Here is a 288358-nt window from a genome sequence, read left to right on the forward strand (position 1 = left end):
TGAATACGAAGCCTTGTCCCACCGAGGAGAGCCTTCACAGGGTCAGGTCTGATAGCAAGGTGTTCTGTCACAGTGAGTCAATATGCAGCCTGTCTCAGAGGCCCCCGTTCTCACTCACTCTGGTCCTAACACATTCTTTCCTTTCACCCTTTGTGTGCTCATTTTACATAATTATCCAAGAAGTCTCCAGATTGTTTCCTTCACCCAATCTGATTTCAGTGTGAATTTTTTTTCCTTTTTCTGTATCTCCTCCGCAGATCTGCAGGTTTCTCTTTTTCCCAGCGCCTGATAGCCAAAGCTCTTTTACAGTAATTGCTCTTATATCCCACATATGTACTGGTTTGTGTTATGTTCCTAGGTATGTGTTGTGTGTACCTAAACTGTACTATGCACTCTGACTTTCATTACGCATGGATAAACTGATGGCAACACTCTTTCTTTTTCGACTGCAACCTTTTGCGGTTAGCTGTATTCCGCTTTACCTATCTTCTCACGGTAACTGTTCCCAGGTATGTTTTTCTCCTTCTGATTTTGGACATGTGGTTGAGCGTGCCTGGCAGTCAGCTCCTCTGGCTCGCTGTGTTTATGCAGGTGCGGGACATTCAGGACACACCGCCCTGCAGGGTATTTTGGAGGGTCTTTTTCAGAGCAGCCTACCATGCAGTATGAGAAGGGGCCGCCTATACAGTATGTGGCATTTAGTGGGACAGCCCAGAAAAGGCATTTCCTCAGGTTACTGGAAATGGAGCATTTGAAAGGCTGGAAACAAAAACCTTTCAACTTTTTTGAAATGATGGATGCTCAGAAATACATTGTTAGGTAGCAGTTTTTTGAACTATGATGTACTGTTAATACCCAAAATGCATCATTGCTCAAGGAAGTTTCTTCAAAATACTATCAACTATAGACAATCCAAAGAAGTTATTTTCCACTTATATTTTGCTACTTTCGTCAGAATGTAAAAGACATTTTCAAACAGGATTTCATAATAATGATAACAATTTGAAGGAGATGATTGAGGAGGCGCAACAAAAAACAGCTTGGAGTAAAATGTTCTCCTTCATGACAGGCTTCTTGTTTGATATAAATGGCGCCTGCCTGGACAAAGTAGAGCCTGTGCCAGTACTGTGAGGGATCATTTGAGAGATCTCTGAATAAGCTTCATTAGGATGTTTTTGGATAAGCAATGTCTTATCAACAGCCAGATATAATGAAGCACACATTAGAGTCAGCGATAAGAGGCTTTATTAGGACATGAATACATACATACATGTACATATCTGAACAACAATTTAAATTTTGTTTGGGTACAATATCATGTTGATTTTGAGAAAGACAACAGCCTGACCAACTTGTTTAAAACCAGTGAAGTGAAGGACAACTATAACAAACAATCCCATGTACAGTATGGTAACAAATAAAATTGTAAGTTTGTTATGTGAAAATGCAGCCCCCCTTTGACCAGTGCAATCAGAGTGCTTTTAGTATGGAGTCTGTGCATGTTTCCTCCCACAGTCCCAAGTCACGCAGGTTAGGTCAATTATAAACTATAAATTGCACATAGGTGTGAATGTGAGCGTGAATGGCCGCCTGTCTTTATACAGCACTACTGTATGTGGCAGCCTAACTGCCTACCTTTCCAGGGTGTACACTGCCTCTCGCCCAAGGGTGAGCTGGGATGGGCTTCTGCTCCCTTCACAACCCTGCAATGCATTAGTGCACATATAAATTGGATGTCTGCATGAAGAACTATGTTTCTTATTTACATATATACATGTCTGGCTCATTGACATTGAATAGACCATGTCATTTATTGAGATGACTGCAATATGTTCACAGCAGTTAGTTTGTTTGCAATACCAAAACACCTTTGAAAATGAAAAAGTAATCTTCCCAAAACCGACTGAACCCATATTAGAGACATATCCTTGTTACATGCAACATGAGCAATTTAAGTTTTAAGAATCAGATCCATGATGCATCATTATGGATTCAAAGAGGTTGTTTAGGTCAGGGTACAACCATGGCTCTCAGATAGCCAGGGTTGGATTTAATATGGCAAAAGAACAGTGGTCATAAGTAGCAGTAATACTTGCTCTATTGTTTGCCAGGGTTTCATTGTCAGGAAGGACAGGAAAGACGAATAGCCTTGCCCTGCTTGGCTTACTCTGTTTCCGGGATAATGAATTCCTTTGGTTTGGTCAGCCAACGGTAGAAATGAGGAGAAAGGGGAGGAGGACTGCATGTATGAGAGGGGAGGCCTGAGGTGTTTGTCCAGTCAGCACTCGGGGCGTTAACAAACCCAGTGTATTGTGGATAATTGCAGATTACTGGTTAGATAAGTGGATTGACTAGAAATGAATGGTGGGGGAGTCCGGAAAAGCAAAACAACACATTTAAGTTCACGTTTTGTCTTGTCCCTTGACTGGAGAAGCAAATTCAACACACATCCTCAGGAATCACAGTATGATCAATCCAACACACATATTAAAATACCAGAGCAAACTATATAAAAAAATCCTGCATCAATTATGAATAGAGTGAACAAAATACAGGCCCGTTGGCAGCAGAAAGCAGCCCTAAGGTCCAATAGGCATCTATCTGTTACCCTTCATATTACCAACCTACATTGGGCTGGCTGGATTTACACAGGCTCAGAGTTTATAATTATTTAACTCTGCAGTATGTTCCACTTTAAAGCTTGTGAACTTTGGCACCAGCTTAAAAATGAGCACATGCTCAATGAGCCATACTGTTGCCGCGTGGGTACAAACACAGATGCACACTTAAATCACACCTAAAAAACACAGTACGCGCACACACACACACACACACACACACACACACACACACACACACACACACACACACACACACACACACACACACACACACACACACACACACACACACACACACACACACACACACACACACACACACACACACACACACACACACACACACACACACACACACACACACACACACAGTATACTGTGCTTCCACATCGGAGTGAACTAGGTTAAGAAATTTGAAAGAAAACAAACAGGATTCCAGAGCGGTGCGGTGTGGCGTGAGGCTGCTGGACCAAAGCACAAAGAGGGGCCTGTTCACGGCGTACAGGAGCATTCCAGCTAACAGAACAGGCTCTGGGACACTGTTGACCTAAGCTACTTTAGAATGTTTGTGCAATAGCTTTTGACCACTTGATTAAAAATATCGTTTGATGCTTGAGCGGCCGTGTCCTAGCGAGGGGCAGTTCAGACTGGTCTGAGCAGAGCAACATGTTGCTGCATGAAGGGAAGGCTCTTATGAAGGGGTGAGCACTGATCCGTTTGCCGGGAATAGTGGGCCACAATCGAACCATTGAGGATGATCATACATGCTGTGGCACTTAATTTAGGATTAAATAATGTCAATTCTGCTTATAGGCAAATGCCATTGCCTTGAGCAATTTGCTTTGAGCAAATTCACATATGTTAATTGAGCTGTTATGTGGTTCGACTGTTTTTTAGCTGCATGGCAATACCTGTCCCTCAGTTGGTTCACTGCTTAACTCGAAACTGAAATATCTCAACACTTATTGGATCGATGGCCACTCGAGTATGTATAGACACATTTCATCTGTACTTATCTTTTTGTACAAATTAACAAATGTCAGCATGCTAAGACACTGGTTAAGATGAGGAACATGGTGCAAATATTACCTTCTAAAGATCTGCATATTAGCATTATCACTGTGAGCTTGATAGCATGCTGATGTTAGCATTTAGATAACAAAGCACCAAAACTGCAGAGTCTTAATCCTGTTTCTTTGCTCAATCCAATTAAAGGGAAACAAAACTTGCATAACACTCAAATAAACTTATTTACAGGCATTCTACGTAAACAGGTGAAATATTAGATAGGGACCATAACCTAGAAGATCATATAATGAAACAAATGGGTTTGGAGACAACAAGGGATCTAAAAATGTCCAAACTCCTTTCACCAAATGCTGGATTGTTTCTTCTGTTTTTCATTATACAAAGGGTCTTGTTCCAAAATGTGCAGGCCTCATGTTTAGACAAGTGGGCCGATGAGAAGATTGAGATTTTTTGGATCATGACTTGCCAGGAAAAATGTAGATCAGTGAAGTGAACACAAGCCTCTCTCCTCTCCTTCAGCTAATACCATAGAAATGTCCTTGAGCTAATTTCTTAACGTCCAAATTGCTCTGGTGGAGCTGCCCAGTGGACCAACACTAGAAGACTGTGGTTGAGCTGGGCAGCTGCCAGTGATGAATGTGTGTAACTGTGTACGTGTGAAGCAGGGTGTTCATGAAAGAGAGTATGTGTTCTTGGCAAATATTCCCAGGATAAATTAAGGCAAAAGGCCGGGGTCTATACCGACATCTAAAAGGAAAACGTCTGATGTGGTGGCAGATTTGTGCTTTGAGGGTCGGATTGAACTGGTCGCAGAACAGAAACATAGGGATGGCGTGAGCTGAAGTCTTACCCCTAGCTTGTTGAGTCTATAGGTTTAAAAGAAGCTGCCTGAAAGCTCTGAGAAAAATCTAAAGCAGTCGTCAAAGCCAACCAAAGCCCTGATAGTGATGATAATCTCATTTCATGTAAACATCTCATCCTATGTTATCACCTCTAATCTTGTTTGGTCTCTTTTCATCTCATCAATAACCCCTTGCAGTAAAGTAATTTGAATCCTTTTAAACTAGAATCCCTACCTGAGCGAACACACACTTTCATCTCATTTCATCACTGTTTTCTTCAAAGCAAAAATATCCACATCTCATTTCTCAGCGAATCTCTGAAGTAAAAGCAGCAGTAAATGGTTGGATCATTTTGGCTAACTTCCTGTCAGTGACTGCAGTTAGCAGTCCCCTCCTTCACATGTAGCATGTGTTTGTTTTGTAATACTGTAGCAAGTGTGACAATAAGCTGGTCGATATTTAAAAACATTTTGAAGCCGAAGTATGGGTCGATCAGCAGCTTAGACTATAGCCTATAAATGGTACTGTTGCTAGCATGGTCGGTCGGTCAGAGCCCCTTTGATTACAGTCTCGGCGGGTTATCAACACCGGATTTAATTTCAGCATGCAGACAGTATGGAAAGGTAGCGGATTGTGAGGAGATATTCATTGATTTTGACAAAAAGTGATTTTGACAACAAGCCGTCTCCAGAATCGCTTACTCCACATTTGAATCTCATCAGGATAATTCATCGCATCTGGTGCAACATAATGTATTCTTATTTCGTATCGTCCCTGTCTCTCCCTTTTTGTCTCATTCCTATCTCATTTCATCCATTTCCTTTTCTCCTTATATATTTTATCCCATCTTGCCTCAAGAATGTGTGAGGGTCGTCTGTACACTTCATCGTGTCTGATCTCATATGCCAGCTTTACTATAAGCTCAGCTACATCTCTAAAAGTGCCAGACAGTGAAATGGAAACAAGCAGTCTGAGAATCCCCCCGGTGTGAGAACATGACGAACATATCACAACACTGTGAGTAAACCGAGGGCCTCCCTTCCTTCACTCTTTCCCCTCTCGTGAGCTCCTCTCTGCCTTCCCTCACGCACTTCTCCTCCCCTCTGTCTTCTTCACAGACCTGTGGTTATTCATATGTCTGGTGTGTTTGTGACAGCAAGCTGTTTGCTGAGCACCTTTCACGCGACCACCACCAAGTGCCCCACCCATCAAGCCCTCTTAACCTTTGACCTCAACAGCCCCACCTGCCTACTCAAACACACACTCACGCACACACACTCTTCTGACGTCAAAGGCCTTTCAATGCAGCTGATAAACAGGTATAATTCACTGAAGATGTCAGGGCCATGATCTGTAAATAATGGCTTCGCATTTCCCGCTTGTGTGGTGTTGTCTGGGAACTCGACTGCAACATACTAACAGTATCTTACATATAACACACAATCTTCAGCCAAACATTGAAACGTTCCAATTGTTTCACAGTTTTTGTTGTTGTTCTTTCTTGTCTCACTATAGTTCAAAGTGGGGGGACTTCAGTGAATAAGGTGATTTATTTTGTTTATGTGCACCAATCAAGTTCACCAATCAATATAAAGCATTTTTTTAATGGAAATGCGAAGACAGTTGTGGAGTTGTATTTAAATTTCATGTAGCCCTCACTGTTATTCAAATCATCCAACCACACTCACAAAATCCTGATGGAGCACAGAGCCGGCCCGAGGCATAAGCGAACTAAGCGGCCGCTTAGGGCCCCTGACTGCCTGGGGGGCCCCCTCCAAAAAAAAAAAAAAATGTTTTTTTTTTTTTGTTTTTTTAGTTTGTGTGTTTGATATTAACATCATATTATGCAAATGTGAGTCATACCAAAAAAGGAATAAAATGTTTTGGTCTAGATAATTAATAGCCTAAAAATGTAATCAGTTCATCTGGGAGGAAATCCGAAATTATCTGATCATGTCACGTTCACATCCATGCACAAAACAATTGGAAATGGGGCTGCCCTCAGTTGCCCATGCACTGTGTATAGTCTATAGCCTATTTCAGCCTTGTCTGTGGAAAAAAAGATACAGTAGATGGACAACAGAGTTCTTCTGCTTAGTTCCTCACACTGCATTTAAATCCATTCACTATATTACAGAGAAATATGTCCCGTAAAAGAAAAAGAGCTCCAAGCCCAACCCAGAGGACCCTCCATAATATTTTATTTTATATTAATATTTTTATGGAAAATCCATGTGTCCTTCTTCAATAGCTTCTAATTCATCTGACCCACTGTCTCCAAATTATTTGTTCACACAAAATTTCTCAGATTTAGCATCTTAATTTTCCTCTCTAAGTGCACCAGATTCATGCATTTCACTTTAAAAAGGTTAAAAAAATCTCCCGGGGGGGCATACCCCCGGACCCTCCTAGGAGGGTCTGACTCTCGGCTGTCTAATATTTACGCACAGCCGCACAGTGGAGGCACTAGCAGAAAACACTGGGTGTGTCAATGATATTTAACAAAGATCTATAGTTTCAGCAGAGCTAACATTGGAGAGGGGCCCCCTAATCATATTTCGCTTAGGGCCCCCTGAAGGCTTGGGCCGGCTCTGATGGAGCATTTTAGCCTGGTTTTGACTGTTGAATTCTTAATACATTATAAATAAGGATGTTATTTTTCTTTGTTGGTTACTTATTTATTCATGAATATTAAATTGTTATGGCAAAATACTTCAGCATGAAAACCAAGATTTATGGGTCTTCAAACGATCCCTGCGAGAAAGATTGACTGGACACGACTGCACCATCTAACTGTGCATTGGTACTGTTAAATGTTTGTTTGTTTGTTTGTTTTTTAAATAACATTGCTATCAGGGGGTGTGTCCTGTCCAGAAAGTGACCTTATTATCTGCTTATGATTGCTTAATGCATTTACATTTTGGTAGTCTACAATAAGACTTAACAGCCAAGCACGTTAGACTGCACGTAGCGATCTCCATGGAGGAACAACAAACAGAAAATAATGTCGATTTGGTTCCCCTTATTATCTAAAATATGCAGTTTGGGACGGGAAGACGTTTAGCTTATGCTGCTGGCATGTTTTTCCTGCTTCTCCCAGATCCTCCAAGTGAAAACTGTAGTCCAACAGGAGCATCTAACCTAGAGCCAAATACCTCTGGGCCCACCATGACAAACACCCACAATTTATTACCAACCATTATAGAAACCGAGAATCAAATACCGACCAGTGTACAAAACCCAGACTCTAATTTCTATGGTCCCACCATGGTGAGGGAGTTTAATCCTTACCACTGCATAACAATAACTAGAGCTGAAGCTTGGCCTTGCTACCAGTGTGTCTCTGTTTGTGTGCATGTGTGTGTGGTCTGACCAGTGCCCACATCCTTCCATCCTCCCCGAGCATCAACATGGCCACCTAGGAGACACACATCCATTCCTCAATTACCTCCCTGCCTTCCCTCATCCCTACCTCTGCTCTCCATTCTTCATCCCCACCAACGACGAAGCGACTGGAGGTTGTGACGTCCGACACATTAAATAAGGTCACAGAAGTTTGTCTTCCTGCATTGTTTCTCCTGGTTGCATGCCTCTAAACAAACAGTCCCTTACATATGTAGGAGATGGTTTGCGGTTAGCAAAGCCGGATGGTATTTAACTTGTTCACACAAGATGTAACAAAAATATTTGAGGTAGGGGTTTAAAGGAGGCCTTGCATTCCTTCTTTGTGGCAAGTGAATAAATCAATCGTTGCCGTAATCAGAGATGTCTACAGGATGAGAAACTTGGGAGTACGGGAAATGTGTTAACATAAATCACCCTGAAATATCAGCTCACAGCTTAGATTCTGTTTTAAAGTCAGTATTTAAAACCACAAGAAATAAGTGAATTACTGAAGGAGAATTTTAACAGAGAACAGCAGAAGTGAGATTGGAGTGAGGATAGGACTTGTATGAAAACTGAACTGGGCGTGGTTTTTCACTCTGAAAATATAGTGGTATCTATGTGGTGCAGATATGTGGAAGACAAAGGTCTGTGAACCATTTATATAAATTACATGAGAAACTGTAGGCTAGGAGACAAGAACAAGAGCTAAAATCAGGAGAGCTATACAACAACAGCTGGGACTGAAAGGTTCAAACTGCAAGTGTTATCTGCTGGTCAAAAGCAGCAAGACTTTCATTGTGTTCACAAATATGTTTGCAGATGATGTCAACCTGCAAAAAGGTTTGGACATTAGGGGGCAATGCAACAAGATGTAGACAACATTGACATTGTCACATTCTGCACAGATGGACCAACAAGAGCATAAATAAAAATCTTATTTCCGTCCACGTGGAGAAAATAACTCTAATTCACTCTCATTTTAGCTCTGTTTTACTCTCCACCAACTCTTGAGGCAAATATCTGGCTCATGGATGCTTAATGCTCCACTGTGTTACACTAGCTAGTTGGTAACTTTATTTGTCCGCTGTTTTGATGCTGGGCTGGAGTGAAACTGTTTGATTATCAGAGATATTTATTGCTAGTAATCACAAGAGGCAGGAAACAAGGCTGCATAAGTGAATAAGGTCCTAAAGTCTTGGATGACTGGTCTAAGCCCACACACTGGCCCTCATTTATCAATTTTGCGTGGAGACTGGTGCAGATTCTGGCGCAAATACCTCCCTACGCCAGGTGTCGCGTGGTATTTATCAAACAGGCGTATCTCGCCAATCTCAGCGTACGCCAGGGCCATTATTGATAAATTCGGCGGATGAAAACGAGCGTATCACGCCCCTATATTTTCTCAGTTTAGAGGCCTCGCCCAGAGGTTTTACGACATGGATATGCGCAATACGGCACTTCCCTGAAGTAGAAATGGACAGAATAACAGCGAAAGTAGAAAAAAAGAGTTTCATTTCGGAGCATTAGCCTACAAGCAGCATCAAAGAACGACAGAAGGCAGCAGTTAGGAAGGAAATAACTGCTGCAGTTATTTCCTTCCTAACTGCTGCGGTCAACAGCGTTGGTGTTGACTCAAAATCGCCACTAAAAAAAGCGTGTTGCTGTTCTGAAATGCAACCAACTGGGGGTGCGGGGCTGCGGGCATAATATAAGTGGTGGAGGAGAAAAAGACGCACCAACTGTCCGATAATGGTCCCCATAAAATAAATACACGTCTGCAGAGATTTGAATGATTAGAATGTATTGGCCCTTTTAGATAGCACTATTCAAAAGGGTTTTAAAAACTAAAAATAACACATTTTGCGTTTGTATGACAGCATGCGCTTGGCACGAGTGGTCAGCCCGGCCGTCAGCTGCACAAGCCGACCCGGCAGCGATCAGCTGTGAGAGCGCCCACAGTCCTGCTCCACCAGCAGATAGGAACAACGTGCCGGTTAACGGTGGAAATAAATCGCTCGCTTTAGCATCAATGACACATTAAAAGAGGAACTAACATCTACAAAGTGCGTCAAATAAATAAAATGTTAAGCTGAATGTTGTGCTGTGTATTTTTTTGTATCATAAAGAGCAGTGTATGTCTACTACATATTTAATACTTAGGCTAACATTTTGAATGAATGCAGCCCCCATGCCTCAGTGTCCCCCCAGCTGCTCCAAGACGGAGACAACTGCCCTTACGCAGTCCCATGCAGCCCTCCTAAGTGGCCGGTGTGCGCACTATTGAATCAGCTCTCCTACTCAGTTGCACACCATAAGCTGCTCATTTTTAAGTGATTAATATCTTTATTTCGGTCTTATTTGCACTGCATTTGTATTATCTTCTAATAATTGTCCAACAAAGTCATCGGCTACCCGGCACAGCCTGCACTGCGAGTCCAAGCTGTTTTCAAATTTGCGTACACGAGCTGAGAGCTGGCGTGGGATTTGAGCGTACCCTACGCTCACGTCCATATTGATAAATGCCGAGATTTGCGTGGAAATGTACGTACACCCATTTTTCTGGTCTACGCAAGATTGATAAATGAGGGCCATAGTGAGTTGCAGTAATCTAGGCAAGATGTTATAAATGCATGTAATTTTTTCTCAAATTGTGGCGGTGGGGTAAAGTGAAACAAATGCTGTGGGGTAAAGTGAGACAGTGTCTGTGCCCTCTTTTAATGAATCCATTATATTTAAGGTAGCAAGGAGACTAGTTTGAATTGAGACAATTCAGGCCGGAGGTGGGGGTTGAATGGTTGAAGGGGTGTCAGCAAGTGCATGGTTTGGCAGTATGTATGTGGGGGACAGGAGAGTGACCTCTAACATCAATGGACTCTAATTAATATGTCTTTATTCAATAAATGATCCTAATAAAATAAATGCAGAAAAATATTAATCAAAGACTAAAAAGATGGAAAAGGACAAGTGGGTCTAGTCCTGTGTTCTGAGTCCCAGGCTGTTCTAGCTGGTTCTGATTGTTCTTTGCTCTGATCCCCAGACACTAGATGGCTCTGAGGGTCCTGTGTTCTGACCCCCAGAATGTGTTTTAATCTAACTGTTTTTATCTGTCATTTGAATGTTAATTAAAACATTATGAATTATATTTTGTATTTGATCAGAGTTACTTTCAAGTGTTTAGAAAAGAAAATTGCTTAATTGACCAAACCCCATGATTCTGTACTAGTCCGACATTAGTTCTGGAATATGTGGTTTTCAAGGTAGCTGTCAGGATAGTAACTGTTATAACATTTGTTGTTATGGTAGTTTAGAGTGGAAAAAGTGAGTGGATCAGTTTACCCCCTTGATTTCTCTGGTCTGTCTCAGTTTACACTGCCCTTCGTCCTGAATAATTTCAGATAATTTCCGTTATTAGGAAACCTGAATTAATGGGAAACGTGTAAATTTGACTGATAAATCATTTTAGCTCGCTTAGAGGGGAGCAAATGTAAAAAGTATTTCACTTTACCCCACTCTCCCCTATGGACATTAAAAAGGGGTCGACCAAGGGTAACATGAATAGCTGTTTTGACTTTCTCTTCCCTTTGGTGTCCTTTGCTTTGAAAAGCCGAGCCATTTTCGAAAATATGAGCATATATTACATGAGCAAATATGAGAAATCATGTGGTTTCTGGTTACTTACCAAATGCTTGTTCATTTTTCAGTTTTTCAGTGTGTAGGGAATAAACAGTTCAGCACAGGTGAATTAAGGGATTCTTCGCTTGGAATTTTGACTTTGAAACGGCAGGTGAGCACAGCGGTTTTCTCTCAGTGTGGAACATCCTGTCACATACCTGAGAGCTACTTCCTCTTTGGAAATACATCAATATTTACCAGAATACACAGAAGCCTCTAAATCTAGAAAAAAAAACCTTGCCCGCTAGCTTGTTTTTCTGTTCCAGTGCCAGTTGTCTTTCCCACCAGTGCCAGGTCTACCAACACTTTATTTATTACTTTTTTTCACCCCTCCATCCATTTCAGAGAGAAAGAGAGAGTATACCTCAAGGAGGGCATATAACCAGCAAAAACTCTGCATTCCTCTTGCTGGAATTGTAGCTGGACTCCAAAGTAAAGTTGACATTCCTGGTGTGCTGGGAGGAATGCTGCCCTCTGGACCTAACCTGTCCAAGGCATCTCGGATGGAGACTGGGATGCTCAGTCACAGGTAAGTATGGGAGATGTCAACAACTCTGGATGATTTAAACATGCATTGATGGCATTTCACTTTTTTACTTTGTATGGCATTGATCAGAACTGCAACATTTGATTATAAGATTTTGAAGCATTGAAAAGCTATAGTGCGTAATTTGTTGCCCCCACGAGGAATTCTGAGTAATTACAACAATACTGTCCGTGCATCTACATGAGGGAAGCCTTCTGTGATCATGCATTGATAGTATACCTTTTGCTGTACGTCCAGGTTTGTTCTTAGCAGTAGAATGGGTAGAATAGATGGTGCTCAGGATAGTTTCATCTATAGTGTTTGTCCCTCTCTCACCAGTTTAGTTACCCTTAGGTAAAGGGAATTTCTATAAACATGATTGGCCTGAAAGAAAGGTTGCATCCTGTGGGCTTCAGCTGGCCCTAGTGAGGGCATCTGCAGCCCTATCAGCACTGTACTGTACAGTATATGTGTTGTAATGGAGAGGAGGAGAGGAGAGGAAAGGGTGATTAAAAATAGGATTCAGTTGTGACCAGGTCAAGGCTAATGCTTGCCAGTGTGACTTCAGCAGAGAAAATAATGTACTGCACTGCTACACCTGATGCTAATTTGAATTAGCTGATACGGAAGATTGCGCCTGCAGAGCACACAGAGGTTCACAGTTTAACTCAAGGACAGTTCTGCATGATGGCTGCTAGAGGGCTTGAAACTGAGCAGACCTTCTGATACTCTGATATAAGCTAATTAACATGGATCGGACCAGAAATGTCTCCCTCAGGAGACATCAAAGCCCTGACTGTCTTGCTCTTATATGTTAGAATTTCTCTTTTTTATATGACTGTAATGTCTTTCTTACTGCTTAGCTGACTTGCCTATCCTCCAGTAGATATCATTGTATTGTTCACCTTGTTTAACTTATGTATGACTAATACATCTGAAACTAATAAAGGTCTAATTGAGTTGAGTAGACGTCAGTATCATTCCAAAAACACATTCATATGTGCACAGTTGTTAAGAGGGAAAATGACCGTAAACTGAATATTGTATAACTGCCTCTACAATAACAACAAAACAAGGTAATACCATGACATACGGGTATGGCGTTGAGTTGCACACCATGAGGGTTATGGTAATGAAGTCCAGCACTGCCCCCTGCTGGCAGCAATAATTACTTACTTTGGTCTGATCCAAAGCTGCAAAGAGAGACCTATTTTCAAATAACACTTTACTATTTCATGTCTAAAACATCTGTTTCTTTAGTTAGGAGTTCTGTCACTTCTACTCAGGGGCGGCCTTAACGATCTGGGGGCCCCTTTCAAGACCTAGTGTGGGGCCCCCCACTTTTTTAAATTTTCTTGAAAATTGTGCCTTTTGAATTAAAATGCATCAATCTGGTGCACTTTGAGGGGAAAATTTAGAGGCTATATCAAATCCTGAGATGCAGAAGGAACATTATTTTTCAGATTTTTCTTAAGCAGGCAGCACTCTTTACTCTGCAACTGTAAAAACAGTAGATTGGTCTGCATACTAATGTTCTATGATGGAGAGACTCATTTCAACAGATACAGGGTGGATAGCTACTTTTTATGAACAGTATAGAATTTACACATAGAAATCTTATTCCTGTATGTGTGTGGGGGCTCATCATGAAGCCCTTTAGACAGAGCTACTAATGCTGTTTTCTTATGCTTTTGTATTTCTCCCCTACTAGTTGAGGGGCACATGATGATTTCTTTCCTTATATTAAGGCTTATTCCTTTTTGGACCCTGTTATTGACATGAGTGACTGAGCTCTTTGACAATGCGACATGCAAAGTTACTATCAGTATCTCTGGCTTAGGGCCCCCCTGAGGCACCTGGGCCTGGTAGCATGCTCAAGAATTCAACTGAATGGGTTGAAACATAGCTAAGGCCGTGTGGTTGCTGCTCTTCCTGGGGCACGCACATTACAAAAGAACTTTTTTTTTAAACCAGATTGAATTGGCACATAACCCTCTGTCTTTTCTCCATGGAGTTGCCTTCACTTTTATAATTACTGTACATATTCAGTAGAGCTGCTTTCACCAAATGAATGGAAAGGAAAACCAAACAACTTGTTATTTCCTCCAGTTCCTTCTCTAATGACGCACATAAAACGCCGGACTTCGTTGAGCTCAGTGTTTGCCCAGATGAGTTATTGCTCTAAAGCTCTATGTAAAGTCCTCCAGCATGTCCAACTTCTGCCATCATCTGTTATTTATTACATCAAACAGCCTTCATTCCCCAGACCCACTGAGGAAGGAGACGTATCAACAGGTAACTTCCACATACAGTCCCCTACAAAAGTATTGGAACAGTGAGGCCAATTCCTTTATTTTCGCTGTAGACTGAAAACATTTTGGTTTGACACCAACATATGAATATGAGACAAGAGATCAACATTTCAGCTTTCATTACCAGGTATTTACATCTGGATCTGATACACAACACATAAGATAGCATTATTTGTAAAGGAACACCACATTTTTAGGTGAGCAAAAGTATTGGAACAGACCTTTTTAAAAAGGTAAACTAACCTTTTTAAAAGGTAAACTTACCTTTTTTGAAAGGTAAACTAACCTTTTTAAAAGGTAAACTTACCTTTTTAAAAGGTAAACTTACTAGTCTCACAACAAACATTCCAAGCTTTAACTTCCTGACCTGTGCTAGCTCCCACATAGGTCTTGTACAATTCACCCCATAACAGCCTAGTAACACTATGAACAATCCAGCAAACTGTCAAAATGACAACACACTAAACAAAAATACCATGCTCACCCAGCAGATTCAAAATACAAACAAAAATAAAGGCTTGAGTTAGACAAGCTGTCCAAATGGCAAAAAAACTAAACAGACAAGCTTATCCAGCCGTTTTAAAATAGAGATACAAATAAACAAAGCGAGTGAATTAGACAATACGTCAAAATGACAAGCAACAAAAATGTCACGCTCACCCAGCTGATTTACTCATTTTAAAAAGGGAGAAAAAAATGTGTGTAGTACCATCAGTCTGAGAGATTGGCTGGGGATATGAAAAGAGCATTTGTCCACATTTGTATACTCACAGCAGGCAATCGTATTTACTACGGACTCACACTCAATATAGAGATGTAGTTAGATGCTTCAGAGACGGACCGCAACCACCTTCTCTCGCCGCTCTGGAGAGTAATGCGCAGCTTCGCAGGGAAAAGGAGAGAGGGTCGGAGACCGCGCTGATAAAGTTCAGCCATGACCCCCTTGTATTAAGCCCGCTGCTTCAAAACCTCCGCGCTGTAATCCTCGTAGAACCGGAGCTTGTGGCCGTGGTATTCCAGCTCGCCTTGTTTACGTGCCTCTCTCATGATCAAGTCTTTAATCTGGTATCGGTGGAAGCGGATGATGACGGGACGTGGTCTCTCACGCGTGCCAGGTTTGGGTGCCAAAGTGCGATGAGCTCTGTCCAACTCCGGGGGAGAAGGGAGAGCTTGATTACCAAAAACCTTGATGAGAAGCTCGGAGAAAAAGGCGGTGGGGCGTGCGCCCTCAAGTGACTCTGGTAAGCCCACAATACGAACGTTCTGTCTCCTACTTCTCCCTTCCAAATCCGATAGTTTAGATTTCAGCGACTTGTTATCTTCCTGCAGTGAGGAGCACGTAGCCTCAAGATGCTCCAGGCGTCCGCAAACAGCTTCTGCATTCTCCTCGAGATCGGTTATACGTTTCCCCTGGCCTGAGACCACGGCCTGGATGTTGTCTAGCTTAGTGTCCATGCTGGCAACGATGACTTGAACTCAGCGGCTATGGCTGCTCTATGCTGCTCAAGCAAGTCCGGAATGGAAGCCGTTGAGCTAGCACTAACGTCAATGCTAACGCTGTCCGAGGACATATCTGACTCTGCCGAATCACTTTTTGCGTTTTTCTTTCCTTTAGGCATTTTTCCAAATCAGTGTTAGTGTTACCAATACAGCAATACAAGCACAAAAAAAATCGATGAAAATAGGGTTTAGTCAGTTAAGTCTGAAATAGTTAGTGGGAGCTAGAAAGCGATCACACCTACTCCATGCTCTGTAACCCGGAAGTCCGAATGTTGTCTTTTCCTTTACAAAAATTAAGACATTTCCACCATAAATTGATGCCGAAAAGGCACAGATCGGTGGATAAAAATCCACCAGAATGCAGGAAATTAAGTATTTGCCATTCAAAAATTTCGGGGGGGAGCACCCCCATACCCCCCACCTATAATTTGTCCCCCGAAAATGTTGAAGTGAAAACTAGCCATTGCACGCAGTTTATATACTTACTTAGATATGTTATTTTTATTTTTAGATTAAAAGAAGGTATGTCAGTCTGGCCCTTAGTGTGATTATCATATCATAGAGTGGCCCTTTGTGAAAATTAGTTTGACACCCCTGCTATTGAGCATGCATTTTACCTGCTAAAGAGGAGACCGAAGGGACTTACCCCCCAAAAGAAACAGCAACTGAATGAGGCTACGATGAAAGCCTGGAAAAGCATCACAAAAAAATAATGCAAAAGTTGTGGGATGTCAATGGGTCACAGGCTTGATGCAATTATTGCAAGCGAAGGATTTGTGACAAAATCTTAAGTCTTATTAATTTTAATTTATTTTAGGTCTATCTGTTCCAATACTTTTAAAAATGTGGTGTTCCTTTACAAATAATGATATCTTCTCAGTTGTGAATCAGATCCAGATGTAAATACCTGGAATTGAAAGCTGAAATGTTGATCTATTGTCTCATATTCATATTTTAGTGTCAAGCCCAAATGTTTCCAGTCTACAGCAAAAATAAAGGAATTGGCCTCACCGTTCCAATACTTTTGGAGGGGACTGTACAAGTTCAGCCTCCACTTATGTCGGTTGGAATCACGTGGATTGCTGTTTAGTATGTTTCCTTAAATAAGACAAAAAAATAAATTTAAATTTAAATTATTGGTCAACTGAAAACCACCTAATAGTTCAGTTTGTGTCCATCCACCTCAAACCAAACACCACCTGCTTCCTCTGCAGTAACTTTGTAACTATGCTCAAACTTTCCCCATCCTCCTCAGCTGGAAGGAAAATCCTGCTCAGCCCTTTGCAGCAACCTGCTACTTTCTGTGTGTGGACCCAGACAAAAATACTCCCTGTCCCACTGACGCCCAGTTCAACCTGTTCCCTGCCTGAGTGATGTATTTACAACACTGTGTCTAAATCCCCCTCGTCCGTCACTCTGCTAAGAAAACTTTTTGCCTTCTGCGTCACAGCAGTCCGTTACTTCCACATCCAGATCCAACTCCAACACCGTCTGTTCTGACATATACAGGTCCTTCTCAAAAAATTTGCATATTGTGATAAAGTTCAATATTTTCTGTAATGTACTGATAAACATTAGACTTTCATATATTTTAGATTCATTACACACAACTGAAGTAGTTCAAGCCTTTTATTGTTTTAGTATTGATGATTTTGGCAAAAAATTAGCATATTTCATCCGACCAATAAAAGAAAAGTGTTTTTAATACAAAAAAGTCAACCTTCAAATAATTATGTTCAGTTATGCACTCAATACTTGGTCGGGAATCCTTTCGCAGAAATGACTGCTTCAATGCGGCGTGGCATGGAGGCAATCAGCCTGTGGCACTGCTGAGGTGTTATGGAGGCCCAGGATGCTTCGATAGCGGCTTTAAGCTCATCCACAGTGTTTTTTTTTTAACCTTTATTTATACAGGTAAATCCCATTGAGACCGAAGACTCTTTTTCAAGGGAGACCTGTTCCCATTCCCACGTTACCATTCACACACACACATTCATATACCGATAGCAGGCTAACTATCGAACATCGAACATTCACACAAGGCAAGGTGGGTGAAGTGTCTTGCCCAAGGACACAACAACCATGACACAAGTGGCAGGACGGGGATCGAACCTCCAACCCTTTGATCATCAGCCGACCCGCTCTACCAACTGAGCCACAGTCGCCCCAGTGTTGGGTCTGGTGTCTCTCAACTTCCTCTTCACAATATCCCACATATTCTCTATGGGGTTCAGGTCAGGAGAGTTGGCAGGCCAATTGAGCACAGTAATACCATGGTCAGTAAACCATTTACCAGTGGTTTTGGCACTGTGAGCAGGTGCCAGGTCTTGTTGAAAAATGAAATCTTCATCTCCATAAAGCTTTTCAGCAGATGGAAGCATGAAGTGCTCCAAAATCTCCTGATAGCTAGCTGCATTGACCCTGCCTTTGATAAAACACAGTGAACCAACACCAGCAGCTGACATGGCACCCCAGACCATCACTGACTGTGGGTACTTGACACTGGACTTCAGGCATTTTGGCATTTCCTTCTCCCCAGTCTTCCTCCAGACTCTGGCACCTTGATTTCCGAATGACATGCAAAATTTGCTTTCATCCGAAAAAAGTACTTTGGACCACTGAGCAACAGTCCAGTGCTGCTTCTCTGTAGCCGAGGTCAGGCGCTTCTGCCGCTGTTTCTGGTTCAAAAGTGGCTTGACCTGGGGAATGCGGCACCTGTAGCCCATTTCCTGCACACGCCTGTGCACGGTGGCTCTGGATGTTTCTACTCCAGACTCAGTCCACTGCTTCCGCAGGTCCCCCAAGGTCTGGAATCGGCCCTTCTCCACAATCCTCCTCAGGGTCCGGTCACCTCTTCTGGTTGTGCAGCGTTTTCTGCCACACTTTTTCCTTCCCACAGACTTCCCACTGAGGTGCCTTGATACAGCACTCTGGGAACAGCCTATTCGTTCAGAAATTTCTTTCTGCCTTACCCTCTTGCTTGAGGGTGTCAATGATGGCCTTCTGGACAGCAGTCAGGTCCGCAGTCTTACCCATGATTGCAGTTTTGAGTAATGAACCAGGCTGGGAGTTTTTAAAAGCCTCAGGAATCTTTTGCAGGTGTTTAGAGTTAATTAGTTGATTCAGATGATTAGGTTAAGAGCTCGTTTAGAGTACCTTTTCATGATATGCTAATTTTTTGAGATAGGAATTTGGGGTTTTCATGAGCTGTATGCCAAAATCATCAGTATTAAAACAACAAAAGACCTGAAATATTTCAGTTGGTGTGCAATGAATCTAAAATATATGAAAGTTCAATTATTATCATTACATTATGGAAAATAATCAACTTTATCACAATATGCTAATTTTTTGAGAAGGACCTGTATAAGCTAACTCTCCACTGCTCCTTCATCTCATCCTCTCGTGGCTGCCTAAAATGCACTTTCAGTCTATGGGGTAGACAAGGAAATTACATATAAAAGTGATTTTTAAAACACTTTAAGTCCGATTTTGTTTTTACAACGGTTTTCACAAAAGGTGTACCACAGGGATCTGTCTTTGGTCCTCTTTTATTCTCCCTCAAAAAAAATTTTTTTTGCAAACTTTTTATTTTTACGTGTGCAGATGACCACTTGTCATGTTCAGCTCAAACCCAAAAATGATTGGGTTAATGATGCATTTGCTCTGTTGCTGTTAGCTGAGGCTGTAGGAATGTAACAATGTTCTTATTTGTGTAAAAATACGAAGTGAATGCTGTTTTTCGGAAACAGAAAAAATATCTTTCTCCACAGGCAGATACAATAGATGGCTGATGTCCCCAATTATAGTCTCTCTGAAGTGACATTCACTATTGCACAGCAAAGTTCAGCCAGTACGCCATTCGCCCTTGCCTATATTTGTCAAAATCATGAGTGTGTCTAAATAAAAAATGTTCAGCCTTTTTACCTTGTACAGTATGTATAACTAACCACTGAATAAACAATCGGGTTCTGTTGGGAACATTAATGCTGTGTGGTACCAGACGAACACCATAAAATAGGCTTCACCAGTTTGTGTCGTTGAAGAAAAAGTATGTGGAAAACACTTCAAGTGGCAAATTAGAATTTAATTTAAAATAAGCATTACATAATGTTCGCCATACATTTATTCAGCAGAGTAGGCAGCAACATCTGAGGATTCCAAAATATATACATGTGATCATACTTTTACATTTGGGTGGAAATTGTTTGCATCAAATGATCTTTAGTGTTTGCTATAATTTACTGTACTTTGGGTCACTACAAGTTTGGTTTCTTCATATGAAGAGATGAAGACACTGTACTGTAGATTGTTATTCACAGAGAATGATAATTGACTGTCAAAACTTTCCTTCGAGGAAAGCCCACACACACATTCTGTCAACCCTCACAGGTGTTTTCACTTTATCGAGCTGATTAGACCTTCCTGATTGACACAGCCCGCGCAAGTGTACTGAGGTCTCATCAACCAGATGATTGAGAACATCTGTGCAACTCGCACAGCCTTTAAAATAATCATAGAAAAGTACTGCAGCTGCAGGCTAAAACAAACCATAAAATGCAAATCAGAACCATAACTTGACCTAGGCAACCTACACTATCGATATGGTTGAACTTTCATTATTTATGTTATTTGTGATACAACAGGAAAATGTATTCAAAAAAGGATCGTCCTTGATGTCCTCCACGCAATCTCTCTTAGTTATACAGTGAAAAACAATTTGTCCAGCCAAATAAACACACCTCCTAGTTTTTACAGTATAAACAAAATCTTCCCCTAATTAATTGGAATGCGTTTTATAATGGAGTGTAATATACTGGTCCCAATGACAACATTTACGATGCATGTGTATATTATTTCATGAATTTGAAAGGTAATCAACTATTAATTTTAATTAATTATAATTAAAAAAAACAAGAGTAAAAAGATTTTACATTTTTGTATAAAAAAAAGAAATAGCGCTGCACTGCAATAAGCTGAATGCAGTTTAGCTACTTTGTGCTATGGCTAAAGGTTGACTTTAGACATGGACTTGAATCTTGGTTGATTACTGCAAAACCTTTAGGGCTTTTCATATCCAACCTGAATAAGGAAAGCACCAGCAACAATGTGAAGGTTAATCCCCTCTTAACTGCCTACACAGCATCTTGCTGCTTCATTGCACTAAAAGGCATTGTCTGTATTGCATTTTCCAACAGTCGCAGCTGCTGGAGCCAACATGGTTTCAGCTGCGCACACCAGCACTCCTTCTGACAGTCAGTTGAGGACAAAAAACCTTTAAGCTTTCCAGTCAAAGTAAATCATACCTAAATCTGACACAAAGAAGCTCAATTAAAGCTGATTAAAACAATAAAGCTACCAGCGCTAGTTTTCTTTTCACAGTGGATTGTGTGTGGTCTGGAGGACTGCAGTATCTTAAAAATATGATGAAGTCAAAGAAAAAGACAGACATTCTTAACAACTCCCCTCATGCGTGGGGGTGAGATAAGGGGGATTGATTGAGGGATAGGATGCTGCTTCATCCTTAGTCCAGGCTGATGACGTTATGGCAGAGGTGGTGGTGGAGGAGAGGGAGAAGTAGAAAAAGCTAGCTCTCAGTTTTTGACAGAGCCCCAGATGATGAGTCCAATAATAACAGCAAGTACGGCCAACACTATCACCAGAATGCATATCTTCTTCCTGGAGCTCCGCTGTAGAGTGGGGGAGAAAAAAAGAGCAGAATGGTTTTTATTGTGATTAATGAGTGCAAGATATAATCAGAATTTTGGAATGGTTGGTTTTACTCAGGCTAACTGATTGTTCGAAGTGACTCACAGCCACCGCACTAATCAGATCACGACTCAGTTTTTTCTTCCTTTATTTATATCTACACATGTCTATGTTTATTTCATTTTTACCTAAGCAAACTGACAACGAAGCTTGGTTACACAAGGGAGTACCGTATATGTGCAGGAAGTGGAGGAGTCATACACACAAACTGCTATGCTCCAGAGAGACTATAGGTTTTTTTCTTTGGTCCAACAGTTACAAGCTATTTTCTCTAACATCTGAACATTTGAATAGCCTGGTGAGACCAGCCTGATCTCACATTTCTTTCTCTCCCACAGTTCAGTCTGGACTTTCTCCAATCTCTGAGGGCAGGAGGCCGGTCAAAAAGTTACTGTGCCAATCAGTCACGCATTCTGACCTAACTTTCTCCCTTACTTAGAGGCAGCCCTTGATTGGGCTTCACATTTGTCAATCCATGTTGACATCAACAACTACATGAACAAACCAGGAGCTGAAAGTGGAGAGGGCCAGGTCTGACCGGAGGCTAGATCGATGACTACGTTAACCAATTAGGGACTGCCTTCCTCTAATGGATACAGGCCCTGATTGGCCCCGCCATTTTTTGACCAGGCTCCTCTCCGAGGAGGTTGGAGAAAATACCAGACTGATCTGCAGAACGAATGTGAAGCTTGTGAGATCAGGCTGGTCTTACCATGTTAACATTTGAATGCATCTCCTCATTACTTAACACACACAGACGGTATATCTGTATTGTCTCTCCTATATTCATCTTCCCCCACTGTTACCTGGTAGTCTGCAGCACGTGCCAGCTGCTGTGTGGCACTCTGGACATTCACATCTGCGTGTTCCACGTTGGCTTCTATGCTGTCTGCAGGAAGCAAAGGAGACACACACATTCTACATGCATCAGGCGGGGAAGAGGGGGAGCACGTGCGGCACAAATCTACACACTGTCTTCACTTAAACAAGGTCATATACTTCTTGTACGTTTGCTATTACACTGTCATTCTGTTTATTCATATTGTCATTTGACTTTTTTTTGTGTAGATATTCCTTATTTGGATGGTGTAACACCACCTTCATAAATGCCAGTTAAATAAGAATCACAGCAAGGAGACAGTTAAGTTAGGTTAGCTTTGCTTAGTGTAAAGACTAGAAAGAGCCAGCCTGACTATGTCCAAAGTTGTTTCCCAGCTCCTCCAAAGCTAATTATGAATCACGTTATACTGTATGCGGCTTCAAATTTAGCGTACAGACTTGAGAGTGGTCTTGATCTTCCTATCAAAGAAAGAGTAAAGGCATACTTCCTAAAACTTCATTAATATGCAGATCTATGGAGCAAAGGTCTACGTGGTCTATCAAAGCATAAAAATATCTTGAAAAAAAAAAAGATGGACCACCTGCTCTGTAAAGAGGAACTTGTGGTGTAAGCTTGAAAGTTTTTTTTTTTTTTTTTTTTGAGCAAATGTGGTTAGGATGAAAGTGAGTGTTCACCCAGTCCACATCCCTGTTGTCATAGAGTAGACGACTCAGTTGTAAACTGCTACATTCTCAGAGGAATGGACCAGTAATGCACGACCCGGTGACAAGAGCTCACCTATCATGTCTCCCTGCTCGTGGACCATCATCCCCAGGTCCTTGAAGATGTCATTGATATCTGTGATGTCTGACTGAAGCACACGACACGAAGGAGAGAGTGTTTTAAGTTACGTCCCAGTGAACACGTATAGGCACAGACTGATGAGGTAATGTATAATAGTAGTGCCTGTGCTTGCATCGCCACTAGATTCTTGTCTGTACCTCCAGCTGCCTGATGGACGACTCTCTCTCCTGGATCAGCCTCAGGTCTTCTTCAGTGATGGCCTCGGCCTGAGCCTGCAACTGGGAGTCACTGCAGGGAAATATATAGATGAAATTATAATGACAGTTATAAAGGTAAAATAAAGCATTATTTTCTACTAGTGTTGGTATTTGTAGAATATTTATTAAAAGTGGACCTACCTTTGGAAAGGAGACGCATTTCCGAAGCTGTCTTCAGGCTGTCCTCCCTGTTAAAGCATATTAAGAGTGTGAGAGCCATTGACCCTTTCTCTTTCTTTCTTTCTTTGTATTGTTATGCCTAATTCGACCACCTGGTGGCAGCCCACGTAACCGGATGCAAGGCTACTAATCAGGCGCACACACACTATGCAGGTAGCCTAGTTCTACCAGACCATCGTACTTAATTTCATTTGTACAGAAGGTCTGGAATCGCTCACTTGACAAACGTTAACTCACTTGAAGGCGGGTGTCTGTTGAAGTTTAAAACTATTGGATCTGCCCAGTGCCACTCTGGATCTGCCAACCAACCATGTCATGTGCCGGCTTCTGAGCCACTCCTTCTGTTCGTTGATTGGACCGACAGAAATCTGTCCGGAGAAAACCTAAGAATATACCGTACACCCAGACTGACTACTGAAGGGAAATGAAAATTGAGCGGAAGTAGTAGGCGGGCGGTGCCAGGCTACTATGCAGGTGCTTGCATGCCGGAAGGCAAATAGTTTTCCACCGTGCTATGGAGCTCAGATTAACAGAGAATAGTTTGTTGTATGTACAAGTCGCACCTTTATTTGGGTTAATGAATAAAAGTAAGCGTTTTAACTCTGAGGAACGAGAGGACATTCAAAAGTTTCAACTGTTAACTGTAGGCTATACGCACGCGTCAGAACACCAAAACGACATGCAACCTAGTGGCTAATGGTAAGCCACTACAAAGAGGCTTATAAACATACTGTGCGTGTGTGCTTTCAAATATATCAATATACTGCAGAGGATGTTCTTTACTGTGCTTATGGGTATAGCAATGAAACAGAGTACAGGGTTTTCAAAAAGCTGCAGTGCCCATCATCGTTAATAGTTCATTAAATATGATTTGATGACGTATCATAAGAAGAACTCATCATACGACAAAAACATATGCGTGATGACGTAGAGCAAATAAAACCAGCAGCTTTAAGTTTCCCCAGCCAAGAATTTTCCTTGCCAACCATTCTGAGCAGTAAGGAACTGTTCCTGCTTATCAAGCAGGAACACATGATACTTTTCTGTGCAGTGAGATAAGCAGTGAGGAAACAGAATTGCCAAGCAAGCACGGACGACTCCCAAGGCAATGTGTGTCTTAAACAGTTAGAATAAAAGCAATTGTCTGTGGGCACAGTAAAAGTGTTCTCTTGTAACATCTCTTGTAAAACGTATTGCAATGTATTTCAGTTGCTTTTTGCTTACCGGAAAGTGTCAGTGTTTCCCCCAGCGCTTTATAGCTAAGGCGGCCGCCTTAGCAACGCCAGCCCCCCGCCTTGACTACTGACCGACCCCCGACCCCCCAAAAAGAAAATAATATATATATATATTTTTTTAATGGCTGCACAATTACTGTACTAGCAAGCGCGATGTGTGCCTGTGCATTGTCATAACTGCGCGAAAGGCCGCGATTAGCGGTAAATAAATATGCACATGTGTTTCCAAGCGTTTCTCTATCTTTCAGCTGCTCTGTTTCTGCGGCTTTGCGCGCGCGATTGTACCGCGCGCGATTGTACCGCGCGCGATTGTACCGCGCGCGATTGTACCGCGCGCGACTACAGCATGTACGCGGGAGAGTTAAACGAGCAGAAGCAAACCGACATTTAACCGGTGGCGATAATAAACGCAGTGCGGTTCTATGGGGATATTTAGCTGAAAAGAAAGAAGTGCTCTGCAAAGCTAGATCAGTTTAAGACTACACATCACCGTGGCAACACAACCTATCTATCAGCTCAGACAGCGCAGAGAAAAGTTTGATGAATGCATGAGAGTGATGGCCCAGCCCAGTTTCAGTAATGCCTCATTTCCACCGAGTAGAGCGGGTCGGATCGGAGCGGTTCGGTCCGGGTAGTTTGGCTTTTCATTTGTAAAAAGTTGGGTAGGGTACGGTTTAAGCGCACCTAACCGCTCTGAGCCGCTCCAGATCTCAGTACTCCTCCGTAGGGGTACTAGCCGCCTGAAAGCGGACCGAAAATGCGGAGCTACACGCTGCCGTCATTTGATTGGTTGGTCGAAAGAATCATTTCCGCCATGTGTATTCATCTCGGCAAGAGTGAAGAGAGTCTGTGTTTTGGTGAAAATGTGAGCACAGCACTGTTTATTGTTTGGTGTTTTTCCTCGTCATTAATAATCAGTTGGTTTAGTTACGTGTCCCACTGCTACGTAGCTGCCGCAGCCAGCACTGTTTGCTCACTGAGTTGCACCGAGCCGTCTCTGTGTGTTTACGCCATAGCCTAGATAGTTTTAGGCTAAATACACGCTCACAACACGGGGGGAATAAATAAAGAAGCGGCTGGTTTGACCAAGAAAAAACGAGAGACCGCTGGCTTGACCACAGTTGGTCGAAATAATCATTTCCGCCGTGTGTAGTCACCTCGGCTAGAGTGAAGAGAGTCTTGTTTTGGCGAAAATGTGAGCGCGGCACTGTTTATTGTGTGGTGTTTTTCCTCGTCATTAAAATAATCAGTTGGCTACACTGTGTCCCACTGCTACGATGTCACGTAGCCAGCGCTGTTTGCTCACTGTCTATCAGTTGCACCGAGCAGTCTCTGTGCTCACAACAACACGGGGGGAATAAATAAAGAAGCGGCTGGTTTGACCAAGCAAAAACGAGAGACTGCTTGCTTGACCACAGTTGTTCCACAACCCTATAGTTTGACCCATATTCTGGCGGCGGATATCGCAGTCCAGCCTAAACCCCGCCCTACCAGTAAGGGTAGGGTCATAAACCCCGCCCTACCAGTAAAGGTAGGGTCCGCGGTACTGGAAACAACACCGAGATTCTAAAAAAGTGAGCTGTCCCGCTCTGAGCCGCTCCGATCCGACCCGCTCTACTCGGTGAAAATGAGGCATAAGTTTACAGAAGTGCCACAATGTTACTGTCTTTGACCTTTGGAGAAATGTATTTAATCATTTTAAAGGTGCAGTGTGTAATATGACATCATCAAGAAAGTTCTACAAAGTTATAGAATGCAACACTCCCTGGGTAACCCCACCCCTTTCGAATAATAACAGAAGCTACAGTGGCCTTCAAGGACAAGAACAATTCTAAATTTTAAACAATGCACCTGATGACATTCCAACTATGACACTTTCAAGATGGCGGCACTAGGCCTTGGTCCAAAATATGCAGAAATATGAGAGAAATATATGAGACCCTTTCTAAGGGAAAAAATAATAATTAAAAAAAAATCAGCTATTATGCACTAAATTAAATGTACTTATGGATATTATAATTACTTTCTACAAAAGGAAATAAAACCCAAAATTCTACACACTGCAGTTTTAAGGGGAAAACACATTGTATTTATTATTTCAACTATTGAGTTATTTTTCAAACAGCATGCTAGTGTAGGCCAACAAGATATATTTTCTGAATTTTCAATGCTGCTTAATTTTTATGTTTTAAATTGGGAAATACATGTTCCAAAACGACCAATAACCTCTCTATTTAAAAATAAATCAAGCAAGTAGGCTAAAAATAACCATTAATGAATTATAGGCTATCGCATCACAATAGGCCCATTGTCCACAATAATCACACAACAGCCACTCATCAAAAAATTAACTTTAAAAAGTTGAATTTGCACTTTGATGTGCATACACATGTTAAGTGTATGGTCCATTATTTGTATTGGAGTGTGCCTGCATAGTATTGCACCAAAACAGTAGAAGTTTTCTTTAATTGTGTTTTGTACTGTCTGCATGTTTGCACAAAATTTGTACCTGCACATAGCAAACAAAATTGCAGAACTGTAAGGTCAGTGTCTGTTTTTGTATTCAAATAAGCAGTTGTTTATTTCTTTACTGTGCATTGGCATCTTTGAGCAAAATACCCCCAAATTTTGACAGTGACCACCTTCACTAAGACATTTTCTGGGGGAAACACTGAGTGTATTTCCTTATATTATTGACATGTCTACGGTTAGGGTTAGCTCTGGATAAGCTATGGAGTTGGTTGGCTGCAGTGAGTGACGTTTAGGGCTGTCAAAAAAATCGATATGGTGATATATCGCAATTCTTAGTTTTGCGATATCAGTATCGATTTTTAGTTATAAAATCGATTTTTTGATTATTATTATTATTATTTATTTTTAATTTTTTTGCTTTTCAAGGCTTTATTGACAGTGCAGAGAGACAGATATGAAATGGGTCAAAGAGGGAATGAAATGCAGAGAACAACCACGGGTCAGATTCAAACCCATGTTTTCATTTTCAGTGTGTCCTGTACAGTTAGTACAAGAGTGAATTGCATTTGTTATTTTGATGTTATAGCAGCTGCAGCAGTGTTTGATCATTTGCCAAAACCAAAAAAAAATAAAAGGAAGAAAAATAGTAAAGGAAGTTGTGAATGAAATAGTTTTGAATTCATTTGTCTGTGCAATTATCAATATATTGTGCTGTTATGTTTGACAAGGCAACTTGTTTATGGAATATCGCAATATATCGTGATATATCAAGATACCCAATATTTTGTGATGTATCGTGCCCAGTGTTTCGTGATGTATCGTGCCCAGTGTATCGTGATACGTATCGTATCACTTAGTCCTTGACGATACTAGTCCTAGTGACGTTGCTGCATCATCTCACAAATATAAGTCAGAAACAAAAGTACTAAATATGCCAACCTGGAGGTGTATGGTTTGTTTATGAGAGGGTCAGAGCGACAGCATGATCATGTTGTTCTGAATCATGTGATATTAATTATAAGTTGGCGGCCACTGTCACTTCTTGTCTGTGCCTGAGGAAAACCTTGAAGTTGCTACTTACGCTCCCACTTTTGTATTATTTACTCGTCATAGTCCAATTCACTGGTCTACAGCCTGACCTTGTGATATTGCAGTCATGGCAGGTTCACTCACCGACACCCTGGAGCTGGCTCTGACTCTGGCTACGAACTCTCTCTCTTTGTCGGCCGCCTGCCGCTGGATCTTCTGGAAGCTGTTCAGAGCGGCGGAGAAGTCGTTCAACAAACGCTCTTTCTGTATTTTTCTCTGTCGCTAAAAGACATGTAGAATTAAACAGAATGTTAACAGAAGGGTGGGGGAGCGGGGGGTCATCACACAACTTTGGGTAATAGATGACGGGGAGAGAGTTAAGAGTCCGGTATACCTGATCAGGGCCAACAGGAAGTGCACCAAATGCCTTGATCAGTCTGTCTGTGTCCTTCGCTAGCTGGTTGCCCTGCTGCTGTTTCTGTTGCCTGGTGAGCAAAGAAAGACACAGTTGTTTTATTTTTATTTTGTGAAAGTAGAAAATCACTGTCCACACTTTAGGAAACAAATAGATCGCTGGGAGGAGAGGTGGAAGAGAGTCAGATATCATGGAACCCTTTATCTTCAGATGGATAAACAATTGATTAGTCTGAAAGCACAAAAAAACTCCACACATAGGCATTTCAATGCCTTAAAAAAAAAAAAAAAAACGTTGAACTATTTCTCCACATGCATAGGTGTTTAATACAACAGACCAATTATGCAAACCCAGCCAAGCCCACCATAACTCACAGTGTGCTTCGCAGCTGGCTGCTGTCCTGCTCTGTTCCCAGCAGAGAAACCGCCCTCTGCAGCTCAGAGGCTGGCGAAGAAGAGAGACATTTTTGTTTATCTGTACTTAAGTATCTCCACGTGTGCACCATGATTAAATAAACACATCACATTCAAGTGGCTGAAATCTGAATGTTGCAGCCGATGATGATTTATTTATTTTTCTGTGAGTGTGAGTTAGTGTGGTGTATGGAGTGTGTGTATTACTCAGCAGGGTCAGCTTCTGGATGTTAGAGCTGATGTCTTGAACCAAAGCACTAGGCTCCTGTTGGGTCCCAGCCTGATAGGCCATGATGGAGAGCTGTGAGAAAACACACAGCAACACAGTCAGTCACTTCATTCATTCATGTCTCAGACAGAGACAGAGAGCTGGGATAAACAAACATATATGGTTAGTTTTGTTTTATTGGTTACTTTTGTAAGTTTTGGTTTTCTATTTGTGGTTATAGAAACTTATAATGCCACTAGGTTAATAAAACAACTATTTCAGTATCTCGTTATACAAGATATGTACCATGTTAAAATGTGATACCATCATGTTATAACAAGATATGTATCACGTTATAAGGAATAATATCAAATTCTACCAGCACAGTTTCTATCACGTCTATAAATGATGAATCTCGTTCTAACATAGTAAGCCTGTATCACTTTATAGACATCAATTAGTATACTGAGCTTTTTTTAAATGTCCCCAGGGGCATCAAAACGCTACCATAGAAATGTGAAATTATGATTCCCTTTTTTCCTGCTTTTGTTTAAGAGATAATAAAGATCAAAAAAGTATTACAAATTATGTGATCTGATCATTCGTTGTTATTTTAGGACCCGTAGCTGACTGCACATGAGACACCTCCCACTGAATCCATTTTTACCACCACATAATGTGATTGAGAATGCATAAAACCTCGTTAACAGCAGAACCGTTGGCATACTTGAAATACCAGTAGCTATAATTCAAAGTGGTTTAATGAGTGAATTATTTCATGTCAAATAATGGAACTAAAAAGTAACAAATAAAAAATTTAATTAGTTAGAATAATGTTACAGATAAAGTCTTCAAGAAAAAAAAAGCCTCGCGTGTTAGGCTAACGGTTGGGGCACGGAGTGTTTACTAAAGGCCAGTCATGCATACTTCCTGTGGCCTACTGTTTGAGTGAGGAGGACTGAAACCTTGAACAGTATGCTATGTCAAATCTGCCAAGAACTCTCAAACGGAGGACATTCAGCCCAATTAGCCTATCTGTATAAATATTTTTTTTTACTTCAACGAAGAGATGCTACATTAAATTAACCCCTTTAATTCAAGATTTGAACCCACCCTGTCTGCCCGTGTATGTGTGTGTATCTTCTGGTCACTTCAGTAGCCGCCCGGTGTAGTAGGCCAGCTGCCAGCAAAGAAAAAATGAGGAAATCACACAAGCTTTCCAATGACAAGACGAGGAGCGCACACATGACCACTATTAACTGACGAGCCGCATATTATTATCAGGGTTTAAGTTGTTTTCAATGTCAACTTTACGTGAACGGTTGACTTCAGGTAGACACCCTACGTGCAGTCAGTAGCGTAGCCTACAATCAAAGTCGCAGCACAACTGGAAGATTTCTCTCACTCTCGTTTTAAAGAGAACACAACATTATATGAATGGCATTATATAGTACAACATAACACAACGCCGCGAGATATGTTAGACCTATTTATCGCGCTATTGCTTCAGGGCTGTCCATACTTTCTAAGATATCTTCAGGAGAGTTGTGTAAATTTACCTTTTCTTGTGACTCGCAGCAGCAGCGGCTGTATTTCCTGACTCTGCGCCACTCCCCCGTCACATGATGTCTTGAGCGCTGAAGGCAAAACGCATCTGCACAAATGAATATTGTTTTACAAATGAAGGGTTGTAATTGCTCAACTTTTTAATATGAGCACAATAAGTCTAATTACTAGGCTATGTGGCTTTACCATTAATAGAAAGTGTGTATTGCTATGTAGGCAGGATGGATGAAGAAACATGGAAGATGTGTACTTTCTGCCTTCCTCTTTAGGTAGTTCTCTTTAGGAAAAACTTGAGTTAAAATGAATATCATTGAGCTAACTATCTGTTAAAGAGACAAGCTACTCAAGAGCGGTATGCAACTGACCACACAAATAAGTAGGCTACAATATGCTGATGTATAGAACTACTTGAGTGTTTCCATTAGCCTATCATGCTTATGCCACTAACTACATTTATGAAGGATTTAATTTTTTTTTGCTTTTTAGTCCATTACACTTATAGATGGCTGCTCTTAGTAGTTGCATCTAAAATGTTATATTGAAAGATAAAAAAAAAAAATATGATGCATTCTTAGATTAAAACAGTGCATTGGAAGTAAATAATAGAAATTAAACTAGACAACACATTTGAAATGCTGCTCACATATACACTGTGTGCACAATTATTAGGCGAGTAAGTGGTTGCGTTCCGAATCGCATACTTTCTACTATATAGTATGTAGAAAAAAGATTTAGGATGTCCTGATTCTTGTGGCCAGATTTAGGATGGTTAGAAGTACCCGGATGTCCTACTTCATGCGGCCAAGATTGATAGGTTGCGTTACGAATGGCATACTCTTTCTTTTTTCTATTCTACATACTACATCCGACGATAAAAATAATCTAGTTAGGATGCAGTAGGCATACTATTGGGACATACTTTACTCTCTTATTTCATCATAACATTGCGCCTTGATCTTGCCTCTTGCTTTTATATCCGTCGCATCCCCGTTTGTTTTCATATGGAAGCTTCGTCGATGTGACGTCACTTCACGTGCGCACTGGATTGTGGGTCAGAATCGCCCAAATAGGATGCACTTTTCAACACTAACAATCTTGGCCGCATGAAGTAGGACATCCGGGTACTTCTAACCATCCTAAATCTGGCCACAAGAATCGGGACATCCTAATTATTTTTTCTACATACTATATAGTAGAAAGTATGCGATTCGGAACGCAACCTTAGTGTTGAAAAGTGCATCCTATTTGGGCGATTCTGACCCACAATCCAGTGCGCACGTGAAGTGACGTCACATCGACGAAGCTTCCATATGAAAACAAACGGGGATGCGACGGATATAAAAGCAAGAGGCAAGATCAAGGCACAATGTTATGATGAAATAAGAGAGTAAAGTATGTCCCAATAGTATGCCTACTGCATCCTAACTAGATTCTTTTTATAGTCGGATGTAGTATGTAGAATAGAAAAAAGAAAGAGTATGCCATTCGGAACGCAACCAGTGAGTAAGTAAGTGAGGATTTGTTCTTGTTCTTCTTTTCGGTTATTGGCGGGTTGCAACCATAACTTTTTTGGTGCATACCGCCACCAACTGTACCGGAGTGTAACAACCGCATTTATGTCATATAAAATATAATATATATATAATTAATAAATAAATAAATAATCAGATAACTAGATACTTGTATAGGAGGAAACAAGAAAAAAAGGGGGGGGGGGCGGGGTTAGGCTATATAAATACTAAATTCTTTTAAATAGATTCAAGATCAAGATTCAAGATTCAAGATTGTTTTATTGTCATATGCACAACAATTACAGAGTAGTCGCTGGCAATGAAATTCTTAAGTCTTGGGCTCCTCCAACAGTGCAATAAAGAAGTGCATAAGTATAAAAGAAACACAAGTGTGAAGCTGAGACTTAAATAATAAAAAAGCAAAAACAATGATAATAGTAATAATAATAATAATAATAATAATTAAGTGTATAGAGAGGAACACAAGAATAGCAGAGACCTAAATACAAAACTAAATAAATGTAAACAGACGTGTTTATCCAGATGTCGACTGGTATAAACTGGCAAGTTATAAACTGGCATGTTATAAAGTGGCGAGTTATAAAGTGGCATGTTAGAAAGTGTCATTGCTAAGTAGCTAAGTGTCGAGCTAAGTAGCTCAGGAGTTCAACAGTCTTATTGCCTGTGGGATGAAACTGTCCCTGAGTCTGGTGGTGCGAGACCGGATGCTGCGGTGGCGTCTACCAGACGGGAGCAGCTGAAACAGTTTGTTGCTGGGGTGATGAGGGTCTTTAATAATCCGGTTAGTCTTCTTCCTGCAGCGCTGAGTGTAGAGGTCCTCCATGGATGGCAGCTCCGTCCTGGTAATGTGCTGGGCAGCTTTCACCACCCTCTGTAATGTCTTACGGTTGAGGGCGGAGCAACTGCCATACCAGGCGGTGATGCAGCCAGTCAGGATACTCTCTATGGTGCACCTGTAGAAGTTGCAGAGTATCCTGGAGTCCATGTTGAACCTCCGCAGCCTGCGGAGGAAGAAGAGCCGCTGTCTTGCCGTCTTTGTGATGGCGCCGGTGTGGTGAGTCCAGGTCAGGTCCTCGCAGATGTGTACCCCGAGGAACTTGAAGCTGCTGACTCTCTCTACTGCCGTCCCGTTGATGGTAGTCTGGCATGACCACTTCCGCCAGCGTCTATTCGCTTGCGTCGAAAAGCTACGCAGCCCCCGGTTGCTGGCTTTCCCCTATTGTGATCCCCCTCAAATTCGGAAACAATTCGCTCAGTCAACCCGTGTGCTTATGTGCAGCGCTCTCTCTCTCTCACACACACACACACACACACACACACACACACACACACACACACACACACACACACACACACAGGGTGTGAGAAGTCACATTACTGTAGACAGATATAAAGTGTGGCGATACTTCGGGATAATAATATTGGCGGCGGCGGTCCGGGATGCATCCTAGCTTAGCCTAGCTGTCCAACTTCATTGTACAACTACCCCCGGGCAGAAATACCCTCATAAACTCTGGAAAATGAAGCGTGGGGGTTTGAATTGAGCACCGGACCTTATAACCAGCTAGATTAAGATCCGCCGTTCCCTTTCTTTGGTTAATTAGGGACTATGCAGCGGTGTTTTAGCGACGGGGAAAGATTCCAACGGCTTCCACTATCACCTAGCAACTCTTACGGCTACTTGCTGCAGTTGGTGTAGCGCTCACAACGTCAAAACCCTGTTCTGCCTGTAAACAGACGGACTACGGCTATGACTACAGCGATAGGAGGTGGTGACATAAGTTCTCGAATGCTAAAAATTCTACTCGACCGCCGTAGCCGTCCTCTCAACCGCCGATGATAATGTTACCAGAGATAACACTACGTGGGTGGCTAGTTAACTCCGGTTAAGTTATCCCGTGAGCTCCTCGGGGGCTAAAGTGTATGGTGTCTTGACATGCTGGTTAGAAAGCAACACACTATGTATATTCCTTTTGTCTTTAATAGTTTTTGTGTGGCGTTTGCGGGTTTAGCCATTTCTCTGACAGTCTCTGGACGTAAAGACGTTCCATCAAAATAAGTCCCCCCCCGGCACTATTTTGCAGGACACCGCTGCTGCTTCCCGGGGTTAGCCCCGCCCTAGATGATTGTGATTGGTTTAAACAAATACAAACAGGCTAGCCCAGTTTCCCCGGTTTCCCCACCCGAATAGACGGCTCTAAACAGAGTGCTTCCAGACCCTACTACTTGCTGTAGTTTGGTCTGGCTTTGCGAGACTACGTTGATGGTGATGGGGGCGTGCCCGGCTCCCTGCTGCTTCCTGTAGTCCACAATCAGCTCCTGTGTCCTTTAAATATTCGATCACTGCTTTCTGTGCAAGTGTTACACCCTCCCCTGCTGTTCCCAGTATGCCACCCAGACTCCACACTCTTCCTACTTTCTGCACCCTACCAGCCAACCTCATTCTCTCCCCCAAGTACCGCTCACACTCCATCAACACATGCTTCACATTTTACCACATTCACATCGATCCGTACCACTTTTCCCAATTAAAGATAGAGTTTTATTTAGTCCTGTATGCCCTATTCTCATTCTCGTGAGTATTGTTTCCTCCCTTCTATTTTTCCTTTTAACACCATGTGCATTCATACGGTGGCGCTGAGCATTCACCAAATAAAAAAAAGTTTCACAGCTAATGTAGCCGTTAGCACACTCAGGATCTCGTAATTACGAGATAAGGATCTCGTAATTCATCTCATTGTCTTACATCCTAAGGAGATCAACACTCTATTATTAGGCAGCTTCTAAGATATTGGGGTGTGACCACAGAACCATCAAATGTTTTGTTGCAAATAGCCAACAAGGTCGCAAGAAACGTATTGAGAAAAAAAGACGCAAATTAACTGCCAAAGATTTGAGAAGAATCAAACGTGAAGCTACCAGGAACCCATTATCCTCCAGTGCTGCCATATTCCAGAACTGCAACCTACCTGGAGTGCTCAGAAGTACAAGGTGCATGTTCAGTGCTTAGAGACATGGCCAAGGTAAGGAAGGCTGAAACCCGACCACCAATTGTCATGATCCTGCCTGGGCCTCTTTGCCTCTGTTTTGTTGTTTGCCCTTTGCCCATATGCTTGTCTGGTGTAATTGCAGGGCTGGAGTCAGGTGTGTTGGAGTCAGGTGAAGCACTCACAGCTGCCAGTAATCACCAATCAACCGCTCTTCATATACCCAGCCCGACCTTCCAGAACGTAGTCTCAAGCTATATCCCAATGACGCGGTCTATGAAGGCCGATTCGAAGGCCGAACGAGCGTTGTTAAACGAGACGGTCTCCGCAGGTCTCCGTTTACGAGCATTTCCGGTTTGCGTAACAAGCCGTTACCTTGCGTGATGACTCGTTGCTCCTGTGCTGCCTAGCAACCCTGATTGCTACCAACGGAGACAGCCTTGTCAACGGAGGAAAAAAGAAAAAGAAGTTGCCTACCAGACGAAAAGGAAAAAAAAGTACACGAAAAAAAGAAAGGAAGATAAAAGTTAAGAAGATGGAGCAACACGTTGCTGTTTTGTTTTGTTATATTTTATTTTATTTTATGCCATCTCTGAAAAAAACGCAATGAATCTTGGGATATGTTGGGCCACGAAGGATCCATCTGTTGCAGCCTTCAAAACCGTGAAACGAAGGCTGCATTTCTCGGCCGCATATGAAGGAGCCTTGCAAATGGAACAAGCCTTTGCGGGCCGCTATGACGCAATCGGTCTTCAAATGCAGCCTTCGTAGGCTGTAACCCCTGAATTGAGATTCACCTTCAGCTTCCCACAGTCAGTTGCTCACTCTAGTTACCTACCAGTTTGCATCTCCGTTTGCATTTTTGCCTCGTGCTCATTCTTGTTTTTTTCTGCCACAGCTCTCCCGGCCTGACTCCACCACCGGCTCCAACCTGCACCAGCAAGCACTTCCTCCCGGACCCCTCTGCCCGCCTGCTCTCGCTCAATCCCCTGGACTTCCCGTTGCTCTCACGCAAGGTGGAGGTGAGGTACTTGTATGGGCTGGTATTATTAAAGATAAGCTAGTTGGACCTTTTCGGGTTGAAGATGGCCTCAAAATCAACTCCCAAACCTACTGCCAGACACTTTCTTCAAGCAGTGGTACAGGAAATAGTTCGCATCTTTCAAGAAGACCATGATTTTTGACATGCATCGAAGTACTCAACTGCATGGCAAGCCAGTAAAGGCCTTAAGGATGAAAAAATAATGACATGGCCCCCTTCCTCACCTTACCTAAACCCCATTGAGAACCTGTGGGCCCTGCTTAAACGGGATATTTACAGTGAAGGAAATCAGTACACCTCTCGGAACAGTGTTTGGGAGGCTGTGGTTGCTGCTGCAAAAAAAGTTGATCGTCAACAGATCAAGAAACTGACAGACTCCATGAATGGAAGGCTTGTGACCGTTATTGAAAAGAAGGGTGGCTATGTTGGTCACTGATTTCTTTTGTTGACATGTCAGACATTTTTATTTGTAAATTTTTAGTTTTATTATTCTCACTTTAACAGATGAAAATAAACAAGTGAGATGGGAATTTTTTTTGTTTTTTCATTTAGTTGCATAATAATTCTGCACACTAATAGTTGCTTAATAATTGTGCACATATATATTTTCTCTTGAGAAAGACAACCTCACTTTTACTTTCTGAAACATTCAGGTTTAGGTTCATTAATATTTTGGATTGACCGAGAGCACTGTAGTTGTTCAATAATAAAATGAATCCTCAAAAATACAACTTGCCTAATTGTGCACACAGTGTAAATGCATCACCGCCATGTGTATTTAAACATTAAAACACAACTTAACATATGTGGTTCTTACAGAACACACAGAGATGTGTTGAACATGAGCTCTCCAATAAGTGCAATTTGTACAGTACATAAGTTAACTGAGGTAATGTAGTCCTGTGGAGTCTGGACAAGGTGTTCCGAAAGGTTAACCATACAACTACTGCAACAAACTTAGTTCCTGCTTATCTAATCTTTCACCCTCATGGGTTCGGTCATGGGCCCAAATCTTTTAAACATGCTAAAATAAGCCAAACACAATTATGGGGTCAACCGATGTGTAGGTCTATGTTCACTCAGAATAATTGACCTTTTGTTTTGCAACTTGAGCATGCATGTGCTGATAAAAGTCACATGGAACATACGTATGTGTTTGAGTAAGTACTCATCGTACCCAGAGTTTTTTTTTTTTGGGCCCTTCACTGAACGCAAATGGTACATGGGGGTTACTTAACAGTTATTTGCTGATTTTCTTCAGATATGGATTTACCAAGGTTTAGATATAGCTCTTTATTTGGATCCCCATTAGCTTCCACAATGTGGTCGTTAATTTTCCTGGTGGTCCACACAGAAAGCAACAGCAATTAAGACAAACGATAATAATAAAATTGCACAATATCAGTTAAATCACAAAACAAAGCAAACAAACAGCAATAAACGACAAAATCAGCCAAATAAATTATCAGTGAATAAATGAAACCAAGTCAAACAAACAATAGTAACTGATAGTAATCTAAAAGCCCCCTTACTAAAGATCTAAATGGTATTCATCAATTTGTTTTTAAGTACATTTTTAAAAGAAAGTCTGCTTTTGGTGTGTATTATGGGGAGCTTATTCCAAGCAGAAGAAGCCCTATGGAGAACAATTCTAATCATTCAATTTGATTCCAGGCAAATGTGTCTTCCACAGATAGCCATGATAACTTTTTATGCATGACATACACATTAGCACGGAAAGAACCACGCATAATTAATCCAGCTCCTCTGTTCTGTGCAATTTGAATTTTTTCAGATGTTTCTCAGAAGCACTTCACACAATAACAGGGCAGTACTCAAGGTGCGATAAAACAACTGACCGACCATCTTGACCGATTGTGTTATATGGAGGTTTAATTGAATCAATCAGTTGAAAATCTGGTCAAATGATGACCAATCACTTTTCATCTACAATTTTATTTATGTTTCATCTATTTTTCTTAAGACAGAAAACAATGTAAAAGGGATCTTGCATTATGTTACATGGATCATTGGGAATAGCATTAGAGTCTCATAGCTTTGCTCACCACGTTTGAATATAAATCAGAGCATTCAAATTGAAGTGTTTGTTGGTTGGTTCTGATGGGTAACCTATGTCAGTGATCGAATCAGAGTTAAAGTTTGTTCCCTGAGTTGACTGATTTCTCATTTGCGATACAATCGATACAACTATCTCTCTTTGAGTCTGTCTGTGTGTGGGGTTTGTGTGTATGACAGGGATGCTTTCGGTTGCTGAGTATTTGGCAATTGTGTACCTACACTATCTTATCTGTCAGTGAGGGTCCACTGAACCAAAGGTCACATGGGCCAACATGAACTGTACTACATGTCTCTGTGTGCCAAAACATTATATATAGAGAGAGTATATAAGCCTTGTACTCATTTGACAAGTTTCAGTTCAAAGTAGACACTCTCGACTCCATCTCTCTCTTGCAGTCCGGGCTCCTCACAGTCATGATGCGTCTTGCTGCCCTCAGCCTCCTCCTGGCATGTGCAGTGTCTCTCAGCAGTGCTGGTGTAGTCATAGAGAATGGCATGCCCGTTATGTGGGCACATACGGCCGGCCAAGCATCTGACCTGCCAATACAGAACGGCGCCCTGTTTCCCGATCCTTGGAATTTCCTTCACCGCATGAGTCTTGAGCGGCTGATTATAGCTGCTACAGACCCGTTCCTGGGATGCATGGGGACAAATGCCACAGACAATCCTTTTTGGGGACTGACCCTGCAGCTTGGATGGATGCTGACTTCAGGTAAGAAACATTCCCTAGGAAACAGTTACTTTGTTTCTCCTTCAAAATGACTGTTTAAGAGCAGTTTCCAGCTCTAGATATTAACATCTAATTCCCAAAAGTGACTTCTAACCCAGTAAAATCTGCAACTCATTGCAGATCCACACTGTGTGAACAACTGATGGCGTTATGTACAATGTGTTGTTTCTGCAGGGCGTTTTATTGACCCAACCGGTGCTACAAACTGCGGCCTGCAAACAGGAGATCCTATGTGTATTTCTACTCAGAGTTGGTGGGGCTGTAAGTATGACACACACACACACACACACACACACACACACACACACACACACACACACACACACACACACACACACACACACACACACTTATAGAAAAAAAACATTAAAACATAGAATCAAAACAATTTTTTTCCTCCTCCAGGTGTGAACTACTTTACCTCGGCACTGCCCTTCCTGTCTGCCGCACAGCAAGGTTTCATGGGAGACGGAGTTCAGGTAGGCCTGCTGTTTTCTTTATGTCCTCACACAAAACTGATGTTTGCTAATCATTATGGTTTTTATTATAATGATGATGACTTCAATTATGAATCATATTAACAGGTCCAGATGCAGGTGCCTGAAGGTGTAATGGACTATTGCACCACATATGCCGACTGTGTGACTCAATACCCTGATGCCATGTCAAAGTGGGACGCCTTTTTCCAGGTACATGAATTACAAACACACACAAACAAATTCAAGTGCTATGACTGATTTTTACATAGCAATGCAATAGTGGACACTTTTTCACATATTAACACTTTTGTACAAACACACACACACGTACACATACACATACACACACACACACACACACACACACACACACACACACACACACACACACACACACACACACACACACACACACACACACACACACACACACACACACACACACACACACACACACACACACATGAAAATGAAACACTACAGGAGATTTTCCAAATCAATATGTCGCCTGAGCCATCCCATACACTTTGTGGAGGTGGGGATACTAGATTGCTCGAATGAAATGCTCTTTGTGTGTTGAAAGGCTGTCAAGGCTGCTGCTGACTCTCCTCTCCCCGACAATGAGAAGAAAGACGCCATCCTCGGTCTCTATTGGGAAGCCCAAATGTCTTCAACTTATTCCTCTGCAGCATGCAGCGCCAGGTAATATCTATCTATCTATCTATCTATCTATCTATCTATCTATCTATCTATCTATCTATCTATCTATCTATCTATCTATCTATCTATCTATCTATCTATCTATCTATCTATCTATCTATCTATCTATCTATCTATCTATCTATCTATCTATCGACCAACCGATTTATCTATCTATCAGCTATAGCTTACCATTTATAAAGTTGTTCTTCTCATCTAACTCTCTGCAACAAAGTTAAAAAGCGTATTTCCCCCAAACTTGCACTATTCCTTTGACGGCTCTCATCACTGCCTCACTCTCCTGTCCTCTCTGCCGACCTTTAGGAAGACCCACTACTCCTCTGAAGAGATGAAATTTGCAAGCAATTGGCTGAACTTAGCGGAGTACGTTGCGGCGGCACACTTCCACACCAATTTGGAAAATTCTGTGATGTTTCTTTCCCCTCTCCCAGGTCGAGTTTTACAGGTACGCAACTGCAACTCTATTTACTGTATCCATCCATTTCTTGACCTCAAGAAAAATGTTCACAACCTGTGCATTTATATCATGTGTATATTTCTACGATCTGTCATATCTACATGTCTAGGCCGGCGACGTTGCACCTAATATTGCAGATCTCACTGCAGAGGAAAACCACACCCTGTCTACCTTCTCCTGGATGAACAGCATCAACAATCTACTGGGTAGGGCAGACACACACACTCACACACAATCACACACAACTATCATAATGGCTTTGTTTTTTAGTTGAGCGAGCTATCACAATCATGTCATCTACCAGGTGGGTCGTTGGTGCGTCTTTGGAGAAGTGCCATGTGTTCAGTGACCACAAGAGAGAAAGGCAGAGAGATGATGGGGCAGCTCCTGGTGAATCCCAGCTTCGCAACCAGCTCGTTCCTGTCTATCGTCAGTGGAATGGCCTCAAGCTGCTGAGACACACTCACACATCGAGAGAGAGAGAGAGAGAGCGAGAGAGAGAGAGAGAGAGAGAGAGAGAGAGAGAGAGAGAGAGAGAGAGAGAGAGAGAGAGAGACAGGGAGACTCCATTTACATAGTCACGTCTACTCAGAAAGTTTAAGACAGATGCTCAATATTATAATTCTTTACATTAAAATAAAGCATATTACTTCTGTATTACTTATAGGAATGGTTCACGAAAATGAGACACTTTCAATTCAAATAGTCTCCAATGACATTTTCTTTATAGTAGCAAGATTAAGTTGACTTTATTTGGTGTGAGGAGATCAACAGACGGATCCAGATTCCAATTTAATGCGGGTAATTCTCTCTTTATGTCTTTGCTATTGTCACTCTGTTGTAAAATAAGCGTTTCCCAATAAACTGTAATTTTCTTGTCATTATAATCTATTTTTTATTTTTTTTAATTTAAGTTTATTTTTTGGCATTTTCAAGCTTTATTTGATAGTACAGAGTTGAAATGGGGAGACAGAGAGAGAGGGGGGATGACCTGCAGTAAAAGTCGACTACTGCAACAAAGGCCGGGGCCAATATGGTACGCGCTCTATCCACTACGCCACCGGAGCGCCCCATAGTCTCTTTCTTTTTAAGATGCTGATGCACTTTAATCAAATAATGTACATTATATCACAGAAATATGGAAAATACAACATTACAGTTTTTCTCAGTCGCTTTGATGCTTTTCTCACATCACTATTAACATTTGCACAGCAGTTAGTGCATTTCTCAAAACAATTAGTGCAAACTGCAAAACCTAGTGGATAACCTGCAAAAGTACATCACTTGCTCAAAATGGATAGTCTATAGTCCAATGCAAAAAAAAGGTCAGAACTCGGTGACACTACCTGAAAATGCTCAAGACAGCACTATACACTACTTGTACAGCCATTTGAAAACTACAGTAAAGTTACACATTGCTGTAGTTATGGGAGTAAGTGAGTACAAGACACTGAATACGTATATTTCACATTTTTACTGTATATGCTCTTTGCAATTCTACAGCATTGTGCAAAAGAAAAATACACTTCAGTCACTTATTTAGAACAAACATAAAAAAACACCCTTTTGGTAGAGCTGTGCACAAATGTGAACGATATAACAGGACATATTGTAACTGAACATATATAGGTAAATCATTCTGGCACATCCAGATGTTCCTGTCTGTCTGGCCACGTATTTTCATCTACATCACAATGGATATTATCCCTTGCAATGCAGCGAGGAAAGTACCTATGATAAAGAAAAGGTATAAAATTTGCTTGACAGAATTTGATAACTAGTTCAACAATTTTGTATGTAATGACTCAATCAATGAAATGAAGACTATTAGTTTTATTGGGAACGACTATTCAGCATCCATAAGTATAGTTCATTTTGACTGACATGACATAAGCAAATGACAATGTTATAAAACAGCAGAGAATTGTATGAAAGCAACTGATACATGTCCAAAAGCATTTGCAATTTGTTCAGAAGAAGGAGAAATTGCTACTCTGATGTGCTCAAATGACTAAATGTTGCGGAGGTTGAACTAATAGTTATGAGAATTTTCATTTTGATCTGAGAAAAGCACCAAAGCAACTGAGAAAAACTGTACAATAGTTCTCAAACACCAGCTTGAACATGCACAGTGAGTTTTGTTTGAACAGAACCTTTCACAAAATATGGTCAACTAGGGTATCACAAGAAGTTGGTCACAATATATGGGTGTGAGAGTAACAAAGAACATTCACTCAAGTACTGTAGGCCTACTGTCTGTTTTAAGACACTGTTTTTACAAACTTTTGCTTTGCTAGATCATTTCCTTTTGGGGTATTCCTTATTTAATATATACAGTAGTTTGATAGCTCCACCTCAACCTAATACTGCTTTATAATCTTGATTTGTATTCTTTCGATTTTAAATCATGTTGTGTCTGTTATCCAGAAGTTCAGTCCAATAGCGCTCCCTGGTGGTAATTTGACATGAGGAACAGCCTTGTCAAATATCAAAGCACAAACTGTGTACCATTTCCAGTGAGGTGATGACATTGTTATTGGAACAGTGCATTCAATCACACAAACAGAAAGGTAGCCTTGTCTTTTTGTTGATTATAATATATTCATATCTGCCTATTTTAATTGCCTATTATTTGTATATGTAGCATGGATTAAGATACCTGAGAAAGATAAATTACTGTATTTAAAGAAATAATAGAGGTCCTATTAGGTTGTTTATTGATAGTTGATGTGGGTAATTCAATAACACTCAAATTATCAATAGGCTATAAAAAAGGGGAGGGGGGAGTGGGCAGAGGACAGCTGTGGAGAGGCACTAACCCACCACCATATGCACACTGCAATCAAGAGCCATTGCAAACCATTCACCAAAAAAAGTGTCACTTCAAATCGTGTCCCAGTGCTGTATAAGCTGTGAAAGGGAACCACACTAGTGTGTCAAGCCTCCAGCACAAGCTGGTTGCTACCTCCACTGAAATAAAAAGGAAATAAATTAAAATAAACCAGTTAGACAACTCTAAAATACAATCGGGCTATGTTACAACGTTTTACAAAGATGATTAAATACAACAAAGCTATGGCAAACCAAAACTAATAAAGCAAAACTATACTAAAGCAAGACAAAAACAAAGCAAAATAAGGAGAGGCAAAATGGGGCAAAACACGCATTCAACAACCTTAACAAATGGCTCGGTAAACTAGGGGAGAGTAGGCCTACTTCATGCCACTCCAGGCAGGGGGACCTAGACAGGGAGACAACAAAAGAGCAGGCACCAGACTGAAGACACGGGGGACCCATTTGGCAACTGACAGACCAAGGCACAAAGTGAGTGGAAGACCTGCTGACACTTATGTTCAAGAGCCAACAGGGTGTTAGGCTGAACACCTGAAGGCTTTTACAACCCCACACTACACATCCATACACACAGACATAGCCTACAGTAAAGGCAGGAGGAGTATGGGAACATGATGGCTTGTCTATCGAATATGGTAGATTCATATCAGACGCAGCCAATCTCAAGTCAATGCCAATTTTGAATTTATATACATAAATTCCCTGGTAATGGATTAGTGAAAGTAAGTCTTTCAGGGAATATATTTTAAAGCCAAAATGCAAAACAAGTGGACTGAGGTGGGAAAAATGACACCCAGGAACCAAGGTTAATGGAAAAGTCTTTATTTCAACACAAAACATAAAATTTACTTTAACAAAATACAACACATATTTTTAATCACTTTAGGTGTTCAAATAAGGATGGCATCCAAGACATTGTTTTAAGGAAGACATAAAAGGTCATGGAAAGCACAATAAAACCCTCTGCCTATTATTAACACCATGTACTGTATCTATGCTAGCTCATGATTGTCAGTGGAAAAGCAATATCAAATACAAAAACAATTAAAAAAAAGATAGACAAATGCAGACTGTGATTTCCTATCAAGGCTTGCACACCATGAGTACATGAAGTTTAAGAGATTTATTTATTTTAGTCATGAGCTTAATCTTAGTGTTTCTTCCGATCCACGATCAACCTTGTTTTTAGGAAGCATTAGATTAGTGCTACCAAATGTATTCCCGTACAAAACATTAATTGCATTGATGGGGCTTTCTTTTTATATTTTAGAGTTACATTTTACGTGAAACCAATATTTGGCCTATCAACCCTAACCCGAACATTGTAATATTAATGCAGAATATATTCTGGTTTTAACTTAATAGGGAAAAAATGTAAAGTCTCAAACAACACCTGCCAACTTCCAGACAGGAACTTGTATATGATTCACGAAACTGCCTGTTGAAAAAAGTCATGAATCAAGGTTTGATAATACACACATTGCACTGGTTCACTTACAGCAGTGGTTCCCAAACTATGGGGTGGGGCCCTGTTGAGGGCTGCAGTCAGAGGTAGGCCTATTGCAGGGGGCACACATTACCCATTGGTAAAATGTAGTTTGAAACCTCCAATGGGGGAATACACCTTTTATTTAAAAGAAAATTAATTAAACTGTGAGTTAATCTGCTCAAATTGAACTGCAAATCTAGCATGCTTGGCTAACTCTCTTACCTGCAGCCGTAATCTAGAGGTAAGCTAGAGCTACTTTCAAACTAAGTTATTATTTGGGATAAGAGGCTGACCCTTTGCTTTAGAAATGCAACTTTATCCTCAGCTAGGACATGATACACATAGCTCAATTTGAATATCCAAGAATTCGCTACAGATCTAGTGTAATCTAGCCAGCTAGCTAGCTACAGTCGATAAAATGACAGTCGTCTGCTTGGAAATAAGAGGTCTATAATAATAAGGCTAATTATAGGTGTACTAAGAATATCAAGTGATCTGCTTTGCCAAAGTTATCATTGTATACTGCTTATGTGCTGTGTGAGAGGTGAGAACTGAAAGATTGAGAGGCGTAGCAACAGTAACTATGAGGAGAGAGGCTTAGCCAAAAGTAAAAACTTAACTGCATCTTAGTAATTGCTGGACAGAGCTGTCTGGGTTCATATCATTGTTATTTCAATATATTCCCCAGTATTGTAACCAGTCGATAATCAATTTGCAATCAATGTGGTTGGAGAGGGGGCCAGGAACGTTTTCCACTTCCCAAAAAAGGGGGGCATGACAGGAGAGGTTGGGGAACCACTGATTTACAGTAACAATGATCTCCTTGACAGTAACCTCCGATCATTTCAAACAATAAATAAATAAGTGTTTAATTCCATGTCAAGAAATGTAATTCTCTTTTTAAGTGTCAAATTGAGCACCATGGTATCCCGGTGACTACGAGGATACAAAAAACAGGCTCGGATTAGAAACGTCACCACGTTCCAGCAGGAATGATAGCTAAGGCTGTTTTATCGGCCCATTTCCTCTCAGCACTGGATATAAATCCCACCGAGCTTGACAAAACCTGTGAAAGATGGCGTAACTAACAATGAGCCTGTCCAGATATGAAATGTGAACGTCACCGCAAAGTCTAAACACAGGAGGAGGAGTAGAGCTGGAAGGAGACATTTTAAACAAACATTAGTCAAACTCACTCAGTCCCCCCCCCCCCCCCCGCCATTGTAGAACATAAGCGAAGTGAAACAGCTTCAGCAAAAACTACACATGTACTACACAGTATTATTGGCCATTATCAATCTTGATTTGGCTTCTTGCCATTTGCTGAGTGGTGAGGTAGAGAGGCAGGCCTCCTTTCAGCTGAAGCCAGAAATATGTTGATGGCGTTTGCACCTGGAGTGTGGCTCGGTTATATGAGAGGTCCAACATCTCTGCGCCTCTCACAGGAAACCGCCCTGTGCCTGCTAATGTACTGGAGTGTGAGTGTGAGTGTGTGTGTATATGTGTTTGAATCTATGTGACAGGCGTTTTTTGCGAATGTCAAACAGTTAATGTTTAGGTGAATATATATATATGTGTGTGTGTGTGTTGAAGAATGTCCAGGGAGTTATGCTTCTCCATAGGCTGAGGCCTTGTCTTTTAACAGGTCCAGACACAAGTGACAGCTCCAGCTCCCTGTGGAGTGAGAGAGAGACAGACAGAGAGAGAGAGAGAGAGAGATGTAGAAAGAAATGCTGAAATCCTCATCCTCCTCGTTCTTTTCCATATAGGTATAGCCTTTGCTTACAGCCCCTCTCAAACATACAGTGCATGGCATACAGTAGCGTGGACCCTCTGACCCTGATGTATAGTGAAACATATAAGAGTGGCTTGTGTACCTTCTGGAGGCTGGGTCATTGGTGGTTTCAGGCAGTACATGTGGTATCCTCTGTCGCAGTCGTCGCAGAACAGCAGCTGGTCCTGCAGCACATTGGCAGCACATAGTCAACATCATTAATATAAATATGTATCTATAAAACATGTACAGGGACAGGGGCAGAAAAATAAATATTATCCATCCCTGCAAAAAGGATATTGATGCCTAAGTAAAGAAATGAGAGGTGCACATACTGCTATAACTGTGGCTCAACTTACGCTGAATACCAGTAAGCAGCATGTATCAGTTGTAAAAGAGGTCTGGTGAGGAGCTTTCAAAATATAATGGTTCAGCTAATAGAGTTTTAACGAGGCTAAATATGTTATGCCCTAACTGCTGGTATGTCTGAAACTATCCAATAAAGATAGGTATAAACAATAAAATACTATTTTCAACCTTTACAATCCACCGTTGAGGCAATGTTTGCTATGGTGGGCATTTATTACTTTAAAGTCAACTTCTGATGTTTATATTAGAATAGTGTTTCAAAAGGTTGTATTACCTTGTAAATCACAGTGGACTAGATTTGTATGAGTGCAATACAAATTCACTTATTTCGCAACAATATAAAAAAAATCCACATCGTGGGTGATTTATTACTAGTATGTGTACCTGTGACTGCGGAAAGGTCACACCATTAAAAGGAAAACAGGTGACATTTTCAGTATACATACATCGTTCTCTGAGGTACCACAGATGCTGCAAGACTTGCACTCTATGCACTGCCACTGGTAAGTCGTCACCGCCTGCATCATGTTGTCAGTGAACTGCAGACACGTGGGGTGACCTGCGGAAAGATGGCGCGGCAAAGTGTAAACAAAGCAAAAAAGGCAAGGAAGGTTGCGACCGAGTGGATTACAAGTATTTACAAAGCAAATTCACCAGTTTAGAGACGCACAGGAGACGCTCTGATTTGACAAATACTGACACACAAATAAACATATTTACTGTACATAATCAACAAAAAGATTATTTACATTAACGTACAGCTGTATCAAATCACCCCAGTTTGAGATGAATAAGACGTCCATTTAGAAAATAAATCGTTTCTCCTTTTAAAATAAGACTGCTGCGTCTTCATAAGAAGCAGCAGATAAGTGTTGAGTGTCTGCGATTGCGACAACTGTAATTGCACCAAATAGTGTTTCCAGTCCATACAGCAGGTAAAAATGTGGCGTCAAAAGCAACCTAGCCACAAAGGACAAGTGATTCTATATCTGGAAAACCCAACACAAGCAGTGATGTGTGTACAGCAAAACGCAGACAAGCAGTTTGATATCATTCCCCCCCACAAATCTACTGATGTGTTTCATAGCCTCCCCAAAGCTTCACAGTGCTGCATCACCCTAGTTTTCTCTAGGCCGTCAATGAGCCATGAATGAGCCAATATCATGGATGAAGTGTAGAAACGTTCCCTATCATCCTGAAATGGGTATATAAAAGACAAAGGTGACTTGAATAAAATACAGAGCAGAAAAGCCACTCTCTACCTCCCAAGTTAAACCGAGGGATCACAGTCAGGGAAAATAGAGCTGTGGCAGCTTGAAAGATTGGCCTATCAGCTTAAATGGGTCACCTATAACATATACTTTAGAATTGACAAAGGCATTGCACGTGGTCTACACTGATACTATTTACAGGTATATATATATATATATATTGTGGAGCGTGGGCACTCACCGGAGCGTCCACAGTCAGAGCAGGACACCAGCTCCTCGGCCTGGCCCGTCTTCCTGTTGGAGTCCTGGTCTCCAAGGCAGAAGTCACAGTAGTCGTTGGGGATGATGGATCCATCTGCGGCCTTTTGGGCTGAGAATGTAAGGAGAAGAGGATACATGAGAGCTAACTGAAACGGTTTGGTTACCCAATGTAGCTAAATGCTAGTATGGCCAGCATCTTACGTTTGTGGTTGTCGGGGCAACGTTGAGGAGATGGTGCCATCTCGGTTTCCTTCTCCTCCTCCTCCCCCTCTTCCTCTGCCAGGTGAGTGTGGGTGTAGTGGTAGCTCAGGCCTGGCCGGTTCTTGTAGCGCTTTCCACAGACTACAGATGAAACATGGAGGAGCCATTAGAAAAATGCGTACAACCTTGTGCAACATACTGTAAAGCCGCTAGTATGGTGGACTCACGGTCTGCTTGAAATCAACTGTCATCCCCATCTGAACTGGAATATAACAGGTTTTATGGAAGGAGACAGTTTTGCTGGAACTTTTACCCGCTGTCAGCATTAATTTTTGATGGTTTGCACTCTGCTTTATAGTCATTCTATGTGAATAAAAACCATCTGTACTGCAGACTGTTTCAATACATCCACCCTCAGCTGCCATACACCAGTAGTTTACCATGGGATGTACTTATATCTTCTTTCTCTAACTATGTCCGTTGTGACCACTAAAAAACACTATCAGATTTTGATGCTAACCATTATAAAGTGTTGGTGAAAGAATACATTATTGTGGCTTAGATGTAAAGAAAGAGGCTTGATCTGCTACATCCTTACAGCCAAGAAAATGTGTTTTAGTTCGAATGTGGATAAATTAAGGCAAAATAACAGGCATTTCATTGATAAGAAATATTATGGATTTTTTATAACAAGGAAGTCTTGTCAATAGGTGCAGGGACAAAAACACAAAGGTAAAGTGTATTGTCTGCCTGCTACAGCTGTTGACAAAAACAGATTATTGCCAGCAAACCCACACAAAGTTAGAGCGTTACAGGTGCCTTTTTATTCTACCAGTGGAAGTCAAAATTGTAATATATTAAAACAGGGTTGTTATGGAAGGTTTTTGTGCACTAATAATATGAAATATAGGATCTAATATTGTGCAAGCTCTTGGGGTCGTTAACTAGGGCACATTAGGGCTATAGCCATTATAGAAGTTTCTTATGTATTTCTGCCACAGCCAATTAGTTGCCATTTCTGTCGACACTTAACAGTAACCAAATTTGCATGTTTTTGCAAGCTGCAATGCTTTTCACCAAAAATCCAATCCCAAACGTTTTAAAAGCTGATCCGTGTGAAGAAATTCCACTTCTACAATGGCTGGCTACATCTGTGGATCACATCACAGCGTGGTGAGGCCTTAAGAAGCATGCATCCCTCAGCGCAAAGTTAGCTGCTGCTGCTGCTGAAGCATCATTGAATGCATGCCTCACAAGGAGCAAGCATTAGGGCACACGGAAAAGCGTTAGTGTCATGCAATGCTCGCACTGAATTCAGGAACGGACACCTGGACTAGCGTTGAGCATTTGGAGCATTGGATTTCTACCAAGAGATAGCATTCAGGCAGCCATTCCAACACACCAGATGCCAATGAGCAACAACAAAAGAGAAAAAGCCAATCAAAAAGACAGTTCATGGAGCCCCTAGAAAGTCAAGATGGCGACAGGTTCAGATACCTTCTTCAGCCCTTTTTGAGTTATGCTTTTGTTTGTGTCTATCTGGAACAGAGAAGACACACAAGCAAATAATAAAGGAAAGACAGAACAAGACACAAAATGAGGATGAGATTGATTTGTCTGAGGGCGGCAATCCACATCCCTGCATCCCCATGGCAATCCATTCCCAGGGGGGAGTCGGCTTGAGCATGTAAGTGGCATGCTAGTCAGGTCTGGATTAACAGCATTAACTCTGTCTTCATGCTCTCAGAACACAACAGGAGGAGAGGGGTGGGGGGGGGGGCATCATTGGAAGATTGGAAGATAGAGAAAAAGGCTTGTCTGCTGGAGTTCTCCAAACATATCATCTAAGAATTTAGGGAAGGCCTGTAGAGAAAAGCTTTCCTTGATGATACATAAATAAGGAACAAACACAGGTGAACCATAAGAAGCCTTTCGTTGCAGACCTAAGGGGAAGAATTTCGCTAAACTAACATGTAAACCAAAAACTGACGACACGGATCACATGATGTAAAAAAAATAATTAAAAAAATAAATAAAAAAGTTTTCTTTTCCCTTACTGTCACAGACGTACGGTTTGTCCTGGTCTTCCAAGTTAGCGGCTTCTGTCCTTCTGCGGCTGGATCCTCTGTTCTGAGAGGGAGAAACAAAAAAAGATAGATTTAAAAACCTCAGATTTACAAGGAATCATACGCTCTGCTGATTTAATGGTCGTAACGTGCTGTAGAATTAATAGTTCATCAATAACTGATTCAATCGACTTTTGTACTGGCAAAGTGGCGCTATACGGCTACTATTCTCGTCATCACCAAAAGTAAACACTGTGTCCGTCTACGTGACACCGACCTTTCCTCTGTTTCTGTTCTTCCTCTTTGGAGTATCCAGCTCAAAGTCTTCCTCATCACCGAAACCCTCTCCATTTTCATCTGCCTCCAGGACTCTCTGCAGAGGCCCAACGCACGCACACACACACACACACACACACACACACACACACACACACACACACACACACACACACACACACACACACACACACACACACACACACACACACACACACACACACACACACACACACACACACACACACACACACACACACACACACACACACACACACACACACAGAAGGAGTGACGGTTAGAAAGTTAAAGGGAGAAAAGTTATACGGGGTTCATTTTGGGATCATTTCATTCAAATCCTCTCTGTTTTATGTGTTCCTGATATCAAACTTTGCATTGCACAGACAATGAAAATGCCTTGATAATGAATGATACCGCACACAATGACATACCTGTATTTCCAGCAAAGTTTCTTCTTCTTTACAGATGTTTTTTTTTTTCTCCAGCAGGTTGTCGGACCTCAGTAGGGCCTCCAAGGCTGTGGCCTCCCCCGGGGGAACCTCTCGCTTGGGGGCCAGCTCGGCTTCTGAGGTGGTGGCGGCAGGGGAGATTTAATGGAAAGAAAAGGGAGAGATTTCTTTACGTTTCTAGATGAACAACAATCCAATTTAGTGTAAACGAAAGAGACAACTGACATGGGCAGACCAGATTCAACATTTGATAAAAACTAATGCGCACCAGCTGGAGAGTATAGCAGGAAATGCTCCATAGAAAGAAAAAAAACAGCTTATAGGCCTAAATGACATCTCTCTTTTGCTGCTGATATTTCATTGATAAGCATATTTTGCTGGGTCTATTTAAAAAAATTTCCTTTTGAAGTTTTTGAAGCAGATTATTATTTAGATCAAGCAAGACTAGTATTTTGCATGAACCAAGGAATGCATTAAGTAAGTAAAGACAACCTAAATTTGCAACTAAACTCAAAATTATTTCACAAAAAGAAGTCGACTTTAACTGGGAGAATAATTGGTAACACTTTAGTTCGATAGTCCACAGTTGACACTCAACAAGCCATCAGTTGATACGCAGTTGCATGTCAACAGTGAATGAGTTATATATCTCAACAGATACGTAACATGAATTCAACTAACTGTAAGTTAACTATAAGTTGCACTATTAGTAGATGATTAGTTGATATTCAACAGAGCTTGTTCAACAGATAAAAAAACAAGGATTCAACTAACTGTCTGTTAACTATAGGTTTCACTATTAGTAGATGTTTAGTTGATATTCAACAGTGAGTAAGTTGATACATATTTAGAATGCATTCAACTGTCAGTTAACTATAAGTTGCATATTTAGTAGATGTTGTTTTGTACACGTAGCATGCATTCAACTAACTGTCAGTTAACTATTAGTTGCATTATTAGTAGATGGTTAGTTGATATTAAACAGTGAGTTAGTTGATACTTAACAAAGCTTGTCATCAAATATGTAACATGCATTCAACCAAGTGTTAGTTAACTATACGATCATTTGATTTTGTTAATTTATTTTTACAAATAGTCTGCAACAGACATTGTACTTTTTATTACATGTTCTTTACAAATATTCAACTATCAGTTGAGTGTCAACTTCTAGTGAGTTGACTATCAACTGCTGTTATCAACCAATTCTCAACTTACGTTTCATATGGATCAACTTTCCCCCACTCACAAGGAACACATCTAATGAATGAACATTCAACCCTCTGTTGATCATATATGTTCATTGTAAAATAAAGATGAGAATGTTTTATCAATCAATAGGCACCCTGTGTAGGTGACTACCTGTTGATTGTCATATGCCTGTCGACAAACTATCAGTCAATATTCAACTTAGCATAAGTAGACAGGTCTTGGGACTGTCAAATTAAAGTGAAAACAGTTTAGTGTCTACACACTATTAACAGAGCAAAACAGAGAAAATAGTTGATTCTCAACAAACTATCAGTCGACGTTCAACTAAGCATTAGTAGAGAGGTCTTAGGACTGTCAAATTAAAGTGAAAACAGTTTAGTGTCTGTAGACACTCTACAAACTAGTAACAGTAGAAAATAGAGACAAGTTTTGCTCAACTGATGAGTAACACTGGATGACCCCAAAGTAAAGTTAAAAAATATATAGGCAGCATATCTGAACAGGAAAGAACATTTATTTGAAGTAAATTTAACTTTTTTCAGTAGTTACACAACATGTAGTTACACAGCAAGTACCATCAATACCTCTAAAAAAGACAATAAAACTAATGCATGTATTTATTTAGGTGTCACTTAGGCAATTGTTTAACGACAGATCGTCCAAAAATTGACATTCAAAAAGCTCAGTAAAGTGTACCATAACACCCAGTACCACTAGTTATGATACTGAGCAAACATATGTAATATATAACATCAGTTCTCATGAAACGCTTTGTTATGGTAAGAAAAAGATATATAATTTTGTTATGGACCAGAATATCTGAAGCTCCTAGTAGTTCGGGAGAAAATGGATTAACAGCAATGGTGAAACAAGACACACTGATTCAGCAGTTAGGTTGGACAAGTAAATGTAAAATACTTATTTTCTACTCTCTCTTCCTTGAAGTGTATGTCATTGTTGATTCTCAGTAAAACATAAAAAAAACACAACAGTGCCATTTTTTTTCATTATGGACTCAAGATAAAACAACTTAATTATCACTCTCCTGTGACCAACCACTAGTTTAACCTGGTCCTGCCACTGTTATTTGAATGAGCACATTTGAATAATTTTTCGCTCTCTTTAGATCCAGTTGTTGGGTTACTAGCCACTCCAGGCCTGCTGTACTCCTCTTCAATTGAAGCAGTCGGGCTGAAGAATCCAGGAATCTTGTCCTATCACCCAGTTGATGAACATAGAAAGAAATTATCTGATAATTACCACAAAATAGTTCAAATGCATTTTGATTTCCTTTATCTAAATCATTATAGCATTGTTGTTCCACATTAAAACACATAATGCTTTATATTGCTTTAATAAAATACATTTGGTACCCTAATCAAATAAAATTCTCACTGAACCTTGTACAGATTGAAATTATTTTTTAATTAAAGAAACATGTAATCTCTATGACCATTCTACACAACACCACATGCAGACTCAGTTTTTGCTCACTTTAGACTGAAATAGCAATGTGCACTTTGAATGTGGAACATGCAAACATTTATTCAAATACAGTTTAGTGTCTATAAACACACTTTATTTAGACAGATACTTTTGAAGCTAGGCAGCGCTAGGCTCATGCTAACGTTGCTAATATAGCTAGCGCGCTAGGCGCGGCGCTAATGCTAACGTGGCTATGCTAGCGGGAGGCCGCGTCGCTAATATATATGACATTATTCTTACATACACAAAACGATATCTCACAAATACCTCCGTTAACTCACCAATTATTCCTTTTGGCCAATGGCAGCATACTTGTGACCACCACGGGTCTTTAGTGTGAAATGGATGGGTTGGTCAAGCTGGCTTTTAGCACATAGCTTTACTGACCAGGCACACATCCATTTTTTAGCTGCCCAGGTCAGTAAAACGAGCCCTCTCTGTCTAGAAAAAGCCCTAACCACGCTGGGGCAGTTCAAGTGCTTGAAAAAGGTGGGTAATCGTAATGTCGATAATATTCGAAAATCCAGACTCCAAACATATTATCACCTTCCCAAAGTTTAAATACATATTTATAGATGTATCTATGTTTTTTTTTTATACAATTGTTAATATCAGCAATGGCTGTATAAACCTCTCAAGATTAGAGGACCTAAATAGGCCTACATAGAGTGGTGTGCAATACAATGAGAACGTATAGTGGTTACTGATAAATAACAACTATAACCTGTAGGACATTATTGATAATATTGTGAGCAGAAATTATATGAAAAAAATATATATTGATCTATTAATGTGTATTTTAAACTTTGGGAAGGTGAAAATATGTTTGGAGAGACTTTATTTAGGAAACATATTTCATTTCTAACTGTATCGACATTACGATTTCCCACTTTTTTCAAGCACTTGAACTCCCCCAGCTTGGTTGGTAAGGGCTGTTTAAGCGAGAGGCCTCGTTCTTTACTGGCAGCTAAAGAGAAGGTTGTGTGTCTGGTCAGTAAAAGCAGTAGCTATATGCTAAAGACCGCTTGACCAACCAATCCATCTCACACTGAAGACCCGTGGTGGTCACAAGTATGCTGCCATTAGCCAAAGGGAATAATTGGTGAGTTAACTGAGGTATTTGTGAGATATCGTTTTGTGTATGTAAGAATAATGTCATATATATTAGCGACGCGGCCTCCCGCTAGCATAGCCACGTTAGCATTAGCGCCGCGCCTAGCGCGCTAGCTATATTAGCAACGTTAGCATGAGCCTAGCGCTGCCTAGCTTCAAAAGTATCTGTCTAAATAAAGTGTGTTTATAGACACTAAACTGTATTTGAATAAATGTTTGCATGTTCCACATTCAAAGTGCACATTGCTATTTCAGTCTAAAGTGAGCAAAAACTGAGTCTGCATGTGGTGTTGTGTAGAATGGTCATAGAGATTACATGTTTCTTTAATTAAAAAATAATTTCAATCTGTACAAGGTTCAGTGAGAATTTTATTTGATTAGGGTACCAAATGTATTTTATTAAAGCAATATAAAGCATTATGTGTTTTAATGTGGAACAACAATGCTATAATGATTTAGATAAAGGAAATCAAAATGCATTTGAACTATTTTGTGGTAATTATCAGATAATTTCTTTCTATGTTCATCAACTGGGTGATAGGACAAGATTCCTGGATTCTTCAGCCCGACTGCTTCAATTGAAGAGGAGTACAGCAGGCCTGGAGTGGCTAGTAACCCAACAACTGGATCTAAAGAGAGCGAAAAATTATTCAAATGTGCTCATTCAAATAACAGTGGCAGGACCAGGTTAAACTAGTGGTTGGTCACAGGAGAGTGATAATTAAGTTGTTTTATCTTGAGTCCATAATGGAAAAAAAATGGCACTGTTGTGTTTTTTTTATGTTTTACTGAGAATCAACAATGACATACACTTCAAGGAAGAGAGAGTAGAAAATAAGTATTTTACATTTACTTGTCCAACCTAACTGCTGAATCAGTGTGTCTTGTTTCACCATTGCTGTTAATCCATTTTCTCCCGAACTACTAGGAGCTTCAGATATTCTGGTCCATAACAAAATTATATATCTTTTTCTTACCATAACAAAGCGTTTCATGAGAACTGATGTTATATATTACATATGTTTGCTCAGTATCATAACTAGTGGTACTGGGTGTTATGGTACACTTTACTGAGCTTTTTGAATGTCAATTTTTGGACGATCTGTCGTTAAACAATTGCCTAAGTGACACCTAAATAAATACATGCATTAGTTTTATTGTCTTTTTTAGAGGTATTGATGGTACTTGCTGTGTAACTACATGTTGTGTAACTACTGAAAAAAGTTAAATTTACTTCAAATAAATGTTCTTTCCTGTTCAGATATGCTGCCTATATATTTTTTAACTTTACTTTGGGGTCATCCAGTGTTACTCATCAGTTGAGCAAAACTTGTCTCTATTTTCTACTGTTACTAGTTTGTAGAGTGTCTACAGACACTAAACTGTTTTCACTTTAATTTGACAGTCCTAAGACCTCTCTACTAATGCTTAGTTGAACGTCGACTGATAGTTTGTTGAGAATCAACTATTTTCTCTGTTTTGCTCTGTTAATAGTGTGTAGACACTAAACTGTTTTCACTTTAATTTGACAGTCCCAAGACCTGTCAACTTATGCTAAGTTGAATATTGACTGATAGTTTGTCGACAGGCATATGACAATCAACAGGTAGTCACCTACACAGGGTGCCTATTGATTGATAAAACATTCTCATCTTTATTTTACAATGAACATATATGATCAACAGAGGGTTGAATGTTCATTCATTAGATGTGTTCCTTGTGAGTGGGGGAAAGTTGATCCATATGAAACGTAAGTTGAGAATTGGTTGATAACAGCAGTTGATAGTCAACTTACTAGAAGTTGACACTCAACTGATAGTTGAATATTTGTAAAGAACATGTAATAAAAAGTACAATGTCTGTTGCAGACTATTTGTAAAAATAAATTAACAAAATAAAATGATCGTATAGTTAACTAACACTTGGTTGAATGCATGTTACATATTTGATGACAAGCTTTGTTAAGTATCAACTAACTCACTGTTTAATATCAACTAACCATCTACTAATAATGCAACTAATAGTTAACTGACAGTTAGTTGAATGCATGCTACGTGTACAAAACAACATCTACTAAACATGCAACTTATAGTTAACTGACAGTTGAATGCATTCTAAATATGTATCAACTTACTCACTGTTGAATATCAACTAAACATCTACTAATAGTGAAACCTATAGTTAACAGACAGTTAGTTGAATCCTTGTTTTTTTATCTGTTGAACAAGCTCTGTTGAATATCAACTAATCATCTACTAATAGTGCAACTTATAGTTAACTTACAGTTAGTTGAATTCATGTTACGTATCTGTTGAGATATGTAAACTCATTCACTGTTGACATGCAACTGCGTATCAACTGATGGCTTGTTGAGTGTCAACTGTGGACTATCGAACTAAAGTGTTACCGAATAATTTCCAACGTAAAAAATTTAAAGTATTTTAGATCAATCAGGATATTTTTAACAGTCTTCATCTTTCCTCCTCTCTCTCTCTCTCTCTCTCTCTTTTTCATTCCTTGCTGCAGCATTGACTGTCCGTCCTTTTTCTTTGAACTACTAATACCAGGATGAAAACAGAATGAAAAGTGGGTTTTGTGATAAGACAGGCAGGGAGCCAGCAGGGCCACTGAAGCTGCAGAATATTCTTATTGAATACAAAGCTGCTGTATACCTCTGGGTCTCCTCTTTTCCCTCCTCCCCTCCTCTCATTTCTTTGTATGTATTTGTGTAGGTTGAGCTGGCACTGACTAGACATTTCCTCCCTCCCTGCTCCATATCCCCTCACCCACAGTCCCAAAACCTGCCCCCCTTCCTTCACCTCTGTTCTCTGCTGACCCCCTACTTCGTCTTCTGAACTAAATCCCTCCTCTCCCGCACTTTCTTTGCCCTAACTCACCCTCCTTCCCCCTTTAGCTTTGCCAGCAAAAAGCATGTCAAATAGTGCCCTCTGTCCCCAAACACCCCACAACAAAAAAACGTCCAAACACAACTCATACTGATCTGAATGCAGTGTGTATCTTAACCGGGCACAGTTATTTAATGTCTTCTGTTTTTCGCGAGGAGCTTTACACATTTCGAAAAGATTATCCGTGATGGGAAAGTATCCAGAATTTTTAGAGCTTGACCCATACTACTGCATATAAATAGTATTTTTACTTTATGGAAGTGCAATACTAAATCACTGGAGTGACCCTCTTATGTAAAACATATCTGGTATTTATTCCTTTTTTTGTAACCCTCATCAGATTAAACTGTTTATAATGAGGTAAGCAAAATGGCTGTTGAGACATGGCCGCCACCACGTTGAGCTTGGGACATGGGGGGATGGGGGAGCAGAGGATCTTCAAAACAAGGAATTCAATTTGGGTTTCAAAAGTATTTCAAAGCAACCTTGACACAAAGCCCCCTGTGTATCTTCACACACACACACACACACACACACACACACACACACACACACACACACACACACACACACACACACACACACACACACACACACACACACACACACACACCACTCTGCTCAGGACGCATTAAATAAACATAAAGCATTTTCAAAAGCAGTGAAAGGAGAGCACTAGCATTCCCCGTTATGATAGATATCTGGGCCAAAGTGCAGAATTGGATCAGTGAAAAAATGTAACTTTTACTCTTTCACCCTATTGGCTACAAAGGCTTTCCTGCTGCTGTTAGTAGTATAGTTTTTTCTTTCCCTCCACATGCTTTGGTTGGTCGTTTTAGTTGGTGGCTGCTCTTGGGAGTTCCTCCCCCCTCTCTGAAAATGACTCTGTCCTCTGCTTTAAGCTGAATCGCTCATGGTGGAAAGCTCTGGAGTATTATATTGCGTCTGGAAGAGGGCGAGGGGGAAACAATAGTGTGGCAAAGCCGAAACAAAGACTTGCCTTTATCCCCCCCCCCACATTATCAGGTTCCTGGGGCATTCCTTTGCTAAAATCCCCTATCTATAACACACACAGGAATGGATGCACACACACACACACACACACACACACACACACACACACACACACACAAACGTAAAGCACACACTTCCACCTCATAAGACTCACTTACATTCTAATGCCTCATGGACAAATGATTATAGAGGCCCGGTTAGGGTGCTTCTGTGCTGCAAGGAAGAGCGAGAGTCATGAGTGCGCTTATGTGCGTGTGTGTGTGTGTGTGTGTGTGTGTGTGTGTGTGTGTGTGTGTGTGTGTGTGTGTGTGTGTGTGTGTGTGTGTGTGTGTGTGTGTGTGTGTACTGCCAGAGAACAGTAAGAGGAGGCATTGATTCAGGGGAGAGAATGAACCTGGAGACCTGGTGAGAGAGACGGGGCTAACCAGAGCCAGATGGTCAGATAGCGAACATTAACGCCACTGAGCACGAGTACAGAGGGTGCAAACACGCAGCAGAGTATATGTGCATTTAGGTGAAGGTGGCATGAATACTAAAAATGTGGGTGGATGCACCCATTAAAGTGGCTTTCTTTGTATATACTGGGGGTCAGTACTGCTGTGACCACTGAGCATGCATGTCAATGTGCTGCAGGGCGGTGTGTGTGTGTGTGTGTGTGTGTGTGTGTTGTTTGTCTTACCTAGTCGAAGCTCACACAGGCGGAGCTGGGGATCTAGGGGTGGGTGGAGTCGCCGTTTCTTTCTCCAGCAACGAGCAGGGTAGGTATACATCTGTCCTGCCGCTTGGCCTGGAATTACACACACACACACAAACACACAAAAACAGTCATATATCGACGTACACACATGCAGACACACAGGCACACAGGAAGAATTTTAACAACCACTGGCAAGCTTACCATTTGAACAAAACTTGCATTGAGTAGCCACACACACACACACACACACACACACACACACACACACACACACACACACACACACACACACACACACACACACACACACACACAGTGAATTGGTCTAGCTTGCCTTACACCTAATATGTCCAAGTGCTCAGGCTTAAAGACCACATATTCAGAAAAGTGATGCTCTTATGACCAAATTCAAGAAACCCACAAAACATGACATGTGTGGGGCCAATGTTTTGGCTTCTTCATCAGACATATCCGTGTTTTATTCAATTGTTCTCCTATGAACAAATGTAAACCATTTAGCTTTTATCACTATCTTACTGAAGCAGGCTTCTTGGACATGAATTTGAAAATGTTGCTCTCTTCGGTTCTATGCTAACATACTCTGCCAATAGCTTTAGTAGAAGGCCAAGATCCAGTAAAGAAGCTTTTTTGGTTTGTTTTTTTCCCTGTCAGCTTAAGCACAGAAATTTTTAAGAAAAAGGGGGTGTGGTGGGGGGGTGGTGGAGGGGGGATAAACCCAGAATAAATGCATTTGATGTGAGTTAGGTCTGCCACAAAGTACAGGGTGGGGCCAGAAGGGCTTTGCATTCAAGATAGAGAGCAGGCTATTTGTGTCCAGCTCTCTGTAAAGAGCAAATTGTTCCCCTTTGACTGTGCAGGCGACCCAGATGTGCATAAAGCATTCTGGCTGCTCGTCTCGGGATAAATCAGCAAGTGGCGGTAACTCATAAAATATACAAAAGTGGCTGCTTTTTTATTTATTTGGGGGCGTGGATGTCTATTTTTTTCATTGTTTCTATCCAACCATATTCATGCATTTATGCTTATTCACTTAAAGCGGAGAAGATTGATGCAACTCTTTGTACACTCAATATAAGGCAATAGCCAGCAGCTATTTAGCTTAGCTTAGCAAAAGGATACAAAAATGGAGGGAAGAGGCTCGCCTGGCTGTGTCCAGAGATAACACAATCTGCCTACGCCTCCACAGCTCACTAATTGACAGGTTTGATTTCACCGTGAGTCTAAATTGGTTGTCATGGCAAACACGGTCACCCAAGACTCCATTAAATCACTAGAAATAGTCTGGCACAGTAAAACCACAACCTTGTTTTTACAGTAGCCTACAGCTTTGTTTTTGTATGGATTCATTTTTAAACTTTGGACAGAGCCAGGCTAGCTGTTTCCAGGTAATATGCTTAGCTTAGCTAACCAGCAGCTGGCTGTTGCTACAAATATAGCTTAAAGTTAGGCTGTAAGCGTTGTTTCATCTAAGTCCTGCCAAGAAACTGATCGGGGTATTTCCCAAAATGTCAAACGATTCCTTGGATATAAGTGAGAAAGTACCAAATGGACAAAAGATGGAGAATATATTGGGAGAGTATGAGTATTATAGAATTAGAATATTTCTATATATTTAAGGCAGTATCAGTGGAATTAATTTGTTCAGTCACATGTTAGACGGAGCTTCTCACCTGGCTGGCGTTGGCGCTTTTCCATCCAGATGTAGCAGTTGTTTTGCGCCACACCAGTTTGCGAGTCCAGGAATGGCATGCGCACACTGCGCTCAGCACGCAGACGGGCATTGTAGCTGCGACAGTGTTCGATGGCATCTCTATAGAACTGGTCACCGAGCCTGAAGACAGACATACAGAGAATGTGGCATATGAGCAGACAAGAAAAAACAAAAAACATACAATTACGGCTGCAAGCTGTAATTTAGTAAATATAATTAAAACAACTGCCCCATTCATTCACCATCTGAATTGTAAAAAAACTATCTCTTTGCAGAACTCAAGTCAGCCAGAAGCAAAATTGTTGTACTATGTTTGACATTGATCAAGGCCATTTGCAGCATACTGATTCGATTTCTGTTTAATTCCTGCTAAACGCTCATATTGTTTGGATGGTTAATGGCAATAGCATGTGCAGAGCACCTGATGAATTTGGTACGGACTGCAAAATCCAAGTATGAGCTGGTCCTGGATTTCTTCATGTTCTGTGTGGTGTGTACAGTCTTGATGCAGCATACATCAGATGCAACACAAAGACAGAACATCTGCGCCGGCCGAGTGCACAATGAGGGCTGTGAGAGGACACACATACAGGAAATGACGACGAGCCATAGGAATAAAAGAAATGCCCAGCCCCACTGATAGATAAGTGAGAGTGGCAGATCAATTCCACACAACAGACGGGCTACAAACACACACACACACACACACACACACACACACACACACACACACACACACACACACACACACACACACACACACACACACACACACACACACACACACACACACACACACACACACACACACACTACCGATTAACCAGACCAGAGAGAAAGATGGAAGAAAGGATAGTTACTGGGGTCTGATCCTAAGCCAGCACGGGCACACATGGCTCTGCTTCAGAGAATCACAGTGACAGGACTGAACTAGTCAACCATCCTTGGGCACAGTTTACTGCTCTGTTACTTTTATTAAAGGAGACAGCCATAAAGGGGAAATTTGTTGCAAGTATCTCCTAAGTATGGTGTCCAGACATTGTCCTCATTTAAGGCCAACATAATCAATGACAGAGAGGGTGGAAAAAGTTGCAAGCAGAGAGAAGATCTCTCACTCTTCAGGATTTCCTATTATTCCTTCCATCTTGTTGGTGCGTAGCCATCTTTGACCGTGTCTCTTTGACTGGCAGAGCAGAGACGGCTCTCTGTGGATCCTTTACACAGATATGTAAAGAATGCCAAGCTGGACAAAGAGCAGCACTCTGTGCACACTGAATCTCACAAAGATGTGCAGTGTTGTGGGAGGTGGAGGAAGTGGAGGGCGGATGGACGGATGAAGGAAGAAGAAGATGGGTGGGGGATGTGGCAACAGGGAGTAAACCAGGTGTTCTATACAGATAAAGTAGAAAGAAGGGAAGCAGGTATGAAAGCAGTACTATATTTGCTGGAAAACGGAAAAAATATGATTATAAAGAGGGAAACCTGGATCATGTTTATTACAGATTAAGGTTCCCCCCTCACAGCTGTGTTATAGCGATGCTCTTCACACTCTTGTAAAATGTGATTTACACCTCAATTTCGGCTAATGCATCTGGATAAAGATCAGGATCAGAGATGAATGGGAGATTTGTTGCTTTTTTCCCCACATTCGGATAGTTGCTGAGCGATCGATCAAGATGGAGAAAAAAAACATAGAGAGCAAAAAAAAAGAGTAGGTACTATACTTTATTGCCTTTTTCTCACATGACAGCAGGATCATGACAAATGTCCCTGACTCGAGCATATGATATACATAGGGAAAGGACGAGATTTGACATGTTAAGTATTGGGATTTAGAGGTGCTGTTAGGTGGATTTATTTTACCTTTGGAGGGAGCCAGGACAAAGTGTTTCCCACCCACTTTCAGCTTCGGTGCTAAGCTAAGCTAACCAAACCATCTGGTGGCTCGAGCTTCATATGTGCAGCACAAATGCTGTACGATAGTTGTATCTGTCTTCTCATCTAACTGGCAAGAAAGCAAATATGGTATTTTCTCAAAATGTCCACATATTGTCTTTCGTTCATTCAGGTACCACTTTTCAGAGGGTTAAAGGTAGAGTCAGCGATTCTAGACAACACTAGTTGTCAAAATCTGTTTTTGCGGCAGTGGATTCACACTGGTACAGGTAGCGTATTTAAAAGGAGATATTCACAGATTTTGTTAAAAGTGATTTTGAAAATAAGATTTTTCCAGAATAGGTGCCTTTAACTTAGCAGAGTTACATAATGAGCAGGTGATGTACTCCAAAAATAATGTATCTATTCACGTAACCATCACTATAGCGAGGATGCAGTTGAAAAAGCAGCACAGCATATAAGAAGTGAAAACCCCCTAGAATGGCTTTGTGTATGTAGCCTACAGTACAACGTCTGGGCTTGAGCACACGTGGAGGTCGCTGGCTGAGGTTTCCGTCCAGAGACCTGCAGAGATGAGGAACACAGCTGCTGTTTCTGGTGGTATTTCCTTTTTTTTTTTTTTTAACAGTATGACAAACCAGCAGCCAGCTCTCCAGAAGAGGATTCTTGTCAAATAACTCACATTCCCAGGAGTGAAGAAGCGCTGCCTGCCACTGCTTTCACTATTTGTTTCCTTTAGAGCTAAAGTGCCAGTGTGTGGACCTGCAGACGTTTCTAGTCCACCTTTCCATATTTTCCCTCCCGCCATGTCACCTCGTACAGTAGCTACGTTTCTATCCCATCTCCAACGTCTGCATGATGTCCAACCCCGGGCTGCTTTTACATTCTTACTTACATAAGTAAGTATGCCTGCTCTGCATTTGCTTGAGGGGTTGTGTTCGGTTAAGTGAAAGTAAAGAGTGCGTGTGTATGTTTGTGCATCTGCATGCCTGGAAAGCTCGTCTGTCAGTGGGTTTCCGTGGGCACGGAGAGACCCTGAACCCGATTCCACCATCAGAGACATTTACTGTGCTCCTGGTTGGGCCCATTAGTCGACTGTATGGCTGATCCTAGTGTCTGTGCTTATGTAAGTCGAGCTTGTATGTTGGGGGAATGCATTCCTCCTGGTCAACAGCTTCCTGGATACTGATGGAATCTGCAGTTGCTGTGTGTGTGTGTGTGTGTGTGTGTGTGTGTGTGTGTGTGTGTGTGTGTGTGTGTGTGTGTGTGTGTGTGTGTGTGTGTGTGTGTGTGTGTATACCACAATGATTGTCTCAATTGCTCCCATACTGGCACAGAGGAGCTTTGTGTGTGAAGGTCAACATTTACCGGTCAGTATTTCAGACAAAGAGATTATGGACATCATAAATATAATCAAATTTACACCTAATCCTTAGCAGAGGGGTAGAGGAGGCCTTTATGAATCTGTTTACCATGTCTTCCGTCACGCCTCCCTATCAAGCTAACCATTATTCTGCTACGGTATTTTTGTCAGTTATGTATCGCTCACAGCACATTTTCTTCCTCCTTGCTAAATAGAATCATTAATCACTGGGATTATAAATCACTGTCAAACTTCTGTCGTGCATTTCTCTGCGCTCTCATCTGCCAGCGTTTCCTTCCTGTTTGAAAAAAGTTCTGAAATGTTTAACGTGAGACATATTTGTTTTTGTGATACTGGAATGATGAGTCGATTATTCTACTTTGTCAGCAGACAGACAATTAAAATGCGACATTAGATTATGCTTAACTGAGAAGATTGTAATCTCCTCTCTATCACATCTGAAAGTGAATTTATTAATATCTTTGGTGATCTTTTTTTTTACACTTAATAAACCAAATCATGTTAAATATGGTTTTGTACTTATTTTCTGATGTGTTAAAGTGGGTAATAAATCCCATTTACTATACAAACTACACTGTGCCTTTGACATAGAGTAATTTTGAAAAATACAAAACTGAAAAATGCCCCCTGATGAGCTGATAATAGCTTGCATGAGAGACTTTACTGGCGCTCATGACCTCACTCACTCAGCTCACAAAGTCACGGCTAAGTGGAAACTACATTTTATACAGGCAGCTAACTCTTTTACAATACAATACAATACTCTTCAGCAGTCAGCCTGGCAGACACATCTTGCTGATAAAGCTTGCAGAGCTGCCCACTAGATGGTACATCAGTTTCAAAGGTATACATTTTTAACAAGACAGATATTATAGTGTCAGGGAATGATGGAAAAGGATGGAAAAGGTTTAGGCAAAAGATAATGAAGGGAGAGGAAGTCCACTGTTGGCTATAGGTAAGAGGCCCCAAAGAGAGTGCAGGCCAGAGTGACTGGCTGCATGTGGGCACTGATAGGGCGTCTTCTTTGTGGCACATAGGCCGAGCAGCGGGGAAGAGGAGGAGCGAAGGAGGTAGAATGGGAGGGAAGAGGAGGGGCCGCTATGTCCCGGGGCGCACGTGTTCCCTTTCAAACCCTGTCACACTCATTTTCTCTCAAATGCGCGGATGTGTGTACGCACGAGCGCACTCCCGCACACAAAAACGCGCACACTTGTCCGGTGCAAACAGACACACACACACACACACACACACACACACACACACACACACACACACACACACATAGGGGAATGAAAGGGAAAGGTGCAGAGTGCAGACAGGGGGACGAAAGGAGGAGGAAGAGGAGGAGTAGGGAGAGAGATAGAGCAAGCAGCAAAAGAGGAAAAGGGTTTTGCAAAAGGGGAAACCCTGATTCAGATGCTGCTGTTGTTTTGGTCTGGAGCTGGAGCGACAACTCGCTTCCACTCACTCAGCATGAGATCATGGGGGAAGACATGTCTCTCCAACAGACATGCCATTTGATATTGTGAAGAATAACATACACACATCTCTGCTCTCCCTCTTAGAAATATCTCATTCACAAACACACAGACACACAGACACACACACACACCAAAACATAAAGAAAGAAACATGTGCCAGTTCCATGTGCAGAACAGGAAAAAAGAAAAGTAAAAAAAAGGATTGATCCCTGCATGGAGCTTTTTATGAAAAAAAGGAAAGAAAATGTTCCTGGCCATTTAATTCCCCATGCCTGGAAACCATTCCCGGACATTCCCATTCCCCGGGCTCGGATAGACAAAGGCCAGAGTTTGCCCCTGTGCTGAGGGTGGAGTATGAATGTATGCAATAAAGGCAGCCAGTCAGACAGACAGACAGAAATCCCCCCACCAAAACCTGCATCATTCACTCACGCTCCCTCACACGCAGATTGGGGGAAGGGCAGGCAGCAATGGACAACAACCCACGCATGTAACAAACACACACATTAAAAACACACCCCCCTCACTGCCTTCCAACACACACACACATACACCTTATCTCCTATACCTTCCCCCTTAATCTCACCCCATGCAAAGACAGCCAAGCCACACTTTCTACCTCCGCGCTTTTGTCCGTAATAAAAAAACAAAACCTGATGATGAGACTGAGGCAAAAGGGAATCATAGTCGTTTTTGCGAGCAACATGGACACACCTCTGCATATGAATGATGTTGCTCATTTGAATACCTCTCATGTTGGCACTTGATTAGGTCCTGCCGTGCATGCGGCCTTCCAAGGTTTCAATCACAAAAGGAGTCTTTGTAGGAATGGGAGTTTTGAATAAATCAAGCATACATACAGGGATAATAACGACTGGATGAGTGCAGAGAGGAAGCCAGACGTATTTACCGCTGGCTGCTGACGACGGCTGTAATTCGTCTTTTTAGGGCAGAAGCATTGGCACGTCCCCCATTGACTGACTGCATTTGATTTATACCCACACCACATCTCATCGTGAGGACACACATATCACAAGCCCTAACCCTATTGTCTGGAGCAGACAGTGGAGTCAAACAACTGCGCCTGCCGAAAAAGTACCACAACAGAATTTCCCATGACAATAACTCATATGTTACTTGATATTATCTCTTGCGCTCCACCACACCATCACCTAGCGTACATGTACACAGACAGCTGTCTCTTTTATTGGTGGTGCTGTGACTGGGCTTATGTCTATTTAGGAAGGTGGAGTCACACACATATGCATTGTTATCCAATGAAAATAGGATTTGGAGGGGTGGGGGAGGAAGGAGGGTGGGAGGTGAGAGGGGCAAGTCCTGTATAGTATATGGAGGGCAGATGGGGTTCCCTTCCTCCAGCTCTCTCTCTGCCCCTATGCATCAGCCTGTCTGTCTTTACATGTTACCTCTCCCTCTCTCAACAGATGGACCCAAGCAAATACTGGGACAGTTCCTAATCTGCTGCTCTAGATGCACAACTATGTACACACACACACACACACACACACACACACACACACACACACACACACACACACACACACACACACACACACACACACACACACACACACACACACTGTATACATTCTCTACTGCCTAATCTGTTTTAGTAGAATACAGCAGCTTAAACCCTAGTGTTTTGTTGTAAGTGCAGGGTGTACGGTTAGACTTTGTCTTTTTTTGGGGTTGTCAACGAAGAGCTCTATAAAAAACAAGGGCATTCTCTGCTCTCTCTCTCTTTAGCGCATGAATGGTTCTGTAAAGAAAAAAGGCTCAAGAGGGTGTTTAGCTGACTGAGAATGACTGACTGGACACATTATTACAGCATTGGATGGTTGATATCTAATTTACCCATGCCATCATCAAACGTTCTTCCATTCCTGTTAATACTATGCACTTTGTTTAAAACTTGGTTGTGGCCCCTGGTACGACAGAATTGGGGTGAAACTGTGTAACTGCACATTCCACGTGAACCGTGGTAAACATCTGCTGTCGGCCAGCAGGAGGATGTATGCGTTTACTACAGACTGAGCTGAAAGTTATGGGTGCACTTCATGCAGGGCAGACATAGGCAGGGATACATGTTAATGATTAAAACGAAAAAACCTGTGCTCATTTCATTAATAATGTATCCTTTATATCCCATTAATAACTTAGTCAGGTAAAAGATTCCAAATAACTCTTATTTGGCATTTTTTGCGGATTTTTTCAACGCTAACGTAATTTTCAATGCTAAATGGTTGATGCATTTACACATCAGAAATTGTTCATTCTCCAATGATCAAGATCACCCAGTGGCACCTTTGTTGTCCGTTATGAAAATCTAAACTTCAGGGAAACTGCACGCCCCCCTAATTGTGTATTACATCGCGGGTTCCCCTCATGCACGAAATTAGGTTAATACCGTATAACATATAATAATCTGCTATGCATTTGTCTGCGTGCATTTTCCAGTCGTAGCGAAATCTCAAGCCGCGCAGCCAGCGAGAGTAGCCCTCTCAGTGTGCGCTTCGTGAGATTAATTGCATGAAATTATCTATGCAAATTCCCCCGTCTAGCACTGACAAAGAGCCCCGCACGCAAACTTCTGTCAACCGTGTTTTGTAAAGCAGAATGTGGACGATATAGCAACTTGCTCTCCACAAGCGAAACCAATTGCGAAGGAGAAATAAGTGCGGACATTTACGCGCGGACTGAAGATGTCTTCTCTGCAGATTGTGCACGATTGCATGCCTTTAAATCGGTGGTGCACAACCACACAGCAACGATACCTGCAGTAAACACAAACACGGAGACTGTCCAACTGCATCACAAAACTGTACATTTTCTTATTTTACTCATACAACTGCGCGTTTAACCCGGTACAGATCTTTCGCGCTATCATCACATGCAATCAAACTATGCAATGATTTCATTTTAAGAAATACTCACGATTGTAGAGGATTATGAATGACAGCCGCCATTTTCCTGCAGGACTGTCGTTATATTCCAAATCTCGGTGTAGTTTCGGACCCTTATGAAAAAAGAAAAAGAAAAAACACACACACAGCCAATGCGGTCGTGGGCACCGTGCTCCACCAATACAACACCAGGTCAAGGCATTAGGCGTGGCTTCAGAGAAAATTGTCAACATCAATAATGACCTTTTATATACTTTCTATGATAATGACCCAGTCAGTCCTCATTATGATATTAATTTCATCAAATAAAATTGATTTGTCTTAATGTTAGTGGAATAATTACAATTTGAAATGTAAACTGTCATGATATCCTCGTATAGTTTGGGTTGGGTTAGGGTTAAATGAAGGCTGATTTGACAACGATACAAGCCTTAAAGATGTATATCAGCATTCATTTGGGTCAAATGAGATGCACTGCGTTCGGGGCGAATACATTCTGTGTTGGTATATGTTTTAAATCTCTATCGTCCATCAATCAAATTAAATCAAATAAATTCCTACATCATTTTTCTGATTCGTGGCGTTCGCAAAGAAAACAACCAATGGGTGCCTTCGACGTCAGGCACTATTGTTAGCTACCAGCCAATGAATGCTACCCGAGGCGGGACAACATGGCAGGAACTCACTGTACAGCAGTCAGTTGATTAGCTCATGAGGTGTTTTATCTGTAGCCTTATCTCCGTTAAATAAGAAATTAAACTGAGTTTACTTCTAACGGAAGGCGTGTTTGTTAAACTGTTGAAAAAGCTGTACCGCTGTATTTGTGTTTTGTTTCCAGGCCTAGTATAAAGGTGTCGAAAAAGGTGTGCAGCTAAAGTTAGCTCAAGAATGCTAATGGTTTCAAATGGCTAACAAGTAAACATGCTGCGTCAACTAGCTACACACAGGAGTGCATGACAAACAACGCGGGGCCAGGATTCTTCTACTTAGGGGGCCCAAATAGTGGGGATGAAGAAGTGGAACTGGCGAGAAGGACAGCGACCGCACCGGCGACGCCACGAAAGGAACAGAGGCAACCGGCAAAGACCCACACAGGACGATCAGTGGTATGTTAAAGGAAATATTGACACGCGTACTTGCCTTGGGGTAAAGAAAATGTGACGTGTCATAGTCAGCACTAGATAGCCAAGACTGTGTTTGCAACTGCCATTCATCTTTAGGTTAATATGAAGTGGTGTGTGTTGTGTTTACAGGTCTGGATATAATGAAGCAGGGCCATCTGAAAACCAGCCTACCGCTTCTTCCTCCTCCTCTAAGGCCAGCAGTGCTGCACCAGGTGAGTACACTTTCCCCATACTCAGTCTCTCCACAGTTGAATAATATGGATTCAGAGAGTGTTTTCACAGAAGAATGGTATCTATATCCTACATGAAGTCAGTCATTCAGGGACATAACTCGAAAGTGACCACAAAATCAATGTTCATGCCTGAATTTGTCCCCTGTTCTGTTGCCAGAGCTGCCCGGTTTCTACTTTGATCAGGAGAAAAATCGCTACTTCCGCGTGTTGCCTGGACACAACAACTGCAACCCGCTGACCCGAGAGCAGTTGCAGGAGAAAGAAAGGGAGAAGCAGAGAAACAAGATGCTGGCAGAGGATGAAAAGCCCAGAAAAGTGAGTCTGTTGTTGCTTGTGCTTGAAGCGTCAATTGTGAGGCAAGTGGACCTCACATCTTCTGGTTTATCTTTCCAGAGGAAAAATACATGTTTTATTGTTAAATCTGATGACACTTAACATCACAGAAAATCAGTCATCTGAAATGCATACATATTACATTAAAACATGTAACATATTGAGTATAATAAAATAGTTTTACCTTACTGTGCTGCTTTGTCCCAATTTTGCATTACTGAGGTGGGAATCAGCACTGGTCTTACACACATATACAAACACACACTGTAAGACTGGATGGCTTGAATGCTTTGTTCAATAAAGGTCATGTGCTATCTTATTCACAGAAAGCACCAAGAAAAGGACTGAACACTTCGCTACTGCTGCAGAAGAGACACCTTGGCCTTTTACCTGAGAATTCTTATTGCAGGTAGAGTGTCACAGACACATTCTCTTTGTTTCCTATAAACTGCTATGACAACCCACAGCTGTAATACATTTGAGAAAATAACCTCAGCAGAACCATGTCTAACTGTAATGATAATCGTTTCTGGATGTGAAGCTTGAGAAAGTGAAAAAGAAACAAAAACAGGATGAAACATAGCCATGATTATGCACTGCCTCTTTGAATCATGGGAGTTTAAATGATTTTGATTGAATTTATATTCATCTCATTGGCACACATTTCTAAAAAAATAAGAAAATAAATACCCACATTGTCCATTGATGATCGTAGCCTGTGTTACCATGGTCACTGTGTGCCTCCAGGCTGGTCCATGAGGTGAAGGTCAGCGAAATGAGACGCCACAAGCTAGAGATCCAGAGCGCGGACAGCAGCAGCAACCCTAACACCGACAACTTCAGACTCATAGTGGTGAGAAGACACACAGGCACACGTAATGCCATGGGTGCATAATATTGCAGTCGTAGTAGATGCACCGCAGGAACACATTTTTCTGTATAATTTAGAGTTTGAATTGATCTGTAAAAATAACTTTTTCCTTTGTGTTTTCCTTCCTGGTCTATCTCAGGGGGACTCGGCATGTGAGCGAGTGTTCACGGTCAACGATGTGTCGCACGGAGGCTGCAAGTACGGCATCATGAACTTCAGCAGCAGCAGCCGAGGTTCTCTGTCTGTGGAGATGTGCGACAACCTCTACTTCACCAACCGCAAGGTCGGAGTGTTTTTATCTCCTCACTGTACACATCTTACTCATGTTTATGGTGCCCTTTTTGATCATAATTAAAATATTTAGATGAATCTCATTACCTAAGGCTTTAATAACCAACTTAATCCCCTTAAAAGCCCGGTATACAAAAATAAATATCAGATTGGTCAGTGAAAATGTAAATGTGTGTTGACACCTCTGGCGACATCTTTTTTTTTTTAGGTGAATTCCATTTGCTGGGCCTCGGTCAACTACCCAGACTCCCACGTCTTGTATCCTTCCTCAGCTTTAAAAGTGCTCCTCTTTATTCAGCCTACATGTCTTAAGTCTTACCGTACTTGCTACTTGGACGCTGCCTATATTGTCCTTGACCGAGCGGACTGTCAGGCTGTGTTTGGTAGGAGCGGCGGACACCCCTGGCTGCGTCAGTTTACTTCCTGCGTCCCTCTTCAGCAACTCAAACCCAGGTTGTATTCAACACAATCGTCTCACATTGTGTATGATGCTCACTTATGTACGCCTATTGTACATAACTACATGTTAACTTTTTGTCCCCTCTCCTTTTTCTCTCGTCAGACCAGCCCGGAATGCTGTGTAGCTTTAAGATATCGTCAGCCTGGTCCTGTGCTTGGTGCCTCAACCCTCAGTTTGACAAGACCTTCAGCACCGGTCTGTGAAATATATATATATACATATATATATGACCCTTATCACATGTGATAATAAGAAAATCATCATCACTAGCTTATATTAAGTGATTGTGCATATATTTCCTCCTCACAGATGTGAAAATCTAAAATAATAATGTCCTCTTGCGTATTTGCCGGCAGGCCTTTCTCGTAGGGTGATAGTGAAGGATGCAGAGACGGGCCGAACACAGACGTATGGCACTGGCAGCGATGTCTTAGCTCAGCAGTTTGCCCTAAGGGTGAGTTATCTGTTTACAAGTGATTTAAAAGCATGTTGGAGTTCACTTTTTAAAGACAAATGCCAAGATAAAAAAAAAAACGCTGTATTTTTGCCCCCAGGTCCCCGTGCTGTTTAATGGTTGCCGGTCAGGGGAGATCTTCAGCATCGACCTGCGGCAGCGCGGCCGCAGGGATCAAAGCTGCAAGGCCAGTCGCTTCCATCAAGAGTCGGCCATCACCTCTGTGCGCGTCCTGCAAGACGAGAACTACCTGCTTGCTGCTGACATGCTGGGCCAGGTCAGGTTATTAGCTTGAAACAATGGGTCATACTTTGGGTCCTGTCCAAAATGACTTGTTTTGGTTCTGAGGCTACATTTGGGGAAATTTGGTCAATAGCGTGCTGACTATCTGGAATAAGCTTGGATTACATGCACGCTACGCTTGTATTTACCCAGCATACTAACAATATCCTGGGCTCCTTGAGAAGATAATTAAAAAATATGAACCCATGTGGATTCTGTTATTACTTTAGCTTTGTGGGTTTATTCTCTTATGTGCAGATTAAGCTGTGGGATGTGCGCGTGACAAAGCCAGTGCAGGAGTACAAAGGGCACCACAATGAGCACGCCTACCTTCCCATCCACGTCAATGAGCCAGAGGGGCTTTTGTTGGCAGGTAGGAGATGACAAAACACACTCTTTCAACATTGTAGTAGTGACTATACTGTGAAACTATTGACTGTTAAACTGACGTGGTCAAGGAGATAGCACTAGGTTTACATCTACTGCGTTCTGACATGCCTGGTGTAAATCGACACGAGCTTCGAGATTGAGCAATCGGCGCCCGTGCGGATAAAAATACACTGCGGCCAGAGAAAGCATTTCAGAGATCGCTTTAGAGAACCCGAAGCCTGCCAAATATGTCTCGCGTCTTTCTCAAGTTGCTTTCCAACCATGGTGGGGTTAAAATAACATAAATGCTCATTTTGCATTTGTTTCTTTTCTCAGTGGGTCAGGATTGCTACACAAGGTTATGGAGCCTAAAAGATGGCCACCTACTGAGGACTATCCCATCACCGCACCCAGCCGCAAATGACATGATCCCCAGTGTGGTCTTCTCCTCCAAGCTGGGCGGCTGCAGGGGGCTCCCCGGGCTGCTCATGGCCGTCAAACACGACTTGTACTACTTCCCTTACAACACCGACTACCAGGAAGGAGGAGAGCAGCAAGCTGGCGTCAGGGAAAAAGACTGAAAATTGCTTCATAAACAACAAGGACACTAAAGGTCATTTTGTTGCCAAATGTAGCAATAGGGTTATAATTGTATACAATATCTATAGGTATTTTATAATTGAAAAGGCATGGTCCGTTCGCTGTTCATTACCACACAAGGTTGTACTGAACCTTTTGATTGGGAAGATGATCGTCACCAGAGTTGCATCAAAGTCTCAGGGGAATGTTATTTTTGCCAAAAGGAATGGTGCTCAATACACGAGTGCACACAGTGAAGATAGTGGTTTCTGTAACCTTTACATTAAAAGTGCTCTTATGACATGATTGACTACTTTTCTAGAGCGATGTAGGATTTGTATGATTGAAATGTTTGCAATAATTCATACTGTTAATCGACATTTCTCATTTTTGTTGACTGATCTGTTGCATTTGCTCCTAAATGACACACACAAAGTTGAGTTTTCTGAAGTTTAATACATACTGTATTAGCATACATGAAAGGTATTGATTTGTTCCTTGTGATATTTGTATTCCATTCTCTCTAAGAAAGGAACTTTTAAATTCACTGATTTCAGGTGAATGTGTTATTTTTGCTTATCTGTTGACATAAAGACCAAACCAACTCTCCAAGTCTGAAATTGAAAGAAAATCCATCCATGTTAACCGTCATTACAGTCATCTGCAAATTCCTAGTCGTCCAGTATAAAGCCCAACAGCATCACATGTCATATTTATCAGATAATTGTCAGATACAGTCCCATTGCAATAAAGGCAACCTTAAACGTTGCTTACTTGATGCTCCTAGCTAACTAGCTACACAGCCTGAGTTGTCAGAGTACAGCAATACTCTTCATTATCTCCCGTTTTGAGGGGCCAGCCTCAAAGATGGTTTGAAATCTTTTCTCTACCATTTTGCTACTGTGAGCCAGCCACTCTCTGGAAGCAATTAATGTTGCATTTCCCTCCAACTGCAGTCAGAATATGTCATGATAGTAGTTTTTACAAAACAATGCCATTTAAAACATTTCCCTATTAAAGTAAACTTTTGTTTAGCACCCCCTTTATATATATATGTATAATTTATGTAAAATTTCAACAGTCAATGTGGACAGCCTTATTAAGGATGTTCCAGTATCATCTGCCCATTTAAATGGCCCAACAACCACTAATGGATCAAGGGATTGCTTATGCAGTTAGTACTAAGTATTTCTAGAGGTTGGAATGCATCTCGGTGCTACAGTACATCATTGCCTTCTGATTGTTTGGATTCCTCCTAAAGCCATAGAGCCACAGAAAAGCTAAAGCTTGCAGGACCAAAGCAGAGGAAAACTACTGTACATCCATCACAAACATGCATGATAAATCATTGAGGGGGATCATTTTTCAAGCGTACCATCGTCTCCTCTTGAGCAGAAACAATGCTGTATCTAGAGCTCCTGTAGAATCAATCTCAGATAGAAAGTGCTTACCTGGAATCAGTCTCAGCTGCTAAGTCAGTACTTAAGTTAAAAAATGGTTTACACATGTACCCCCACCCCCCAGACTATAAAAGGTGCTAATAGTACTACTGGGATCAGGGTTTGGTGTGCATCAGAACACATTTTAAAGGATTAATTAAAGGGGTACATGGAAATTCACCTGAACTCAACCGTAAGCAAGCACATACAACACTCACTTTCATAAAACATTGTTTTCACCCTCCTACCATTGATGATATTCAATTCTCACTCTGACTGAATGGTATTGTTCACAGTGTATATGATATAGGCATATCAAAGGGAAATAGCATCAAGGGGACTCAAGTGATGCAAGGACAGCGTTAAAAAAGAAGAAAAAAAAAAGGTCCAACCTGCCAAAGACAGTCTAGTGGCAGCAGAGAGATGACACTTAAGATGAGGGGGGGAGGAATACAAACAGGGAACTGAAGCTTTTGAAACTGAAGTCAAAATGTTGTAAATTCCAATTTTCCTATAGGTAAGCGTCCTTATGTTCCTGCTAGAGCTCGCCAGGTTTCTGGTTACAGCCGTTGCAGACCCTGACTGGATGGTCCCAGCCGCGGGTGGGCACAGGGCGGCGCTCCTGGGAACAGTCGTCACACACGCCCTGGCCACAGGCTCGACAGTGGTGGATGGAGAGGCGCGCCGAGAACTCCCTCTGGCACTCGCTGCAGCAGTGGATGTCCTGATCCGGCACCCAGTAGGCCGGCCGAGCTGCGTCCTTCACCAGGCCTGCACACACAGCAAGCAGACAGGGCAGTGGTGGTTGTTACAATGACTATATAATTATACTGAATTTGTGAAGGTGTTGTATGTTGATTCAGTTACCAAAATAGGGACAAAGGGTTGTACATTATTAGTGAAAGCTTTAAACTTTCTGTGCAGGACAATAGTTACATTCTTTGAATTGAAACTATGCAAAACTGCATCGTCCCTATTGAAGAAATCAAATGGAATTAAATAACACAAAACTCTGGTACTGGGGAAAAACCAGCACTTCTCAAGTATTTTGGTTATGGATTAGGGCTGAAAGATATTTATATATATATTCTATAGGTGGAATACAGTGGCATTCTGAGTCACAAGTGCAGTGGCATTCTGAGTCACAAGTGCATTAACCAAGAGACGTCCGTCTTAATGCTTTACAAATGGACCCACTGGATGTGGAAGTCACACATTGTGAAATCTACCACTAAGTTTTTACAGCGTCAGTATATGTGGACTTGTTTTCACTGTTGAACAACAGCTGAATAGAGTAAAGTTTCCATTAGAGGTGATCTATACCTGCATTGCTTTGATAACGCAGACATATCTAATGCTCACCGAGTGGTATGTCGATGGCACCAACTACGGCTCCCAAAGTGCTCTGAACCGCCTCCCCAACTTTCCTGGCTATCAGGGTGCCTCCCTCCTCCTCCAAGGCAGCATCCAGCAACTCTGCAACAGGGAAACACACAGGAATGACACACAAAAAAAACATTGTTAGTCATATAACATTGAATTTGTGGACTCAACACACAGAAAAGTCAAAGTAAGGAACTGGATAGCATACCGGTTGGGATTCCCCTGTTGTGGAAACAGGCATCGCAGACTCGGACGGGTGCGAGGCCCCAGCCCCTCTCTGGGACCGGACGGGTTTTTGAGGAGCAGGAATCGCAGAATCCCTCTCCACAGGAACGACAGTGGTGCTTGGAGTCGTTGTGCTGGAACTCTTCTCCACATTTATGGCATTTCTGCAACACACACACACGTTGAAGAGGTGATAAGATTTCTTGATGAGACACAATGTGGACATTTTACATCTAAGTCAATTTTTTTTTAATGTTCTGTACCAGGATAAGGGAGTTGGGTGTCCAGTAAGTAGGGGCGATCTGGTCGGTAAGCCAGGAGGTTACAGCTTTGGCAGGCTTGACGCTGAGTTCAGACACAGACTGAGAAATGTACGCGACTCCATCCAGCAGTCTCTGGGCAGCATTGTTGTTGTCTTTCAAAAAACCATCAGACTGGGGGGGAATAGGAAAAGAAGAGAACAACATAGTATGGATACAAAGGAATACACCATCTCTTGTACATGCATCATACTGTATTTATATATTGTAAGAGGTTTACAATACAAAATTACAGTGTGCAGCACTTCAGTCATGTTTATACGTTAAGTGTGACTTAATATTATCGCTGAATACTCAATACCAGGCTGACAGAAGTTGTCACTCTTAATTTCTAAATGTCAGTAGCATAGACCTTCATTTAGCATGATAAATGGTTGGCATTAAGGCTTCTAAACTTTTGACTGAGTATGCACGTTATGGAAAAGGTTCATAAACACCATTTTGCATTTGTTTCCTCGATTGCCTACACACAAGGGATAAAATATATATTCCAAATGCTGCTCGCAGTGGACGTTACGATATTAAGTCGACAGAAAACCTATGAATACTTGGCTTGAAACTTTGTTGAATTGTTTTAAGCAGGATCTCATTAAGGCTGTTGGGACTGTGTCCTCACCCCAGGGAAGATGTGCTGGATCTCTGTTCTGACCACTGTTTCCACTGGGTCTTGGTTTCCATACCAGTACTGCCTGCTTCTGTAGATCACTGCACAGTTGGGGCACTCGATTACATACCTGGACAAAGACAAAGTTTCAAGGATACAGATTATGTTGCCTTCTGATTTGCATTCGTCTTAGCACTTCCTGTTGTTGTTAGAATTGTTAACAGGCAAATAGAACTTAATTTGAAAAAAGAGGGATGATCAAACTGCAAGAATAATTCTTCCAAAGGTTTCTGTGGCAGTTGGACTCACCCAGACCAGGCGTAGATGGCCAAGCCAAACCACGGTGAGTCTGAAGAGGCCGTCGTCTTGGGAACCACTATTACCTCCTTCCCTCCCTCATAGCAGGCCTAAGAAGTCCAGCACAGGCACTTAGCACGTCTTCCAGCAGGACACACTCTAAATACATGCATGTGTGACATGTTGAGGGGTTTGTACTTACTTTGCAAGTGTAGATGCGGTTGTCATACTGTGCAGAGTAGCGGCAGCGTTGTTTGGCTTCGTGGTCGAGTCCTTCCTTCAAGTGATTCATGCTTCTCTTACAACCCGAACTAAAAAGCGGAGCGAAGCAGAGAGACAAAGAATTTGATTGCTAAGAATTTAGCGAGATATTAACGTTAATTATTTGTGGGTGAACTTCATCAAACATTATCAAGCACAATTAAAAAAGAAAATATTGTTACACATTTTGAAATTACATTAAAAAAAGCAGATAAAAATGTTTTGCAGTTTTACAATGTGACATATTTTCTGTCATATTTGCTTTGTAGTCTCACTGATTCTAATGTGTCCTTTTTGTTAACGGACTACAAAAGGTGCAGTGAGCAGAGAGACACGTACCCACAGCTGAGGCAGAGGCTGGAACAGGTGAAGTACTCATCTGGGAAGAATGAGTTATTGGCCACGTGCTCATCTGGAATCTCCCCGCAAAAGCTCTCGCTCAGGGCCTGAAGGAAGAAACCAAGACTCAGTAACGTTCACTGTAAGCAAGTCTAGCTCATTCTGTGTGAATGTCTTCTTCCATCTCAACACAGCTGTTCTATCCACTGCTATGCTCAGTATGATGCTTCACATCTTTTTTGTGAAGGTAAAACACAAGCCAATTAAATATTAAAGCCTCTGGAAACCTGGTCTAACATAGGAAAAAAAAGGATATTAAAGTTGGAGGTCTCAATAAGCTTTTACAAAAATCGGATTTAAAAAAAAAATACTGTATGTTCAGAAATATACAATATTATACAACAAACAAGAATAGCTTTTTTACTGACTAGACTGTTTGAAAGGACTGTGTGTGTGTGTGTGTGTGTGTGTGTGTGTGTGTGTGTGTGTGTCCGTGTGTGTGTGTGTGTGCGCGGCTGATCAAACTTTCCCCATAGCAACAGTCATTGTTATTACAGAACATTCGGGCAGTGTCCTGCCATGGTTGCATACTTGTTTCTGTAACGTTTATCAAACTTAAATGACAATATCTTTAACTTTGGATTGATAATAATGCCTCACTCTTTTCAGAGACTTACTATCAGGCAACTGACTCCCCAAATGACATAGTTAGAAGGATATTGTGGATTTGGGTTTTAACAGTTTACACATGTATTCTCTCTACATCACATTACAAAATCTCACTTACAGTAGAATATAATGCACACGTCTTCATAGAAACAAGCATTGGCTACCTGCAGGGCCTTGTAGATGACACTCGCAGAGCGTGGCGAGCGAGTGGTGTTGTTATCCAGCTGTTGCTCCAGGCTACGCAGCAGACCGCTGAAGTCGGTGGGGGGGTTGTAGGTCCGAGTCCCACGGTACTGGACGGAGCTGAACGCTTCTGGAAACAGACCCAGCTTCCTGAAACGCTCCTGGAGAAGACGCTCCACAGATTCAGCTGGTTTGTCTGGAGAAAGAGAAGGAATAGGACCAGGGATTTCTTTTTCTGAATTGGTACAAAGTACAGTAGACACAAACAATAAAAATCATTCTATCATCACGTACCTGATCCCAGTAGCTTAGTGTGGACGGTCTCGTGGAAGATGATGACGGCTGGACCCAGAGTGGACAACGGGACGTCCAGACCACAGCGGGTGGTGGTGGCTTTCAGCTCCTTGGTGAAATGTTTCAGGTAGGCATCCGACGCGTCGCCAAGGAACTTGAAGAGGTCGTCATGGAGACGGTCGGCATGGGTTCGGTAGATGACCAAATCTGAGATGGCAAGGACTTTGAGGAGCAGCCGAGTTCGCTGACCCTGATTGGCTCCTGATATGGGAGGGGAAACATAGTAGTGAATACCTGTCTATAGACTGGCGATACCAGCCTGATCTCACAAGCTTCACATTCATTTGTCTACCGCAGATCAGTCTGGACTTTCTCAAATCTCTGTGGGGAGGAGCCCGCCCCGTCAATCTAGCCTAAAGTCAGACCAGGTCAACCCCACTTTCCGTCCATTAATGAAAGGCAGCCCCCGATTGGCTTTTGTAGTCGTTGACGTCAACAAGGGTCGACGAATAACCTCTTGAGATATGGCTGGTCTCACCAGGCTAGTTTTGCGACTACATGAACCAATCAGAAGCTTCCTTCCACTTGAGAATGCAGGCCCTGATTGGCCCAGTAATTTTTTGGTGGCTCCACCCCGAACAGATCGGAGAAATCCAGACTGATCTGCTTGAGAGAAACTAATGTGAAGCTTGCAAGGTCGGGCTGGTCTCACCATGCTAACCTGTTTTCTATTCCCCATGTAAATTTCATGATTTTAAGCAAATACGTTTTTTGTCCCATACCAGCCCCGAGAAGTCCTTCTGTGTCGATGACTACCACCCGATGTAAAGGGTCCATAGCTGCCCACACCCCCACGGTGCAGGACTCTTGGGTGGGCGAGGTCTTGAAAACTTCTCGTCCGAGGAAAAACGTGTGGTTCAGGGTGTGGGACTTGCCCTCCCCGGTGTTTCCAAAGATGGAGACCACTTTAAGAAGCTCGTCCGGCCTGCAGCCCAATCTGCTCACAAACTCATCCTCACCCTTCACCTGAGAATCCACAAAATGATTAGATCCCCATTGTCAGAACAAAGCATTAATGAAGGGTGCCATCAAAAAAACAAGCTCTTGAGTGCTTTACCTTCATCTCCTCCCTCTCGTCCACCAAGAGGAAGCTGCACACCTTGTCCAGCTCGGCTTTCAGGATCTCCATCTGCGACTCGGCGGCGGTGGCGCTGTCTTCCTGTGGAGCTTTGGCAGGTGGGTACGGTGTCAGTGGATGCTTCCTCTTGTTGACTCCGCTGTGGGTGCGTTTCTGGCAGTCCGGACACAGGTTGATCTTACAGCCCTGGCAGCGCACCACCGCCCTGAGCCGTCCGCCGTTGACAGAGCAGCTGCTGTCGCCCTTGCACGAGTCGCAGAATGGAACGTGGCCCGGTGAAATCCGAACCCGGTCGTGATTCCTCATCCGCTCCTGACGATGGAGCTCCAGTTCGCAGCGGGCACACTGTAGGCTGCCACATTCGTCACACTCGTACGCAGCCTCGTCAGAGCCCCCACAGGCGTAGCTCTCCTGACAGCCCAGCACTGTGTTCATTCCTTTATCTACTGCTGGACCACTCATCTCAAAGCTGACAGGTCAGGACGTTGTCCCTTGGTTACTGAAAGTATAACTAGGAGTGCAAAGTGCAACACAGTGGAAGATGACTCTCTGACCAGATGTGATGTAACCTTTTGTGTTCAAACTAACTAAAACAAAGCAAAGTCACTAGTATGCAATACTGGGGAAAAGTACAGCGAAAAGTTCAGCTGAAGACCTTATCACTATTTAATATTATTATCATTAATAAGGGTGTGGAGTCTGTAGCAGAGCAAGTCCAGGCAGCAATTTCACAACCGCCTCACTAGACTAGTGACTTTGTTTTGGCACAACAGTTTGCTAACTAACATTAGCTTCCCTGCATCTCAAGTCTTTGTTTACGTAATGTTGCTATCTAGAATCAGCCCCTTATGCTCGTCATAATGCCCCTAAAACACATAGTTAATTTATCATTAGCGACACAAAAGGACACACTCCTGAGGAGGGAAAAAAACTCAACCGTAAGTCCAGTTTTAGTCGACTGACCACCTAGCAGTGGCTACCAGTCCGGCAGACGAAGGACTGGCTTGTTTACCTGAACTGCTGCCTCATCACTGTCTTAAACGGGGCCCGTGCGCTGTCTATCGCCGCGTGACAGTCTGCCAAATAAAGGCAATAAACGACAGTGAGAAAGTGTAACGGGCCGAGCTGTTTCGTCTCAGACCCTTGTTGATGTTGTTTCTTTTACATCAGCTGATCGGCTTGTTTTTATCCAAGAGTTCAAAAGTCATACAAACCCAGTGCATTCTGGGAAGTGGAGGATTTGGGAGTTGAGTAGAGAGACGAGGTTAAAAGTCTGTGCTTTTATTCCATTTCTAACTATTGCCTTTCATTTGATAGTAAATACACTAACTTTGACCTCTGACGTGGTTTATAAAGGTACTTTGACAACACCTCGCCGACTACATAAACAAACTGAAAACATACTAGCTGTTACCCATAAGGCTTTGCACCTTCCAGCTGCTGAAGGGTTCGCTTGTTTTTTCACTATAGTATACCGATGCTTACACAGGCAGGCGGACACTGAACTTGATTTTGGTAGGTACCGTACACACTTTGTCCTCTACAATTTCAGGGGCATACTTTTTTTGTGAACTAAATATTGAAAGGCCTGTGGTCTTTGTGAAGCTTTCATTTTTGAATTTTTATTTTATTTACAGTAGCCTAGCTCCACCCAGCCCGAATACTCTCGTGTCGGTACCAAGTGCATCCAATGTCAGAATTGATTTTGGTATCAATACAGTTGTAGCTATCATCTACGTATTATAAGACTTGTCCTGGGAAAATTCAGTGTTTTCGCAGTTTACACGCGATTTATTTTTAATATATATATTTAAGGTACGAACGTGTGTGCGTGTATAATTTAGCCCTTTCCTGTCAAAGGAAGCTCCGCTTTGAGACTTTCTATGCGACTGACCTTGCCCGTTCAGATAGCCAAAGCTAGCTTCAATGCTAACCTGTCTTCTGTGTTAGCTAAACTAACCCTGTTTTTAGTTCACTGCATGTCCGCTGTCTTTCGACTCTCCCTGTTTTCGTGGCGATCGTGATGGAGAACGAAGCCTTCACTGACATTTCCGGCCGAGCCATTTCTCTGGACTGTCAGAGTCACTCAGGTTTCTGCAGGGAGTTCACCGTCAGCTCCCCCAAAGTGTCCATCGGCAAAGTGATGGTGTACACCTGCTGTGTGTGGCTTTTGGCTTACACCATCTTCTTCTTTACAGACGTAAGACCAATGGATCGCAGCTCTAATCACATGCCTACGCCTCGATCCTGTACACTTCTTTAATAGCTAAAAGGGTAGCATAGAGTAAAAGTAATTACATACAACTTTCTAAACCTACTTAGTTTCAGGTTATATTGTCTTCACTTGATATGTATAGGGTCACTTCCATCACATCCCATACCAGATTACTTATTGTATTTGACATTATTATTTTGAATGTTTTTCCCTCTTCTTGCAGAACACAGCAGTTTTGTCCAGCGCTATAATAGTCACCCTGGTTGGCATGATGCTTCACATCCACTTTGTGAAGGTGGACCACGAGTCCCTGCTTCTCATTGGCTCCTTGGGCATTCAGTTGTCCTCCAGCTACGCATCAGGCCGTGAGATCACCACATTCATTGAGATGAGCAAGATCAAGGATATCGTCATCAATGAAGCTATTTATATGGTGAGTAAGGGCATTTATGTCTTTCTCCTCCATTTGTGTGCACATTTTCATCATTCATATCATTAGTCTGTATTAGTCTGTATTATTCATACTACATTTATGTCAGTTTATGATTTTGTGAGATGGGTTGAACTTTGTCTAATGCTTTTGTTTCAGCATCAAATCATCTACTATCTCTGTGTGCTGTTGAAGGACCCCTCAGAACCTAGTGCAGTGTCAAGTGTTGTACCGTTGTTTCAGGTGAGATTGATTTCATAGTGTACTCAACTACACATACTGAATATCTCTTACAGCAACTTGCTTTTCAAATGTATTTTTGGTGTTTACTGTCTTGTTTACCTCCTGCATGAAGGTGTTTGATACTCACGGTCTCATCCTTTCTAATCAAACTGCTTTCGTCATTTTTCAGAGTTCAAAGCCGAGGCTGAACTGCTTGGAGAAGGTTTACAAAAGCTGTCAGGAGATTCTTTCAAAGTGCTGATGTCACCAGTATCAGACATTTCTAATACTTTTCTAGCATTTATTTTTTGTTATTTTTAAATGTGTATTGTTGTGTTTATTTTTTTGAAGCAGAAAGCAGGTTGTTTTTCTTTTACTTTGGTACCTCCTGTTTGATGTTCACGCCATCTGTGAATACACACATGATGTGAATATAATCTGTTGCCACGTTTTAAAGATCAATATTATTGTTAAAATGCCTTTATATTGTACTTGATTGTTTAGTTACTTGAATAACTTAATAGCACTGTTGTTAGACAACTTGTTTAAACCTATGAGCCAAACTATTTAACTGAATTTGTGTTAAAAGATACCCTTTTTACAATTACACGTTTTTTAAATATAGGTGTTTAGTTTTTAATTTAATAATTATGCCAATGTCTGTATTTTATAAGCACTCCCACACTGTATTTTTGATAATAATAATTTGAATAAAACCTAATAAAGTGATTATTGTTCCTTCATTATTTGCAATCCTACTTTGGGTTAATGTGTTTGTGGAGCCTTACTTCCCACTGCCTTTCCCAGTAGGGGGCAGCACCACACTTAACTCAAGCTAGTGCCAGATGTACTGTGTTTGTACAGTCCATTTTTAAAAATAAACATCCACGCCTTTTCCTCAAATATATTTCCACTTCCTCATAACTATATATACCTTCATCTCTTAGAGGCAGCCACCTAACTTGTGTCTGTCTTTGTAACATACCTGTTTTAAGAGAGTTTAAAGAGTGTATACGTTTTGACCCTTCGCTACAACTTTTACTGTTACCTTCTTGTTAGATTTTAATTGGTATAATGATTTTCTATTAGGCACAAAACATGTAATTTCCGATTAATGTTTAAGTTCTAAGATGTTTAAGATAACACCAAAACAAAGAAGCAATGGGTGAAGTGTGCATACTTTAAAACAACCTTTGCTTACTTTAAAGGTGGAGTCAACGATTCTGGAGAATGCTTGTTGTCAAAATAGCTTTTTGACAAAATCAGTGAATATCTCCTCACAATCTGCTACCTAACAATGCTGTTTGTGTGCTGAAAAATAAATCCAATCCAAGAGTTAATACACAGCCTAGGCTCTGTTAACAGGCATGTTATAGCTACAGTGGCCCCCTTTTATTTACATACCAGTTCACATAGCCTAAACTGTGTATTAACACCAGATTTTCCAGGTAGTGGATTGCGAGGAAATATAAAATGATTTTGACAACAGGCGTTCTCCAGAATCACTGATTCCACCTTCAAAGTAGGCCTACGTTGTAGCACTGTTTAAAAGAGATGCTATATAAATATATTCAAGTGAGGCGGATGCAAAGAGGTTTCCCCCTCAAAATGCCTCCTGGTTGTTAATAATCTATAACGATGGTTGAAACACCTTAATGGGTCTCTATTGCTCACAATTTAAAGTTCAGAGCCTGTGTTTTCACCACCACTCCGCCTGTGTTCCCCCTTCAGGCCTTTGTTTTTTCCCCTTCATTCTTATCCTCCATGACCATATGTGGGCAGACCTGTGTGTGAACTCCGCGCTCCTCAGGCCCACAAAACAGGCAGAGGGGTGTGATTTTCACGGGGCGAAGCGTTACGCTGCTGTGAAGAGTGGCCCTCTGACAGGATAATAGTCCCTCCTGGAGGTGCGAAATGGCCAGGAACCCAGGCAGAGGAGAAAAAACCTGGGAGTGACCGGTGGTGACACCTCAGGGCTTCTGAATAGGCCTCATAAAACAGCTATACCCCCTACCTGATTGTAAATCATAGGTAGTGTGGAGGTTTGGCAGGCCAAAAACACAGTGAGCCTTTTCTTCAGCCAGAGGTGTGGACTGTTAATTACCGTTTATAAAAGGCCTGTAATAGCACATGTACTTTTGTGCCTCACTTCTCTTAGTCCTATGGATGTTTTGAGCTTTAATAAAAATAACTACTCTATAGTGAACTCATGTTGTCTGTCCTGTTTCAACAGTTCTTTAAATTAAAATATGTAGGATGATTTATGTATTTTGTGTATTTCTCCCTTTAATCTAAACGATTGAGTAATGCTGGTGGTGTAAACTGTGTCTGAAGTAAGCTTATTGTTTTTTTGGGTGTGGAAGGCTCATGGTTTAGGGAGAGGAGGGAACGGAGCCCCACTGAGATGGGGAGTGGCCCCTTTACCACCTGCAGTGCACACACACACCTGCAACACATCAAACAATAATCATGACACATTCAGAGGTTGTGAGAAAAGTTAAAAGATTATTCAACATTTGTAAAGTACGTTATTCACATTTCTTTCTGCAAGCTAGATGAAAAGATGGATAGACCTACCACTTTTATATATTTCTGTTAGCAACAGCCAGCTCTGGTTAGCTTAGCTTAATTACTGTAAATGGGGAAACAGCTAGCCTCACTTTGTGCAAAGGAAAGAAAAAAATACATCTTCCAGCATATTTAAAGCTCACTAATTAACATGTCATGTTTCATTTGTTGAGTAGGCGACATGCGGATATATTTATGTTTAAACTCTATTTCTTGGCCTGCCAGTAACTTCCTGGAGTCTCCTCTTGTTGCCTGGCAGGAGCTTCCAGCCAATAGTCTGACCCCTTGTAAGACAAGCAAATGGCTGATTCTCACTGAAGAGGTATGACATGTTTATTAGTTAGCTTTAGAGGCGCTGCTATGGTGGGCAGATTTTGTCACATTCCCACTGAGCCAGGGCTAGCTGTTACTTTCAGTATCTATGCTATAAGCTAACCAACTTCAGGTAGCCTACTTGCGAGTGATATCTGTCATCCCATCTAACTCTTAGCAAAGTACATACATGTAGTAGCCTAACCCAAACTCTCAACCTCATATTTACTGTGTAAATCCTTTTTCTCCGAGGTAGCCTACATGAGAGGTCAAACAAAAATCTTTACATGTGTGCAAGGCTTGTCATGTCATATACTGTATGTAGTGTTGTGTCTTTGTAGGCTATTATTCTTCTTGAGTATTGAGTTCCTGACTGACAGATGCGGAAGAAGGAAAGTGTCATTGTATTGTTTGAACTGTTTCTTTAGTCTATCCGCTCTACCTACTGGCCCATAGGGGCAGGTGTAACATGTCTGTTTGGATTTGAATCCAAAAAAGAAAATCCCTCCTCCCTGCCTCACTGTATACACTCTATACTTCATTCTCCATCTGCCTGACACACAATGCAGTTGGGTTTTTTCTACGGTTAGTGGAGAAAATCTGTTTTGTTTTGAATTTTGGACTTAAGGTTCCCTATCAGTTTACCCTGACTGTTTGTCATTGGAGCTTACCTAGAGGACTCTTACTGCATAACCGTATTGTGCCTTAATACCAAGAACTTTCAAACAAATTAAACTCTTTGTATATTATGTGCATGGTAACAGGATAATGCGGCCTGTAAAAGAAAGCAAGCTGTAGAAAATGTCTTGAATAAGTGCTTTTTAGACAATGAGAATATATTTGGATAGGGAATACAGCTTTATTTAGACATTTATATAGACAGTTTCCCTAACTGACACATCACAATAAACACTAGCAGAGCTGCAAAGGTATAAACCCAATCTATTCATTTTAAAACAGTGCTCTAGCTGCCTCCTAAAGCCTACACTGAACTACAATGACAACAGAAGTGCAGAAAAGACTGAGCTGGAGGATAAGCATGGTCTGGGTGGCATTGCAGAACCGGTCTTGGCACAAAAGAACAACTTATAAAACGCTCTGCACCCTTAACAATATGCACTTATTAAATGTGCATTGTAGCTGCAGCATCTCATCATGAAAACTTCCCATGATAGGCAACCAAACATGCAATTGTTTTAATCCTCTACTCTTTTTTTCTTTTTCTTTTTTTTTTGGGGGGGGGGGGGCTGCAGACATTGTGCAACACATACAGCATTTTCATGATGTCATTGAGTAAGTTCACGCCCTTCTTTTCAAATGACCCAACTGCTGCTCTAGCTCATGCTCTAGCTGTGACTTTGAATGGAAAAGCTGTCTGTGAAGTTGTCATCTCAGTTGACTGCTGAGCCCTGATAATCCAGGTCGATGGACAATTTGGGCCAAAGTCAACAGTGCCATCAACTCAAAATACAGTATAATAGAGAAATTTGACTTTACAGAAAAAATGAAGAATATACGAAAACAATGGAGTGGGATCCCCTTTGGTCACATTAATACAAACAGCCCTCTTGACACTGCCGTGAGGCTGTTTTGAGTCTCTTTAATGTTCCTCTAAGGCCAAAAAGGATAGGACGAGATGAGTCATTTTTCCTGCTTGTTGAACCAATTGAACCTGCTTGTTGGGGGAGGGGGGGGGGGGGGTTAGATTTATTGGTATTATGTTCAAAGGGTTGAATGAGTATCCAATCCATCAACCCTGTAACTCAAGGCAGTGACCTTGCAATGCTTTGGACGTCTGGAACCACTGTGATTAATAGTTTTTTTGTTGTCTTCAGGGGAAGTCCTTCTCTCATTTGCTCAGAGACCAGTTTCCTTCCTCGACTGGAAAGTTCAGTTCTACCCCTCCTTCTGTCCTCTCATTGGTGAACGTCAGGGCTTAGGCTGCCAACTTGTATTTAACCAAAGCTTTAACTATCACATCAACTAGCTTGTTGCTGCTCAGGGAAACCTTTCACGATACTGTTGTTGACACGACCCAAGAGAGCCTATTGAACCTTTGGCAATTGGACAGCTAATCTACCCCTCTCTTGAATAACTTCTTCATTCTTAACTTGCCAGACAGTTGAAATGCAAATCATTGTTCAGAGAGAGAGAGTGCAATAAGAACAATGAATCAAATGGAAGCGACTTGTTCTCAGGCCACGCCCTCGCTGCAGCGTCACCTGGTCGATGTGAGTGAGGTAAGCGAGACGGAGCAGCTGGCAGCAGATAAGAGAGTGTGAGGATCCTGCTCTACAGGTCTGTCAGGGGAAGCTGCCAGCGGAGAGCCACCTGCAAACACACATCCGTTTTCTCCCTGTTTGCCTTCAGAGAAAAAAAAGAATCCAGGCCATTGTGACGACGAGTTTTGTGGTTGTGTGTGTGCATGTGTGGTGCCGTATTCAAAACCTTGTGCCCTATGAGGGGGTTTTATTTGGTCTGGAAAGAATGATTGAATGGTTCCTTGTATTTTTGTGTGTGTACCTTTTAACAAACAAGTGTGAATTTAGAAAGGGTCTTCTGGTTCATGGAGTGTTTGTTATCATATATCAGACTGAAGAAGTGCAACACAAATACTGTAAACACATGTCATTTTTGGCTGAAATGCTTTTTCCATACACAGGTTGACGAATCTCCTCTTTAATTTTTGTCTCACGTCAAATTTTGAACCATCCCAACACTAAAAAGTCCCCTCCAGTTGGCTACCAATTTAATGACAGGGCTGTTTCCTTCATGATGATAATGGATGGCATGCATGCACAGATACTGTACGTGTGTCACGGATAAGTGCCTTATGACTGCACAGTAATGAGCTGTTGCAGGGATGTGAATTTTCAAGAGGCTATGTCACTTCTTCAGAGATTACCCCCATGGAAACCACATAGCTACCAATGGCACGCGCTCCGCATGCGAAATGACATCACATGCAACAGATAGTGGATGTTTGAGATTACATACAATCACAATGGGGATGAAAAACAGGATTATTGTACTACTTGCGTTCTTTAGAAAATCTCAATTGCTGTAAGCATGCCAGGGTTTTAGAGGTTACTTTTGATACTTTTAATCTGCAGTCCCTGGACAGATGATAAAAAGTGACCCTAAAAAAAAAACAGGCCTCCATTTTTTCCAGGAAGAAATATGTTAGTTTACTGCTGATTGAAAGGGCATATCACCCTTACATTGAGGAAATACTCCAACCTTTTTTTAGGCTTAGATAAATATTAAATAAATATTTTGCTCAAGATACAGAGTTTGTCAGGAAAATTACTTTTTTCAACGTGATAACAAATGATATCAAGTTTAATTAGAGTCAGTGGAGGAAGCCACATACAACCAAAGAGAATTATATCGCTGTTGTGTCATTATCCGGGCACCTCGGAAGCCCTGCAGCAAGTTTCTGTTGCGTTATAAGTACACATCCCAGAAGACTCATATCAATCAACAAAAAAAAAGGGTTACTCAATTGTTCCAGTGTACTGCTGTGTGTAGGTCTGAGTCTGGGCCATCTACAGTTTAAGATCCATCTTGTTTTACTGAGGTAAACAGTTGGTGTCAACAGGCCTGCGTTATGTCACTGCGCTTGTGTTGACATGGAATACATTAGCACTGTTTACCTTATTAAGCCTTAGCATGCACATCGTGTGACTGTACGCCGTTTTCAGTCCTTTATTACACAAATGCATGAAAATCACACATCCACTTCGTATCCTGTCACATCCAGTTGCTTCCTAGTTTGGTTACATATTTCTCCACTCACCTCATCTCTGCAATAAATATGTAGAGAGAACATCTTGTCTGTCAACAGTGCTAAGTATGTTTACTGAAGTACTGCAACTTTGTACAATGTTATACTTGCACATCACAGCTGTCTTTTTAAATAGTTTGGGGCCATTCCTATGTTCCCTCAGCAAAATGGTCACAGCCCAAAGGTGCCCCCTTAAGCCAGGTTTCTCATTTGTAAATATGATTTTTGATCTCAAAGTGAAACAAAATAATTCATTTAAACCAGTTTCTTCACCTCAGGTGCACACAGATATATTCTGCATAATGAAATTTAACTTTTTATAATCTAAGTACATTGTCTCTGAACTGAATAATAAATTTACGTAAAACATACATTTACTTACAGAAATATACATTTAGGATAAATGCATTTATTTGCTACATTTCCAAGAGTTAGATGAGAAAACTTGATACCATTCCACTCTCATGTTTGTAAGTTTTATGAAGCAGTGGCTCTGCCAAAAGAAAAGCCTTACCTCAACATTTCCGTATCCCTTTCAACACTAATCAAGTCTTAATTGAACGCCCTCAAATGACAAAAAAATAAGAACAAAAGACCTTATACAACTGGCTGACCAACTCTCTCTCTCCCTTTATCATGTGTATTCTCTGATGTCATCTGTGTGGATCAATACATTAATAAAACATTTTTTTAGACGGACAGACTATCCCCCTCTCCTACTTTGCTGTCCCTCTATGTGCTCCTCTCTCACAAGGTGCCAATGAGGTACAGTATCTTAATCTAAATGTGCTGTCAAGTACAAATAAAGCCAGTCACCTTCATCAAAATACATCACTTTGACAGAATAGAAGAAGCCAATAATGTTACGTATTCCATTTCTGAAAAGGGACTCAATTTACCAATGCACATTTGCATAGATGTATCCTTTTTTCCTCCAGTTTCCCATCTTTGTGCTAAGGTTAGCTGCTAACAGGCTACTGACTGTAGATTCACTAAAGACATGAGAGTGGTGTGAAACTTTATTATAATTGGAGCTGTATAGTCTCACTGTCTCACTGTACAAATCTGATTTCTTAACTGTGGCTAAGAGTTCTACTTTTAACATATTCTTATATGAACCCTCTCTCTCTCTCTCTCTCTCTCTCTCTCTCTCTCTCTCTCTCTCTCTCTCTCTCTCTCTCTCTCTCTGTCTCTCTCCCTTTGTATTTCCCCATAAAAGTTGCATCTACACACAGACAAACTCATTTGATGATGACACAAACAGGCTGAGTAAGCCGATTAACTGCGCTCTGAGTGAGCGGACTGCAACCAGTCACTCTCTGCTGAACAAGTCTAGACACACCTTGTCGCAATGTCAGAAACTAGATTCAATCACACAATATCTATTGTCATGAATGCATGAGACTGCATTATGTGCTGGCAAACGGTCAAAATCCGGCACACACAGACACTGGTGTCTATCTGGGTTGGATTTTGGGGAAAGTGTGTGTGTGTGTTTGTATATGTTTATCTTTTATATTGGGTCGTACACCTCACAGTACTTTAGTCCTACTGTAGTGTATGTGTACTATTGTATATTGGATCCTGAGCGTGTGTACATGTGGGAGAGGGTAAGATGATAAGGGTTGTGTCAACTCAATTCGTGCCCTCACTTGCACTAGTACTGCCACCGTGTGTGTTGCGTGGATGTCACAACAGCCACCCCCCCAAAGCCACTGTGAGAACACCTCACCCCCTTGTTTCCCAGACGTAGGCCACACCCATTCTGAAACATCACACACATATATGCTAATGAAAATCACTCCTATAAACACGGTCAACTGTCAACTGTTCGAAACTATGAATCAAAGACACTGACACACTTTTACTTGTGTCTGTTTATCTGTCCATCTCTGCTCCTGCTTGGCTACAGATTAAGATGCGCCTTGATAATCCACACAAAACCAAACTCAATGCTTGAGGCGCCACCATCACTTTATAGCATTGAGGTTGCAACATATACCCTCACCTGCATCAACAAGAACATATTCAGAGTAACCTGAGTTTATATCACTTGTTTAGATTTCCTGTAACTTCTCTTCTAAAGAATGTCCTGATAAAAACATGAATATACAAAGTCGATCCGAATAAGCCAAAAATCACTCCAGGGATCACAATATTCTTGCAAAAAAGGGTACGCACCCCCAAACCTGGACAAAACATTCTGTCTTCTGCTAACAAAGCAAATTAAATGTATTGGGGGTTTGTTTCAAATCTGCAACCAATGTGTATCTCACATAAGATAATGACGTCTAACTGCCCCCAGCCCCAAAACCAAGACATTCAATGCTTCTCACAACAGATAGTCAACTCTTTCAATTCAAATCAGGAGATTACATCCTGAAACAGATGCCTTTCACTACTCTCAGACAACGTGTCTGTTTACTTCCAGAGAATGGCTAGGCAGATGCATTATGCAGGACACAGGAGTGTACGATTGTGGCATGAGTCAACCATCACTCACACTTCAGATTGCATCACATGTCCATCGCAGAGGAAATGCTTGAACATTGCAGTAGACAGGGCCTGATGATTTCATATTAATGGCTTGTGCTTGCGTCGCGTGTGTACACATAATGAGCAAGAAGGAAGACATTACAATTCAACCCTTGCTTGAAATAATATCTTGATAATGTGTTATTTTAACATATATAAACGAGTTGCAGCACTGGTATCCACAATAAATTCTGCCTACTTTATATTTTCTCATTGCTATTAGCCTGTAACGTGCACTAATTGGCAGTATTATTTCATGTACGGCCTTGCAAATATTAGTCACTGTAGGAACACTGTGGGTTGGTGCAGCAAAGTATACTATATATGTTTGTTGCTGTGTTTTCATCATGTCATTTGTCTCTTGTTTCCACAGCCAATCTGTTTGGGGACATTAAGGTCAGCAGACAAAAAAGTGTCACAATATTATTGGGATTTTTTGTTAATTTTTTTTGCAAACCGCAGACACTACACACTACACTACACATCAGTTACCAGTTTGAATTCACACCTCGAAACACACACATCTGATACAGGGCTGGAAGTTTCGGGGTCGTCAGTTATACAATGAGCTCTGAGACGGCTCGTTTGAAGTGCTAACCGCCTTGACGTTCCTAAAATGATAAGCATGCTCTTCAGCAAAGGTGACTCCTGTGATCCTGCCTGTTCATTGACTGACACTCTGAAGTCGTCACATCCATTGATGACATAATATTGACATAAAGGCAAAAGCTGACCACATACAGAAATAAGATGTGTGTATCCTCTGGTAATGACCCAGGCCTATATCTCAGACCCTTAAAACATGACATTAAAGGGGCCCTGCAAAAGGAGCAAAGTCTTGTGATTATCCACTGCTGTCACGCTGCTTGCAAGGGTTTGCACATCAACTCTTCCCTGTGTATGACTCTTTATGAAGGAGGATCCGTGAAAGCAAACTGTCTGTTGACTGTGGGACTGAAGTAATCGTTGTTGCCTCCAGGCACAGTCACAGTCAGAAGCTGGGACAATCGTTGCTGGCTTTGCTCGACACCGAAACTGACAGTTTATGTTTTGACAGTTGTTTTTTTAATCAACAGACATGCACAGTTCGTGTGACCGACAGTTCGGCGATTGTTATTATGCCAATCTATGGGTGGATTACATAAGAAATTACGAAATAGTTATTGGTTACATTTTCAGTAAATAGCATGTCTTTCCTTGGTAAAGTTTTAAGTGACCAAAATGACCACCATTTTGCATGTTTTAAGATTTGTCATTTTCTGCATTCGACCCTTCACACCCTTTGACACACGATAACAATTAAACACACACACACACACACACACACACACATTCTCAGAAACACACAGTCGGTCAGTAAATTGGAAAAACAATAACAACAAAAAATCACAGCTTTGATTTTTTTTTCTGTCTGTGTGAAAGCGACACTGTGAGCCCTGCCAAGTCTCCCCAAAGCATAACATCTCAAACTGCCAAATTTGGATGACCGAGGAGAAGCAGTGGTGAGCCAATAGGCTTTGTCCCCGGCCAGGCGGACCTGTCGGTGCACCTGCTGATTCCCAGGCCTCTTTGCCAACCTTTGACTACAGTGAAACCCAGCCAGAGTGAAACTGGCCCTGAGCCAGAGGAAGACCTGGTTGACTACTCCTGACACAATCGCTAAAAGCAGGGGATTCTGGGAGGAGGACCGGCCCTGTTTGGAAGATGAGAAATAATAAAATGACTAACCATGAGAAGCGAAAGAGAGGAGGATAAGGAGGAGGAGGAAGAAAGGAACACTTCACTGAACTCGTGGGAACCTAAAACCTGTCCAACACGGCCTTCGCAGTTGCACAATGCATTTATCCATCAATGTTCTGTGTGAAAAGGGGGAAAGAGTCATAAATAAGACTAAACATTTCTCCAAGCAGTCTCATGGGCCTGCCTTGCCCCAGGGTTGCTAACAACGATGACCTTTACCTGCACTATTGAGAGTAGAGACACACAGTGCTGCAGGATAAACCTTTTCGTTGACAGTGATCACGTTTCAAAGTGTCGATGAGTTCTCTTAAGAAATGAGGGCTAGAAAGATGACTATCTATGCTAACAGGATAATTGCGGTTCATTTCACCTTTGGTCTTATTTTCATAATTGTGTTTATACTTATGTCAAAGTCTTAATAACAATTACACCCACCCAATACATTTGCTGGGATTTGGGGACATAGCAACATCGCTGACACTAAAATCTGATGGGGCAAAAAACATGTGCAGTCAGACAAGTTGTGAACAAGCCAACAGTTTAGCCAGATTATCTAAATCACTTTATCTGCAGGTCAAAAAGGGAAAAAAGAGCACACACAAAATGTCCTTGTGTGTGTTTATGTGTGTGTGTGTTTGTGTGTGGGTGTGTGTGTGTGTGGGTGTGTCACCTAATTGAGCCTAATATCTACAATCTGCACTCCCGGGCCTCCTGACCTCAGATGGGCCCCACGTTGTGTTCACTGTTACCCCTTGTTCACCAACGCTCAACAGTTTAGTTCTAGGCTGGTGTGAGTCCCAGTTCAAAGTTGTTTCAACTTGCACGGCTGGTCACTAGCAGTGCAGTCAAGACAGAGAAAGACAAAGAGAGAAAGAGAGAGAGAGAGAGAGAAATAGAGAGAGAGAGTGCTTTATTTTATAGTTTTTGGTTTTTAATTTAGGAATTATGACTGACTTTGTGAGGCTGACTATATGTTTGACCATTTTTGCGATGCGACGTATTTGGCGCCTACTTCACCACCCAAATCTGCGTGTTCACCCAGTTCTTATACATCTAAACTGAAAGCTGAGCCGAGCTGAGGTGAGGTGAGAAAACCCCATGTCTACTGCACGGTCAATTGACTTGGTTCTATATCTGTCTCTGGTGCTGGGCAGGTATGGAGGGCATTTAAAAAAACATATTGTTATTTTTTTATTCCTTTTTCACTAAAATAGCTGTATGTGGCATCTGGAATAAATGCTGATCAAATAATAAAAAGTGAACCAGACATTTCTCCCAAACCATCATGGCTATAGCACCAACTGCAAGGTCCCTGAGGGGTCAAATCAAAGTTCACTGTGGGTCCAGTTGTGTGAGCGGTGTCAGATGACCAAACAACCAGCTCTCAGTCTCTGTGACCTTTCCCTATACAAGGTATTTGGGGCCGAGATGGAGGATGTCCTGCTTCAACCCATCGATTAAACAGACGCTCAAACAGAAGCCTGACCCATGACCGCGTGATGGACGGCGCTCTGACTAATGGAAAACAGATTCATGTTGCGTTGGGGTGAGGGTGAGTATGTGTGTGTGTGTGTGTGTGTTTTTTTTTAATCCTCTCGCTCATCTGTGACTCATAGGCCCTGCTTGGAACAAATGCGCTGCATAGCTGTCAGGTCTACAAGTGTTGTCTAAATAACCCACTCTGCAATTTTACCTTTATATTTATTTATCCTCCCTGTCATGTTCACTTGAGGTCGCTGCACAAAGAGCCCTGATGTGGTTATCTTAAAGCCCCTTTTACACAGAGATTGCAGCATATTGACGGAACAACATCACTCCAATATGCCGGCTTTGCTTGCTTCTGTGTTATTTACACAGAACCAAGCAACGCCGGCCTGCTGGCGCATCAGAAGCCCCTTTTACACAGCGTTCCGGAATGAAAGAGGTGCTTGTAAACAGCGCCAGGTGTGACGTAAACATTTAGCGCCGCGCCAGTCAGTTGCTTTACAACAACAACACTGGCCGGTGAATTGAGAGCAGAAGAGCTGGAGCTTGCAGTAAAAGGGCCGTATTTTACTGTCCCCACGATGTGCCGGTTGATCTCGCTACGCGCTGAGTCCAACATCACTGGGACTGTTAACCAAACCGACAAAAATCACTCCGCTGCTCACTGCTTCACCTCTGTGTGTGTGTGTGTGTGTGTGTGTGTGTGTGTGTGTGTGTGTGTGTGTGTGTGTGTGTGTGTGTGTGTGTGTTGTGTGACAGGTTGGCTGTGAGCGAGTCTCTTTGTGAGGGCAGAGATCTGCCAATCAGACATACACATACACACAGTGTGAAGTCACGTTACTGTAGACAGAAATAAAGTATGGATATACGCTCAGACTTAGGATAATAATAGCGGCGGCGATCCGGTCGCAGCCTAGCTTAGCCTAGCTTTCCCATTGTACAACTTCCCCCGGGCAGAAATAGACTCATACACTCTGCAAAACGAAGCATGGGGGTTTGGATTGAGCAGCAGACTTTATGACCAGCTAGATTATACGCTGTTCCTTTTATTTGGTGATTTTTACGGGACATCAGGCCGCCGTGGTTAATGTTAAACACACGTCCTTCAACTGCTAACATGGTCGCATGTTTAGAACGTAGGCTATGGAACGTCAAACGCCCCCCTGTTCCGCATCAACAAGCTGGCCGCATTTAAACAGAGAGGCGGAACTGATTGTGTCGGGAATCTTACTACCCCCCGAGGTAGTAAAATTCCCAGAACAATCTCTCGCACCTTTCTTCCCTCGTTCCGCAACGGTCGCATTTATACAGCAGGGCAGAGGGCCGAAATTCCGGCATATTCCCGGCTTTCACTGGCTGTGTAAAAGGGGCTTTAGTCACACCTTTGAGACAATTGTCCTGTTAAAGCCAGCACACTGCTACTGTTTATTCTCAATCAGCGAATTTGACTTAATCACACTGCAGTGAATGCCACTCTCCCATGTATCTGGACCCTTTTTTTCTGGAGAAAGGCAATATCAGACTCAGCAGTCAGTCACAGCGTGGCACTGCCAAACCCCATCAGCAGTCATGTGGATTGCATTAGAATTGGTTGGACTCGGGGGCACGGCTGGAGGCCAGACGCTGCTTATCATATCATTGGACAGAGAGATGGTTCAGGAAAAGTACCCGGAGTGATGAGATGGATTATGCAGACTCCCTGCCGAGAGCGGGGCTTGCTGCTTTGTAAAAAATAAATAGAGAAGCTTTTCGTGACCCCTTTAAAAGAGAAAATCTCTTTCCTGATTGTAGAGCAGACAGACAGTCACAACTATGAGAATTGATAAGGGATGGGTTGTGAATTGCTCAGCCGTGACTTTGCAAGGCGAGCCGTTCTAAAAAGATACATAACACAGAGGTTATAATTTGCAATTCATTTATTTGCATCACATCACTCCGACATTTAAAAAATAAAAAATAAAAGACACACGGGATAGAGAAGGAGAATACAGATTAGTGACTGACAGAGATACAAAATGTAAAACAAAAAAAGAAAGAAAAGTTGGAGGTGTACACTAATGCATTTAAAATCCACAATGTATCTCTTATTTCATAAGCACAAACATAATGACCTGTTTAATTAAACAGAAAAGCATTCACATTAAGCTGACTTCCACAAGAAGCATAGACGAGCCTATAGCTCTCGCTCGGCTCACTAATATATTACACATAAGTGCAATATATGACTTCCTTTTGCACATACATCACAGACACAAGGCTTCAGAAAAACAAAAAGTGTATTAGTTTACAGTTACATTCAAACAGAGGCACTTTAACGCTCTCTAACTCTGTATGCACAGGGCTATTGAGGAGATTAGGAGTGTATTGAGGACCACAACAAAGAGGGGCGAATAAAATAAGGCCGGCTGATGGTGGTGGTGATAGGATCCATAGGGTGGAAGGCAAGACTCCTGCAGTGCTCGCTTTCACAGATGCAGATTTAATGGGAGACAGGGACACAAAGCCAAAGGTCCTCGCTCACATGCAACCTTTCACCTCAGACAAGAGGATTTTCAAACGAGTTCCCGTGCCAATTGAAGAATTAAGACACAGGAAATACATTTGTTTTTCATCCGTCACAAACAACATCCAACCTGATCCTACCACTTTTCACAGTGTCGGATCAGTTGAAAAAAAATGACAAAATGAACCAAAATGTTTGGGGTGTTAAGACAGTCGCTCTTATTGTTGATTAACTTGAAGACCTAAAAAAATAAACTGACCCCGAAACAGCCAGGGGAACTATAACAGGCAGGTGAGAAGGTGGCACTTCGCAATGCAACCTGAACTTGCAGCTGCCGCATATAAATAGGCCGGTGTTGTCAGACAGCGAGAACACAACAGAGAGGTGGCTAACGCCTCTCTCCTCACGGACACTTTCTGTTTCTCCCTTGCCTACATTATAAAGGCTGCAGTTGGTAGCAAGGCACACCATGCAAATTCACAACATTTACATGAAGGCCTGTCCCTTTTTTCACTGCGGCTGTTATGCTGACTGATTCAACTTGATCGGTTTTGGTTCCTTTCATGCCTCAAATCACTGCCCTTTCCTCTCAAGTTGCTCTCCAGTGATGAATACACATGAAAGATTACACACATTTTGACTTTGATATGTTTTTTTTTTCAGTTGCCCCAGGAACAATGGAACATTTGACAATAATGTAAACAACACAGCCCCCAGAATCCTCTCTGCTGTGGCCATAGATGTTAGTTCTCAATGCTCACGGTGTTTTCCTCAAACAATTTGGCATTCCAAAGCAAGACTTGCCAAATACTTAACAGGTAAGGATGCCAAGCCGCCTCGGATGAGCGCTGTGACATCAAGGTAAAGTAATGCAGTTCAATAAATAAAGAGTTTTGTTCACAACCCACAGGGTTAATTGTTTGTTAATAGTTAATAGTTTTTTTGGTCTATCTTTGGTTCAGATGAAGCAGAAGAACTTCTTCCAGCTGCACCTGGAGAAAGCTTTGGTGCGCCTATCAGAAAACCTCCTCTTCTTGGTCTTGCAGGTTTTGTTCTTAATGGCGGCAAAGATGGCAGCGTCAAACGCCTCCTTCAAGTTCTTTTGCGTGAGCGAAGAACACTCAATGAAGTCCGTGGCCCTGATCTTTTCTGCCATGCTCCGTGCCCGGGAGCTCAGAACGGGCTTGACATTGGACTGGTCCAGGTTTATGAGGACGTTCACATCAAGCAAGAGGTCTGATTGAGTCCCCACCAAAACAATGGGCGAGGAAGGGTTGGAGGCCCGAATCTCTGAGACCCACTTCTTGGTGATGTTGTGAAACGAGGTGGGGTTGACCATGCTGAAGCACAGGAGGAAGACGTCCGTTTGGGCATAGGACAGAGCCCGGAATTCATCAAACTCATCCTGAATAGAAAAGAAGAAGAGACAGAAAGGTGAGTGTCAATCAAACTACTGTACGCATTACCAAAGAATGAGACTGACTCACTAGTGTCATTAATTGTCATCAATTGAACATTCAGGGTGACGTCTTGTTACTGAGTCACATATCATATGAGGCAAGGATGTTTGACATGAGTTTGCGATCTCATTCTTCATCTCTCATTACATTAAAATAGTGACTATGTATATTCACTTGTTGTTAAAGGTTTTATGTAAAAGTTTGGCAGCCCAAACTAAATACTAAAAATAAACCTGTTTTAATTTCTTATTTAAAAAAACAAAAATATCTAACAGTTTTTACCTGTCCAGCAGTGTCCAGGAGCTGAACTTTGACCGGAGATCCTTCTACTTGGACCTGACCTGTAACACAAATTAGTAAAACAAACGATTTAGTTAACTTGATTTCAGACATAAGCTATTTAAAAGTATGAAAAACATTTCAGACATAAAAAGAATCACACACTCACATGCATGACCACATTAAAGTGCTCATTGTTTACCAAGTTCATCCAAATGATATTCTTTCATTAAACACTAAAATCCTTTAAGAATAACATTTTCCTATTCTTGTTGTCCAATATAGCCTTGAACATGTAAGGAATGGCATTTCATTTCTTAAAAGCATTTCAATCACTTTAATTTTCTTAAAAGCTCCCAATTTAAATAGGAAATAAAACGTGACTTGCTAAAAGTTAAAAGGTAAAGTTAAATTTAAGTTATGTGCGTCTGTGTGATCACTCACCGCAGAAGACATCAAAGCCGGTCTGTCTGTACTCCGTCGGGTATCCGTTGGTGGTGTAGCTGACGATCATGCTGGTCTTCCCCACGGCTCCGTCACCGACCAGCATGCAGCTGATGACGCCGGGCTCTAGCTCATCCTCCCGGGTCAGCCCGCAAGCGGAGGGGACTCGGGACTCGTGGTAGAAGTAATCCATGTTAGGTGGCATGTCGAGGTTAGGCGCATATAAATGAATGTAAACTGCTGCTCCTCCTCTCTGATCTCCGTGAGACAAGGTAGGCTACTGATCGAGTTGATACTGAGTCAGTGTTCAGTGGGTCTAGTCTCTCACATAATAGCCTACTGCCAGGCTGCCCGTTCAGTTTTCACTGACAGGAGACATGCGTAGGGCGGGACCACGCTTCTTTTTAGGGGGCAAGCTTGATCAGACAGGTTGTGATGATTTGCATAGACATGAGATAGACCCTCCCACCGAGAAACAAGGAAAGAGGCCTCCACCTGGATTGTAGGCTAGATTAAAATACATAATTTTGTAATTGTTTTGTGTGTAAGTGAAGGCTTATTTGTACTCTTACACTTCATTTTAATCTTGAATTTTTTCTTTCTTTTTTTGTTACTCGGACACATTGTAGGCCTAAGCTTCTATAATAGGCTACCACCATGTTTACGCTGTTAGAAAATGAAGCATAAAAACGATAGATCAGGAAAATAATAAGGGAAATAAAATGCTTTGATAAACGTGACCTTTACATTTAATGGTGAAAATTAAATAACTCAATAGTGACAGTCAAACACAGAGGCACAAGCTTTTTTTCATTTTTTTGGCACTTCTATGCTTTATTGATAGTGTAGAGACAGAGTTGAAATGGGGCAGAGAGGGGAGTGACACGCAGAGAACGACCGCGGGCTGGAATCGAACCCGGGTCCGCTGCTGGCCGAGGCCCATGGGGGGGGGAGGGGGACGCCCCACCAACTGAGCTAAGGGCGCCCCCCCAAGGTTTCTTTTTAATAACATTTTCATAAAAACCTCTCACTCTGTTTGGTCCTGCTGCGCCCCCCAGTGCCGAAGATGAGCACTGCACCAAATGTCATCACATGATTCTGCAAGTCACCTGATCTCCCGGGTCCACGAGAGGCACCTATTTGGAGACGCATGGGGAAAGTGGAGTTCCACCGGAAGTGGATTTCATTGGTCAGAATTGTAACCTATTTGTTTTCTTCTTTTTGTTTTACTGCCGGAGTTCACCTAGCGGTGAATAATAATACACGGTTTCCACCGGTTATGATGCTAGTACACAGTAAAATACGTCAGTTTGTTAAGGGTCCCAAGTGGCCAGGACGGTGGTAAAAAGTACATGTTGAGGTAGAAGATGAATGAAGCAACGAAGCTTTGTGTACATCTTCTGAAATCCGTCTGTTTAATTCACAATCATCACGAGTAGGTCAATCACATACAAATATCAACTCTTATAAATGAAACACAAAAAGTGCCACCACATTAAAATAAATAACTCATTTTAAAAAGTGCAAACACATCAAAACACACAACTCATTTTAAAAAGTGCAAACACATCAAAATACATTTTTTTATAAGAGTTTATATTTTTATGTGATGTGTGGGCATTTTTTGTGTCTTTCAGTGACCCCCACATTATTATTTAGTGTGTGTGTGTGTGTGTGTGTGTGTGTGTGTGTGTGTGTGTGTGTGTGTGTGTGTGTGTGTGTGTGTGTGTGTGTGTGTGTGTGTGTGTGTGTGTGTGTGTGTGTGTGTGTGTGTGTGTTGGAGAGGAAGGTGGGCCGTGAGCATGTGCCTTTTGGAGTCGTCCTCTAGCAGAGTCCAATGGCATCTGTAGACCAAACATGCAACATGTTATTGCGTCATCATGTTTAATATAGGCTACAAAGGTTTACCACTTGAAGAAATGATCCAGGTTGGATTCAGAATGACACAGTACCAAACTAAACATACTGCATGAGCAATAAAGATACATGATGTACCTAGCACTGACCACTTTGCTGCTTGAAAGCCTCCTTTTTCGTTTGGTCCTGAAGACAGGTGGTGTGTTGCCTCTGAGGGTTGCTTTTCCCTCCTCAGTAAAATGGGCAAACTTCCTCCCATACCTGCATTTAAAACACCAGAACATTACATTTATTACCAAGCCCTTCCCCAAATTCCTCTTGGTAATACATACATAAATACATACATATTATGTTTTTAGAACAGCAGCATACCCTTCCAGCTCAAGGTTTTCAACCAGGACAACACACCACCACCGTCTCAGCAAAGACATGTCATGCTAAAGTAAGATTGCAGTTACTCAAAATGCAATAATTTCCTTATAATATATTATTTGATTTTATATTCATTAAAAATGACATGAGTTAATACTTACGATGCTGAAGTCAAAAGTAGCCTCTGTGGCAAAATACCAGGCATACTGTAATAAGAGACACATGTAAGACATATAACATGAGAGCTTTCTCATTACAGAGAAAGTTGTCACACAATGAATGTGAAATGGTGATGCCAAAAGAAAGTTATATGACACTTCCTATGCACACTTGAATTTCAGTAACTTTTAATGTGCGAACTCTTAGACAGACATGAAAACGGTGAGGGTTCAACACCCATTTTATGATATACCTTAAAATCAGTTTTAATAGGAGAAATTATAGAATTTTCTTCATATGAGAAGAAAATAAGTAACAAAAGCAATGTGCAAAGCATACTGTCAATACAGAAAAGTAATACAATAATCCATGTTCTCTTTTACAGTGCTAGTGTGCCTTATGGCATAGTGTTGTTGAGAATGTAGGTTTAGCAACTCACCATGACCATGAAAACCCCACAGTCAACACCAAAATGTTGTTGAGGTAGGTCCTGTTACAAGGAAAGACATGCATATGGATAATTTTAGTCAATATGTTGTTCCTATATGCTCTTATTCTTAACTATGATTACCTCAATGTCGAACAAAAAAAGATTGCTCATGTTAAAAAAATAAATACAACAACATCAAGTCAGAGTTCATTTCAGGGAAAAACTTTAGGCTGCAAACATACCTTTGAAGCGTGGAAGAAATAGTTTCTGAAAAAGAAAGTAGCATTTTCGTGAATGCTGCATTAATGCTATACATAGTTATTTTATCTGAAACAATAGCTCAAACATTAGGCTAACGTTTGTGTAACTAATGTTAAGGTTGCTTGTGACCATAGTACTGCCTATCTGTCTAACAAACAATTAGGCCTATTTCTATTACAGTCCTATCTGTCTAACAAACAATTAGGCCTATTTCTATTACAGTCCTATCTGTCTAACAAACAATTAGGCCTATTTATATTACAGTCCTATCTGTCTAACAAACAATTAGGCCTATTTCTAGTATAGTCCTATCTGTCTAACAAACAATTAGGCCTATTTCTAGTATTTCTAGCCATTCTCAATACTTTTATTTTAACAGTTGACAATTAGGCATATCTGTGTAACAAATATATAATTATCCTGACTTCCAAAAGCTGCTTGTCTTTTCCAGCCATTCTGATATGTCATTTATAGCTGTCAATCATTGAATGAAGCTGTTAAACGTACCTGCACTTATAGCTGTCAAATTTTGAAATCGTCTTCTAAACCAATGAAATCGAGAGTTCATGGTTTTCGACCAATGAAATGACGTTCGGGGAGGGACAACGCTTTTGACCAATGAACGAATGAACTGAGTTTGGGGCGTACAATTCTGACCAATGGAATTAGTTTGGGGCGTGGCCCCATCTTGCTTCCGGTGTAGTGGAGGTCCGTTTTCTCCATGCGTCTCCAAATAGGTACTCTTGGGGTCCACCCTGTATTGTGTAGTGTTGATACTAATAGCTACCTGTCATGATAGCACGAATGATTGAAAATGTAATATGTTGCTATCTTTAAAGCAGCGTGAGACATATTCGGCGTATTGATTCTCAATTTAGACGCATGCGCAGAGAGGAAAGGGCGCTCGTGAGCTTAACAGTGGGATCTTGATAGCTAGCTAGCTGTTTAGCCATGTCGTTTTAGGATTTTTTTTTGTTCCCCATTGTATTTTATCTGTTGCAAAACAATTCACAAGGAGTGAAATAAGGCACATTCAACCATGGCTTCAATTCTCGACGAGTATGAGGACCTGCAAAACACCAGGCAAAGTGCGCAGCAACACAGCAGCCGCCTGTCAACAGCCAACATCGGGATAACTCATTCAGGTAGGTCGCCCTCTTCCTCCTTTGGAGATGCTCCATCTGAAATAGTGCTATTACGTTATTATTACTTTCAGCTATGCGAAAGCACATGCTTATATGGCAGTTATTTTCTAGACTCTGGGCTTTCAATGACATTATTTTCATTTACTTTGTTCCCTATTACGTCAGGCTTTGTGAACGTGAGGCTCGAGGAGGAGAAGCCCATATTCAACAAGCAGAGGATCGATTTCACACCGCCAGAGAAGATAAACCATCTATCAGTCTGCAACAATCAGCTGTGCATGAGTCTGGGAAAGGACACCCTGCTGAGGCAAATAGCACTTATGCACTTCAAGACCCTTGCTAATGGTCACTAGTGTTGGCTAGTTTGTTTGTTTGTTTGTGTGTCTTTGATTGGATATTTCGAGTTAATGGCTGTTCTTCACTGTGATTAGTACTCATCTGTCTTGAGCTGTTGCTGTATATTGGAGACACTGATGTTTAATTTTCTGTTTGTGCAGGATTGACTTGGCCAAGCCAGACCAGCCTAATCAGATTGAGTTAGGAAGGAAAGATGAAAGTAAAGTGCACAGACTGTTCCTGGACCCCACAGGTGAGATAAAAGAGCACAATGCTTCCTGAGATTTTCCTTTGAATACATCGGCCATATTCATTGACTAGAGTTCCCTTTGAGTCCCATTCCCTTCTATCATAGTTACCTGCAGATTTGCTTCATGCATTTCAAATATATCTCAATTGTGAACACTGCATTATCATTTTACATAGCACAATTTTTTTTCTCTTTAGTCCCTACTTACATTTCATACAGAACATTTATCGGGTGTTCTTTGGAAATTTCTGAGATTCAACTAGGAACTTTCCCTGCCTATTAATAAAGGTGGAGTCAGCGATTCTGCAGAGTGCTTGTTGTGAAATTACTTTTTGTCAAAATGAGTGAATATCTCCTCATGATCCGCTAGCTGTCCGTACTGTATGCGCTGAAAAAAGAATCCAGTGATAATACACAGCCACATAGTACGGACAGCAGGTAGTGGATCGCGAGGAGATATCCACAGATTTTGACAACAAGCATTCTTCAGAATTGCTGACTGGACCTTTAAGACATTTTTTTTATGAGAAAAGTAAACTTTTCTCTGTGAGACTGTAGCAACACCTGAAAGCCCTCAAAGTAGCCTGATACAACAACAATATCATCTTTAAGATTACTGTTGCAGTGTTGTGATTCTGACCTATTAACAGCAGCAGCTATGTCCTCCTCCATATTTCCCCCATTGCAGGCTCCCATCTACTGATCAGCCTGAGCACCAGTGAGTGTCTGTACCTTAACAGGAACACGCAGAAGGTGCGCAGCCTGTCCCGCTTTAGAGGCCACCTCATCGAGAGCGTTGGCTGGAACAAGCTGCTGGGCAACGAGACCAACACAGGGCCCATCCTGGTCGGCACCAGCCAAGGCATCATCTTTGAGGCAGAGATCTCAGCAACTGAGGGCAGCTTGTTCAACACCAATCCAGATCAATACTTCAGACAGGTCACTACCAACTAGAACAATATCCTAAGCCCCTTTCACACATGAACTGTGTGACTTGTAAATTAGCCAGAGTTTACCCAGGAGAGCTGTATGTGTCAACACAAATGTCCAGTTTTATTCAATCATCCTCGACTTTAAGTGGAATTTTTCCAGGGTGGCCCTTAGTCCTTAATCCAAGTCACAAATGGGGGATGGGCGTATAGATATCGCGTGACTGCCATGTGACAAGAAAAATACAAATGTCAGAGGCTGAAGGAGAATCACTTTTAAGAAAAAGGCTGAAATAGTCGCACAAGTCCCGGCACACACTAGATATTTTATTTATTTCTCTTGGTATGGTACCAAACGATTACAATAACGTTTTCTTTGCCCAAACCAGGTTCACTCCCTAGAGGAGGATGGAAAGCCTGCACCAGTCTGCTGCATTGAGGTGGAGCGGGCCCTGGAGAACAAGTACTTCATCATCGCCACCACACGCAAACGCCTGTTTCAGTTTGTGGGGAAGGTGGCTGAGGGCACGGAGCAGCAAGGCTTCAGCTCCATCTTCACCCAGAACCAGGACCTGCTGCCCAGTTTCCAGGAGTTCCCAGCCAACATGGGCTACAGTGAGATCACCTTCTACACCTCCAAGCTTCGCACCTCCCCTAAGGCGTTCGCCTGGATGATGGGTAACGGAGTTCTTTATGGTCAGCTGGACTACGTCCGGCCTGATTCCCTTCTGAGTGACGTGCAGGTAAATGTCTGTGTTTGTGAGAATGTTCGTCTTTCATTAAAGCCTCGGTTCCACTGAGCTGTTCGGTGGGGTTCGGTACGCTTTTATTAGCGTAGCCACTGTCAAAAATTGGAAAGAGTCCCGAAATAAGCGAGCCGCACCTATTTTTGGGACCCTTTCGTTGGGTTACCAAGCCGTCCCAAAAAGGGTTGAGCTACTACACACTGCCGTCCATAGATTGGTCGATAGAATCGTTTTGGTCTGAGAGATGAACCGCCACGGCAAACGTGAATAGTCTTGTGTGTCGGCGTGCAGCTCTTTGTCTATTGTGTGGCGTTTTTTCCTCTTCATTATATTTATCAGCAGGCTACACTGTTTCCCGCTGTTAGGATGACACGATAGTTACGTTGCTTAAAAACAGCCAGCGCCGTTCAATGGCTGTTTATCCCATAGACTGTTTATACTTTGACTGTCCGGCATAAACCCGCCTTCCAAGTAAAGGTGCTGTCGGCAGTGGAAACGCAGCCCGTATCTGTGCTGACCAGAACCGTGCCGACCCGCTCAGTGGAAACAGGGCATAAGTTTTTATATTACATTCTTATATTTTCACATTCACCTTTGTTCTCCTTAAGCTTTATGTTTCACATAAATTCTCCATATTTCCTCTCCTCGCAATAAAACAGGTATGGGAATACACCCCGGACGTTGACCTCAGCGTCAACAAGCCCATCTCCATTGTGCTGACACAGTTCCATTTCCTGCTGCTGCTCCATGACCGAGTCAAGGCCATCTGCACTCTGAATGGACAGGTGGTCTATGAGGACGTGTTCCCAGATAAATTTGGCACCCTTAAGAAGATGATCAAGGACCCAGTCGGTGGGTTGGTGTGGATCTACACTGAGCGGGCAGTTTTCCGGTACCACGTCCAGCGCGAGGCCCGCGACGTCTGGCAGATGTACATGAGCATGAATAAATTTGACCTGGCCAAGGAGTACTGCCGCGACCGCCCCGAGTGCATGGACATGGTGCTGGCCAAGGAGGCGGAGCACTGCTTTCAGAACAAGCGATACATCGAGAGCGCAAAGTGCTACGCGCTGACGCAGAACTACTTTGAAGAGATAGCGCTGAAGTTCATCGAAGCCAAGCAGGAGGAAGCCCTGAAGGAGTTCCTGCTGAAGAAACTGAATAACTTGAAGCAGAGCGAGAGGACGCAGATCACCTTGCTGGTCACCTGGCTCGCTGAGCTCTACCTGAACCGGCTGGGCCAGCTGGAGAGTGAAGGCAACAGCGTCATCTTCCAGGAGACGCGCGAGGAGTTTCGCCACTTTCTCAGCAACTCCAAGCACAAGGAGTGTCTGTACAACAACCGCAGCACCATCTACGACCTGCTGGCCAGCCACGGCAACGTGGACGACATGGTTTACTTCTCGGTGGTCATGCAGGACTACGAGAGGGTGATATCCCACTACTGCCAGCATGACGACTACAGCGCCGCACTGGACGTCCTCTCCAAGCACTGCGACGAAAAGCTCTTTTACAAGTTCTCGCCCGTCCTCATGCAGCACATTCCTAAGAAAGTGGTGGACGCGTGGATTCAGATGGGCAAGCGGCTGGACCCCAAGAAGCTCATCCCGGCCCTGATGAACTACAGCCAGATGGGCAGCACCCAGCAGATCAGCGAAACCATCCGCTACATGGAGTTCTGTGTGTATGAACTGAACGTGACAGAGGAGGCCATCCATAACTACCTGCTGTCGCTCTACGCCAAGTACAAACAGGACTCTCTGCTGTGGTATCTGGAGCAGGCGGGTACGCACGCCTCAGAGATCCACTATGACCTGAAGTACGCCCTCAGGCTGTGTGCAGAACATGGCTACCTCCGGGCCTGTGTTCTGGTTTATAGGATTATGGAACTGTATGAGGAGGCAGTGGATCTCGCTCTACAAGTACGTGATTTACATTTATATAACTACTAGTATTCAGTCATTAAAAATATATTAATCTGTATTTTATCACGCATGAATAATTATCGAGATTTTCTTCAATTCTATTTTTTGACAAATGCCACTACATGCAATGTGTTTGTTGCCAATAGGTAGATGTAGACTTGGCAAAGTCGTGTGCAGACCTGCCTGAAGATGACGAGGAGCTGAGGAAGAAGCTGTGGCTGAAGATCGCCCGGCATGTGGTTCAGGAGGAGAAAGACGTGAAGAAAGCTATGAACTGTCTGTCCAGCTGCAACCTGCTCAAGATCGAAGACATCCTGCCCTTCTTCCCAGACTTTGTCACCATTGACCATTTTAAGGTCGGTCACAAAATATTGCCTTTCTTACTTTTGATATAAATTAAAAAATGCACACAATCAATTAAATGATACATTCAAACTCCAAAATGTAATTGACTGTGGAAGTTAATCTGGGGGCCATTTACAATACATTGTTGATACCATGCATTAAAGGTGGAGTCAGCAATTCAGGAGAACACTTAATGCACAGCCTAGGCTCTGTAAACGGACATGTTTCTAGCTACGGTGGGCCCCCTTTGTTTACATACCCTTTGCGTACATACCAGTTAACAGAGCCTAGACTTTTCAGCGCACACATAGTACGGACAGGTAGTGGTAGTGGATGAGGAGATATTCAGTGATTTTGACAAAAAGTGTTTTTGTCAACAAGGGTTATCCAGAATCCCTGACTGCACCTTTTTAATTTCCATTTCAGCCATTAAGAAATTGTGGATGAAGAGAATTCTCAGCGTATGGTTGAAATACAAACAGAAAATACAGCATGTTGCTTGGAATGAATGCTCTTAATCATCTGTTCATTCTGGTTCTTCAGGAGGCCATTTGCGGCTCCCTCGAGGAGTACAACCAGCACATCGAGGAGCTGAAGCAGGAAATGGAGGAGGCCACAGAGAGCGCTAAACGCATCAGGGAAGACATCCAGGAAATGAGGAACAAATATGGTGTGGTGGATTCCCAAGAAAAGTGTGCTGCATGTGACTTCCCGTTACTCAACAGGCCATTCTATCTGTTCCTGTGTGGGCACATGTTCCACTATGACTGCCTGTTCCAGGTAAATCTGTCAATAATGATGCACCACTATATCATTTTTTTCTTCTTCTTTAACCCATTCTTGACGGCTGCTGCGCGATGCCACATTGCCTCTCCTGCCTGATGCTGCATCGTGCAGCATTGTTACTTTATCTAATTTTCATGGCATGCGCAGCATAGAATGCACTGTCATTGGTTAAAATACACATGAGGTGGGTTTTGTTGATTTTTTAAGACCACGTGACCACCCAAAAGTTGTGTGGTTTGCCGAAAATCACATTAATCAAAAAATAAAAAAATAAAAAAAAATAAGCCGGCTGTGTCAGCGATAGTGTATTACAGAACAGTTAGTGGCGTTTGGTGCGCAGAATCAAGGTCCACTATAGGCTACTGACGAAAATCACACTAAATATTTTATATTATATCATCTAATTTTGACGATTTTTAGAAAAATGTGTTGGTGTGTATGCGCTAAGGGAGCATGTTTAAATAAAACCTGTGAACCTTAACTTTTAAATGTATTTTATTTCATGTTTCTATGTGCTACACAAGCTTAGATATTAAGGTTTTGGTAGACTTGACAATTCGTACTATTTTTTCAGAAAACCCTCAGGCATTAAGGACATGCATCCTAGATTGCCATAGTCATCAATGGGTTAAAAGGTGGGATCATTGATTTTGGAGAATGCTTGTTGTCAAAATCAGTAAATATCTCCTCACTAGCCGCTACCTGTCCGTAATGTGCACAGAAAAAGAAAGGTAGCAGATCGTGAGGAGATATTCACTGATTTTGACAAAAAGTGATTTTGACATCAAGCCTTCTTCTGAATCACAATATATTGGAAATGTCATATTAAAAATTGTAATCTTTGAATCTCGTAATCCCTTAATGAAATATACCTCAAATTATATATTTGATAAAGATGCCTTAACAGATGTTGTGTGGTAGTAATTCCTGTGTGTCTTACTACCTTCTAGGAGGTGACCCCTCATCTATCGGCCTATAAGCAAAGTCGTCTGGAGGAGCTGCAAAAAAAGCTGTCCGCGACCACGCAATCCTCCAAGTCTCGCCACCGCTCGCTGACCAAGGAGGAAGGAGACACGGCCAGCCTGGGCAAGGGCAATGCAGGCACAAGCCGCGAGCAAATAAAATCAGATATTGATGACGTAATTGCGTCTGAGTGTGTGTACTGCGGCGAACTGATCATCAAGTCCATCGACAAGCCTTTCATTGATCCGCAGAAATTTGAGGAGGAAAAATCCAGCTGGCTGTGAATGGCTCTTCTCTTACAAAAGACATAACAGCCCACCATCTATACATCTACAAAACTGCACCGCCCGTAAGACTCACGCATTCGATGAATACTGTCATTCACCGGAGTGCCTGATGGTAGTGTGTGCCTACTGCTGAAAACTGTTTCCGGCTTTGGTTTGTTCTACACAGAATAAACATATTTTTTGGCAGTCATTGAAGCTGATATAAAGACCTTTGTATGGGAGCATGCAGTAATAGGTGAACATTGTGAGCAATCACACAAGATGAAGAGGGAATGTAAGATATTGCCAGGCTGCACAGTGCATACAATGTGCCTGATCCTCCGATTATAATAATAGAAAAGGATTCCAAAGCTAGAATCAGATATAACTGCACTATTCATCTATTAACTGCATTGGGACATGCACTTGTCTATTGTAAACATAACATGCACTCAGGCAATATCTGTGATATGTTAGCTCAGTTAATCCACTCTGCTTTTCATCTGACAGTTAATTGTGGGGCAGATTGACAAATGTAATTTCAAATATTCACTTTTTTGCGATTCAGTTGTGTCACATTAAAGCTTGTCAGTACTGATGGAGTGATCATTCTCATTGTTTAAAGTGCAACAAATATTTGACAAATGTTTTATACTATCACCTGTACTGAGATTAAAAAACAACAACAACATAGTCTTCATCACAGGAGGGATACTACAGTCACTGTGCAAAAAGGAGCATTTAAAAGGAGTTCGGCAAGACACCGAAATAAATGTCACTTATGGTTTTGGCTATAAACTATTGTTATGAAAATATGTGTTTATGCCACTGTGACATCAAGCATTATTGTTGGGATACATTACATACCAGCCCCATGATGAAAATTGTGTTTGTACCATACAAGCAAATACAATTATAAATGATCAGCAAATGTTCATACATTTCAACCCAGATATATTTTTTTGAATTCTGGAGTTCACTGTCAACACTTCACATCAAAGAATAATGTTATAAATGTTTAATTTTAGTGTAAATGTCATTCTGCCTCAACATACCTATAACCGAGTTCCCTTCTGATGACGTCAGACGTCGCTCGGCAATCTTCGCAGGGTGCAGACGCTACTAATCAACATCGGAAATTCATCGATACATCTGTATTAGTTGTGCATATACGGCCCAAACGGCACACGTGGTAGACATGTACCATATTTGATAAGCAAAAGATACCACTGGGATTTCTTGTCATACTCGTGTCCTCGGAGACATCGATGAGCGAGCATCCCCCTCTCTGAGATTGATTTAAACGCCTGCTCTTTGCTGTACCCTCGCCATGGCGTCGTGTCTCTGCTCTCTCAGTAACAGAAAGTGGCCGCCTCTCTGCTGTTGCTGCCGACTCAAAGCTCACAGACTCGCTCGGCGCCTCAAACCGCCATTTTGGAGTCAGAGAACCGAGAGTCGGCTGCAGCGGACAGAGAGACGGAAAGGGGGACACGGGGCCGAGGTGAGAGACTCCATGGTGGTAGTTATGGCGAAGGAGCAATGGGGGAAGATGGCCGGGAGGGAGAAAGAATTAAAACATGGGGATCATTCGTTCACCAGGCAACCGAGTCCCCGCTCGTATCCGCAGCGAGAGTACGGGGGGCTCAGGCGGAGGGCCTTGTTGGCGCTGCACCGCGGCTAGCCTGTTAAGGATTTAGAAATATCTCAATATCATATCTTAATACATTGTTTAGGCGGGGAGGTGGTGGCCTTAAAGAGACAGAGCCGATTTGAATACTTCATATTAATGGTGTGAGAGGACGTCTGTGTCAAATGTTTGATACGCTAACGGCTGTATGAAAAGCTACAGTAGACAAGAGGCAGGGAAGAGTCTGTCCCCATGTATCGCAGGCTCAATGCTTATAAACAAATAACTAGCCTAATTGATGTTTAGTGCGGTTAACTCAAACCAGTTAGCTGTCAGTGAGTGTGTAAACCAGCAGCTTGACCCTTAACTATCATTGATTGGAGGCAGCACAGCGCGCGGCTAACGGCAGTTAGCTCGCACGCTACAGTCCAGTGCACCAGCCAAGGTTAGCTACAGCAGACCCTGGCTAACGCTAGCTAGCTTGGATATGCTAGCTAATCACAACGATAGCAAAATAATACTAGTATAATTTAGGGTAACACAAGACTCTGTCTTCCTTAATTTAAAAAAGAGTACCAAAGTCTTGAGATTGAGTTATCATCCTCCCAAACTCGAGACTGGCCTTAACAAGTCAGGTGAATATGTAAGGAGTAGTAATAACAAGACAACTGATGCAAGTTTACCATACAATCACTGTCAACTATCATTTGAGCACTTAAAACAAAATGATAACTTCAACAGTGTATTAATAGCAGGTAACATGTATAGACAGTTGGTTAAATTAAACTATTTACATGAGATACGCAATACATGCACAATAATGGCTTTGTATGTTATACAAACATGGGGAAACTTGTAGAAAATTGCACAGATAAACCTGCCAGTAAAATGATATCAAATATTCAAGTAAATAGTGTAACATTAAATACATGGTTAGCAGAGTTGCAGGAGCTGCTGTTTCTGTATCTTTTTATATTATCCCATCATATGTTTACACTTTTGAACAACATACTTTTCATGGAAAGGGCCCTACTTGAAAATCATGAGCACTCCTGCAATACTCACTTAATCAGTCCTTCACAATTATTCTCCCTATAAATGAAACACAACATGTAAAGGAGCAGTAGCTCCCCATGCAAGCACTTTGTGAGTGTCTTAAATATCCTGTGTGTGACTGTGGGTTTATTCATTTGTAGGGGTTTTCATTCTTGTCTGATCTCTAATCTTGGAATCAAGAACAATGGCAACCCTTACTGAGAAGGTAAGTAAGTCCACTGTTTGCACAAAATTTCTCTCTATGAACCATGCTGGTAACAAACAGCCATCGGAGGAAAGTAGTCTGATATCTTGAATTTTTTTATACCATGACTAAATATGAAATGATGTGTTTACCCAGGCAAAAAGGAGGACATATTTTAAATCCCAAACTAGCAGGGATAACTATTTGCCCCATGAGCCATTTACAAATCTTTATATGGAATATGAAGGTCCATCATACCTCCCACTATTGCTACGGTTTAGGTTGATCAAAATGAAAAACAGCCACGCCTGTCTCATCACATAGTTATCAGTGCCCTGTCCGGCTCACTGACTTCAAGCCTTCTGCCTGTCCCTCTTTCTTCAGTAAAAGTTGCTGCCCTGCTGGGCAGAGGTGTCAGTGCTGCATGGCGTCAGGCCAGGGTGGCCGGCTGGAGGACAGGGCATCAGGGAGCTCTGGCCTGGCTAAACCGCTCTACCTGCAGCGCTTGGAGCGGTCCTTACGGTTGGACAGTTTCCTGCGCCAGACTGCCACCGTCTTCAACAGAGACATAACCAGGTACAAAGCGTGAAAGTTTTTAGACACATGTTTGTTTCTGAGCACACTTGTATCAGTTTCAGTTTGGGCTGGCATGCAATTTTGTTATGGGCAAAGGGTTGGCTCACAGCTACATATATCCCGTGTTCTAGTGATGACAGCGATGACAGCGATGGTGCACTTGGGACAGGGCTATCTCTGGACCCTTCAACCCAGCACGCAGCTTTGACAGTGAAGAGTGAGTCATGTGAGCAAGAAGATGGGTTGGCAGAGGGGAAGCCCCTCAATGGAGTTCTGCAGCAAGGTAAAGGTAAGAAACACTAAATATATTGATGTTATTCACATAATACTACACGCACAACCTCACTTATGTTCACTGTTAATGGAAGATATTGTCTGTGCACATTTATATCACGTGATGTTTTTTTTTTATCTCCCTGTTAACCCCACAGACCAAAAGGTAGATAAAACTAGCTTCTACAATTTCTCCAAGCTGAAGAAGAACAGGAAATGGCTCAAGGTACTTTATAAGCATGTACACACCACACAATTTATCTACACACACACCCTCACCTTCTTTTAAACACGTTTCTCCTTTGTCTCCTACAGACTATCCTGTTGACTGATGACACCACAGACTCAGACACGGACTCTGACGACTCCGACTTCAGTTTGTCTCGCGAGGAGCTGCAGGACATGCTGAGGTTACATCGCTTCACCCGGCAGCATCAGAGCAAGTTCCACTCTGACCGTGAGGTACGAAACGAACACACACACACACACACACACACACACACACACACACACACACACACACACACACACACACACACACACACACACACACACACACACACACACACACAGGTGTGTACAATACCTAGCTTTGAAGTGTTTAGTTGTTTTTCATGTTATGTTATATTTCTTTTCCCCCTGCAGCTTCACCAATATCAGTTCTACAGTACCGGACTCCTCTCTACTCATGACACTTTCTATGAGCAGCAGCGCCACCTACTGGGCCCAAAGAAGAAGAAAATCAAAGATGAGAAGAAATTCAAGGGTAAAGACAGAAACACAAAAGAAAGCACCTGTTGGAGTCGTTATTATGTCAATGCAGAAAGAACAGCTTAATTAGTGGAATAGTCGAAAAGATGTCAAATTGACCATTCACATGCTTTAAAAAATTGTTGCTTTTTCTTAATTTTTTTTAACTAGCCAAACTAAAAAAGGTGAAGAAAAAAAAGAAGCGCGGAGAGGGAGATTTTCTGGATGAGGGGCGTCCTTATGTCACCAAGGTCTTTGCAAAGTTTTCCCATGATGCTCCGCTGCCCGTGGTGAAGAAGAAACACCTCACCATTGAGCAGTTGAATGCACGGCGGCGTAAGATCTGGCTCACTATCGCTAAGAAGGAGATCCCCAAGGTAAGTGTGCATGACACTGATAGTCAAAAGATAGTCATACACTAATGCTCATTAATTAATTTGGTTGCGAATTTGTTTTTAAGGTGTAACTAATTATCCTGTTCCTGTTTATACCTTTTTTTTACAGACTTTCAAGCAGAAGACCTCTGCTAAGAACTTAGTATTGACCAATGCTAAAAAGGCAAGTGACGTGTTGTTAGAATAAAGTTTTAATGAAAAGGATTTAATTTTTTAATAGAACTGTAAAACAATCATTTTGTTTAATGTACTTGATTTGTGCCATTATTTTCCGTTTCCTAGTTGAGCTTTGACACTAACTTCACTTCATTACTTTGCAAGAGTAAAATGTAGATAGGTAATAATTACAACCTCCACCGTTTTTTGTTTGTTTTTCCCAGCTGGCCCATCAGTGCATGAGAGAGGTTCGGCGTGCTGCTATCCAGGCCCAGAAGAACTGTAAGGAGACGCTGCCCCGCGCTCGCAGACTCACCAAGGAGATGATGCTTTACTGGAAGAAGTATGACAAAGTGGAGAAGGAGCACAGGAAGAGGGCAGAGAAGGAGGCACTGGAGCAACGCAAATTGGACGAAGAGATGAGAGAAGTAGGTGGAACCGAAAATAGTTTTTTTACATTCACGTTTATTCATTCGTATAGCACCTTTCTTAACACTCTTACAAATTGTTTAACAAGGACAAATAAAGCAGAACCTATTTCCAGTAAGAAGATAGGCAGACAGACTTAAGCACTGAAAAATTAGATATTATAAGAAAAATCCGAAATAAAGTGGGTGTAAAAAAATAAAATAATAATAATAAATAAAAGCACAGAAACAGTAAATATGAAATAAGATCACAGATAACAAAGGTAAATACAGAGTAAATATAACCAAAAGTCAAACATTTCCAAACGCTTTCACAATTAAAAAAGTTTTAAAAAGCGATTAACCAAGAGTTCCAGAGTGTCGGGCCTTAACGAAAATAAATGCCCGATCACCCTCTCTCACCACCAGCCGCAACTATGAGACCTTCTCATTCAGATTAGTTCTCTAGTCTGATTTTATTAGCAAATCACTCAACAATAAACACATGTCTCGTCTCGTCTCCCCCCCTGCTTTTCTCCGTCTCTCGCAGGCCAAGCGTCAGCAACGTAAACTGAACTTCCTCATCACCCAGACAGAGCTGTATGCTCATTTCATGAGCGGCAAAGCCAAGATGGCGGGTCCAGAGGGAGACACGGATCAGGAGGAAATCCTGAGTAAGCTGGAAGACACTGGGGTCCACAGACAGATTGACATTGGAGGAGGCGTGATGGTCAACATGGGACAGGAGGACTATGGTATGAATGGCTTAGTCAACTTTAGTCTGTAAAACAATGGACACTAGTCAGTTTTTAGCTGAACTGCTGGGTAAATGGATGACATTTGTACACTTTAATCCCTTTGAGAAACAATTGAATGCCAAATTAACCAGTATTCATTTATTATATATCTATATATAACATACAATTTAATGTTTTTGCTCTTGTGTATGGGAAATAAATGTTTGATTTGAATTGTGAATTATTTGGTATGCAATTTCAGATAGTGACCACTACAAGTCTCAGGCATTGAGGAATGCCAAAGAAGCCTACCAGATTCATCAAGAGAAAGTAAGTTGACTCGTGTGCACACACACACACACACACACACACACACACACACGCACAAACACACTTTTCCCTGTCTATACTGTGCTGATCTCCAAATCTCGTTGTGTAGACACGAATGTTTGACGAGGAGGCTAAGGACAGTCGCTGTGCGTCTCTACACACAGCCTGTGGCCCGTCCTCTGGCTCCGGGTTTGGAGAGAGCTACAGTCTTGCCAACCCATCTATCCTTGCAGGCGAAGAAATTCCCCAGCCCGCCATCTTCAACGGCACACTCAAGGGCTACCAGCTCAAGGGCATGAACTGGTTGGCCAACCTCTATGAGCAGGTATGTTTCCCTCAGTCCTTTCAGTTGGCAATACATTTGGAATACAACATAAGTATCCATTTATTGGATTTTCTTTGGCATTGAAACGATTCCATGCTGTTATGGGGGTGTATTTACACCCATGGAGTGATTTATTTTCTGGTTTGTTTTCTTTCCCTCTCTCCGCTAGGGAATCAATGGAATCCTGGCAGATGAGATGGGGCTGGGGAAGACGGTCCAGAGCATCGCCCTGTTGGCACACCTCGCGGAGGTGAGAGCGAGAGCGCCATCAGCACACACGCTTCCAAAAAAGCTTTTTCGGAATATTCAATTGTCTCTGCCGTTGTTGCTGCTGATCTATGAAAACATATAACATCCAGCTTCTCTGTGCACCTGCATCCTTTTCTAAAGAGTCCCTTGTGTCTGGTGGTGCGTCTCACTGAATGACTCATATGATTTATTTCATTGTTGCCAGCAGCTGATTTGACAGCTAGTTTGTTTGGTTTCATTACACCAAAAGAAGAAAACATCTGTAATTTAGGGGGGAAACCTGTGCCTTTCAGTGTTGAGCTATCGCTGACGGGAAGATGCATGCCGTGTCACTCCTCCAGTGCTTCCTGTTATTGGCCACAAACGTGTGTTTGAGCCCCTGTTGTGACGGCTGACCATGTATTCTCTTGTCTGTTCCCATGCAGAAGGACAACATCTGGGGCCCGTTCCTGATCATCTCCCCCGCATCCACACTCAACAACTGGCACCAGGAGTTCACCCGCTTTGTGCCCAAATTCAAGGTGAGAAGGAAACACCTGCACTAAAACATGTCGGCAGGAATCCTGGCATTCTCAGTCCTGACGTTATCATAATCGATTTTTGCTCCTCTGTTGCTCCTGTAAGAAATTCTCTCACTCAAATCTGCAAGCATTTGGGGCGCCCTTAGCTCAGTTGGTGGGGCGTCCCCCCCATGGGCCTTGGCCAGCAGCGGACCCGGGTTCGATTCCAGCCCGCGGTCGTTCTCTGCATGTCACTCCCCTCTCTGCCCCATTTCAACTCTGTCTCCACACTATCAATAAAGCATAAAAATGCCAAAAATATATCTTAAAAAAATAAATAAAAAAATCTGCAAGCATTTCTAGAACAACTCATTAGGGGGCAGTGTTGCACTAGGACATTCCTAGCATTGCCTTGGTGAACACGATTTGAAAACTGTTAATACTTCATTTTGTGAGTGGCTGCACCAAAAAAATATGTTTTAATGTTTCAACCAGCCTCTAACAGGCTGTGTGAATTCTTAAAAAAACACATCAATATGTCGGTTATGCCTATGTGCGCGCACACACACACACACACTGTATGAAATGCATGACTCTTTGTGGTGATCAGCACTCAACTGTGCCCGCGTTGCAGATAAATCAATTCCAGTCAGTTTTGCTAATGATGTGTGAAAAGACCCCATTGCACAATTCTTAGATAAGCTTCCTGAACACTCACAGCAAGACTGAATGCAAACAATGGACTGGCAGCGTGCGTTGAGTGATGCAATGATGTGTGAATCTTTTCACATTGCCTTTCGCTTCGACAACTCAACAACGAAGCAGTGATTCATGCATGATGCTAGGCCTAAATGCTTCCTCTGGGAACATCACCTCAGCTCTGTTTTTGTTGCATTGCTCACTGTAAATGTAAGCAGTTTTTTTTTCCTGGGGAAAAATTTAGAATGGATTCAGAAACATCTAACTGTTTTCCATAAATACATACATTTAACTTTGGTGATTTGTCTGCCAGGTGTTGCCATACTGGGGGAATCCTCACGATCGCAAAGTGATCCGGAAATTTTGGAGCCAGGTAAGGAGGACATGATGATTATGAACAGCACAACAGTTTCATTGTATCGTTTGGTTATTAACCCATTGATGACGGCTGCTACGCGATGCCACATTGTATCTCCTGCCTGATGCTGCGTCGCGCAGCATTGTTACTTTATCTAATTTTCATGGCGTGCGCAACATAGAATGCACCGTCATTGGTTCAAATACACATGAGGTGGGTTTTGTTGATTTTTTAAGACCACGTGACCACCCAAAAAATGTGTGGTTTGCCGAAAATCACGGCAATCAAAAAATTAATAAATAAATAATAATAATAAAAATACGCCAACTGTGTCGGCGATAGTGTATTACAGAACAGTTAGTGGCGTTCGGAGCGCAGAATCAAGGTCTACTACAGGCTACTGACGAAAATCACACAACACATTGCATCTATTTATTAACAATATTTATGAATTTAGGCTATATTTTGCTGCTCCAACTCAAATTCAGCCCAGCCAGGCGATAGTTAAGTTTCAGTTTCGTTTTCATCTCCGTGGTATACAGTCGTTTGGACCAGCTGATCGGCTCCCGACAGCAGGAGTCAAGTCTGCGTTCCAGTTGTACTGGGAAATCGGATTTATGGTGCCAGTGATAACTGAACTAAATAATAAAATAAAGCTATCTTCTCCTTCCTATATCTGTCTATCTTTATCCCTCTACTGCACACTCAGTCACTACTATCCATGCTAAAAGGAAGCAGGATTATAACCTCGTTTAGCACATTATTTTTAAATATTTTATATTATTATTATTTTTTTTTCTCCCCCATCTAATTTTGACGATTTTTAGTAAAATGTGTTGGTTTGTAAGCGCTAAGGGAGCATGTTTAAATAAAACCTGTGAACCTTAACTTTTAAATGTATTTTATTTCATGTTTCTATGTGCTACACAGGCTTAGATATGAAGGTTTTGGTAGATTTTACAATTCATACTATTTTTTCAGAAAACCCTCAGGCATCCTAGATTGCCATAGTCATCAATGAGTTAACTCCATTCCCTCTTTCTCTGCCTGTGTTTGCATATGTTTGAATAGAAAACCCTTTACACGCAAAATGCACCGTTCCACGTGGTGATCACGAGCTACCAGCTGGTGGTCCAGGACGTCAAGTATTTCCAGAGAGTCAAATGGCAGTACATGGTTCTGGACGAGGCCCAGGCACTGAAAAGCAGCACCAGGTACAACATTAACATGGCTGCCTGAGCCGTTATGTAATCATGTGTTCCCGAGCACTTTGCAGGCTTCCTGTGTGTTAAAACGTGTTGATACCCAATGCTTGATTTATTACTCTTGATTACGGTATGTTGACACGTTTTCAGAGAGTTTCGATTACCCTACTAGTGTTTGTGCACGTTTCAACCCCCTCACTCACAATGGAGTCTAATTTGCATTTATACATTTAATATACATTTTCCCTTAAGAGTTTACATAGTTTTATTGATAGTCATTATATCCCAAATTCATCCATTATTATCAGCAGGTAAACACACCATCCAGAAGAGTTTCCTTAATTGGCTTTGCAGCTGCTATTGAACGCTGGCCAAAACTAACCAAACTAGTCAGAAAATAGTTTTTAAAAAGTTTCCACATTAAAAACAAGAAACATACACTTATATGCCATCGGCTGTCCACAGTTTTAGAAATTGGTACTATTGCAGTACAGTCAAGTATTAACTGATGATAAACTCATGTAGTGTGTTGTGCATTAGAATCAACGGGCGTTCACTGTTTCCCCCCTCTGTGATTTTTAGTGTTCGGTGGAAAATCCTCCTTCAGTTCCAGTGCCGAAACAGACTGCTGCTCACCGGGACGCCCATCCAGAACACTATGGCTGAGGTGAAGTGTGTGTGTGTGTGTGTGTGTGTGTGTGTGTGTGTGTGTGTGTGTGTGTGTGTGTGTGTGTGTGTGTGTGTGTGTGTGTGTGTGTGTGTGTGTGTGTGTGTGTGTGTGTGTGTGTGTGTGTGTGTGTGTGTGTGTGTGTGTGTGTGTGTGTGTGTGTGTGTGTGTGTGAGAGTTGGCCTGTATGTGTATTTGTGCATGTGTGTGTGTGTGGGGGGGAGGGTCATGTGAGTGAGACAGAGCCGCTGACGTGTGTGTTATTACTGTCTCTCAGCTATGGGCCCTGCTGCACTTCATCATGCCTACGTTGTTTGATTCCCATGACGAGTTTAACGAGTGGTTCTCCAAGGACATAGAGAGCCACGCTGAAAACAAGTCCACCATCGACGAAAGTGAGTGCAACTCTTGGGCCTGGGAACAAAACAAAAAAATAGTTCCCCTGAATTGCTTGTTCACTTTTTTTTCCTCTTTTTTTTCTGCTTTCCAGCTGACAGCGCATGATATTTTTTGAAGCTCATTTGTACGGAAATTAGCTCACTAGTTTGCCAGCGCTAAACTTGTATTTCTGCTCGCTGTTGCATGCGATATGTTCTGTGGCTAAAAGTGGGTCGTTTGATGTTTGTGTTTCAGACCAACTTTCCAGACTGCACATGATCCTCAAGCCTTTCATGCTGCGCCGAATCAAGAAGGACGTGGAAAACGAGCTGTCAGACAAGGTACGGGAGGGAACTTTCTTCTGTGTGTGTGTTTGCTGAACCACACTTCTTGTTCGGAGCTGCGCACTGAATTTGATCAAATGGACATTGATCCTCAGTTTTCAAATGACTGAATGATGAATGATGATGAAACAGGTTTATACTGTATTTAGATCCCCAAATTCTCATTTTGAAATATACCAATTCTCTCCATTGTATTATGGTCAAAGTAGACCAGAAAACAACATTAATAAAAAAAAGAAAATCGAATGTATTCATTCATGTATTCAAATTAGACAATATAGTATTATATTTTGATACCAGAAGCACTTTTTCTTTGCTTTCCTGTTTAATACAGCACTCTTCCTCCACACACCTCATTGACACAGAAAGTGTTGTAATAAGCTTCTGAGCGATGCTTGTGCTGGCAGATCATCTTGACAGATGCTGGACACAGGGTCACGCACGCACACACGCCACACACACACACACACACACACACACACACACACACACACACACTTGCACACGCCGTGGGAGTCTCCATCCCACATCTGTCTTTTTCACTCTCCCTAGCACCCACACACAGTCCTGCCTGCACTGCACTTCCCTTTTCTTTTGTTTCTCTTGTTTTGTCTGCCTACCAAAGCCAACCAAAGTAACTAGAGAAGCCAACTCGCGGTTAACCGTTGGGTTTTGTGGTTTGTTGATCAGATTCACAGCTTTCGTCTGAGCGTGACTGCAGAAAAAAAAAAGATTTTCATGTGTGTTTTAAAAGAATGTGTGTCAAGCTGGGCATGAAGTCTACTCTGCACCCGTACATTCTTTTTCTGTTAAGCCCATGGGAAAATACTGTGTGTGTTCTTCTACTAGAGGCGTAACAGGGCAGTCATGCTGATTCATTTGTCTCTTCTGTAGCCAAAAAAAGCAGCCAACTTTTTCTTTGTAAATCAATCTTTTTACTGACCCAGTCCAATGCAGAACATTTCCATTCACTGTTGTCATATTACACAACCTTCCACAGTCATTTAGTCATCAATCTATGAGCCTTCAACTTCACAAAACAAACTCAATAAACCATAAAGAAGATTTACTGGGTCATTGGCCTAATAAAAACCTTCTTATGATACTCAGTTTTGAAGAAGGGCAATCTAAAATGAATAGGGATCTGAAATAGCACATGAAGGATCTTTTCAATAAGCTCTCATACACTCGAGAAACTAAGATTTGGCCCCAGCAAATAAGAGATCCCAATAAGAGGTCCACCCAACAGTCACAATAACAACAGAACATTAACAGTAACACAACAACATTGAAGACATCCACATGAGATGAGAAAAAAAGAAAATCAAAACAAAAACATATCAACATTCAAAACTTTACACAACGCAGGACCTGGTTTAAATATTTCAAAGAATGTAGAGATTAACACGATGGTAGTAAGAATAGAGGGGCTAGTGCACAGGCAATAGCCCCTCTATTCGGGACTCTTCATGTTTTAAACCCATCTGTCCTCCTCTCTCCTTTTGCAGATAGAGATCCTGACCTACTGCCAGCTGACGTCTCGCCAGAGGTTGCTCTACCAGGCTCTGAGGAACAAGATTTCCATCGAGGACCTGCTGCAGTCGTCCATGGGCACGTCGCAGCAGTCTCACAACACCACCTCCTCCCTCATGAACCTGGTCATGCAGTTCAGGAAGGTACGAGCTGCGAGCGTGGCTTTATATTCTTTTCCCTTTTTTCACTTTCCAGTGTATAATAATTTTTTTTTTTTTTTTTTGCGTTTGATTATTGTTGTCAGATGCAGCAGTCATGATGATTGATCACTTGTTATTTTTCCAAATGATCTACTATTTCATTTAATCAAAACTGTCTGGGAATTCTTTTTCCCCACAGTCAATTTCCAGAGGAATGTTAGTGTTCTAATAGTAATAAAGGCACTGCATTTATTATAATTAGTGGGAACAAAAAATTCAAGATGTAAAATGAAACAATGAACTTGCAGCATTAGAGCAAGCACAAGCATATGTGTAAGCTACTCTTTTGACCAGTTTGTCTAAATAAACCGTCTGCGTATGTTTGTGTGTAGGTGTGCAACCATCCTGATCTGTTTGAGCGCCAGGAGACACGCTCTCCATTCCACATGTCCCTCAAGCCCTACATCATGTCCAAGTTCCTCTACCGCCACGGCCTCGTGCACGCTCACAACCAGGCCAAAAACAAGTAAGCTCCTCTTCTGTGCCGACACACTATCTATCTACACACTCACAGACACATTTTAACTTAAGTACGTCCCAAAATCCAGTACAAACATGATTTTCTGAATTTTTCGAAGAGCATTGCCTCGACTAGGGTTTAGGTTTACATTTCAAAATGACAGCGTAAAACCCTGTCAAATACAGCCATCTTTTTCGTTCTTGGGGGGATATTTGCTGATGTTGGGAGCAGCTCAAGGCTATTATCTCAATTACAGCTATTAACAGAATAAATATGAGTCGCTCTGAGCTTTTGCCATCCCAAATCCTTTGGCATTTTTCTCATATTCTGTGCTTGTAACCCTGTCTGTCTCTACCTCCTCCTCCTCCTCCTCAGATTACTTCAAGTGCTGTTCTCTCCCTTCTCTCCAAATCACATCCAGCAGTCTCTATTTCACAGAAAAGGTGAGCAACATATGAAGCATTGAATTGAGGCGCAGTACACACAAGGCTCTTGATAAAACCACACGTTTGTTTTGATGATCTCTTTTATCTGACATTCAAACCCTCAAAGCTTTCACCCAAGTTCCTCTCTAACTGGTCCCTATTATTTTCTATTTATAATTTTTAAATTTTTTGCTGTTTAGTTTCACATTTTTCATTCTCTATTTTGTTTCTACTGTTCCAGGTGATGACAAAGGAAGCTGTTTCTCCTTCCTGCGCTTCATCGACGTGTCACCGGCTGAGATGTCCAATCTCATGCTGCAAGGCACCTTGGCCAGGTGGGCATCTTCAGAGCTGTTACTCTCTTTGTGTTTGTACGCAATAATTGAGCTAAGGTGGGATAGTGAGTTAAAAGAAAGATACCCTGTCTTAGCTCTCTTAGCAAGACACCAAATGTCCAACAACTCTGTAGGTGCTATGCTGCAGTCGACTCTGCAATCATGTCGTCCCTGTAGAGATTTGAAGTGAAATACTTCAAGGTGGATTCTTGAGAATGTTTGTTGTCAAAATCAGTGGAAATCTCCGCTACCTGCTACCGTACTCTGTGTGCGCTGAAAAAAAGATCCAGTGTTTATACACAGCCCAGGCTCTGTAAACGGGTACGTAAACAAGACGAGACCATGCTGTTTATTAATACCGAATTTCTTTTTTCAATGCACACATAATACGTACAGGCAACAGAGATATTCACTTGATTTCGACAAAAAGTGATAACGACAACCAGCATTCTCCAGAATCGCTGACCTCCCCCCTTACCATACCTGCAAACTCGTCGCTTTTCGGCGAAAATCGCCGTTTAGAATCAAAATATATGACCCACGTGAATCGTATAGATCCGAAGAGTTTTTGTTTTTGGGAGGGGAGGGGGGGGTAGCGGCAGCTGCCAGAGAAGTCAGCCAGCGCTTCCCAGACTGGACTGTGTGGGCGAGTTACCGTAGTGTGAGACAAGGGAATATCGTTATCTTGGCAATAAAACATCTTTGGTAGACGTCATGAGTATTGTCCAATCAGCGTTCGCTGTGTGTTCAGACTTTAGAATTGGCTAAAAGTCTCAATCAAAGCCCTTTTGATAATACAAAAATAGAGGCTTTGATTAAACACTGTCAATGCTTCAGAGGTTAATGTAACAGCCTACTGAAACAGAAACTAACGGAGGGACGCAGCTCACTGTACAGTCCCTTTATTTAGTCGCGCTGTCAGTTTGCCGACATGGCTCTATGTTAGACTCGAGACATAGAAAAAGATCGCGGAAGCCGTTCCCGTCTCACTCGCTCACTGGGTCTCCCGGGTCCCGGTGATTTTCACCGTCACAGCGATCGACTCGCTGCTTTGCTGGGGCGGAGACTTTGTGTGAAGGTGATTTAACATCACGGTCGTAGACGAATGTTATAACTTTATGCTGCATAGTTTGCACTTCACTGTTGACCCACACAGGACTCTTAAGTGAAGCCAGTGTTTCCCCCAGAAAATGGCTTAGTCAAGGTGGTCACTGCCCTGGGTCATTGGAGGCGCGGCGCAAAGCGCCGCGGCGAAAATTTGGGGGGCATTTTGCTCAAAGATGCCAATGCGCAGTAAAGAAATAAACTGTTAATTTGAATACAACAGACACTGACCTTACAGTTGTGCAATTTTGTTTGCTATGTGCAGGTACAAATGATGTGCAAACATGCAGTACAAAGCACAATTAAAGAAAACTTCTACTGTTTTGGTGCAATACTATTCAGACACACTAAATACAAATAATGGACCATACACTCAACATGTATGCACATAAAAGTGAAAATTCAACTTTAAAATTCCTTTTTGGATGGGGGGCTGTTGTGCGATTATTGTGGACAATAGGCCTATTGTGATGCGATAGCCTATAATTCATTAATGGTTGTTTTTAGCCTACTTGCTTGATTTCTTTTTAAATACAGAGTTTATTGGTCGTTTTCTAACATGTATTTCCAAATTTAAAACATAAAAATAAAGCAGCATTGAAAATTCAGAAAATAAATCTTCTTGGCCTACACTAGCATGCTGTTTGAAAAATAACTCAATAGTTGAAATAATAAATACAATGTGTTTTCCCCTTAAAATGACTAAATACATTTCTCCAAAGGTCAAAGACAGTAACAGTGTGGCACTTCTGTAAACACTTACTGAAACTTGGCTGGGCCATCACTCTCATGCATTCATCAAACTTTTCTCTGTGCTGTCTGAGCTGATAGGTTGTGTTGCCACGGTGATGTGGAGTCTTAAACTGTTCTAGCTTTGCAGAGCACTTCTTTCTGTTCAGCTAAATATCCCCATAGAACTGCACCGCGTTTATTATCGCCACCAGTTAAATGTCGGTTTGCTTCTGCTCGTTTAACTCTCCCGCGTGCATGCCGTAGTCAAAGCCGCGGACACAGAGCAGCTGATAGAGAAACGCTTTGAGACAGATGCTTTTTACCTTTCGCGCAGTTATGACCATGTATAAGTACACATCGCGCTTGCTAGTACATTAATTGTGCAGCACTAAAAAAATAAAAAAATAAAAATAATTAAATATTTTTTTTTTTTTTTTTTTTTTGGGGGGGTGGGTGGTAGTCAAGGCGGGGGGCTGGCGTTGCTAAGGCGGCCGCCTTAGCTATAAAGCGCTGGGGGAAACACTGGAAGCTGACAGTTTAATGAGCGCACATTGCAGAAATGAAGTGTCTGCAGTGCGCTCACAATCAGAGCCGACCGACAGGCCCCCCCCCCCCCCCCAATTTATTTTTATTTTTATTTTTTAGTTTGTGTGTTTGATATTAACATCATATTATTATATCATACAAAAAAATGAATACAATGTTTTGATCTAGATAGCCTAGTTAATAGCCCAATAATTTAATCAGTTCATCTGGGAGGTAATCCAAGTTTAACTGATCACGTCACGTTCACGTCCAGTGTGTATTGAGTTTATTTAAAAACATTTGGAAATGGGGCTCAGATGCCCATGCACTGTAGGGGAAGGTGGGGTGATTTGTGCAACTTTTTACTCAAAGTGATTTTAAAGTGAGGCCTTGACAGTTATGTCTCCAACTCAAATATGTACATATATTTCAGGATGTTGTGCATCCCTGGCAATAAAAACTTTGGATCTGGAATAAACTGTTTAAGAAATATAGCTTTCAGAAAAAAAGTTGTCTTGTCGCACAAATCAAAGTCACCATCATCATCTTTCTGGCCATCTGAACTCTCATCAGTGGTGTCGTTAAGTGGAATTGAGATGTCACTCTCTTCTGAGCTACTGTAGACAATCACTTTCTTTTGGTGACCAGCGTATACAGCCATGCCACTGGCACAACTCTCAGAAATGTACTTTGCACTAGTTGCTCCGTGCTTGTGGAACCAACTGCCACCTGACAAATGTGATTCCCCCTACATTTCTGCCTTTAAATCAAGGCTCAAAACCCATATGTACACCCTGGTGTTTCCTCCCCATTAACCTCTGCACTACTTACTTACCTCTGCACTACTATCTGTGTTTATGTGGATGTATGGGCTTTACGTCTTTTATTTTGGTTATTGTTATTTTACCTTCATTGTTTACCTACTGAATGCACTATGTACAGCACTTTGGACAGTGCAAACTGTCATAAATGTGCTTTTATAAATACATTTTACTTACTTACTTACTTATAACTCACCCAGGCCCTTGCGCACAAATCACCCCATCCCCAGAATTTTGGATAATAGGCATGATGCAGCAATTTAGGGTTGACATTGTGCTAATTATATAGACTCAAAGTGTAGCATACCAAAGCACTAAAACATGTGTCAAATGTTTTCAAACGTGTCTATAATTGTTCAGACACAATAATCAAAAAACCTTGATCATGGAAATTTTACTTTGAAAGGCAAAACACAGTTTTTTGAGCTTAAATGTGCTTATATCTTATTCCTTGTGTCTCCCTTCTTTACAGGATGAGTCAAATGGATGGCTCTTCTTAAATATGTGGTCACATTTCCAATTTCTTCCACGGTTTTCTAGAAACAATGGGTTTTGCAACTTCCAAAATGCACAAATCACCCCACCTTCCCCTATAACCTATTTCAGCCTCGTCTGTGGAAAAAAAGATAGCTGGACAACAGAGTTCTTCTGCTTCATTCCTCTCACTGCATTTAAATGTATTCAATATATTACAGAGAAATATGTCCCATAAAAGAAAAAGAGCACCAAGCCCAACCCAGAGGACCCTGCATAATATTTTATTTTAAATGAACATTGTAATGGAAAATCCAAGAAGCTTCTAATTCATCCGACCCAGTGTCTCCAAATTATTTGTTCACACAAAATTCCTCAGATTTAGCCTCTTAATTTCCCTCTCAAAGTGCACCAGATTCATGCATTTCACTTTAAAAAGTTTAAAAAAAATCTCCCGGGGGGGCATACCCCCGGGCCCCCCTAGGAGGGTCAGTATCTCAGCTGGCTATTATTTTCACCCAGCTGGACATTGGAGGCAATAGTGGAGAACTCTGGTTGTGTGAATGATATTTAACAATAGCCAATCGTTTGGACAGCGAAAAACACCCGACCCCCCTAGAAGGGACGGGTGTTTGTCACCTTTTTCACCTCCTATGAGTTTGCAGGTCTGCTTACAAATGGCCAGTTAATGCTGTGGTTATGGTGATAGCATAATTCTTTATAAAATGTTTCTATTAAAATTATTATGATTTAAATCATTTAATTCTCCCTCCCCTGCCTGCCTCCTGCTTTCCCTTCACAGATGGTTAGCCCTTTTTCTGTCGCTCAAAGCTGCGTATCGGCTCCACCATCAGCGTCTGTTTGGCCTCGAAGAAGAAGAAGAAGAACAGGGTCAGGGGGAGGGAGAGCCTCAACCCAGAAGTACGTGTCTGTCTCACAGGGACCTCATTCTGTGGCTGAACAGACCCACCAACATCCCAAACGCACACACCAGCCCCGTCCTGCAGGTAGGAAACATAACGAATCAAGATGCACTCAGTCAGACTGAAATCCCTTGAGTAGCCATCTACAGTACATGTGGGTGTGTGACAGACCTCTAGGGGTGAGACATGTGCTGATATTGATGATGATGATGCTGAATTTTTGGGTGTTTGGCCACACACACCTTGCTCTCTGTCCCAGGGCTTTCTATCTCTCCTCTGGGATCCAGTGTGTACCCCAATCCCTCTGTAGCTCTGTGACCCCGTATCACTGTCCTGCCTCCCTCTATGTGTCCGCAGGGTTTGTGCTTACTAACAAGATATATAAAAAAAATATAAGAGTCCTTGATTTAAAGAAGACTGAAAGCTTATCTATGCCAAGATAATTTTTGGAAACATTTTCAGTCAGTCTCCCAGAGGAGGTATGCACCCATTAATATGGAAGCCCTTCTTTTTTTAATGCTATTAAAGTCAAACTTTTGCCTTGGGCGCCTATTGAAGCACAATAACAGCTATTTAAATTGGAGTTATCTTCTGTGTTATGGTGTGCTATGACAACATTTTGGCAGACCACGGTTTATTCTGCACCTCAGAGGCTATAACTTACAGGAAAGATGCTTCTGAAGGACACTTGACAGCCGTAACAGAAGTTGGAGTTGGATTAGTTAAATTGCAGCTCATGGGAGACACCGTGAGATTTGGACATTTGTTGTAAATTGTTTATGTTTAGTTATTTATTTATTAATTGTTCAGGTAACTAAGGCATCTGGTCAAAATGTAGCAGACGATAGCTCTTCTCCCCTGCGCTCAAACGCTTTCATATGTGTTAGATTGTGGCGCGGAGAACCACAAGGTTACATCGAGACTGCACATATTTTCCTCCATTTTTCTTTTTGTTTTAGTTGGCAACATGGAAACCTAAGTGTTAGTTGGGAAGAGGCAGTTCAAAGTATAGGTGCCAGTTCAAATATACAGACCGCCTCAAATAACAGCTGCAGCCTGCAGATATTCTGCCAGGTCACTGCTGAAAGAATGTTTTAGTTATTCTGCTCAGCTACAAAAAGCATTAAGAACACACAAAATCCAATCTATAACCCAGCCTACTGTATCACTTACCCATGGCAGATATGTATCACCTTGCCATCCTGTAACGGTTCAAACTAAACTTTACTGTGTGGGAAATGCTCGGACGAAGAATTGCTGCCAGGGTAATTCCATCCTCCTCTTCCTCTGTCGGCCTCATCGCGCTGAGTCAGGCCGCTGCGTAGCGTCTTAAGTTCCCCCCCCTGGAGCGGCTTAAGGAACGAAAGAGCAGGAAAAAGTATCCAAGAAGCGAGTTGAAATATGAAAGACGGGAGAGAGACATTTTGACACCGGTAGTCAGCCGATACTGCATGTGTTACTGTGTGACCACCACGTCGACCCCCAGACTCCCACAGTGGCTTCTAGGAATTACTCGCCCCCCGACAGTTTACGGCAACTTCTTTCAACTCTTAGTTTTTTCCCCCTTTGAAGCCGTATGCGGCTGTCACACTGCACCCCTTCTCTGTGCTTGGCTCATCTCCACGCTGGCTGTGATCCTGACAGTGTGGTCAGTGTTGCTTTCAGCTTCCCTGCTGCTCCCACTACCCAAAAAAGCTTTGGGGAACTGTTTCAGACGGGGCGCTCTGTCCATCTCCCCCATTCTCTTTCTTTAATATTTATTTGTGTGTGTTGGTCTCACTACATGTGCTTCTGCCTGTCTTTTTTACTGTGCCATCTATTCATCAGGCATCTTAAAACCACAGAACATGACTACACTCTCTTTACATTCAAATCCAAATCCAAATTATTATTATTATTATTTGATTTTACTTGCCATCTGCTAGTGGAAATGACCTGAGACCGGCTGCAGAGGACGTCATTTTTATTAACTCTGCCATTAGGTGGCACTGTATATCCACCATTTTTTGTGGCATCACACAGCACACATACACATTAACACATAACCTTTCTATATATCCCTCTGCATTATACTTGGAATTATTCATAATCCTTTCTTTGGAATCCATCTTTGCTCCAAACGAATGTTCAATGTGTGCCTTGCCCAAAGATTCTTTGCAGAAAATATAAAACAAGATCAAGCCAGCGTTGGGTTTATCCTGCGACATACGCAGATAAAGTCACATAAGCTGCACGATCATATGTAACATTTTAGGCATTTAGCTGAAATTTGACATAATCTCTAAGGCATGTAGCCAATGAAACTTAAGTATATATTTTCAGATCAGCTTATAGAACATGAGGAGCACCGCATTCGGTAACCTCTGCAGGTTTCAATCTGTTTTGCAGAATCTCTTACCTTTGTATTGTATTACCTTAAGATATTGTTTTCTTTGCCTCATTTCAAAGCAGAGGAAGGTGTGACATCGAATGTGATGCTTGTAAATATTATTACCCACGAAACACATTTCCCCACACAGATATAATCCCTGTATTTGAGGTTAAAGCCATTATTAAACCGGATAGTAATGTAGATTTCTGTGTGTGTGTGTTTCAGGACTTGGTTTTTACAGCCTTCCGGCCCGGCATGGTGGGACACTTTGACGTGATGGTGCATAGTCCAACCTCTGTCACCACCTCGCTGAGGCCCTGCCAGCCCACGCTGCCGCCCAAGTTCCTGCTAGCTGCAACGCCCAGGGTATGTGTGTCTGTCTGTTTGTTTGTTTGTTTGTGTGTGTGTGTGTGTGTGTGTGTGTGTGTGTGTGTAAATTGTAAATGGACTCCACTTATATATGTGTGTGTGCGTGCGTACGTGTGAGCAGCAAGTGGCCCAATAAAGATGCACCTGCAAGTCCTCTGTGTGTCAGTCAGTGTGTGTGTGTGTTCTTGCCTGTGTCAGTCAGAGAACAGTTGGGTGGTCGTGGAAGGGAAGAGGGAAGCGCTGTGCACATTGCCTTTGTAGGCTTTCAACAATGAGCAATTCTTATCTGTGAAGTGTGTGTGTGTGTGTGACTGTGTGGGGTAGGGGTGTGGGGGTGACTACTGCGGCTTCCAGCTGCATTTAAAACAAACAAGAGCCTCTAAAAAAGGGCTTCTTGCTCAGCTTCACCAGTTTTTATGCTTCCTCTTGCCCTCATCCTACACACTCACTCACACACACGCACACACACACACACACACACCACTTGCTGATTCACTGAAACTATCCTTAATGCAGTGGCATTCCTTCTTTTTGTACTCTAGATCTCTACATCTATTTTTCTTTTTATCCATATTTTAATTAAAAATATTGAAAGAAATAGCCACATGCAAACAAAAGCAAATATTTTGAATAACTAATGTTTTACGCGTAACAGACAATCCTTCTTTCAGTTGGACACACACTATTGTCTTTTGTTTCCAATGTAATAAAACAGCACCTTTTTTCTTTTTGTTTCCTAGGTGACAGCGGTGCCCATGGAGCGTTATTGTGACGACCGCAGCGCAGAGTACGAGTGGCGGGTGACGCGCGCTGGAGGGGGCGCCATCTTCAAACAGTGTTTCCTCTACGGCTCCCCTCAGCTGGCCTCCGACTGGCGCACGAGGGCCAATAGCTTCTACCCACAATGCCCCGGGGGTGTGATGGCCCTCTACCCACGACATGGATGGTCCTTCATTCGCATACCTGGTGAGGGCTTTGTGTTTTGAGTGTTATTTTGTCCATTTGCCTTTCTCTGGAGTTTTGTTGCAGCTCACACTGGACAACAATGATTATACGTAGCTAAAGGGTAGCAAATATTGATAGCCATAAAACTATTATCTTAGACTATGAAAAAAGTCCATTCGAAAAAGAAAAAAAAAGACCAAAAAGTGTGCTGTAAACTCATAACTTCAGTAGTTTTTGACTGACAGTTATATCAAACAGTCGATATCCAGTGTTTGACTGACATAGGGGCTCGTGAGAGAATCCACAGAGGCCAGCCCCAGGGTCAGCGGGGCAGAGCGGGGTCACACCACCCTCCTCTGTCACTGCCTGTCTAACCCTGTCAGACAGCCAATCACAATCCAATACAACCGGCGAGATAAAAAAGCTCCCTCAGAAGTTCACCTCGCACCGACACGTACCGGCGATTCCCCTTAAAGGTGTGAATAAGGGGGGCTTGCGTACGTGTGCTTACGAGCAATTTTATCTGAGGAGCTCGGGCTGGTTTGAGTGAAGGGGTCAAGCGGGAGCTGATATGCTGCCAAGGTTCATATGGCTGATGGATGGCCAGGGTGAGAGAGGCCATTGGAGTTCTACAGACAACACTTCCCTTCTCACTGACCTGCTTGGCCCCTCTACCTGTGATAAACTGTCTCTTGTCACAGATTATGATGACTGCCCTCTTTTTCTGTTGTGTGCTAACAGGAGGTTCCTGGCACGGAAAATGGCCGTGTGTGTCCTTTTTAGTACTTGATTGATAATCCTATACTTACTTTAAATAATGGATTGACTGTCACCTCTAAACATGATTATAAAAGGCTTTAAGCCCTACACACGCAGTATTACATATTGTAGGATTGTAAGGCTTTATTCCCCCCCACCCCCGACCCATCTGTGTATACATGAGCTTGTGAGAGTGTTTGTGTGTAAAAGTGAGAAACAAAACAAGTATTTGTGTGTCTGTGTGAGAACAGTCTGAAAGCTCTTGTGAAGTTATACAGGGGCAGACAAAGCGAGGAAGTTTAGCTACTGGTCATTGTTCAAGTGCTCAGTTAGGTAACACTAATAGATTGTGTGTGTGTGTGTGTGTGTGTGTGTGTGTGTGTGTGTGTGTGTGTGTGTGTGTGTGTGTGTGTGTGTGTGTGTGTGTGTGTGTGTGTGTGTGTGTGTGTGTGTGTGTGTGTGTGTGTGCCATCGGGTCCACTCGGGGAACTGTGCGGCTCTCGAACGAGGGCCCCCGAGGTGCCTCACTACGGACCGGCATGTTCTCCCACGCTCTGCAGCGTTTTGTGTTTTTCTTCACACACACACACACACACACACACACACAGGCCAGCCTCACCTCCGTCCCTTCCCTGCTAACGGCTAACAGACAGGGCCGTGCGCTGATCTGAAATCAGTATATCTGGCCACAGCCTCTCGGTCCGTCTGGTCCCCGACTTCTTTCTCAGCCTCGGTAGGAAGGAAGTGACCCAACACTCCGGCACCCGTCCTCGGCTGAACACATTGTTGCCACATCAAGGCCCAGATATGTACAGTAGCCCAGCTGAAGTTTCCCACCCTCCCTCTCCTCTGCACTCCCAAGCCCCCACACCTTTTTGAGAACAAATGGCAGAGCTGAATGACTGTTTGTTTTGAGCACCATGGCGTGAGTACAGGCTGCCCCACCGATATCGACGGAGGAATCTAATCAGAGGGCTTAATAGGAATCAGGACATAGAGGAGGAAAAACAATTGAGGCTGTAATGTCTGTGGCCTCTTGATTTATTTTGTTATGGATGTTTTAGTGATGGCAGAACTTCCCCCCTAGAGGCAAAATGTTTTTCATCCAGAGAAAGAATAAATGATCTAACTCCTACTGTATGTTCATATTGCCAATGATGTGATACTGCTCCATCATAGCAAAAGCTGAAGATGAATGCAAGGTGTAAGGAGCCATGAACTGAACCCAAGCAGATATGCAGCTACCAGGAAAACGACAGGAGAAGATGTTTTGGCTATAATTAGAGAGACATTCCAGGCTGGTTTGCTTAATTGCTGCCGTACCGCGGTCACCTCTCTTTACTTTCCTTAAACCTCACACAAAGCAACAATTGGGTCACTTTATAGAGACAAATGTTTTGCTTAAATGGTATGTGTCATGTTCAACAGTTTGCCGTGGGAGTATTTGCAGAACATTCCAGCGTGACACGGAAATAACCTTCCTCGCCGTCTGTGTGGCCTCCGCACCGCTTTAGCTAATTAGAAGGAACCGCACCACAAAATGACGGCTTTCTCACTATAGCGCAGACTCTCTGCCTCTTTTTCTAGCTGTATCGTGAGCTGGGAATTGACTTATGTGTGTCTCAATCAGACTATGAGAGAGAGAGAGAGGGAGAGAGAGAAGCCAGTCAGGTCTGGCCCACATCAGGCTGTGGGAAATGCAGTTCTGCCTTCCTGTCCCATCAAAGAAACTCTGCTCTCCAGCAAAATGGCAGGAAGCTTCCCTGGCCCTCTGATAGACGGGGCACAAAACAACACAGACGGGCCAGCCTCACCACATCACCGTCTGACCCACTCAATCTGCATTACACTGGCACCGCTCACCGTCTGCGCAACTTCAGCTCTTTCTTTCTTTCTTTTTTTTTCTTTTCTTTTTTTTGCCAGCAGAGAAACAGCAAAACAAAACATCCAGCCAAGTGTGTAAAGGGACCGGGAGGTTTTGATTTCCTCGACCATATTTATGGCTTTGAATGTTTCCACTAGGAGGAAAAAGGTGCATTCACTGATACTTAAGAAACCCAAAGCAGACTGAAGGGGGAGACATTAGCCACATTATACCTCCTCTGATTAGATCTTAGAACATGGAACCAAAGTTATATGTAGCTCAGGCTGCCCCTCTGACTGAGTGTGTGTGTGTGTGACTGTGTGACTGTGTGTGTGTGTGTGTGTGTGTGTGTGTGTGTCTGGAGTCAGTGCTGGCCAAGGGTAGCTAGCCGTTATCTATCTTAATGACAGAGTTCATCATGGTCTGCTGTGGTGTGGAGAGATTCTTCATCAGACTGTCTGTCTTTTCCCTTGCTTAACAGCTCCTAGAGAAACCAAGAGAAGTGGCTCTTCTAGCTATTTGAGGGGGGGACAGTGATGTATCTGCAAACATGTTCCATATATATGTCTACATGCACACAGGAAAGCAGTCCATTACTCATTTGCTGTCACAAGCAGTCACGCAGACGTATATGTGGGCGGTGGGGAATGCATGTTTGTCATTTTGGCTGTCCTCCAGAGTGGAGATACAGTGTTACTACAGTGGATGCAGACAGATTTTGTGGTTTGTGTCAAACTTCACCAAGCCTCTAACAAGAAGCTGCTATCGTCTGTTTTCACTTTCACTCCCTCCCGGCTTCCCAAAAAACCTTCCCGCTGGCATCTGGCTCTTAGCCTGTACGGATGCGGTGGCTGCGGGAAAATTAAGTTTAAGTCCGATTTTTGTCAATACACGCAGAAGCAGCAAAGTAGTGTCGGTCTAATATTTCCATCATCGGGCACTGGCGAACAAGTGTTGCCCATTGACTTATTGATTGCACAGTGTAATGTATCATTATACAGTGAGGGGCTGATGCTCGGTTCGATCGTTGATTCGACCCCGCTCGCTGGCCCCCCATCTGTCTCTCTTTCTCACATATCCGCACCCATCCATCTTCTTTCATCAGCTCTCGATTTTTTTCTTCCTTCTGCAATCTCGCTCTTTTTCGATGGCATCTGGCCCCTGCCCTGACTGGCTTTCCTCCCTGGCAAAAGGGCTGCTCCACAGGGGAAGGGGGGGTAGACAGAACAGGACAGAAGATCGTAGCGGCAAATTAATGAAATTAGCGCAGTAGTTGGTTTGGGAGTATCAGGCGCCAGGCACCAGGGCTGGGCCGGGGTTAATTAGCTGGCAGCAGGCCTCTAATTGGGTCAGGACCGTGTCAGGCCCCTGGCTCTGGCCCTACAGGGATTGGATTACACTGTCAGGGGACAGACAGCAGGGGGAGGGAGAGAGAAAGGGAGAGAGGGAGGGATGGAGGAGTGTGCTATGGATGTGGTAGAAAGGGGGGAGAGAGGAGGGACAGGGAAGTGTAGCCTAATCTGCCAGCAGGAGGTGGGGAGGGTGAATACTACACTGTTACACTGGATTGGATTGAGGTGCTGGGTGGGTAGGTGGGTGGTTGTGCTATGAGGGGTGGTGGGGGGCAGGGCAGGTGGTGAAGCTTGATATGTGTATCCATAGCAACGGCAGAGTGGTGTGACACCGCATGGGATTTGCTGGTGTTTCGGGGTGCGGTCTTCTTAACGCAGTCCTCCTTGTGCTCGTCAGTGCACAATTAGAAAGTTGTTTTGTGTTCAATTTCGGGGCAGTTCAATCCAAATTTTCATTTCGTATTCAGACAGAAAATTGTCCTTCCACATTTCCTGCTGTTTGGTTTTTGTGTGAGGTCATGTGAGGCTCTTTTCTTTATGTTTTCTCTCTTTTTTTAAAATAATAATTATAATATATATAGGGGAAGGTGGGGTGATTTGTGCATTTTGGAAGTTGCAAAACCCCTTGTTTCTAGAAAACCGTGGAAGAAATTGGAAATGTGACCACATATTTAAGAAGAGCCATCCATTTGACTCATCCTGTAAAGAAGGGAGACACAAGGAATAAGATATAAGCACATTTAAGCTCAAAAAACTGTGTTTTGCCTTTCAAAGTAAAATTTCCATGATCAAGGTTTTTTGATTATTGTGTCTGAACAATTATAGACACGTTTGAAAACATTTGACACATGTTTTAGTGCTTTGGTATGCTACACTTTGAGTCTATATAGTTAGCACAATGTCAACCCTAAATTGCTGCATCATGCCTATTATCCAAAATTCTGGGGATGGGGTGATTTGTGCGCAAGGGCCTGGGTGAGTTATAAGTAAGTAAGTAAGTAAGTAAAATGTATTTATAAAAGCACATTTATGACAGTTTGCACTGTCCAAAGTGCTGTACATAGTGCATTCAGTAGGTAAACAATGAAGGTAAAATAACAATAACCAAAATAAAAGACGTAAAGCCCATACATCCACATAAACACAGATAGTAGTGCAGAGGTAAGTAAGTAGTGCAGAGGTTAATGGGGAGGAAACACCAGGGTGTACATATGGGTTTTGAGCCTTGATTTAAAGGCAGAAATGTAGGGGGAATCACATTTGTCAGGTGGCAGTTGGTTCCACAAGCACGGAGCAACTAGTGCAAAGTACATTTCTGAGAGTTGTGCCAGTGGCATGGCTGTATACACTGGTCACCAAAAGAAAGTGATAGTCTACAGTAGCTCAGGAGAGAGTGACATCTCAATTCCACTTATTGACACCACTGATGAGAGTTCAGATGGCCAGAAAGATGATGATGGTGACTTTGTCATTGTGACAACTTTTTTTCCGAAAGCTATATTTCTTAAACAGTTTATTCCAGATCCAAAGTTTTTATTGCCAGGGATGCACAACATCCTGAAATATATGTACATATTTGAGTTGGAGACATAACTGTCAAGGCCTCACTTTAAAATCACTTTGAGTAAAAAGTTGCACAAATCACCCCACCTTCCCCTATATTTTTTTTAAAGAATCTTTCTCTTTTTTGCTGGAGAGTTGGCAGGAAATGTGGGGAAAGAGGAGGGAATGATGATGAGAGCTGGAGTCAAACCGGCGAACCCTTTGGGGCTCCTTTGGTTCAGCCATATATATGATTAATATGTAAATCTCTTACGATGTAAACACATTTTGACTGAATTTTAACTGAACAAACCCTTAAGGCCAAATTATTTAGAGTGCCACACAAGCGAGGTGTGTGGACATATCCATTTGAACTCTTCTTAAGCCCTACATAATCCACGGTACACGCATGCTATCGCATCCAGTTTGCTTACATTTATGTCCCATGGTCCTGCATTTCACTGCGGCCACACGCAGCTTATACTGTAAGCCATAAGTGTTATGTTGGAATGAGACGGACCACCAAAGCTCTCCCAAATCGCAATCATTCACTTTCTTGGCTTCGCTTTATAGGGAATGGCAGCAATATTTAGGAATAGGGATTTTCTGCATGCAGGACTAAAATGTTTTGAACTCGTCCACCTCTCTCCATAAGCCACAGCACCGGGCTTTGGGGAGTTTGGACAGTCACAGGGGTGGGGATTGAGAACTGCCTCGTCATTTCTGTCAGACATCTGTTTCCCTGCTTTCCTCCCATAATGTATCCTCTCTAATTTCTCTGTAGGTAGCATTCCAAACATGTAAGTCATCAGATTGTGTCCACCACAAATATCAAAATCTATGAGAATATCATCATTGTAGTCAAATATCAGAAGGTGGCCTTCTCAAGGAGCGGGGGCAGCCCTCCTATTAACTCTCGCCTTCATAATCCAGGCATAAACAAAAAGATTAGCCCTGACTGACATGTTTCTTCATACTGAAATAATAGCATCCCACGGTTTAACATGGGATTTTCAGATTAACAGTTTATGCCCTTCAAGAATTAGTTTAAATACATCCAACGTTAGTAGTCCTGTTTGGCCGCAGAAAATCCTCAGATTGGGGCTTTTAACCCATCTTCAAACATGACATGGGTGTCTGGAGGCTTAAATATAATCTGCTAAACAGAAGCAGATTGGTGGCAGGGGTTGAGCAGCAATATTGCCTTATATGAGCATTCGCATCTTTGCCAAATTGTGGTTTTTGCATCTGGGTGGTTGGCAGCATGATCGGTCGACAGTGGTTGGTGCTCCGTACTGAGCAGCGGGGCCCGGTTAGACTGGCACCTGCGGTTTAGAGGCCCCCGTCTCATCCCAACCACGACACCACCACTGCTAACATGCTAATACCGCCGCTGTTTAGCTGGAGCCACCACAGACCCCCTTTCACTTCCCGTCTGTCCCTCACTGTCTGGACCCTATTTCTTTTCTAATACTCTTGTCTGCATGTCTCCCCCTAGCTTCCTTTTACTTTTTCAAATTCACCCACTTTATTGACGCCAAAGCCAATTTTAGGCTTTTGATGGCAGCAGCATACAGTGTTGTACTTTATTGCGGGTGCGCTGGTCTCTTTTGTAAGCGCACATTTAGCCACAGCAATATAACAACAGTACAATAAATCTAGTAAAGTTGGACCTCCTCCTTCACATTTGGTTTATTGTCTCTTGCTATTAGGTTTTTATTAGTGTCTTTTAGACTTTGCCCGCAATTCTCCAGCTGTCTGGAGAACAACCAAATAAGTAAAAACAAATAACAAGACATCAATTTTAACTTTGTTTCAGAACTCATCTTGTAAACACTTGCCCAGGAGCTTTAATCACTGTGTGACCAGGGCCCAATGTGTTAGACAGGCTCCATAGTGACCTGGAGGTGAGCTCTCCAATACCTCCCCAGAGTGTTTTCAGTTGTTCATCTGTTCTATTAGTTCCTCTTTAACACCTCGACAGGGCCTGACCTATTTTCAGGGGGGCCTATACCAGGGTCACAGGCCAGGGTTCAGCCTGGGTACACATTAGCATAGGATGCTTCTGGTTTAAAAAGAAAGAAAGAAAGATCCAGTTGGGTTTTGTGGTTTTTGTTGGATCATCAAGTATACTGATTGTCTAGAAGCAATGACTTCAGATCAGGGCGTTCCAGGTATTGTGACACAGGACGTTTTTCGTATACTAGTGTCATCACAGCCTCAGTTTAAATCTCTGACCTTGTGTGTTGGTTTAATGGAGCGTCATTTTAACGCGGTTGGTTACATTACATTGACAAAGCAAGGAAATAAGACTTGGAAATATTTAGAAGCCCAGCAGTCTCACTGTACAAAAGGGCCTGGGAACAAGTGTCCAACTGGAGTGTGTGAGCCGGGCCAAGCCTGACTCTCCCCGAGGGACTCTCTTGTAACCCCGTCACCTGACCCTGGACCTGGCCTTAGGTTTTCCCCCGCTCGGGGTCACGACCCCCGTGCTCAAACACCATAGCGTGCCTGTCAGCGGGTCGATGGCTGCCCCGGCCCTTTTCTCATTCTGCCATTGTACCAGATGACGTTAATTCCACATCAGCTGCACGTGGAGGGAACCCACTTTAACAGCAGACCCAGGATCAGATTGCTCCCCATTTGCTCTCTGTGGTCGATCCTTTAGAGGGCCCAAAAAGAACATCTGATGTGGTGGTGTTGGCAGTAATGTGACCAAGACCAACTGCCAGGCCTATGTCTTTGTCTTTTGTGCCTTTTGTGCCAAACAGAGTGTAAATCACCTTTTTCTCATAATTTCTCTTTTTTTCTTGTTGTTGTTCATTCTCTTTTGTCAATTTCTCTGCTCTCATCAGTCGGCCCAGCCAACAAGGGCACATGCCTTATTTAAAGATCAGGGACAGATTTAGGAGGATTGATCCGTGGCCTTGATCCACTCTGGTGAAAGGCTCTTTATCCTAAAGAATACAGTCTTATCCAAGACTTGTATTGATTAGAGGAGAGTTAATAACATCTGAATTGATTGGGCTGCCTTTCTCACTTTGTGTATATTCTGCCAGTAAGGTTGAAATGTTAACACACTAAATATTTGCAATGTGGGAAAAGAGTGACATGACAAGTGTTGATTGTGGATTTCTTAAGAAAAATAAAGCTCACATATTTGGATACTAACTCAAAGAAGGCATTTTAAAACTTTGTGCTGATCATTCTCACCATGCGAATTGAGAGTAAAGTGAATGCATCAGTTACTTGGGTTTCTGACATCTTTTATTGTTTTCTTCTTTTAGATAAGGAGAGCCTGATCACAGACAGCGGCAAGCTCCACACCTTGGACATCCTGTTGAGTCGGCTAAAGGCCCAGGGACACAGAGTCCTCATCTACTCCCAAATGACCCGCATGATAGACTTGCTGGAGGTATAAACAACACACATGCACGCACACACACACACACACACACACACACACACACACACACACACACACACACACACACACACTGCAAGTCTGCAACTGATTATCAATTACATTTTTTGTAATTTGACCATAATTGAACACTTTAAAATATGTTAAATAAGAATCACGTGTGTAGCAGACACCTGTTCCAGTTACCAAGATTATACATTTCTTTTTGAAAGGATAAATGTTTTCTGACATCACACCTTTAATATGTAATTTGCATATATATCCATATACTCATGTTGCTCCAAGCCAGAGTTGTTTAACCGGTCGGCTTAAACTGGCAAGATATTGAGCTCCCATATCTCTAATCGGCCCTACATCAGACGGCTAATTAACAGGTCTGGGCTAATGAGCAGGGTCTCATCTGCAAGGGAGGCAGCCAGATGGGAGGGATGACTGGAAGGAAAGAGGAAAGGCGGAGGGGAGATGGGAGTGGCATAACCTTTTTGGTCTGAAAGAGTGAAAAAAGCTGCAAAAAAAACTGGAGACAAAGGTAGTGGAAGCAGGGGGAGGGGGGTTGAGCAACTCATGGAAGATCAGCACTGAGCCAGAAATGAGAAATGCCAGGGTGATTTTTTTTTTAGCGACTCTTGTTTATCTACACGGGATAAGTGCTCTTAGCCGCTTTGATGGGTGCAGAGTCAACGCAGATATGTCATCATTATATCGTTTGGGTAATTTGCGAAGAAAGGGACTGTTGAGCTCATGTTGAAGGAAACCAGTGCGTCAAAGTCATAGACAGGATTTCTCTGTGTTTAAGCGTCTTGGTTATCCGTTCAGAGGGTCAGGGGCAATAACAGTTCATATCGTTTGTAAAAACCTGCGTCACTGCTCTCCGGCGCAAAGCAATTACGCCGGGCGGTCTCGTGTCGACAGCCCTCATTGCAACGCTCCATTGTTGCCTCCATATTTGTTGCAAACATCACCATGGAGCCAAAAGCCTTAGGCGTGATGTCATCGGGAATTCCTTCCCCATTCACACGGTGCAGTACTGTTTCCACAGCCAAAGCTTTGGATGGCTGGCTGACGGACCCAGCCCAGGTGGTTAAGGGCCGTCTTCCTGTGTGTGTCTGGAAAACAGTGGGAATGCCTTGTGTTTTAAGGCCATAGGAAAACAGCGGCGGTGTGGGAGTGCTCAAGATAATGCAGGCAAGTCATTCTGTTGTTCATGTCCTTCTCACCTGTAGCATTCCAAGTCCTCAAAGCTATGATTTCCAAGTCTAATGAGGCAATACTGCAGCGCCTTATTTACTGCATAGGTGACCTCATACAGGCCTGGCAGGCTTGGGACAGCAGCTCCTCTACTAATGGGTTAAAGAGATTCCACGAATGAAATCATATATCCACCCAATCTGGCTTCAGTTTTCCTAGAACATACTGTGTAATATTTCTCATTGGTCACAGTTGGATAAAAAAAAAAAAAAAATCTGCAGATGGAGTTGATTTCCTGAACATCAGACTGTGACAACGAGAGAGAGAGCGTGAAGGAGAGGCTGATGCTAATCTCCGTCATTAGCGTCATTGTTTTGGTCGCCGGCAGGCTGCCGGTTCTCCTGGTGACATCAGGCAGTCGGGTGATGGATCGCTGAGATCCGGGTGGGCCGAAGAGAAAAATAATATGGTTGGCTTTTCTCTGGCAGCAACAGATAGTGGAGCAGGAGAGCCAAGTCACTGCCCTCATGCTTGAGTTGTGTGTCTGCGGCTGCCCAGACTGCACTTTACTGTTCTGCAAGTCTGCGGATTAGGTTACAGCGCTGCCGGGAATGCCCACGCTGACTCGTTGGTATTGCTGCCAGAAAATCAGCAGCATTTTTTTATTAAAGAAGATTTTTATCGCAGTTTACAGAAGAACAGCTTTCTCCCTGTCGCCTCTCTTTATCTTATTTTTATTTAATGTTGCTGCTTCACTGTGATTGTAAATACAATAGAAACTGGTAATCTGTGACGAATGAAGAGCCATGTTGGTGATCAAATGTAGTTTTATTTATCCTGAGCGTTAGCCTTTGAGGATAGTGTTGCACTTTTTCCAGGCTTTTATCAGGCTCCACAATCATGCAATAGTCAGTACTATTGTGGGGTACTATTTTTTTTAGATGTGACTGGCCCAGAAGTCCATGTGTTTGTTCACTGATATGAAATCAATTATTATTCCAACCAATTTAGAATTGCACACCTGTCACATTGTGGGACTCATGATGGGCAGTTTAAAACCAAAGCCATCATCGTCAATGCAGCCCAGTACATTCTTCTTCCTTGTCAAAATGTGGCTCACACGTAACCCACAATGCAACTTGTCTGCAGACATTCAGAGATTTGTGTGGGTTATGCTATTAGCGGTTAATGTAGCCAAGCAGGGATGAAGAGTGGCCTAAAGCTCTATTATTTTTAAATTCCACATCCTTAGACTGATAATCGTTTTCAAACTTGTCGTTTGCAGGCCCATCATTTATGGCAATTCATCAGACATTGGGCAAAAGCTTTTTCAACATTTGCATCTGTACTCCACAAGTCCTGTTAACAAACCTTGGTGTCTAAAATCTGTGGAGTATAAAGTTAACTTTAAATTAAATTGTATACGATTTGAATAGCTTTTCCGATGTTGGAACTGTATTTATTATGGCACAGAGAGGAGTTATTACACCCTGGATGAATTGCCTATGGCCCTATGATGACCTCTTTTACAATGCTGGCAATCTACACTGTTCGCTGGCTGAAATGTCTGTATAGCGCCACTACGTCATGTTCTATTAACCTTTTTGCTGTTGTTGGGTTGGGAACAGACCTAATAACTACAATAAACATACACTGTGACCATGTACTTATAGGATTTATTTTCGTGTCTTGGGGGATCTGTAATTGTTTGGAAGTGCCAACTCCAAAGGTTTAAAGTAAAACTTCAACGTGCAGACCCAAATATTAGACAGGAAATAGGTGATCTCATCATTCTTTTAAACAAATGTCTGCTCTCCCATGCCGCTTTCCTCCCTCACGTCATTTTTGTCAGACATCAAACCATAAACATGTATTTATAACTAAATATAATACTGCTGCTGACAGTTAGTTGAACAACACTAACATGTTGTCCGATCAGGTTGACCTGAACCTACACCTTTTTTGATGTAGAACAATGGAACACATTACAGAATCAGTGAGAAAGTACAGAAATATAGCAGCTTCACTTGCGATTAGCACTGACTAAAACACAATACCAGAGAAAAATGCCTGCTGTTGATGTATAGTTTTGTGTGTGGGCAGCACTCTTTGAGAAAGTCCACAACTGGCCTCAACAAGCTTTAAAACATGGCAGTTGAAGGCTGTAGAGATTAGAATTGATTATGTCTAAAATATCTCAGATAATCTCTTTCTCAAACTTTCTTTCTGATGATTTAGACATATGAGATTTTTTAATTTTTTTTTAAAGTTTAGGAAGGTTGAGCGAGGCTTTTTCTGTAAGAGCAACAATATCTACAACATCCTGCTGGTGGGATATCAAAAAACCAAATTCAACAAGGTCGGCCGCAGTTTTGGCGAGCAAGCGGGGCTAATGGTCCCTAATGTAGTGTTCACTCAGAGCAGATGGGGCTGTTGGGAACAGAGCCAGAAAGACCCACAGAAAGAGGAGGACTGGAGGGCCCAGAGTGTCAGGACAGGGGTGTGGGGGGGTCACAGAAAACATAGTGTCAAATCATTGCCATCATTGGTAACGATGGTGAGAGGTGAATTGTGACGTATGCCAGTAATTGTTTCGTTGGGGGGGCACTGACATGTTTGAGTGAGGAGGAGGTCGAGGGGTGGAGGGCAGTGCTTAAAGAGAGATCAGCGTGTCACCTCACCACTGCTGTTACACTTTAGCACCTCTCCCATCAGACCGAGCACACACACACACACACACACACACACACACACACACACACACACACACACACACACACACACACACACACACACACTCTTCGCAGAACAGTTTAGCAGACAATTTAGGGGGGTGGGATTGAATATCGAATTCTGCATTTCTCTATGTCTCTCCGGGATTGGGATTGAGGTTTCACTGCAGCAAATGCGCCTAAAGAGATGTGGGATTCTGATATTTTGGACACAAAGATACTGACGGATTAAAATTCTCAGGTTAAAGATTAGTATTTCTTGACCCTTGGAACTCAACAAGTAGACCTGCAGGGCTTATCAGCTCCTCAGAGGGAGAGCTAAATAGCTCTGCATATTTGAGAATATATTACAGTTAGAATAATTTTTCAAGATCCCGGTTTTTGGTCAAGATCGAATGACAAGAGTATATAACTTTCAGTAGGTAAAGGTGATCCAGGATGGTTTTCAGCAAATATTTCCGCTTGTTATTTCACTGAACTAGGAAATACAACAGCACATAAATGTCTCAACGGTTTCCCTAACTGTCTTTTTCCATCTATTCCAGGAGTACATGGTTTATCGTAAGCACACCTACATGCGCCTCGATGGATCCTCCAAGATTTCTGAGCGCAGAGACATGGTGGCAGACTTCCAGAGCCGGTGGGTAGAGACAGATACAATCTAAAGTGTGTGTGATTGTGCGCAGGAAACCAGCCCCCCCTCCCCTTTGCCAATAACCAACAGTAAATCTGCTCTTTTTGTATATTGCAGCAATCAGTGAACAGCTTAATCTCTACATGTGTATGTCCAAATATGTGCGCGCATGAGTCCACACATGCTCTGGTTTACATTAGTGCACAGCTCTAAGGCGCCAGGGTGTTCCTCTGGTTTTCGTGTTGTGCGGGGGCGGGGGTGTAGGTGAGAGAGTTTGTGGGGCTATTGAAACAACTTTATTCCCTGGAAGTTCAGCGTTGGTATCGAGTACGGCTTTCATTTCGCATGGCATCTCTTCCCCTAAAGTCTAAATGGACATTTGAAAAAGCTGTGCCATTGTGAATCTAAGCCCAGTTTTGCTTCCAGGGTTAAAGCGGCTACGAGTAACATTTAAATATCTTTTAAACAGCCTCATGTTTCCTCTGATAATCATAAATTACCTTTAACAGCAAACGAGACCATCAGTGCAAAGAAAGACGTTTTTAAATAGTTTTTATTACTGCTTTTGGTCTGGTCGCACACCCAGTCCGATTTTCGGTTCGCTCGTGCAGGCTCTATGGTCACATATCCGTATTGGTCGCAGATTTCAGTGTGGCGCAACAACGCGATTTGAGAAGCTTATCCCTCCAGGTGAGGGAAGTGGAGCGGGAGCCTTGTTTGAGACAGTTATTTGTCGTCATAATGACTGATAACGGGGCTGAACCATCAAAGAAAAAAAAGAGAATGCAATGAAGAAAAGCTAAAAGGGAGAGAGATATAGGCTACGGGCGGGACGAGGGCGTTGCCAAGCCACGTGTATACAATTTCACGAGAGCGAAACTAGACTGCAGTGTTTGCTTCTAAATGAATGAGCGGTTGGTACTAACACAAAGTTTGCTTTGCTTCACCATCATCAGATAACCATTATCTGAAATAGTCATTATTTACATCAACAACACAAACACATTACCTCATCGTGATCCATACTAACTGCCGTCTCTCGTTCATTCGCTTTCTGTGAGGACACGTAATCTTTCAGCTCCGTGAGAGAGAGTAGTTAGGTGACACTGCTGCATCAACTCATTGCAATCAGGTGTGTGTAGCACTGACTGGCATTAGTTGATGTAGTGTCAAAACCACTCTCACGGAGCCGAAAAGAGTCCTCACACTTTCAACACACGGACATGCACTATATTGCGCCCTTCTCAGTTCACACTCGCACGCCTGGCACGAGCTAGAAAACAGCTTTGCGACAGCGGGCGTTGTAAAAATACTACCGCTTTTGTCCAAAGGGGACGCCAACGTGCCATGTTACTCGTAGTGGCTTTAAGTTTGCCTTGACAGTTATTTTGAGAATGGTTTACAGTGTAACTTAATTTGATGCCATGATAATGTATGTGGGTGTTTCCACTGTAGAGTCGTAAAATGATACCTTTTCAAATGTTGTTTCTCCCTCTCCTTCCCCCACTGCACTCTGTAGGACGGACATCTTTGTCTTTCTGCTGAGTACAAGGGCCGGAGGGCTCGGCATCAACCTGACTGCTGCTGACACCGTGAGTCACTGACATACTTCGCTGAAACAATGTCAAAGCTTCAACAGCACCAACACTTCCTAAATACAATCAAATGTGTTTTTTCATGTACTAAATCATAGATAGAGAACTACATGTAGAGAGATAGAGAATATATTGTATTTATATAGCTCTTTCCTAGAAAGTGGCATAGATGGATGGATGGATAGATTGATAAATAAATAGAGAAAGTGTAATCTCCCTTTGTGTCCCCTTTATCCTGTTCAAGTGGTATTAGCTTCTGTGACAATCAGTTTGGAAGTGACTGTTAACTCAGGGCATTCGTCATGCTTAAAGTCCCTGTAATTAATCTCAGAAATGACTAAAGTCAAGTAAGGAGGTGTTTGCACTGAGCCTGTACTGCCATCACACAAACTGACGCCTGTGGCAAAACAATAACAATGTACTCTACATGTAACTCTCAGTATTAAATAATTCTATCATCATAAACTAAATTATTTTGAGGAACCTGGAACCAAACGTAGGACTAGAATATTGTTGTTAACCAAACTGTGGGCCTAGCTGCTGTAAACAACAACAGTGAAACTGTTTTCAGGAAGCTTTCTAACTTCAAACAGTGTTCCAGGGATCACATTTTCCTGTGAGGAAAGTTTGTTTATTCAGTTATGAGAATAAATAAACCTTAGAAAATCTTCAATTCTCTGACCATCAAAAGTTACAGAGTGCCCCTTTATGTTAATATATTATTTTTTGCTTGCAGGTCATCTTCTATGACAGCGACTGGAACCCCACAGTGGACCAGCAGGCCATGGACAGAGCTCACAGGCTGGGTCAGACCAAGCAGGTCACCGTCTACCGGCTCATCTGCCAGGGGAGCATCGAGGAGAGGATCCTGCAGCGTGCCAAGGAGAAAAGCGAGGTCGGGCCACACAACAGTTCACACACCTAATACAACGCACACAAATATGAGAAGCAGTTTTAAAAAAGCCTCTGTTCCAGTACACCACTTAAAAGACAACACAACTAACAGATCGGCAGTCTTATCAATAGTGATAATGGTGCCGGAAATATGACGTCATTTCAAAGTTGATTAATGCCTTTATTGTTGTTGTGTAATAAAGATCCAAAGGGTGGTGATCTCCGGAGGCAACTTCAAACCAGACACACTTAAACCCAAAGAGGTGGTCAGCCTGCTGTTGGACGACGACGAGCTGGAGAAGAAATGTAAGCATTTTGAGGGCACGCTGCTTACTAAGCTTTCGTCTTGTTTTGATGCAGTTTTCCTATTTTGCGTCAAATCTTAACCGTTACCGTGACAGTAAGGAATCTGTGTCTTTTTCCTGCAGTGCGTCAGAGGCAGGATGAGAAGAGGAATGTGGAGGAGAGCAGCAAGGTGAAAGAGCGCAAGAGAAAGCGGGAGAAATACGCCGAGAAGGTACAGTGTCCCACAGCAAACATCAGCAGTTGCTAGTTATCAGCGTCTAGGGAAGGTTGTGCAGAATAGAAAAATAAAATAAGAAAGAAAGGACAAAATATGGTATGCGAATGTAATGAGGTGAGAAAGGATAGGAATAAGGTCATGGAGGAAGAAAAGGAGCAGCCCAAAGACATTATTGCATTAACACATGTACAGCACTGACTCCACTGTATGCACTCCCAACAAAAAGAGAGAGCTAAGGGAGTCATTACAATCAAAAAAGGTTTATCCACCACGAGGTCATGGCGGGAAATCGAAAACCTCTACAGTATATCTGACTAGTGTTGATTTCGATCGGATGGTAAAGCTTGAGAGAACAGGGTCAGAGAGTCACCAATAACATTCAGATTGGTTTCTCTGGGGGAGCGCAATTATCAAGAGCAAATTTCCCTTCATTTGAGATACTTTGTCACAGATTGAAGTAGTGCTAGATGTGAGGTCACGGGGGTCGCCGAAAATCATTAGATGTCATCCTCTTGGGAGGGGCGGGGGGGATGTATGCGGACCAGATTTCATGACCACATGGCCCCTACTTGTTGAGTTATCTTACTCCGGGCTCTAGTGTCGGACAGAGGGGACAAGGCTGACCAACTGCATTCTCCACACAGACGTCCGTAGGCCTTGAAGCTGAGACTGGACTATGTTAGCTTTCGCAAAGGACTGTAATGTATGAACGAAGCCTAACCTGTCCCCCCTTCCCTCTCATACCCCCCCCCCCCCCCCCCCTTTATGTTTTATGACGGTCAGAAGAAGAACGAGGAGTCGGACAGCAAGAGGAAAAAGGAAGTGAACCTGGTCATTTCTCACGACAACTCCAACCTCTCTGCAGACGGAGATGACTCCTTCATCAGTGTTGAGATGGACTCGGCCATCCCCAGTCCCTTTAGCGAGGTGAGGGAATCCAGGAGGGAAAAAGTGTCCTTTTATCCTAGTCAAGAAAGAGAGTGGAGGAGAGGATGGTAATGGCTGCTCTATTAGGGTCTCTTTGGCGCATGCCTGCAAACCATCCTCTCTTAAAAGTGGAGTCAAGGATTCTGGAGAAAGTTTTTGTTGTCAAAATCAGTGAATATCTCCTCACGATCCGCAACCTAGCCGTATACTGTGTTTGCGCTGAAAATAACTTCTGGGGAGAATTTTTTTCGACATTTCTTTGACAAAAAGTGTTTTTTACAGTAAGCATTCTCCAGAATCGCTGACTCCACCTTTTAATATAGGCTTCTTTTTCTTTTATTCCACTCTTTCCACGTGTTACTTTCTCGTCATTTTTATTCTATCCTTCCATCACTTCTAATTTATTCTTTAAATTCCTCACTCTCTTCTTTGCTTACCCTTTCCCTTACTTTTTTATACATCCTGTCTATTCCATCCTCCCTGCTCTTTTCCTGTCCTCCTTTGCTCCGTTCCTATCTTCTTGCCGTTCCTTGTGTCGTCGTTTCCATTGTTTCCCTTCTTACCGGCCCCTGGTTTCCCATGTTCCCGTGTGGTGCTGACCCCCAGCCTGTGTGTGTGTCTGTGCGTGGTCAGATCTCCCTGAGCAGTGAGCTGCAGCCCGGCTCGTTGCCCCCGGACGCAGACGCAGACGAGAGCAGCAGTGACATGCTGGTCATAGTGGACGATCCCGTGTCCTCGGCACCGCAGTCCCGCGCCACCAACTCCCCCTCCTCTGTATCCGGATCCATCTCCGACAACATGAACGGTGAGTCTTAGAGGCATTTTTGGTTTGATTTATTGTTTATTGGGCGACTGTGGCTCAGGTGGTTAAGCGGGTTGGCCAACGATCCAAGGGTTGGCGGTTCGATCCCCGCCCGGCCACCTGTGTCATGGTTGTTGTGTCCTTGGGCGAGACACTTCACCCACCTTGCCTGGTGTGAATGTGTATGACTGCTGTATGTTTGAGGTGGTGGTCGGAGGGGCCGTTGGCACTGAATGGAAATAAAATACAAAGAATTGATTTTCACAAGGTACAGGGATGAAGATTAACATAGTGTATATGTTTACATGTATGTATATTTGTATATATTTGATGGTATTTATATAATATTGAATGTTTAATCAGATATTATTATTATTATAAGATTACTTGACAATATTATTAGATAAATACGACAATATTATTAGATAAATATGCAATTGGTAACAAATTGTATCATATTGAAAACTAATATATATTAATATGTATTATTAATTTTGAAATATTATTATATCACTAATAAGGAAGCCAATAGTCATTATAGATATATAAATCAGGGAGAAGGGGTGAGATTAAATAAGTTTTCTTCTTCTCACCCCTTTTCGAACAGGTAAAGCAAGTGTAAGACAGTTTATTTTCATTTGTGGTTTTCATTGTGTGTAAATATTACTTTATTGTAACTGTCCACTTGTTTAATTTATTTTATTGTTTATTATTGCTTTTTTGTCTTTTATTGTTTACTTGTTCGAAATAAAAACATTTTCAATTCAATTCAATTCAATTCAATTCAATTCAATTCAATTCAATTCAATTCAATTCAATTCAATGGCAGCCACGCTTCTGTCAGTCTGCCCCAGGGCAGCTGTGGCTACTCTCGTAGTTTACCACCGCCGGTATGACTGTGTGTGAACGAATTGAACCTAGAACCATGTTAGTGCTTTGAGTCCTTAGGGAATAAAGCGCTATATAAATCCTATCAATTATTATTATTATTATTATTATTATTAATATGCAAAATTATTTTGGCTTGGTTAATTGAGTTACTTGTTTTTTTTTTTGCTTTTGACATACTGGGCATGCCGTTGGCTTGATGAGCGCACCTGTCTGTATTTAGGAGAGGCGCCACAGGTGAATAGGGAACGGGATGCGATATTTGCATGTCCCTTGTTTATGGCATCGAAGAGCTGATTTTCTTTAGCCAGTTTGGCCTTTGCAGTCTGAAACCTAAAATGAATAATTTTTATTTTATGAAGCTCTTAAATAGCACAAGCATTTGTCTTAAAGCGTTATTGCTGTTAATTACGCCAACCTGTCCTGTAATATGCTGGGGTAAACAGAATTATGAATACTTTTACATTTTAATATCTGTCTTGTAAACAGTCAAATGTAAACAATGGTGAATTGTGTGTAAAGTCTAATATTCAAAATATATGGTCAGTTTATAAAATATGATGATTTATTATAGACTGTAGTACCCCCAAGTGTATACAGTAGTTTAAAAGGCCATTTTGATGAATGGGTACTTATACTTTAATTACATTTTGCTCAAAGAATATAAGTATACTTATAAATCAAAGTACTTCTTCTAGCACATAATTTGCACATATTCCAAATAACGTAAACAAATCGATAAGAATCTTTGAAAACCATAATTCAAACCCAAAGTGTAAGATATTGTAAATCTAATAGGTGCATTAAGGTACTTAAAGCCTCCTTCCAGACATTTTATTCTCCCTTCACAGTAGTGTGACGCAAACTACCAAAATGTTCATATTTTATCATGGTATCTGAATTCCTATAATCTTGGTGCGTGCAATCTAGGCAGTTGCCCTTCCTTTTCTAAAAGCCCTAAACGTGCCAAATAAAACATAACCTGTGTTATCTATGAGACAGTGTTATCGTGTTGGAAAAGCATATCGCTGCAACTCACATGAAGGTCATTACTGCACTCACAAGTCAGCCTTGTTATGTTCTCTTCACTATCAGGATTTGTGTTTTAATAGGCTTGAGTCCATTCAGGCACAACCAGAGTCTGTTACCTCACATGTATTATGCAGCCGATTATTTAGATTTATGAGCGTTTAATTCTGCCTTTTGGCTGCAATGTTTCAGTATGTTCTGTACTACTGGATCCAGACAGACAGTGAGCCTATAGTTTAAATTGCTTGCATACTATATTTATACTTTGGATGCGTTTCAATAAAGTAATCCCTCCTAAATACATGTTGACTCATTGAAACCTCCCTTTTTTTTCTTGCCATGCTAACAGGATTCCTGCCAGATAGATTATTAATGGCTCCTGTTAAAAAAGCCTGGTGGCCTGGGAGAAAGATGGTGCTTTTAGAGATGCCATTGACTTTATAATGAAAGGGTTTGAAGAGACATAATGAAGGTTAGAATGAGGGAGCAATCGGTGAATTTGGACAAGTGAGTGAGATGGGATGGAAGGGGGAGATAAAGGCCACAAGGGAAGCTGTGGTATTTGTGGATGGGTTTGCATTGGTGCCTGGCTGTTCACGGTAGGATACGTCTCATCTCCCCCGGAGAGAGGGCTTGTATACCACTGTGTTTGGATGGAAACATGCAAAGAAAACGTAGACCGGTAGAGTTTACTGGAAGGATTAGGCCAGTCAGACAGACACTGGCTCTAATTCTGCAAACTGTGTGGAAAATGAGGGCAGTATTCCAGTTTTTGCTTGAGCCTGCACTTAGGGGTTCTGATGTGTCTTTTAAGAACTGGGACAAAGCCAATCCAAACAGAACATCTTTTTCCCACCTAACTTGATTTCTGCACAGTTTTATATAAAAATCCTTGCACCAAAGCAATTATAAAAAAAGAAAGAAAAGGAGACATGTTTCCCCCCATAAATTTAGATTTTTCCTTTTCTGTGTCTGCCCTTCAGGTGTTTCCGCCTCAGACACAGTCAGTCCGGGTAGAGGCAGGTCTGGGCGGAGTCGGGGCCGGCCCAAAGGCTCGGCAGGCAGCGCCAAGTCTGGAGGGAAAGGACGTGGGCGCAAGTCGACGGCGGGCAGTGCGGCAGCCATGGCAGGAGCGATGGCTGGTGCAGCAGCTGCATCTGCAGCGGCTTATGCTGCCTACGGTTACAGTGTCGCTAAAGGTTTGTAAGAATGTATACGCCTTCACACAAAATCATTTTTTAAAAATCAATTGGGTTTAGCCGGAGACAACTTCATGCCCGTCGTTACTGTGGCCTTCAGTGCGCGCATGTATTCGCCACCAGCATGATATAAATATGATAACTTCTACATATTTGGTCCAAAACTTCATAATCAATCAAGGATGCACACCTTCATGCCGTGCGCAAGCCATATCCAGAAACTCAGGCCGATCTGACTAACAGTGAGAGAGATATGCGAGTCTCAGACAGACAGACACACAGACAGACAGACAGACGTTTCTTGCTTTATAGTTAGATTAATCACCATCAAATCCTGGCTGATCGTCTTAATGAATTATCCGCTGTGAATCTGGCCCTAGATCTCTATGTCCTTTTGTTTACTATTTTCACATCCATTTCATGTCGATTTGGACAAATATAATGACAAAACGTAAACCTGAAAGGAATTTTAAGTTTGTATTAGCAGGGAAATTAGCAGTGAAGGTAGGTTTCAAAATAAAGGTCCTGGTTCTCTTTGCATTTCATTTGCAGTATTATAATGTATATTGTACACAGTTAGAATGTATTATGGAAAGGGGACAAAGTTTCACTGGAGAGTAACCACGCACCCCACTTCTCTCCCTTCCAGCAGGTCTCCCTGCGTCCAGCCCCATGCAGCCTTCCCTGGGCCGGTCTGGTACCAGCCCCGCCTTCAACCCCAGCAGAAGCTCCTCCCCCCAGGCCAAAGGGGGGGGCACCTCCAGTCCAAGCCCCCACAAACAGCTGGCCAACGCCCACCACCACCACAGCAGCAACAGCAGCAGCCATGGCACAGTCAGGAAAGGCAAGGACCCCGCTGGTCCTGGGACTCGATAACACACTCGTACACACACAACAGGCCCTCACACACACATGCACAGCAGTGTCACTATGAAACACACACACATACAGATAACTGACCTACTCTCACTGTGATCCACACAGACGCCCCACGTCTAAACTAATAGAAAAACTATACTGATTACTGAGTCTCACTACCTGGAGGACCATACTGTGTCAGCTGGCTCAGTAACTAAGAGGACCCTTTTCAAACACGCACACACACACACACACACAGTGATCCGAAGGGTACAGTCCCTACCAGCCTGCACGTTTACTGGTTCAGTTTTATTTGAATGTGTTCCAGGTTGGTGGACAACAATCTGCCTTGAGTATTATTATTTTTTGCATTGTGACGACGAGAGTATTTTCAAGTGCTTTTTTGAGAAGACAAACTACTTTTCTACTCACGACAGGAATCTCTTTTGATTTGCGACCTAGCTGGGGACGTTGCAGCAAAGACATGAACTAAACACCGTCTAGCTTAAAGGGCTTTGAAAATCCTTGTGTTTGCCAGAGGTAGGGAGGCAAGGGAGTTTCTGTCGACATGCACTGGGCAAGGTCTTCCGTTTTTTTTTTTTGTGTTGTGTTGGTGTAATTGTTTCTCTTACATGTACATTTGGTTATTTAATTGTTTTGTAGATATGCTCGGTGCAAAACTGGTGGATGGCTCTGCGTTTGACAGAGCTTAATGTGAACCCACGCCAACCCACACTTTACCAAACAATATGTCAACAGCTTTTCTACTAAAGCTCTTATTTTTCTAATGAAGATGTGAGTACCCATACCGACGAGGCAAGCCTTAGCATTTTGAAAATGTTCTTGTCCATAAATGTATTCCTGCACAGAAGGAAATTGATTTATATATTTTTTGTTCTATTAGGGAAAAAGAATGAATGAGTGATGAAAAAAATTATAGTCCAAAATGAGGGGTACCTATTGTCGACACGGCAATGCTGCTAACGGTAAATTTATGAATTCACTCAGATTATTTGGTTGTCTAATATTTAAGTTATTTGATTTATGTTCAAAACAGGCAATTCATGGTAATTGCAAATGGGGTATCCACTTGTAAAACAGTGTAAATTGTACTTAAGCCATTTTTTATTTTTCAGAAATCGTTTTTTTTTGTGTGTGACGAGTCTGTGGTTCTCTTTGATGTCATTGATGTTTTATGGAAGAGAAAAAAAGGTTTGCATCAGTGTCCTTAGTTGAGCACTACATCTGTTATAGGTTTGTTCGTTTTGTGTTAATAGTGTGATTATTCAAATATGATGTTCTATATTGATGTACATAATGATGAGAGCAACATTTCCCTCTGGCTTTTCCCTCGTTTGCCTGTCTATTTTTATAGGTCATATGTATATATGAAGAAATGCATCCGCCATTTTACTAACAGAAGGAGACGGCTGAAAATAAAAGAGTGCAAAATCGGTCTTCCTGCCTCATTCTAAATGATTCTATTTTTTTGTATCACATGCACGGGTAAATCTGCATTGTTGTTGTACACACTCACATACCCATATGCAAACCTCTGAAACTAGGATAATATAGATTTGATAGGACACAATTGAGTATTTTTGAAACTTAAAGGTCATTCCAAGCCTGCTCATCAAGTATGGAAACTACTGCAACGGTTTTTCACTTCGCCTCACATTCATGTCACATTTTTCACATTGTTTCGCAAAATAAACGGCACACAGTCCTCTATATAAGGGAGAATTCAAAAATGGGATCCCATTCAAATCCCTCCTTTTGCACCCACAGGTCAAATTATATATAAAAAAAGACATTACAAAATAAAAAAATGTATTGTAATCTCTCCAGAAACAATGTCCCTGTTGCTCTCTTCCACTGTCCTCGCTGTGGACAATTTTAATTTGAACTGAAATAATCCATATGAAAACTGTTGCCAGTTGGAAGTTGAACCCAGTTATTTGAACATTGGTTTTGGAAGGACAAGTTACTGAGATTTCCAAATGTAGCGTTTTGGTGACTTAAGAGGCACACACCGAATTTCAATTGAATTGGGGATGAAGGAGGGAATTCAACACCCTGGCACCTATAACTAACAATTTTCAAGGCTCAATAGCGCTGAGATCTTTTTCTAAATTGTGTGCAATTTGGGTGGACTGATCCTTTAACAAATACATTCTAAATATGAGATCTTGACTAGAATTAATCTTACAAGAATGACCCAATCAAGGCGATGTGTATGAAATGTTTTGGGTTGGAAGATCTTAGAAGCTACACCTGAATAGATGTTATTTTTCACAATTTTCACAAGGTTTGGTGCAGAGGTCAGTAAGATTTGATCTGGCCTCAGCATGTTTTTCCTGGTGCACTCTGACATGACCGCTGAGCAGACTGTAAACACAGGACTTCCCAGGTCTGGGCTTGTTCCCTGCCAGCAGTTATATAAGCCCCCTGCACCTAGATAGACTCTTGACTTGACTCACGTCCAAGGTACAAGCTGCTCCGGCCAATGTTTGGGAGTGACAATGTATGTTTGTATACTCCAGGAGCAAGTTCCAGAAAAGCAGTTATCTGGATAACGCTGCAGAGTAAAGTAAACAAGGCTAAACCAAATATGTTTTACTGTGAAAATATATGGCCAACTGTAATTTAGTAAACATGCCTCTTGAAAAAAAACTTAAGCTCTATGTTGTCAAATGTGGCATGTACACTTGCAGTCAACATACCCATTACGTTACATCTGCAATAATATTTTGGCTGTAGTTCCCACCCTTTTTAAGATGGTGACCCAATCAGTGTCTACCTCACAGGTTATGACATTTGTTGTGAACTATTTCAACAGAGATTTCCAATGACAGGGGAAACAGATTGAAGTTACGCCAGAAAAAAGGATGCACTTTCATATCCTCGTCACCTTGTATGATCTAGGTCCAAATCAACAAATGAGTTTTTGGCTGGCCCTACACTCAGGTTCATGTTACACAAGAACACATTCCCAATGGCTCACGTCAGAATACATGTAAAGGAAGAAACGATAACAAAAGAGTTCTTTTAACTTTTTTATTGACATTTGCCAGACTGTTAGAATAGTGGACGTAATCAGAACTGTGCAAATAAAGTCAATGTGCCTTCTTTCTTTTCAAATGCACATTTTACAGTAAACAATTTAGTGACCACACATTTTTTAAATGTATAAACATTTGCATCATTACAATGTAAACATGAGGTCATGCTATGGACAAAAAAAAAAAAAAAAAACCCTGACATCTTGCTTCCCTTTTGTCATCACTTTAGTAGCATTTAATGGATTCAAGTACACTGGATGGTATTCTGAAGCTTAAGTTCACTACATAAAACATAGATGGGACTGTATGACAGATGAAAACACTGTAGTGTGTGGTGTGTAATGTAATCATCCACTATATAAGCTAGTGAAACGAAGTGGTACGAGCTACTGGGCTGCTAACAGATAGGACACCATGGTGAGCGCTGCTGCTTCGATGGAGAACAGGTGATCGTCTTCCACGTGCGGGCAGCTGCGTCTCATGAACTCAGCCAGCCTTAAGAGATACTCAAGATTGTGGCCCGTCTTTCCTTGTGAAGTGGCAATATGGGTGCCAATCTCCTCAGGTGAGGCCGGCCCCAGGTATAGGGCGTTGTCTGCGGTGGCGATGTACAGCAGTGCCTGAACCGGGGCGTGGCTCTCCCCCTCGGGATAGAAATCAACCATTTTGGTGACGTAGCCGCCGCACACCGCCTCACGCACGTTAAGGTACTTCAGGGACTCCTCCACTTGAGAGCCAGTCACCTCGAACGCCATGCCCCAAGTGCATGCCTGTGATGAGAGGAAGAGGTAAATAGTGTGGTTAATATGAGGCAGTGCGGGAATAATACAAGTTTCTCTTGAAGACTGGAAACTCCATTTTGTTTTCTATAGAAAAAAAAAAAATCACCAGTGGACCAATAGGAAGCGAAGTTTGCCACTTACGTCATCGTCTTCAATCAGCGTCACCACTCTTCCGGGCTGCAGGGAGAGACAGAGGAAGAGAAATAGGGTCACGTCATGGGCAACGCCATAGCAGTCTGTGCCAAGAAGTTCACTAAAAACAGCTGTACGTGCCCTCACAAGCAAATGACAACCATGTGGCAAGTAAAATAAAACACTGAATCTTACCGACTCGTCGTTCCCGCGATGAAAGTTGTCTCCGTGCCAGAAACGTCTCTTGTAACCTTCAATGTAGCCGACCTGGCTCCTCCTGTATTTGAAGTCAGGCTTCCACACCAGAGACCCGTACCCGAAGATCCACAGGCTGGTCTTCGCGGCGATGATGTCTTGAGGCTTCATTTTGATCGATAGTGTTGAAGACGTTCGGATGAATCGATGGAGTTTTTTTTTTTTTTTTTTAAATGACCTTATTAGCCACGACGACTAGCTAGCTAGCGTTAGCTTCCTCCGGTCCAGGAGCAGAGGGACCGGCTGGCTCGCAGGTATACCGCGGACGGTATTTGAGCCCAACTGCTTGGCAGTTGCGAAGATGGAGTTTCGCACTTGATTTCGCCATGAACGATGCATTGCCTTTGCATTAGAGCCAACGCATTATGCCTTAAAAATCCATGGCAGCCGATTCGGCTTTCAAATCGATTTGAGGGGGAAAAAATCAAAACGTTTCGGCCAGCTACTTCGCTGGCCTGTGAGACTAGAAATGTAGAACTAAGAAACGAATGATCGAGGTTTGACTAATTTAAATTAACGTTTCAAACGCCTAGTCTTGGGTCTTCACCCGGCAGAGACACGACGCTGATTTGAACCGTTTCCTCGATAACATGGCGCAGTGGCGCTCGAGTATTTATACATGCAAAGTAAGGTGGGCGATTCCATCTAAGCGTTTTCGACCAATCACATTTTAAGTGGAACACTTTTCATCCAATCAGGTTTCGGTGCGCTATATAGGGCGGGACTTAGAACCAAACCGGTTACACTATTGGCTAAAACTTGACTTGAGACAACCTCAATGTTTTAATGTGATTGGCCAATGAACTGTCAGTCCAACGGATTGTATTGATGATTGGTCGCACGTGTTGTCATTCTCAGAAAATATTTATATGTTTAGACTGGATCCGGCTGATGCAACTTCCCACAGCATTTCAGGGCCACAGCAGCAGCAAGGCAACGTACCAAGACATTGCATCAGACTAGGTCTTGGAGAGAGGCCTAAACAAGGCGTTGGTTTCTTTATAATAGGTCCATGGTTGAAACTCATTTCGCAACAGCAACAATGAAAAGACAGTATAGGAATATGAAAATGTCTTTGATTTTAAACACAACGCCAAATACTGAAATAATTCTACCTGTGTGCATAAACACAGTAGCCTACACTACACATATAATTCACTCTTGACACGTGAGTAAGCACCCTACATGAACGTTTGATTGAACCATGGTTAGCAAGGGCCGTAAGCTAGCCCCACAGCTAATGGCAAGACAATGGGCCCTGTCTGCTGAGGATCCCTCTGCACCACTTCATTCTTCTCAGCCCTCTTGATCCAGAAAGTTGGACAGGTACTTTTCTTTTCCAATTTGCTGTATTGTGTATAATCAGTTTGTTTAGTTTTTGTTAACTGTACCATATGTCCATGGTACCAGCAGGTAGGGTCAATTTGACTGGCCACATGTGATTGGCTGGCTAACCAGTGTGTTATCATATCAGCCTGTTATCATCAAAAATGTTGCCTGCTCCTGCAATATTATTCCAACTTCTTGAACACACTTATGAAATTTCCTTTTCATACAATTGACTCAACAAAGGTCCTGCGTTGGAAGTCAAACACATGTTGATTTGGAAAGAGTTGCATAACCACCATGGGTTTTGTATGCATGTCCACTTCTTATAAACCAAAAATAATATAAGCAAAAGTGAGAAATGCAATGGTCAATCAAAACTTCCAAATGACAGTTCAAAGCATAGACACATAGCCAAAGAGTACAATGATCAGAATCATGGAGGACATGATTAAGCCTGTACAGAAGGAAAATGGCCGCCACTCTCGCCATGGATTTGATACGCTGCTAATAGCAGGGGCTCATCTGTGCTCAAAAGATAGATTATCTATAAATAGCTGGCATTATCTGCCTTGATAAGAGGCCAGACAAATGTATCAGCTCATCATAAATCTAAAGCACCACATGATCCAGGCCTTTGAGCCACCCAGGTTCATGCACAAGTTTCCATCCCATTATATATGGTGATGCCTTTCATGTCCGTCCGCTCCTCGAGCTACGGTATTTCTGGGTAGCTCTTCGCACAGGCCATAAAGGCTTCACTAAAAACTAAAAAACACACAGACAGCACTGCCTGTAATCTAATCTAGTGCTCTGATTCCATGTTTTGACTGGTCAATTTATCAAAAATTCTCTCGCTAATTTGTCTCTGCTGCCACTCCTGCAGCAGATATTTGTTTTTTTAAGTATGACGTAAACATTCTTAGATTGGGAGCTTGTGGCTAGTTTTATGATCCTGCAGACTTTGACTGACTTGTTTATGCCTTAGATTTTGTCGGATTTGGGTTTGTCTGAATTATTGGATGCACTCATTGTTATAATAATTATAGAAAAAAAATGCTCTGCTTGCTATGAAATAATTATTAAATGTAATCATAAATGTAACCAAACTGAAATGACTGCTATTACTACTGCTGGTTATTTTACATTGCAGTTCTGGTAGTTTTGGTTAGTGTTGACTCAATGACTACAGCCTTGGATTACGTTGCTTTAAACTGGAGCTTGAGCGTACCTGGTGTTTTATTTTGGCAATTTATTACTGACCACTTGTTTCCTGTGTAGGTTTTTTACTGACACCTAGTGTTAATTAATGAGACGACTGCAGGTTCAGGGCAGGCCAAGGTTACACAACACTGGAGGACAGCCTACATGCACAAAAACATGCACGGTCGAATGGGACTTCAAATGAACGTGACAGAAGGTCATAGCTATGAAAGAAAGCCATTTGAAGTATACGTGGTTGTTGTTGCACTCTCGATTGCAATTGATCCAAAACAAGCGTGATGTAGAGGGACATTCTCGTGGCGAGATAGAAAGATTTGAATTTCAGTTCTGCTTCCTGATGTCCTATCCCTGACATCAATATCACATATATCCCCCCCCCCCCACACTCCCCTTCCTTCTTGAGAATAAATAGTGCTGATTAGCCTGTTTGTCTGTGCTCTCGCTTGTTTTGAGGCAGTTTCCTGAAAGCCCCACAGTCTTCTGCGCAAGCAAGTGCAGGTCGAAGAAAGCGATGCGTGAGAAAAGCCGTTGGCCCACGCCGGCATGTTCTGCGTTTTTTAATCAGGGAGGAAACGGGAAATGATGTCACTGGGTCACAAACAGGATACTGTGATTATAACACAATGAAAATGCCTGGCCAATGCTATGGAGACCCTGGGGCCAAAGAGCAAAGCCCTCGCATGTGTTTGCCACCACCATCGAGTGTGAACGAGGGTGTGTGGCTGCTTATACAGTAGGTGTGAGTATGATGATGCCGGTGGGAAGAAACTCCCAAGTGCTTCTATATCCAACAGGCTGGGTCAGGTATCAGAGCCAAGCATGGGGGGGCTTTAACGATTAATCATTGTGATAACGTGTGTTTTTCTTGAGCCAGGCCGGAAGCACCCCTTTTACTAAACAGTTTTTTTATGCACACACAAGCCCTTAGATGAGGATGCCTAGGTCAACAGGCTAACAGGATGTGTGTGTGTGTGTGTGTGTGTGAGAGGGAAAAGCCATCCAGATTCTCTGCCGAGTGTTGATTGCTGCTGATTAGGGGGTGTTGACTGTTGCGGGATTTGTGTTAACTGGAGGCAGGAGAGTTTTGCATCTGATAATGCGGATGACACTTCCTAAAATTAATTTTTCAGGACACATTTCAGACCGAAACTGTGCAAAGCAGCAGCATTTCAAAAAGACAACAAAGGCAATACAGTTGACGAACTGAGAAGTCGTCTTTTGTAAAATCAAGATTGTTATTATTTATTTAGTTTCATGTTGCTTCACACAAGATCCTCTGGCTCCCATCTGGTTTCCCTTCCCTTCTGGTGACATGACCCAGTGCCAGGCCCTCACCCGGAGCTTTGTTTGCAGGAGTGGGTAGTACAGAACCGGGCATTGAATTATTGCTCTTAACCCTGAAGGGGAGGCAGCCAGTTGGGGAGCCTGTAAGTGCTCGAGTGTGTTTTTTTATTTTATGGGAGGAGGTCTGTGCACTCTGTATGACATGCACACGGGGCGAGAGGCCTGGCATATGCTGCTGTTTTTATGGCACTACAGACTCACTCCGTGATCCCCCCCAACCCCCGACCCACGGCATCTGTTTTGGGGGGGGGGGGGGGGGGCATGGAGTGTGTGTGTGTGTGCAGATGCGTTTGTGCAAGAAAATTATGAGGGGTGGGGTGGTTTTGGTGAGGGGGGCGTTCCCCTTTGCCCTGCGCCTGGCTTTGTTTCGCCATTTCCAGCTTGAGGGGGTGGTATCCGTGGAAACCGATTTGAATTTCAAGCCAATTTAAGGCTGGAGAGAGAACGAGGAGTGAGTGGGTGGGGCGGGAGCCAAAGGCGTTTCCAGGAATCTATCGAAGTAGTGATGCCACAGTCGGGGGGCTTCATGTCTCTACCTAATGTCCAGAACATTTAATATGATCTGTGGATGTAGGACAGCAGCTGGATTTCATATCCTGCCCAACATTTGGGTCCAGCTGAGCAGCACGCAGTATAAACTGAACACAGGATGAATGGATAAGCTCTGATAAAAACAAACAAATGCAAGACACGTTTGATCATCATTTGTACTCAATTTCATTATTTAAAAACACCTCAAAAATAATTTCCTTTTCCATTTACTGACATCGAATTAATAACAGTATTCAAGGAAGTTTTATTCTTCAGAAGTTTGGTCCTTATAAATATGCATTATATACAAAATAATATTATAAAACATATAAAGAGCAGTGTGTCATATTTAAATTAAACTCTGGAAATAATCATTTAAAAAAATTACATTATTGGTTCTGTATTTTTGAAATGTATTATAGGCAGGCAGTGGTGTGACAGTCATTTTATCTCCTTGTTTTGAGTCTCTTTGTTTTTTCTCAGTTGGGTTGCATAAAAAAAGACTATTTCTATGCAAACCTTTCCTTTCTCTTGGATCTTGCTGGCACAAGCACTGACTATTTGTTTTCCTGTGGATTCCTCTTCCAACCCCTGTTGATTCAAAACTTGTTTTGTCCCCGATTTAGCTTTCGTAGTGCAAATGATCCAAGAACAGACAAGGGGCAAAACAAATTAGTATTCAACACCCCCCTTTTGTTTTTTAAGGCTTCTAGTGAATTTGGGCTGTATACAATCTTCACCGTTGCATGGAAAAGTCCAACCAGTCTTTTTTTTTTCATGTGATTGACAGTCGAAGATTAGTTTCAGACATTCATAACTCTCAGTGTTTGCGAGGTTGGATTGGGACTTTGGGCGAATCCAATCGTCTGGACCCCGAGTCTTGCATAGCAGGCGAAGATGGCGGGAGTGGGGATGGGGGATTTGAAGGAGGTCAAATCTTAGGCACCTTTTTGTTTTCACTGATTGGTTGGCTGTCAAAGTCATCATGATTATCACACAAGGCCGTGTCGGACACGAAGAGGCAGAGAACCACTTTTGCCTCCTTCTAATGTCCAGGATGGCAGAGATTATAAATTAATATTTCACCGATGCTCTGTCGGTTGTCGCGCCTTGAGTAGTCAGTTCATTCGCCAGTCTGTTTTAACCACAGCCACAGCTGAGAGAGGTCCTTCACTGTACATGTGTTGCATACAAACACTAGGTCAACATAAAGTTTCTCGGTTCTGTTCATTTTTGTTTTTGTAGTTTTCTTGTTGCAGAGCATCCAGTTCTCAAGTGTTCCAGAGCAGCAGTGGACATCTTAAACAATCTCCAGTCTCTTCTCAGCATTTGTAAACAATCCAGAATATTACATTCTGCCTTGATTGTGTCCTTCTTGTTCCCTTCGCTTTCCGAATGAAACCCATCGCTTTATACCTGTTGGCGGGGGGAAAGCAGAAGACAAAATTAATCAATAATCCCAAAGTTTAATAAGTGTTTTCAATCTTTTTTTAACTGTTACAGGTCAAATGGTTTAGTATTAGAATGATATTTTCCTTGGAAAACAAAAGTTTAAAATTCCACTAAATGCCACAGCAGTAAAAGACAGGGCCTTTGAGACCAAGCACAGCCAAACATGTGTGGGGAATCAGTATAAGTTCATACTTTTGGTCAACATATGGCCAAGATAAATGATAGCCGGTGCAATTTACAGAAACCAATAATGCAGTAGATATACTAGAAAACAGCCTCTCTACAAATAGCGTCATGCCCCGTCACAAATGTTGGTGAGAGATTGTGCGCTTGGGACCTTGTGATACATTTCAAGTGGCGGGGGAGTTTGGGGAGGGGGGGGGGGGGGTACTGAGGAAATGCTGATGAAGATGATGTTATTTTTTTTTGTGGCTTACCTCGGTTGCTATGACGCATTCCCTCCTCTCCTCCGCTATAACAAATACCGACTGGTACATGGAGTCTCTTGAGGAACATATCGTTGATATCCTACACTCTGGCTTTTCACTGCAAACACAAATCACGCTTTGGGTTAACACACAAACTAGAAGCACATGGTAGAGGTTTGCATTAGCAGGAAGCAGAGAGGACAGGGTGCAAAGCAATTGCCAAACATGTATAAACTTTGTGTAAATGAAGAATCTCATAAAACAAAACTGTATGAACGCAATAAATGGAGACTTTGCCTAGTGCTTTGTCACACATTATATTTTACAGACAGTGTGAATATGCAGTATGAATATGGTTCCCCTTACCTGTACATTCTACTCAAGGGCATTTTGTCTTCTAAACATTTGTCATAAATAAGACTTTTATCCTCGTGCGACTTTTCATCCTTCAACTCCTTCGATTTCGAGCTGTAAGGGTCCAAGTGATAGTTTTTGTGGATAAAGTTCGATTTCTCCGAGTCGCAGTCCACCTGTAGGTTGGTCTTTTTCAGCTGGGACGCTGGGATCAGGTTCTCCTTCTGAACGATGGACAGGTTGTTCATGGTCTCAGAGTCACCCTGCTCTCTCTGGGCCTGCTTGTGGATGTGCCTCAGAGCCAAGCCCACCATGCACAGCAGCACCAGCAGCGCCATCAGCCCCACGGCCAGAGAAACTGCCGCCCACTGGAAGCCATCTTGGATCTCTACGTCGCGGCTCACGGGAGAGGTGATGGCGAAGAACTCGCAGCGAGGCCCGGTGAAGCCCGGCGTGCAGCTGCAGGCCGCTGGAGGCTTGCCTGGCCCGCTGCCCCCCGTGCAGAGCCCTCCGTTGAGGCAGGCCCGGAGGGAGCACTCGTCCAGGACTCTGTCGCAGTTGCGTCCTCCGTAGCCAGCGGGGCAGGTGCAGGTGTAGTCGTTGATCCGGTCTTGGCAGGTGCCGCTATTGAGGCAGGGGTTACCGGCGCACTCGTTGACGTTGATCTCACAGCGCTGGCCAGTAAATCCCGCTCGGCAGCTACACACACGCACGCCACCGTGGATCAGACACAGACCACCTATGGAACAAAAAGAGGCTATTATTCAGCATCCAAGATGACAACCACTAGCACATTTCTACAATCTAAAAGACCATCTCCGTAAACCTTCCTTTATTGGGTTTACACATCTCCATCAAATCCTCACGCGGCCACATCAAGTTGCATTGTTCTCCCAATCCCAGAGAGCCCCCTCTATGTTTACAATAAGACAGAAATCGAGCCGCGCTGGATATTTGTCCCCTTTTTTCGAGCCGTGGCGACATTTACAAGCTGCTTCTCTGAGCTGCCGAGTGTTTATACGGAGGACAATAGACACCAAGTTCCCACCAATTCCTGTTGTTCCACATTACTTCCAGTTAGCAGGAATTTGAAGGGGGGGGGGGGGGAAGAGCGAGGGGAAGTTCAGTTCAGAAGGAGGAGAGGGGGGGTGGGCAAAGAGGGGAGGAAGACTGTACCATTAGCGCAGGGAAGCGACGTGCACTTGTCCACTCTCTTCTCGCAGTTGAGTCCGGTGTAGCCACGGGGACACTCGCACATGTAGCTGCGGCCATTGTCCTTCTCCCAGCATTTGCCACTGTGGAAACAGGGGGAGTCGGCGCAGGTCAGCAGGCTGTGCTCGCAGTGGGAGCCCTCAAAACCTTGGGGACACGAGCATCTGTAGCCACTTTCCAAATTCTGAAGGGCGGAAAGAAAACAGAAGGAAAAGTTAGTGGGACAGTCAAAAAACCTAGAGGTTTCAAGTCCAAAGGATGTATCTGTTTTTCAACATACTGTGCATATCCCTCCGTTCCTGCAGGGGTTGCTGTCACACTCCTGCATTTCCAGCTCACAGTTGACCCCTGTGAAACCGGGCAGGCATGTACACGTATAGCTGCCCTGTCCTGTGTTCATACAGGTGGCACCATTCACACAGGGACGGTGATGGGTGCAGAAGTTAAGATCTGGGGGAGAGAAGAGTCTTCGTTTACAAGGGGAGCCTTGCATGGGGAAGAAGAAGAAAAAATAAAACTATCTACCCTGGCTGTGTTCAAAGCTATGAATGAAACACTTCCGATAAACCTAATTTACTAATGCTTTCAAGTTAATTCAAATGAAAACACTGTGCAAGTAATACGAGAACATCTTCTAAGAAGGAACGGCAGCAGTGGTCCAAGTTGTGTGGTGTACCTTGGTCACATAATAGGCCTCCCCAGCCCTCCTGACAGTTACACTGCCACGGCAGCTGGCAGGTACCGTGCTTGCAGGCCGGGTACTTCTTACACTCGTCGCAGAATGTGCCCTGCCAGCCGTCTCTGCATCTGCAAAACCACAAAACATGTTTTTTTAATTAAGCAATTATATATAGCCTACCTCATTTTTTATTTTCCACCGAATTTGGTACTTGAAACACCCAAATCAGTTGAGTCGGATTGAATGAGCGCAGACATGTACGCTAGCGATTAGATTACGAAATCCGTCATCAATCATGCAACAAGACAGTAATAACAACGCCACAGTTTGGTAGGATCATTAAATTCTCCTATAAATCCATCACTAAAAAATGTAACATTAAGACTTTTCTTTTTCTTCAAAAAGCATATAATACTTGGAAAGTGAAATCACGCACCGCTGTCTCATTACACAGCAGTTGTTGCATGCAAGCAAACAATGAGAATGCAGCAGCTACAGGATGAACATAAGCCAACGGTTGGGGTCAATGTTCAGGAAAATATGTAGGATGAATAATGATGTCATAATACAAAGGTGAAATATTTCTTTAAAGATTTCTGGCAGCTAGCCGACAGCAAAATAATTTTTTTCCCCTTGTTTCCCATGAATATCCTTTTCTCTGCACTGTCTATAGCAACCTCTTCCAACCACTGTGGGACTTAAGATGGACTTTTTAAACGTTACAACATTTTTTGCTGAGCGAGCAGAGGCACAGGGGCAGCTTTACCGTGATGGGTATCAAAAGGGTTTAACCTCAATTTGGGTCAGTTTTGGCGGTGGGAATGGTGGATTTGTGTCTAAAAACGAGGGCAAAGTAGGATTCTGGAGGAATTTCTCACAGAGAGAGGGTGTGTGTGTGTGTGTGTGTGTGTGTGTGTGTGTGTGTGTGTGTGTGTTGTGTGTGTGTGTGTGTGTGTGTGTGTTGTGTGTGAGAGTTATCCTTGCTTTGCTGGTGAGTGAGTGAGTGAGACAGGTTACTGACAAGAAAAGAACATGGGAAGCGGAGAAGTCAGTGAGTGACACGTGGAGACGAGAGAGGGGATGGATAGCCATTTTCTTTTCTTTTTTGTTGACTTAGCAAACTCAAACTCTCATTAACCGCAAAGGATGCAGGAATGGCCTATATGAATCTGCACACAACGGAATCAGCCATGTGGACACATAAAAACAGTTTGGAGGTTACATGGAGAAGAGAACAAGAGACGCTGTCCATGTGGATGCAACTACACAAGAGCCTACACTTGTTTCAACAGTTCATAATTAATAGGCTAATATACTTACACACACTCGCCAGGTTTGGAGCAATTTCCATTCCTCTCGCTGCAGCCCTCCAGACAGATAGCTGAAGCAGAACGATAGAAAAAACAAACAGTTAATCTACTGCTTTCTTCACTTGTGGTGCTATCAACTGGTGTTTTTTATTTTTTTATTTTGCTCAACTTTGCCTGGTGAGGCAAGTTTCAAACTGTTCAAAAAATAACAAGTGAGAAGAGACATAAAATTGGCATGATCATAATAAATACTTTTAACGAAATGCATTGTTGTTAAGTCTTTAAAAAGTCAAATGAGCCCCCTCCACACACATAACTACTAAATCCTCACTTTCTTTAAATAGCCACAACTGTGAGCTTATACATAGGCTATACTTCACAAGGCCTCATTCTGTCTCAACTTTCCTCAGAAGCCTTCATTTGATCTAAACCTGTCAAACCCCCCCTTCCTCACTTCTCAAACTGCCATAGAGGAGGGGATCGGTTGAGTGTTTTGTTTGTCCCGTTTTAAGTGTACCGGTCGTCCATGACACTGATTCGCGGGGTAGCATATCAGGGAGGCTGACGGTAAGCGGCCGGTTTAGTCCAGAACAGATGCTTGCTCTCAATAGCAGACAGCTGTCACTATTGTTGTTTGTGGTCTGCCAGAACCATATTTGCAGCTGCTACTACCGCGCGCCCAACAATGGAGGGGGACTCAACATCGATGGCGCGTGGCGGATAATAATGCCACGATTAACCTTGGCGCGTGCAGTCGGCCGGGCTCCTCCTGTCAGTGCCCGCGCAACCCCTCCCCGATGCCTGAGGATTATGTTACAGTCGGGCACCATGGCGGGCACGCGCGGTACAGTAGGCTACTTTATGAAGGTAGGCTACAAAACAATAAATTCTTTATATTTTTTTCATAAACATAGTTTCATAAACACTAATTCACTGTCCTTTTTTGGGTGTGACTTCCTTCTGATGGTAACAAAATACCATACAAGTGCACACCTGTGTAAGCAAATTTGCATATTGACAAGCTAGTGGAAGTTATATGTAGCCTACCCCTTACAGCTGTGTTCATTAGCCCTTTGTTTCCAGTGTAATTAGTAGGCTATGACTTCGACGACTGTTGCTTATGTGTAGCCTATTTAAAATGTAAAATGTGTGTTTCTAGCTTATTCTGGTTAAATAACACTTGAATGTGTAGAATTTCGAGGAGAGTTTAAATTAGAAAAGTATCTGCTGTATGAAAACCAAACGTACAGGCTATCTGTGATTTTAGAGTCAATAACACCATAATTCCTAAGGTCATTGGAAGATATAAAGGGCTGGATAGAAGTCAGAGAATTTGCAACCTTTGTGATGACAATTGTTTTGGCAATGAGTATCATGTCCTGTTTGAGTGTAAGAATATGAATGTAGAAAGAAGTACCTGCCGCAATAGTATGCTAATTTTCCATATATGTTTAAATTGATTTTGCTTTTGAGGTCAGATAGGCCAAAAGTTAATGGTAAAACGGTTGCCTTTCTGCAAAATGTCCTACCATTGTTTAAGTAGCCTAGTGTTTTTGTTGTGTCCATGCCGTACACCATTGTTTGGTTCTGTTATTATTTGAATGTTTTGTTTTGTGGTCAAGAGCCGTAAATAAATGAAAATTAAATGAAATGAAAAATTTTTGAGGTTCTTCATCCTCCAAAAAATGCATAGGCCCCATGACCAAGCTATGTTTAAAATTGATGTATGGGAGTGTGTGAGAGAGGAGAAATTACAGTGTCTGAAAGATGCCCAATCCGTCTTTCTCTCATGTATATTTTCTGTAGTCACAGACGATGGATGTGTCTGTAATTGCGACACGTGAGCCCATCTGGTTAGGATTTGGCGCCTCAGTCAAAATAGCACATGCCAATTTCTCTTTCACCACCGAGTGACATGGATGACAGATTCGCTGTCACCCATGTGGTCACAGATCCAGCACATGGTAACTATTACTCTCACGGTGCCGCCTTCCAATCTACTCCTTGATTAATTTGTTTTGGTGAAAAGGGCCCTTGGTATTGTAGAGCCAAATGTCACCGGGGCCTCCTCGTGGGCCCCATTCAGAGCTATCCAAAACATGGGAGTGTTGCTCCACGATTTGGCACCGTGGGTTTGCATAAGTATAATGAGCCTGTTGTCGTGTTAACCGTCTGTCGCTCAACCCATATTCAATGAGGGCTCACAAAACCCACATTACACAGCTGAATAATATGATTATTAATTATATGGGGCACATATCTCCGAATACTGCACTCCACACCAAAATTGCCTATGAGACTTGCCAAATATCATTACGTCATAATAACTTGTCATGGCACTCAACATCTTTAGGCCTTCATGATGACCTATGTGCAACTTAATAACTAGCCTACCGATGTGCTCACAAATTCCTTTCCTCTCTAGGACTTCAACCATCAAAACGGACGGGCAGAGTTCATGAGGAGGCCTTGCAGAAGTCACAACTTTTTTAAGGTAAAGAACGTACATTGAATCCCTCAAAGATTTTCTTATCACACCAAGCTGAGCAAGCTACGCTAAAACAGGCCCACTATCTATACACCATTTGCAAACATCTGGATGGACCCCTCTCACGTTCGAAAAGGGGACACAAGCTCACAGTAACACCACAAGCTATAAAGGAGAGCAAGACCAGGCCTCAAACGTGCAATAAATCAGCCAGGTGTGAACAGGCCTAATGGAAGGTATTTGGGTTGAGTGCTGCTGCTTACGTTCTTCGCAGTATTTCCCCTTCCAGCCGGGTAGACAGGATAACTGCCCATCACGGTTGCAGGTGTAGTGGCCGAATCTGTCATCCCTGGGCGTGCACTTTTTGGAACAACTTTCTCCGTAGTAACTTTCGTTGCAGATAAACCGGTAAGAATATCGTAGCTCCGTCTGTTTTACGGTCTGCATATCCTGAGACCAAGCAGTTCCTACACCCAGCTGTCTCTGGATAGCAAAAAAGCTAATCTGAAAGTCTGGGTTGTTGGTATCTGAAAGAGGGAGAAAAAGGAGAAGTTAGAATGAATGTAAGATAAGGTATGTAAGCTTGTTTATTTCCTAGGATGATTAGGATTTATGTCAAGGACCGCATTTTAAATGACTTGGGGTTTCAAAAGCCATCCAATTTAACTTTAATAATCTGCCCAGTGCCAAGCTGCATCCCTTATCAAATCCCATACAGCTTAGATGAAAGATAAACTCAGGTTTAAATTTCCTCTTTCTTTTCCGTCAGCAAAAACATTCCCAGGCCCAGTCCCCTCTTCCAAAGGGCGGAACAGAGTAAGGTGTAAAATACAGGAAGATGTAGTCAGGGGCTTTTGGCAGGCGCTGTGTATTCTCACCAAAGCCCACAGCTCTTTCCCACGCCAAAAATAAACCGGAGGAAGTTCAATTGTATTGGGTATAAGAATGAAAAAGGTGTTCTGAAGTTCATAACAAAGCAGTGAATAGGGGTGAAAATGTGTGAAGTGTGAACAATTAACAAGAAGTGGTGATCAACACGTTGAGTGACTCATCTGTCAAATAGCCCTATACATTTAGCTGTTTTTAAAAAAATGCATGTATTTGAGCAAAAAAGGACAGTTGAAGATCTTCATGTGTCAAATAAGCAGACATAGCTCCCTCCTGTGGTAAGAAATGTTGCACTTACCTACAGGTAGATTTCCATAAGGTGAATGCCAGGCTTCAATTATTAATGAAAATGACCCCTGAGGAGAAAACACATGCAGCTAATTAATATCCATTGTATTTTTCTTTTCTTTTTCCTTTTCTTTTACACATTATATAATTGAGAATGGAAAGCTTTCATTGTGTCTTTTCTATTGTATTTAACAGACTGCTGATTGTTTAAAAGAGAGCTATATCATTACACTTCAGGCTTGATAGATAAATGTTTGTTACAGTGGTCATTCCATCCAGTCAAATCGGTTTTTCGAGTTTTACTGACATGGATTAGATGAGCTGACATATAATAACGCTGAGGGAAAATGTATATCAGTACCCTGAAAAATATCATACTCGTCCATGTGAAAAAAATAAAAAATAAAGTGGAGCAACTGCTCCAGGCGCTTACCGGCCATCCAAAGTTGAAGGGTATTTGAATCGGTCTAGGTAAAGTGCCACTGTCCTTCGCACTGAAAGAGTTTGTCCCCAACACGGCTGTCATTGTACTTCCAAAGATGCAGTCACCTGGCGAGACCACAGCCTGATAGTTCTTCAAGCAAATTCTAAAATAAGTCCTGCAGTTGGGCTTGCATGCGTTTCCGTTTGCCAGCAAACCTTTGTGATTTTTAAATTCGTGCAGATCGAGCTCAAAAACTCCGGATCCAAATACCTAAAAGAGAAGGGCATATGATTGAGGAAAACGTCGATGCGGTTACATAAAGCATATTCTGTAATAAAAAAAAATTTAATAAATAAAAAGCATGCAAAAAAGTGTCTTTCCATGTGTCTCGGGACCACAGGGGAGATGTATTATCCTCCTTCATACCTGTGATATCAACGTGGTGCTGAATGCGATGGTAAAGGTGAACCAGGCTGCCATCCTTCTCGCTTCTCCAGGGCAGCCGCGTCACCAGCCAATAAAGCAGCAAAATCTTCCTATTCCAAAGTATTTACACCAAGGTAAACAAATGGAGAAAAAAAAATCAAATAAAAAATCTCTTTAAACACGTATAAATCCTTCTTCACTCCCAGGGAGTTCTCCCGTCGCTCCCTCGTTGGTGTGCGTCAAAAGGGTCCAGAGAAAGCGTTTCCAATCTCCCAAGTTATCCAAAAGGTGAAGGGGGAAGACCAATATCCACAGCCCTGCTTCTTTCTGTCAGCAGGCGTCCCCTCCTCGCATGATATACTGTACTCCACAAATGGTCACTCCGCTGTGCGCGCGCGGCTCAGGGCTTGTTTTGGTGCTGAACTTGGTGCGTCAGTGCGCCACGGACGTCTATCACTCGCCTTATTACTCGTGAATGAACCGTAGTTTGTCTCCTCCCAGATATATAGACTTTGCACGGCTCTGCTCATTACATAAACTGCCAGTCACTCGGCTGACACCGCCCACTTCACATATTCAAACCCCCTTCCCTTCCAACCCAACAACAATTATCCAGATTTAATACCCACTGGCACTGTGCTGCAGACTGACCACCGTGGATATACTGGGCGATTATTAACAAGCCCCTAACATCTGTTGACTTATTTTTAGAGCACAATACGCCGGACGCTCATTTTACACATTATGGAGTGTGGACATTGGACAATGAAAGGGAGCCGAAACTTGGAGGAATAGAAAGCAAGAATTCAATTACTGTGTGTCACATCATTGCACCCTCTTGCCCTTGGTTCCACTCAATTGCACGCTTAATTAGGCCTCACTACAGGGTTGGAGCCGTGCACACTGTTTCCCTTCAGACCCTTCCGTCTCAGTAGGGTCTGTCTCTTCCTAGAGTTGTATCACAAACAATACATTACAAATACAAATATGCCTGGCGGGGTTGATGAGGAAAATCGATTTGTTTCGTTTTTTTGTTTTTCTTTTAGGACCCAAACCGATATCACACACAGCCAGTGGCGGCTCGCCCATAGAGGGCGATAGGGCGCCGCCCTCCTTGAGCCATATCAGCAAAAAACGAAAATATAATAATGATGTTTTTTGTTTTTTTTTGTATTAATAATCATAATTTATGATTTCAATACAGTTTTTACCTGCATCTAAGTCTGAATATCATTGTACAATCAGCGTCTGTGCTCTGTACCGTCACTCTGGGGCGATGTCGGGCTGGTTGAAAATCGCCCCCAGCGCTCTCATAGACATCAATGTAAAACTTTTTTTTTTCAAACTGCAAGCCTCGCAATGCAATCTCTATGGGTTCCGGGGGTGCTCGCCCTAACGTGTTGTCGTCATACGTACAGTAAACAATAAACCAATTACAGTGACTGATACAGTCACATGTCCAGTATGCAGCCCAGAGCGGTCATATTCAAGACCAACACAACTTTATATCAACTCAGGCTAGGCTGGCAAGCTACTTACTTGATCGGACTCGGACTAGGTCTTTCCCAGACAAAATGTAACCATCAAGCAAGTATCTACCAAGATGGATTGGGGGATCTTATAAACGCGGATTTTCACGGGGCTCGTTTGAACGGCTAATGAGGCTAGCAGGATGCTAATGCGCTAACGCTCTGTCCTGCTGCCGCTGCATGATGATATGGACTGTATACTGGCTTTTTATCCATCCTGATGGCTGCACAGAGACCGCATGGATAACTTTGGGTGTCACCCCTATGCATCATCTCTCAGAAAAGGTAAAACAAACATTAAACATCAATCTGCATATACGAGCCAGCGCCGTTCAACAGCTGATCGGCTATTGAACGGCGATCAGCTGTTGATCGTCGTTTAGCTGACAGCTGCTTTCACCGTCCGACATAAACCCGCCTACCAAGTGCTGTAGACAGTAGTAACCCAAACCAATGTGATGATTAGCACTGTTAATGTTGCACATGCTATGCCAGCATCCATTTTTGTCTCCTAACTTTTAAAGGAAGCCTATCTGAGGAGCACACTGGTAGATGACAAGTTATCTGTGATGGCCACAGCCGGATAATTAAATCATTTTAGAGCTAAAATAATTTTATTCAAGAAATTAACTAACTTAATTTCCAAAAATACTGTACAGTGCAATGCTTGTCTAATGTTGCCATAGTGGTTATGCCAGATGAACAGGAAAAACAAACAGTTAAATGCAATATGACATTGTCATATGCTATCTGATTTAGGTTAATTTTGGGTCATATTTCCCATCATGGCAACAATTGCCCCCCCTGAGATTATTGTCAGGAGCCGCCACTGCACACAGCACATATCCTATTGTGGGCCTACCTAACTGAACCTGTCAAATATGAAGGCTTAATTAACTTTATTATCGCTGTATCCTTAACACCAAAACAACACACCGTGTTGTGTGTTCCGTGCGTAAAATGTTGCGCATGGAAAAACAGGCCCATATTGTGTCCAAACTCACATTCCCCCCCTAACATGTTATTTAGGGTGTGTTTCAATCTAGTTGCTGGCGTGTGCCCCTTCATGCCCACCCATGCGTTTTACGGTTTAGTGGAAGCGTGCCTCCCATTGTTGTGGCGCGTGTCCCTCTTTCGCCCTCATGCGGGTGTAATGTGCGGGACGGGAGATAACTATTCAGCTGTATGCAAATGAGTCTCTCTCTCTCTCTCTCTCTCTCTCTCTCTCTCAAAAACACACACACACACACACACACACACACACAGCCTATCACCAGCATCCGTAAAATCGGTTTATTCATCCCCGTAAACTTTAACAGCTAATAGGAATGACAGTGCCCGCGTGCAGCAGGTTTCCCAGGATTGAGGTAAAATATTTAATTTGATGGCCTAAAATTGATGGGGTTGATGCGCGCGACTGATAAACCGACAGCTTCCCACTCCCTTAATCACTTGGTTCGACAAAAAATAACTTAACACGCTCTTAAATATTAAACAGGCCATATGCTAATAACGTCACAAAAAACACACAAAAGGATCAATCTAGTAATTTTTTTTCACTCAACTGTTTTAAGGTGAAGCAGCCGAAAAGAAAATAGTCCCTCGAAAAATAAAACATAAGGATAAAAATGTATCCTATGGTTAAGGGTGTAGTTGAATAAACGCTTCCCCTCGGTGTCCCCCCCCCCCCTCATAGCCTACATGGGTTTTTGATAATCTGATTGGTTGTATTTGTTATTCGATCACCCATGTCTCTCTCATTTACCATCTGGTGGGAGACTGGCCGCCCGACGCACCGTTTTGTATCGTCTGTTCACGGAGGGGACAAGCCAATTTTCTCCAAAATGTTCCATCTTAATTCTGTCTGGCATTAGTTGTGCGTTTGTGAAAAACTAGGCCTACAGTAATCCTGCGAGAACACTCAGAAGAATGTGTTATTTCATGTTGTAGAAAGTATCACAAAAACTTGAATGATGAAGATTTGAATGTCATTTGAAGAGGATACAGTAGGTTTCTGTAAGGTCACTGGACCTTATCATTGGCGATTCTAGGGGGGAGGGGCTGGGGGGGCCATGGGGCCAAATCTTACTGGCCACCCCAGTGAACCCCCCCCCCCCATCTTACTGGCCACCCCAGTGAACCACCCCCCCTCCCCCCCCCCCCCCCCCCCTCAGTTCGGATGTTTTTTTTTTTTTTTTTTCCTGATATGTAGCCTAGTTCAGAGATGATATGTATTTATTTTTTTCTTTCTTAACTTTTTTTTGATAGGTAGCTGCCACGTTCATCACACAGACACTCCAATCCACTGATATGAGATCAGTTTGCAATTTTCAAGTACTAAAGTAATGGTAGGACTGTGTCCACTAGAACTGGTCTCTGGTCAGCAAAGGTCTTGAAAACAGCATAAGTGTGCTTGTGACATGGGCATCTGGCTGCTAGCAAGTTATGTTGTCTTGCTAATTCTACTATTCATCTGAACTGAAATAAATGTTGACTTTTTCCTTTATTCTCTTCGCCAGAATGCACCAGAATGCTTAGATTACATTTTTAAAACACATTCAGGTGTGTGATGGCCACCCCACTCCAGCTCTGTGGCCCACCTTGGCCACCCCAGTCAAAATGTCCTGGAAACGCCACTGGACCTTATTAAATACCAAAACATTCAATATTACCCTGATTTGTATACGAGCTGTGCAATTGTGTATGCACTGTTTTATTTTAATGATACTTAAAAGTAGCACAAAGAGAAACAGTATGAAACATGCTCTATTCATTAGTGAACACCAATTTACAATTTCTCAGTTTGCTCAGTTGCTGTTGCGTCACTGACTAATTTATGATTTGAATGAATTTGGTCTGCAAAATTAAAAAAAAAAGTACTCGTCTGCTTTAATTCTTAGAAGGCGGATTGTTGAAAAATCATCATCCATTAAGAGAAAATAGTTCTTTTTTGGGCAGATTGTGCCTTGAACTCTACGCGATCTTTGGATGTTTGCCTTTCATCTGTTGTTTTCGTATCGGTAGCTGTGTGCCGCTGAGAGTGAAAATGGAAAGCGTCTATATTTGTTCAGTCTTTATATGAGGCAGACGTAGTGGATTGGTTGAATGCTTGTCATATTGACACACCTGTTGTCCCTCGAATGGGCCCACAGAGACACAATGGCAACTGGCTCGGCGAGGCCTCGTGCCACGCTGCGCCCCTCTGTGTCTATATGCCCTCGGCTGCTAATTCTGTTACTTGTTGACATTGCACTGTTGATGATTCTTTAATGAAATGAAACATCTCGGTAACGTGCGGTGAGTTTCTCAAGCGCTTAACTGAAATCACCCGTTGGCACAGTAACTTAATTCATCTTCACTACGCAAACACACAAAAAAGAAACTGTATGGGCGAATTGATTTGTGATTCCATCTTTGCCCTCGTTATTGCACCGCCTGTCCTGCCAGTAATGGTTTCTAATGGTGGATATTACCTGGCTTATCTGTTTTTATAGCCATATGTCTCCAGTCCAGCTACCATGAAACTACCATAAAAATGGTGACAATTGCAGTTTATAGTAGGTTTAACAGGTGAGCACAGCTGATAACACAACACTCTCATCGCCATAAAGAATACTAAATGACATGGGAGCCGTATGCTCCCTTCCACACAGCTGAAACAAACCGTCTATTCTTTATCATAATGCTGTCAGATGGTCTCGGTTTTTATTGTCCTGCTCACGCTGACTGGACACACATCTCGCATATCTACGCCTATTTATTCTAAGAGAACTATGTGTTTTTTCAAAAGATTAATAGAATTGAAAAAGAGAGGATACTTTATAAACTTTAAACACATGTCGTACAAGGTCCATATACAATTGCGAGCATATCAAGTGAAGGAACGGGAAGGAGAGTATTGCTGCTGTCAACAGATGTTCTCTGGTTTTTATTTATAACATGCCCTGTTGAAAAAGCTTTGTATTATTACACTCTTATGCAATCCCAGGCAGCAACTGGAGCCTACAACAAACGAGCTGCTCATACCGAGGCTATTTAGACCCATTCACTAAACCACAAGCCGGGACCCTGCATAAACTGAAACCTTGCTTCAAAGCTATTTGCTTTTCAGCAACTCAGCAGGATACCACTGACCAGACTTTGGCCCGTGCTCAAGTCTTCATCGCAAAGCTTTGATGTTTGCTTATGTTTGTGTGTGTACAAGCTTGTACGTGGGTGTCACAGAAGACGAGGAAAGCATCTCGTCTCACGTCTCCTTCACTTCCCCTATAGCCTCTCACTCTCTTCAGGATGACAAACTTGTGGGTTTTTGCAGGTCCGCTTCAGATTGTTCGGTTTGCCTGACAAATGCTTTCCCAATTGTTTGTGAATTTGTGCGACGCTGTGTTGGAAAGCCACAGTTCCTGTTCTCACCATTCTGGTCGGTTCTCATGAATAAACCGTGATCTTCTGACAAGGAAGCATAAACAGGTTGATTGGTCTGAGAGCGGACGTGAGAATATCTATTGTTGTCGATGGAATGCGGAGAATGCTGCTATATTAAATATGAAGCAAGAATGCCGCCATGACGTCAGCCTCACATTCTATCACCTGCTTTATGAGTCATCTGAAAAAGAGAAGTGAAAACTACATGAACACATCTGTAATGCTGCTTTAAAAGGTATTACGTTAACTTTTAGACAAATATACTTTTATATTAATGATGATTTGCTGTTTCAGTGGCAAGTCAAGTCACTAACCTGAAATCAGAACTTTGCCTCAAAGGGCTTACAATCGCTAAAGCATGCAAAACCCTCTATCATCAGAACCTTTGGCTAACTCAAGGAGAGGCTGGACCAAGGCTCTCCTAAAACACGTTGGAACAGCGCCAGGCAAAGTGATAAATATTCAGCAATGTTGTTCACAGAACCAGCCGAAGATCTTTAAGAAGTTTAGCTGGTAGGGGGCCGCTTTAACAATGTGTCAAGAGAGGGATTGAAGGAACCTTGTCCATCTAGGACTTGTTATTCAAGTTTGGCAAATGTGGTGGGTGTGGAATTAACTGATAATTTTAAAATAATCTAAATGATCTTGAGCGACAGGAAGATCAGTATCAGTCCTTACTTTTGTTGTTCATGTTTGATGTTGTATTGTCGTTCCCACTTAGGGCAGCATTAGACGCACATTTTTTGATGAAATGTATTTCTCAACTAAGGTCTTTGAATTACCTTAACATTTGTTTGCATTAATCTTCTTTCTTAATGCATACAGTAGTTGTATACATAATTGACCTCCTTTTTATGCAGACATTAAGTCGCAACATGTTCAGTTTCAGGCTGCAAAAAGTGAGACAAACCTGACAGTTTTTGTATGTCCTCCTAACTGCAGACATGACTTGGATGCATGTTATGCAATCATTTCCAGAAGTCCAGCGAGTGTAATAGTTTAATACTTCACGTTATGGGAATATGACAGCAGATTGAGCTGGCGCTTTATGCTACATGTCTGTCATATTTATCTGATCCTGGCTGAGGGGCCACCTGTTATATTGATCAGCGGGGGCCCGGTCATATTTGCTCTCCTTAATGCAGCTTATGTTTGAAGTCCAGCTGGGATTTATCGTAAAAGTATTATAAATCATGATTTAAGTGAAGGGAGGCCAATATGTTGGAGCAGATTGACCGTGACGTCGGCAGTAAGACCAGAGGAGGGAAGGTAGATTTACGAGCTGCTCTTCAGAGGCTCGGGTTCAGTTAACCGGCTGTACCCAGGGTCCCTCTGAGCAACACCTGAAAGGGCTCCCTTACTTAAGTCAATGGTGACCTACATAAAAGAAAGTCAAGAGAAAATCAGTCATCAGATTGGAGTCTCTCTGGATTTCTCATTTGCTACAGTCGCAGGTGAAGGAAATGACCTGTACAGGTCAAATAGCTCTTTGATGAAAGCCAAGTCAATGTGGAAGTTAGATATTGTAAAGCGATCTAAAACCTGAAGTCCTTTTATGTTATGAACCTGTTTCTTATTATTATAAAAGCCCCTTTTTAATTTAAGAATGTGCAATCCATGTATACACTTTTTGATCTCAATTGAAAAGCAGTTTTGATATGTTACATTCTAAAAGAGCATTTTCCCTCACACTATTGACATATTGTCTTCACAGGAGCATGATGCCTATCATCTGTCTGCCTCGATAATGTTCTCCCTCATGCTCTGTATTGGAACGTTCTTCTCCTCTCTGACTTTCTCATGTTTACTACAAACAGCAGTGCACCAGCACTGACCTGGCCTTTTGACGAGGACACATTAAACATGAACCAACAGGGTTGTTTAGCCGTGCCGCAAACTTCAGAGAATGTGTCCTCATGGACCCTAGGACTCACTTTTTCTAGAAAGGGGGTTGGGCCTGAGTTTCAGGTGCTCATGGATTTTTTTTTAGGATTCAGATTAACTTTTGGTCATTCAAAACACAGTCAGTGTTTGGGAAGAACTAAAGTTTTCTTATTTGTCAGGCTATGCATAACAGATTTGATTAGAGTGGAACTGAAGTGGGGCTGTAGCCTGGCTCCGCCCGCCTACCCTCTTCCGCTCAAATTTAATTTTCCCTTCAGTCTGGGGCTGCGGTGAATTTCTCAGCTCCAGCTCAGGAACATTTCCGGCCGTCCAATCAGCGAACAGAGCGAGTGGCTGAGAACGATGACGTCGAAGTCGCACTCCAGTTTCAGTTGAATGCTGCGTTCCTTTATACTCGGAACTCGGAAATTTCCGACTTGGTAGTTCCGAGTTCCGACCTGTCTGTGTTCCAGTGCATCTGCTTGGGAAAGTATGGACGCCTACAACCTTTCTCATCCAAATAACTAAACGTTAGGCTCTAGCAAGTTACCGTTGCCAGGTACCGGTAGATCCATAGACAACAATATGTAGTACCCCTTTACATAGTATGTATGTAAAGGGGTAGGATTAAATAAGTGTATACTTCTTCCTGCTCCTTTTCAGGCATATTTATTGTATTTCCATGCTTTTCATTTTGTTTTGTATGTGGATGTCTGAAATAAACTAAATCAAATCAATAGTGAAGTCGGAAATTTCCGAGTTCCCTGTACAACTGGAACGAACCGCCAGAAGCCGGCTCATGACCAAACGTGATGCGATTGGTTGGCTAATCCAGAGTGGCACTGACACAGATCCAATAGTTTTAAACTTCAACAGACACCCGCCTCCAAGTGATTGAACGTTTGCCAATTACAGCAGTTCCAGACCTTCTGTACAAATGAAATGAAGTACGATGGTCTGGTTGGACCAGGCTAGTGGGGCTGCTCACTTTTAATGAAAATAAAACCAAACTAATGATGAAAACACCATCCCATTTTTAAGGATTTAAATACAACTTTATGTTTCAATTGAACTCTAACTAAACAATCTATAAAATATGGCTTTTGTGAATCATATCAAATAGGAGCATTCTGGAAAACCCCTTTATTTGGCTGCTGTGTGTGGGTGAGTTAATGATGTTTAGGTGGTATCGTATTATGGGACCAGGTGGAAATTATTCAGAAGTCAGACACAAATATTGTGATTACAGACATGATCTCAGAGTATATAGATTGTATAAATGTGCTGCCTTCAACACACTTCAACTCTTGTAGCCATGGAAACACAGGCTATATAGGCTAAATTAAGTGACAGCAGCTATACTGAAGTTGTTAAAAGCATTGAATATCGTTCACCGTGAACAGAGATCTTTCATTATTCATTTAGATTAGTGGAAGGACCCACACCACTCGCAGATATTAAATACTCTGAATGAGTTTACTAGCATGTAGTCCAGGATTAAGAACACATACTAATATTAATGTATGATGATCATTTAGTAGTTAGTTAAAAAGATAACACGGTTAATAACAAACTCAACAAAACGTACTCATCGTTTTATGTGTTTAAAATAAAAATATACAATAAGGCAGTCATATGAGCCTTTTAAAATGCCAAACAAAGCAAATTCCAAGTTTTCCTTTTCGTCTTTTAGAGGTGGAGTCAGCAATTCTGGAGAATGCTTGTTGTCAAAATCACCTTTTGTCGAAATCAGGGAATATCTTCTCACTACCTGCTACCTGTTCGTAATGTGTGTGCTCAGAGAAAGTGTTAAAACACCGCCTAGGCTCTGTAAACGGGCTTGTAAACAAAGAAACAAAGGGGCCCTCATAGCTAGCATCATGCTCATTTACAGAGCTTAGGCTGTGTATTAAATACCAGATTTCTTTCAGGGCACACACAGTATCGAAAAGTAGTGGATCATGAGGAGATATTTCTTCACCTTTAATGGTATAGAGTTCAAATATCAATCTTCTAAAAATGAAATCAAAGTGCCCATAAAATGAGCAGTGAGTGAGTGAATCCACTTCACAAATCTCCGCGGGCACGACCGTCCCAATGGATTGGTGCAACAAATGTGAGTGTTTAGGAGTGAGAGTTAAGTGGTTGCGCACAGTCTCTCCGCACAGTCTCTCCAAAGCCTCAACCGCAATGAGATTAGTGTCAGTCGGCAGCATTAATCCCAATAGTCTCCCAGCAGCGAGAAGCGAGCTGGCACACGGTTAGCAGAGTAAAAACACCACAGGGGTGACTTAACCAAGTAACGGATTAATCAGATACAGCCAGAGGAGGAGATGTCTTTTTGCACAGCATGTAAACAAATGCTCGGCTGCCAGTGATACAATAGTGTTCGTTGGTAAATGGTAAATGGTAAATGGACTTGACTTATATAGCGCTTTCTAGCCGATTTTCTCAGCCCCAAAGCGCTTTACATATCTTACCACATTCACCCATTCATACACACACTCATACACCGATGGTAGAAGCTGCCATGCAAGGCGCTCTCTGAACCATTGGTAAAAGGCTGAGTCATATCACAGAGGAAGGTTTAGTTTAGAAGGTTATGACCCTAAAGTATAACTTAACACATCCCATCGTCGCAAATACACTGTGTGCAAAAATTTTAGGCAAGTTGTATTTTTGAGGATTAATTTTATTATTGAACAACTACAGTGCTCTCGGTCAATCCAAAATGAACCTAAACCTGAATGTTTACGAAAGTAAAAGTGACGTTTTGTCTTTCTTACGAGAATATATATATGTTTTGCTATTATTAGGCAACTATTAGTATGCAGAATTATTCTGCAACTAAATAAAAAAACTAAAATTTTCCCATCTCACTTGTTTATTTTCATCTGTTAAAGTGAGAATAATAAAACAACTCAACATTTACAAATAAAAATTTCCGACATGTCAAAAAAAAAAATCAGTGACCAATATAGCCACCCTTCTTTTCAATAACTGTCACAAGCCTTCCATTCATGGAGTCTGTCAGTTTCTTGATCTGTTGACGATCAACTTTTTGTGCAGCAGCAACCACAGCCTGCATAAAAATCATGGTCTTCTTGAAAGATGCAGACTTTTTCCTGGCAGTATGGTTTGGGAGTTGATTTTGAGGCCATCTTCAACCCGAAAAGGTCCAACTATGGCAACTATTAGTATCTTTAAAGATGAGCTAGTTGGACCTTTTCGGGTTGAAGATGGCCTCAAAATCAACTCCCAAACCTACTGCCAGTTTCTAGAAGATACTTTCTTCAAGCAGTGGTACAGGAAAAAGTCTGCATCTTTCAAGAAGACCATGATTTTTATGCAGGACAATGCTCCATCACATGCATCGAAATACTCAATTGCATGGCTAGCCAGTAAAGAAAGGCCTTAAGGATGAAAAAATAATGACATGACCCCCTTCCTCACCTGACTTAATCCCTATTGAGAACCTGTGGGCCCTGCTTAAACGGGATATTTACAGTGAAGGAAATCAGTACACCTCTCGGAACAGTGTCTGGGAGGCTGTGGTTGCTGCTGCACAAAAAGTTGATCGTCAACAGATCAAGAAAGTGACAGACTCCATGAATGGAAGGCTTGTGACAGTTATTGAAAAGAAGGGTGGCTATATTGGTCACAGCTTTTTTTTTTTTTTTTTTTACAAATCTTTGTTTGTAAATTTTGTTTTATTATTCTCACTTTAACAGATGAAAATAAACAAGTGAGATGGGAACATTTTCGTTTTTTTATTTAGTTGCATAATAATTCTGCATACTAATAGTTGCCTAATAATAGCAAAACATATATATATATATATATATTTTCGTAAGAAAGAAAAAACCTCACTTTTACTTTCGGAAACATCCAGGTTTAGGTTCTTTAACATTTTGGATTGACCGAGAGCACTGTAGTTGTTCAATAATAAAATTAATCCTCAAAAATACAACTTGCCTAAAAGTTTTGCACACAGTGTAACGTCAAACATGCAGAAGTGACTGTTTTTGAGACGTCCGTCTGATCCTAGTATATTGTTCGCTGAAGATAACCATCAGATGTGCATGATTATTTTGTATTGCAACATGAAGAATGCACTTCCATGTGCAAATACATTAATAACCACTCTACTATAATTATTGGATCAGTGCATGTTTGAAACCTCACCAAAAGTGTTGTAAGATTAAGCCAGTGCTCATGTCAGTGCTTAGAAACACACCTATCTGTTTTGTTCAGAGGTGAAACCTGTGCTTCTCTTTTGGCAAAAAAATAACTATTTTGCCTCTGTCTGCTGCAAAAACCCTGTTCTACCCACTGATTCCCCACCAGAGACATCCCCAGGCTCCCGTCCCCTCCCTTCCCCTCCGACGTTGGTACGATCCAAAAGCCAGGCGGTTTGTTTGCTTGGGAAAGGAGAATATCCTCTGAGGTCAAGTCAAACAGGATGTGCTAGAGTGTGGTCCCATTGGCTCTTGGTAATAACGCTCTCAGTGGGGCTAACACACACACACACACACACACACACACACACACACACACACACACACACACACACACACACACACACACACACACACACACACACACACACACACACACACACACACACAACACTAACATTTATGAACGTGTGCACATACACTGCCGTACCTTAAAAAACCACAAACTAAGTTTTGTGGAATGCCTATCTGACAGGCGATCCAGTTGTATTTACCTTAAAAGTGGAGTTTGTGATTAAAGCAGCGTGCTCGGAGTGGACTTGTTTGAATAAGACGTTGTGTTGGGAAAATGTCAAACACTAAAACTAATAAACACAAACTGCTGCAGATGAAGACATCACTTAGTCAGAGCAAGGGTGGGACAGCGCAAACTGGGGTACCGCTGCCTCAGCAACTGGTCACAGCTTAAGTCACAGATTTGTTTCTACTTCTATCCCCCAGAGTAAATCAGCAACCCTGGAAATGTTTGTTAACTCCAATGCATCTAAGCAAACATGAGATTTAGTTATTTTATAAAGCTTCCCCTGACCTCTAATGTACAAAACCCAGTTTGTCTTTCTCCCACTTCAGACCGAGTGCCAATAGTGCCAGAGAAATAACGAACAAGCACATTCAAATAAAATAGTTGTTTGTTTTTGGCAACAGTGTTGGGCTGCAGTCTTTGCCAAACAACTGCACAATAGAGAGGTTTTGCTGAAGAAGCATTTTTCATGAAGGATTATTTGCATCAGTGTGCTTTCATTAATGCCTATTTGCTAAATGATGTAAAAAGTAGACTGATTTGTCAAAAACATAATAATGATAAAGTGAAACCTTTTTCATAACACTTGGATTTGTGCTGAAAGTGAAGTTTGAACTATTCAGGAATGCAACAATGAAATGTAAAAATGCAGTCCATGTTTGCGGGTCACATTGACTTGCAAATGGAAATTCTTCTTCCAGGGCCGAATCATGCAACTACAGTGGTGCAATGTATAATTTCCATCAGAGGTTTTGTCAAATTCCAGCTGTGCTCGCAGAAGCAAAAAAGATTGTACAATCTAAACGAAGCGAATATGCAGAAACAAGAACAGACTAAATGAGACCGATCTGGAGTGCTCACAACTATAATTATAGATGTCATATTGTGTTGACATGGACACAGAAACGGGTCTGCCTTTAGATGAGTTGTTTATGGATGTTAGCACCTATCTGACATGTTTTCTTTTTTACCTCACTAGGTATTTACATCATTACATCATAAAGGGGAGGTAACTGTTTAGTGCACAGTGTTACATGGCAACCACGGATGTATGTTACCAAAAAAACAGTTGTGTCATCTAACCGATGCCGGTCTTGTGTGCCAGTCAGCCTGGAGCCTTGAACAGGCAGTGCCTGAAGGCAAAATAGTGGTCACATGGGGCCTGCCACTGACATGTCCGCATCATAAAATACATGCTTTTGTGAGCGAATGATCAAATGCAAGTTTACAGTAATCTGAACACTAAATAAGTCTTTGAAACTTATTTTCAATACTCAGCTTATTACAATACTAAAACAAATATTTTCTATAATTGTTTGGAGTTGAGGTAAACATTAAAGGTGGAGTCAGTGATTCTGGAGAGCGCTTGTTAACTTGTCACAATCACATTTAGTCAAAATCAGTGAATATCTCCTCACGGTCTACTCCTAAATCCAGTGTTAATACACAGCCTAAGGCTCTGGAAACGAGCATACACAGTAAGGACACAGTTAGTGACAGATGTTTACAGGTGAATGGCAGTACAGCAGTTAAACGATGCATGTCATTTAGCCTAGGTAATCTGGAGATGACTCAAATACCTCGTAGTTTTTTTCTTTTCACTTGCAGTCCCACATTTACAGCACTGTGCTTGAGTATAACAGATGGTGTCACAGGACGGCTAATTTTACCATTAAAAGGTCATTGGCATTTTTTAGGGCTGGGAACATTAATTAACATGTTGGATAGGGTGAACATTTTTCCCTTTTTGGAGAAAAAGGAAGGGGAAAATTAAAACATCCTAATAGGAGACCAATGGCTAGGAAATTGAATCAATTAGGAAGCAGAGGTCAGAGGAAATGACCTCAGGGTCAGTGAACCCAACCCCTGTCACTGTGCCGTCCACTGGAGCTGACAACCTGGTTAACTTCTGAAAAAATGGGCACGTATTTATATAAAGATTGCCTTAACATATAATAAGTAGCTCCCTAATGGATGATTTTATAAAGCAGTTATACACCCTAGAGATCACCCTTTTTTCCAAATACACACCGCTTGCATGCTGTTGCAATGCAATACCCTATTACACATCTATAGGAAGCTAAAGGAGTAAGGAACGTAAGGAAGAGAAGGTACAACCAGTACGGAAAAAGCACTGGTTGGGGGTTTTCTGGTCTGCTGCTGAAGGTCTCAGCAGCTCCACTTAGCACTGATTAGCTGAGGGCCTAATGAGGGTTCATAGTAAGACCTGCTGCATGGCTTTTCCTGACCTGCGTGAGACCCAGGAAGGCTGGAAAGAAAGATCTGAGGAACAATTGCACCGGGGCAAAATATCAAAAAGCCCTGCAACTTGAGGGAACGTTTCCTCGATGTTGAGTTGCCAGCAGCAGCAGAGCAGTTGAGGAGCAATGGATATGAGATGAAGGAAACATGGAAGGAAGACTGTCCCCAGGCTGAGAGGATGAGAGTAATGATATTTCTGTTTATCTGCGGAGATGGTCCTGAGGTATTTTTGGATGGCCGTTGTTTTTTCCTCCGTAAATTCCAGGTTCCGGCTGTTTTTCCTTCTCCTTGTTCCCAGCCTGTGAATGCACGGCCGCTTCCTCTCCCTCCTTCCTATTCTGAGCCTCTGATTGCATGGAGGTGGGGGTTGGTTAACAGGATAGTGTGTACATGTGTGCGAGAGCAGGAGGGAGTTATGTGTGTGTGTGTGTGTGTGTTGTGAATCTGGGGGAAGGAATGTTGCAATATGTATTTTTTTCTGTCAGCCGGTCTAAGCTAATGAAAGCGTGTGTCTCGGGCGTTGGGTGTGGAGGATGTAACCATTAAAGAGATCAGCGTGTCAACTGTTCCCCAAGTGCTGCTTTCTCCGATCCAGCTGGTGATGGGAGGTGTGTGTGTGTGTGTGTGTGTTTGTGTGTGTGTGTGTGTGTGTGTGTGTGTGTTTGTGTGTGTGTGTGTGTGTGTGTGTGTGTGTGCACATGCACTCTATGCCCTGTATGCTCCTCTCAGCAAGGAACAGACAGATGGATCTTTGCTTTGGCCAAATGGTTGTCTAAGTCTTGCTTCTGATCTAAGTTTACAGTCTTGCTGCAGGCCAAATTAGTCTGCATCGTTCCCTTCAAATGAGCCTGCTTTTATGTAAACAAGCACAGGAAAAGACCAATCCATATAAATACAATGCTTACATCTATTCTGCATAGATATTGAGCAAAGTCAATTTTCGGCACTTGAGCATCATCATATTTACTTAACACTTATTTCAAGTGGTTGCGTGTCAAGCCACAAACATTACATAAACTATTACTGCTGCATTTGTTTTCTCTTGCATTCTGGTTGCCTTGCAATCCCATTAAGCATTAATCTTTCAATTTTATTTGACACTTTGGAACAGGGTTATTCATCCACTCCTGTCTTCATTTTGTTCCTAGTTTATATACTCTGCACTCATGCAAAACGTTAGAAAAAGTGGGTCCACTGTCTTGGTCTCTTCTCGTTGTCTGGCTATTTTCTGATTTTCTTCAAACTGAAAATGTTTACATATCTATATTTGATATTTCATCCAGCCGAAGCTGTTTGACCTTCTGTGGTGATTGCGATATCTTACTGTAAACACTTGAAAACGGAAAATGTGTGTCTTTCTCAGAAACACATTTCTGTTCCAAAGCTGTGAGCTTGTTGGGATTCTTAAGGGCTCTCCAGTATCTCATCAGCCTCTCTGTTTCTATGCGTACAGGATGAAAAGAAAGAATGATATATCTTTCCTGTTGCAGAGCCCAACGAGAGTGAAACATGACTCTGTGCATTACACCAGACAAAGTACAATTTAATCTGTATTTGAGTTTTGGGGGAAAATAACCTGAAGTGCAAGTTCATTCCGCAACAAAACTCATTATGAATTAACGTAAACTGCTAGCTTGGCTCTGTCCAAAGGTAACACAATCCTCTCATCGACAACATATACAGCAGTAGGCCAAAGGGTGTAGAAAAAAAGGCGCGTGTGTTGACATAAAAACAAAGTCACACTGCAGCCTGCTCCTGTGTTTATTGCACAACAAGCCAACCAAGCCACTGCCATATCGCATTTTCCCCCTGTCTGCAGTTTTTAGCTTCATGAATCAACTGTTGTTTAATGTAGAGTAGAGTGTAAACACAATGGCATGCGCACAAAAGCACTATGTCAGACTCACAGCGTTTGGGAGTCTACCTTTTATCTTCTAATTTCTCGGAACATGAATGTTTTATGCGGCCTGATTGATCAGATTTATAGTTTGATGAATCTCTCGAGCATGTCAAAAGAGGAAGTTTTCCCAGAAGGCTTGAGAGGTACACAGTACAGTAGTGTTTCCCTAAGCTCTGCTTTTACTATCTTTGGCGCTTATGTCCAGGGAAGTACATGCTAAATTTGTAAAAAAACAAACAAAAAAAACAATTGTTTGCATCTTTCCTGTCCATCTTACACAGTAAATCTCACAATTTGATCTTTGTCCGCATCCTCTCAGGGACTTTGAGGGATATTTGAACCGACAGCTGAGATACTTGATTTTTTTCTCTTTAAAAAAAGTTATATCTAGATGGGAGATAGATGTTGTAGCATTTGCTGGGGGATTATGAAACATGTTTCTTGCGTAGACAGGCGAGAACTTACTTCAAAAGATATGTTCTTATCCTCTGGACGGTTGTCTGGAATCTTAAGCCGAAAGCAGAGTGATAGGGGTGGAGTATTATCTGTGTTTAGACTATAAATGTTTACGAGCGATATATTTCAGAGTGCAGCAAAAAACAGACCTTGTGTGAGTGCGATTGTGTGTTTTGTTGTATGTTTGCGTGTATGCAGGCCAGAGTAACACAGTCAGGTTAGAAATGGACTGATAGGCAACTCACCACTCCTAAGGTTTGTTTGACTGGGATAGAAGGAATTAGTCTTTTCCTGCACTCATACATCAATATGGCAGATGTTTCCTAAAGGATGGATCGTGAGGCCTTTCCGAACGGATTCACCAACTACCTTAATTGCTGTTTGTCTCCCCTCCCCTCCCCTCCCCTCCCCTCCCGGCACTACGTCAAACATCTGAGGAACATTTTCAAGAACAAAAAGGAACTAATATTGCAGCTGCAAATTTGGCTCTCGGACACACGGGGAACTGGGTATTGTTTCCAAGCTTTCATCCATCCACCATTTGATCTCCGCTCCCATCCACAGCCCAAAAATGGTCTCAGCCTGCTCCAGCTCTCCCATTTGAACCGACTAGTGAATCCCATTCATGGTGTTTTTCCATGCCTGAGATGGGTATTGGGGGGCTGATAGGATATCAAGCACACCTAAGTGCTTCCCTTTCCTCCCTCTCTTTATTTTCTTTCCTTTTCTCATCGGCCTCTGCCTCTCTATCAGGCCCCCCACACATGCTCTGTGTCACGTCCTGTAGCCAAACAACAGCCCAACCTTCCCTGGGAGGTGGCACGTTGATCGCTGCCATGTATCAATCCTCTTTGTGATTGATGGAAAGCTCGGGGAAAGATTTACTGTGGATGTCTTTTGGGAGACGTCATGATGACTCATGTTTTATCCCTCCAACCCTCATGTTTACTCTCCAGTTCCACTCAATTCCTTCTCATTCACAAACATTTGTCTTTTTTTCTTTTTCGTTCATGCTTTCCCATCCCCCAGTAATTCACAGAGAAATGAATGCACGGACTCTTAGCATTTGTAAGCTCACTCTCATTTCCTCCCTTTCCGTGTGTTTATTGACCGGCAGCCATCTTTCATCCCCCATCCTCATCAGGTAAGACTGTTTGTTGATGTTGTCTTGGAAACAACATGGGTTGTCAAGAGTCGCCCATCCACCGCTGAAAAGGACCCAGAAGCTTTTGTGTTTTATAATATACCCTCAACTATAGAACCCTCTGTCTTATCATGATTCATCTTAAACTCCCCATAGTTAACGGAAATGTAAGATATCACGTTACTTTGCAAGAATTGGTGAACACCTTCTGAGGTTGTTCAGACATATCCATCACTAGGATGAACAATGTCATCACTCAAGCTAAATTGACACATAATCCCGAGCTGTCTTAAAAGTAATAACAAAAAATTCTGGCAAATGCTGTTTGTTGTTCGGGCTTGCCAAGGATGTGCAAACAGGACTAGCTCTGTCCTGACTGGCATCTTGGTTTCATATCCAAAAGGGGTTGGGGGATGGGGTGTGGGAACCTCATGTTCAAGTGACTCAACTTTTGTCTTAAGAAGTACTCATTGTGCACTAGGAAATCAGTGAGCGCAGGAGAACAATTAAATCAAGTTCTGAAAGATGCAGTGATGCATGCACTACCTGGCATTGCTTAACATGGCACCATGGGAAGACATTGGCTCATTTTACTGTGAAAACTAATTTGACTATACGTAAGTGTGGCTGCTTCCAGCCCCCTCGCCCTCTCTGTGGCAGCGGTGATTCATGTGATTGAGAAGAGTGTGGGAGGGGAAGTGGGGTGGAAGGGGAGGAAGAGAGGCAGGAAGTAGGGGGGAAAAGCTGGTCTATCAACGAGGCCTGATAATGGAGACCCACAGGAAACCGCTGAGGAGGATTTTCCACAATGTCGCACAGGAGCCCTGGCACTAGTCGACTAAGCACGCACGCACGCACGCACGCACGCACGCACACACACACACATGCCTTATTTTGCACCCCCAGCCCACCCTAATCCCACACAAACAGGGCCACCCACATGGGAGTCGCATATCACAGCAGTGTCCCCTCGGCCAAAGAGTAGGCTCACATCAACCGTCTCAATCAGAGTTTTTTAGGTTGATCGGCAGATCTGTCAGCATGTCGTCCTTATCTCCCCCTCTGGCTGCACCTGCTCCAGAGGGGCACAGTGCCAGCTCCCATCCCAGGCCTGTCATTGGCTGGTGGCTCTCAGGTCCACAGGGCATGTTGGCCAATAAACAAGATGAAAAGCGACTGTACACAGAGAGATAGACGCAGCCCTCATCCTCCACTTAATTTTAAGCTTAAAGCTTAGGACGCATGAGCTGGGCTGCGCCGTGTCTGATCTGACATCAAGACGTAGCCAACGCAGCATTCTAAGCAAAAGGTGTGTGAAAGGAAACTGGACCCCCTCCAGTTCAGCCTGAAAGGAGAGCCAGGAGGAGGCATGTGTATTAATGTGTGTGTGTGTGTGTGTGTGTGTGCGCGTGTTAATGTGTTTGTGTGTGTGTGTCGGACATGTTTGTCCCGTACTCGGACAGGGAGGGGTCCTTTTCCTTCTGCTCTTCCCTTTGGTTACACTGTTGTTTCCCAGGCACCCCTTGTATACAACACATCCCATTAGGAAAGCTGCTGCCGCTGAGATCTCACACACACACACACACACACACACACACACACACACACACACACACACACACACACACACACACACACACACACACACACACACACACACACACACACAGCATGGACCCAAGAGGAAAATCAATGCTGAGAAGACCTTGCTTCTCTTCCTATGGCACAATCGTTAGGGAAATGGAGAGGCAGTTCCATCTGCGCTCGCCTGCTGCTAACGACATCTTTAGGCCCTCCGACACTGTTTAGCTACTGCTGCTGTTTTTCCAACCACTGGTCACAGTTAAAGCATTGTGAGCCATAGCATATTTTCCCCTCATTAACATAAACAGCTGCTTTTTGAATATCTGCCAGAGGAAGATTAAAGTGTTTCAATACCCCCGTCGTTAACTTATTGATATTTGATGTCTGTTTTAATGGATGGGATGGTTTTTTTCCTTTTCTCATCAGCTTTTTCGTTAGCCTGAAGTGATTGTATGATCATTTGGATTATACTATGTGAGCCCTGTTTGCAGAGTATACGGCTTGTGACGGGTTGTTTGGCTCGTCCCCTGTTTGAGAAGCTCGCTATTCTCAGGACGTCTTGTAGAGTAGCCCTCCCCCTTCCTAAAAATAAAATCACAAACGTACACACACACACACACACACACACTTCATCCAAGCGCCCCCCCCCCCCCCTCTCACAGCTCCAGTTCCTTATCTTCAGCCTCCAGGCAGCTGCGTGTTTGTCTGTGTGTGTGTGTGTGTGTGTGTGTGTGTGTTTGCGTGTGAAAGAGGAGACAGACGAGGTGTGTGCGGAGCATACGCGCTGCTGTGTGTGTGAAGGCAGAGAAATAGGTGTGAAGTACAGTCACCGAGGTTGCCTTTCAAGTTCCTCCGCAGCCTCACCCGCGATTGTGGTCAGTAGTTTGGAGTTGGAAGGGAACAGGATTAACAGCTGCACAGGCTTCAGTGGGTCCGTGGGCCGCATGTGAAGGAAGGTCTATACTCCAGTGAGCCGTGTCATAAACAAAGTTCATCCTAGGACTTAAAACTGCCAGCAGAAGATTCCAGCATGATGTCATTTTAGAGACAAATGAAAAAGCTGAGCATAAACAATCAACAAAGGGGCTTGACAGACGGGATCATACATTAGAAAAAAAAAAACTTTATGATCGACATGCTTCTCTATGTATTGTGTTTTTCTCTTCCTCCTTGAATGTGCTTATCTTGCTTTACGACTCATGTGATCCATAATTTCCCACCACCATTAATAAGGGCTGGATGTCAAAGAAGTATTTCTAGGACTTCTGAGTTTCAGAACGGATAAGAAAGACTTTTTCAACAAACCTTCTTTGGGAAGTCAGTAAGATAGTTATTTACATTTTTACATCACAAAACCCAAACTATTAGAGAATTTTGAAATATTGACTTTTTCTGAAGACGTTTCTGTTTTCATTTTATGCCCATTGCCATTGCAGAGCAGACCAATAAGTAAGCCTATACAAAAGTTGTTTTCCCCTAAATACTGCCAGACTTGGCTAAATATCAATATAAATTTTCTTTTTCTTTCGGTACATCTCCAGCATTGTAAGAAGCAATTTGAACCGAGAGCTGTATGTTACCCAGCAGCACTTAGGTTGGACCAATGATGAAAAGTGCTGAGAGACATTTGTGTGCAGATGGTTCATCACAGGTTGATGTGGTCCAAAGGGAGGTGCAAGTCAGGGAATCCCTACAGTATGTTCCTGTCTGTGTGTGTGTGTGATGCATTAAAACATTGGCTCCAGCTGGTTACAGCCAGATGTTTATGGTAGATTTATGGGGCTTTGACACAGATCAGGTGGCTATGAGAGGGAGTATTGCCGTTGAAATGAGGCACAAAGGAAGTCTTTGCTGGCTTCTAACAAGATAGAAATGCAATGCTCCGATTAAATGTATTTGATTCAAGTATGATAAATTAGACCAAGTCTAACTAAAAGATTGGATGTTGGCTTGCGGTTGGTGGTACAATGTCACGCTACTCTCTGTTTACGCCTGGCAGTCTGTGTCGTTCCCTGCACACATCTTTAGTTTTTCCATGCCTGATTCTCTGTTTACTGGATTGTTTGGATTTACAAGTCTTTGATTTTGTAAATTGGTCCATTTGATGTTCCCGCTTTCTAGCATTAAGGCGCTCAGCGTGAATGTGAGTTGTTTGTGTTTCTCCAGCGTGTTGCTGTCGGGGTTGTTGTTGGTTTGTGCAGGGATTTGGGGTCGCTTGTCCGTGTTATCTGTCACTTTGTGTCTTGCTGTTATTTGGGATTGTTTGTCTGTGTTTTTGTCTTGATTATTATGGGATGCAGCTTGCTGCTGAGCCACTTCCTGTTTATTGTCCTCATCCTGGCCCCGGACTCATCACTGACATCACAAGGTTGTTTACGGTGTGGGAACCAAGGTAAACTATATATACCAGGAGTGTGAACACATATCTTAACCTTTGACCTTATAAAAGTCAGCTGTAGTGCTTTTTATATTAAAAAGGAGGTGTGGGGGAAAGGAAAAGCATATTAATCAGATTTGTTCCGCGATTTGTTTTTACTTGTGCACTCAGATTCCCATTCATCGAATAACAGTGGAGTGGATCCAAACACATTAGTCAGCCTCTTTCAATATGGATCAATTCATCATTCACTATCTTACACGTGTCAGTCCGTACATGCTTTTGTACATTTTATGAGAATGTCCCAGAGCAACATATTTTACATGTTTGAATCCTGTTCAGACACTCTCTGTGTGGTGTCTGCAACACTCTCATAAACTCTAGCACCACATATAAACAATGAGCTTGTATCACACTTCAGGACAGTTTACAGGCCTTTGACCACATCCTCCTTTGGTGATGATAATACATTTTTTACGTATTTTCCAACATATGTATATATCTAAGTTAAAAGTCCAAAGCTAACACTTTACATGAAAAGGCCGCTAGCCATTGTATAAGCAAGCTTGTAAATAGTTTTTGACGCGGGTCAGTCACCTCAGAGCTTGGAATCTGTTTGAGCCCCCTCCAAAAATGTGGAGGGAGTTGCTAGAAAATTTACAGCTGAAGTGTGTCAGGACACAAACATAGAAGCTGCCTTCAACCGTAAGGGAAATCTAATTTATCACCTTTATGGATTAGTTGGTGCCATTACCCAACTTGAAGGACTAGTCTGACATTTTGGGAAATCCTTTTATTTATTTACACACAGTTAGATGGGGCTGCTCTGATGTCTGTGCGCTAAATCTATAGCTACAGACAGCAGCTGGTAAGCTTAGCACAAAAGGGGGGAAAAGGCTAACCCGATTCTGCTAAAAGGTTACAAAAGTCAACTAAGATACATTTTTTAACACCATAATTTGCCTCAGGAGGTTTAACAATCTGTACATACCTTTATGGACTATTTCTTGGCCCGGCGTTGTAATTTCTGGCTGCCTTATAAAGTAGCCCAGCACATAATTTTCCCGTATAACCACAACTTTTACTCTTTACACCCTTTTCTTTGAATGAATGTATTGAACAAGTTATAATGTTTTAAAGAGATTTGGCAGTAGGTGGATTTTGTTTCCATCGGACATAGCCAGGCTAGCTGCTTCCCCATGTTTCAAGTCTTTGTGCTGAGCTAAGCTAACCTGCTGCTAGCAGCTTCTTATTTATATCACATACATGAAACTTGTATTGATATTCTCAACCAGCTCTCAGCAATAAAGCATATTGCCTGATTTCCAAAAATGCTAACTTCTTCAAGACTGAAACAAAATTTGATGGATACATTGGTATCTGATAATAGATGAATGCTGAATTACCCAATATAGTCCACTTCAATAAAAACAAACAATCTGAGATCAAACACAGTTTTAAGCCAGTAGTAGTTGTGCAAAAATTGCGCAGAAGAGAAAAGAGAAACAGTGGTAATGAGAGAAAATTTGGCAGGGCAGCGTACATTCTGAGACTCCAGTGAGGTGAGTCACTGTGCAGGGTGGAGACATTCAGTGCCTCAGTGCCAACCAGGCCTGCTGATGTGCTGCCAACTTCTCCTAAAACAAAACAGAGGAGAGGGTCTTAGTTAGATCCCCATTTTCCCCCACCTAAATGTCTCACCCCATTTCCTCCAAGATGGCGGCCAGCTTCCTCTTTCATCTCTGGCCTCGTCCTGATCTCTACCACCTCTACTGCTCACCTCAACGTCTCTGGGTTATGCACAGGAGTGCAGTATACAGTAAATTATAATTGGTGATGTTACAACAAATAACAGATAGACTTACCTTGTGTTTCCCAGTGGTAATTCTGCACAGCATGGAATGGAAAACAACACCCCATTCTCCAAAAGTCACTTTAAATTTCCTCAAATCAAATTTTTATACTTTGTCTACGATGCATATCCCCGAGAGCCATAAACAAACGGTGCCACGTTTTCTCGGCATGATCTCTCTACGAGATCAGCACAGGTTTTACTAGAGTTTTATACAAACATTCCAGGTTCACAAGGGCAAATAAAATGGTTAGTGTGTGAAGCAAGCAGTATTTACTGCATTAGGAGTATTATGTTACTGGCATAAGGCTATTAAAGCAGCACAATAGCATAGTTTTGTGGCTGCTGTAAATGAATTATTGCCTGATGCTTTTTACCCTCCCACTCTGCAGTGACATGATTCTGCTGTTTTCCAACATATCTCAACTTTGGTTACTTTGAAAAGGGGTCTTATTTTTTTATTCAGCTATTCCATCAGTATTGCTCAAATGTGGGATTGTGGCGAGATTGCAACAATAAAATAATAACGAAACAAAATGGGTCAGACGATCAGCATAACCCTGAAAGTTAAACTGGATAATCAAGCTGACTCTCTGGAGGTAAAACTAATAGTTGTTGCACCAAAAATGTCTATTAAAATAATTTTATACACTGCCGTTTTCATCTTTTAACGCCTGCAAATGTCTCGTTATTAGCTATTAGCTCTGATGATGGATGATTACAATGGACCGTTTGGTTGATGGTTTTATCGTTTGCTTTTGTTCTTCCTAAATAAGTCTGAAGGAGAAGAAATCAGTGACCACTCCTCATTTCTTAACACTAACTTTATGAATGTGAGTAACTAACAGCTAATAGCTTGCCAGACAGCCCCCTGTTCCCTCCCTGCTGGGTTCATGGGCTAACCGCAACCTCGTTAGCGGCTTGAAGAGCCCAACACCCACAGCATTAGAGCAGCTAACTACTTGGCTATGGCTCTTGTTGCTGTACTGCCCTAATGTAGCTCATTTAGGCCACATTAGGGGAGCAGAGCTTTGCGTGCCGATATCACATCTTCTATTACATCTACTGATTAGTCTGATTAGTTTTTATACAAAGAGCGGGAAGGGGCAACAATGTAATAATGAGCAGGGGGAGTGAAGGAGGCGGCACTGTGACAATGCAAGAAGTTGAAGCTGTATAGTTTACTACAGCTCCCCTGTTTAAACTCCCATCAGCTAGATGATGTTGGGACATGTGATTTGAGACCACGCCTCCTTTCCTCCATCTAACTAATCAGATTCAGGAGTTGTAGCATAGGTTGCCATGGCTACAAATGCTCCTGGTAGCATAGGTTTCCTCTCGCCTCTTACCTTCCCTGACATCCCCCTCTCTCTCTTTCTCTCTCCCTCCCTGCTCTTGGCCTAATACCTCCAAGCCTGGGAGCGGAATTCTGGGAACATTTTTCCATGTGAAACAGCGAGGGTCAGTGCAGGGGTGTGACGCCACGGCATTGTTCCCGCTGCGAGGAGAGGAACCGTGCGCCGTGAGGCCAATTCCTGTCCGCTCCAAAAAAACAGCCACTTTCTCACACCGCTTTCCTTCCTCCGCCGGACAGCTCAAAACAATCCCAGTGTGTTTGTGGGTACGAGGTAGAACAAGCGAACACAGGGAGAAAAATTAAATCAAAAAGAGGAGAAAGAAGTTTTTTTTCTTTTTCTTTTGGTTTATCCAGACTGTTTATGGACCATTGAAAACAAACAAAGGGGGAAAAAAAAGATCCTACTGTGCCCGACTGACACTCACTCAAACAAACGGCAGGCTGACATTATATCACTCTGTGGGCCTGAAGAGCTGGCTGTTCGCCCGCCTTCTTGGGTCTCAGCATAATTGGTTTTGTAGTAAAAACAATGAAACATTCTCTCCATAAAATGTGATTTTCAACCACATTCTCATAAACATTCATCTGTGTATGATGAATGGAGTATGTATTGCTGAGTTTGTGTATGGGTGTGTGTCAGAGAATATTCAATAGAAGATTTCAAAAGCATTCTTAGCATTTTGGTGACTTGTGGCCTAACCTTTTATTTAGTTGTTTCCCTGTTTCACCATAAATGGTCCCCCAGGATCCAAACTAGTGGCTCTAATCACATCTTAGAAACTTCCCCACAACCCAAAACTAAATGACTGAGGCCTATTTCTGTCAAGAGCAAAGCTAGCATTAAGATTGTGGTATGAAACACTGACAAAAGGATGCACATCTGTTATCGTATATAATTAGTTATTTCCTAGGATTTTGCAAATTACAGTGTGTTTTTTGTATCTTCAATCTTCCACAGATTTCTAGTGAAGCCAGGGAGACGCTCAGCCCACTTTAGGTCAGAATCGGCAGTAACTTTTCTTGGGTTGCAGCCCTCCTCTTGTCCAAAAGTTTAATAGGTTCCAAATGTGTGTCTGTGTGTGCATATGTGCACTGTGTATATAATAGGGGGACGCAGCAGCCTTGCATACGTGCACTGACTCAGACGACCCCCCCTCCTTCCTCCTCTCATCCTTAACCCTAGCCGTCCCCTCTCACGACCCCCTCGAGAGCCCTGATGGTCCCATTGTTTTATTCCACTATGCAGTCTGCACGTATGGACACCTGACAAGCCACATTCCTCCCTGCCTTATCATACTTCATTCAGTGTATAGAGCTGGTACAGAGCGGCCTGCCATCACTCCCTAACTCTGCCTTCGATCTATTCTTTCCTGTAGACTGCAAGAGGAAACGTGATAGGAAGGATGAGCCATCCTTTTTTTTTTGTTATCTTTTTTTTATAAGCAGGAGACATTCCTATTTTGGTGCTCAGTTTCCTTTTTAATACCCTCTTCAATGTTTATTTGACTTTTTCATAGGGCTCCTGTTTACCTTTTAGAGTTCTTTTTTTGGTTTTCAAGACTTGTTTTTTCCTACCTGTTATGTCCAACTTGGAAACGGAGAGCATGGATGAGGAGAGAAAATAGCCTCCGCTGCTCTCTAGAGTTTCCTGCCTGTTGTCAGACTTGTCTGCGTGCGTGCCCTGTCCTCCGTCCTCCTTGGCCCGCTTGTTCTCCCCACCCCGCCCCTCCTGTCTGAGGATACATGTGTGTGTGTGTGTGTGTGTGTGTGTGTGTGTGTGTGTGTGTGTGGGCTGGATGTCTGGGAAAGCCTCTGACACAGCTGAGGGAGGAGATGAGCAACAGGCCTAATATAGTTTGCAAGTGTGTGCGTGTGTGTATGTTTGTGTATTTTATTTGTGTGTAAGTGCGTGTGTGATGTGTATCATTAAGGAAGCACCTGTCCCGTGTGACCGTCAGTTCTGTTGCGTTTATTTGACCCCTCTCACATCAGGTGGCTTCCTGGTTTGCGTCAGATGCTGCTCCCCAAGGCCTGCCGCGATTGGTTGACACACGCTCCTCCTGTTCCTATGCTGCTGTTCATTGATCTTTAGAGGCTTGTTGCCTCCCTCACACTTCTTCCAAGGACCGATGTTAGACACAACTCAGAAGCCTTTTTTTCATTCACTATTTGCAGTAATTAAACGTCTGTATAAATGCCACATGGTTACATTTAATGCTTTTGGCTGATGTTATAGTTTGTGGACATAAATTCAGCAACATTCTATCTATGATAGATATTCTTAAAATCATTACTCTTCAGGAGTAAAATGTTACACATTTAAAAATCTGAACAAGCATGTAAGCCAGTGGTTCTCAAAGTGCGGCCCGCAGAAACACATCTGGCGGCCCGCATTGAATTATGAATTATATAAATATATATGTATATATGTTACGTCCCCCGTAACAGTAAAAACAGTACAGGGGTCGAAACACTAAAATATCTCTCCCAATTGTTTATATTCATTCCCCAATTATTAATAATAACACAGTGGACCGTACCATCTTAAACTTGCCGACGTTCGGCTGGCCTCTGCCTCTCGTTGCAGACGGCTGGTCAGCCTCCCGTAGTGCAGCAGGCAGTGTAGTGGTCCCAATGTAAGTTGTTAGATAGGGAGCTTGTTAAGCCCAATACGATGCACTTTCTCACTTTCAAGGTGAATTAGAATGGGTCAAGTGTCTAAGGATGGATGCTAACATTATCTGGTTTCTAACTCTTTTGCCTAAAGTTTAGCTAACAAGCTAACGTTATCTAGCTGCTGATAACCATGGACCTATCTGCCTAGTTGACTGCTGATAGCCCACCCTGTTTATTTCCAATGTATAGTGTCATAATAGTTAACACTGCTGCTGCATCATGAGTAGTGAGTCCTACAAAAAAAACACTCCAATAGGTGATACGTTTTCGTGTGCAGAAAGTTTTTAACAATAAAGTAGAATAAATATTTGAATGCAATACAGAATTCCTCAGTGCCTTACTGATTTATATTCCATTAGATTTGCATCAATGGGAGCTAGTTGTCTTTTCCACCATAAATAAATACAGAAGACACAAATTACTGCATAAAAATTTACCAGAATGCACAAAATTAAGTGTTTGAACCTCACATTTTTATGGGGGCCTACCCCCAGACCCCCGCTTTTAATGTGTACCCCCCAATGTTGAAATGAAACCTAGCCCCTGATGGAAGCTAAGCACCCATACAGGGCTATATTTTCATGCAAAAAAACAACGGTTTTGCAGTTTTTCTTATCATACTTATTAGGTTTAAGTAACACAACAGTAAGATACCAGAACAGTGCTGATGCTTTATTTTAACAAGCCCTAAATTGATCATCTATTAGGGCCCCCGCCCTCTGGAATGCCCTCCCCAACAACATCTGCAATACCAACACTCTTTCATCCTTTAAAACAGCCCTAAAACACACCTTGCTTTTAACCTTTAAACTTTACGTTTTGTTTGTTTGTTTTGTTTAGCTTTTGTGAAGCGTCTTTGAGCACTGGGAAAAGCGCCATATAAAATGTATCTATTATTATTATTATTATTATTATTATTATTATTATTATTATTATTATTATTATTATTATTATTATTATTATTATTATTATTATTATTATTATTAGTGAGGACGCCTACTTTTTGGTTTGACAAGCAGCTTTAGGCCCAGTGTTTTAGCATAATATCATTGTATCATTAGTAGCTTTCACAGGGTTTCCACTACTGGTACACCACTGGTTGTACCGTTTTGAAAGTAAGTCCATAAAGCACGACAGGCGCAGCAGAAGTAACGACTGATTGTATTGTTGAGTATTTGTACTTTCAATTGTTATTGTGTTGTCTTCAGAGGGCTTGCTCATGTGCTTTGGCAAAACAAAATGGCAACATATAAATATCGAAACCCACTTAAGACACAGCAGAGACTTCCTCACCCCCCGCGCTCACTCAATCTTTACAACCTTCATCAAAGTCGGTGTTCAACTGGTAAACAGGACACTCGTGTCCTATTCTCATCCTTCTGTTGATTAGTCCTCTGTCTGCCCCGCTGCTTGTTCTTTATAATGCCTTTCTGGTCCTGTAAGTACTGTGTCCTAAAGGAAATGTAGGCTTAATACAGTTCTAGGCTGTTAAATTCAGAAAACGGTTTATTTGAGGATTTTGTCCTTTTGCCAGTTTATGTAATGATTGGATTTCTTTTATATGTGCTACTATAAATGTAGTTATACGTCTGTCTCAAATCAAGCAAGTGAAAGTCTCACTGCTATCTCTCCTTCACACTCTTTCTTTCTGTTTAATTATTCACCATGGGCACTCGATCTCAGTCACTTTTCCCCTCCTCTATCTCTCCTTATTGTTGTATTGGACCTATATACATCTGATCTATGAAAGCCACCTCTGTTTTTTAAATTAGTCCTGCTTACATCAACTCTGCCCTGTTTTTTAACCTCCTGCCAGGGAGGTTTTGAACTCTGTTTGTTCACCAGCAGGAGTCTTTCCCTTGATCCCTTCAAAGGCGGCCTACTGTATTCTCTGATCCAAGACCAGGACCAAACCAGCTGGGTTACTGCACACATCATTTGGGCATTAAATTATGGTGGGAGCACAGAGATGGCAAACAGCAACACCCCCCCCCACCCCCCACCAGTCACACAGTTACTTGTGTGCCGCTGTTTCCTGTTGACAGTCTACTTTATAATGTGATACATAATTGATCCCTATAATGAAATTATCTTGCCATTTACTTGCTCTAGGATTTACATACTGTAGTGCAAATGGCTGCTTACAGAGCCATGTCCTTGAAGAGTGGTTCCGTCGATTTATATAGCCTCTCAGGATATTGTAAGTTTCTTTTAAAACTTGAAACCATGGGATGTTTACTTAAGACAGAAAATATAAATGTTAACCTCAGCCCTTAAGTTCTTGTGCTCTTGAGCTGTACAAATAGCTTCACACTGTTTGTGATGTATGGTCTCCAAGCAGATGCTGCAGCTTGAAGCTGTTGTCATGTTAACGTCAAGGTCAGACTTTAAGATTGGAGCACATGAGAGAAATAGTTGTAGGCAGTAATAAAATATGTAATTGAAAAAGCACTTTCTTCACTGTCCATTGCTTGGACAAGGACAAATCCACCCCTTCATGTATAAACAGCCACTGTAACAATGTATTTTGACAATAACCATGCACTGACAACCCTCGTTGCTGAATATTTGCTAAGTTTTTTTCTTTAAGAGCATCCCGACTGCAGCACTGACTTGATAATATGACAGCTAACCTAAGTGCATTTATGAGTGGCAGTAATCGAATATGGCTTAAAGGAAGTGTTTCAATTACTTTTGTGTGTGACACATCGTGCCCTCTCTGCCTTTTCTCTTGGTCTAATGGTATGGTGCCTGTAAAGAATGCAGTCCCAATAGCTCCGTGTCATTGCACTTAAGGAGGGCAGCGGGATCTATATTTGGGAACCACAGAGTGCTTTCCAATAGTCTAAAGTGCCCTAAACTCCGCCCCTGCTTTTAAAGATGAGTAAAAGCTTATTCCTTGTGTGTACTGCTCATAAAATATTGGCACATACTCTCATAACTAGTCTTTAAGTGAATTGATTTCACCTGGTGTGATTGAAGACTTTGTTGACATTAATATCCCTCACTGACATATTGCCCAGCCATTGGTTGACACAAAACATACGTTTTTGCCCCCATGAGCGGATTTCATACACTGGTCTTTTACTGGAAATGGGGTGTGAGACCAGGGATTTCCTGGTTATACAATCAGGTTATACAATCAGGTTAGACCACCTCATTGAGATGCTCAATACATTTATATTTATTTAGAGATAATATAGCAGCATACTTCAAAGTGTATTAATTTACTGAATGTCCTGCTCAACAAAACTATGAATGTTCAGTGACACAGATGAACAGCCGTGTATAAACTATTTGTAATATATCCTTGTTGATTTATATTTTTGAAATAGTAGGTAAATAAATGTACTGTATTTGCTATAGATATAATGTGATGACTGTACGTACAAGATAATACTGTTTAGCTTCAGAAAAGTAACTGAGCTGAAAGCTAAGCAGTACAAAATAAGCGAATAAGCTGGTAATATGTAATTACGTTGTGCTTAAGGCATTATCCAAAAGCTTCTTCACTGTCTAGCTGCGAGATCAAGACTTAAAGGCCTACTTCACCGGTTTGAATATGAAGGTGTGTTGAATTCTGAGATCCTATGTAGTATAAATGTGCGAAAGAAATTGAAATCGGTTCATCCTAGCCTGAGAAAAGGCAGAAAGAGTGTTTTTTTAACCCTATATTTCTCTTTCTCGTGACATCACAGAAAGAGAAATATAAGGTTAAAAAAAAACTTACTTTGTAAATATTACTGTGATGTCACAGTAAAAGACATCACAGTAATATTTACAAAGTACGTTTTTTTTTTACCCTATATTTCTCTTTCTGTGATGTCACGAGAAAGAGAAATATAGGGTTAAAAAAAACACTCTTTCTGCCTTTTCTCAGGCTAGGATGAACCGATTTCAATTTTTTTCGCACATTTATACTACATAGGATCTCAGAGTTCAATACACCTTCATATTCAAACCGGTGAAGTAGGCCTTTAAGTGCCATAAAAAAATAGGAATCTGCCTACCACCAACTAAATCTCAGGTAACGTGTTATCTTTTATTTTATTTTAATAAAAAAAAAAATCTTTACAGAAACTTCACCAAATTTCAAACTATTCCTTTAAAGGTGAAGTAAGCGATTTATTTATGTTGATACAAGTGTTAAATCGCTCTTTATTCATACAGTGATCACTTACATAATGTGCGCGTTTCATAAAGCCGATCTCTGTCAGTTGCTCTGCATGTAATCGGCTAATAAACTTTTTGTCGGATCCCGAAATTAATATCCAATCACAAGAGAGAACGCTACAAACCGACACCCGTCTCACTCATGGTCTCACTGCCAGTGCACGCCAGAGGACAGATGGGTGAATGTTTATGCGCCTACAATGGCGGAGCAGGTAACAATCCTTCATCAATCCTTTTGATGGTTTTTATCATGTTTTATCACAATTATTTATCTGAGATGGTGCTAGATAACTCGCTGTTTGAAGACCGCAGTGCATTAATGTGGTGACGTAGGGACGAGCGAGGGGACTGCTAACTGCAGTAACTGACAGGAAGTTAGCTAAAAGAACCATTCTGCTTCCAGCACCTACAACTGTGTACACCTCAGTTGTCGTATTTCCTTCAACTGGTGTTTCTTGTAATGCTTTGTGAAATACAGGACACACAGAGAATAATAACACTGACCTCAGACAGCTTGTGGTGGTAGATAACAGACCCCAGAGTATACGACATGTTTGGAGCAGAGCCCGAGCAGGGCCTTATCTCATCTAGATAGATTCTGATGTTGTCACTACATGGTTTGTAACAAAGACTCATACAATCTGCCACTAGAATCACAGCAGCCCTGAGCTTTTATCAGAATTCTGCTTTCTGTTTCTAATCAAACAACACACGGAGAACAACAAGCAGGGTGCCTCTGTCTCCTAAACTGGCCTGCTTTCTGGCACTGTCCACAGCAGCCAGTGTTGTGTTGTCCATCTAGTTAGCCAGCAGGTGTTTCAACCCCACCCACCCACCCCCCAAGTCCTCCTATAACACACTGAGAGAAACAAATAACTGTTAAAGGTGGCGTGTTCCCTTATGGTACCCCATCCCCCCCCAAAAGCCAAAGGAAAAATAATGAGCATAATTGACTTGAGGGTAATTTTGGAGTAATTTCCTTTTTAATGGGCAACGGTTTGATGCCATTTGTTTGGTAAATGGCATGGGCCCTTAATGGTCTCTCTGTGAACAAACCCTCCCCCCTTTTCTCTCAAGTCCCGAGTGATCTTCAGATACTGAGAGGACTTTATTAAAAAAAAAAAAAAAAGTCCAATTTAAAGCAGGGCTGTATACCCAAGTGGGAAAACAACAAATGTTGCAGTTAAGTGTACGTAGAGTTGGCTCGGGATCAGATTTCAATGCAAGCTGATTAGGAGTCAAGGCGGTCACCTCTGCATCTGATGCCTTGCATTGTCTGTTAAGCATGTCTTAATTGCAGATGAAGTGAGGTTGGGACTGCCTCAGATCGATCTCCTAGTCTCTCTGACATTTTGAAGATTCGGGCGTCATTGTGTCTTTGTGACATTTGCCATAAGGGTTGGGAGAGGGTGTGGATACATGAGTGAGTTTAGATGTGGAGGTTCTCTCAAAGGGGGCTTGGTTCCCAGGGATATTTACTCCCCGAGGCAGAAGAGTGACATTGGCCAGAGTGTGATTTGGTGTGAGAAACGCAGCCCCTACATCATAATACAGGGCCTCTCCTACACACGCACACACACGCACACACGCACACACACACACACACACACACACACACACACACACACACACACACACACACACACACACACACACACACACACACACACACACACACACACACACACAGCCATCTGGGCAAGGCAAGTGTCAATTATATCAAATGCACCTCATGTCACTCAGGAATTGAAGCCATAGCGTAGTGTCACTAAAACAATAATGTATACTGTGGTGCTATGATATATTGTGGGGACAAATGAGCAATACATTTGTTATCACCTTACTTGTAAAACATGAAAGACGCCTTGTCCAACAATAACAGAAAAACGTGGAAATGTGATGATTGTTGGTTCATTTAGATGAATGGCGTGTCAGTCCTCGACCTCCCCTCTGTACTGCAGTGCAGGGACTGCATTTGCTGATGTATTGGCTCAATTATATGAAAACGATCCAGCTGAGAGAAACAAATATTACGCCTGTTTCACAATGTCAGAATTATGCATGCGGAGGTAAAAAGCGCATTTCCTCGTGTGTTCTGGGAAATGTACAGCGAGAGGAATTAACGTTTTTTTTGGAGTTGTTGAGACCTGAAGCCCAATCTTGTTCATGGGTGATTATTTGTGGAGATCAAAGGACCCTTTAAGCAGTAGGGGCCTGCGTGATGAATGCCACTGAGGAGCAGTTTCCTTGTAAATGGCCCGGGGAGTTTTGTACAGAAAGGTGATGTCATTTGAACTCCGGCAGGCCTATTTTTAAATCTGGAAAATTCATCTTTGAAAATAATGAAAGTCTTAATCTGCTCTTTTCCTCGAGCCTCTACAAATTTCTTTCCGCAATAGATCAAAATCAAGATAAAGCTATAAGGCTCGGGACTCCATGTATTTCAATTATTCACTATTTGGCGTTTTCTACAGAAATGATATTTTCTCCATCTTTTTTTAAATACAGGAAATGTAGACTCATATTTATAGATACACTATTTGTGCATTGTTGCTCTGGGTCTTATTTTAAGGTATTTCTTTAGGGCATTGTGTGCCTTTATTAGACAGACTGCAGGAAATGAGTGTAAAGAGAGATGGAGAATGACACAAAACAAAGGTCCATGGCCGGATGCGAACTGGGGATGTTGCAGTTCATGCTCTGTGCCTTACCCCTAATATTCTAAACATAAAAGTATTCCTGTAGCTTACAGTTTACATTGCGTATGAAATATTTACCACATCAAATGAGGGGCTGTTTTCTTATCAACATACAGTATGTGCAAGTATGTCATAACGTCACTTCATGATCTGTCACTAGGCGATCCGCAAATACACATTTCAATTCAAATATTCACATTTTTGATTTGGAAATGTAAGGAAAGTAAGAAAACAAAACACATTGCATGTGTCCATCAACTGATTTGAATCTCAGCTTTGCCTCACTCTAGACCATTTTTCCCTTTTTCTTTCTTTTCCTTTCAGTAACAGTTTCAACATCAACGCTGCCAACCCTGCACTGACTTGCATACCGTGTCTACATGTGAGGATCGGGTCATCAACATTTCTATCTGATTGGTCATACGTCAGTGGTAAGGGTACTTTCCTCATTCCCTGTTATGTTGCAGTCCTAACAGATGCAGCAGCACAGTATGGACACTACTACATATCTCTTGTTCTGCGTGTGCAATCTTGTTTTGGAGCATTCTTATCTGTGCCTCAGTCCCAAACCATGTATCGCACAGATCTGCTATCCGCACCCAGCGCAGGGGACTTTAACGGAAAAGTCCATTAATAAATGGTTAATTACACTAAAGTAATGACTATTAAGGTTAATTATACTTTAGTAATGCCTATTCAGCACTGGTGTACATTTATTAAGTGTCACTTAATGGATAAATTGTTCCCACTTTACAATAAGGGTCACACAGAGCATTAATAAATGGTTAATTATGCTTAAGTAAAGTTACACAAATGACATTGTTTAACAGTTAATTAATGCTTATTATTATATTAATATTGCATGAACTTTTGGTTCATGCTCAATTAATGTATTAACTAAGGTTAATATAGGATGTTTATTAACATTAAATAATGTCTTAATTAATTCCTTAGTTAACATGAACACCATTAGTAAATGCTTACTACACACATTAGTTAACAGTTAACTAATGGTTAGTTAACCCTTATTAAGCATTAACCAACCATTAATTAATGTACCCTTATTGTAAAGTGTTACCAACGGGAATTTGGTTTAGTGCATGGACAGCAATCTGTAGGGTTACAGAGTACGGTAATGCATGTCTGCTGACATGACAGGAACATTTATAGTTTTTTTTTATTCAATCTGGTTTGCTGCAGTCACACACTTGAGAAAGCCACATTTTGCCCAGACAGATACACATTTGGAGGATATTTTATCGTATTGGGTTTTCTGCCAATTATTATTTATTTTTTGAAAGTCATTGATTTGTGATGCGTGTGTGCACAATTCTCTAGGCTTGCAGTGACCGCAGCAGCCAGAATGAAAAAGTGTAAATGAATCGTGTGTGGCAGCAGACAGACCCTCCCCTGCAGTCTGTCAAACTGCTTTTTAGCTGTATTTCACAAAGTTATGGACGAAATCGTCTCCTAATCAATCGAAAGCCAAAGCTCCTACACTGTGCATTTTTTGCTCTCCTTTTTTTCCCAACGTGTGAAATCAACAGAAGGCTTTCAGACATTCCAGTGGCTGGAAGAATGACAGCTCGCCTGGTGATTGTCTGGGTCTTGATTTTGAGTGGAAGAGAGAGAGAGAAACATAGCAGGCCAAAAGAGCAACAAGGGAGGAACCTTCAACATGCAGATTTCTAGTAGGATGGAGAGAGTATGAGGAGGGGGGGAAAAAGCTCACTGCTTTCGCAATATAAATTGCACTTAAGATGCATTTAATTTACAGTGATGTTAAACATGACTCCGTTGGGATAACGTAATAAAATGCCTATTGAGGAGAATTTTGGCCTTTTTTATGCATGACTGTACAAGTACAAACGAGTGATATTAAACACAGGCTTTAAAACAATAAAAACATCAATTTGAATAGCTTTTCCAGCTTAAATCTGGCCAATGTATTTCACATGCTCTAAGATATATCAAAGACATTTGCTCATATGCGATCAGAGATGCCCAGAATTCTTGAGTGGTGTCAGCACAATTATTCATTATATTTTTAGTAGCTGTTTTACATTGGTGAAGTGGAAAATGTGAGTACATGCTATTTACCAGACATGGCCATTGTTCTGGCTGCTAAATACTCACTGATTTCCTACATACAACCTACATACAGTCTAGTCTGATGTAACTATTTACATCCGACTACAGACTAGTCTCACTGAAGCAGTAGGCTGCTTTGTGATGAGAGCACAGCTGCCGTCAGTTGACTTTGCCGCATGGATGCATGTTTATTGAGAACAGTCCAAATAGTTTACATAGTCCCTTATCGAAATATCGCATGCACATTTTCCAAACGCTCTCGTAAACTGTTCTCTGCCACTTGCCTTCCCTCATGCATTGTTGTTCTTATCTTCCTGACACCATGCCCCTGTAACAATCAGACCGGGCCACAATGAGAATTAAAAAAAGAAAGAAAAAAGGACTGGAAACAAATGTGATCTTTGGGTGCCCTTGATAACCATTTGTGTGTGTACGTGTGCATCTTTGTTTTTTATGTGTACAGTATTGTTGTTTTGACCACATATTACAGCTTGTTCATGTGTCGGTGTGAATGACTGCTTGTGTACTGCACACCACTCCCCCAAACCCCTCCTCCCCCCCCCCCCCCCACACACACACACACACATGATTCAACCTGTTGACTGTGACGACAAGGTCATGGCAAAGTTTATTTTTCCACTATTTTATTGTAAATATAGCTCCAGGCGGCAGACAACGCTCTCTGCTCGTAGCAAGTAGAAAGTGAAAACACAGGCAGGCACCTGGAAGAATCAGTGGGAGTGGGGGGAGGCGGCTGTGTGGGTGTTGAGCGTGAAAATGTTCTGCTCCATCAAACAGCCCCGATGCCACTCACTCACTTTGACAGTTTGGCGTCTTTGGCAAACACCATGGCTACAGCAACAAAAGATTGGGTTTCAGATTATTTGGGCATTCTCAGCATCTCTGTGAGGTGACTTCAAATCTGAACAGTATGCAAACATCATACAATCTTTCCACTTCAATAGATTTTTTATTGCATTTCCTGTCTCTTCACAGAGCGGCATTTTGATTTTCTGAGCTAATTTGTTCTCAGACGCTTTCCCTGGGTCTACACAGTGTGGTAGCAGCACGACTTAAACACCTTCTCTGCTTCAGGTGGCCGTCCTCCTGTTCAAACCATTAGTCTAGAAATGTTTCAGAGTACAATAAGCGCAGGGAGACACAATGGTGCCGACATATGCAGACAATAATGGAGTGAATTTATATGGCCCCTTTTCCATCAACCTTGAAGCGCTTTACATTGTAAAAGAAGGGGAAAGGAGCTCAGGTGGCACAGAGTTAGCCACAGAGCATTGTTTGATCTTACGGACTCAAGCTGACGTCTGGAAATAATAATAAGGCTTTTGAAGCTGTTTTAATGTTAAAGCAAAGTCAATATTCTCCATTGCACGAGGCAACTTCCTTTTAAGAACTTATTTCTAGGGGAAAGTAGAAAACTGTCATACAGTAAAAATTAGTCTGCTTCTTGTCTTTGTGAAGCTAAACTGGAAAGGGTACAACTTGACTTTTAAACCCCTCACTGTGGGCGAGTGTTGCAGTGTTGGAGGTGTAACCCGTACCTGACCTGAGCGACCTGCCCAGCTGTAATATGATGCGCCGGCACGCTGCTCTGCTCTCATCGCTTGTTAGGCAACCTGGCTGAATGAGGGACGCGGCATTAACTCAGGCATCAAAAAGCTGTCTTAAATAACAAGCCGAGAAAGGAAAAAAAATGTTGTTTGCTTTTAGAAAGCCCCCAAGAGGTCAATCAGTCAAGAACAATTTGGAAGAGAATCACTCAACGTAGCGTGTTTTTCAGTTGATATTCGGTTGAGTTTGGAAAGCGTTCTGATGATTTGTTATCTCCGACGCAAAGAGAGAAAACACTTGATACGGCTTCGCCTTCCATCCTCATGCAGATCCAGCAAATAACTAGGACGCAAGACCATTTCTAAGCCAGGATAGCTGCATTGATATCATTGTTTAGTTGGTTGGTGTGTCCACAGCTGTTGGTTCTGAATGAACAAATGACATCCGCTCAGTTACTTTGTGTCAAGTGCTCATTAGAAAATGTTGCAAATACAGTAAACTAAGATTGTGAACATGGAATAAACTTTATCAGCATGTTAACATGAAGATCAAAGCATTACTGAGTTGCTAGAATTACTTTAGGCCCTGGCATCTAAAGCCTTGTGATATATAAAAAGTGTAAACTCAACCTATGCCCTGCATAAAGACAGATATACAGTATATGTACATTTTATCCTTTTTGTTGGTTTCTAATAACTCAAGAAGTCTCCCAAAAGTACTACAACACGCTCTCAAGGGTTCTCCCTTGCACATGGCCCAGCTGAACTATAACAACGCTAAAAGCATTTTCCAGAACCAGTGCACACAGTCACACTATCTTACAACTGCCCTCCCACTAGTGTGATCCCTTTTCTTTCTCAGGTACTTTCCTTACCCCTGGTCGAGCGTTTTTTTTAGAGGCAGGTAAATAGAAAACAGATGCAGGCGAACACACAGGAAGCATTTTAAAGGTTTGGATCTAACTGTTTGTGACACACTGTGTCGATGCACCAGGCCAGCCAAGCCAGCTGTGTGTGTGTGTAGTCATATGACATTGCGTATATGTTCACCTGTGTCCAATATAAGGATGAGGTTTTTGATGAGAGCATCCTGCTGCAAACAATCCATGACCAAAAGCAGACCGCTGAACAAAAGGAGTTGAGCTTAAAATGATTGGTTTTGCTGGAAGGAGGGATTACCATGGGTATATAGTTCAAGTTATTAAAACTTGCAAACAAGGTTTTTAAAGTTTATTAAAGTTGTTCTCCGGGGCAGATGTTTTTGGTCGGGAGAGTCATGTAATTTCCTCTTTGGGTGGGATACAGTGGAACACGTGTGTGTGCCTAGAGAGATTGCCTGTGATGTTTACGTTGCTGTTTGTGTATGTAACTTGTTTGTCACTGTAAATGTGTGTATTTGACTGAGCTTTTTGGAGGGGGGAGGAGGTCCGATTACAATTTGGGCGTTTTTTTACTGGCCACAGAGCAATGCTATCATCAAACAAAGATACACATTGTTCTCATTTAGCGTTGCATGGGAGAAGGGAAGCTTGGCATGAAGCAGCAGAGGCCCCTTTTCTATTGATAAAAAAAGATCATTTAATACTTTGTGCAGACATTTAACTGGAAACATCGGACAAAAGACTTATCAGTGTTTATGTACAGTGACGTGCTGAATAATAAATATGACGACAACAATGTTTTCTTTCTTCAAATGTGTACACTTTGCTCTAGACAGCATACTAAATGGTGATACACACTTACCTTTAATTTTTAATCTCATCCCCAAATAATTACTTTTCAATATAAGTTATTCTGCATTTGACTCGTGAATGACTGAAAAGGTGTGTTCCCCGGTAAGTCTTCCCATCTCATTATCAGCGACAGCGGCCTCGCGATAACTTTTACCAGATGTAATTCCAATTTTTTTCATCGAGGAAATATGTTCGAAGAAAGACTGCTTTACTGAATTGAAAGTGGTCCAGAAATCACAGCATACAAAATCTTCCTGTAATTTATCTTAGAAGAAGCTAAATAGTAATTAGAAAGGGCTCTAAAATCGGGAAGACATTAATATAGTAGCTAACAGGTCGTCACTGTGGGAGCCTGGTTCCTGTCATTGGTAAAGGGTGCTAAGGGTGTAAGGGCAGGGTGTCATATTGTATGGAATGTAAAGCCCACTGAGGCAAATATCTATTTGTGATATTGGGCTATACAAATAAAACTGATTTGATTTTTAAACATGCTCCAATAGAATACTTACAATTAAATTAGGTTATGGCTAAAAAATGTTCTAGATTTTAACTGTTCATTGCAGTTACTGAGATGTCCAGGGTGTCAGGGAACATGTTATGAGCTTAGATGCTTTGAAACTTGTCAGTCATTTCAACTTCCTATTATAAATGACAGGGATTTCTTTTTTGACCATCCTGCTATTTTGGGGAGTTTGGGGTTGAAGCGAGAGGCTAGTTCAGAGAGCAAACAGTTAAGATAACGGTTGTGTCGTTTTGGCTTTGGCTACAGCAAACAGAAGCCTGTGTGCTGTTTGCTAATAAATTTGCCAGTGGAACCAGATAAGATAACATCTCATAGCGTTCTTACTGAGGGACACTACACTATGATGATACAAGCAAGCCTTTTTAAAGAAATAACTGAACTATTTTCTTTGGGATGGGCACGAGTAGTATGTACCAAAATCAAGGGATCGCATTAATTCCCAGAGGATCATTTGGGTTCATGTTTATCTATTTTTTAGAACGCAATGGCCGCAGTGACTGAACAGATTCAAACTTAAAAGGAGCTTGTTGAAGGGTTACTTTAACCAAATTGTCACTATTGATGCAGCTCAGGCCAAGATATTTTATCCTAACTTCTAGTTAAGGGCCCACATCTTCTTAACTACGTACCCCTACAGCAGTTTTAAATACAGGCTATCTGTGAAAAAGTGTCCTGCTCAGTCTATAATAACTCTTTCATTGCTATGTGTAAAATGTAACCTTTAGTTCTTTACCATCTCCCGCTATTTTTTTTAATTTTTTTTTACAGTTGCATCATAATCATTTATGTGTCCAGGAAAATATCAGGCGTTGTAGCCCCATGTCCTCATCTCTTAATGAGCTACTATACAGCAGCCCCTATATATTACCCCTGTTAGCCTCACTTGAAGGTATTCTACTCATTCACATACACAGGCACATGTGGATGCTGAGATTACAAACAAGCAGCGCAATCCTTCTGTGATTACTGTTCTGTGCGAGAGAGTGCTTGGGCGTCTTAAGTAACAGTGAGAGTAGTGGTGTGGTCTTGAGACAGCTGGCATACTGTATCTCCTCTGACTCACTGAAAAGGATGCCATTGTTGTGATGCTCCATGCACTGAAAATGTTGGATATGTTGATATACGCCTCTGAACATCGATATATTGAATCTTCTAGCATGATTCGTATAACCGGGTGTCTCACTGCATTTGGCTAGAAAAAGCTCACGACAAAAACATGAGGGTCAAGTTGAGTGTTTGCCAATATGGAGAGGTGTGGTCCATGAACTTGGTTGCTGACAGTGGCAGCCACAATACTGTACAATGAGTGTAATTGAGTGGAAACGCTGGTTCATGCAGCAGTGTGTTTGTGGTGTGTTGACAGGTGAGAACAGCAGGAGTTTAGCTCTCACTTGGGGCTGGACGTTTTTTTTTAATGGGTATCAATGCCCCCATTGCTATGTCTGCACCTGCTGCAGTGGAAAACAACTACAGAAAAGTGTTTGCAAAATGCTGACTCATACACATCTGGTGCAGCTGAACTACTCACTACTGTTAAGGCACGATGTTATTTATTTAAACATGTTCATCAGTGCAGACAGAGACACTTGCTATTTTTCAATATACAGAACATTTAGGAAATTGTTATTTGGTGTCTTGATGCAAAGTCAGTGTATTATTTCAATTAATTAATATATTCATTATTCTGTAAATTGACTAGCAGACATTGTGTAGCTCACTCCATGCATACAAGAAGCCACACCATCTCAGCTGCATCCAAGCAGGGTATGTTGTGACCCAAAAGTTAAGTGAGGCATTTCTTTTAAAGTTTCTATAAGCCCCCTGTGTTGAGCAAAGACAAAGAAATTACGCATATCAATAACTTTTGGCCCAGGCGCGCCCCCCTCTAACTGATCAGCCTAGAGGGCGGAAACATATCACTGCCAGTGGTGCCGGCCAAGAAGAGGACGAGCAGGACAGGTGGAGTGATGGCAGAGGGGAATTCTGTTTAAATAAGGTTTGAGAAAGATCTCTGAGGTGATGAGACATAGAGGTTGAAAACCCCAAACATCCAAGCCATGCCCAAAACCTTCAAATGCCTTCTGTCATCGAGCTCCACTTTGTGTGCCACAGTTAGATAAACATGGCCTTGCCAATAAATGTCTCTTTGAATATCGCTGCACACATTTTAAGGAGTGCCCCAGACTTGTGCGGTGTGCTCCTTGTTGAGCAACTGGCTGACAACATTATATTTGGCACTCCAGACCCACATCTGTCCTACCCCACTAAAACCACAAGAGAGGTCGCAGTGAGGGCACAGCAGGATAGAAAGACACAAGGGTGCTTTCTCGCTTATCATCTTTTGCAATGCACCCAAACCATTTTCCGCTATGTTGTGATTTAAAGCCATTGTGTGGGAATGAGCTTTTTACTGCTCACAATAATGTCATAATGATTTGCGGCTCAAGAGTGAATACGGCGTAGTCACTAACGCTCTCCCGTTCCCTCGATGTGGAACTGTTGTGCTTGGATTCACAGGGGAGCTGTTTGTGGTGGCAGCACTCATTCTAGCCATTGTTTCAGCACTTTTAATGACAGACTAGGCCACAATGGGAAATCAAAATGGAGACTATGTGCCAATGTGAAATGCGTGCAAACTGGAAGTTCATAGGAGGCCAGAGGTGAAAAAAGGGACTGGATGCGGAGTGATGCGGATTTGAGTCAGATTATTGAGAGAGATGTTGGGCCTTTTACATGTAACATGCTGCATACATACTTTGGAAAGATTTTCACCTGCTGAGCTTTAAACCCTGTTTAATTTATTTATAGATCACAAGCAAATATTCCACTGCTTTATTTCATCAAATGTGTGGTAACAGATTTTTTTCCTTTGAGTGATGACTATAATTACCCAGATCACTAATGTCTGGATTTTCCCCGTAATCTGCTCTGTTCAGTCTCTGGGATATTTTCACGGACCTATAAGTGAATCAGTCAGCACATCTGCAAATTAATGAGGCATGCTGCGTACAATTTCATAATTTCCTCTCAGATGCAGTTCCAATGAAAATGTCCGGCTAGATGATGATTGAGGTCCTTGTGCCTCAAAAGAAACACAACTGACGTTTCTATATGTTGCTACAAAGTGTCAGGCAGGTTGTCAAACGTGCGTCTTTGTGTTATTGTATCATCATGTATAACAGTTCACCCGATTAATGTCCCACTGCAGTCTGTCACCTCACGCACTTAGCAATAACTACATTTCCGTCACACACTTATTTGCCTGTCACGCCAAGGACAAGCAATTCAGTCTGAGACGTGACTTTCTGTGGTGGAGCTTGTCTTTTCTAAGGGATATGAAAAACACTCTTCTGACAGGCAGGTTTTCCCTGTAGGGCTTGTCAGTTGTTACCCAGTCCAATCATGTTCCCCAGCTGCTGATGGAGCGCCAAAGCTTACAAAAAACAAGAGTAAGAGTTCCGGTGACCCTCAGCACTTGGTTTACACCCACATTGAGTTTTAAAGACAGACAGAGCGGGAATGAGGTGTGGCTGCCAGCCAGCGAGATACAGGCTTGCGCCAAGGCCTGAGCAAATAAACAAGGGGATGATTATTTCAGCACACACGACTGTGCTAATTCAGAATGAATTAAGAGTGCCCCAGCTCACAGCGCCGATAAGCCAAACCCCTGTCGCTCTCAGCCCTTGCCTCTGTTTTCTTTACTAATGCCCTCCTCGCTCCCATTCAATCAGTTTAAGATCTGTGCGGGATCTACTCACCATTCAGGAATGAAAATGTCAAAACAAATTATCTAAATGAGCCTATTCACACATCCTATGTGCTTTTTTTTCAGACCACTTCAGTGCATTGGATTTCATTGTATATTTTTTGTAGCCTTCTTAGTACTAATCTGCCACGCTGTCACTTTATCTGCAACATGAGTGGACGACACGTTGAACCGTAAAAGCAAAGTTAGGAGTTCCTCTTCATCTACAGAAAGAATGTGATTTTTGTTGATTTATAGCCTGCTTCTTCACATGAAGCCAAATCTCTACTCACTGTCAAATTTACATTATGCTTTATTTACACTTCTGGCAAAAAGGATAGGGATTTACTATATGAGATGACACATTGTACCCATGCCTTTGTTGTCCTTGCTGGCCTTCCTAAAAAATCAATCAGACAGCTTCAGCTAATTCAGAACGCTGCTGCTCGAGTCCTCACTAGGACCAAAAAAGTGGATCACATCACCCCAGTTCTGAGGTCTTTACATTGGCTTCCTGTTAACCAAAGAATTGATTTTAAAATATTGATGTTGGTCTACAAAGCCCTAAATGGTTTAGGGCCAAAATACATATCTGACCTACTGGTCCCTTATGAACCAGTCAGAGCTCTCAGGTCGTCTGGGACTGGGCTATTGAAAGTCCCCAGAGTAAGGACCAGACAGGGAGAGGCAGCCTTTAGTTTTAATGCACCCAAGCTCTGGAATAAACTTCCAGGGGACTTGAGGTCCGCTTCAACACTTGGCTCTTTTAAATCAGGTCTGAAGACCGTTCTGTTTCCGTTTTAACCTGAAATTTTAATTTCTCATTTTGAATTAATTTATTTATTTATTTATTTTTTTTGGAATGTGTGCTCTATACTTGATGTATTTTGTTCTTGCTTAAATTCTTTTTTTGAATGTGTGCTCTATGCTTGATGTATTTTGTTATTGCTTATGTAAAACACCTTGAATGGCCTTGTGTCCGAAATGTGCTCTAAAAATAAACTTGCCTTGCCTTGCAGTGTAATTTATGAATCACTTAATGACTACAGAAAACAACTATACTCCTCAAAATAATCCAATTAATCCTCCACTTTCTGGGCAATCTTACACTTATTTTGAGAGCCATTCCAAGTGGATGGTTTGCAGATGTTTCCCCGCTGAGAGACTCTACTGCTGCACTGGGTCTTGGATTACACTCTTTTGGTTTTTCTCATGGTGAGATGGAGCTGAAGGTAGATAAAAGAGGTGGTGTTATTCTATGATTAGAGCCGGAGCAGCTCCTTAATGACCCCCCCCCCCCACCCCTCCTTCTTCCAGATCAGTCATCGGCCGTCTGGTCTCTCTGGCCAGCATCACGTAGCCCACAGACCTCTGGTCCCCATTAGCGCTGCCCCCCCATACAGTATCTCTGAGTTGGATGGTTAAAAGACCCAGGCAGGTTCCGTTCCACATTAGCTATGGCCTGGTATCTGGCCTCGGCAGCGTGTTTGTGGCGCTGCCCTGCAGCACTGCATGATGATTGAGTGGTGCTGAGTTTCCTCCTGCTTTGATGCCCAAAAAGGCCCCTGATAGTGAAAAACGATAGAATGTGACTTTTATTTCTGACCATTTCAGCTGTTTCTCCAGTCTCAGATTTGAAGGCCGATACAAGACAGGTTGCTGGGAGAGTTGAGCATGTGTATTTGTAAGTGCTTATGCATTTCCAGGGGTGTGTGTGTGTATTTGTGTGTGTCCTGCCCTCATGGGCCGAAGTCATTGAGTCAGAGGAAACAACAAATGAGACTGTTAGTCAGGTCCTGTTCCTGTTGCCGACGTTGTCACCATGAGCAAAGCAAATAGGAAGACATGACTTCATCACTGCTGCCTAGGAGTTCCGTCCACACCTCCACAGGGTCTATATCGATATGTCCTTCTAGATCTAGACACTTCTAACGTACAGTATATGTTACTCATAAGTGTAATATCGTTCAGCTGTAAACACTTGATTTGGCAGGGCTTTATCAAGACTGGATCCTATCTCTTTTAAAGATTATTTTATGGGTATATTGCCTCTATACAACACTCTAAATTAGATCCAAATTTGTGCCAGGGAACATTTAAAATGTTGACCATTAGTCAATTTTGCAATTTTGTTTATGTGCAAAACATCTGATATTAATCACGAACAAAACTTGCAATTTGTAAGCATAATCATGAAATGAAAATAATTACGAACAGCACAAAAGCAGCATTTGTTCACTTCACTGGAGTTGTAATGCAAGAATAAAACTGAAATTGCTCTTGTCTTCAGCACTAGGCTGTTTTTCTTTTGAAAGCTTCAAAATCAGAATATAAAAAACAAAGAACATTGAAAAAAAACTGTTCTTTAGTGCCTCATCAGTGTGGTCCATGTTTATCTCCCTGCTAAGCTTTTGACTGAGGAGAGATACTCATCTTATCAGCTGCCTTTGACGTACATGTCTGATTGCCGGTTAAGTGGAAAACCTCACTGTGTGTACTAGCATCAAGTGCTGGTGATGATTCATTCAGTCTTCTTCTATGTCCCAGCACGTCTCTGCTTCTCCTCTATCTCTAACTGAGCTTCTCTGAGGAACTCAGGTGTTTTTTCCTTTTAATTACCAGAAGCTGGCCACCCTGGTGATAGCTTTGATGTTTTTTTCTCTCTTAAAAACAAGACAATCCTGACAATCATACTGTGCTGTACCTTAGTCTTTTCTGGGTCACAGATAGGGTTGCAAAGGGGTGTAAAGTTTCGGGAAACTTTCCACGGGAACTTTCACTCGGGAATTTTGGGAATATTCAAAATAGGGAATTATAGGAATTAACTAAATGGCCGTAATTTAAATGATTTTTTTTCATATCCAAACATAAATCTAAACATATAAACACTATGTTTGTAGCCTGGCATTCCCAGACCTGCCACTAGGCGCTGGCAAATTAAATTTGCTGCGCCTGTTGGTCTAGAAACTCTCCATTGAAGCTTTTTCAAAAAGACCAGAAATCTGGGCTCACGTTTCAATTGGTTCTATCTAATATGGGCGCGCCAGAGCCCTTTGTATGGTACTCTGGGGAGGACGTAACCGGATGACGACAGTGACGTGCATGCGACGTCGAAGCCGTGATAGTAAACATCAAAGATGGCTATGGATATGTTGTGTGAGTTTGAGACTGCTTTGGCCTCGACCCTTTACGATTTGGAAGACGGTAAGTAAGTGGAATGTTCTGTTTTGCCGACCGACCACAGCAAATGTTTAATTGAACAGTTTAACAGCTGTTCGCTAAACGAACGGGGCTTATGTCACCTTGTGCATCGCTCTGATCGGTTGTAGTAGTGCTATCCAACTGCGTGCAGTGTTATTTGAAATGCACGCGTAGGAGCCGCCCCTTGAGTTGGAAATTACTATTGATCGTGGCCAGACCCTTTATCGTTCAAGATATCAGGGTCTGGATTTCCAGGCTACTATGTTTGGTCATGGGCAGGCATCCATGCAAAATAATACAATAAAAAGTAGAACTTTATCAAGTTTTGATTATTTTATGAACAATCAATAATTTCACTGAACAACAAAAATATGGATGTTTTGTTAAATATAACACATCTTTCTGACCCCACCCATTCAATAAATGAACTAAATCACTGTTTAAGCCTTTGTAAACCAGGTCTAGTAAAAATCTATATATGATATCAAGTTGGGTGTCTCAATACACTTTAAAAAAAATCTGATTTGAAATTAAATGGTCATAAATACTATAAAACTTATTTGAAAACACGTTTTACTGTCTAGAACGTTTGCTAGGACTGAAATTACATAGGTAGGTGCATTTGGGTTGCTTCAAATATAGTAAATTCCCGTTTATTCCCGTTAATTCCCCAAATTCCCGTTAATTCCCATAAATTCCTGTTAATGCCCATGGAAAGTTTCCAACTTTGAAAATTCCCGGAATTTTGCAACCCTAGTCACAGATAAGATCAATTATTTCAGTGGAATTTTTCTCTGTTCTAACATTACATTTCTCAGTCTTGGTTGGTTCACACACTTACACTCACCGGCCACTTTATTAGGTACACCTGTTCAATGGCTTATAAATACAAAAAGCTAATCAGCCAATCACATGGCAGCAATTTAATGCATTTAGGCATTTAGACGTGGTCAAGACAATGTACTGAAGTCAAACCGAGCATCAGAATGGGGAAGAAAGGGGGTTTAGGTGACTTTGAAGTTCGAACAAGGCATGGTTGATGGTGCATGGCAGGATGGATCCATACTTTCATGTTGTTTACGCCAAATTGTGAACCTGCCATCTGAATGTCGCAACTGAAATCGAGACTCATCAGACCAGGCATGATTTTTCAATCTTCTATTGTCCAATATTGGTGATGCTGTGAGAATTGTAGCCTCAGTTTCCTGTTTTCAGCTGACAGGAGTGGCACCCGGTGGGGCCTTCTGTTGCTGTAGCCCATCTACTTCAAGATTGGTCGTGTTTTGCGTTCAGAGATGGTATTCTGCATACCCTGGTTGTAACTAGGGCTGGCCCGAATGCCATTTTTCAGGCTTCGAGTAATCGTTGGTTTTTCCAAGCGAATATTCGGATATTCGTTCCAGAAAAACACACCATCAAACCAACATTAATAATGCCAATGTACTCACTGAAACCGAGTGTGAGCCGAGACAGCAAGCTGCGTAGTTTGTTGATGCTTTAATAACTTACGAACGGTAGTAAAGTTGGAGTTCCTTACTTTTTCCCCGTGGAGGCAACAGCTGTTTTTCGTTCCAAATCAGCTGTCCTCTGCGCCATCGTAACCCATAGAGGAGCTTATCAATTCATCCAGGAAGTGCATCTTTTCGGCGATTTATAAATCCATACAAAGATCCAATATTGATAGTCTTTTTTGTCCATATTATATCCATTATTGACCGCCTATTCCCATGATGCAAGCAAGTCACAGTTGATGATGGCTGATGTAAACAAACAGCTGAGCTAAGCTAACGTTAGCATTACGCCAAGCATAAGCATTACATTTCCTTCCGAAATCGCGCTAATGTTGTGGTAGCCTATAGAGTTATTAGGAACACAATCTATTCTTCCTCCATCTCTCTCTCCCTCCTGCGCTTGGTGCCGCTTTTAGTTTGCCTCACTCTTGTAACATCACGTAGCCTACTACATCACCGGTTGGGCAAAGTTCAAATAATTCGATAATATATTTTAAATTAACGTCTAATTTGTATTTTACAATTGTTTTATAACTTGTGTATCCAAATATTGTTTGCTGACAAAATATACTGCAGTTTGAGCTACCTTTGCAAAACAAAATGTAAAAAAAATTGTTTTGAAAAAAAAAACAAAAAAAAAACGAATATCCCGAATACTGAATTGAGCTCCGAATACTAATTTAACAAACGAATACTCGGATATTCTAATAATTCGGGCCAGCCCTAGTTGTAACGGGTGGTTATTTGAGTTACTGTTGCCTTTCTATCATCTTGAACCAGTATCCCCATCCTCCACTGACCTCTGACTTCAACAAGGCATTTTACGTCCACATAAATGCCGCTCACTGGGTATTTTTTATTTTTCTGGCCATTCTCTGTAAGCCCTACAGATGGTTTAGAGTGAAAATCCCAGTAGATCAGCAGTTTCTGAAATACTCAGAACAGTCCTTCTGGCACCCTCAACATTGCCGTTCAAAGTAACTTAAACCCCCTTTCTTCCCCATTCTGTTGCTCGGTTTTAACTTCAATAAGGTGTCCTGTCCAGGTCTACATGCCTAAATGCATTGAGTTTCTGCCATGTGATTGGCTGATAAGTTATATGTGTTAACAAGAAAATGAACCGCTGTACCTAATAAAGTGACCGGTGAGTGTATACTTTCACAGATCATATGAGGGAGCACATGGTGTTAATTCAGTTCAATGCCTGCGACCACTTTTGCTGACATGCGTCCAATTTCACAAGTAACTTGAGCTAGTATTCCAAAATGTTGCATATTCTAGTTGTTCAGTTGCATAACAACAGTGTCAGTGATCGTTGTGAGTGCTGGTCCTGTATCTGTTGGTCAAAATAGCACAACAACCAATCGGAGAGCTCTCTGAATCTCTTTCCATCCTTGGAAATCTGCTGAGTGACAGTGTCCATGGCAACAGTCCGGCTCTGTGCAGCTCCCTTGCACCCCCGCTGTGCAGCGTTTGACGGCGGTTAAATGTGTTGTGGAGTAATTGGGTTGTGGACCGGATGAGATGTGTCCCCTAAGGTGTGACAGAATGGGAGAAATGGAGCAGGTGGTGGAAGCCCAGAGGCTGTCCCATACCCATCGCAAAAGTCAAGTCATTACCAGGTGTAAATCCCTCATGCTCTGTCATCCTGTGCACAGGTTAACAGTAAGTTATGGTGTTGGGTAGGACATGTTGTACCACGTATGTAGTGCAATAATAACTAAATCTCACCTGTTACTCCTTCCTGGAGGCAGTAAAATGCCATTAGTTTCGATTGATTGTCATTCATTAACACTGAGACGTCAGAAACGGATGCCGGTTTACATTGTCTATAGTCAAGTTAAGGTTTTGTAGAAATGCTCTCAAGCCAACTTCAGACATTTGCTTTTTATCTGTATTGAAAGGGCATTAATATTTAACACTATCGTTCTTCAGTTTATTTTTTACATGAATACATATCTGCTTGTAAAAGATTGGTATTACTTATTAATTTCTGTTAGCTGCACACAAGCCTAAAAAAGTATCTTGAGCTACACATTTTTATTATTCACCATGGAAACAGAATGTCAACTTTGGTCTTCATCAGCAGACGAGAAGTTTGCTTAGTTGCCATGCATACTTTACATTATTCTCGGCACTATGGCTTCTTGTCCATGTTGGCTTGGAAGTTGAATATTTTAAAAGTAATTGCACATTGTAGACCTGAGGAAGAATAAATAAACTCCACTACCGTATACAAAGTTTGGAATCACTTGCTATATTGATGTTTTTCATCTTTCTTTCAATAGTGGCTATTTTAACATAAACAGTATATTTCAGACACCAAATTTATTTTCTACATTTGAAATAGTTTTTTTCCCCAAATGATAGATGATCAAATGTTTAGAACTTCCATTTAGTCCCCCCACAGTCATTGCATGACAGAAGAATACTGTTGTTGTCAACGTCCGTCCATCCGTATATTCTTATGTAACTGCTACTCCGAGGGATTTTTGTCTCTTTCTATCCTTTTGTTGTCAGTATGGTTGAACCATTGTACAGTCTTTTGTTTTCTGTGTACAAAAAAAGAAGTTTAATTTAGCAAACCCTTCATAAAAAATGTAATCTATTTGTAAAGAGGAATTTTAACAACCTTAACGCATGAAAGACTATTCAGATCACAAATTCTTCTCAGGCATCTGCCTGTACCAAATCAAACTTTTGTGGCAGGAAATTCTAAACTTTTGAACTGTATTGTACTGAGTACTGTACACAGCCACTTTGTTTTCTCCTTGCTTTGTCAGAAAAGTCATACGTTTATGGAACCTTGAACTGTGAACTGGCTTTACTATACTTGGTAGAACTCAACCATGCTGCAAATGTGGTATTTTTCCTGACATTTGCTTCGTGAATTAAATTGATCCAAAGCCACTTGTGGCATCCTCTGAGCAATGTATATGTAAAACTCAGCAGCCCTTTGTTATGTCTAACAGTTGTCAACAGAGGTGATCCAAATGAATCTGCACTTCCTGTGTCCTGGCAAGTCCAGTGAGCTGTAACTGAGTAGCATAAGCCAGTCACAGCCTGTGTAGAGAGGACATCAGACGGACGCCATGTGAAAGGAACGAGCCGTCACATTACACTTGTACCAACATCCATGAACAGCGCCCAGGCCATGCCAAACATGATCAGGTGACACGGTGGCAGCAGAGGCCGGCCAGGTCCGTGACATCACCCGGTGTCACAGCCTAGAGTGGCTATGCCAGCAGGGAGCACACAGTGAGGAGAGACCATATCGGAAAAGTTTCTCCTGTTTTTGCTGTAATTAAATCTGAAGCTAACAAGTCACTGGCTGCTTTGAATGAAAAAGTAGGCAGATCAAACCTCGGCTTGCACATTTTTTCTTTTCTTTTTTCTTTGTATACCAGCTGACGTAAACGGCCTACTTTGCAGTTTCAGCTTTTTTATATATATATAAAGTATGTAGGCTAATCATTTTGTGAAATATGATTCAATATTATACAGTATCTCACAAAAGTGAGTACACCCCTCATATTTCTTCAAATATTTCATTATATATTTCCATGGGAAAACACTGAAGAAATTACACTTTGATATAATGTAAAGTAGTCAGTGTACAGCTTGTATAACAGTGTAAATTTACTGTCGCCTCAAAATAACTCGACACACAGCCATTAATGTCTAAACTGAAGGCAACAAAAGTGAGTACACCCCTAAGAAAAAATTTCCAAATTGGGCCCAAAGTGTCAATATTTTGTGTGGCCACCATTATTTTCCAGCACTACCTTAACCCTCTTGGGCATGGAGTTCACCAGAGCTTCACAGGTTCCCACTGGAATCCTCTTCCACTCATTCATGACAACATCACGGAGCTGGTCGATATTAGAGACCTTGCGCTCCTCCATCTCCCGTTTTAAGAAGCCCCAAAGATGCTCAATAGGGTTTAGGTCTGGGGACATGCTTGGCCAGTCCATCACCTTTACCCTCAGCTTCTTTAGCAAGCCACTGGTCGTCTTGGAGGTGTGTTTGGGGTCGTTATCATGTTGCAATACTGCCCTGCAGCCCAGTTTAAGAAGGTTGAGTGCACGTTTTCAGCGTCATACCAAGAGGTTGGCTTTGGAAAATTGACGTATGAGTGCTGCCAGCATTGCTGCAGGGCTTGAAGGGGTGGGGGGTCAACCTGTCAGTGCTCAGACCATACGCCGCACTCTGCATCATACTGGTCTGCATGGCTGTCGTCCCAGAAGGAAGCCTATTCTAAAGATGATGCACAAGAAACCCCACAAAAAGTTTGCTGAAGACAAGCAGACTACGGACATGGATCACTGCAACCATGTCCTGTGGTCTGATGAGACCAAAATACATTTATTTGGTTCAGATGGTGTTAAGAGTGTGGAGCGGCAACCAGGTGAGGAGTACAAAGACAAGTGTGTATTGCCTATAGTCAAGCATGGTGGTTGGAGTGTCATGGTCTGGGGCTGCATGAGTGCTGCCAGCACTGGGGATCTACAGTTCATTGAATACCAACATGTACTGTGCCATACTGAAGCAGAACATGATCCCCTCCCTTCGTAAACTGGGCTGCAGGGCAGTACTGCAACATGATAACGACCCCAAACAAACCTCTTAACGACCACTGGCTTGCTAAAGAAGCTGAGGGTAAAGGTTATGGACTGGCCAAGCATGTCTCCAGACCTAAACCCTATTGAGCATCTTTGGGGCTTCTTAAAACAGGAGATGGAGGAGCGCAAGGTCTCCAGTATCCACCAGCTCTATGATGCTGTCATGAATGAGGGGAAGAGGATTCCAGTGGCAACCTGTGAAGCTCTGGTGAACTCCATGCCCATGAGGGTTAAGGTAGTGCTGGAAAATAATGGTGGCCACACAAAATATTGACACTTTGGGCCCAATTTGGACATTTTAACTCAGGGGTGTACTCACTTTTGTAACCGGCAGTTTAGACATTAATGGCTGTGTGTCGAGTTATTTTGAGGGGACAGTAAATTTACACTGTTATATAAGCTGTACACTGACTACTTTACATTGTATCAAAGTGTCATTTATTCAGTGTTGTCCCATGAAAAGATATAATGAAATATTTGAAGAAATGTGAGGGGTGTACTCACTTTTGTGAGATACTGTACATTCAATTTTGTGCACTAGCTAGCATTAGCCAAATGTTTAACATCAGACTTTAATGAACGTGAATATTAATATAGTGTGATGTTGCATCTTTTACACAAGTGGAGAATATATATTTATATATCTGCAGTGCTTCATGGAACTCTATAGATCTTGGGATGAGGGGAAAAGACCAGTCAATACTTGGCTGGTTTTGTTTCAGAAGCTAAAAACAATGGCAACTATTTTATCATAGAAAGTGACAGTGGCCCTAGCACAATGCAAAAAGAAAACCTTTTCCTTTTACATTTACCCTACATACAACTGTTCTTCACAATGGGTGTGCAGCCATGGTTAAAGCATACAAAGGCTTTGCTGAAGCCTTTGGAGCCATGAATCCAAATTGATAAACAAAAGACTCCCAGTTCCTGTGCCTGGCACCATAAATCTAAAGTGTCCACAGCATGAAGGAAGTATGTTTAAATCATCAGTGAAGTGCTGTTGGTCAATCGTAGGGGGAAAAATGCATTTTCTTAATGCCTTTAAGAATAAACATAACCACCGGACTGAATGGGATACAATGGTGTGAAATTGTACCCTGGTGCAGGACATCTAGCCGGCATAGCAACAACACAGCACAGCACGGCAGTCTGAAGGATTAAGTTGTTTTTGAAGCCACAGTTGATTGTGCATCAGATAGGCTAGTGAGGGAAGGGAGACGGCCCATACAGCCAGATAATGGTGTGAGATAGCCTCCCACCAAGCAGCATAGCCAAGAGCCTGGCAAGTGGCAATACTGGAAAGTTTGTGTGTGTGTGTGTGTGTGTGTGTGTGTGTGTGTGTGTGTGTGTGTGTGTGTACTTTACACAGAAGACGGAACTTGCGAGTGTACGCATGCTTACGTACGCGCTTCCATCTGTTTGTATACACATGGTAATCTGAATCATCGGCGAAATTTGAGCAGGCTCGCCCACCGCGTCTTTAATTATTCAAGGTGCGTTGGCTGAAAACCCGATCACCTGGAGGATCCGTTCAACCTGTACGAGTGCCCCGCTCGCTGCCGCCCTGTGAGAGAGGGGAGGAGGGACAGATAAGGAGACCACTGGAAAGGAAAGAAGATACCACACTTGCTCTCTGTGGCATGTTCTCTTAAACAGGCAGAATTCATTATCCAGAGATGGGGTATATAGTAGCTGAGGAGCCATCTCTTAAATCGGTAAAACTTTCGTTGACGTGTAGAGGAATTATTGGACACAGTCAGCGAGAGATTGCAAGGGGATTACACACTGTAACCTCAACCCTACAAGGCTTTTTATTTTCCTTCTTATTTTCTTGAGTTGATTTTTCTAGAAATTGGTGTATCCCCGATAGTTTGAATGAAAACATGTCAACTTCCAGTATCCTCCTAATCCCCCACAGTTCTCCAGCAGCTGCTTTGATTTCCTCCAAGCTAATTTGCAGAGGAAAGCAAATTGTGGGCATTTGACCATCTGGTCCTACGCCTACCCCTTAAAATAGAGTATTATCCTGCCCAGTCAGAGGTCCAAATTTATTAACATCATTGGGCAAAATACACCCGGGAATTAACCCTCTCCCTAAGTATACCATGGGACTCAAGAGCCCCGGCTCTGGGTGGAAAGTCAAGCCATGAAAATAGTGATTTGTCGCTGTTGTAGCTGTGAAAGGCGCCTTCCCAGGGAGCATAGTTGCTCTATAAGCCCCCAACTGGCAGGGAATTAGTTGGTTCAGTAGAGCAGGGTGCTGAGCCTGTTCAACATCCCTGTGCCACCCAGGCTTGCTGGATCATGAAGCCTCATGAGGGCCAAAAAGGCCCCAAGCTACTTATTCTGGTTCCTGTCCGACCAGCCAGCTACCACCATGGTTTTGATGCAATTCTGTGGTTAGCTTCTCCTGGAGAATTTAGCACATGATGTCGTTATTATCATAATGTTAGCTAGAAATTCGTGGCTTTCCTTTTTTTTGTTTTCCTTTTAGACGATTCCCCAGAGGCACATAGACAGATGTAGTTATCATGAGCCAGTATTCTGAGGTATGATGTATTCTTTTTTAATGGTTTCATTAGAACAATGTGTAAGATACAATGATGTAGTCCTCATAAGAGACATATTCTAAAAACATGTTACATTGTTTTCTGGCAATAAACTGAGCCTCATGTGTTTGAATGGCTCCCTCAGCCCCCCACATAAACCCCTGAGGCAGCAACACAAACATCGGTGGGCCTATGATTATGTAGCCAGCTAAATTAATATTCACACTCAGCAGACTGACTGTGAGGCTGAGATAGCAGCTGGGGCCCGGGGCCTGGGGCCCAGGCACACTACAACTGCTCACTGGAACAGCCACTATTCCACTAGATGAGGAGAAGGCTACTACAGCCAAGCTCCCCAACCGTTGCTAGAGCAGGACTGGACAGGCCATGCCAAAAAGACAGGGAAAAATGATCATGAAATAGAAACATTTAAAGGTGATAGGACAAATCATGGTTCAGCTATTCCGCACTAGTAGTAACTGAGCCTTCATATCCGCAAGTAAATCCTCTGTGTATTACAGCTGTGCTTCATTTGTTTCCTAACATGTATGGTAACTGGTTAAAACAGAAGTGGACCCAAGTGCTTTCCTTGTGCACCTCTAGAGAAAAAAGTTGGTTCGCACCATTATAAATATCACATACATGCTTATTTAAAATTAAACTGCATGTTTCTAAGAATTCGATAAAGTAAAATGGGTCGAAAATGTAATTCATTTAAATGATTTTCCCTCTTTGAATTGAGGTATCATTTTCAAAGTCGGGACATTCCGTACCCTATTGTCATCATTTCTGCTGAAATATAAATGTAATAATGATAATATTGTAATACTGAATGTTAACTGAAATAAAGATTCATAAATGATGGTAAAAGAAGCTAATTGTTTCTCGTTTCCATTTTTTATTGTATTTGACAATCGGTAAGTTCAGTTTAGACAAATAATCGGCAGTGATGCAAACATAATGAAACACCTGCCATGTCTCCCACAATAATAATATTGCCCGACCAAACAAACAGCAGTGATTACTCTTGGCTTTAATTGCTACCTGGAAAAACACACAGGTGTGCTTTAACTGCGCACTCAAGCCATAAAACAACAGTTTTTGTTGGTCTCTGCTTCGCATTATGGACTTAAGTAGATGTTTTTATCAGTGTTTTGTACTGATAGTCATCCACTAAGCAGTCAAAGGCCATATGCTCCTTTTTACATGGGACTAAAATATGACTTTTTTATGGTACAATTCTTGATTGCGTTTTTATAATGGGTGTTTGGACAGACACCATACAAAGACCAAGGTGTGAGGTCAAGCAAAAATGGCCTGAACATGCCTCCATAAATATTAATAATATATTTAAGTCAGCAAAAAAAAAAAAAAGTAAAATCTTTACATATATTGAGTCAGCTATTTCCTGCTGCATTAGCTCACCTTTGTTTCAGTATTTAGGTATTGTCATTAAATTGTGATCAAACACATAACCATAGCTGGCCCATTAAAGGCCACTTGCGATGTTGTTGTTATGCATCTTTTTTGTTTGTCACTGAACATGAAGTGTTTCTGGTTTCCTCTCTGCATATAATGATGCGATCCTCTGCCCCAGTACCAAACAAAGCAGTAAATATCCCTGTGCTGTTTGATCTCTGAGAAAAGGAAGAGGCTTTGATCACCTTTCCTGGAACTCACAGGATACCTAGTTGCACAGAATCAGAGTGTTTTTTCCTCACTGAGGGAGATTTAGTAGCTCAACGGTAATGACCATCAAGTCAGAAAACAACAGCCGGTTTCACCCACATCAAAGGGATTCAACAAATTGAATCTTGGGGGCAAAACAAGAACACTTCTATTATAGGGGATAAAAACAAAGGGCAAAGTTGATATTATCACTGCCACGCCTGACATCCAACAGCTGCTGTGCAAGGTCTCTATAGATGATATTTCCTTAATCTCAAACCAGTGGGATGATTTCACCAACTCTTCTGTACGCACAAACAAAAGAGGGAAGACTCCTAATAAGCAGTTGCTCTCTGTGAACAAGTAAATATCACTATTGAATTTCATCAAACATCAAATCCATATGCCAAATCAGTTTTAACCTGGCATTTAACACTAGTTTAACACTTTACGTAGCTATTATATAGTATAGTGTAGTTCATGTTGTATGTCATATGAAAAATGAAAATATGAGAAATTTAGATAATAATTTAATTAACTTTTCCCTTTATAAAATTATAAATGTCTGCCTTTGCATTTGATATGCATGTTTTGGCCTGACTGCTGTCTACCTGAGCTGGCTCACTTCACAGACCACCACAAATAGTCAAATATCAGTCGATGTGACCAGGTCGCCAGGTCATACGGTTCAACCTGTAACGGACAGTCCGAATCCAATTACAGTGCATACACATAGTATAGTAATTACAAATACACGTGCGTGCGCACACACAGACACAGACACAGACACAGACACACACACACACACACACACACACACACACACACACACACACACACACACACACACACACACACACACACACACACACACACACACACACACACACACACACACACACACACACACACACACACACACACACACACAGAGTAGAGGATCAGAGAGTAGAGACAAAAGGATATCCATTAGTAAGTCTCTGTAATTGGTGTCCCCCCTATATGTTTCCAACATAGCTTTGCAGTCAAGTGTAAAGATTGGACGTTCCACAGATGCTGCCTCTTTATTTATGCTGGCGCTCATCAGTGATAAAGACAGATATGTGAGAGTGACAGCAGAAAATTGACTCATCTGGAGCTGTCATGTTATCCAGCTCAGCTGTCTCCGAAGGCTGCTCTTAATACTTGTTGAGCTGCTGCTGTTGTTTGGAAGGGAGGGGACTGCATTTGTGTTAAAATACATGCTTTATCTTGTCTCTCCATGTTAAAGAGATCTACAACACATACAGAAAAGGCGTTTGACACGTGAAGTGTTTACAATAGGCTTTGAGGAATAGCGATAATTTGATTTCTGCCTAATCACACCTCTGTCATGATTATCTGTTAGCCATTAGCCATCCACTCGGGAATTCTGCAGGGGTTTCAAGAGTGAGGTATTGTTATGAAACATTACAGTATTGGAATCCCTGCCAAGTCATGACATGTTATTTCCAGGGGATCATAGGTTGCACACTCTTCCCTTTTTCTCTTTTTATTTGTCTTTCTCCATCCCTTCCTATCGCCCTCTGTCTCGTTTCCTTCTTTTTTTGTATCTTTTCATCTCTCGCTTTGTCTTCCTTCTTTGTCCATTAAACTCTGGCAGTCATTATTCTCTTTCCCGTCCTTTTTTTTATCGCTCCCCTGCCCTCTCTCCATCCATCCATCCTCCCTGCTGTTTGACAGGGCGTGTGTGTTGTTTTTATCTGAGTGACATCGGGTCTCTTCCCAGGGCACGTCCCGGGAACAGTGGGTTCAGCCTGATGGCTCCCTTGGGTCCTGCCCCTTCATGAGCCTCCATGTTCCCTTGCTAAATTACAACCTGTCCCACGAACACACACACGTATACGTACACACAAGCACTTGTGGCCATACACACAAACACAACAACATACACTTCCTAAACACGTTATACACACGGTATGCATGTGAGCAGCAGCAGACCGCACACTGTATGTATATGTAGATATTCACACACACACACACACACACACACACACACACACACACACACACACACACACACACACACACACACACACACACACACACACACACACACACGCACACACACAGTGTTTATTCAGGTATATCCTTCCTGACTTTTCCAGTAAATCTGTAGTAGTCCTGTGTCTCTCCACCTTTGTGAGAAAGAAAGACATACAGCAGCAAAAAGAAGAGAAAAGAAAAAAGAAGAGAAGAGAAGAAAATGTAAAACAAGGAAAGAAAACAAAAGAGAATAAAAGAAAATAGAAAAGAAAAGAAGAAAAGGAAAGAAATATCTCAAAATACCAAGACAAAGTTTCCAAGTTTCCTTTATTAATGTACACCTGCATAGTTTTGTGAGACTCTTTGTATTTTCATGACCGTCTGAGAGAATGAAAATGAAATATAACGGGAGTCGTGGCACTGAAATGAAAGAGAGCGGTTTTCAAAATTGAAAGTGAGAGATTGTTTGAGTGAGCGACAGAGAGACCGCCACAGGCTCTGTGATAGCAGCGCTCTAATTAATAGGTTGTAAAAGCAGATGAGCATGGGATGCAGGATGGCAGTGTCATTGTAGACACACACACACACACACACACACAAACACACACGCTCTTAGCGAGCCTGTCCATTAGAGATAAACACAGCCACTCCGTGGTAAAGGCGGAGTCGTCTTTCTGCTTGATTTTATACAGGAGGCTCCCTGTAAAAAAATGACAACATCCCTTTGGGCTGCAACAAAGCAAGAGCTTGTGTGAACATTGAAAACATGTGTAAAACTCACACCTTATAGTGACTCTTCCCAGTCAGTTCCTCTATACTACCCAACAGACATGTTACCTCACATTCATATCTGGAACTACACTCATGATGATGGATTCGCTGTCTGCAATGTACTCTTATTAGGCAAGATTTAAATCCTTGTATATATAACACACAAGAAACACACATGTGCATAGGACAGCATGACTGCAGGGTATGTCTGGAGCTCTCAGGTTATTTAACATATCTGCGTTGACCTCTTGGCAGCTTTAGTGCTTGGTAAATATATGCATGTAGGCCTACTATATCTCCTGCACAAACACATTTCACCTCTGCACTGCAACTGTTTCTCATCACAAATGACACCCTGGCTATATTCTTAACTTTTAATTTTTTTTTCTTAGATCAGCTGATTTCAAAATCATAAACATTTTGAAATCAGCCCCCCCCCCCCACCTCACACACACACATTGTACAAAGCCAGGAGAGATGGGTGTTCGAAGGAGCGATGGCGGGGGTCTAAGGAGGAAAATGATACTGTAGTAATCCACCTCTCCTTTCACCTCCCGCCTGTATTTTCTATTGACAGCCACCTCTCCTTTTCCCTCCCTCCTTTTATGTCTCTCCCGCTCATACCACACATACAGGTGTCTATTTCTTTCCCCCACTCCCTTCCCTCTCTCTCTCTCTCTCTCCCTTTCTCTCTCTTTCTATCCCTCGTTTGATTGAACATGAGAACATTAAAATGTATATTCTTTCTTTATTCCTGTTTTAAATCTTGTTTCCCTTTTCAGCTGCTGTGTGAGCCTTGAAACCATTTTCCTGAATGCCAATTTCAAAACATTTTTGTTTGCCATCTCTGTGTTTCCATAGTAACTGATTGTAGTGTTAGAGATTGACAACTGGAAAAATTTAACAATTGCACATCAGCGTAACAGCCTCTTGTTTTCCTTAACATCAATCTGCACAATGCTTTCTCACCCATTACTCTTATCCATCCATCCATCCATCCATCCATCCATCCATCCATCCATCCATCCATCCATCCATCCATCCATCCATCCATCCATCCATCCATCCATCCATCCATCCATCCATCCATCCATCCATCCATCCATTCATCCGCCTTTCACTAAAGGCCATGATCCTTCACCCTCTTCCATTTGTACACCCACAGTGGTTGTTGCGCTTTGTAAGAGGACTTTGGAATGGTCATTGACCCCCTACTGGTCACCTCTGGAACAGCATCCTACTGGAAATAATGCAAGGTGAATCACTGATAAGCATAGAAAGCACACACATGGAAATGCTATAAATCATGCATGTGTTCTAATTGTGTTCCTAGTGTGTTAAAGTCCACTATCTCAAAGGATTTTTTAAAAGTGAGTCCTGCTTTTTGAATTCTACTTCAAACCAGGAATATAGAACAATTTTATTTGCCCAGATCTGCTTTCAGCTCCATAACTCCCTCTCACTCTCTCCCTCTATGCTCGGCCCACTCAAACGCCTACGATCCACTTATCTTCCTCTCACCTACATCCTCCTCTTCTTTTGCCTCTCTTTCTAACTGTCTCTCTAACTGGTAACACATATACTTCTGTCAACCCATCTCACGAGCCAATCATTGACATTTCTCTGCCAACATCCAGGACAACGGTTACCTTTTATAAATGTATCTCATATAAAGAAAAAGAAAAAAGACTGCACGTGACCGTATCACTCAGTGCAGTGTTTGAATTTTCACAGAGACAGTGAAAACCAAGAATTGGTGCTTTCAAAATTGTCTCTCTTCTAAATAGCACCCACTATTCCCACCACTACAGATGATAGATGTGTGCATATCATTTGAATGTGGACACACACACACACACACACACACACACACACACACACACACACACACACTGGGGGTAAGGCAGTGGAGTGGCACCCATTTACAAACGACTGTAAATTACCCAACACTTCTCAATCAATTATTCATAATCCGTAATTAATTATGAAACGATCTGTAATTCAACACCAGTCCACTCGGTTTGTGGTTGCCTAGTAACCATGACCCATATTAAATGCCACCATTGTTGCCCGTAACCAGAGCACCAATTTTTTTCCGCCATGGAGCTGCGGGCTTGTTGGTTTTATAGTAGTGAGTAAATAATGTGTGTGTGTGTGTGTGTGTGTGTGTGTGTGTGTGTGTGTGTGTGTTCACATGCAGAATGAAGCCGTGGGTGTACCCCGGTGAACGCGTGTGGCCATATCATACTGGTTGCTTTGAAGGATGATCACACAGGGTAAACAAGCGGCTCTGATTAATAATGCAGTATTTTGGCTCGTGCCGGGAATGAGTTGTGACCTGCTAGAGACCACTAATGGGACACGCCACGGGGAGCACGAGCAAAGAGCACAGGCGCTCACAGCCAGACAATGATGCTATAACACGTCTATGGGGACACATAACTGCACAGCGGCACTACTTTGTCGGCACTTGTTCTGGGACTGCATCAGCAAGTTCCTGTATGATGCTCTGGAGGCCCGAATGAATGATTTATAAGGGAGTTTTGGGGTGTTGAGTGGCCATTTTTAGCAGGGGAGTGTACAGTAGATCACTTTCCCTGCACTTCACTGCAACACAGCCCATTGGAAAATTGACTGTCGGTGTCCTTTTCTTGCACTCTCTTCTACGTCCCCTCTCATTATCCCTCTCTTACTCTCCACTGATGGGCTCTAGGCCCTTTCCTACTCCAAATTCTCCATCGTTGCCTTTTTAAATACAACTTCCACATCCTTTTTCCACACCAGGAGATAAACACAGCTTGTAAATATAGAAGCTGTGTTTTTTTACTGTCACACCCTGTCAGTGACACGTAAAAATATCCTTCGATCTGGGGAACATCCTGCCTCCTGTGAGAAAACGTGGTGTGTTTGTTTGTGTGTGTGTGTGTGTGTGTGTGTGTGTGTGTGTGTCCCTTCTCCTGCCAGAGGTAGTCGTGTCTTATTTCCAATGGTGTCAATCGGTGTGGGCCTGTGTGGGAGGTGAGGGGAGACAAAGGTGAAGGGAAGTAAAGGAAAAAGTCAATGACAAGAGAGAGAGAGAGAATGAAAGAGAGAGAGAATGAAAGAGAGAGAGAGAGAGAGAGAGAGAGAGAGAGAGAGAGGGGGAGAGGAGTTTGAAGAATGGAGAGAGGGTGGGTGGGTGAGTGGCTGGGGTGGAGGTAAAGGGGAAGCGGTGTGCACCGTGTGACCAGACTGTGGTTCCTTCCTAGCCAGCCTGAGAACCAGGAAGTAGAGCTGCTTGTTCTTGCATTATTGGGACTAACAGGAAATGCAGAGGTCTTCAGGAGGGGTAAAGTGTGTGTGACTGTGTGTGTGTTTGGACCATAGATTGTTGTTGTTTCAGCTAATGATGATCTTTATTTTGGACTGGCCAATGCACCTTATTTTAATATTTAAATTGAAGTTACTATTCTCAATATGTTTAAACTTAGAGTGGATTAAATGACTGTGTTAAAATGGGCCATTTGTAGTGGCACACTCATAACGAAATGATAAGCTAACTGCAATTCCCCTTAGCTGGTTAGTTAGTTTAAGCTTATTTTAGCTAGCTCATGATTGATTTTGGTTTTCTTGCCAGCAACTGTCTTGATTAACCCTCATCAGTTTCGTTTCCAGCAGCAGGCAGCTGTTATTACCAAAAACAGCTCTGATTAATACACTGTACCCTACCTGCCCAAGACAATACAGTTAGTGTCTAGCTGGTTAACACAGTAAGACATTTAGCAGCTTTAACAGCCAGATTTTAATACAATGGTTTGGTGGAGACCAAAACAGAGCTAAAATCAGAGGAAATATTGCTCTTACATTCATCACAGGGGCAAAATTACATCTAGAAATGTATGCTTATATGCTCACAAATGCTCACAACACCTTGTTGTTGTTAAGTAAGCCATAGCTATTTAGAACATGATCATTTTATTTGTCAGTGTTGTATTTTCCACGGCCCCAAAGTGGCCAGATGGATAGTAATTAAATTCCCTGTTTTGCAGCAAAGAAGCCTACGGCACTTTTGTAATTGCAAACATTTTTAACATTTTTTTTCTTACAGTATTTCAGAGGGCAATAAAAGATGAAAAAAATAATGTTCCACTTACTTTCTAAATACTTGTTTATGCTTCTTCTTCAAAATCAAGTAATGCCGTATTTCTCTTCAGGTTGACAGTGTAATTGCTGTTAATGGAGTTTTTTTGGCTTTAAAAAAACTTGATATGATACGCCGGGGGCAGAACATGCTTTTATTGGCCTTTCAGAACAACAGAGAAGCACTTAGCCAGTGATTCAGTGGCCTAATGTTCAGAAGTTAGATTTCTGCCGCACTTTTATGATAGGCAAACCAAATACTGCCGATGCGTACATACCCACCAACATGTCATCGACTCAAGTTTCCACTGACGATCCCCACTTAGAAATGAGGCTGCAAGACATCATTAGGGATCCATTGCTTAAGGCTATGCTGAGCATGTCTGTGTGGATTCAGGGTCTGCTCTGATTGTTTCTCTACTCCCGGGCTGGGTCTTTTTTGTCTCTATGTATATGGCACTTCCTCCACACATTTCCAGCTGAATAAATGAATGACATCTAGAGGGAGATGATAGATCAGTGGATATGGCCCACGATGTGGGCTTCTTGCAAGCCAAGAGATCATCAAAATAATCACTGTTGCCTGTGCAAACAGTGTGCAGGTGCTCAGGCACAACACAAGATGAGACAGGGCCCCCCACGCCAGCTCGCAAGGGCCAGGGAGCAGCAGGTTGCCTTGGGAACCCTCGGCTCCCTCTTTCTTGTCATTACTCCTTTGCACACTCCCCCTTTTTAATCTGCACCATGCTTTCAGTGACAACCCCCATCCCCCTTGATATATATACACACACACACACACAATACATGCATGCACACACTCACATAAAGAAGCTATGACACACAAGTAGACAGGCAGAAATATGAGCACATGTGCACGCGCATGCACCCACACCCACGCTCACACACACACACACACACACACACATGCATGAACATCAGGCCTATAAAGATAACCATGTTATTAAATCCATCACTGAGCCTGTAAACCCTCTATCAATCCGTCTATGCTCTATCTGGATTTCTGGCAGGAATTAAATGAAGCCATTTTTAAAAGAGTATTTGTCTAACACACTTTATTAATCATTACAATAGAGAACACAATTTGGATCAGCTTTAGAAATGCTAATTTTGCTATTCTTAAACCTATTTTTAATATGGCAATTGCACTTCTCTTTTGCTTGTCTTTACGTAATTGTATGTCTTTATTGTTTTGTATCCTATGAGGCAAATTCACCATTTCTCTCCCGCTCTCAACATTAGCCTTCATTATAGCACCTTAATCAAAGCATCTTAAATCAACCCCCAAACCCTTAGGTGCCCCCCAACCCCCCACACACACATACTCAAGTATACATAATAAATACAACACTCAGGTCTTTGGGCTGAGGATGTGGCCTGTGTTTAGTGCAAGGCTCACTCTGATTGCCAATTCAAAAGGAGAGGGAAAGGGACTGATGTTGGCAACCTCCGCCTTAATGCCCTGGCTCGTCCCCAAGCGAAATGAATGCACTTGAGCTCCTCAAGCTGACATTTTTCACATTGTAAATCTTGATGAAATAATGGAAAGCAACCTGCTATCGTTCCAAGGTATGGCCGTAAATCAATGCACACGTATAGGATTTGGACAAAGTGTATGTTTTTCTTTTGATAAAAATGTTCATTCTATGTACTGTGAATGTGGACTTGGGTTATTATGACAATATATCATCGCTGCTGCCTTTGGTATGTTGTGTTTTATAGAGTTACATTTTGGACTGGATTAAATATGGCCTGCAGTGTATCAAAAAATATTGAATTTATTTATGATATTCTTGGCTCCAAACATAGACAGAGCATTTATGGGTCTATGGGCGGTGCGCTTAACACTGGAACTCTACTGCCTCTCAGTGGCTGACTCAGAGGAAGATCACTTTGATCTCACATCTGGGACTGAGAACATGTGTGTGAAAATACAAATCTAGGAAGTAACTATAAAAAATGCACATCTACATATACACAGTTACTAGATTAATTTAGGTAGATGATCTTAAAAAAACTAAAAGAAAATAAATGTAACATTTCAAGTGGATTTTGAGGTACAAATACTCCAGCTGGGTCCATCTTCTTAAATTTGAGCATGTGCTGACATTTTTTGTCTCCTGTAATAGTAAACATAATGTCTTTGGGTTTAAGGGTGTTGGTCGAAAAAAAAAGGCACTGTAAAGATGTCAACTTTGGCTCTGGGATATTGCGAAGGCCTTTAAAAATATATATTTATATAGTTTCTGACATTCTGTAGACCAAACTTTTAATAAATAATCAAGAAAGTAGATGCCACATTATTACCTTTTATGAAAATTATTTTGAGAGACCACGCTGTGTATTAACTAACTGACCTTATTTCCGAAGTTGGCCGTTACTGTAAATCATGAATTTGTCATCCACAGTTTGATATATTGACAGAAAGCCTCTCAGTTTCCTGAAAACATGACTTTTGCTCTTTGTATAGCAAAATAATTTTATATGAAAGCAAGACAATGTATTTAAGCTAAATGACCAATTAGCTTTGAGGAATATTTTCATTTAGTAACCCATGTCCAAATCTTCTTTGTGGTTGTTTCAATGAGAGGTTGCCAACTGTAGTCAAAACTCATGCTGGGACTTGGCTGGGTCAATGCACAACACTCCTGGGTTATCTGGCTGACACTGAACACACACACACCCACCACACACACACACACATTCATACACATCCAGTCATTTTGGGTCATGGGAACGCGACGGTGCGCTCACACAGTGTTTATTCTGTATGGTTTCCTATTTGAATGTGTCCTTCTCACGGGACTGTTAATGGCTTCCCCTTTCCCAGGGCAGGGCAGTGCGATCAGACCTTATTCAGGTCATGCCAGGAGGGCAGGAGGTATCAGGAAAGAATGAAGTCAGTCCCTGGGCCCTTCGTCCTCCTCAAGGTCTCCTTCTGTCAGGGTTTAACCAGGGATTGAACGAGCAGACGGCTTTCTCCCCCAAGATATATTATGAACTGTGTGATTCCTGAGAGCCTGAGCACTTCTTGGAGGGAGTTACGTTGCTTGTTGTCGTTGGCGTTATTGTGTGCACTCATACGTTATGTCTGTGTTTGTGCTGCTGCGATAGCTTAGCAGGCTATTGGAAAGGCAATATCTCATGGAATTTATGTTTTTTTTTGTGGGGAAGAGGGAGTCTACATTCAAAGAGGAAGTATAGGCAACCTGACCTTTAATTTGTAGTTACATCAAGTTTGGTTCGCCTCTGAAGCAGATAAATGCTGAATGATTTTTAGCATAGAATTGACTTCATAGCCTACTGAAGACTCACTGACCGAGGCTCACTGCAGGGAGAAGCCTTATCCCTTCAAATGGCTAGCCTGAAGGCAGTGGCGGCTCGCCCATAGAGGGCGATAGGGCGCCGCCCTCCTTGAGCCATATCAGCAAAAAACGAAAATATAATAATGAATAATAATAATGTTTTTTTTTTTTTTTTTTTGTATTAATAATCATAATTTATGATTTCAATACAGTTTTTACCTGCATCTAAGTCTGAATATCATTGTACAATCAGCGTCTGTGCTCTGTACCGTCACTCTGGGGCGATGTCGGGCTGGTTGAAAATCGCCCCCAGCGCTCTCATAGACATCAATGTAAAACTTTTTTTTTTCAAACTGCAAGCCTCGCAATGCAATCTCTATGGGTTCCGGGGGTGCTCGCACTAACGTGTTGTCGTCATACGTACAGTAAACAATAAACCAATTACAGTGACTGATACAGTCACATGTCCAGTATGCAGCCCAGAGCGGTCATATTCAAGACCAACACAACTTTATATCAACTCAGGCTAGGCTGGCAAGCTACTTACTTGATCGGACTCGGACTAGGTCTTTCCCAGACAAAATGTAACCATCAAGCAAGTATCTACCAAGATGGATTGGGGGATCTTATAAACGCGGATTTTCACGGGGCTCGTTTGAACGGCTAACGAGGCTAGCAGGATGCTAATGCGCTAACGCTCTGTCCTGCTGCCGCTGCATGATGATATGGACTGTATACTGGCTTTTTATCCATCCTGATGGCAGCACAGAGACCGCATGGATAACTTTGGGTGTCACCCCTATGCATCATCTCTCAGAAAAGGTAAAACAAACATTAAACATCAATCTGCATATACGAGCCAGCGCCGTTCAACAGCTGATCGGCTATTGAACGGTGATCAGCTGTTGATCGTCGTTTAGCTGACAGCTGCTTTCACCGTCCGACATAAACCCGCCTACCAAGTGCTGTAGACAGTAGTAACCCAAACCAATGTGATGATTAGCACTGTTAATGTTGCACATGCTATGCCAGCATCCATTTTTGTCTCCTAACTTTTAAAGGAAGCCTATCTGAGGAGCACACTGGTAGATGACAAGTTATCTGTGATGGCCACAGCCGGATAATTAATCATTTTAGAGCTAAAATAATTTTATTCAAGAAATTAACTAACTTAATTTCCAAAAATACTGTACAGTGCAATGCTTGTCTAATGTTGCCAGAGTGGTTATGCCAGATGAACAGGAAAAACAAACAGTTAAATGCAATATGACATTGTCATATGCTATCTGATTTAGGTTAATTTTGGGTCATATTTCCCATCATGGCAACAATTGCCCCCCCTGAGATTATTGTCAGGAGCCGCCACTGCCTGAAGGTAAAATGATGTATCTCAGCAGAGAGCTTCAGGGGAAATTGGTTCTACAAAAGAATGCAAATGTGACATTTTCGGGTTGACAAAATGTTGACATTTTGTGAAAGTGATCCAACCCAAGGGGCTGACACTAAGCCCTGCTCATATGGAACTTTTAACACGTGCACATTTTTTTTTTCAAAAATTGTGATAGACAAATAAAGGGGCATGTATATCGGAGTAGAGGAGCTTGCCACCACATGAGGGAGCTAGTGTTAGATAATTGCCACTTTCTTAGACAATTGACAGATTCCAGAGCAGCAGATGACACACCACTGTTTATAAAATCAAGTGCAGGGGAATTTATCTTGAAAATATTCATCTCACAAACGCAAACACACACACACACACACACACACACACACACACACACACACACACACACTCACTCTCACATATCTCGGAGCACAAGATTTCTTAAACACATTCTCGTAGGGCCCTTGAGGGAGTTTGGTATTCAGGTTGCTGCATAAAGGAATGACAATGACCTTAGTTACTGTGGATTAGAATACCTCACACTTTTTTAGATGCCAGCATATGAACTGAAATTGTAATGTTCCATGTTTGCAACAGGGGCCAGCAGGGTTTAGAAAGGTGTCTAAAGTTGAACTGGGAGGAAAATGAAATATGATAGGCACTTTAACTGTAGAAGCTATAGGTGAAAAACTGTAGAAGCTATAGGTAACTCGTTAAAAAGCTGATGTTTAGTATGGACTCCATTAGGGCTGCTATTGATCCCACTGAGCCGTGTGCCTTGATCGATCCATTCAATGAGGGGCCTGCTGGGTAATATCCCTGCCCCGTAGGTGCTGAGATTAAAGGTCACACGCCCCCTTCCTCCTGCCATCCATCTATTTCTCCATCTACGCCTGTCTCAATCAAGAGGTCTTCTTCTTGCTCTCATTCAGATTGCATCTCATCATTCTCGGCTGCCTCTTCTTCTCCCCTGACAGATATCTCTGCTACGCACCACTGAGAGAAACATTTGTTCTCATTGATTGTGCTGGACAGATAATCTTCACTGTTATCTTGCTGTGTCCATGCATAACAATAAAAGGTATATTTTCACCCTGAAATAGGTTTCAGATGAAGTGGTGTGCAAGCTAATGGTCAAGTGAGCTATCCAGCAACTGATTGACCAGTTCATTCTCTTTTATCCAAACCTCTTAAATCTTGTGTATGATCAAATTATTATTCGTTATGTGTCAGGGGTCGTGACCCGTTTAGAATAATCACTTATCTCCTCAGTATCCATCAGTATGACAGAGCCTTTTGGCACATTTGAGCTCATTGCTTCTCTCTCTTTTAGCAGCTATGTTCAGTGAAAAAGCTCCAAGAACACACTGTACACCACCGACTCAGCACCAAATGTACAAGGGCTGTGTCCAAAATCAATCCTTATATACTACACACAGTGCACTATATTTACTGTCCAACATCTTATTTGAGTGTCAGATTTACGCACTATATTGTAATGTGCCCACAAAAATGCTCAACAACTAAAAACAGCATTTATAGCATAGCAGTACTTTTTGCTAACAATCCCACAATGCAATTTTATAGATGCAAAGATTTACAGTATGGCATCACTACACCCTTCAATCTTACTTTGAATGCATATTTTATAGGGGGCAGTAAATAAGTCAAGAAGGTAGCGATTTCAGACATAGCTGATGTTAGCAACTATAGCTGGTGAACATAATGTATTAAGTATATGAGTATTTAGCCTCTAAAGAGCCAGTTTGAAAAGATTGGTGAATATTTGTCTTTATAAGGCTTGACTCCAAATGTTGCTTTGCATCTGCTTGATGAGTGAGTATTGGCAATTGTTTCCCATATCAACCTTATACCTGATGGATAGGATATATCCGTGTTGTGTTTATAGCTCGTTTCCGCTGCCTCTAAGTGGCCAAAAATCAAATATTGCAGATTTAGACAATACGTTATGACCTCATGTTTCCTACTGATATGAGCATATTCCAGAAGGATAGCTGCCAGGCACAAATGTAGGATAATAGTTTGAGCCGACCAGAAGGGAAGAAGCAGTCCCCGTCGCGCTCATAAACTGTAGCTCTGATTTCCAGTTTGTGGTGTGTGACATCAAGCCTCCAGCCCAACCAAGCCGTTAACATAACTGACATGGTTATGAACTGACTCTGCCTCTAATGAAATGTGGATACAGACCACCATCTTCCCTACTCAAATGTTAATTGAGAAAGGGATGGATTGCAGCTTCAACCTTTGGTCCCTATATGCCTTCCTTCCTACTGTATGTGCTTGTGTTGGAGAATTAGAAAGATGTCAAAACATGTAATAATAATAATAATACAAAGGACTCAAAGTAGAGACCTTTTAATATATATATACTGTACATATATATTTATTTTTTACTACACTTACATACACTGCCTAGTGCCTACAAGCTACGTCATAGGTGGATTGTTACTCATTGGTGTCATTCCTTGAAAATGTGTGAAAACAATGTTCTCTTCATTTTGTTTACAAATCCTTCTCTTCTTTTTCTGTCCCTCTATGTAGAACATACTTTAGCCCACTGTGCTCAACCCATTGTGAGACACTGCTGAAGCATAACATACAGGGGTAAAGGTTTACACCATCTATTTGAAAAATGAGAAACATAAAAGAAATGAACGGAGAGGCTGGCCGGCAGTAAGTCTACATGGGTGAGTAGTTCAGCTCTAGATCTAATCCTTATGAAAGCCCATGATAGGTGGCGTTGCCCTTTAAGACAATAAATAGAAAGCACAACTATATTCATCTTCCTCTTCATGAGTTCTGCCGCATTAGCTCCGAATGTAGAAATGAACTCACTTGTGTCTTGTGTGTGTCTGGGTAGCCAGGTTAGATTTAAGTAGCAGAGCCCACTGGGGTCATTAGTGGTTTGGAGGAGAAATGGAAAAAGGTTAGTAATCCATGCTTGTGTTAATTGGCTATCAGTTTTAATGAAATGCAGTGTCAAAAAAAAATAGAGGAGACTTAAGCGACGGGTGCAAAATGTCACAAGCAAGGTCACCTTACCGCCGTTATGGAAATGTCAGCTTACTTTTTTGTGTACATATGAATAATTGTGTGTGTGTGTGTGTGTGTGTGTGTGTGTGTGTGTGTGTGTGTGTGTGTGTGTGTGTGTGTGCGTGCGTGCGTGTGTGTGTGTGTCACAGCCTGCGGTCCGTGCACAGATTCACATCTAGTGCTAAATTAGATACTCTGTCTTGTTAACATCGACCTTTAGTCTAATTGCTATGACTGCTAATTACGACCTCCCTCACTGCCAAATCACACATACACACACTTTCAGGATGTAAAAAAAAATATGCATGTCTTACACTGCATCAGTTAATGAGGAGTTGTACATTTGTGAACACCACACGCGTTGAAAAGTTGGGGAATTATATTTCGGATACAGCGGACAACTTTATCAAATTGTTATTATCACTATTAAAAAATGTGTATCAGGGAAGTTGCCAAGATGTTTTGGCCTGAACCAATGTCACTTTTTTTCTAAATGGCAATTTAGTGGAGAAAAATGCATTGCTGAGAATGTGAGCTTTCATCATTTCCATTTCTATTAATTACATTTTATTTATGTTCCACTTAAAATGTTTTCAAATATAGTGAATCTAACAGTTATATATATTTATCCCCATATGTTTTTCACATAGCTGCTCGTAATCAACCATTAACATAACCGCCAGGGCCCCTAAGGAAGGGAATTATTTAAACATGATCATACATTTTCTTAATTACTTTTACTGTGTTACTTTTCTGTAAAATCCCTAATGATGACTTGTTCAAAATGAATCATATATCAGAGTGATGTAATTCTCTGCAGAGTCAATAGGGGGCAGTGAATATCAGCATGTCAGTACTACTCTGCTGATAGGTGTGAGACTTTGAGAGCATTACATGGAAATACAAGAGTGAATGGCATTTCCTTCCTTCCTCCAGCTTTGGGGTTGAATGGTAATGGCAGGTCATTTACAGTAGATTTAAATTTGACGCCCTAGTTTGATGGTCCAGGCCAGTCGCTGGGGCCCTCCGCATATAGAAAGACCTTTTGATGAAATAGCAGAGGAGTGAATTGGGAGTTGAGAGACACAATCTGGAAGTCTAGAGTGCTGGAGGATATGAGTGGATGGAGGATGTGCAGCCTGGATAATCCAGGTGTTCGTGTGTGTGTGAATGTGTGTGTGTGTGTGTGTGTATGTGGGGGGGTGCTGTGTATCGGCCATGTGTGTTTTCATCCTGTCCGCTTTGATTTGTACAGAGCTCTGACCTCCATCAATCACTGTTGAGCCTGCCAGTTTGGGTTGGATGGCCAGAACAGTAGTGCTTGCCCAGCTGTCTGGTACAGTAGCTGACAAAACACACACACACACACACACACACACACACACACACACACACACACACACACACACACACACACACACACACACACACACACACACACACACACACACACACACACACACACACACACACACACACACACACACACACACACACACACACACACACACACACACACACACACACTCCTTTAGTATATCAACACACAGGAACATGGCCTCACCGAGATCAACAGTAGACCCATAAATCAGCCCCCCACTCCTGAAGGACAAAGAGGATAAAATAAAATTCTTAACTCATATTTTCCCCTCACTTGTCACATTCTGTTGTGTAAGAAACATAAATTTGTTTACTTGTTGTGGCTGATTTACAGTGGAGCACAACATAACGTCACATGAATCATATTCATCTTTTATTTCCCCCGCGGTGGCGGCTGCTGACAGCTCTGTTGGTATGAGGGAAGGTGTTAACAGTGGCAAGCAAGCTTTCTGCTGCTGAGACAGTACTGAAGAAGGATTTAGTACAATGTGCACTATTGTGTATAATCACTGGGGAGGAGGACTCTGTGGGTCCTGGTTTGATTCGAAAGATGGAGGCACTTTAATTGGACTACACTGCTTTTTGAGGCGGAAAATGTTAACCTTTAACTGTATCGTTTAAAGCGCTGTCTGAGTTCTCACAGAGGTTAAGCACTTGAAAGTATCAGGTCATAGAAAATTAAAAAAAACTGCTGGAACTAAATTCAAAGTTTTTTTTCCTATTTTTGTTTCAAAGTGGTTTTGCCCCTCTGACCTTTAAATTGTCTTTGTTGTGTTTTTTTGTCTGCACGAGTTTCATCTCATGAACTAACTTTTAATTAAACATTTAGGATAAAAAACAGCTATCTACTGACTGGATAAAAATATGCATTTTATTTCTTCTGATGTTTCTTTCGGTTTTTCTTTCTTAACAATGTTAAAGTGTAAAAAAAACTAATTAGCATGATTTAATATCAGCTGTTTATAATTAGCATTATTTATCTGACTGATGTGCGTGTCATTAAATAGGAAGCTGTGCTTTGATTCAGAAGCAAGAACTGGGTAAAGGAAACCACAAGATCAAGCAGAAATTAACATATTATTTGTAGATTTGATTAACACAAAACAATGTAGATATACTTTAGAGAATTCATACTGTGGAAATTGTAAAAGCTCAAGGCTGTAGGGTAGCTTTATATCATTATCATGGTTGGACCAAACTCAAACGCTGCAGAGGTTTGACATTGGTTTGTTATCCTGCAGTGGCAGCTCGCTCTGCATCTGCCAAATGGCTTAAATGGGATGTTAATACAATGCACCCTGGTAGAGATGGTAGATGTGGCCTGGGAAGAGGACATAGTCAAATCGAGGTGATTATTCAATGAAACAGTTTAGCAGGGCGTGGCTGGGAAGCAACTTTGGGGACAAAATGGAGAAAAAAATCAAAAAGGTTGGCGGAAGAAAAGGATTCTACTGTCTGTATCCACCCAAGGCAAATCAAAAATACCTGTCTAAGGGGACACTTTAAGAATCTAAAAATAGAAAAATCATTGAGCCTACAGCCCCCACTTATCCCTCCCCCTGCCTCCAGAGACTGTATCTCAGACAGCAATGGTAATTGGCTCTGAGAGTTTTTTTGCTAGCACTTTTAAATGAATTCTTAATTTGTGAGGCAACCATTTGCGATGCCCCTCCCCCCCACCCCCCCAGAGGAAAGTGAATCTTAGTGTAAGTGGAGCTCACCTGCCCTTACCTCTGGTTCTGCAGGCTACCGCTGATCCAGCTGCCCTGCTGTCGTCAGAAAAAAACTCAGGTAAAAACTAAGATACATTGGTCATTTAGCACACAGTACAGCTGAGCAGCCAGAAGGAGAGAGAGAGAGAGAGAGAGAGAGAGAGAGAGAGAGAGAGAGAGAAAGATTTCTGTTTGCTGGTATGTGGTACACAGGGGTGCGTCATTTCTTATTTCAGATAGACTGACATACTCTGTGGCAAATTTAGGAAGAACACCACCTACAACAATCCCCTGAACTGGGCTGCTATGTAAACCAGCTTACTAGCCAAAAATCTAGACTAGATCCCAATGGATACCTATAATGAGATGAAAATAAAGTCAAAACTAGAAGGAAACTGTAATTCATCAGATGGTTTGCACCATCGATCGTTATAGAAGTAGACTATACATTTTAAACAACAAAAATGAAGCATGATTTGTCTATAATGTAGAGGTTGATGGTAAAACCTTTTAACCCATTGATGACTATGGCAATCTAGGATGCATGTCCTTAAAAAATAGTACGAATTGTCAAGTCTACCAAAACCTTAATATCTAAGCCTGTGTAGCACATAGAAACATGAAATAAAATACATTTAAAAGTTAAGGTTCACATGTTTTATTTAAACATGCTCCCTTAGCGCTTACAAACCAACAAATATTTCTAAAAATCGTCAAAATTAGATGAATTCGAAAATTATTAAATATTGTTAATAAATAGATGCAATGTGTTGTGTGATTTTCGTCAGTAGTCTATAGTAGACCTTGATTCTGCGCACCAAACGCCACTAACTGTTCTGTCGCCGACATAGCTGGCGTATTTTTTTTATTATTTTTTTTATTTTTATTTCTTTTGATTGACATGATTTTCGGCAAACCACACAACTTTTGGGTGGTCACGTGGTCTTAAAAAAATCAACAAAACCCACCTCATGTGTATTTGAACCAATGACAGTGCATTCAATGCTGGGAATGCCATGAAAATTAGATAAAGTAATAATGCTGCACGATGCAGCATCAGGCAGGAGAGCCAATGTGGCATCGCGCAGCAGCCGTCATCAATGGGTTAATGTCCTTACTGGTCAGCAAAGTGATTTGGCACTATATATACAGTACATAATCATAAAAATAACTTGAATATTGGGGGTGAAACTAGCTTTGTTATCACATGAAAACAGAGGAAATAAAATGTTTGATTCCATGTCCGCTTTGGGCTTCCGTGGGAGGCATTGTAACACTGACATAGCCCAAAACCATAATGTTGCAAGAAATAGTATCTGACATGACGTTGTTTATTAATAGGCCATAATTCAATTGGAAAATATGTCACACTATACCAACAGATGATATGATATCAGTGTGTATTGTTGACTTATTAGATTGATTTTATACAAAGGATTAGTGTTTGTTATGATTTGCATGCTGCAACATAACATGATGGCCCTGCCCTAGCACTGCTTCCTACCAAGGGCTACTACGGTTTATAGATTGCAAACAGATTCATTTCTGTCTATTAGAATTCACTCAGAACAACCCAACGACACAATCTGTCAGGGAAAGCAGGTATAAGAGAGACTCAGCATGACTGGGCTGCTGGGAAACCGAGGGGAACATGTACTACGAGGAAATATAACACAGTATTTCTTATAATCTCCAAGCAATCATTTTGCTGAAGGAGGCAAGAGAATATGGAATTAAGGTGCTTTTTAACCCTTCTGACAGCTCCTCGTCCATCTGCCACGCTGGATCTGAACTCATTAGTTTATAACACACATACACAAGCACACAAGTAATCACATTTATCTCTATATATCTTTAGAGAGTCTGCATTTTCTTACTTTACAAAGTAGAGAACCATATACTGTATTATTTGTACGGCACAAATGGAACAGCATCACATTTTTAAAATGTTTCTCCAATTCTCCTGTCCTCTTTTCCCATTTCCCATAATTGGTGTTGCCTGAGGTAGAGGGGAAAGGTGGGAGAAAGAGATACCGTTTGAGAGGCAGAGTGTGAGACGCACTGTCAAGTGAACCAACTGCCAATACTGCTGTATATGAGAAAATAAGCCTTAATTTTTTTACCAGGTAGCTCCGCCTGAAAGCCTTTTCTGAAAGGATTTTCTTCACAGTGCTTCAGCAGCTCAGAATCCTCACGTATAAAGTAAATGGAAATGGCGGTGGGTGGCTGGGTTTCACTCAGCCGTACTGTATTATACCAGATACAATGGGGCCTTTATTAGACAATATTGATGTTTTCTTAATTAAAAAAAAAATAAAAAATTTCTGGCATTTTTATGCTTTATAAGACCGGTTTGAAAGAGAGAGATGAAATTGGGTATAGAGGGGAATGACATGCAGAGAACGACCATGGGCCGAATTTGAACCCGTGGTCTGCTGTTTCTGAGGACTGAGCCTCTATTTGGGGGACACTCTAACCACTGCACCACAAGCGCCCCCCAACAATGTTTTGCTCAGGTCAGATACTTGATTCTGCCTAAAATCAATAAAGATTTTTAGCCACATTGTTGGCATTGTCTTCTACAACAGATACACGATGTACGCTCCTATAAAAGGGCAGCGTCTTTTCAACATTCCATGCTTTGCAAGTAGGATACAACTGGTTACAATTATTGTTATTTTACTTTCAGTGATCGCCGTGTCAGAGTTTTACGCCATTAGCCACTTCACTTGCGACTTGTCTTTTTCTTCTGCCTGACTACCCTTTACATTTGTGCTTCTCTTTATCTTCTAAAAACAGTGCGTTCTATGACACAAACACACACCAAATTGAAAACAAGTTTTTTGAAGTTATCTTTGACATACCTCATTTTCACAACATGCGTTTTAACAGTCCAATGGAATGTCTTTTTTAAAACTTCTTACAAGTTTATTCAAAATAAAACAAGATTACATGTTAACAAAGTGTTAACCTAATTATTAGAGTTTTTTTATTGGAACAAAAAAAACAACAACAAAAAACTGTTAACAATGCAGATAACGGAATTCAGTTATATTGCCTATTTGAAATTTGATTGAATTATTTACTTTTTTACTGTATTTTTTACATGGTATGTTACTTGTTATTTCTGTATTTTCTACATTAATGAACAGCTGCTTTAGAAGAGCATATCAAAACATCTCGCAAGCTACAATAACACAGCCAGTTATTGTAAACAAGACAAAACATTGGGAGCTTCAGTCCTCTTTGAGAATGCCTAATACTGGTAGTGGGGAACTTGACTTTGAGGTGCTTGCATGGGTACATGTGTGCCCTATGGGTAAAATCAGCCCACTTGCATGCCTAAGTGTAACTTGCAGTCATAGACAGATAAACAAACTGCTTTAGATATATAGGAGAATAACAAACTCTGTGCCTCCCCCGTGCTGGTACTGAAGCACAGTAAACATACTATATTTGCTTGTTGCACTGCTACACTGCTGTGCTGTTGTTAAAAGGAAGTGTTTTTTTGGTATTGTTATTCGGTATTGTGGGCGACTGTGGCTCAGGTGGTTAAGCTGGTTGGCCAATGATCCTAGGGTTGGCGGTTCGATCCCAGCCCGGCCACTTGTGTCATGGTCGTTGTGTCCCTGGGCAAGACACTTCACCCACCTTGCCTCGTGTGAATGTGTATGACTGCTGTATGTTTGAGGTGGTGGTCGGAGGGGCCGATGGCGCTGAATGGCAGCCTCGCTTCTGTCAGTCTGCCCCAGGGCAGCTGTGGCTACTATGGTAGTTTACCACCACCGGTATGACTGTGTGTGAACGAATTGTCTGGAACCCTGTAAAGCGCTTTGAGTATCATGAAAGGCGCTATATAAATCCAAGCAATTATTATTATTATTATTAAATTTGGAATGAAAACTGCAATGTTTGGACAACCCGAAAAAACATGTAATGTTGTTGATTTTATTCTCTGATGTGAAAATATCCGAGTCACACATCACAGGACTTCCCAAAGTAATCCACCAGTGTCTCGGCAAAACTCTAGGGGAAGGAGCATACGCATGTCGAAGGGTTCATAAATGGTGCTCAATAACAAAAACATACAGTGATCATACAATGAGTTAACTGAAGGAGACACAGCCAGGCCTGCTGATCTGACAGACATAGTCGTAAGAGAATAACCTTGACTGCTTTGCTTTAAAGAAGGGCTGCAAGTCAGAACAGAAACACAAAGTCCCTATTACTGACTCTGTTGTTTCAACGCAAAGTTTTTCCCTCTGTGGTTGTCCCCAAAAGCAAGGAAGCACCAGGAGACTTCTGATTATCCAGTCCGCGGTGAAATAGTGCCAAAGCAAAAAGAACAAAGAATCAGCTGAGTCTGAGCTGAAGGCAAACGGGGCTCAAGATGAGCTGTTTGAGATAAGATCAAGCAGAAAGATACTCAGCAAAGAAGTGTGTGTTATTTTAGATAGAGCTAGAGAGAGAGGGATAAAGGCAGCAGAGAGAAAGCAGATTAAACTCGAAAGAGAGACAGAGAGACATAGAAAAAGACAAAAAAAAACAAGGAAATCTAGTGTGTCGAATGTGTATCCTCTCTTTACGCTTCCTTTCTTCTGGCAAAATGACCTGTTGCTATGGAAACAACACAGACCATGTGTTTGAATAAGAATTAACTTAAATGGAAACCTAAACTGCGTCTTTTCGTGCCCCTCCCAGACCTCCAAGATCTCCCTGTGTAAAAAACACATCTGATGCCTAATTTGAATCCTACAACACTACAAATCCCTCTTTCTTTACTTTAAATATGTATGAAGTCTGTACTATTTGTCACACTTAAAACCCAAGGACACTATCCGAAGTATTTTGCTGCCTTTCTTCATGCTGAGTCCAACCTCTTAACAAGCAGCGACTGCCGCTTGGCCATTCATTAAGCTCATGCTGGGGCCCGACTTTGTCCAGACCTCACACCACTGTCTTTCATATTGTCTCAGCGGTTTCTCAAGGGTTTAAAAAATACGACAGACGTTTGGTTTGTCTCAAAGTGTTTAGAATGATACACATGAGGTGTTGAGTATTTTCATTTGGAGTCTCTGGGTTCCATTTTTCACGCATTGTAATGATAATGCTTCAATGCTTCAGACCTGCAGTGAGCTAGCCTGATTATTTTCACCTCAATCATTCAGCCTGAGATTTTGTTCCTGATAGCTGATTTTTTTTTTGTTTGGGTGGGGTGTTTTTGCTCTAACAGGTAGCCTATGTATCTGTCCTGTTTTGAATCATATTCAGTCAACCACGGTGGATCAGCGGTATGTGATGCTAGCCAGAGTTAACTTAAGGTGAAACACTGCAGGCAAAGACTGTTATTGCAAGACTGGTCGGAGATCTGTGGCTCTTTTGCATCCATAACATGTATTCTTACATACTACTATGAATAAAAGGTTCAAAATGTACATTTAGGTGTTTATTTTACTAAACCTTTTCTGTTTGCATCTGTATATTTGTCCTAAAACAATGCATCTTTAATGTCATTATTTTCTATTTCTGAGACTTGCCATACAACCATCTCTGCAGCAACAATTTCAACCAGCTCGCTAGCCATGTTGGAAGATTACATCCTCCCTGCTCTTAATCTTGCCAACAAATGTCTGATTGGTCAAATCTTTTCTTTTCTGAACTGGAGGAAATATCCATCAATTGGCCCAACACCAGACAATATTTGACTGAACAAACCCGACATATATGCATCAAATTCCGAGGTGCTGAGCCAGGCTTGCTCATGTTACTTACTCTGTTTGATCTCGCAGTGCTCTCCATCTGAGCCATTGCGGTTCAATAGTGCCAGAAAACTCACCTGGGACCTGTAACTAGGTCTTCATACCTATCAGCAGTCTTGGTCCAGCTGTAGGAAGCTGCAGTGTGGGCGCTGCTCTGACCTTTTCTTTAGCAGTGTGTTAAGGAGGCAGGCCGGGCCCCAGTAGGGAACACAACAACTTGGAATAGAACTGTGTGTACCCACAGCCGTGTATTGAATGAGTAAAGAATGATCTGGCTGGAACTAGTCCTCTTTGTCTCGCAATGCCTCGGAAATGCTGCATATATTTTCATTTCTCTCAATAACGTTGCATCGATTTATTTTTGACGTCTGTGTAAGAAAGTCCTCGGTGTACAAAGTCAGCTGGATGGAGTGGGTTAATGTAACTATGGAGAATAACTCTTTATCATGATGATTTCCTGGTGACACTGCAAAAAATGCTGCAGCCCCCCCCCAGGATTAATTTAGCCAGTGTTTAGACCTATTGTACTAAATTTGCTGAGTTTTTCTTTCCCTGGAAATAGCACGAATATGTTGTACAACACTTTATCTTAAAAAAAAGGGACGATTGAAAACAGGTCAAGAGTAAATAATGAGAATTGTAAATACCTTTTTTGTCTAACCAAACACACTTGGTAAATTCACATTTACATTTAAATGGCACCATGTACATTAGTGCGATGCATCATGTCTGGCCTTATGAATATTTCTGAGTGGTGACGTATGTCAAGTTGCATGATAAAGCCCAAAGTGAGTTACGATTAGCTGTCAGTGACTCATCTTATTACGCAGACATACAACATAGAATTATCATTGGTGAGCTTACCAGTACATCCTGTCTGCAAAAGGAAAACACGATGATGGATGAAATAGTCTTTGGATGATGGAATGATATTGATTTCTTCCGTAAGAATAAATGCATTTTTATATATTGTGGTATATATAATTTATATAATATAAAAGGTTGATTATATTTATAAAGGCTGTTGTTTAAGTGGCCTAATGCAAACGCACAGCACAAGGGTTAATTGTCATGCAGTGATGTGCTGTTCCCATCAGAGAGACATTAGAAAAACGAACTAAAAAAAACATTAAAGCTGATGAATGCATCAATGCCAAACAACAGCATTTCCATGAAGAATGCATTGCACTGTAGGAACCACAGATTAAGACCAGGGATGTCCATTTTCCCTGAGCGCACTGTGTTCGTACACCTGTATAGCATTTCCATATAGATTGCCTGTCCATCATTTCCATTTTGATATTGCAGGAGGGGAGGGACTGATGGAATAGACTACACTGCGAAACGAGCAGGGACTGTGGAGACTTAGAGGCGACAATATGTGTTAGTATGTGACAGGGGAAGAGAGAACAAGAGTGAGAAGAAGACGTGTGAAGAAGAAGTGAGCAAGCATAGGTTTAATATCTACATATTGGGTGGAAGCTACAGTTTCATATTTCATGCTGTACCTCAGATAGTCTGCTTCAAATCGAATTCCAATTTGCTGGCAAAGAAAGAGATACAAGTCTAAAATGTGTTCAGGTGCCAAAGCTCTGGATGACAACTGCAGAAAAAAACTCACAGAGCACAAGGGAGATGACTACTTGGGTCTCACTGAGGTCATCAATTTCACAACTGTTGATTTTAATCTGCCGGTGAAGGCAAGAATGTAAAGCACTTGAGAGATAAAGCCACACTTATAAGTGTGGCTTTACCTGTTTAGTTTGGATGATTTCTATAAGCATGGCTTGTTAGACAGCTTCATGGCATGTAATTAAATGCAACAGCTGTAGGCCTACTGTATGCACAGACCACCTTGTCCTCTTTCCTTTAAACCGAGTTTAGTGTGAACACAACCCAACTTATACGCTGTTGTTTTGTGGATTCAAAAATACATTTCTAAATTTACAATTCAAAAACTGTTTATATTTTATAAATAAAATACTAATATTATCCTGCCAATTGTCCTTGTTTTGCCATATGCTTTTTTACCTTGTAGGTTATTGGAGTCCAACACTACTCTCTCTAGAATACATCTGCTCTACGGTATGTTGTTAATCATATAGATACTGACTTAACTTTGTTCTGCTTGATAGTGAAAGTAGAAGGAGTTGGTTCATGTGTCATTCACAAGAGGGCACCTTGTCCCCCAGAACCAAGAGCCTCATTAAGAATCCATCATTTACCCTATCACCCCAATTATTGCATACATTAATCCCATCATCCGTCTTCCTCCTTAAAATTCTACCCTTGTTCACACAGACACAGGCATGCACGCGCACACACACACACACGCGTGCGTGCGCACACGCAAACACAAACAGGTGTTGATTGCTTGCTGATTGTTTTTTTGTGTGTGAAAAAAAAATCAATCGGGCACAGAGTTTATTCACAGCTTCCACTAGACATGCACTCAGTTAAAGTATTGAAGTTTGCTAATGAATGGTAGTGTGACATGTTCAGAAGAAGAAATAAACCAAAGACCAATTGATGAACACAACATATCTTCCTGATACGTTAGTCTTAACTGGGCCTTTGTACTCTAGAAAAACACATCAACTCTGTCCTTGGTTCAGTTTATTTTTTCTTCCTGCTGAGTCTCCCTGCTTTAATCTCTCTTTCATGCCACTCAAACTCCTCTTGGTAGGCTAGTTGTGCGTGTGCCTCCTCACATCCACTAAAGCAGTGACCAGTGCGAGTGAACATGGTGTGCCCAAGGTTAAAAAAAGTAATCCAGGCCTCTTTTCCCCCACACTTTCAGCTGTCAAAAAGCCTTTGGACCTCCCCTCTTTGATTCACATGGCTCTCGACAGCAAACGGCAAGACAGAGTATCAGTCCAAAAACTGTGGAGGAGACAGAGGTTTTGCAGTGGATGTGCTGGCTACCAAATCCTTTACAGTAAATGAATCAAGTTCTTATCTTGGAGGATGGATAATTGTTAGCACTCCTCTCTCTCTCTCTCTCTCTCTCTCTCTCCTCTCTCTCTCTCTCTCTCCCTCCCTCCATCCCTCTTGGGGTGTCTCCTTAACAAGCCTGTTAAAGATAATTGGGGTTTCCTTTTCTAATGAAGAACCAAACGCTGAGGAGGGTGAGGAGTTGGAGGTGCACATACAAATAGACACATTAATTCATTAGCAGTTTATCAAAGATAACTATTTTGTCATTCTTCATTGGTGGGAAAACTATAATATTATAAATTATTATATATTATACATTTGATAATAATAACGTCTTTCGTGGTATACAGTGAGGTTATTATACCCCTGTATTTTATTTTTGAAGTAAGCTTTAGTTAGGGATTATTATGAAAGTTTGTTCTGCCTTTTTCTGTACACAAAGAAAAAATTATGTATTAATGTAATTATGATTTGAAAGCAGATAATAGAAAGCTGTCATTTTCACACAATGCAGTATTTTTTTCCACTCTATTTGCCGAGGAAAACACACATTATTCCTCCCGTGTTTGAGTGAAGAGATAACAAAGAGTAAAATGGCCTGGTTATGTTGCGGTGGAGGACTCCTTTATGTCCTTGGGGACAGACAAGGCAGTGCGATGGTTTGCAGATAGAAAAGTCATGTAAAGGTCAGCGATTCACTGCGCCTGCTGGAGATACACATCTAGGAAACGTCGCCTATACAGACCGGGGAGAGAGATATCAGGCAGTGTTCGGATGAACTGCAGGAATATGTAGACAACTGACTGTTGGCAACTCTCTTGCACAGTGCTGCTTTAATGACTACACACCATTGACCTTGATTACTGAATGTGTCTTCTTCTCTGTTGTTGGAGCCCAGGTAGCTGAAAAGATTCTCTACAGTTGATAAGTATGGCTGTTTATCTTGAGTCTTTTCTGAAGGTAGCCTACCACTTTTTAACAAGGTGTCAAAACTAAGAGTAACCAATGGCTTTATTATTGTATTAATTCTTAATGGAAAACAGCCATAAAAAAACAATCATATTGTGGGTGGTAAAAATCCTTCCCAATGTCTGTTTTGATGGTTTTTAACATGTTTGATCGCGCTCATGGATCTGAGATGATGCTAGATGACTCGCTGCTTGAAGACTGCAGTGCATTAATGTGGTGACGTAGGGACGAGGGAGGGGATTGCTAATTGCAGTCTAAAAGTATGATTTTGCTTCCTGAACCTTTAAAACAACACTGTGCCTCAGACAAGCCTTATGGGGCTAGCATTACTGTAGACTCTTGGATGTGTTCTAAATCACTTGTTTGCTCACTCTCAGTTCTCTGTATATAATCAACACTATATTGTGAAAAGGGAATGATTTTGGACACAGCCTTGGTCTTGTTTAGTTGTACCAAGTCTTCACTGAACAGATACCATCTGTTGCTGTATTTACTCAAAATGTAGTGTTTATTGAGGGCTGGAGATATGAACAGATTTCCACAAACAGGGGTGTTAGAGAGCATTCCCCACTGTCACTTTCTCTGTCGATAATTACAAACACAAGTGACAGGTAATAAACCTTAGATATTTTGCTATGCTTTGTACACAAACCCATTGTCTAACCTGTTTCTGTCTTTGCACATCCCTTCATGCATGTAACTAAATATTTGCTTGACTGAAGCTATGAAAAGAGGCCTACTCATGGAGTGTGAAAACTTGTATTATTTTCCGATCACAATTTGTCATGGTAAGATGGAATAGGGTGAAGATAGGGAGTGCCAGCAGCAGACTGTAAAGCGTCGGGTGAAGGAAAATGTTCAGCTGTGACACACAGTAGTTGTGTCAGAAATTGCAGCTGTTGGTCGTAATTACCAAACTGTTATGGCAAAGTGAGCGAGTGACATGGGGGAATTTGAAAGTGGTTGTTTCTGCGTGTGGAAAAGAAAGACTATCTGGTGAATAAACTGTAGATGGAGAATAGAAATCCATTATTCACATTAAACTCCCTGAAGTTTATTTGATATATGGTGAAGAATGGGGGTAGGACATGACAAGCCCAGGCTTCTTCCTTTCCCTTAGCGAAAGGGGTCCAGTGTATTATGTTAAAATTAGCTTTCTGTTTAAAAAAAAATTATATTGCTTTTCCTTTTGTTCTTTTTTTACATGTTCATTTTAATCTTTCAAAATTAAAAAATTCATGCATTCATCATTCTAAACACAAGTTTAATAGACTACTTTTGAAGGAAAAGCTTCTGACCTGTGCAATGAAGCCCTGTTTCTCAGGGTCTCTCCATGAGAGAAAATCAAAACGATTCTTCTCGGTTCCACTTAAAGTTTTATCCTTGAGGGAAGAAACGCTGGGCCACCAAAAACATTTCTTACTGCCTCGCCTTGCTGCGAGCAATAACAGGGAGTTCACAGGTTGATGGCGATATGATTCCACACATGATTACCTCTGGCTGTGAGAGAGAGCCCAACAGCGAGACAGGCCTATCACTGCAGATCAAGGGGAAGCAGTCAGGGGTGGTCTTAAAGTGAAGCCTGAGTGTTGGTGGCTGATAAGGTGGCACGTTGTCTTGCCCTCAGGAGCTTCCTCTCTGCCGCCTCTCTTCCCTACACGAGCCCACACACACACACACACACACACACACACACACACACACACACACACACACACACACACACACACACACACACACACACACACACACACACACACACACACACACACACACACACACACACACTCAATGCTCCTGGTTATCTCAGAAGAACGAGAGCCACCTCTCCAACCGCCGCACAATCGTTCTGCCTTTCCTTTCCTCTTTATCTCCTTACAGTCTATTTGGGAGATGGAATCAGAGCAGCTCCTGCCGCTAACATGCTGTAGCTCTAGAGAAGTATAAAAAGAGGTGCTGAGAAGAGTAGAACTTCAGAGTGAAAAAGGATGTCAAAGCTAGCGATGGCTGGAAGCCATAGGTGAAAAGAGTATAATGCGGAAATAAAGGGAGAACAGGGAGAAAGCTATGGATGAAAAAGGAGTTGCATGCTATTATCCTCAACTTTCTCCACAATTGAATTGAATTTACTGCGAAACAGTGAGACAACATGCACTGTAATGTGACAGGATGAGGTGATAGTAGTGAGGCAGAGGGAAAAATACGGATAAGAGGAAGACTAGAGCTTTGGGATTAAAGGTAGAGACAGCGAGTCTGGAAAACGCCTGTTGTCAAAATCAATTTAGTCAAAATCAGTGAATATCTCCTCGCCATCCGCCACCTGTCCTTATTGTGTATGCGCTGGTGTTAAAACATAGGCTATGTAAACGGGTAAGTAAACAAAGGGCTCCCGCCTAGCCACATGCCCTTTTACAGAGCCTATAGGCTGTGTATTCACATTGGATTTTTTTCAGACTACATACAGTAGAGAAGATTTTCACTGATTTTTACAAAAGGTGATATTGAAAATAAGCATTCTCCAGAATCGCTGATTCCCCCTTTAAATTCCATGTGAAAGGGCTAATGCTCTCAGAACTGTAGAGAGGGAATGCACTGTACTGATGCAGTCACACCAATGGCACTTTGATGAGGACACCATGCTGACTGTTTCTGTGGTTGCACTTGCGGAAAAGAGGTGGAATGGGTTTGGCATCCAAAAGAGGAGTAGTAGTATGCATGAGCTGTCAGGAAGCATCTACTCAAGTAATCTAGAGTCTCTACCTGCACTCTTATGAAGTTTTATTTTGTATGAATGACTCATTCATGGCTGTGTAACTATGGTGACTATAGGTTTAATTTGACAATGTAGGTTTTAATGTGGCACCCTCAACAGCCATTTAACAGTTCAGTTGTATTTAAGTGGTTCCAGTGTTGAGTTGTTAAAGAAATAGTTCTGCACTTTTCGGGAAATATGCCTATTCACGTCTTCACCAAGAGTTAAAGATGAAAGAAAAAAAAAACTATTTGACCAGATTAAACAAGATATAATATTGTTATGCCTGAGCCTTAGAGGTGGTGGTAGTCGATTATGGGCCAAACCACAGAAAATTAACTTAATGTATTCAAATCTACTGTAGGGGAGAACGGGGGAATCTGAGGCATCGGGTAATGTGAGCCACCCCCTGTATCTAGGCAACGGAAAACATTTGTGGTCATGTGAGATATATGTTTTCAAGCCCCTCTCATTTCCCCATGGCCCTGAAAGAGAGGACCTCATGGTGCTGTGATAAGTATGTTTTTTTCACCAAAAAAGGTATTTTGCATGTAAAAGTACATTTTCTTGCAGTCAACTTAATCAACTGTTGTGCCAAAGCAAATGTATTCACGTAGAAAAACTTCTATCATACGTGTTGATGAACTACCAACATATGAAACCATGTGATGCTGATAACTGAAGATTAGCCTGAAATGCTAAGAGAGGTAGTTTTTTCTCAAATTGTGGTGGTGGGGGAAAGTGAGCCAAATGCTGTGGGGGAAAGTGAGCCACTGTCTCACTTTCCCCCACCATGAGGCACAAGTTAAGTTTAGACTTAAACTTATTGTAAAGAGGACCTATGATGCTTTTTGACTTTTATGACCTATAAACGTTGTTATGATGATTCATAGTCATGCTTAACCATACTAAATGATCAAATAATGACTTACATGCATTTCGACGTATTCCCTGCTGACCGTCTGGGGTGTCTGTGCAGAGCACTAAACACTATTCTAGCCAGTCAAGAGGTCACGTCTTCAAAGCGGTCTACCCTTTCATAATTCGTGACGTCGCATAAAAATTCGTGACGTGACCACGCGGATGTTTCCATGTATGGTAATGCTGTCACTTCCCTGTTCGCGTCTGCCTCGCGCCCTTATAGGTCCATGCTCGCGCTTCCCGCCACTGAAAGTGTTCCGGAAGGAAGGTAACCAATCACAAAGGAGTGGGGTTTGCAAGAGGGGGGAGGGTAGCGGAGATGGCCGATGCACAGGCGGAGGGAGCGGAGATTGCCGAAGCACACACACTCAAGTGTTGACAGGACGTGCTGGATCGCCAAAATAAGAGAAAGAGCTTCCCGAAAATCTACATAGTTTTTTGTGATGTGATTCGTGTCAGGTTGCTCTATAGCAGTGTAAAACAAGAAATTAAGACCAGAAAAGTAGTATAATAGGTCCTCTTTAATGTAATATTACATGACATATGTTTTATTTTAATGTCATACACATTGTAGAAAAGCCATCATGCCAAGGAAATACACCAGGAAGACGACCTGGGGCAACCACACGGAAAGAGCACCTTCTCATTTGTCCCTGTAACCTTCAGGGCTGGAATGTAGAGTAGGCCTAGTTGTAGAGTATGACAGGCTGATGTTATAATCCAGTTGGGTCTTCTCCTGTGTTCTGAGTCCCAGGCTGTTCTCGCTGGTTCTGATTTTCCTATGCTTTGACCCCCAGACACTAGCTGGCTTTAAGGGTCCTGTGTTCTGACCCCCAGACTGTGTTCTAATCTAACTGGTTCTATCTTTCATTTGAATCTTATTAAATTATAATATGTTGTATTTGATTTTGTTCAGTTACTTTCAAGTGTTTAGAAAATTTGCTTTGCTTAATTGACCAAACCCCATCATTCTTTTACTAGTCCGACATTAGTTCTGGAATGTGTGGCTAGCTTTCAGGATTCTAACTGTTACAATATGTGTTGTTATGGTAGTTTCAGAGTGGAAAAAGTAAATGGATCAGTTTACCCCACAGCTGGCGTAAAGTGAGCCACATGACAACTTTTTTTAAAACAATCATATTTTCACTGCCCTTTGTCTTGAAAAAATTCTGCTAATGCCCATTTCTAGGAAACATCCTGAATTAATGGGAAATGTGTAAATTTGAGTGATAAATCATTTTAGCTCGCTTAGAGGGGAGCAAATGTAAAAAGTGGCTCAGATTACCCCGTTCTCCCCTATATGCTAATTAGATATGGGCTTTCATCTATTGGACATGTTCAGCTGTGAAACAGGGGGAACAGATGCTCCCACCAACTAATTTTACTTAAATTGTACAGTGGTGTCTGTAGTGCCTGAAGCATAACTATGACTAAATAACTTGATGGGCGTTTGAAAATAAGAGAAGATCAAATGCACAGTGGCGGGCCTATTACATTTGTAAACCATGGGAATTGTGCAAAGTTTGTTTTTAAATTGAGTTTCCATCGGTGTCTGGTTTTATTTCAATTCATTTAGTGTGTTAAAAATCAAAGGAGAGATATAGCAAAACCCTTGCCACAGAATATTGACTTTCGTTCTCCAATCGTTGCTGTGTTAATTATCTTATCTTACCAAATAATTGTCTCATGCTTGTTTTGTAGTTTTCCAATACTGTATGATAGCTCCATACGCGGAAGCAACAGCTGATAAGTGGTTGGAGTTGGGAGAGCAGGATGAAATATGACAGAAAATTATGTTTTCTTCATGCAAATATCCTTTCATCTTGGCTAATGATTTTAGGAAGAACTCTTTCATGCATATTACATTTTCCCAGCTATGTAAGATCTTGGTTTACTATCTCAAAAGTGGAAATCCCACTTCTTAATGAGGTTTAGTATGTTTGGGTAACTTTTTTTGGTTGCATCCCCCGCTCCCTTTGGTGCTTTTCTTTTAAAGCACCATATCTCCTCTTGAGTATATCTTTTCAGTGCCATGGTGCACCTCGCTGAGACACTAGAGAGCTTTTACATACTCCATGCGCTCAACTCGCATCATCAAAACAGCCGCTGTGAACCTCATTTGAAGGCCACAGTATTTAATCATTTATTAGGGCCCGAGCACCGACTGGTGCGAAGCCCTATTGAAATGCAAAGGATTTTTATTCTTCTTCTTTTTATTATTACTAGTGCAGTGGCCGTAGGAAGCAGGTAAACAAAGAAATATATTAGACAGTACATTTGGCTGCTATCATTGATGGCTAATTTTTACACTGTTGAAGGTTATTATCAGTAACTTACTTTGTAGAAGTTGGCTATAGAGTAGGGCAACATTCCTTAGTGTATTGTGTAAATATAACCACAAACTAATTCCATGTGATTTGTTAAGTGAAATGAAACAGAAAATGTTATTAATTAATTAAGTGTTGAAGCCTAAAGAAGAATTGCGCTGTACAGGTGTTACCTATACAATCTGTAAATGGCTGCACTGTGTATAAAAGGAGTCTATGCTGCACGCCATGGCAACATTGTCAACTCCATTACCATTACTGTTAGGTAGCCTATTTGAAATCTAAGACAGAGTTTGGATAACTGACAATTAACGTCAACGTGTCAGTAGCAGTCAGCTGTGTGTGTGTGTGTGTGTGGGGGGGGGGGGTATCGTGTGCGCGCGCTTGGTGTGTGGGAGTGGACTTGTGTGCGCGCGCGGTCGCGCTCGGGCTTTCAAATTAGATTTTAAACGGATATAAAACATTTTGGGGAAGCATCCGAGACCGTGTTGTATTATTACAGTGAAAATAGCGTAAAGTGCAGTCTTTACCACTAAAGCGGACAGGTGGAGCAGGTGAGGAGTTGTTGAGGAAGTAAGGCTGTGTCGGTCTGCTGTGTGTGTCCCGCTCGTCAGAGGGAGGCGGGGTTTAGTCGGCTCCGTGCGCACGTAAGCTACTATTCGCCAGCATGATATAAATATGATAACTTCTACAACTTCAAAATGAAGGATGAAGGATGAAGGATGCACACCTTCGTGCTGTGCACAAGCAATATCCGGAAGCTCATGTCGATCTGACTAAAACTCAGAGAGATATGCGAGCCACAGACACACAGACAGACAGACACACAGACAGACGTTTCTTGCTTTATATATAGATATAGATTCTTAGTGGTTTTTGGCACTTTTCACCCCCTTCCCGTCATGCATAAGTTGAAAATGTTTTGCGTACCCATCAGACCTGCAAGAAATTGCAACTTATCATTGGTTTCGAGACCGGGCCAAAGAAATGGCTCCCCCTGTGGCCACAAACAGTTTTTCAGGAAATGCATGCTCAAAAATTGGACTAGAAGCCTGACATTTTAGGACAACATGTATTGGCACGAGGCGCACCTAAATGCAATTTTATGTCCTGGGCCAAACTCAACAGGAAGTCGGCCATTTTGGAAATGTTCACATATTGACGAACTTGTCCTAGAGTTTTTACGCCAGGAACGTCGAAACACATCTCAAATACTCAAGACGCATGCCCGATGTTAAATTGCGAAAAGATTAAAAAATGTCCATAGTACCAGGGAGCTACTATGGACATTTTTGACGTAAACATCATAAAAAACCAACCTCATGAAACTTTAATTCATCATAACTCAGGCTGTGTTATACCTAGCTGCACCAAATGTAAAACCCAAATGTATCTTTGCAGCCCCCACAAAAAAGCCTCTTGAAGCCCCACCCCAAAATCAACAGGAAGTCTTTTAATTTGAAATATGTGAATTTCTGGCTCGAAAATCATCACAATGTTCAAAAATTCACAACTCCCAGCAGGAACATATTTAGCAAAACGAAAACTCTAGGGACACTCATAAGACATGGAAGATATACCAAAATGATTTTGTTTGATTCCGAATAACTATGACGAAATGCCGGCCAATATTCGCCAAAATTTACTCAAAAGTCATAACTCCACATTCCTCTGCAGGATTGCAGAGTAAAGTGGACTCATAACAACTTTTTGTGCAAAAAAAAATATGATAGGTTAAGTCCTCAGACATGGAAGATGATATACCCGAAAGCTCGGTTTAATCGGAACCACCGTCTTGCAGCACCGACGCGTCATTCGCCAAAAAACATAAAAAATTGACCTCATGAACCCTTTAATTGATCATAACACAGGATATGTTACACCTAGATGCACAATATTTCATATAGCAATGTAAAATCCCAGGACAAACAAAAAAGCCTCTTGAAGCCCCGCCCCAAAATCAACAGGAAGACTTTTATTTTGAAATATTCGCCAACAAAAACAGGAAGTTGGCCTAACTCCACCATACTCTGTCTCATCCTCTCCAAATTTGTTATGGTTAATGACACCCAAGGCCCGAGGAAGCCCAAACACTAATATTCATAGAAAGTGAGGGCGCCACCTGTCAAAACGCCTTCGCCGTAGCTTGGCGTCTTTGCCAGTAAACAGGAAGTAGCTGTAACTCCACTATACTCAGTCTGATCTTCTCAACATGTGATATGCTTAATGAGACTCAAGGCCGGAGTAAGCCCACACAATAATATTAAGAAAAAGTGAGAGCGCCAACTGCTGGGTCAAGTAAATATTGCATGCTAGTTATTTACCTTCAAGTCAAATCAACCTCATAGCAGCTCAGGGAGGTCTGGAGACAGCCACCATGATAACACAGGAACCTGGTTCAATCGGCCGAGAAGCTTTCGCCATAAATTGGTTTCTTCGCCACAAAACAGGAAGACACTCTAACTCCACTATACTCATTCTTCTTTAACAACACTCTAGGATAAACTACACCTTTTCAATTATGAAGCATTGCAGTAAGTTAAAATATTATAACACAATATATGCTCATATAGAGCTGGTTCTATCGGCTCCATGGCCTTCGTAGTTTCACGGCGTCATCGCCACGAAACAGGAAGTCGCTGTAATTTCCCTCTGCACTGTCCCATGCGCTCCAAACTTCACCCGCCTGGTTAGAGCCCAGGCCCGAGGACGTACTCGCATCCGTATCAAGCGCGTCGCGGCCACTTCCGCGCTACCCATGACAGACGTTGCTGCGCCGCATGCTCCGAAGAGGAGGAGGCCGCGGCGCGTTCTCTCACGCGGTCGCCTTGAGCGCCGAGGCCGGCCGGCCGGGACGGCGTTCAGCACGGGAGTGCGAGGGCCCGGTTATCACTGCTCGCAGTTTTAATTATCCTTGCATTTCTTTTTTTCACTAACTGCAGCGGTGGGATAATAAGTGTGATATAAAGCTGTCTGTTTATATGTGATTATATATGAAAGGAATGGCCAATTATAGTTAACTTAAACAGACTACATCAAGATGAGTCTTCATAAAAATGGCAGTTTTGGGGAAGTAGTGAAAAAAGTGCTGAGAGGCGTTGATAGTGATTTGCTTTATTTATTAAAAAATATGTAATAAAAATTGTTATAATAAAGAAAATACATATACAATACAATAATACAAAATATAAGTATAGTGTGATGGAGCAACAAGTTAGTGTTGGGAGTATTCCAACAAAAAGAACATGTTGCAACAGCGAGGAAAACAAGCTTTGTTGAGCTTTATAATCATCAGCAGTTTGATGTTTACAGATCCGACCTACAATTGCTCTGTTCAAAATGTTGCACAATGCGCAAATGTGCTGTGTTGGCTCCCCACTTTATTAGATTTAGTAGAAAGATATGCAAGTTTACATTAACAGCTCTTCATGGTAGCAAGGGAATACATATAATAATAGATGTATGCTGTTGCAACAGGCAGACAGTGTGGATCTTAAAAGGGAAGTATTGAATCAGCTATCAAATAAAAGCCACTCAGTTTGCCCGAACAGGCACTTAACAACAGTATAAAAATTGGCCGCAACACAGTGTGTGGTTACAATCATTAAAAACTCAATGATGTGGACCTGAAGCAACGTATGTGCACAGACCAGTGCAGTATATTTTCTGTAATGCATGCACATGCCATTTTGTGTTTCCTGGTTTATTAGTCTTTATGACAATCTCTCAGCAGCTCCCCACCGAGAACAGTTTCTGGTTTAGGAGCAAACAAATTAGATAATCCAATATCACCTTTATGAATTAAACATCTATTGAGGCATAACGAGCTGCATGTTTTTCAGAATGTGCTTGCGATGCACAAAATACCATGTTAATGTGATATGCATAAAGCTTAATGTACACTTGCTATATGGGAACGTCTTTTAAAGTCAAACAACCACATACGATGTGTGAAACATTTGCATATTAGTGCTTTCAAGATTTTGTTTCGCGACCTTGAAGGAAGTTACAACTCAGTTTATGGAAATCTCTACCACATGCACACTTCACGTGTTAGGGGAAAAGTCACACGCAAGCACACAATATGCACACACACATGCACGCACTCACTCCCAAACAAACAACCACCATACGTTCTGACTGACAGCAGCAAAGTTATGAATCTGGGGACTCAGGGAAGTGTCCCTATTATTATTTTATTTTTTACTTCTGCAGGGAAGAAAGTAAATGATGAAAGGAGGTTTGTGTACCTGTGGGAGGTCAATATCGACACAACCCCAGCTCAGAAAATGACTGGCCTGAGGAGCAGAGTGGTTATTCAGGGAGAAGCAAGATTGAGTACATGGCAGCACTGTAACAGTCATACTGTTCCAAGCCTGAAGCCTCTCGGTCACTGCCATCACTCCTTAGATTATCCCTGCTGAAGGTGCTCTGCTTTTTGCAGTCAACATGTAACTATGGTAGCTGCTTACAGATTTGAGTTGGAGAAAAAACCTCTGACGATAGCAGGGGGCTTCCAAATTTGAACTTGGCTATATAGGAAGAGAAGAAAAGCCAAAATGCTTTAGGCGATGTTCAGAACAAAAAAGTTTGTGAAGAAGAAACACAGCCAGCTATGCTGCTGTACACACATACATGCAAACTTGCTGCAAAGTGTTACACCAATGGTGGCGATTGCATATTGAATTCATCACAGTAATACAGAAACTGTAGGGAAAATTTACATTTTAAAAGTGCACAACAGTAACAGTGTAAGAGCATAAGAGGAAGTACTAGTAAGAGGCAGTTAGGTTGTTTTCGCACCTATTCTGTTGCAGTTCCAATAAAAACTGTACAGACAAATTAACCAAACCAAAGCTGTAAAATACCTCAGGATATGAATGATGATGCTGATTTCGATCATAGCAAAATAATTTACCATGAGACAACTTCAAAAATATTGAAACTAATTCAAAAGGAAGAAAAAAAAATCCTATCCTATTGTTAAACAAACGTTTGACCATTGCACAGGAGGAAATAACGTTTCAAGATATGGTTCAGATCTTTGAGCCAATCACTGCTCACTGTATTGTCTCAAGCCAGAATGGCGCTTTTTTCCTTGCAAAAAAGTCCACAAGAAGTATTCAAAAGTAATTCTGCAGTCTGATGTAAGTCATCAATCCACCCACTCAAAACTTGGGATCAGACTTCACATCAGTCAACTGATTTATCGCTAGAAGCTAGAGCAGAACAGAAGGTTATGAGTTATGGAATAAGGTTGCTTTGTTACTTTTTAAAGTAATACAGTACATACCATATTTCATGAACACATGTATTATGTTCTTATTATAGAGAGTCCAGTTTTCGCTCATCCTCCCAGTTCATGTGTACGCTCTTCTGCCCACAGACAAACTGTATCATTTAATATAATTTTCTAAAGTGAAATATCTCTTTAATCCAGTCTATCCAGTGGGTAGCTACTTGTGAAACAACGTGACATTTTGTAGAAACCTCAGGGTGCCATATTCATTATTTATTTTTTTAGATAGTATATTGCTAGACAAATTTCACTTACTCTGTAGCAGAGCGTGTTTCTGGTCCAGTCTATCCATTAAAAAGCACTGCATGCTACCCGCTTCTGTCCAACACACACACACACACACACACACACACACACACACACACACACACACACACACACACACACACACACACACACACACACACACACACACACACACACACACACACACACACACACCGAAACTCGCTGAGATGACGCAGGTGTAACAGCTCAGGCTGAGAGTGGACGCTGCATGTTTTTTCACTAGTGGCTTCAACACAGTCTGAGTGAGTGTGCAACGTGACCACAGAGGGAAAGCAATCAATTCACAGGATGATGCTACTGCTGCTGCTGCTGTCGGGCATCAAGCAGGCACAATTTAAAGAACACACAGACCCACACATACACACTTAAGTAAAATACAAAGAAATACATGGACAACAGCGCTTGAGAACATTTTTCAAAATTAGGGGGCGAGATGTAGAGAGATGAAAAAATTAGGGGGGGTGGAAGACTAGAGGCATCATGTGGATTGCACATGAGATTAGTAACACCCAATATACCTCCCCTAGGATGTACAAGGTATTTCCATTGTTTGTAATGACTGTAAGGTGATTGTGTTGCATATATATCTCCATGCCTTTTTAAAAAAAAAATGTATGCTTTATTGATAGTGTAGAGACAGAGTTGAAATGGGGTAGAGAGGGGAGTGACATGCAGAGAACGACCGCGGGCTGGAATCGAACCCGGGTCCGCTGTTGGCCGAGGCCCATGGGGGGGACGCCCCACCAACTGAGCTAAGGGCGCCCCCTCCATGCCTTTAATACTGATTTGTTTACCTATTGTATTTTGACCATTCATTGTATTGATTTGGCTGACAGAAAGAGAGAGAGCAATACAGCCAAGTACGAAACCCGGCTCGATCGATCAGCCATAAAAAAAAAACATTCCTTTAAATGTCAAAAATTAAATGTTCAGAGTCCCTGAAGACTGTATGTGGAAGCTTGAATCTCTGTGTATCTTACCTCCCAAAACTCTTTTCTGGTTGTGTGTGTGTGTGTGTATGTGTGTGTGTGTGATTGTGTTTGTTTTTGTGTGTTATTAGATGCTTGGTTTGCACATACTGTATGTGCAAGTTTGTCTCTTTAGTATTCTCTTTCTATGTGTGCGCCTTCAAGTTAGTATGCCACTCAACAGCATGTTTACCCACACAATTATACAGGACGGTCTGCACCAGTACAACATGAAATATATAGTTTGCTTCAGAGGTGATATTAGCAAGATTTCTTTGGCCCAAATATATCCATAGAATGAATAGAATAACAAAAGCAGGACTATTTTTGCATGCTACACAAAAAGCAAGACAGACAGTCGATGTGGTTGGCCTGACATCATGAATAAAACACTCCCTTCAGCCATTACAGCAAGTCCACAGGTTTGAATCCAATTTAAATTAGTAATGACGTTGCCGCACTTGGAGGCGCAGATCACCAATAGGCAATGCCTGTACGTCTACTGTTTCCATGGCAAAATATTGAGCTTCACAAGCTGCTGTAATGAGGACTATTATGGTGAAGGGCAGATGACTAGGAAGGCGTGTTATTCTGAGGAGCCAGTATCAGTTCAAAGTGTCACTGTTTTGAATTGATGATGTCTGGTCTGGCAATACATAAGTGGCACATGAAGTCATTGTTGATATTTGTGCCATTTTTTTCTATACAGTAGTAGTAGAAAACTTTATTGTCCCCGTGGGGCAGTTGGGTTTGCGGCACAGTCGCACTTCATGACATGACATCAGACAAATGACACAAACAGATAGTCCATTCATCAGACACTGACAGACATAACATGAAGAACATACATTACACACTACAATGCACTATACAACTTTGGACATGACCAGGCCAGCTGGACATCTAGCTTTACAGTAGCCCGAAATATTCTTTTAAACCGCATTATAAGATTGGGTTCAAATGATCTACACCTTTGTTGTCTAATACAACTGTCTCATCTCCTCATCCTCTACTGCTCATGTCCTTCTTGCTGAGGACTTGCAGAATAAAGAGCCGGGCCCGGCTCTTTATTCTGTATCTCAATAAAAAAAAAAATTGGGAAAACTGCACCACTCAAGGCAAGGCAAGGCAAGGCAAGGCAAGGCAAGGCAAGGCAAGGCAAGGCAAGGCAAGGCAAGGCAAGGCAAGGCAAGGCAAGGCAAGGCAAGTTTATTTGCTTAGAAAAGCAGATTAATAGAAATAAAACATTTAAAAGCGAATGAATAGAAAAATAGAACATTTAAATAAATAAAAAACTACAGGTTAAAATTTAAACAGAAAAGTCTTCAGACTTGATTTTAAAGAGCTGAAAGTTGCAGCAGACCTCAAGTTTTCTGGGAGTTTGACACCACTTGGTATCTAGGTGCAGCTAAAACCCCCTCCTTGAAACCTCAGTGTCATATTTGACTTTAGCCTGATCTTGTAAGAGCAGGTCAGGACAGATGTTTGAGCCTGTTTTCTGCAACAGAGAGTCATCTCCAAAATATAATCTTTCCTGTCCTCCGGTGACATGAAGAAGGAGCTTTTATCTTTTCCACACCTGAAAACTGCAAATTGCAAAAGCCTTTTCTAACTGAAAAAGCAATGCTCATCCTCCCAAACTGATTTAAAAAAGTTTCATTGCATTAGTTTCCTAAATATGTCAGAACTGAGTTTGAAATTGTATTATTATTTTCGTGTAAAGAACATCGCCGAATGCCGAAAATATTCGACAGCCCTCTTAACACCTATGAGTCTGATCATAGGGTCTCAGATAACACATACGTATATGCATATTTGCATAGGATGTTATATAAATTGTGCAATAAAGGTCATAGCATTCTCAGTAATGTCTTAAGAAATAAAAGCTCAGTGAAGGAGAACGAGCCTGCACATGAACTCATGTTTATGTAAATGATTCTGGTCAAAAGATGGCAGTGAAATACTGAATAATAATTAGAAAATACATCAGCTTAAAGAAACACTTAAAGGCCATTAATATCTGATAACTCAATGATGATGAGATGGAGGAGACGTGACTCATGCTTTAAATATAGAAAGGGAACTGTGCAACATTATCCTTTAGATTTCATCAAACATGTGACTGTTTGGGCATGAACTTGTTCAACTGAGGGGGCGGAGGTCAGCATTTCAAATACAGTGCTTCAAGGCGAAATCACTCAATATTTAAAATACATCTAAATGTTTTAGTCGGATAGATTATTGATATAGTTTTCAATTGGGCAATGGATGTTCATTTCATGTTTTCAGATGATTGTTCCCTTAAGCGTATTAAATCTCAGTAATTATAATGTAGTTTTTATGCTTCGTGTTTCTCTTCTGTAAAAACACACACACAATGACCAACCTAAAAAACAAAGCCTAAATAAACGTTTACAATTCATAGCATTATTTATAAGTATAGCCTAGGAAAAAAGTGGAATCAATTTTCATCCCTCATTATCTATAATTGAAAAACAAATAAAAGGCATTATTACTTCTTCATGGAGGACACACAAATATATTTTTTCCAAATTGCTGCAATGTTCAACCCACCATGCATTTACAGCTGCCTCAGGAGTTTAGGCACACAGAGTGTAAACAGGCAATCACGGGCCGAGTGTTCTCAGGTAATTTTCAGTCGCTATTTGTCTCGGTGTGAAGGCTTCAGAGAGCTTTTTGTGAGGCCGGGGGACTGCAAACAAGCCACTAAAAGCTGGTTTCCTACTCAAAGTGGGAGGCTGGATTTACTCAAATCCGCACTGCAGAAACAGAATATGTTAAACTGATTCACTTTATCACCCGTATGTTAATGCAGTTTACCCACCTCTCAAAGTGCGATTTATCTTTAGCTTACACAAACCCCCCGGGATGTTTATGCAGAGTTTACCCAGGTCAGTATCCTGCCTCACACCATTTTCTCATGTAAATCCTGGGGTCACCTGTTCTGTCACTCATGAATCATCTTCATGTGAAAATAAAGCAGCCATCAAGCTAACACCTACTCATGCTTGGCAGGATAAAAAGAAGTTAACCCTCTGTATGGAAGCCTGGTCTGTGAGGGATTCAAGCACATGCAGAAATAAAACACAAAATAGACCAACACCAGTTTTTGAAACCTGATCAACAAAAAAGTCAGTAATAGTTAAATGCTAACTTGAACTTTAGGATTTTCGTCGGTCTGGGAAATGTTGCTATTTTTAACTGAACAAAGAGTGCACCAGAGGCTGTTGTAAAAGTCACGTATGTGGTCATAAACCAAAGCATGAACCACAATCTTAACCTGATGATGGCAGTAGTACAATTCACATATATTCCATGTCTTTCTTTCAGAGATAAAGTCATCTTATCACAGCCAATGTTGCTGAAGGTTTCCATCTTCCTCTCATGTTCTTTTCATGCAAGGACCTCAAGTCTGATCAGAAAGAGAAGCAGGCTTTTCAGGGAGGCTTTTCTGCTCAAAACAAAAGAACACAGCATTGATTTCTATCAGTTGGACCTACAACATAGTCTGGTTTATTACTTTAACAAAAAAACTCAAGTTTGTGTGGCGTGTAAAGAGGGGTTAACACCACTGTATCGCTGTCTGGACCTAAAGCCTTATTCCCTGAGCAGGATATAAATCAAGATGTCGCTGTAGCGCCTCAGTACTGATCTGTATTATGCACCTGTATGTGTTCCGGTGCCTGTGCAAACTTGACACAATGACTCATTTTGTCTGTCGCACTCTTACTTGACAAATAAAAAGAGTATGCTTGATGTATAACCCCGAAAGTTCTCCTTTTGATGCACAGGATGATCAGGACGGTGATAAGCTGACATTCACTGGTTGAGCAAAAGAGCTGAATCTTAAGTAGCAAAAGATTCTGTGTTGTGAATATAATGTGAGATTTAGGCCTATATATAGTAGAGATAGCTTTCGTAGGAACTATTCGAGCTAAAAATAAAAAATAATCGGTGCCCAATCCTTTTTAAGAAGGATGAGATAATGGTCAATTTATTTTTCTTGAAATATTATCAAAATACAAGAACTGAGGGTAAGATTTCAAATGCTGAATACTGATTCTTCATTAATACCTGACACTGAGTCTGGCAGTCAAGTCAGCAGTGGGGGAATATAACTAATCCCCACACCCCACATTTATTAATAGGTCTAATTTTTTTAAATACTGGAATAAAAAGAAATTACATGCATTCACAGTCTCTAATCATGGCTTTTCCCAAAAGGTCTGCAGGGGAATTTAAGAATATTACATTTAATTGCAATTGGATGACCTTTTTGCCTTCACGTCTTTTCCAAGCATGGTTCATTTCATTTAACTGTCTCGGATGAAATAGATGGTGAAATATATATATATTTTTTTTTAGAAAACAAAACACTTCAAAACTTAACAGTCTGAAAAAGGGAGGTCTAAAGAGTATTCTATTGTCTCAGAGTAAGCCGTTAAATTACTTTAAATTGGCAAAAATAATTACAAAATCATTAACGTTTTGATACAAAAGCAAATAAAGCAATTTCATTTGAGAGAATTGAGGTATATAGAGTTGTTGATAGACAGTTACTTTGATAGAAAAACTAATTTCAGCTCAAATTTGCTCAAGGCTGCAACAATCCTTAATTATGATTTGCGATCTGTCCAAAAACAAAATCATTACTTAGTTTTTAACAGGTCTGTTTTCTGTCTGTGGTAGGCTACCTTATTTGAAGAAATCACTCAATTCTGATCAATTTGTTTCCCTACAAAAAAAAGTTATTTTGCTAAACTGCGGTGACAGATCTTTCTCCAAGCCAATTTATATATTCCTGTACATATTGGATCAGCAGGCGGACGCTTTGCTGTCTGCTACAGGCACGCAGGACTAAGAGAACAAAAATCATAAAATAAAATGGGTTTATAATGTTCAAATCAAATCAAATCAGTTAATATATCACAAATAGACTTTTGTCTCTGTGGGCTTTACATTCCATACAATATGATACAATATGACACCCTGCCCTTACACCCTTAACTCGGCTGAGAAAAAACTCCCAGTAAAAAACCCTCTACCGGGATTTAAAAAAAAAAATAAAAATCTCAGGGAGAGTCGACAAAGTAAGGGATCGCACGGATCCACACCATCTCGTCTCCACACCATCTCGTCTCCACCAGGGAAAACTAAGGTTTCCAGCGCCGGGATTACATCCCACGTCTCCAGGTGGCGTCCTTAACCACTGCAAAGTCTTCCGCGTTTTCGTTTTTCATTTCAAAAAATGTATTTAAGGATAAGCCCCTTGAGATGTATCATCTCGTTTTCGAGGGGGTCCTCAAAAAAAAGAAAAAAAACATACATTACAAATACAATACACAAAACAAACTATTCAAAACAAACACACACAGTACATACACAGGCTCTCACGATTCTCCAAAAATAGCAACAATGAAAATAAATAAATAAACAATAACAAAAACAAATAAATATGTGCATTCAAAAACAAGAGCAAGGTGATTTAAGATAAATAAGCAAAGAAATCTTGAAGCGTTGTAAAGAAGTAATTGATCTAAGTGAAAAAGGCAAATTATTCCAGTTCGAAAGTGCTTTAAACTTAAATGCTCGTCTCCCAACTTCTTTAAAAATTCTAGGGACAACAAAAAAAGGTTGTTGAATGTGTCTGAGTGAATATGATGAAGTAAATGGAACTAGATGCTGCTTGAGATAAACAGGATAATCAAAATGAATGCATTTAAAGACAAAAAGCAACCAATGAAAATGTCTCCTCACGTCAGGGGGAAGCCACTTGAGTCGATCATACATAAAACAACGATGTGTTTGATAAGGACACCTCAGAACAAATCTACAATTATTAAAATCTACATTTAAAGGCTGTAGATGTGTATCTGCGGTATTCTGATAAATAACATCACCGTAATCAATAATGGGAAATAATAACTGTTCAACAATATATTTTCTTACTTTAAGTGTGAAACAATTTATTGGCCTATATAATGTTCTAAGCTTGAAATTTACAAGATTTCTAATAAAATCAATATGAGGCCTAAAAGAAAATTCTGAATCTATCCAAAGTCCCAAGTATTTAAATTTGTCAACTTTTACAAGAGGAGACCCATCAATAAAGGTAAGGGCCAACTCGTTGGGTAAGCGGTTATAGCTAGAGCAAAACAACATACAACAAGATTTCTGCTTGTTTAAAACCAGATTGTTATTAGATAACCATTTCTGAACCAAATTAAATTCGACTTGCAAGCATTCTTGTATTTTAGTTTTATCAGAGTCCGAAGTGTAAATCACAGTATCATCTGCATATAACTGAAGAGAACAAGAAGAGCAAACATTTGAAAGATCATTAATAAAAATAGCAAACAGCAACGGTCCTAAAATGGATCCTTGTGGAACACCCTTTTCAACAACCAAATAATCTGATACATTGTTATGAAAAGAAACAGACTGACGACGATTATGAAGACATGCGTTGAACCAGAATAATGCCTGTTGGCTAAGACCAATACCATAGAGTTTGTCAAGCAAAAAATAATGGTTAACCAAATCAAAAGCCTTAGTTAAGTCAATAAATATTGCACCCATCAAACCTATATCTAAAGTAGAAAATACATCATTTGAAAATTTGACAAGAGCAGTTGTAGTGGAAAAATTAGAACGAAATAACTTCCATAACTTTAGTTGGTTGGATAGGTCTAAAACAAAAGGAACCACTAGGCGGATTGCTAACATGATAATTTAAATCAGGCAAATCAAAAGAGTAAGAATTACTAACAGAGGAGAAATGATTATCAAAAAGATTTGAAATAATAAAAGGGTCATGAACAATTTCCCCATTAACACGGGTCTGTGCAGCAGAGGTCTTACTAGAACTGGTAATATTTTTCATTTGCTCCAAAACTGTTTTGGGTTACGAACATTTTGGGCAAGACAATTTCTATAATAATTGGATTTAGCATTCCTGGTTTGTGTTTTGCAAACATTTCTCAAACGTTTGTATTCTCCCAAATCAGTTAGATCTTTTATTATTTTACATTTTTTCCAGGCCTCGTCTCTAAGTTTAAAGAAACTAATTAAATCGGAACAAACCCATGGTAAGTGCCTTCCCTTAACTCTCATAGATTTCTAGGGGGCATGTTTATCAATAACTCTAGTAAATTCATCCCAAAAAAAATTACAAGCATCTTCAACATTGGGTATCAACTGAAATCTATCCCAGTTTATGGAGATCACATCTTGTACAAAGTGGTCAATATTTATATTTTTACATTGCCTTATATTTATATATTTTGGTGGACTTTGAGGAATCTTAATTTTCCAAATACAAAAGATGGCACAATGATCACTGAGAGAGTCAGAAAGTACCCCCGATTTAATAATTCTATCTTGATGAGTAACAAAAATTAAATCCAACATAGTTGAAGATGTTTCAGTCACTCTTGTGGGTTCCGTAATTAGTTGAACTAAATGTATACTATCAAATAAATGTTTAGTTTTAGAAGAGGAACGATCCAACCAGTTTACATTCAGATCACCTAAGATAATTATCTCTGAAGAACAAGTAAGAGATCCAATCGTGGATATAATGCACTTAATTGATTCAGAAGGAGCAGATGGAGGCCTATATACGTTTCCTATAATTAAATGTTTATTTTCATGAAAAACTAACTTAACAAATAGACACTCAAAATGCATAGAATCAACAAGAGGAGTAACAAGAAATGATCTCACTCTAGAAGAGACATATGTTACCAAACCGCCCCCTCTACTGCCCCTATCAGATCTAAATAAAACATATCCATCTAATTCAATTTCCTCATCAGGAATACTACTATTTAACCAAGTTTCAGAAAGAGTGATAACACTAGGTGTATGTTGAGCGACCCAGACTTTCAGATGATACATTTTAGGAAGAAGACTACGGATGTTCAGGTGAAAAACACTTAAACCTTTAACATTGTTCATGTTATAAAGAAAAAAATCATATTGACAAATATGTACATATCTAAGACAAGGGGGAGATGGGAAAAAGAGAGAGCCACACTGACACACAAGACACTAAAGTACACTCAGAAGAACTTCATAGGCGATTCTTCACTGTTTAATTCACCTGTTGATTCCAGATCGCTGAAGAAGTCCTCTGCCTCACCGGGAGATAGGAATCTCCTTCTTGATCCCTTGTAATCCACAGACAGTGTAGCAGGAAAAAGCAATGCATATTTTAGACCTGCAGCACGTAGCTTCTTTTTCACAGTGGCAAACAATTTGCGCTTCTGCTGAACAGCCGCGCTGAAGTCTGGATACATGAAGATTCTTCTCCCGTTGCAGACAAGGTTTTCCCCTAGATTCCGTGCACAATTCATCACCTTTAATTTCTGTTGATAATCTCAGAACTTCACAATTATGGGCCTTGCTCGTGAAGCATTTGGTGCGGAGATGCGATGTGCGCCGTCAATATGGAAAGGCGAAATCCCCAGTAGGCCCAGGATCGAGGGCAGTCATTTTTGGACAAATACAACAGTGTTATCCATTTCTGCACCTTCCACCACGCCGTAAATCAGGAGATTGGGTTGTCGACTTTTATTCTCGAGATAGTCCACCTTAGATTCCAGTGTATCGACTGTCTTTTGCAGCACTGTGATTTTCTTGTCTGCGTCTGCAAAATTATCCTCGGCGGCACTGACTCTGGATTGAACTTCCACAATTTGTTCATTCAGGTTTGCCATCGAGGTTTGCAGTTGTGTCATCTGCTTATCTAAGTTTGTGAGTTTGGACAAAAGTTCATTCTTACTTCCAGTCACTGCCTCCCATAAAGTTTGTAGGGTGACAATCTCTCCCATTGTTGCAGTAGCCTGGAGAGCGCAGGAACAGCGGGTGGTGGCACTCGGCAATCAGTGCAGTGCAATCTGCGTGGATATTTTTCTATCGCCTTAATTTAGGCTAAGATCAGCAGAAATGTTGTTTTTACCTCAATAAAAGGCTTCCATAAAAGTTTAAGAAGATGTCCCGTTAATTACAGATCATAATTAGGCTGCATTATACGCTTGAAACAGTTAGAAGCAGACTGACTCCGCTCTCACTTGCGCACGCACGTCTGCCTCAGACGCCATTATCTTCACTTGGGAGAAGGTTCTCTTGGTGGTAGGCGTTGATGATCCATTCTCAGATGCTGCCAGATTGGGGACCGGATCCACACCGTCTCGTCACCACCAGGGAAAACTGGAAGAGGACAGACAGACAACCAATAAGCGAAGCAAAAATGAACTTAAAGATTGAACAAGCATGCGACTAGAAAGAGTACTACCCTGATGGGCGGTGAATCAGTGCTGATGTGAGGCAATAGCAGGCGGAGAGCATCTGTTCCTAGGACGGCTGATTCCGCACAGAACTCGGAGTCAGTCGAGTAGCATGGAGAGTGCTTGGTAGACTGAGGGAGAGAACCCCCCGGGGCATCGCTCAGCCAATCATGGAAGATAGACAAAGGAGCACAAATGTTAGAGAAATGGTATCAGTTATGCGTTTTGCGTTGGCAGGACAATTTTTTCAGTGGGAGGACAACCGGTAGGGGAGAACGGGGTTATTTGTCACACGGGTTGGTTGTCACAATCGTTATATCTCGGAACCAGAAGGCGCTGTCTATGAAATTTTGGTATGTAAATATCCAGAATTGGGATCAGAGGTCACCTACATAGTCTTCCTTGGAGTTAGACTGCTGAATTTGAGGTGAGACGACTGTTTGTGTTTTTCATGTCAAATTGAAAATATTTAGCTTCTCAGTATTTTTCTTCTAGGCTTTTACACAATGGGTTTATAACAAAACACTTGTTACCCATACAAAGTGTGAAGGGTAAACTATATTTTAGATTGTGGTTAGCAAGCTAATTAGTTGTCAGATGGTTGTTGGCCTTGATGCTAGCAAGAAATTCAAGTTGGGGTTGGTCGTCAAATTTTTTGGGGGGTTGGTTGTCACATGTTATCTCAAGGCTGCAGCCAGAAAAGGAACCCAATAACGAAAGAAATTGTCAAGCTGTATCCTCACTGACACCCCAGAGAAGGAAAGAATAGAGCAGGAAAAGGCAGCTAGCATGCAAAAGAAAAAAGGGCAACAACATCAAAACAACCCAGTGCATCCCAAACTAGACCAGCTGCCAAGGCTACAGTAAGTTATGTAGGCCTATTTGTCAACTTGACAATGCAATTAAACTTTCAAATTTAGTTCTACTTTCTTGCCTTCTTTTAACATAACATTGTGACAAACAACCCCATAGTGTTTGACAACCGACCTCTTGATGGGGTTGGTTGTCACAATGTGTAAGGGTGTCTTTGATGATTAATTTCTTCTTCATTACAATAAGATAGAAAAAGTGAGGGGTACATATTTCAAGCCAAAACCTTAAGCTTCAATTTAATGTAGGAATGACTATTGAAAGATGTTTAGGTGATAAGCAATTCTCACTAGAGTAAAAAGTGTGCCTACTTACCCCGTTCTCCCCTACTCAGGCCCAGACAAACCGAGACCGAGGCAGTTGAGCTTAACTTAATATTATCTATTCTAAGCTTATCCTGACCTCCATGCCCTCCTGTTTACTCTGCTCAAAGTCAACTGAAAACACTTTTCAAATCAATTACCTTGGAGAAACACAATGAGGCCTGAGCTGCAGCAAAACCAGTGGCCTTGATGATGAGACACGGCCAGGCAATTTGTCCACTGTGTGGACCTTAATAGTGCAATATAATGTCTAAAAGGGGGGAACAAGGCTATTTGGAATCCATGTTAAACTAGGGAGGATGAAGAGAATCTTCATTATGTTGTTAATATTACAAAATATACAGGCTCAAACAAGTAAAACTGTTACCATCGAAGCAGACCATGAAATACAAACAGTGAATAGAGGATGCTCAACTAGCGAAACAACCGTCATCTGAGGATAACATTTAAGTTTGATATTAAAAAGAAGGTGAATAGAAATATTAGGTAGTTGTATTTTTTATACATGCGCTTTGTGTGTGTGCAGCCTTGATCATGTTAAATCATTCTCATTTTCTATCATTATACTGATAACCATCATCTGTCTACCTACAGCTAATGCCAGACATTTTCTTCCACGTGTTTGTCTGATACGCCTGAGTTGCTTGGGAAGTTTCTTATTTCATATTCAGACTGTTTGTAGCTTCATGATTGCAAAAAACCCCCCAAAAAAAACCCAATTGTGTCGCTATATACCAGTATTTCCTAAAGGCTTAAAGCTGCACTAATCAATATTCAAGAAAAGGAAATTTTGACTAGCATGTCTTATGTGTAATGTGAAAATGGTGACTTGTGAGTACGGTGCAAAATCTGTGTTTTACCATCTTTCTGCTCATTGTTTAGGTTTTCTGGCCTGCAACTTCATCCTTTTTTCTTAACCCTATTTCCAAAAGCAGCAGGCTTCTTTTTTTTTCTTAGCAAGAAAGTTCTGATATACAGGTCCCCACTGTATAGTGCCTGCCCAGCACCAAAGGAAACGTAGAAGAAGTGAGTGATTAGCTGGTTGACATAGTAAATTATTTTGCTGCATAAAACTAAGACATTTTTACCCAGGATTTGGTGGAGAGAAAAATGGAGTTAAAAGAAGAAGGGGGAATATTCCAGTTAAATTAATTTGACGGGCAGACCCATTAATCTAATGTTTTAGTTGTTTCATGCTGATGTTGTGTGTGCTGTGTAATTTAGAAACTATTTGCTTACACGTTCGCCATTATCAACTTTAAAAGGGAATAATATGTACATGTTGTGATTAAAGCCTGTTGTGCTGCTGCCAAGCAGCCAACTACATTTTTAATAACATATTTAAATTAGTGTTGGTTTGGAACCACAACACACAGACCAACAAAACATGAATAATTGTTAAATATGATGAAAGAGCAGTATTAATTCAATACGTTTTATCACAGAGCTTATACAGAAATACAGATTTGATGTTGACAGTGTGTCAGAAAGAAGTTGATACAAATATATTTTTACCATAGGATGTATTATAAAAAGTAGAGATCACAGCAAACTGCAGCGTCTGAAACGGCCATAGCCATATACTTTGCCTACTGCAGTAGGTTCCATTTCATTGTGTAGAAGTTAAAGGTGTTGCATCCACCCACTGTATATTCATGCCCATACAGCACACAGCTGCAGATAAGCACTTGTACTGAAAAGGCATTTATGGGAGCAAAGGCTTAAGAGCAGAGTTAACAACAGCACAATCCACATGGTGAAATATGACATCTGCATGCATACACACAACCCCATAAAGTCACAAATAAATAAAATATCTTGGGAGTAGTCTTCAGTTTGCCTGTAGCGACATTTGTTCAACAGAGAGGTCTCTTTTGCACATGATGATTTTTTTCCATTCTGGTTTCCCCTCCGTCCATCCTCCGCTTTACACCATTTTCTTTGTTTTCTCACTAATTGCAGCAACAGGTGAAAGGAGCAATTTACTCACCTTGTTTTTGTCTGACATTCTCACATCCATCTTGCTTTACCCTCCCTATGTTTTACAAAATTGTCACATACAGATAAACAAAGTCTCTCTCTCTCTCTCTCTCTGACACACACACACACACACACAGACACACACACACACACACACACACACACACACACACACACACACACACACACACACACACAAACACACACATGCATGTTAAGGTAGTTCATTGTTAAGCTATACACAAACGCAGGCACGCACACATGCACACACACACACACACACACACACTCACACACACACACAGACCTCGGAGCGATAAGGGAAACTGCATCAGGCAGGGTAGAATGGCAGGTCATTAACTGAACCAGTGAAACATGCGTCTCTGACCTGGCAGAGAAGCAGACAGCAGTGTTATCGCATACTCCATCTCAGTATGTGCAGGGACCTGCATGTGTATGTGTGTGTTTGTGCAAGGTTGTGTGTGGGTATTTGTGTGAATATGGCCTAAGGTTGGTCTGAAGGCATACACAAAACACACACACACACACAGACACACACACACACACACACACACACACACACACACACACACACACACACACACACACACACACACACACACACACACACACAATTACCTTGGTTGGTGACTATGGAGAGGAAAGGGCAGGACCTTAGTGGTTCTCAGTTGGGTTTCATTATGAACAGGGCTTCAGCGTTCATACGGTCTGACGCCACTAGACCTGTGTGTTTGTGAATGCAGCAGATTATACGCAAAAGTGGACAATTGGTGTGATGTCATGTGAATGGGGCCTTGACTTTGGTTCAAGGACTCAACCAATTACAGTGTATGTCCATAGATGGGAATGTGATGGCTGAAAAGGCTTGGCTATCATACACAAATAAATACCTATGAAGGGTTGGATCGTACAGTAATCAGAGAAAGCCACAAATCTGTAAATAAAAAGCATGTTAAAATGATAGCCTTTAATAATAGACCATAATACAAATCCAAACATATGTACTTAAATGAAAGGACATTTTAATTTTGATTTCTAACTATCAGTTTGCATTTTTCAACAGGCAAACTGGAATCAGAGCTATCTAAAGCTTTGATGTTGCAGCCCAACACAGGTCTTCCTCAGGCAAAGAGCTAAAAAGAAAAATAGAACTTTTTAATTAGGATAGGGCATCCAGTTCTGTCTTGCCCCTTCAAAAAAGGCCACGAGACCACTATTTAATTTATGCAAATCAGCAGAAAACAACATGACCACATTACAGTAAAGCACGCCTATTATGCTTTTACCATAATGCATTTGTATGATGTTGGGAGCTTCATTAATATTTTTAAAAAGATGAATGTATGATAAAGGACAGAGAAGTAGAGAGTGAGTGAGTGTGTGAATCATGAAAAGAGAAACAAAGAAAAGTAAATAAAAACTGTGAAGAAGATAAACAGCCGTAAGGGATACAAACGGTTAAACTCTCATTTCCTTCTGCTCTTTGAGAAGAAACATATTTTGGTTATAGTTATGAAGAGGAGACGGTTGACAAA

At 41.8% G+C, this 288358-nt stretch overlaps 11 protein-coding genes across 16 annotated transcripts; 5 read left to right on the top strand and 6 right to left on the bottom strand.

Moving 5' to 3' along the window:
• Window positions 1-19966: 19966 nt before the first annotated feature.
• On the bottom strand, window positions 19967-31088 carry stx7l (syntaxin 7-like). Of its 2 annotated transcripts, XM_080047906.1 has the most exons (11): window positions 31051-31088; window positions 30605-30671; window positions 29491-29584; window positions 29245-29314; window positions 28850-28940; window positions 28600-28737; window positions 23681-23727; window positions 23480-23570; window positions 23277-23349; window positions 22465-22547; window positions 19967-21579 (listed from the first exon to the last, which is right to left on the bottom strand). In XM_080047906.1, the coding sequence occupies exons 3-11, from the start codon at window positions 29573-29575 to the stop codon at window positions 21484-21486; spliced, it is 774 nt and encodes a 257-aa protein (XP_079904032.1). In that variant the 5' UTR covers window positions 29576-29584; window positions 30605-30671; window positions 31051-31088; the 3' UTR covers window positions 19967-21483. The 2 variants fall into 2 exon arrangements, with proteins under 2 accessions (XP_079904032.1, XP_079904031.1); XM_080047905.1 differs by lacking the exon at window positions 30605-30671 and having other exon boundaries at window positions 31051-31082.
• An 8023-nt stretch (window positions 31089-39111) lies between these two features.
• LOC307266300 (protein LEG1 homolog) lies at window positions 39112-41539 on the top strand (the record flags this gene model as incomplete). The annotated part of the gene is made up of 8 exons (XM_080048280.1): window positions 39112-39409; window positions 39602-39688; window positions 39833-39906; window positions 40012-40116; window positions 40490-40608; window positions 40930-41071; window positions 41193-41289; window positions 41388-41539. The coding sequence occupies 8 exons, from the start codon at window positions 39112-39114 to the stop codon at window positions 41537-41539; spliced, it is 1074 nt and encodes a 357-aa protein (XP_079904406.1).
• A 5160-nt stretch (window positions 41540-46699) lies between these two features.
• dpf3 (double PHD fingers 3) lies at window positions 46700-69994 on the bottom strand. Of its 2 annotated transcripts, XM_080047466.1 has the most exons (12): window positions 69926-69994; window positions 62169-62329; window positions 60460-60567; window positions 52036-52169; window positions 51585-51680; window positions 51299-51371; window positions 50739-50780; window positions 49242-49382; window positions 49021-49149; window positions 48015-48127; window positions 47303-47384; window positions 46700-47099 (listed from the first exon to the last, which is right to left on the bottom strand). In XM_080047466.1, the coding sequence occupies exons 1-12, from the start codon at window positions 69955-69957 to the stop codon at window positions 47032-47034; spliced, it is 1179 nt and encodes a 392-aa protein (XP_079903592.1). In that variant the 5' UTR covers window positions 69958-69994; the 3' UTR covers window positions 46700-47031. The 2 variants fall into 2 exon arrangements, with proteins under 2 accessions (XP_079903592.1, XP_079903591.1); XM_080047465.1 differs by lacking the exon at window positions 50739-50780 and having other exon boundaries at window positions 69926-69969.
• A 583-nt stretch (window positions 69995-70577) lies between these two features.
• wdr21 (WD repeat domain 21) lies at window positions 70578-76762 on the top strand. The gene is made up of 13 exons (XM_080047903.1): window positions 70578-71000; window positions 71148-71230; window positions 71409-71566; window positions 71911-71993; window positions 72332-72437; window positions 72595-72738; window positions 72955-73004; window positions 73120-73199; window positions 73309-73401; window positions 73563-73660; window positions 73761-73937; window positions 74201-74315; window positions 74648-76762. Exons 1-13 carry the CDS (start codon window positions 70903-70905, stop codon window positions 74890-74892), a joined length of 1530 nt encoding a protein of 509 aa, XP_079904029.1. The 5' UTR covers window positions 70578-70902; the 3' UTR covers window positions 74893-76762.
• An 89-nt stretch (window positions 76763-76851) lies between these two features.
• On the bottom strand, window positions 76852-82577 carry zfyve1 (zinc finger, FYVE domain containing 1). The gene is made up of 12 exons (XM_080047902.1): window positions 82022-82577; window positions 81687-81930; window positions 80905-81165; window positions 80592-80806; window positions 79759-79865; window positions 79361-79469; window positions 79171-79268; window positions 78874-78991; window positions 78201-78371; window positions 77921-78101; window positions 77692-77805; window positions 76852-77100 (listed from the first exon to the last, which is right to left on the bottom strand). The coding sequence occupies exons 1-12, from the start codon at window positions 82502-82504 to the stop codon at window positions 76868-76870; spliced, it is 2334 nt and encodes a 777-aa protein (XP_079904028.1). The 5' UTR covers window positions 82505-82577; the 3' UTR covers window positions 76852-76867.
• Window positions 82578-83757: 1180 nt separating this feature from the next.
• On the top strand, window positions 83758-85586 carry pigh (phosphatidylinositol glycan anchor biosynthesis, class H). Its single transcript, XM_080047904.1, has 4 exons — window positions 83758-84242; window positions 84481-84690; window positions 84847-84930; window positions 85100-85586. The coding sequence occupies exons 1-4, from the start codon at window positions 84066-84068 to the stop codon at window positions 85169-85171; spliced, it is 543 nt and encodes a 180-aa protein (XP_079904030.1). The 5' UTR covers window positions 83758-84065; the 3' UTR covers window positions 85172-85586.
• A 13659-nt stretch (window positions 85587-99245) lies between these two features.
• On the bottom strand, window positions 99246-102377 carry rhov (ras homolog family member V). The gene is made up of 3 exons (XM_080047930.1): window positions 102023-102377; window positions 101582-101640; window positions 99246-101244 (listed from the first exon to the last, which is right to left on the bottom strand). Exons 1-3 carry the CDS (start codon window positions 102225-102227, stop codon window positions 100798-100800), a joined length of 711 nt encoding a protein of 236 aa, XP_079904056.1. The 5' UTR covers window positions 102228-102377; the 3' UTR covers window positions 99246-100797.
• Window positions 102378-105861: 3484 nt separating this feature from the next.
• vps18 (VPS18 core subunit of CORVET and HOPS complexes) lies at window positions 105862-113391 on the top strand. The gene is made up of 9 exons (XM_080047805.1): window positions 105862-106246; window positions 106412-106553; window positions 106744-106835; window positions 107521-107771; window positions 108151-108504; window positions 109167-110429; window positions 110579-110788; window positions 111321-111557; window positions 112514-113391. The coding sequence occupies exons 1-9, from the start codon at window positions 106141-106143 to the stop codon at window positions 112808-112810; spliced, it is 2952 nt and encodes a 983-aa protein (XP_079903931.1). The 5' UTR covers window positions 105862-106140; the 3' UTR covers window positions 112811-113391.
• An 819-nt stretch (window positions 113392-114210) lies between these two features.
• Window positions 114211-158865, top strand: ino80 (INO80 complex ATPase subunit). 4 transcript variants are annotated; one of them, XM_080047352.1, is made up of 37 exons: window positions 114211-114293; window positions 115616-115680; window positions 116044-116235; window positions 116367-116524; window positions 116667-116734; window positions 116824-116970; window positions 117154-117274; window positions 117430-117635; window positions 117763-117816; window positions 118034-118237; window positions 118767-118971; window positions 119216-119283; window positions 119393-119608; window positions 119778-119858; window positions 120283-120378; window positions 121370-121429; window positions 122486-122628; window positions 123202-123286; window positions 123564-123681; window positions 123920-124005; window positions 125517-125684; window positions 126074-126207; window positions 126577-126644; window positions 126868-126961; window positions 131420-131624; window positions 134137-134277; window positions 135021-135246; window positions 144030-144157; window positions 148632-148726; window positions 150240-150312; window positions 151052-151210; window positions 151413-151515; window positions 151638-151726; window positions 152516-152659; window positions 153293-153464; window positions 156362-156577; window positions 157227-158865. In XM_080047352.1, exons 3-37 carry the CDS (start codon window positions 116084-116086, stop codon window positions 157451-157453), a joined length of 4710 nt encoding a protein of 1569 aa, XP_079903478.1. In that variant the 5' UTR covers window positions 114211-114293; window positions 115616-115680; window positions 116044-116083; the 3' UTR covers window positions 157454-158865. The 4 variants fall into 4 exon arrangements, with proteins under 4 accessions (XP_079903478.1, XP_079903479.1, XP_079903481.1 ...); XM_080047353.1 differs by having other exon boundaries at window positions 152519-152659; XM_080047355.1 differs by having other exon boundaries at window positions 151638-151684; window positions 152519-152659.
• A 1613-nt stretch (window positions 158866-160478) lies between these two features.
• Window positions 160479-162245, bottom strand: chac1 (ChaC, cation transport regulator homolog 1 (E. coli)). The gene is made up of 3 exons (XM_080047620.1): window positions 161607-162245; window positions 161421-161456; window positions 160479-161267 (listed from the first exon to the last, which is right to left on the bottom strand). The coding sequence occupies exons 1-3, from the start codon at window positions 161775-161777 to the stop codon at window positions 160884-160886; spliced, it is 591 nt and encodes a 196-aa protein (XP_079903746.1). The 5' UTR covers window positions 161778-162245; the 3' UTR covers window positions 160479-160883.
• Window positions 162246-166345: 4100 nt separating this feature from the next.
• dll4 (delta-like 4) lies at window positions 166346-176491 on the bottom strand. Its single transcript, XM_080047632.1, has 11 exons — window positions 176041-176491; window positions 175624-175884; window positions 175201-175258; window positions 174278-174541; window positions 171537-171597; window positions 170214-170344; window positions 169818-169987; window positions 169502-169721; window positions 168338-169064; window positions 167981-168089; window positions 166346-167507 (listed from the first exon to the last, which is right to left on the bottom strand). Exons 1-11 carry the CDS (start codon window positions 176092-176094, stop codon window positions 167502-167504), a joined length of 2061 nt encoding a protein of 686 aa, XP_079903758.1. The 5' UTR covers window positions 176095-176491; the 3' UTR covers window positions 166346-167501.
• Between the last annotated feature and the right edge of the window lie 111867 nt (window positions 176492-288358).

This window comes from Ammodytes marinus (genome assembly GCF_949987685.1).
Source record: "Ammodytes marinus genome assembly, chromosome: 19".
Classification (NCBI taxonomy): Eukaryota; Metazoa; Chordata; class Actinopteri; order Uranoscopiformes; family Ammodytidae; genus Ammodytes; species Ammodytes marinus.

What these genes read in the sequence shown, in the direction of transcription:
- stx7l (XM_080047906.1), bottom strand. Translation starts at nt 29,575, where the DNA reads ATGGCCTATCAGGCTGGGACCCAACAGGAGCCTAGTGCTTTGGTTCAA. An exon ending in AGCCAGCTGCGAAGCACACT is followed by an intron (nt 28,941 to 29,244) that starts GTGAGTTATGGT and finishes TTTGCTCACCAG; the next exon opens with GCAACAGAAACAGCAGCAGG. An exon ending in CGTCCATCAGGCAGCTGGAG is followed by an intron (nt 23,350 to 23,479) that starts GTACAGACAAGA and finishes CGTGTGCTTCAG; the next exon opens with TCAGACATCACAGATATCAA.
- pigh (XM_080047904.1), top strand. Translation starts at nt 84,066, where the DNA reads ATGGAGAACGAAGCCTTCACTGACATTTCCGGCCGAGCCATTTCTCTG. An exon ending in CCATCTTCTTCTTTACAGAC is followed by an intron (nt 84,243 to 84,480) that starts GTAAGACCAATG and finishes CTCTTCTTGCAG; the next exon opens with AACACAGCAGTTTTGTCCAG. An exon ending in TCAATGAAGCTATTTATATG is followed by an intron (nt 84,691 to 84,846) that starts GTGAGTAAGGGC and finishes CTTTTGTTTCAG; the next exon opens with CATCAAATCATCTACTATCT.
- wdr21 (XM_080047903.1), top strand. Translation starts at nt 70,903, where the DNA reads ATGAAGAAGTGGAACTGGCGAGAAGGACAGCGACCGCACCGGCGACGC. An exon ending in CTTCAGCAACTCAAACCCAG is followed by an intron (nt 73,200 to 73,308) that starts GTTGTATTCAAC and finishes TTCTCTCGTCAG; the next exon opens with ACCAGCCCGGAATGCTGTGT. An exon ending in TGACAAGACCTTCAGCACCG is followed by an intron (nt 73,402 to 73,562) that starts GTCTGTGAAATA and finishes ATTTGCCGGCAG; the next exon opens with GCCTTTCTCGTAGGGTGATA.
- rhov (XM_080047930.1), bottom strand. Translation starts at nt 102,227, where the DNA reads ATGCCACCTAACATGGATTACTTCTACCACGAGTCCCGAGTCCCCTCC. An exon ending in CGGCTTTGATGTCTTCTGCG is followed by an intron (nt 101,641 to 102,022) that starts GTGAGTGATCAC and finishes TTTGTGTTACAG; the next exon opens with GTCAGGTCCAAGTAGAAGGA. An exon ending in TCCTGGACACTGCTGGACAG is followed by an intron (nt 101,245 to 101,581) that starts GTAAAAACTGTT and finishes TTTTCTATTCAG; the next exon opens with GATGAGTTTGATGAATTCCG.
- chac1 (XM_080047620.1), bottom strand. Translation starts at nt 161,777, where the DNA reads ATGAAGCCTCAAGACATCATCGCCGCGAAGACCAGCCTGTGGATCTTC. An exon ending in ATCGCGGGAACGACGAGTCG is followed by an intron (nt 161,457 to 161,606) that starts GTAAGATTCAGT and finishes CTCTCCCTGCAG; the next exon opens with CCCGGAAGAGTGGTGACGCT. An exon ending in CGCTGATTGAAGACGATGAC is followed by an intron (nt 161,268 to 161,420) that starts GTAAGTGGCAAA and finishes CTCTCATCACAG; the next exon opens with GCATGCACTTGGGGCATGGC.
- ino80 (XM_080047352.1), top strand. Translation starts at nt 116,084, where the DNA reads ATGGCGTCAGGCCAGGGTGGCCGGCTGGAGGACAGGGCATCAGGGAGC. An exon ending in ACACCAGCCCCGTCCTGCAG is followed by an intron (nt 131,625 to 134,136) that starts GTAGGAAACATA and finishes TGTGTGTTTCAG; the next exon opens with GACTTGGTTTTTACAGCCTT. An exon ending in GTGCCAAGGAGAAAAGCGAG is followed by an intron (nt 151,211 to 151,412) that starts GTCGGGCCACAC and finishes TGTGTAATAAAG; the next exon opens with ATCCAAAGGGTGGTGATCTC.
- dpf3 (XM_080047466.1), bottom strand. Translation starts at nt 69,957, where the DNA reads ATGGCGGCTGTCATTCATAATCCTCTACAATC. An exon ending in CCTGTGTGAGCTTCGACTAG is followed by an intron (nt 52,170 to 60,459) that starts GTAAGACAAACA and finishes CCACCACCTCAG; the next exon opens with AAGCCGAGCTGGCCCCCAAG. An exon ending in CTCAAAAAGGGCTGAAGAAG is followed by an intron (nt 49,383 to 50,738) that starts GTATCTGAACCT and finishes TTTCATCTGTAG; the next exon opens with TCTGTGGAAAGCGCTACAAG.
- dll4 (XM_080047632.1), bottom strand. Translation starts at nt 176,094, where the DNA reads ATGGCAGCCTGGTTCACCTTTACCATCGCATTCAGCACCACGTTGATA. An exon ending in GTCGCTTCCCTGCGCTAATG is followed by an intron (nt 169,065 to 169,501) that starts GTACAGTCTTCC and finishes TTTGTTCCATAG; the next exon opens with GTGGTCTGTGTCTGATCCAC. An exon ending in CCCTTGAGTAGAATGTACAG is followed by an intron (nt 168,090 to 168,337) that starts GTAAGGGGAACC and finishes TTGTGTTTGCAG; the next exon opens with TGAAAAGCCAGAGTGTAGGA.
- zfyve1 (XM_080047902.1), bottom strand. Translation starts at nt 82,504, where the DNA reads ATGAGTGGTCCAGCAGTAGATAAAGGAATGAACACAGTGCTGGGCTGT. An exon ending in TCCAGCACATCTTCCCTGGG is followed by an intron (nt 78,372 to 78,873) that starts GTGAGGACACAG and finishes ATTCCCCCCCAG; the next exon opens with TCTGATGGTTTTTTGAAAGA. An exon ending in CACCCAACTCCCTTATCCTG is followed by an intron (nt 78,102 to 78,200) that starts GTACAGAACATT and finishes TGTGTGTTGCAG; the next exon opens with AAATGCCATAAATGTGGAGA.
- vps18 (XM_080047805.1), top strand. Translation starts at nt 106,141, where the DNA reads ATGGCTTCAATTCTCGACGAGTATGAGGACCTGCAAAACACCAGGCAA. An exon ending in CATCGGGATAACTCATTCAG is followed by an intron (nt 106,247 to 106,411) that starts GTAGGTCGCCCT and finishes CTATTACGTCAG; the next exon opens with GCTTTGTGAACGTGAGGCTC. An exon ending in GGAAAGGACACCCTGCTGAG is followed by an intron (nt 106,554 to 106,743) that starts GCAAATAGCACT and finishes CTGTTTGTGCAG; the next exon opens with GATTGACTTGGCCAAGCCAG.